This window comes from Atractosteus spatula, chromosome 16 (genome assembly GCF_055471065.1).
Source record: "Atractosteus spatula isolate fAtrSpa1 chromosome 16, fAtrSpa1.hap1, whole genome shotgun sequence".
Lineage (NCBI taxonomy): Eukaryota > Metazoa > Chordata > Actinopteri > Semionotiformes > Lepisosteidae > Atractosteus > Atractosteus spatula.
The window spans coordinates 8582605-8796136 of NC_142721.1; the positions used below are offsets into that span (position 1 = coordinate 8582605).

Below are 213532 nucleotides of genomic sequence, written 5' to 3' on the forward strand. Positions count from 1 at the left end.
TAGTAGTTGTGAAGCAAAGCTGAGGAAATATCTCGTTAATTTTCCGAAGTGAAACTCCCTTCAGCACATAGAATGAAGCTAAGCTTATTTTCTGACAGTTTTGAGAAGGTTTAACTAAAGGTTTTACTAAAACATGTCTGAAACTTTTCTTAAAATAGGAATTGCAGTTGTTAACTGGAGTTGTAAAGCCTTGCTGCCATTTCACTGCATGACAAATTATTGATTATTGATGCATGTCACTGAATACTCAATATCAGTTACATTTTCACTTGCCTGCTTTCCATTTATGTATGGCTACATATAAAGTTTAACAATTGTATGTGATAAACAGAAAGGAAGGACATTAGGACAAAAACAAGAGAAACAAGACTTTTATTTTAAAAATATTTCACTGCTAATACAATACACTTTTACCATATTTATAGCAAAGAATTCTTACATGATAGAATAAACAGATTTATGATACAATTTTTTATAAGAAATATTTAACATGTAAATCCTTGTAGTGTAAAAACACCAACCACTAAAACATAAATGGCATTCAAAGAAAAGCTTGGGATGATACCAGTGTATGATGAAACATATAAAACCTTGAGAACTGTAATGCCTGCTGTGGGTAATAGAAGCAATTAACATCTGGCTGATCAAGACTGCCGAAGGGTTGTGAGCTTGATCCCAGCCTCCTGAATGAGGTTTTACGCTGTTGCATGTCACTTATATCCACACAGGGTTTGTCTAGGCCTTTCTGATATGGCTTCCTGGCAGTCGTCACAGACAGCAGATGTGAAATTGTCACCATTGTCGCTGAAATCCCCTCCGGAACCCACTCCGATTTTCCACAGGGGCTCTCACAAGGGCCAAGGTAAGTCGCTGAAATCCACCGGACCGCCCAGTCCAGCGTCGGCTTCCAAAAGACTCATGATGACGGCCATAGCTGCCTCATCGTTGCTGGGGCTGCTGGAGCCTTGGTCATTGTCTATCATGTCTATACCAATGTGAGAGTTATCACCTGTCACGCAGGAGAGGAAACAAGAAATGAGCCGTGCTTTTATCAAACTGCCGATACTAGAGAGCTGAAATACTTGGAGTAGGATATAATCAATTTGAACAGCCAAAGGATCTCTATACACCCCTCAATTGAACTCTTAGAAACTACACTAAAATTCACTTACTGGTTCCAAATAAGTAAAAGCATAATATTATATAACCCAATTAAGCAATTAACAATGAAGTACTAAAAAACTGACAATTCAGTCATGAAACATATTCTGTGCAGACAATAGAGGTGAGATTAGAGGCCATTAAGAAACTGTAATTTTATAATGGTAATAGTTTAAAATAAAGCAAATCAAAGGTTTACAGTTTCAGGAAAATATACTGTGCTGACAAATAGCAGAGGGAAGGATTAATATGGAAGCAGTACAGAATAGTCAAAGTTTAAATGTACTTTGCTTGAAGCACAGAACATAATTATCCCCAGATAAATCAAATCAGAGTCTAGAAAGCAGAAGCCAGAACTGGTTTAGTCAATTAAGAAAAATATAAGGAGAAGCACAGCGCTTTAAAAGTGATTAAAAAAGTAAATAATTCAGTTAAAGAAAAGGAATAGAATGAATTTCAAGTACAGAGATACTAGGCTAAGAAAGGGAAAGGGAGGGTACTTGTAAAGTCAAGCCAGTGGACCGCCTCAAAATCATAAACACAAGCACAAGCGCTTCTAAAACAGAACCAGGGCATTTTTTACCAAAAGTATAATAGAAGTGTGGAGCAAATTACTCAGCTGATACCCTGGCAGGTCCATTCGATACTGACAAACAGGCTTGACGAACCTCCTCTTACTTGAAACTTGAAGATTTTAGGTGTATTTTGTATTAGGTTTTTTTTAACCTGATCATTTTGCCATCTGAATTGTAAGTGGCAGTTGCTGCGAGTCTACAAGGTCACTTCTTCCCACAAAGTAACGGTCGAGTCCACACTTACTAAGTAAGGAGTTGTTGTCCGAGTAGGGGTAACCTATTGAGTCTGGGCCTTGTCCAGGCACTAATCCTGCCGAGGGAATGTCTGGGGTTCCTCCGTTGAGTATCTGGAAAAACCAATAGGGAAAGAATTCATATCTGGCTGCCCATAATACCTACGTTCTGCACACACATTGTGATACCACAAGCGTACATGAAAGGAATCCGTTTATGCAATGATTCAAAATCATTATTGAATTAAGGGGAATAGAAAAGATATTGCTTGGTTCCCTTTTGTTACAGTATAAGAAGATACAGAAAAACAAATACTTTCAAAATCGAGTAGGCGGCTGCGTCAGCATGCGTAGGCTGCAAAAGTACAAGGAAAGGTTTATTCCTGTGCTGAAAAGAGAAGAAAAGAAACACAACAATTCGGCTGTGGAGCCTTCTTCGGGTTCTTCTTCACACACCCGAAGAAGGCTCCACAGCCGAAAGTTCTCTTTTCAGCATGGAATAAACCTTTCCTTGTTACATTCCAAATCATATTTCTGGTTATCTTGTAACTTTTAAAACTAGCTTTTTAACAGACTTACAGACACGGTTAAGAAGTAAACTTTGTTTTTAAAGAGGCACAGATCCCCTGTCAAGAACCACAACAATATGGTTCTTTTTGGGAAGAACATTCAGCTATTAAACGAAAGACTTAAGCTCTCGATATTCTGCTCTTTTTTTCAGGTCTTTTGTAGACCTCGTAAGCCCAGCCCCCACGGTGCTGCGTGCCTCTGTGTAAATGCAGACTGGAGACTGGAGGTGTGCGACAACATAGGCCATGAGGGCCCTCCCTGCCAGAGCCGCTCTCACCTTCTTGCCCCCTGGGGAGGAGGTGTCCGGAGGGGGGGTGCTGGTGATGTTAAGCGGGCTGGATCCGCAGCTGGAAGGCGATGACCCTCTAATCCTGTTAAAGCCAAAGGCCAGCTCATTAAGACAGAACAGCACGCCACCACCCCTCAGGGGACGAGTGCAGCCAAGACGATGAGGTTCGACGGACAGGAAGTCTGTTATAGCAGGTCAGTGCTGTTATTTTTTTAATTAATGTAGATCTTTGCTGGAAAGTGTGCGCCTGTACCTGCTAAATAGTATGGGTGAGCTACACTCTGTGATTAACCTCGCTGCTTACAGAAACAACTATTTTTGTGGGTGTACAAAAACGTTTACAAATGTGTTTTCTTTGGGAAAAAAAAATAAATGTGCAACCGCAAACGTAAAGGTTTGTTAAGCTCCAGTAGCTGGGTCAGTGCACTGGTCTCTCCTCTAGCCTGAGGCCCTTGACTCACCGCTGTATCTCCATCACTTCCTCGGCGATCATGCGGCCGATCTTCCCGGCTCCGGCTCGCGTGCCGCCCGGGATTCCTGGGACCGTCTGCAGAGCTCGCTTCCCTGCTCCTGAAGCCAAGCGAGACCCCCGTCATTCTTCCGCTAAGTTCAAGCCCTCTCGAAAAGCTATACAGGACTAAACAGCTTACACTTGACTCCCCAAAAAACCTGACAAAAGGCCATTGTGCATACGACTCATAATACATATATCTTCAAATTCAAACAAGACTTTACCCCATTATTCAACTGAGCACCAAACCCATCTGAGCTAAACTTTAACACAATATTTCTTTGAAACACTCTTGTAAAGCTGACATGTGGCAGTTCAGATGTTGAGGCATAGGATATTATATGGAGAATTTCAATTATTTCTTAATTTTCCCTTTAATCACATTTTAATCCAACTTCCAGTGAGAATATCAATTTAACAGAGAGGTTTATGCTTAAGAGTTGTAAATGAGAAGATTAAGTTTCCTGGCTTTATATTAATTTGCAATCAGTATTGCTTTGCATCACAGTCACTGGTGGGACAATATCACCTTCCCATGAGTTTGTTTTGCGCTAAAGGTGATAATAATGGCATTCATGTTTGCAGGTATTCTACAGATGTAGAAATTGTCTTTCTAAAATGAAATACAGAGATGCACCTTGTGAATGTTTCATAAAATACCACAAGAGATGCGTAACAAAGGACCGTTGATGTGTGTGGTTTCAGGCAGTGAAGATGCCTTCACTTCAACTCTATGTGGTACTGCAAAAAGCAAAGCCCAGAAAATGGTAGGGGATTAAAATTAAAACCTGAACAGTTTCCATGGAGCTCAATGTGACATGTTAAAGGTGTTGAAATGGGAGAATATTAGAAAATTCTTTACATTAGCATGTGCCTCACCTTATCAGCCATCATTACTGTAGACATATTGTAATATAGCTAGGGATCGGTTGCTTTTAAAACCCTTTATCATCAATGTGGGATGACTCAGAACTGTCTTTTAACCATCTAGATACATCTGAAAGGGAAATGAAGAAAAGCAGGAGGCTGCATACCTTCTCCTGCTTGTAGTACACTGTCCATACTGTGGGGGGAAGCAGCGAGCTGTGGAAAGCTTGGGTCTGTTGCATCAAGCGTGCTGCCACTGAAACAACAAGCTGTTTTCAGTATTCGCATCTGTAAGTTCATTTCTTTACACAAATACAGCCACCTTACGGAAATGCTTACTCAAAATGCTGCAACACTATTGGCAGGATATTATAACTGATTAATAATTTATTTCCACAGCAAAGCAAATGTCGTTAAAATTCTAAATTAAATAACAAAATCCACATTTGGATTTACGGCGAAAAAAAATCTCTCGGCCTTTACTAGTAGTCCTTCCACAAATAGCCTCAATCACATTTCAGTAAACATCAACAAATACCTTTCTTAGAACAAACAAGTGACTTGTGCACTAAAATGAAGACAGCTGCCTGCTTTGTGATTGCTCTCAAATCCATGTGTCGGAATGTTTTTGAGGTATAAAAAATGTTATCACTTACGAAACAACTGTGTTTGTAGAAACAATATATTCAACTTCTTTGGTCCAGGGATTCATGAAACTGAACCAGCGGCTTCTCAGAGTAATGAAAGAGCCGTCTTTAATTTTGAATTTGTAACAATTCGTCGTTATTTTTTCTCTCGTCTGCAGCACTGAAAAAAACATGCACAATCATAAATGAACTGTATATTAATTCATTTTTAATGATTATATTTGCCTGTCAGGTTTATCATCAGTTTGGTCAATGTGAAATAGTTAAACACCCTTTTTTCCACAGAGAATACCATTTTAGAGATTTTCAGGAATTTAATGTGTTTAATAAATATTTTCTGCTCTTTTGATTTTTTGCTGTACCTTGTCGATGGCACTCTGCCAGGTGACCAATGTCATCTTGGTGGAAATATTCATAAAACGATGTGCCCAGTAGCTCCTGGGGTAAATAGGCAAGAATTGCTGTTGCCCTAAAAGAAATTAGTCAGTATGCTGTTATGATATCAGGAAGAGTGGTTACATTTACTTATATACAAGACTATTTTGAAAGCAAAACGTTCTAGATTTATATGTATTGCCAACATATTTTCAAGTTACATAGGAATTGTATGCTTGAAATTCTTAAACCTGAAAAGAAAAGCATTTTGAGGCAATGTGCTATCTTAAAATCTCTTATTGTGTCGAAGGAATAATCTCAGAGTCTATACTGCATCGTCTTCACTCTCTCTCTGCTGGAAGGACTGCACTGCGGTTAAGATGGGAAAATTAACAGCACTTTACATGAGCACAAGCTGTCACACTAATTTGAGTTTCAGTCAGTCTCGGGACTTGTTGAGGTCACCCAGGTTAAAAGCAAAATCCCATTAGGAAGGTACGGTAATCCTTTGAACTCTCATTAAAACCTTGTTCATTCTGCTAAAGAGGGCGGGAAATAACGAGTCTTGATTTCCCAAAGGGTTGATGAGGATGGTGACAAAAAAGCACCCCCGAGACGCTCAGTTTTGATTTAACCGTCGAGTTCTCACCTCTGATCTACGAATACAAACTTCCCGTCTATCGCGTGTCGAGAGACGTATTCTGTGGGCTTTACCCGAATGTCTCCGTTCATCGGCTGGGGTACTATGTGGGGGTGCAGGCGTCCGATTGCTACAAGGCAGCTGAGATTGCATCCCTCGTTGTCGGGTTCATTGTCTTCATCCAAACCCATTTTTGTAGGCGGCCAGCTTTTCAAGTAGCCAGTGCTGTGGATTGTGCAAAAGCTTTTGCGGTCTGCTGTGGTGGAAACAGACATAACAGCCAGCAGGTTTTAAAGTCCATTTCCAGAAAACAAAATCTAAAGCCTACACTACAGATGCAAGAACTAGGAGAATAATTAAATACATTTCAGAACCCTCAACATTAATGGGAAATGATTCTATGGTGCAGACAATTTTTTTTATAAATTGGCTGGGATAATGGCCTTACCTTTCTTTTTTGAACACGTGGAGGGGAATTCCTTATCTTCTACTTTGACCGAAGGCCTGTTGCATTTCATCCTGCAGAAGAAGGAGCGTCTTGCACCAGCGCACAGTCTCGACGGGCCGGGTGTTATGTCTGTCTTCACCGGAAGGCCAGCTATGAGTACAACACGTCGTTAGGGTACAGCACTGGGTCCCCACAGGATGTAAAAACATCAAGTCTATAGCCGCTAACTTTAGCAAAGCTGTCATTTAGTTCTACACACAGGTGGGTCCCAGCTGAAAAACTGGTGCAAGCCACTGCTCTAGCATTAGGACAGAGCTCCAAATAAGCAAGACACACTGATAGAAACTAGTGAACCCAAAGACCAGATTCTGGTGGCATGGTGGGATTTTTAAACAGTATTGTGAAAAACTAAGAGAAAATAAATCCCTCATTGTTACTGTTGCAAGGTCAGCACAAACATTGTTACTGTTACTTGCCACTCTATGAAATGAGTGGCAAGTAACAGTGAGCCTGAGAGTAGGATTTAAACATTGACCAACTCACAGGATAAATCACTAGTTGGCTTTACAAAATCATGTAGTGTATGCAATATAAATCACACCACTGAGTGTATGTACTGTACTGTAGTTTGCTGCAACTTGCACAAACAGAAAACAGAAACACTGTACTTTTGGCATCTATGAGTCTTTCCCGTGGTGCTGTGTCTGATGAGGACAGCTGCTCCTTTACTTTGGCAATGTCTTTAGGATGCAGGTAATCAAACAAACTCTGACCTATAAGGTCATTCTGCATGAAGGAAAAACAAAGACAAGTCCCATTAGTACTAACCATCCTTCACTTATGTTCTATTACATACTGTATACTTACAATTCACAAAAACATTCTAGATCAACATAAGCATTTGCTATATTGAGCTCCTGATTTCCTACCTGCTTCTGGATTTTTCAGTGGCAAAGTAACATTCCATTTCCACCTCTCCTGTGGCTACATTCGGAAATTAGCCCTCTTGTGCATGACTGATTCTGTTCACTTCTGTATACATTTAATCTTATCCCACTGTTAGTCGATATGTTTTACCTTTAAACAAGTACCTTTACTATTTGTCACATTGGAATGTGAAAGGCAATATACAGTACCATCTAATAAAAATAAATAACAATAGACGCCCAAACCTAGGGCACTAGTTGACCTTACCTTTGCCCCATGTTTACAACAACATGCAAAAATCTGCATGTTACTAAATCATATAGCTGTGTGGAAATTATAATACAAGTACTGTATCACCTTGAACTGCTGTTCTCATTTACAATATAATTGTGCTTTGTCTACAATAAACAGACCAAAAAAACAAACATCTATTGCAAAATTGTAAACAAACAACATCTATGATTTAAAAAAGAGAGCTAACATTTCAATCTTTGTGTCCTTGTAAAATTTTATTAAAAATGCAAGCATCATCTTGAGAGATTGAGGCCACTTTCTTATTGTGTAAAAAACCCAACTTTTGACATTGCTGACCCCAGATTTCTTGCCTTTTCAGTGAACATACCTGGCTGTAGTTTAGAATTTTATAGACCGACTCCGATACAAACAGTATCTTGCCGCGATCACAGCCCACAACAAACAGAAAGCCATCAGCAGCCTGCGGGAAAAGCAGTGATCATGTCAGAAAGGTTCTGACATGTTCTCCGTCGCCACACATTTGCGAAAAGAGACATTGGACCGTGCACCCATAGCAAGCCTACCCTCAGTATTAGGTGTTTGAGCTCATCGTCCGATAGGAACGCGGGTTTGTAGTTGGCTTCTGTGTATGGATTTGCAGCACCTGAAGCATAAGAAGATTGGAAAATTATTTCACATATCCCTTCAAGTCCAGCTTCAGTGTGATTTTTAAGTTTTGTTGTTGCATCATTTCCAGAGGTGCAAACATGGACTGGAAGTAACAAGAAAAACCGGACATGTACTGTGATTCAGAACAAATTTGAAAAAACTGGATTAATATTAATGATTCAGAGATTTATGAGATGGGTTATGAAATGGATCCGTTAAGACTCCAGTAGGAGATACTGGGAGAGGTGGATTAGTTTTACTACTCAATAATAATATTGATTTTTATGTTTATTCTTTTTCCTCTATCCTCATTTCTCCCTAACTTCAAACTGGAAAGGAATGTGAATTAGCAGACTTTATACTTATTCATATTTATAAGTATTCTTATAATACTTGATGTTTTGTGATGACTTACAACTTAATTTCTGATCATCTTTGCATGTTTCTAAAAAATAACAAAATACAAGTAATAAAAAAAAGAAATCTAGAAACTGGCAGTCTGTACACTGAAATGTAACCTACGATGGCCCTTGGTTTCTCACCTCTTAGTGTCTTCATATGTTGTACAGCCATTCGTAGCACCGTAAGTTTGTCCAGTTTTCTGGACATGGCGTTGCAAGTAGGCACTAAGGAGGCTAATTCGTCAATAAAACTGTTCATTTTATCTCGGCGCCTCTTTTCAATTTGACTGTGAGCCTCCCTGCACCAAAATTAAAAAAAATCAAAAGTCAGGTTTTGATGAACCAAACTGAATTTCATTTAAATTTACTTTTAAGCCTGGTGGTCATGTAATCAGGTGCAATAATCTCTTTTACAGGAGAGACCGGACCAAACAGACAGAAAGTATAAACACCAAACTTAAATAATAATAAGACTTTTGTCAGGTGACATACTTGGACCTTCATTACTAAGATCAAACTGTTGTTAACGTCTAATCGCAGTGAGGTAAATGCCAAGTGCTTATTGATAAAACAGTTGTAAACCCCATCAATAAAATGGATGTAAATCCTAAGCAAAGGTTTGGCATTTGTACTTTAAAATCAAACTTATGTTTTTAAATTAAAGAGAATTTTACATTTTCAAATAACAATACCAAGTCAGTTGTCCCAATACAGAACATTTATTCACCAGAACTATGGCAAGAAGACAAGGCAGCATCTTCCAGTTATAATAAAAGCAAAGTTAAGAAGATCTCTCCCCACCCCCACCACCACACCCCTAATGTCAAGGAGAGTTAAAAATAAACAAACATACCTGGCATTCTTGATTCGACCTTGCTGATCTGTACAGTCCCTGAAAGCAAAAGGGGAAAAGTATAATACTGAAGAGATCTCCATTATTGATGTTTTATACAATGCAGGCTGTAAGGGAAAACCATCCCAGCCCCAGTTTCTAAAGCGCTTCATCCAGTACAGGGTCACGGGGGAGCTGCAGTCTAGCCTGGCAAGCAACAGGCATGAGGCGGGATACACTCTGGACAGGATGCCAGTCCGTCACAGGGCACAGACGCACACCAGGGCCAATATTACAGAAGCCATTTACATGTCAGGGCGAACTGTTCACCCCTAAATTAAGCCTGGCCACTTCTTGACAATATAAATATGAAAATATTTAAACAGCTACATTGACAACTACTGCAGTACTACTGTTGACGTGTATTAATATAGAAAAGTGACATTATGTGAAATGAATACAGTCTACAGTTTTACTTGCCCTTTTAATGTAATGAATATCTTTAGCCATCTTGTAACAACAAAAAATGTTAAATGTTTACTGTACCTTCCTAGTTGTTTGTCCTTGTCTGTGTCCATACTATCCCTAAAAGAAATCCAAGAGTGCACACGTTGGCATTTTTGAAACACGGAATAAGAGAGAGAAGAAGCTGCAGAGGTTTGCTTGACTTTTGAGGTTATGCTTTATACAAGAGCTGATGAACATCTGATGTGCTGGATGCATGTGGATCAATTTAAAAAATGTCCAATTAATCCTTTTCATGTAATAACACTTCTTGTATGTGAAATGCAACACCCTATTAGTAAGACAAAAATCTAGCACCTATATTTTACCCACAGTTGCCATTTCCTCTGCATTGACTTCAAGATTGGAACCGCAAGAACATATGTGATCTTCACACTTTCTAGGTTTCTCAGTGTGATGGGCATGAAGGTTTGCAAGAAGGGACATTGCTTCCTGCTGTGCAGAAAAGGAGTGGGTCGGTCCCAGGCAGAAAAATATTGATGGTTGAACTTTTTAAACTTTTTACAAACTTTAAAAGGTTTTTGGTATAATGTTTTTCACTACAGTGAAATGTATCCTAATAATCACCATCTAATTTTGAAACCATAGAGCAGAAAAAAATAGCTGAACATAAGTTAGTGTGCAAATATCTAAATTATTTCCAAATTCAGATTCACACCAAACGTTTTATTTGTAAAAACAGTTGTTAACAGGCAATTGAGCAAGTCACTAAGAATTTTCTTAATTCCTGCAAGCAGGGCAATTATTAAAATAGATGTTTCAAATACTGAAAAAGTCAGTGTAGCAGATTAAGGTAATAATATTCATTTCTATAAGTCAAAGTCAAATACTGGGTAAACCTATTTCTTTTGTAATGAAATAATATTAAAACTCAGCTCATGAGGTATTGGTTAAGGTTCTCAAACAGATACATTATATGTCCATTAGAGTGACTTAGACAAGTCAAGTTTTAAAAAGAGACTGTTTCTTCAAGTCAAAGCCTTGCAGTCACGTTCACTGACCTGTTCTTCTCATTATCTGTTTTTCTTTCAGCATCCATAAAAAAGCATGATTTCGCTAATGAAGGGGAACTTAACCTGGAAATGTGACCCTGAAGCCACAGTGCTTGGTAATCATGCTGTCTGAATTCTGTGGCATATGATCTGAGGGGACACAATTTTTTTTCTGGAACTTCAGAAAACAATAGCAGGTACATTTCTATCGTCGTCCTCTTGCTTCTAAATCACATTTACTAACAAACAGAACTATTGGCCACATTACGCCTTCTAAATAAAATGAAATTTCCACCAGAAATGTGACTTAAAGGTGAGATCTTACAACTGAGAGGCTGTCAGTTTAGCAAACAGACAATGCCAATCTTTTGCCATTACTTCAAACATGTCTCATGAAACAATTCTAAGACAGTCTCAGGTAACGCCTAACCGTGTGTGGCTTTAAATATGAGGGGCTAAGGGTGCTTTGAATACAGGTTAAGGCCTGTTTTTTGTTATCACGCTTTCTATTTTAGAATCAGTAAATGATATTCATACTTACTCAAAAGAAAAGCCATCAATTCTGAAAAGGCAAGGACAGCCATTTGTTACTCATTCATAGGATATTACTAATATTACTCACTGCATATAAATGCGATCTAGCCATTAAAAATCTTAACTACAATTTAAATTCCATTGCACAAATTGCTTCTTTTAGCAGTGTAGGTTGAGTTAATGAATATGCACTTTAATTTTTAAAATTTAAAATTTAATTTTTAGTCTGACAAAGTGAGAAAATATTTTGTATTGTATTGAAAATACTAAACAATAAAAACAGAATGTTTTAAAGCATTAGCTTATATACATCAAGACTTAGGAAATTAAAAAAGAAAATATTAAACACACGTTTTGGTTTGAAATGTAAATACCACTTGCCTCTATACACTGAAAACATTAACTCCACTTATTTTGATACCAAAATTCGATTTTCGAACCAAGGTTTTCTTGCTGAATTTCAAGCTGAATACTTGTCAAAGTATGACATGTTTTTGGGATAGGAAGTAATTATTAGAAATAAAAGGAAGAGTGTACCACAGCTACACAACCTGCCACATTCTATTGATTCTTAAAATCAACACCAAATTGTGAAGATGCTGAAGGGCGCATGCTTCATTTTTAAACAGCCAACTTTCAGCTTCATTATCTACCAAAGACAAATAAATTCGACAGCAAAGGTCTGAATTGCTGCTGTGGACAGTTAGAGCTGATTATATTTGTAAAACAGGAAGCAGGCCGGGAGATACAGATGCTCCTCTGCGCGTGTTTCAGGTGACTGGGGAGGAAGCAGGGCCGGAGGGAGCCGCTGTACTTACTGGTAGTCTGTGGAACTGCCCTTCCTCTTGCGCGTGAAGTCCATGCCGGGGGCGCTGAGAGAGCTGCTGATGAGGTCAGTGGGTCCCGGGGACATGAACTCACTCATGGTTGAAGAAATGTCCATTCTTTGGTCTGCCATTAGATCTGAAGCGATAGATATAAAAAAAACAATCACGTTTCCCCCAAAACGAATAAGCTTGCAACTGTGTGAACATCTGGCAGAACTTCAGCAGGGCAAAGGACCAAAAAAACTCTTACCCAGGTGTCTCTCAATAAGGTGGCAACTTTTAGCATGTTTTTGCTTCCTACAATTAGGAGACAAGACTTTCCTTGTAAATTCAGCCGACTGCCGATTCCTCTCACCAGTGCACACCGACACCCTTTATCCTGTTCCTTCAGACACACGAGAGGTTGTGCCAGTGGCCAGATGCAAGAGCAAGGGGCCTCTAAACTGGATTGATCAGTTACCAGCAGCCAAATGGGCTCCAAAGGGCAATAGATAACACCTTTCTGTTTTTAACCTCCATGTTCTTTTGCTAGCTTTAACAATTGCTAGTGATAATGTTTAGTAAGATGTATAGTTGTCAGAAAATTTTAAAATTGTGTTATAGACAGAATTAAATTAAAATTCAGTCATGAAATGCATCTGTACAAAAGGTATGTACAATTCACTTGAGTATTTCTAAACAGCACTTGAAATAAAATATAATCAATTTTACTGTAAATCTTTCTGGCATAGTCTGGTCAAATACAACAGACATATCAGTGCTATTTTTATTTTTGTCTTTTAATGTAACATGTATGGCACTGGGACCTTGACAAACCAGTACAGTTATAGATCACTCCCCTGCCTCTTGTTCAGCCAACTCCAGAACCTCTGATCGCAGTAGTGCTTATCAACTTATTAAAAAACTCACCACAATGTTCACTCAAGCCTGTTGTTCTCAAAGCATCTCACTCCATTCTGTCTGAAAGGAAAAACAAGAACGCTCAATGTGGACATGGCTTTCATCTCAAGAAGCAAAGCAGCTCATTATTTTGATTTTGAGAGCTCATCGGCTCTAGCAGGACCTCAGAAGATGTTTTTTAGCATTAACAGGTACTACTGCTCTTTTAAAAGAAACCGCCGGAGTTTATGAGAAAGTAACAGCTAATATTATTCCGGCACTCCTCCCTCCATACACTTCTACATCTCACACAAGCCCCGAAACAGTCAGGGGTGCCCTTATGAAACGAGGTCAGGCAAAGCCTGAAAGAACTGTAAATTAGTGCAACATTCTTCAAAAGAAAAACTGGAAAGGTGGTGTTATAAAGTGTGAGCAGTAAAATAATAATGCAACAGAAAGAAAAATAATATACTAATTTGGAGTATGTGAAAGCACCACACTAAGTAACTGCTAAAACTGGCAGAATGCACCTTAAACTCTTCAGAATCATACTAGTGTTTTATGACCCATATGGTATTCACATTGCTGGCTTATTGAAAAGGTCCATTTCTACTTAACTATTTGTACAGCAGGTTCCAAAAACCTACTGAAAAAAGATGTTCCAAAATTCTTAGCTAAAAAATGAAGACTTTCTATGGATTAATTTAAAAACAGGCTCCTAAAGTTTTATTAGCCTTAGTCCTTCTCATTAGTGCCATATACTTTCCAAAGCAAATCAGTATTCCTGACTGGAAGGCTGACCACCTACTGTACCTCAGATGTTGTGGCCAGGCTGGCACAGTATACGCAGCTCTTGAAACCTACCCCTGAAGAGTACTTTGTGTTTCAGATTTTAGACTCCCAAAGTTCTTATTCTGCTGTTAAAGTATAACTAAATGTAAAAAGTTTCAATGACAAACAGGTTAGGGTTTTCGTGCTTGTGCATTGTAGATCACACATCTGATATTAGAAAATTATCATCCTACATATCATTATTTAAATTAAGCTATAACTGTGTTCTGCAAAGTAGTATTATTAATGTTAAGGAGTTTATTTGTGGTGGGCTGAGGCTTGTCAAAGAATTACTTGAATGGAATTAAATCAGAAAAAAGAGCAGTGACTAAAGCACCATTTAATCGATTTTTGTAAACACGCAAAACACATAATTTCTTCTATTAGGACCAAAGTAATCAAATTTACTGAAGAACGTTCTCAGAGATCCAGCATCACTGAACACAGGCTGTGACTGATTCCCCTGTTGTTTTTAGATTTCACAGAGGTAAAAAAACGCTATTGATCACTAGATCTCAATTTCTCAAACCAAACTAGGAAACAGAATTCTTTCCAGGTCCTCCTTCTACTGAGTGAATTAAAAATATATTTATGGGATTTGGTTTCCACACAGGTATTACATTTACTACTTATAAATCTATCACTGTCATTGTGGGAACTTAGTGCTCTCAGCTCTCAGAATAGAACGAAAGGAATTTAGGGAAATGAAAAGGACTGCTTCCAGAATTTTAGACTTGAAAAAACAAAAAGCATGCAGGCGTCTATGTACTGTAGCAAGTAATCAGATTTAGACAATAAATATGGAATATCAAACAGGTGTAACAGATCCTATACTCATAATGTATATTGTATATCTCAATCTTAATTGATCATTTTAAGGATATTTGTACATAAGTTTCCTCTGTAGGAATTTGTCTTGAAGTGCTTGGGCTAAGATATTTTTTTACAACCCGCTGATGTTGATATTCCATGTTATTTAAATAATACATCTAAATGAATTGCAGGCACTGACTTCACTAAGCCAACTATGTGTCTTTTTTTCCTGCTAATTTTCTGTGCTCTGCTTGCTTTTTGTCCTGTTATAAATGAAATGTATTTAATTTTTTTTATTTTTACCAACCAGAAGAGTAGATGGAAACAAAAGCTCTAGCTCATACTCTTTACATCTCAACACTGATTCTCTTCAATTCACATGTGCTCAAATCAGACCAGACAAATTAAATGTCCTTGGTTTATTTTAAACTGTTGTTGGCCTTCCTAAGAAATCCTTATTTCATCACCCATGGTGTAGAATGTCTTATTATGCCAGTTTGTCAGCACTGTCAAAAACAAGAGTGATATGCATTTAATGGCCATCCACTAAAAAAAACATTCAAATTGTACACATAATTCACTTCTCTCCTAATGGACAAAGCTGCCTCATTTGTAGCTGTTTTCAACTGCTGTTTTAGTTCTCTGAATAGCCTTTCACTTAACACGAACCTAACACCAGCAAACAGTGACCCAGTAGGGGAGTCAGATCAGCTAATTAATGGTCCTCATTTGGTTGCCAGGATACCTCAAGGACCTGCTTCACGATGTCCCATCTAGGCCACTTCCGGATTAAACTGCCCCGAGACAGAGAACAGACGATCTGAACCATACCACAGACTATTAATATTGATTGGGGAAGGTTTTTGCACTTTCACAAAGCAGTTCCTTGGTGAGCTGCAAACGGGGACGGCCAAGTAGCGTCCTGCTGGCCTGCGGAGCTGAAATATCAAAGAATTGAGGTGGCAAACGCCAGAGACAGAAGGCTGCTCTGCTCATCTCCCAGTTTTCTATGAGGCTTGGTCATGTGACTGTGTTAATCATGCAAAGAGCTAATCTCATGATCACTCTTGCACCTCACAGAGAGAGAGAAATTAGGGTCAGGGTGAAAGTAGGTCAGTTGAATCAGCCTGTTTGCTTAAAAAGCAAATACTGTTCAGGTTTCTCCAATTTATTGAAAGGTTACCTACTGGGTTTGACAGATTTTTTTTACAGCCATGAACTGTCCACCATATTTATCCCCTCATCTGTATTTTGTCGCCGTCATGTACCATCTCACGCCTTTTAAGTATAAGGCAAGGCAGTGTCCAACAGGTGTTTCAATTAGAGCTAGAACACTCATCATTAAGCTCCTGCATTCAAGCAGTGTTTCCTCATAAAACGCCCTTGCCCTCCTTGTCTTTCCTGAGCGATTCTCCATCTTATGCCTTGTGGCGCAGTCCTTCCCCACTTCAACAGCTCTTCGCTCTGCTTCCTGCACCACTTAACATCTTCCCACACACACGCACCTTCTGACAGGTTTGGAGTTTTTTTTATATAGTCCTACACTTCAACAAAACAATCAACATTTCTTGGACTGACTGCAGCAGCTGAATTCCGTGACACATAAGGAGTGTGTGGGGATAAAAAAAACAATCAACTCCTTCAGTCTTCACTGCCCCCATGATAAACCATTATCGGGAAACGCCCATCTTGAACCAAAGTACTTTTCGTCTCCATTTCATTTTCACTTCCTGGGTGTTGATAGTCTCCTGCTTAAAGGGACCTACTTTTAACTTCTCTGCTTTTTTCTGCACTTGTACATTTTAACATCTGAAAGAATATGAACCTTTTACCTAACTTTTTTATCTGCATGTAGATTTCCCTTAGTATTTATATTGTTTCATGCAATTCCTTTTAGAAAACTAGGTTTTTGTGAAACTGTTTAGTAAAAAAAAAGGGCTATTAATGGCTATGTAATTTGGAAGCTTTTGAATCATGCCAAGTCTCGGCTGTTCTAGAACATCGTCAAAAGGCACTTATGTAATCAGAAAATCAGCGCTCTCCTTGAATAGACCAAGTCTGGAAAATCTCACAAAATGGGTTTGTATTAAAAACCTTTTAGCTACTCAATGTTTAACAAAAAACCCATATATGACTACTTTAGAATCACGTAATTCTGTCTGCTTATAACTTTCATTTAAAATCAGATTTTTCTCATAAATAAATTTTTAGTTTTATCTTGGGACAGGATATCTTTGGTTTCGTTTGACACACAGAAAAGGTAGATTTATGAATTGCGTCACAATCTTTTTGTTTTTTTTCCATTTCAGAGACATTTGGGCGGATTAATCTCTCTCTGGATATTAAAGCCAATTTTTGGCAAAGTATTTTCTGTTGTGCCTTCTCTTTTTAATTGAAATGTTGAATTGATTATATGATACATGAATGCACCATTTTAAATTCTTAAAGATACAAAAGGTCTGAACTGCATAACTACATATAAAAGGAGCTGGGGAGGCAGAGTTGCTGATTTCAGTCTTACATTGCAGAGTTCCCATCCTTTTGGACTCTGAAGAAGCAGAGGAGAAGACAGGTGGAGTAGGTAATTAGGTAACGACCATGTGTAACCTGCAGACCCTGACAGATAGGGGACTGAAAACCAGAGCACATTCACTTGGACGCAGTGAAAGTCGCTCTGCCTGAGACTTCTTGCCCCCTGGAGGTACAGAATCTCCTACCCTACCAGATTAAACACTGCAAAAGTGCCCTGCAGCTTGTTTGTGCTGCTGTATCCTGACTCTACGATTCACATTCCTTAAGAAGTCAACAATCAGGAAATCTTTTCTTTTCCCTGGTCATGAAGAACAAGACAAATATTTTCACCCTGCAAGCTGCAGCTGGGAACCCACTGAAGCTCAGCAGGTGTGCGTCTGGGCAGTACCTGGATGAGAGACCTCCTGGGACAGCTAAGCTGCTGCTGGAAGAGGTGCTAGTGGGGCCACTAGGGGGCGCTCACCCTGTGTCTGTGTGGGTCCTAATGCCTCAGTATAGTGACGGGCACAATATCCCATAAAAAAGGCACCATCCATTTTATGGATGAGGTACTGGGGTACCAGGGTGTTTCTCAAAAAGAGTAGGAGTTTTAACCCCAGTGTGCTGGCCAAATTTCTCCCTGGCCTTAACCTATCATGGCCTGCTAATAATCCCCATCTCTGAACTTCATCACTCTGTTCTCCTCCCCACAGACAGCTGATGTGTGGTGAGCATTCCAGCGCACTATGCTTGCTGTAACATCATCTAGGAGGGACTACACACTGGTGTAGTGTGTAGTGTGTAGTGTGTAGGTGGTGGTGGAGGGGACACCCCATTACATGTAAAACACTTTGAGTGGAGTGTCCAGAAAAGCTCTATAAAAGTGCAAAGATTATTATTAATGTCTCATTCTACAACTTGTATATTTGATTCTCACTGTGTCCAAATCCACCTCACCATACTATACCTCTTAATGCAAGTTAAACTTCTATAAAAAAACCAAAGTAATAGGAGTTCATATCTGAACAAAAAAGAGGAAACATTTGAGCAGTACATTTTAACATGGATTTGAACTCAAAAACACTTGTATTTTTTCTAAGGTTATTACTTTACTTCACTGTATGATGTTAATGGATGGTATTACTGGCCACCTGCCTCAAGGAACTGAATATATTAGACAACAACTCAATCCAAAAACAGTAAAAGCTCCAAACACTTCCTTCTTTCTCCTTAACTACATTAAAACATACACGTCTCACAAGAAGACTTAATAAATGCTCATTTACCCACCTAAGTTTAAGATGTAATTTACTGGTGTAAGCCAAAGTATACAGCAATTTTCACTTTCACTCTGGGAATATTGATATTTACTAGCTCTGCAGTACATAGGCACTGCAGGATTACAGAATGGTGAACAAAGCTCAGGAAAATTACCATGGTGATGAAATACAGTATTAAATCACTTTCCCTAAAATGGATAGGATGTTCTCTTAAATTCAGTCTTCTATATGCCAGTGAAAATGTGTTACCACTTACAGTACCAGCTCTTACATTCTTGAAAGGCCCTTTTGAAATTAAATAACAGCAATTGAAGCCACTAAGTTGCTCTCCACAACTAAAATATATTCAACAAGTGACAATGGAAATGTACACAACTTCAGCTGCATTATGTACGATTTGCGGTCATTGTAAAAAATATATTTCTCTATCTTTTGTCCATAGTAATACGAGAGTAGCTGAACACACAGTTACACTTCCTTCCCAAAGTAACACATTGTGTGGCCTAACAGCCTGAAATCAAGACACATTAAATCAGAATTTATTTTAGCTTTGTTTACACATTGTAACACATAACCGCCAAGTGAAAAACAAATGCTCCAACATGTAAAAAGGACTTACAAATGAAAATAAAAATAAAAAAGGGGTTGGATAAATGCACACACCCCTTAGTAACAGCATTTGTAAATTAGCTCTGGTGTAACCAATTGTCTTTCAAACCACACAACAAGTTAATTAGCCTTCACCTGTGTTCAGCTGTAGAGAATCTGATGATTTCAGAATGAAATCGGCTACTCCTGTGGGTCTCCTCTACTAGGTACTGCATCCAGAAGCCATGTGGAAAAAAGTTGTATGGTCTGATGAAACCAGATAGAACGTTTTGGCCTGAATACAAAACCTTACGTTTGGCGAAAACCCAGTATTGCACATCACCCACAGAGTACCATCCCTACTGTAAAGCATTCTGTTCTGGGGGTGTTTGCAGGAGGCACTGGTCAGGACTGAAAGGAAACTGGATGGAGCAAAATACAGACATTCCTGAAGAACACCTGCTGCCCTCTGCAAGGAAGCTGAAATTACAAAGGACGTTTACCTTTCTATGATCATGACAATGATCCTAAGCATGCATGAAAGCAAGAGTTGAATTGCTAAGAAACAAAAAGCTAAACATCCTTAAGTGGCTCAGACAGAGCCCTGACCTCCATTCAATTGAAAATCTGTGGACTGACCTGAAGGCTGCAGTCCATCAACAGTCCCCTTGTAGCCTGACTGTTCTTGAGCAGTTCTGTAAGGAGGAATGGACAAGCACTACCAAGTCTAGGTGTGCTAAGTTGGTACAGACCTATACAAGCAGAATAATGGCCATAATTCATGCAAAAAGTGCTTCCGCCAACTACTAACTCAAGGGTGTGTAGACTTATGCAACCCATTTTTCTAGGTTTGTATTTGTGATTACTTTTCAGAATGTATTTGTTTTTCACTTGAAGGTTGTGTGTTATGACGTGTAAACAAAGGTAAAATAATTTTGGGTTTAATACGTCTTGATAAAACACCTTACAGTATATTAATTTAAGATTCTACAAAAATGGATGAAGATACAGTACATTAGCTTGCATTTTTATGTTAAAACTGATTAAAAATAATTGCTAAAGTCATTTAATTAACAGTACTAATTCTTATCAAATAAATATTTAATATATCGTTTGGCATTATTCTCCACTGTCATCTCAGGACCTTTGTGTCCAATTAGGCAATACATTGATTTCTAAAGCAACTCTAATCCACTGCTGTTCTGTTACGGGTTTTAAAAAATCATCTTGTCCCCAGTAGTAACACAAGATAAACAATTATGACACTGAATTTCTACATTCAATTTCACAGTCAAGCAGACAATGAGAGGGGGCCACTCAGGGGCTATTATTGTAGACCTAGGCAGCTCTGTGCCTTGTAACTACCAAAGAGCTAGATAAGCCACATGCACTCCTCCTGTTCGTAACTGTTCTTCTGGAGCATTTCCACATTCTGCACTGCTGATGTTCAATTCATTGTTCAAGATCAGTTCCTTTATTGTGTCGATCATAACAAACAGCAGACTGTAAAAAGTCTTGGTATTTTTATTGTTTAAGTGCTATATTACATTTGTTCAGGAGGCATTCTCTAGATGCATGATAAAATAATACAACACAGCAGTTACTGTACATATTCAACTGGCTTGATTTACTGTATTCTGTGCAGTATACTGTATGGTCATTTCTGAGTGACCAGAACACTTTCCTCTTTTTTCCCATCTGTTACAGCAGCAACAAGATATTCACTCAAATGAGACTACAGCATCAAGCAGCTCCCAAATATACTTATTTGCTTTTTTTCTAATTAAAAATTTTTACATGTATTCTCTGTGACTGATGGTGCCAGCTCTATAGATTTTTTTTAGAAACCCAGTCTGAGGGGCACAAGTCCAAGCCTACAGTGTACCACTGCAGTCTGGGCGGAGTCATTGACCAGGATGCTACAGATGACAGCGTACAGTTGGTTAAGTACTGCCACGATTGGCAAGCTTAAACCAGTCAGGACATTCTTGACATCTGTGCATTCTGTGACTTGCCATGTGTTGGTGGGATGGCAGTGCTGTCAGCGAGAGCCACATCACTACTCCAACCAACGCTCAATCTTCTGCAGCAAGCATGACAAATGGCAGATGGCTTTGACAACAGCACGTTTTAGAGGAATGCTTACGCAGTCCTCACCTCCCGCACGTTGTTACAAGCGCTGGAGCAGTCAAGCAGAATCGTTTAACAGCTGATGAATTTAAAACCAGGAGAGCAGAAAAGGCAAAAACAGCTGGACAGCCCTAGAAATGGAAAATAAAAACAATCCCCTTATGTCTAAGCATCAGGTGCAATTCTAATATTGCACCAAGGCTTATTTTATCTCACTGGTAAAATGCTTTGTTCTACTGTAGTCAAGAACAATACACTATAGTAAGGTTATGTGTAAGTGATCAAGAACCTAATCCTAAAATAAACTGTGTTGCAAACTAATACAATGATAACATATTTAGAGACTGTAAACAAGGCATCTGATCAGACATCCTAGTTTACAATAATGTCATTTACATTTTAAAGTACTCTTCGGTGTACAATAAGTCTCCATTTCACTCCTTTGAAACACTTCTTTTAAATATTTATTTTCAAGGAAAAGGTCAGATTAACCTCTTTAACAGAATGCCCTGACTTTAGTTAATGGTAGTGCAATAGGAAGCAATTGGAAAGGCAGCTGTTGCTGTTATTGAGATTGATCCCAACAGTATATACAGTACATACTCTTACACTATAGTGTCACTGGTGTCAGGTAAACTGGAATAAAGACAAATACCTTGAGCCTGCACATAATGCAGTCTGTTATAAGTTACAGCTTTAAAAGGTGTTCATGGCAGAAGAGCATAAAGCTTAACTGAATTAATAAAAATGGTTAAACCAGCTTGCTTTGGCGAGTAAGCTGCAAATGTCTTACATTTTCAATGGCCTTCGAAAAGCCAGCTGCACTACTACACTGTCGCAGTAAGCTGACTACACACTTAATGGATACACTGCTGAATGACAATGCATTTCCCGAGACACATATAGCCTGCTATATATGGAACTGTATCTGTTTCTATAGAAATACTGAAACCAATGTACCCAATCCATTTGCTCAGATGCAGTATGTAGTATCTAGGAAAAACGCACAGTAACACGATGAGGGTAGGGACATGTGCTAAGCAAATACATCATAACAGAGCAATACGTAACCAGTAGCTTTTGCAGACTGTTATTACTGTAGATAAGCACCACACAACATGCTTTACGTTACAGAAATCTTTGACAAATGTGATATTAAAAATAAGTCAAGTTCACTTAAACTTTAAACTAAATGAACTCAGGAGAAATATTCCAGTAATTTCACCCACAAGAAAAGCGCTGTATGTAACCTTTCAATTTTATGGATATAAAGCTACTATAAATTGCACAAAAACAGGGGTATGAAATAATTTACTCCTACATATTTAAATATTTAAGCAATTACGTAGCTTTTAAAGAGAGAGTTACCATGCCTGTGTAGAACCATCAACTATTAAGAGAGATCTTACCTAACCTTTATGCACAGTACAGTCATGTATATGAAGATCATAAAGCACAATACACAATATTGGAGATACACAGCAAAACACCTTATGTTCCAAAATGGAAGGGGAAAAAAATCAGTGTAACACAGTTATGTTTCAGTGACAGTAAACATCCAACTACAGTAGATCAGGTTTTCCATGACATTCATTCTACAGAAAATAATAAAAAATGCTATTGGATTGTTAGTGACTCAACCAACGCTCATCATAATGTTTTTTTAAATAGCCCCTATCCTACCTTGGACATGTGAACGTCTATGTTGTCTTTTCAGATTAGCTTAATTGACATTTCAGCACAGTCTAATATTTGACACTCCTCTAGCATTTTAAGCAATGACAAGGATGGAAAGCATTTCCTGTATAACACAAGACGTTTTATAGGGCTAAATATCATCTGAAAATGACAGGGTGCCTCAATCCTAGTGATGGTAACCTGCGTGTCTGCTTGTTTACCATCTAAATGGACTTTCAGTTACTTTAACTGAACAACTGGACCGTTTTAAAGGTGACTTTCCAGTATGTGTCAAGTAATTGAATGTTGAATGAGTGTACAGTATATGTGCAAAGAGAAATGCGATTAATTCCAGGAATTAATATGTTTCCAAAAAGAGGTGCAAGAGAAGAACTGCCAGTGTGCGCTAGCTGCAGGGGAGCCAGTAAAGGCGAGTTCGGCACCAAGAAACAGAAAGAAGAGACGCAGGTTTCATGTGCAAAGAGTGCTCTGCAGCCGAAAGGCCAAGTTCCTTCATTCCATTTTTCAGCATTGAATTAACTTTTACTTATTCATTTCCAAATGGGTCTGACAAATAAATTGGTTAGATCTGGGTCTGAATTAAACAATAAAGCGATCTGCTGGAAAAACAAACCAGTATACAATGAGGTCAAAAGGACCCAGACTGTGAACTCAGGTTCGGCGGGAGTGTGTGTTGGTGTTGATATAGTTGAATGGACTTTGTTTAGAAAATATTTTTATTGTCCTTATCATTTTAAAGTCATTTCCTTCTTTCTCCTTCCCCCCAGAGAGGTACTGCAGCGTATAACTACTGAGCCTGTAGGTGCATTGGAATAACATGCCCAAAATTCATGCAGCGTGCTATTTTGGTGTCTTCTTATTAAATGTCCAACTACCACACTTGGAAGTGCCCTGCAAAAGATAATTCCTGGTGATACTGTACAAATGGAAATCAGCCGAGGTCTGCTTCGTGTCAGAAAAATGTATGAAATACAGCATCGAGCCAATTCACCTGGTGTGAGAGAAATGAATTTCAGCTGAAAGATGGCTACAACTGTGCGTGTATCACTCAAACTTTTCATAATCAAAACTGACTGACTGATTTGCGATCCATCTTTAATTGAAGAAAGTACTGCATAAAGTAACTTAAATCCTTAACAGACCAAAGGTATCTGGATTGCACAGTAATACAGTTCAGACCTATATAATCACACTGGTTATGTAAACAGGTTTCATACAAGAACAGGCTCTACAATAGTTTTGTTGTTGTAAGAGCAATCACTTTGAATGGAACTGTATGTTTTTTAGTTCTTTCTGACTTGGGAACACCGGCACTGACTGAATAGCTGTGTTATTATTTACCTTATGAGGGGTGTACGTCAATAAATATTACTTTTTCTTCCCCGAAACACAAGTAACGGTCTCTGAGCTTGCTCTCTACAAATCCACAGAAATATATTTCCTATCTCCTCGTAATACGATGTTTTGCTATAAATTCTTCCCGTGAAATTTTACGCAGATTTCTATTGTCATATGCGATTGAAATAAAATAGCAATTTTAAAATGATTAAAATGGTTTCCATGTACAGTGCAAGCACTTTTATAACAACAGTGGTGCTTCAAACAGTACAGTACTTTCCATACGGATAAGGACTCCACTGGAACTTTGCAACGACTATTAAAGGTAGTATTATTGTACTTACAGTAGTATTATTATATATAAACAGCCAAACCGCGATACATAAGTATACTATTACATGGCACTACAGAAGAAAGAAGCTCCCAAACATCAGAAGCTGAACAGTTAAATATTCTCATGCGTAATACTAGCCAGACACGGAGAAGTAAATGAGCAAAATTTAGACACGACAATAATGAGCAGGCTAACTGTACAATCCCGGTCAGTAAATTCCTGACTTTGGTGGCCAAAGATCAGCTTAATTGTGCATAAGTTCAACAAATATAGGCAATTATAAAAACGTAACGCAGGACGAATCACAAACTGTTTCCTTGGAATTAATTTCTTAGGAGTCCCAAGCTAGCTGACTAAAAGAGCCCTTTAACTCCTTATCTTCCGGAATCGCCGGAATATTAAATACAAGGACACCTACAACGAGGGTGAAACGATTATATTTTTTTTCCATCCACAGAGCACAAAACAGGCAGCCAGACCCAAACTAACAATAACCAACAATCTGATATTGTTTTAAATTGCAGAAATCAGCTGACGGTTTCTTGCTGGAAATGCAACCTCTCGTTAATTGTTTCCGTGAAAGGCAACAAGAGTGTGGTGAGGCCTAAAAGAGCAAATAAATAGAACAATCCTACCTCGCAACAATGTAACAGGTAGTTAGAAGATGAAAGGAGGCCAATGTCTTGGGGGAAATGACAAATTCCCAAGTACGGTAATAGTCCCTACAGAATCGCCTCCGTGAACACTGACAGCTGTCAGTTTGCCTGTTGACGGCTACGAAACCAACTGGCTACACATTACATGCTTAGATATGAAATAAAGCATTTTTTCACACCACCTCCGAGTATCTGAATGTGGGCAACATTTGACCCCAATAAAAAACCCTATCAACGCGCCCGTGCGATGTACCATATTTAAAAGAAACGCACGCGTTTTCTGAAGAGCTTAAGATCTTAAATAACAAGCAGTCGTGTAGATGTATACACGTTATTTTTTTTTTACAAAACACTATCCATGTTCAGTTTGGCACATGAGAAATGTGGAGCAAAACCCCGATTTCTTGAGGCCACTGTAAAAGAAAACAGACTTTATCCTTCGCAATATTAAAGCACATCCTACGCCTTTAAAGTTATATATATACATAAGGATTGCCCCTCCTCCCGAAATCGGCAATATATCCTGATTTGGAACAACACGTTACATTACAGTGTTACCTGCTTTTATGCCTGCGATCTCTCCTTATCAATATAGAGAACCAAGCCGTAAAATACTGTGTATTGTACTTACGTGATGAAAGTTAAATAAGCACATTTAAATACAGGGTAACATGGACGGTGATAAACAGCAGCAGTCTGTGACCTACTTTCTCCCTTCTGTAACTGTCGTCGCACCACTAACCTACTTTTCAACCAATTATGTCTTTGGAGCGGCCTGCATAGTCCTCGCAGCCAATCGCGCCGGGCTCCGGCAGCGCATGGCCAATCTCGCAGGGCCGGATAAAACAAAGAGAGCATTTCGCGTTGCGCTCCAGACCAGGGGCGCGCAATCTCGGAGAGGCACGGCCAATAGGAGGAGGCTTAGGAAAGCGAAGGAGGAAGGAAGCCTTCCGCCGATTTGGAAAAATGGTGAATCACCGAGCGCTGAAGGAGAAATGTATCCACGACTTCGGAGCCGTGCGCGACCGTGGCACCCAGCTGCGGAACCCGATTATTCAGGCGCCCTGTGTGGCCATAAAGTTGCACGGCTTGATTCGGATGGTTGCCTTGGCTGTAGTCGCAGCTCACACAGATGGAGCCAAGAAGTAGACTTTGATCTTAAAACCCACCCATTTCACTGACCCGTGTGAATTTCAAGAAGAGAGTCTTTGAGCAGTGGAGTTGACAGCTCGGTGTGGCGCGTCGTGCCTTACACATTACGCGCAGTGTTCGTAAAACACAGCACCCAAGGCATCTGTCTTCAAAGAAGGCTTTTTTTTTTTTAGATGCGTTGATGTTTTTTGCATCAAGACATTGTATATTGTTGTCTTTTACAATATAGTTTCTTACATTATAGTTGCTAAGCACACATACCAGGTTAAAGGATACCCAGCACAAGATATGATTGTAACAGGGAATGGACATCGTAAACTAAAGAATGTGATTCAGATCAATGACGGCGCTGAAACCAAAAGCAAAATGCGCCACCTGTTGGAGTTTATTTACATGGTGTTGCCACGATTAAGTAAAATATAATATCCTGTACAAAAAAATTACATCAAAACTATGCCTCCATTTAATTTTACTTAAATTTTACCTCCAATATAAATGCATGTTAGAAGGCATAACTACACATACGCACTCTCTCCCGAATTGCAGCCTTAATTTGTCAGTTCAGTCTGAAATCATCTTCCGAAATAATTTGATACAAATTGTGGAAAAATCAACTTTATTTAGTGAAGACTTTGAACCACCACACCAATTTCAAATCCGTTGATGTTCTTTTTAATACATATTGAAAAAAAAAACCTTATCTGTTTTGTGTTTAGAGTCAGCATTTCGGTGATGAAGAGCACACCTTTAAAACGACTATGATAAACGTCTGATGGATGATATCGTTACTTCAGGACGTGTTATCTGTCTTTACTGTATAACTATTTTCTTACACTGGTAAACCAGCCCAATGCTGCGCCCTGTTTGACCTCATACTTTATTATAGTAATTATATGAAAACCCCTCGTCCTATGTGCATCTCCTACACAGTATACAGCCATTTCCTTTGGGAGCTGTAAGAGAGATCTTCTTAATCAGTCTTTACACCAGAGGTGTCCCATCTGCGGTCCTCAAAGGCAGTTGGCCAACAAGGTTTATAGGTACTTTATATCTCCAGCTTCTGAACAACAAGGAAAGTCTTCAACGTGTCCAATTAAATCAATAAAGAGTTTAATTAGGTAGTTAAGGACTCGGGTGGAAAGAAAAGCAGAAATCGTCCGTGTGTCTATCCACTGCAGTTTCGTGTATGGTGGGTTTGCCTCTTTCCACAGAAAAATGTCCACAGAAGCCCACGCCATTCTCTCTGAAGCGCGTCCTTGTGCCACTCAGCCTGGCCACCGCTGATGAGAAACTGATATCGGCTGCAAGCGGAGATCTGATTAGGAATGTATTGGACCGGGTCTTCTATCATAGTTTTGTTGTTCCATCGGTTTGTATAGCTGGCAGTCTTTCTGCATTTGTTGATTGTCGTCTGTTGGGCTCCTTGATGTGAGCCATTGATTCTCCTTCATTTCTCATCCCGGAGTCCCCTCGTGGAAAAGTAATTGTTCTGGGCTGGGACGGGGTCCCATTGCTGCTGGCTTTGGTTTCACGCTGTCGATTATATAATCGAACCGCTAACTGAACTAATAATAGGATTATTTGGACTCTTATAATTGCTCTGAGTTCGTAAACACGTTTGAGGTTGCCTATTAGCTATAGCATTTCATCAGTAAATTAAGACCTCCAACTTTTTTAGAAAGAAACCTGCAAAGGTTCCAGTCAAGCAAGGTCTCAATTTCCCCTCAAAGTAGATTTAAAGTAGATTGCACGCTTGCACCTGCTGGGCATTATGGTTTAAATAGAAATCAAACTCGTTGGCGAAGCAACGCCTTCACTTGTATTTGATTGGTTTCAGAGTTTCAGCTCTGACTTCCCATTGGTCTACGTGTTTGTCAGTTAAGGGGCGGATCGGAAACTGGGAAGCGGCGTCTGATTTGAAACAGAATTACAGTTTACAGTTGTTACTTGTTGTTTTGTTACTGCCTTCTTTGAGTTTGAGTAACCACTTTTTTTTTTGCTGTCATGTCGCGGAGAAAGAGCAGTCACGGAAAATCCCCACGAAGGCGTAATGTTGTTTTGGGGTTTGATGAATTTGGTTTCGCTGTGTTAGGTAGAAAAGATGTGAAAATATCGCCAGGCAGATGTCACGAATACAGGTAATGCTCAGACTACTTTATCTCGCTAGTGCAACTGCAGAAGTCTAGTTTGAGGGTGGTGATTTTTATACCCCACAGTGTATCCATTATCTTCAAAATATTTATGGAAAACGTGTTGCTAAAGTAAAACAATTTTGGTATTGCTAAAAGAGAAACGAGAGATCACGGGGACATTTTTTACAACACACTGCTATAGTTTTAATGCGTCATTTTGAATGTTTTAATGACAGCATACCCTTACTATTTATAATAGCCCCGCGTGTATCTTAATTTTCTGTAAATGTCTTGGTATAAAAAATATAAATACTAAGTCAGCCCCCCCCACCTTAATACGAAATATTCTGAATTACCTTCTTGGAAGAGAGACGCCGCAGTTCATATTAAAAGTAATATTCCCTAGCGTTTGATTGGGTTGAGAATAGGTCAATTAAAAAATATATATTTATATGTAAAATTGCATTCTTTTGAGTGGAGTATTAAAATACTGTCAGGTAATACATACAAATCACCACAAGGCCAATAGTTCTCCTGGTCGGTTTAACATGTATAATGTTTTTGCCTTCTTACAAATTCCTCAATTTACATTTTCATTGCTTATGCATTGCTTGGTGTTTAACTTGTTCTTTCCATTTTAACAGCTACCCCAGACCAAATGCTGTGAAGGTGAAGGAATTGTGTCATTTGCTCAGCTACTGGAATGGTTCGAGTTTCATCTGCAAGAACCAGGTAGCTTGGTGCTGTAAAGTTGAACTCTATAATCGCAGAGAAGGATCTGGTCTTGACTGACAGCACATAGAGCTGTTGAAAGTACAGACCTACTGTAAGTCAGATGTGCAATGAAGCTCGCAGGTGCTTGCTCATCCTGTCTTCCAAGATGTCTTCTGGGACCACTGCCTTTATTAAATATTTCTTCAGAATTCCCATCTCTTTTGCCATGTATAGAAATGTATGTTAACCAGGATAATTCCATTTTTACTGAAACATGTTGTAAGTTAAACAGAAGGCTGCAATGTGAAATTAAAATTCCATTTTCAATTATCCCCCGTGGCATACTCAGAGTTGTAATGTTTTTTTTGGTAAATAGCAAAATAGTTTAAAAATATATATTATTATTAAAGCTCTTTTATTGAGTTTTTTTTTGTCTTTTTTATATACAAGTAGATAAAATCTGATATTGTGCTATGGCTGTTTATTTCAGATTGAACAATTTATTAAAATGGGGCTTCCACCTGAGTTACGAGGGCGTGCATGGAAGTCTCTTTTGGATCTTGAGTCAATGAAAGGTGGCAGTCCTTTCAATTATCAGGTACTGTGCCTTTTGCAGTTTTCACATTTTCCTGGGAATTTTTTATTACACTTTTTTATTTTTTTGGCCTATTTCTGTAGTTCAGTGAACATGCAGAATGAATTAACAAAGGTACTCCCCAGCTTGCTTGATTACCAGTGCTGAGGGGCAATTGGAATATTGTTTAGCAAGAGTGGATGATATTCTCTCTTTTTTTTTAATTTTTCTGAATTGTAGTAGAGATTGAGATATTAATTTTTATTTACAAGTTTTTTTGCCTGCCTCTCCATGTAATACGATGACACGTTAGCTACAACTATAAATTACTCTGCTTAGCTCCCCAGTAATCCCTGCCTACTTCCTTGAGGTGATCTATCCAAACAGTTACTAGGTCAAACCATAGTTGAAGTCTGAGGTCTGAAGACATTAGGTTTAAAGATACCCATTGCAACGTATTTCACATAAGTGTGCACTTGAAAATAGGATAATCCAACTCAGGATTCTTTCAGATCATAAATAATTTTTATGCATTCAGTTTGAGTATATAGTTTTTTGTTTTTGCTATGATTCATATTAACTGGCACCAAAAAGTGGTGTCTGTAACACTTGGAACCATATCTTTGACATTTTAACAACCTGTCATTCTTTCAATATTAAAATGTGATGAGTGAACTTTATTATCGTTATCAGGTAACTTAAACTCATAATGAAGTGTACACCACTATAATGCCAAACTGTCAGAGGTAACAAAGGGGTTTCTGTGTTGCAGTTTTTATAATCAGTTGCATAGAATCCAGAGAATTCATGAAAGACATCTGCTACACAATTTTAACAATAATTTGTGCATTTTTCTTTAGAACTGTCTCAAAGAAATTCGGAGGCCTCTCGTTGATCTTGGTGTGACAGAGTATAGTATCCGTTCTGCGATCACCATTTTGAGTGAAATGGAGAATGAAATGAGGTGTGCGGAAGATGGTCCTATTCCCAGTTGCGAGTTCTCCAACAGTGATGTTGTCATCTTCAGACAAGTGGCTCTTGACCTGCGTGAGTATTAATTTGAAATATTTAACTAAGCAAAACCTACATTCAAAAAGAAAAATAATCTAAATCTTAAACTAGGTTTGTCTGCCATTATTAGACAGATTAGCAAGAGGAAATGGTCCCTTCAATTAGACATTATTTTTAGATCATAAGAATACTGTACATGAGCCAAATCTTTTTGGTTATTTTTTTTTTATCAGTAACCCATATTGCTGTTGAGTTATTTTCACCCCTTTACTGCTATTTAAATACTTTTCTTTCCATTATTCTTGAAAGCATGCTTTAAACTCACCTTTCACACCTTGAATAAAGCAATCTATAGGTTTTTTTTTTTGAGACAGCAGGGTGGAGAACACGTCTGTTGTAACCTATTAGGAAGGAAATGTGACTCAGGAATTCCTTCTCTTTGCAGAGAGATCTTTTCCTACTCATCGCTCATTAATGGGTGACACCCCAGAAGCTATTGAAGGGCAAGCCAAGCTCTTTCGTGTCCTCATCGCGTACGCCAAGTATAATCCCCAGATAGGATACAGCCAAGGTGGGTGTGTGGCGGATGACTGATATATGGTTATGGAACATATCCTAGCTGCTTCACACACAGATAAAGACGTTTATACATGGTAATCACGTGTAGTTTTTCTGCTTAATTCCATGTGCTTGAAAAACGTGTTGTAGATTTTTGACTTGAGACTTGGACTGCAGCCAGGTTTGTCTTTCTTTTTTTTTTTTTACACTTCAGACTCTGATTAAATTGACCTTAGGATTGATTTAGGGCTTTTCATTTTACTGTACTTTTTGTATTGTGATGTTATTCTACCTTACATTCACCTTATCCCACAGCTACACTTTTTAGAATTACCAAGAGGCACATGATGACCCAGTCAATTGCTCTTAATACACTGCTTTTTACCTGACCACTAAAGCAATATTGTATTTTTTTCTATTAAATTACTGGCAATTGTTTTCTGGATGGCAAGCTTTTGAATTACCAGTGGTGTTTTCCTTATTTTAAGAGTCTTATTCTATTTCCTGCTGATGGTAGTTTTGTATTTGCCTCTCAAGGTTCTTAATTTTGATTAATGTGACCTCTACACATTCAGACATGATAGGCTTGAAAGCCAATAGGCGAATATATTAAGCTACTGACTATAAATGTTACTCTGAGAGAGGAAAAAATGAATCAGACATATTTAATCAATGATGAATATTGCCAACTGGCATCTTTTCACCACTCATCTCTTAGGTTGGGCTGACAGAGGCATACAGTTACAAGAAAACGTTTGTGAACCCTTTGGAATTACCTGGATTTCTGCATTAATTACTCATAAAAATGTGGTCTGATTTTCAGCTTAGTCACAACAATAGAAAAACACAATCTGTTTAAACAAATAACACACAAACAATTGTACTTCTTCTTGTCAGTACTGAAGACATTGTTTAAACATTCACAGTCTAGGTTGGAAAAATTACTGTATGTGAACCCTTGTATTTAGTAACTGGTAGAACCTCCTTTAGCAGCAATAACCTCCACCAAATGTTTCCTGTAGCTGCTGGTGAGACTTGCACATCGGTTAGGAGGAATTTTAGACCATTCCTCCTTACAAAACTGTTTCAGTTCATTGATATTTCTGGGATTTGTATCGCAGAAATTCATTCTTTTATTGTAATAACGTAATAAAGAGAAGTTGAAACTCACAATATGTCAGTGTGTTTGCAGTTATACAGTTGCAGTTTTATGAAAAGAATTCATTAACAAAACTGCCTCAGACTAAAAATAGAGTTCTGTTAAACTTAATGCTCATAATATGTAATTTCTTGTAGGGTAGTTGGACTAAAGTCACCACTGCGAGTTACTCCTGTCTTGTATCCTAAAACTGAGAAAAATGACCACAGTCACAATTTTGCTTTATAATTGATTAAATATAACTTCTTCACTTTATTATCTTCAAATTCCGCAATAATTATTCTGCACTCCACAGGTATTTATTCAACCCCCAGTTGCAAGACTTCCAATACATACACAACCTCTATCAATGAAAATTTTATTTTTTCAAAAATAATATGTTAGTTTTTCTACGTGGAAAGTGAATGTAGCACTTTTTAATATAAGGAAGATTCTTTTGTATAATTTGCTACTCATGATTCTTGTTTTTAACATGTTTTTACGTAGTACTGTTTTTTTTTGTCCGTCACGCACTGGTGATTGTGGACATCTTTCCTTTTTGCTTCAGTCTGTTCTGGCTTTTATTCTAATTCCTTTATCAATTTTATTTGAAATGATGAAATAATGTGCTGAAACTGAAAATATTTTGGCTACTTTGTTCCATGTCTGGTCTTCATTACCTGCATGTCCTGTGTATAAAACATGTTGATTGTTGTTTTGACCTTTCTGCAGTTTTGTTTCATCAATGTATGATAGAGGTTTCTTGAATGAACTGATTTTAAGTGATTTTAACTGGATTATTTAGGTATGTTTTTACTGTGAGTATTTTGATGCTGCTTGGCTATTGTACAGTTGCCATGCTCATGAGCATTTATACTTTGGTGTGTCTTTCTCTTTAGTTTTGAACATATTCTATAGGAACTGATTTTGTTGGGGATAGATAATGCTGCAAAGACCTGGGATAAAGTCTATTATTCAGTTTGCATTATGTGACAGTTCACATGGTCACTTTTTAAATGACTTTTATGGTCTCGCCAGCAGTGGGCAGCAGTGCACAATGCACGAACTGCTGAGCTGATAGTTCAGCCAAGTAGAATTGTACATTCAGGAAGAGATGAAGGAAAATGGAGAATTGTTCATCTTTAGTTAAAGTGCAAAACTCTTTCAAAATATATATTTAATGCAATTGAAATGAAGGCTTTGAGATACTAGTCCTACAGCACTTGTGAGTCATTACTGAATTACCCATGTTCTTAAGACCTGGAATGAAAACATTGCTCACCTATTTTAATGCATATTTTCTCATGGATCTGTATAAGTTATCCATGTGAATTATACAATAGGGAAAACCTATCTGGCCCAATCCAAAGTGACTTGTACTGCACACTGGTGGGACGATAGGCAGCAAAGTCTCCTTCCTGAGAAGAATTCTCAGTTCAGTGGAATCTGAATCATTGTTTGTAAGGTTATGCCTTATCCATCCCGGCGTCATTGTTACTCCTTTATTGGCAGGTATGTCATACCTTGCAGCTGTACTCCTGATGCACTTGTCTGAAGAGGAGGCATTTTGGGCCCTTGTGATTTTATTAGAGAGACCTAAATACTTATCAGGGCTGTTTGACCATTCTTTACACAAGTAAGAATTCATCTTGTTTCTGTCCTGTTATTGCAATTAACCTGCAAGTAGTTTTATGGCTGCTGGCTGCAGCTTTGCTGAAGGATGTTTCATGCATGAAATCATAGTTAAATGTTAATATGCAATAAGGATCAGTGGAATATTCTGATACAATTTTTATTCTTCAATGTCACTTAGGAATGGCCTGGTATCTAAATTGTAGAAATAGAATAATTTCGAGTTACAGTTTTTAAAATTTAAAGTGTTTATACAGAACAAAGAGAAAAATATAAACTGAGTTAAGCTTTAGGGTTGCTGTCACTGACTGATAAGGACATATCCAGGTTTTCCTGATGTTCAGGTGAATAAGGCTTCATACTGTACCTTTTTCATAGTAATTTTTTTCATAATTGTTGTCTTTTAGAAAAGTTCAATCTGACACGTTTTACTCACAAGTGTTCTTTGGTCCTTTTGCTTTTCAGAATCCAGCACAATGCAAAGGTTTTCCAACAGCTCCTGAAGCACAGAATGCCACAGCTTTCGCAGCATATTGTAAGTAATGGGAAATGTGGTTTACAAGTGATGTGTATTCAAGGTTTCTGAAAAATACTTACTGCTTTAGTGCCAACATTGTTAAACAGAATGTGACGCATAGCTTTTTTTTTTAAGGTAAACCTAAAATAAACCTAAAATGGGTTTTGCATTTTCATAGACCATATATGGTTTAAAAGTGCACATCACCAGTGATTAAGATGCCCACTGACTTTGTTTCCAAACAGATTTCTGTAATTGAACTGTAATTATAAACCAGGTCAACCAAATGACTGTATCGTGTGTTCATGGATAATGACTCATCCTTGTAAAGCTGAAAAAAAACTTAGTTTTTTTAAAACTATTTCTTGTTAAAGCTAACGTACTGTATTTTCCCAAGCTTATGATAGTGGCATTTCTAGTTTACTGTGTGGGCAGTGTGGATATTAGGTTGTTTATAGATGCAAACATAATCTATTTTATCTGTTTCCTAAGGTACAGTTTAATGGAGTTTATGCTAGCGAATGAAATAAATACATGTTTCTATGTCAGATGATTTTGATTATATCTTTTGCTGGGTTTAAATACAATTAAATAATAAACAGAAGCTGAGGGTAAGTTGGAAATAAATCAGCAACATACAGTAATCATGCACTAAACTAATTCTGAGGCCATCCAAATTAGCTTACCTCGTATGCCCTCACTCTTCCTTGAGACATTAAACTCCCACAGTGATTTAAGACTGTTCTTTTGCCATTTCATGCCCATTAGCAAAATCAGATCCTTTAATGATGGCATAAGTGGTTTATTTTTGCTAGCCAGGGGCAGTTGTTGTAATCTTGCTGCAGTCGGTGTATTTGAAAGAGAAGTTTTCTTCCTGACACAGCCTTTTCCCAGAGATGATGGTAGCAAGCAGATATTGGTACAGTAGCTCTTTTTTGGCCACTAGGTCAACCCGCATACACAGGAAATTGCTTACTTGAGACATTTGTCTCTTTAGAAAATTAGTTTTTGAAATTATTATTGTTCTACACTTCCTCAAGAATATGATTTCAAATGAAAAAGCACAGTAAACCAAACTGCAAAGCAAAATCAAGAACCAGATCACAAATTCTCTTTTGCACTTACTTAAGTGGATTTCAAACTGGGCTTCCTTTTTATAAATTGATGCTCTTGATGGAACAGTCCTGTTTGTAGTATAAAATGTTTGAGAAACATTTTCATCTTGTACCCATTATTTGTCACGCTTTCGAAAAACATTGGAAGTTTGTGAGAAAAACAAGGAAACCAAACACCTGTGTGGGCGTTTAAGATTCCTCTGGTTTCTCAATGGTATATTTTGAGTGAAAAGTAAATTGCTCAAACAAAACAAAAAGCTATATCAATTTTCACAAGTTACTGATTCACTTGTGTGGAATGTTTGCAGACTTGTATAAAACGGATGATACCAGTGAGTCCTATCGTCATACAGATGCATTCTGCAAAGCTGCGGTTTGTGATGTACTGTATCTAGTCAACCAGAATAAATGTGTATCCCACTTTATCCCACAAAAGCTGTTTCTCTAATTTTTGATACTTGACTGTTTCTGTATGGGTTTATGCCCCCTTAACATTTAGCTTGGCACATTTGGCAAAGTATTGCAAAAAACACAAGTTTGGATATTTGAGAAGTCAAAATAGTGTGGTATTAAAAACAACAACAAATGAGTTTTGGACTAATAAGCACTTGTTGTTAGTTTTTAATGCCTCTCGGTACATCTTTTGCGATAATAAGGATCTCGTTCTTCATGGAATTGTAACACTAAAATCCTACAAGGCGTTATAGTTGTACACATACAGTAACATTATGGCCTTTTAAGCCCTAAAAATGTTTTTGTTGTGATAATGAATGTACTGTAATTTGCAATAAATGCCTGTGCTTCTATGTTTGACAAATGTTCCTTTTTTCACTTATCAATATATGCCATGCTTATTTATGTAAGGCTTTAATCTGTAATTTAAATTATATTTTTAAAGATCTGGTTGCTCCTAATAGTAAGCCCTAAAAAAATCTTGGTGAATTTTTGTGAAAAGAGAATACTGTGGAAGAACAATGATGGAGCTACTGAAAACTTTTGTTTTTGACAGGACCTTGATTGTTCTGACCTTGCACTCATTTAAACAATGTTCTCTGCTATTTGAGAAAATGAGAGAAGCTAATGGTGAGTGACAAAGATTGTGGCACCACCTCCATTTTCAAACTCTCTTTTTCAAAGTTCTGAGCTGCTTATTCAAAAAATTAAACTGCTTTGCTTGTGTATTGCACCGTGATCTTATTATATGACAGGTATGAGTGTTGATGATGTTTCTTTCAATACGAACAGGAAAATCTTGGAGTGTCTTCCTTGCACTACGTGATGCCCTGGTTTCTAACGCTGTTCACTTCTCTGCCCTGCTGGGACTCTGTGCTGGCTGTGTGGGACCTCCTCATGCTCCATGGTAAGAGCTGTTCGGTCTTTGCTCTATGGCTACACCCTGCGGTTAGCCCACGGCACAGACGGAGAGATCTTGGTCTCTGCCTTCATCACTTTATTGGCTCTCTAGACAAAGATGAGCAATTTGTTAAAGGTGCATGGTAGAGTCTTGTTCACTAGGGGTCACTCTCAGCAGAGTTTTTTTTTCGCTTGAGAGGTTGGCTTAAAAAGTTTTCCTTTTCTTTTTTTTAATACAAATTCTGGCTTTTATCAGTTTGGATAATTATCTCCGTAATGTTGATTAACTTTTACTTATGGGGGGAAAACCCAAGGCAGGAACCAGAGGTTTTTAGGTTAACTGTGAAATATTTTGTAATGTCAGTCTTGTTGTCCTCTTCCATTAATGATTTGTTTAATATTTTTAGGGAAGGATTCTTGGGAGGGTTTTATTAAGTGTCTAATTTAATTAAGATCTGTCCGTTTTACTTTCACACAGCAATTCAGTTCTAGCATTATTACCATACGTTACAAGTGGCATTTACTAACAAGCTGTGGTTAGCCTTTTAAATGTTATTTTCCCAAGGTCCTGACCTTTGTTACAATGAAGTGCTGCTCTTTCTGACCTGGGAAGAAGTGTAGTATTTTGCAGATTGGAGATGGCGTATGTGGCATTTCTGGAATATTGCAAAGAAAGATGGGTCAAATGGTCATTTGGTGTTCTTTTACACATTTTCATTTTCGTTCCTTTCTCCTGCGTGATATCTAGAGCGGAACTGTAATTGACATTAAGTGAATAAAATACACATCTGAGCATGTTTAAATGGGAAATGATGCAGCACAACCACGAACATCTGTGTTTAATGGATGCATAACAGCATAACTTCACAACCTGTCTCTTTGGGGAAACATTTACTTTGACATTTGTGCCTTAAAGTTTTGCGTAGGATACTGAAAGATTTGATTAACACTATGTTGTGTGTGAATTTAAGATAGAAAATTGGTTCCAATTTTAGAATTCTATATGTAAAATGGGTATTTTGATCATTTTAATTTTTTAAATAATAGAGGATCTTTTAATAAAGAGGAAGAGTTATGTAGGAAGAGCATATTTCCTTATTTTATGCTTTCATAAATGTTTTAATATTTAATTAGGGTATTGGTGTGGAGTATCCAGTTTTTTTTTCTATAACCCTTATTTGTTATTGGAGCTCAATTCTTAATCCTTTGAAGTTTAGGTGCATTAAACTAACTGGAAAATAGTCACTTTGGCTCCAATACAAGCCCTAGTGGCTGTGCTGTTAAAGTATTCAAATGCGCATACACATCAGTTTGTTGAAAGGATTTCTAGGCACTGAGGGTAGCCTGTCGCTTTGAGTTATGGATGTTTAGTGTTTTGCTACCTGCTAAAAGTCTTAGGCCTGCTGCCCATTCAGAAAATACCTTTAAGGTAATTGATGCTGAATGCAGTTCTTGTAGGAAGTGCTTGTGAAAAGCCTGCAAGAGGACCAATTCAGGACTCTTTCAACAAAAGACCTATAGATATTTATCTGTAGCACACAAAGGGTCCCATGCTGTGTTTGTCACACATCGGTAAGCAAATCATTCTGATACACTGTTTTCTTATTTCCTATCAATCATCTATTTCTCATTGATAGAGGGATCTTCTGGGATGACAGGTTTCTTTTGTAGTGTCCCTCTATGTGCGGTCTTTCCATTGGATTTCCTACTTGCAACAATCTTAGTACGCCTGAGAAACTCCTAGAGGGGAAGTATACAGACTCTGTATTGCTCCAGATGTAGCCCTTCTCTGAGAGAAACTTTAAAAGTGTTTGGAAATGTGTAGGTGTTTATGTCCATATTAATACTTATTGCTGTGCTGTGTTGTGTACACATCTGGTTTAATTGCATAAAAAGTAAATTAACTATACTGTTCCTCCCCTCTGCATGTGTCTCTTTAGTACAGCCCTGCTGGTGATGAATGTTTTGTTTTATGCTTGATAGGTTCTGTAACAATTCTTATTCATTCTGAGACCTGGATATTCAAGAGCCAATCATCTGCCATTAATGGGACCTAATGCAATGAATTCATACAATACAATACTAATAAATGGTTGCTTGAAATCTCAACTGATTTTTATCAAGTGCTGTTTTTGTATGCACAATTAACATTAGAGCTGTTTATCAAACGTCTGTTTAGTCTGGACTGAGGGCTGAGTTTGCAAAACTTGCAATTAATGAAACGGAAATAAGGCAAGCCCTGGGGTTTCCAAACTTTCCATCAGACTCCGTGGTCAGCCCATTACAGCTGAAAAATTGGATTTAAAAAGCTCTCTAAGTGCTGTTACTGCACTGGCTTACTGCTGGCCTTTGTCCTGTCTACAGAACAATAGTTCTTTTGCTTGATGTATCTGTAATGCCTCACCGGTTTCTTAGAACTTACACCTGGGTGGTAGATAGCAAAACAAAATAAAATCTTCATGAAGATTTATTTGCTTGCTTTAAGAGAAACATAGTTTTAAACCTAATATAATGACTATATGATGATTTTTAGAAGAGGAAGTAAGCAAGCACCAGATGTGTGTCAGTATTATTTTAGCTGCACATAGATTGCTGAACTGCTGGACAGATTATTCAGAAATTGCATTTGCTTACTTTGAGTTGCTAAAGTTGCACTGAAACACTGGCTGAGTGCACTGGTTTCCTTAATGTAAAAATGTTTCACTCCCGGGATTAAATCAGTTTTCCCCTAGAAGTTTTTTCTTAAAAAAACAATGGTTTTGCATTAGCATTATTTTAATGCTCTTGGTTTCTTTGTGCTTGTCAAAAGCTGTCATGAATGATTAGTGAGCATGATGCAGAGTATTGAACAACACGTGGAATGGTGTTAATGATGGAGCCTGTAGAGTTCGAGGATGCCAGTGTGATTCATCTCCTCTTGCTGAAGGGATTTCTGGTGCAAAGCTATCATATGTCAGTTGCCTCGCATATCATCTGTCAGTCACACCGCAGAAGTACTGAAACTGTTTCATTTGTCTTTCAAATAAGATTTTTGGGTCACATATCAAAGATGGAACACCTTAAAGGCAGAGTTCTAAGTTCAGAATAACTTTCTTAAAAACAAAAAGGACATGCGAAGCAGGGAGGTGGGGTTGAGAGAACACTTTTAATCTCTGACTTTATTTTGTTCCACTTCTCTCTGAGTGTTTTGTGCTTTCCTGACAAGTTATCTGTCCAGGAAGGGAAGTTAGGATTTGCCACAGAACTTCACAGCTCTCTTTGTTTATTGACCCAGATGGCGTTGCAGTGGTGCTTTTTGCTGTCCTTTTTATTTCCGCAGGCATCGCGGTGGTTTTCCGCACGGGGCTGTGCATTTTCCAACTGCTTGAGCCCCGACTGCTGCAAATGCCAGACATGTCTCTGCTGCTGCCCACGCTGCTCAGGGTGCCTGTTGATGTGTAAGTCTTCATTTATTTAGCTTCCTGTATACAGATTCAATAATGGATGAAGCAGATCATTGCTGGGCGCATAACCGTGACGGGAGGAAGCCAGGAAAAAGCTGGCTCTTACAAAAGTGTGCACTGCGGTTCTTCATCTTTTCAGGGGCTGGTAAACAGGGTCTTTTTGTTTTCGCTCTGGCGTGGAATGCGAAATCAGTTAACCTGGCTTGATTAAGATCAGGTATTCTCCAGATGTGATGAATAGAAGCTATGAAAATGGAGGTTACTCGGCTTACTATATTTTGGTCCAAGGGCCTGATTTGGCTGAGCTGTTCTAGATGTTTGCGTCCCTATTCATCTAATTCATCTTTCTTCGTTTGTGGATTGAGCTTAAGAATTAAATAAAAAAAAAACACTTTCTAAAGAACTGAATGCCTCCTATGTAAAAACTAAACCATCCAGTTGGGCCGGTCAAATAAAAACTGTCTTGTCCTCAATTTACAATTGTCATTACTCAATAACCAGCATGTGTGTTATTATCAACTGTTCCTATGTAATGTGTTAGTAAGCCTTTTAATGTTTTGTTTCTCTAAATATTTAGATAAGTATGTGGCTAAACATACTGTACCTACCTGAGAATTTTGCCTGCTTTCCAACATAAAAATATTAACATTGTATACCATGTAATACATCGTTCTCCAAAACCAAAGTGCTGAGTGAATAGAGAATTTTAAATCGCAACAGAATCTAGCTCAAATTCTGTGGCACAACTTCACTTAATTGTGGCTTTTTAAGATAACAGAGCTGTAATTTAAACCTCAGTCTGAAATGAGGAGCTTTGTGTGTAAGCGGCACTGAAACACAGTTTAAATATGAACATCAAATCAATCAGCATTAAGTTGGCACAAAATGAAATATTTTGTTTATTGTTAACTGTCACCTTGGTAGCCAGAGGCAACAAAGAAGGCTGTGTTGGCATAGAATTGGCACAGTAACTGATGCTTAAACATTGTTTTATACTCATTTCAACTGTTTGAGTAGGTTTCCTGTAAATTAAATTAATTATCCTTGGAAATCCCAACGTGGAAATTTAATGGAGCATACCTGTTTCTCTGTGAGGGATTGGGAGGATAAGGAAAAAGGAAAACAACTCTTGCCCTTTCTGCATAACCCTGTGTCTTGTAAATCAAAAAGTGTTGCCTTCTTAGTTGATTTTAAGTTGACAGAAAACATGGTCGCACTCACATGTCAAAGTTATTCAATATTGTTTGTGTTAAGAGCCTTTATAATCTTGTGGTTTCAGTTAGTGGGTGGGGAAGTTACCATGGAAACGGTGCCATGCTCCCTTTTCATAGGCCTTGCCCTTAGGTTGCTTATAAAGCTATACATGAGGAGGCCTCCTTGCTTTCACTGATTAGGCCCCTGTTCACCTTTCTGCTCTGCTGAGCACAACTTCATGACTTCACAGCCCAAGAATTAAAAAAGAAAAATGTTCACAAAAGCAGCTTTTTACTGATTGTTCACCATAGAAATTAAACGACTGTTCTTGTATAATGACTCAAAACTGACTTATGACCCCCCTCTCTCAACTCCTACATTCATCCTCTGTTATTCTGCAGTTTTACAGGTTTCCAGAGCTGTGTTTTCTTGTTTTAAGACATGGTCTGATTTTTGTAAATCTGAGTTTGTGCCTTTTCTATGTCCTATAATCACTGAATGTTAATGCCAGTTATCTACCTGGGCACAAAGCAGCTGTTGTAGAGTTTGCCATCTGGACAGAGCATTGACTCACTCTGGCAACTTGAAAAGAAATTGCTTTGTCATAACCTTAAATAAGACTTGGAAACCACTTCAAAAGCATGCTAATTATGTTTTTGTCTGTTATACAGGTAGCTTCTGAATATGAAGAAAAAAGTGGTTTATAAACTTTCATAAAATGGTGCATAACTTTGTGCCATTTTCATAAATCCATGTAAAGTCGAAATCTGTGATTGTTCCAGTTTGTAGGATTAAAGTTATAAAAATGTATAAGATGTAATTCTGTATGTTTATTTTTTCATTACTTTAGAATGTTCATTTTTTAGTCCAAGATAAAGAATGTTAATAAGGACCAGCAATAGCAATTACAGACAGTATTCCATTGCCTGATTGGCAAACAGCATTACGTTCACGACAATTTCATACACGGTGGAGTGTAGGGTTGTTTTTGTACAGTTCCTACTGCCAAGGGAAATAGATACATTATGCATCTACTGTATGAAATGATTTTGCTGTCATCACAGTTACTTTATACCAGTATAATCATGTGATTTTCATAATTTACAGATCCAAAAACTAGTGCTGTAATGTTATTTCTTCCATTGAGCAAAAGCACTTTCTGTAGCATAAAGTATCCATCAAGCCTGATGAAAGGTCTAGAGTAGTAGTGAACTGTTAGCTAAAATGCATACAAGTGAAAGGGGCCATTTGGTCCATCTTTATTCAGTTGATTACCAGCTGATCCAAGAATCTCGTCCAGCCATTTATTGATAGTAGCCAAGGTATCGTCTTCAACAACATGGCTGTGCAGCATGTGTGAAAAAGGAAATGGTTAATATTCTTCTTCGTATTAATTAGTATGTTTAGTAAGCGATACAGAGCTCTTGGGTAGGGGGGAAAGAACAAACTGAGGAGGTTAATATCGTAGTGCGAGTGGCCTACAGTTTCCTTAGGCATCACGCTCTCTGGACATTTCAAAACTACCTCTGTCCAGTTTATCATGATGTTTGGTGTAACCTCAAGGCCAGGTAATGGGAGAACATACATGCACATAACATAGTATATTGGACCTGGAGGAGGTTTTATTTTTCCAGGCTGCTGAATACTGAATAATCGTGGCAGTTGTTTGACTCTTCACGGGGAAATTCTTTCAGATATCTAAATCACAATCAAGTAATCTGAAATCAGGAGTGGACAGTTTTATTTAAACTTCTTTTATTTCACCTGTTGTGTCAGTTGAAAAGAAATTCTTATTTCTACTGGTGACCTGCAGGACATTCTTCCATGCTGCTGCTGCTGAAATTTGCAGGAGTCTGCATTTTTTCCTTCAGTTAATGAATTAGTGAAATTCATTAGCTAAAACATTATTCAGTACCAATGATGTTACCTCGCCAACAACATTTAAACAATAGCTAGAGCATTTCATGAAAGTTATTAAACAACCAGCTATGTGGCATTTGTGCTTTAAAGTTTTAGGATACCAGGATGGCATCACTGTGTATGAACTCTCACAACTGACTAGCATAAGATTCCTGAGATGCATCAGTGAGACGCAGTTTCTGCAAAAGCACTGTGGAAACTTGTATTTGATCCCTTAATGTAATTAATGTATAGAATATATAAACTACTACCTTTATTTAGGTAACATTGAGGCATTAACTGAAAACTCAAGAATAGACAGGATGAATCTTCAATGTCTTGAATACATATAGAAACGTATCCAAGAAATAAGACCTTGCCATCGCATTTTATTTTGCCTTGAAAAGAGGAAACCATTTTTAGAAAGGACTTGGCTAGTGTAACATCTTCAGATGCCTATTTGTCAGGCATCCTCTAACAACATTTTGTTTTACCATGCTATTTATATTTGCTGACTGCCCTATCTTTCTTACACCTGAAGAAGGCTCCACAACCGAAACGTGTTTTCTTTCTTCTCTTTTCAGCATGGAATAAACCTATTACTTGTTCCTGTGACCTAATCATGTCTGTTGACATATTAATGAGGATTAATTCTAATCTCCCCACAGGGCACCGACTATTTTGAAGTATACCAGGCTTACTGGGTTGCTATTTTCATCATTTTGCCTGAAAGTGGATCCAAAATTTGCAGACTTAATTGTTATTCACGGTCTGTTAATCTGTGAATCCCTAAAGACAAAGCTAGCATGGAGTATTCTGTTGGGCCTTGAGGCCTAGTGGTGCGTTCTGTTTATACGATATAGAAGAGTTGGTGTCAGAGCTCCAGGCTATTTGTGACAATCTGACCCTTCCTTACCACCTGCACTGTGACAGGTTTCATTTCTAATCCAATATTTGTTGGACAAGAGGAGAAGTCAAACGCTATTGTACAGTACAATAAGCTGATTAAATACTTTTGTTTCATCCATCTGGTCATTTTACTGAGTCCAAGTGCGGCCTTTTCATTGGTTGTCAGCATAGGCGATTGTTCCTCTTTAACAACAATAACCGAGAGTTGACGGGCTGCTGGACTGATCTTCTCGCTTGTTTCTAAATCCCCGGCACGCTGAGCGCTGGAAACCTCAGCCCTGCTTCCCCAGAGCCCTTCGACATGCGCTGCTCTGTCTGAAGAGCTGACATGTCCTGTAGCAGCCATCTGCTTGGCATTGGGCACTATGCTGTGAACACATCACGTTATTCTTGAGTTCACAGGATTTTAGAAAGCATTCAGTACTGAGTTAATACATTTTCAGAATGTTTGCAATTTGAAATGTTAGACTGGTAAACGCACAAGTTTCAAATAACTTATCTCTTGAGGTTTTTTTGCAGTATAAGACTATTAAAAGTGGTGTATAATTTTCATAATTAGAGAGTGTAAGAAGTAATGTTCTGTAGTTCGTTGTACTTGGATGTTGCAAGATGAACTTTTGTAGCAGGGAGTATGGGAAATACTAAAGTGACTTTTTTCTGTTCAGGGGTGTGTTTGATAGGCTTTCACTTTGGAGCTCTTAGAGATAATGGCATTGAAAGACACCGTATGAAAGAATTTTATCATCTCACCCAGCTCCCGCTACAGTGCTCTGGTGCCAGCCCTGTGGAACACCGAGGTGCAGGAGTGGGAGATTGACTGCATGCACAGCCTCGTTCTGGAAGAGGACCGGGAAGAACGCTGCCCAGGTAGAACCCAGATCGGGCTTTTCCACTGGTGCCGTGCTGATTTCTACTGCTGTGCCTAAGCCTTGCTATTCATACTGTACGTGTTTGCCTCCCATCAACCAGATGGGAGGGATAAGTGAAATCGTGCAAGAGCAACTCCCACCTCCGTATTGTTATTCCTTTAATTTATGGCACTCTGAAAGCATTACTATGTGAGTTCTCTGCTTCCATCTGCAACATGTAGATAGTCTTGTTGAGGTGTGCTGTTAGCAGATGGACTTCAGGATGTTTTCACATGACCTATGGTTGTCTGATACCAGTATGTTTGTGATCATACAATTGTTAAGGGAATCGAGTTAGCAAAGAGAGTAAATTGGGTTTCCAGGGGCACTATTCCAATTGGACAGCCAGTGGTATAGACGATGAAGACCTGAGCAGTGTGAGATATTTGGCTTTTTTCCAACAGTCATTTAGTTATTAAAAGAACTAGAAAAAAGACCCTCCTTTAGTTGTTTCTGACTTTATCCAGTCCTGATCACGGTCCAAATATCCTGTGATGTTGAATATAGAAATTCAAGTACTAAAATATAGCAAAAAATGTGTGAACTGGACTTTTTCTAATATTTAGTCAGATGTTTTAAAGAAATTGATACCTTTTTTTTTCCAAAAAACCTATACAGTTGATTTCCGGTGCTCTGCATTTGTGGAAATGTACTCGAGGGTTGATATTTGCTTAATATATGTAACATGTAGAACGTTGATTAGATACCTAGTATTTACTTTCCTTGATTATGTGCTGTTGCCAGACGTAAACCTGTTTTTGTTCCACTGTGTTCCAAATGGTCCACACTTGCCTGATACAACTTGGGGAAAGCTTTTATCAGCAACCCTTCAGAAACAGATACATAGAATCTTTATGTGATAGGTGTGATGTATATAAAGCTTCTGAATACAGAAATTGCCTTTAGGGACCATTTTACAGTGTTGCAAATTTGTTTGTGATTGTGTCTGACTATTTGTGTGTGCTTCTGCGGAGAGAGAACATAAGTTCTCTGTTGTAAAACACTTCTTCTCGATAAGATAGTAGGCTTGTCTCTGCAGCAGGGTGCAGCACATACTGTTCCAAAGGTCAGAGGTAAAAATGTGTGTTTATAATACAAGGTGCTTACCCTGTTAGCTGACTTATTCAGACAATGATCCACTGAAAATGGGGCAGTGTGGATGGAGTTTGTTTTTCACCTTTTAATTCAGTGTTCCTTTATAGAAAATGCAAGCATGTTTCGTGATCAACCCAATTAAGGAAACAGTTCTGGCCTACCGTTTTGTTTCGTGCTTTGGAATAAAAGGAACGAAATATCTCGTACTATGAGTTTTGCTTATTGTTGAGGTTCCAAAGTTTAATCAATTCTAGCAGGGCATAAATCAGTGTCTGTTTGTTGAATGTGCTTGCCCTCTACAACACAGGCCGGAGTCAAAGACCTATTGTGCCGCCAAAGCTAGTGTTTTGGACTTGTCTGAACAGGTAGATTGGAGGACAATGCACTTTGCTGCTCTACAAGATTTTTTCCAATGTTAGATTCAGTGTTGAAAGCCCTCATACACTGCTATGCAGCCTCTATTGCATGTGCAAATTGGGAAACATTTTAAGATTTAGTAAGATGTAGACAAGCAGTCAATAGACCTGACCCCCTGGTATTTCAAGGTCCAGATAAAATTTCACTGATTTTGCTGTTCAGCTGCTATGAGGTTAGTGGGTACATACAATACCACTATTATTACCCCCCCCCCCTTCTTTTGGTGCAAACTGACTAAGATAGTATCTCAGGCTGATATTGTTTTTTTTTCTTTAGGCTCTGTTAGCAAAGGGATGACTGCAAACAAGAATAAACATTTTCACTAAATAAACAGGGCATTGTAATAGTTTATTCATTAGAAGATTATGCCTGGTAATCTTTGGTTAAACTCCTCAGTTTTTATTTGGATCCTGTGAATATTGAAAAACGATTTGTTTTTTACTGCACAGGTCTGTGAATCTAAATTTCAGTGATGCGTTGACTATGCCTGCAGTTTATTCCCGAGTAGCAGAGTACTGGTTGTTTAATCTCATGCTTGAATTAGCAGGGTTTAACTCTGTATTTCTCTGAAAACTTCCTTCAAATATTTCTGCTGGAGCAATCTGTACCACAGATGTTTTCCTTGGTTGGGACTCTCATAGTAAAAAAAAATGTCACTAACCAGTCATTCTCTTATCTCCTTATATTTCTGACTGAAATATGTTTCATGTGGTGCCCTCCATATTTTCTGTATGTACATGACATGGTATTCTTTCATTACGTAAACACATTTTTGCCTTTGTAACTTTATCAATATCGATCGTCATCATGCTCACAGACCTGCATCATCCTGCTTTTTGTGAGCTAGCAGCTACAGTACACAGTGCAAAACAGCCCTCAGATCTATGGTTTGTTTGAGGAATGTTCAGTCTGGTTGTAGCATGTGCTGTGGGCTGGCTGTGCAGCTTTGGATCACTGGTGGAAATATCAACTGAAGTGCAGTGACAGTATTTTGGACATTTGATTGTGGCCTCTTGCTGCCTGTTGCTTTAGTGTTATGTTAAACAACTTATAAATAATTAGCATTGGCGATATATGGGAATTATGTGAGCATCTGTCTATTGGCATGTATGATCCCACCTAAGTGTGTCTTCAATAATATTCTTGTCTGCAGTGTTGACTGTATTTGTTGATATCAATTTTAATATTCTACAATTGCCTTATTCACTTCAAACTTGTGATACTGAGTATTGCAGTCTTCATAAATCCCCCAAAAAGATTAGGGCATGTAATTAGACAAATAAAAAAAACCTTTCTTGATCCATTTATAATTGACTAAAAAAAGTGGATATTTTTTATTTTTAATTGAAACTTTGTGGTGTCATTTAAGCTCTTAGAAATAAAATGGGTCACAGCATTTCCTTCTCCATACAATAAGAATTGTTGGTATTTGTTTTCCCTATGCATTTATTGTCTATCTTACCTTGAATTGACTACCAGAATGCGTTCTTCCCCTAAGACATGCTAGAACCCCACTACACATCTGACGTGACTCACAGGCTTCCAGACAAAAGAAAAATTCCCAGAAGTCATTTTAGAGGGTCTTGGCGTATTACAATTGGGGGGCTGTTTGTGCATGTGTTTGGTCTCGCAAAACCTCCAGCCCCGTGTTTTACTGGCAGTCATTTCTCCTCCAGCCTGGTGAGTCATCAAGCTGTCTGCTTCTGTTCCCTAGAAGGGAAAACGATGAATAAATCAAGGCCTTATGTTTTCCTGTTAGTGGGTTTCATACCAGTGATTTAGCAGCTGCCACTATTTGGAATGAGGGTTTGAATGTTGCAGATGTAGAAATTTGTTCCATAAATTGTCCCAGGAAAATAAATTTGGCTTTTCAAAACTGCTAAACACAAGGGGAAACATTTAGAGACACTGATCTGTTTCTGCTTCTGATCAGGCAGATTCATTATTGTGTAGTACTTTATACCAAATTTTTGGAGGGTACCCATGATGTTTGGGGGTTCTGAGGGGAAATGGTTTTATGTTTTTATAAAATGAATTCACACAAAAGTCATTCTGAGCCTCCTGAAATCTAGTGGTAGCCAGCACAAAAACTTTCTGAATGCTTTGGATTATATACTCTTTTTCTACTACCCTATAACACTGCTTCATTTTAATTGACCATGTTTTGAGCTTTAATTCTATTTAATGGTAAATCTCTGATCCAGAGAGCTATTGGACGTCACCTCTGATGTCACGTGTCTAGACAATGGCCAAAGCCTGTTGTGCCAGGCAAAGATTTTGCTGTAAATGTAAACTTGGAGTCAACAGATTCTTAAGTCAGGAATGTTCTATGCTTGTATCTGTAGCCTGACTGTACTAGTAGACTACACAGTGCATGGTTAGTGTCATGGTTCAGTGACTTGGCATTGCAGAGCCATTCAAAAAAAAAAATCCCTGAATCCAAGCTCAGATCTCAGGCACTGTGGCATTGTAGTCCCATCCTGTGACTGCACAGCTGGCTGCCCCCTGCACTGCTCCCTGTCCTCTGGGCCTCATCTGTCTGGGAGCTGATGGATGTTGGGATTCCCTCCTTGGATGGCTGCCTTCTTCCTTTTCGCACCTGTGGAGGAGGAGGAGGAAGACTGCTCTGGCGTGGGAGAGTGAGGAGATGGAGAGATACAGTAGTATGTCTGGAAGTAATCTCGTCACTTAGAAATTAATTTATGACCACACAACAAAATAATGCAAACCTTATAAGATTCTAATGGAACTGCAAATTGAAATCCATAGAGGTATTTGCTGTGACAAAATTAAAGCATATTGCCATTACCTAGTTTGTTGAATTTTCTATTAAAAACACTAATTCTGAGAGGTATTTTGAACAGTTGATGTTTGTTTTTTTTAAGAAAAGTAGTCTATATGAACATATTTTGAACAAGTGTGGAAACATCACATGACGGAGGTAGACAATGCCCAGATATCTGGCTCACTTGAGATTAGTTGTCACATGATGATACTAGGGCTAACATTTGTAGCTTTCCTAGAAGAAGGGAGAAGCTTGTAGATGCTGAGGGAAAGCTTGTCTTTGGTCATCCTCAGCAACAAGCCAAGTGTTTAGTACTTACAGTAAGATAAAATAAAAATGTAACAACTTCTGTTTTGAGAGAGACCTTGGAAGTTGTATTTCAGTAGAAATCTGTTACAGAAGTCTGTATGTTGCAGTATATGAGCGGAGATGCCACAATTGATGTATTGTTCATACACCTCCGACCCTGCAGCTCTGAAATGTTCTCTTCAGTATTATGCAGGTGGTAATGTGTGCATGCAGAACACTCAGGCAAAATGATGTTCAGGCTATGGCTCCCAGAAGAGGCACTTGCAATTGTGGTGGTATTGGCATGAGCGATCCCGAATGTTTTTCATGGTATAATTGAGACATTGTAACTGGTGTCACACGCAGGGATGGCATTGATCCAGAGATCTCACAAGAACTAATCATCTCCACGTTGGGGATTGTCTTGTTTTAACGATTTTCCTAAGGTGCAAGCAAGTACCAAATTAAAGTGTGTTAAGTTCCGGTGGGACCAAATATCAGTAGCATTTTATCTTGTCTTTACCTGTACGTGTGGGCTTTCATTCTCTCACTTACATATGAACCTGTTATGCTGTTTATTAAAGCAAAATGTTTAGCCGGCATACTTGATGCACTTCATTTTTAAAGGTTGTTGACTGTTTCTGATTATCTGTTTAAAAGTATTTTAAGAGTATTTTATACTTGGATCCCTTATTTTTGTATTTATTTGCAGGAAAGTATAAAGGAGGAAATCTATAATGAGTTGCTGGAGTCCCCACATAAACAGCACCCCAGCTCTGAAAGGGAAAGTTTTGTTTCCATCTTAAAGACTTCCTAATGAAGCACATGCTGTGGTCTATTGTTGATTCCCCAGTGAGTAAGCTGTCACATCAGAAAGCCACAAAACAATTGTTCACTGCTGAATCTGAAGCTAAAGAATTCCTTAGCTGGGATACATAATTAATTCACTCACTACTTTTGCTTCAAGTGGATTGTGAGCAAGCCTCACCTGGATTTGATATTGCCTCTGTAGCAGCAGTGCATAATGTACTTCTTTTCTGCAGTGTTTCCTCTGTAATATCACAAGACAAAATGTCATAAAATACAATTACAATGAAAATAGGTTTTACATCAAGTACAGGTAATAAAGAAACCATTGATGTGATTACTAACAAGTACTGTAATGTCCATGCAATGAAATTCTGATAAAATTGTACAGTATAGGTATAGTAATGAAGAGCACAATAATGCACGTAAAGTGCAACACAAGTAGTCAGTGCCAGAGAATCACCAAGTGGCACAATTATATATATTGTTACTTTAATATTCAGTAGCAGTAGTTTGTATGAAAAAAAAAATCCACAACATTTGCCAATGTGTTCCGTGATTTAGTACTTTGAAGCAGGGATGTGAAATGTGGAGGTGTGCATAAAAAGACAAAAAGGTAGATGAAGAGCAGAAATCATGCCATTCTATACTGTCCGTGCTGGCATTAATGGGCATGATGTGGTTTTTCTTCCACTTCTGTTTGGTTTAGCAGATAAACCTCTGTATCTCACAGCTAGGCATTGGAAATCTGTAATACACAATCAGGATTCAAAAAGCTTACTAAAAGCATTGTGCCCAAAGCTTTATTTTGTAGATGGATGATGAACCACAGGGGACTGCAGATTATGATTTAGGGAGGATTTTCAGGATCAATTGCTTATTTTAAATCCTGTTTGGGAAGGTTGCATTTTGGATTGGAGAGTTAAAATACCACATATTCTCATGCCCTGTTGTTATTTTTCCAGGACAACCAGCAAAATAGCCATTTCACTTACAAAAGTGCAAAAGGCATGAGTGTGGGAGTAAGTAAAAAGTGAGGAGTAAGTAAAATCCTTTATCTTATTAATTACGAAATGCTGAGAATGATTTAAGAAAACAAATACACCCCCAACTGAAATATCGGAGGAAATTTGTACGGTGGCTATGCTTTCATTTCTGTTCAGGGGAATTGAGGGTTAGTGTTAGAGCTCTAAATGAGAGCTTCTCAAGCTGTGAGCAGCAGATCCCTGGAATTCCAACTACAGTATCCTTAGAAAAGCCCCCAAACAGTTTTCTAGGAAATTCATAGAATAAAAAACATTCCTAATGAGATGTTGAATTGTTCAGCTAATGCAATTGAAATGTTAAGTAATCCATCTTTGTGTCTTGCAATGACGGTATTCATGTTTACCTGTGTGTGTCTGGTTTTGCATCGGGAGTTTTATTTTCTAATGTTTTGAGACCTGGGCACCCAGGTGCTGCTCCCGTACAGTGTAGTCAGATTTTACTTTTAAATGTGTGTATTCATCCTTTGATATAGCTGCTGTGTCTTGGTTTTGATGTAGAAATGTACAGGGCGATACTATCAAAGAACTTTGCACAAGGGGCCTTTTTTGTTTACACTGTTCTTAAGATAGAAATATCGGCCATGAAAAACATGCAGGTGAGCTCAAGTTTCTTTGATAAGCCACAAGGAAAGTAATGACATCTGAACTTTTAAACAAGACAGCACTGTTACTTTAGAGTTTTGTTTGAACTTCTTGGAGAAATATGTTTTGTAGTTTTTCTGTTTTCCATGAAAATAACCTGTATGTATGGTAGATGCAAAATGACAACGACACAGCCTTTTTTTCCTTCACCTGGAGGAACATTTTATTATTGCATAAGGGATAAAATCAGCTTAAGTTGCTGGAGGGTACTGACCTTCTGTAGTAAAACCAGACAACAGATCAATGAACACTAAAGGCATGTAAATATCTCTCTTAGTTATTCTAGGGCAGCAATGCCAGTAGTGGCAAAATTCTGAGAAATTAAAGCAACCCCTTAGGTTAATATGGACACTTCCTTCTGAGATATTCATGGCTCAAGGCCTCCAAGGCCAAAGCTATTACAAAATAATGTCCAACTCTCTTAACAAGGAAAACAACTTTTATGAAAATTCAAACCAAACATGTTATGAAATATATGATTTGCTAGGTGTGTAAGGGATTAGCACAATCTCTCCATGTTTTGAATTAATGTCAAATTTCTTAATAAAGTCATTGAACCTTTGACCCTTGACAAACAAGAGATCAGTTAGGAACCTTAGACTGGGCCTCAGCCAGGTTAGAAAGGTGAAATTCTTTTCCTTTTAAAGAAGGATTATCAACCCCCATGGTGGCTTTAGGGCACCATATATTGTTGTTACATTTTTAAAAGGCCTCCTCTCCTGCGACAGCTCTTTTATCAGTGTTTGACTTTACATCCACATAAAATTAAATTCATATTCAAAGTGACATTTTCAGAACGCAAGCAATCTGTAAGTTTTTTTTTCCATTTTTGGGAATTCTGACTTTTTTTTTTGCCCTTGTTTCTCATTTATATGGCACTAAACTTGAGAGTCACACTAGTTCTGTTGCTTAGATTTATTTGGATAGTAAGTGCAACTCTGATTTTTTTAAGGTGACGAAAAAATAAATGAAAATGTTAACATTGGTTAATGCAGAATAGTTTTCCTAGCCTTTCAAGTTCAGCATTAGCTTGGCCCCTGAAATTGGAGGCTACATGTGGTTTTGCCATTCAGAACTAACATGGGGAGGTAGAAATGCAAAGCAGTCCATGCATAAAAAGCTGTTATTTAATTTTATAGTGCTTCTTTCTTCTGTTTTTAAGGTCTCGGTCTTAAGGAATTTTCTTCATGTATTCTCAGTGACAGAACAGTCTTTCACCTACTTCCTTTTTAATTATTTGACGCCTTGTACCATTCTTCTGTCTCTCCCTAATGTTTTTTTTTATTCTTGAAAATGCACCATGCTAGAAAAGACAGATGATTCCTTTATTGGTACAGTTTTTTTTTTGGTTTTGTATTTTTTTTGTTAAATTGTTTGGCCTTAGTGATTCAATAAATTGTTTTACTATTTATTTTTATTTAACGTTTTTAGTTCTGTAATTCCTTTCTTGCCCTTTAGGGTATAGAAATAGTTTGCACACTCAAGTGTCTAAGCTAATATGGAAAGGGAAGCAACTGCATATTAAATTCACCACTCCACAACATGGAAAATCTGCACAGGGCTTATCTCAGTCAAACTGTGAATTTATTTCCATTCCTTTGTGTTGCTAGTATTCTTGGATTTAACCCTGACTCTCCTGTACCTTGGCTTCAACTTGGAGAAAGTCTGGTCTCTCCATCTAGATTTCAAGATTTAATTTCCCCTTTGATACTTTATGTACTTAATTACAGCTTGACATTTAGTAAAAAGATATATATCGTGGAACGAAGTATAAGAAGACCTGGCATGCCCATTCTTCTGTTTTCCATGATCAAATTCCTTGCAGATATGTTTGATTTAAATGGTCTTCTCTCTGGTTTGGACTCAATACAAATACAAACTTCCTGGTTCCTCTTTTTGTGTTTACATGCCTGTGGCGCCCCCTATGGGGAGAGGTTGTCTACACATCCAGTGCACGATCTGCTGGATTCTAGGGATAACATAAAGGGTTAGGCTTCCTACAGATATTTAGACATAGGAATTGGAACATTCCCCAGGAAATATCTTAACTGGTACACTATAATAAAAATGTAATATAATAAATAAAATATAAGTGCAGCTTCCCATATATGGCTTCCCGAAGTCCTCCTGAGTGAAAGATCCAATTTTCTTCATGGAGTGTATTTGACTTCTTGTAGATGATAATCTTTAGGCCCTTGTATTCACTCTGGCAACATTTCGTACCTAACAGAAATGGGCTGCAGTTTTGAAGAAGACCATCCCTTGCTCTCCCTAGTTACTTTTACTCTTTGATCGCTGATCTGGTTGGCTGATCTTGCTGTAGTCCTTTGAAAACTGTCATTTGTGCAGATCCATGGAGCTGGGGATAGGATGAGGTATGGGCTGGTTTGGAGTTCTCCCGCTGATGTGCTCGAGTCCTTATTTGTCTTTTTAGGGATCCTTTAATAGGATTCTTGAAGGGAGGCAGCACTGATAGTTGGGAAATTTTATGCAATGTTTTCTAGAAATATTTAATTGTTTTGTGGTATTTGTAATTTTGGTATAATTTCAGGACTGTTAAAACTATTGTTGCTTTGGAATCTGCAGGCATTTTAGCCAGTTTTTATTAGCCATTCAGGAAAGCTGTCCTCCACAGGACAGCCTGCAATTTCTGTTTTGTAGCTACCCGTCATGAAGTTCCAGGGCTAAATTATGTACACAGACATTTGAACCCCTCATGCTGTATTCCAAGCACGCAAACATTTTCAAATGGCTAATTAGCCTAGCTTTACAGATTTATAGTATGAAGGCCAACACCTTGAATCTATCATGCCTGTTAGGTTTGTTGATCATTTGTCTGGATTTAGATGGGCCTGGGTTTTCCTGGTTGTAGACTTGAAGCTGTGTTTTTTATGTAGTGCCCAATGTAATTGCTGAGAAACATGCCCAAATAGTTTTTCCCCTTCTAGAAAAATGACTTGTTATTGCTAGATTAATGTTTTATAGACGATCTTGTTAAAGATTGTGCTTCTGTATGTACTTGCAAGGTACAGTCAGCACCCAGGTCTTGTGCAATGTATGAAAAATAGGGCTTTCCATTCTTAGTTCATGTGGTCTCTGTGTTCAGGTGGAAAGAAAACCAGTGAACTCTTAATGTCTTAATTGAACCTGTGGGATTCTTTTGCAGCATTCTATTCTGTGAAATGTTAATTCAAATATTAAATCCATGGACACTGAAGAGCTGAAGAGCAGAAGGCACAACATTGGGTGAATTAGATGCAGAAACAAGGCATGGAGACAAAACATTTGGTTTATGGTAGTGCATTTATTCAGCTGATTATTTTTTACTTTCAGTAAAAATTCGAGTCCTTTATTGCAGTATTGTAGAAGCACCATGCTTTCTTTAACACCGTATATGACAATGTGGAAGCAATCTTCTAATCCTTTTGACAGATGGGGACCCTTTCTCTTGAGTTATCAAAGGCAAAAGAAATCTGAGCAAATCTTCTGTTTTACTTTATCAAAGTTTTGAAATGTGTCTTCAACTAATGAAATGAGTTGGACATCCTAGAATACTGCTTTACAAGGGAAAATGATGCTGACCACATTATTAATTTTAATAGACAATGACTATATATCTATGACTCAGACATACTGTACTTTGATTTTGAATCACACCCCCACATTTCTGAGTCAGAAAGAAGACCGTTAAGATTGGGTGGCAAGCCAGAAAAAGCTCATTTTCCCTTCACTGAGTCAGGGATTATACTTTCTGACATGATGCTGAGACTTTTTTTTGATAGCTCTTCCCTTTTGCTTTTTTTTTAGCTGCAACATAAATTTAGATTGCTCTCCACAGGGAGCCTAATAGCATTTTTTCCCTGAGAAACCTTTCAGAAAGTTGTTACTGAAGTGTGTGTTGGGGTGGGGACTCATTTAACCTAGATTAAAGAATTACTGTTGTACTAAGTCAGTTTCTATCACTGACAGCTTAGTATTACTGTATTGTATATTTTAGAACTTGGGTAATTCAAGTAAAAATCAGATAATCTCAAAATATTCCCTTTTAGTGTCTGCTTTATCATTATATTTCAGTAGCATCTAGACTAAATGTTGCTCCATGATGAATTACTGCTGTTTAATCACATTTGTGATATGTAATAGTTTGCTGTGCCACGTGTACTGTATATGAAATAATGTTAAAACATAAATTAGTGATCCATTTGGAGGGATTATTTTATTATGGATGAATAATTTTGTAGTAATGTAGCCATCATACTGTATATTCCGAAAATCATCAGCTTTAATAAGTTGATAATGTACTACGAGTCGCAAACCTCTGCATACAAATTTGTAATGTGTAGAAGACTTAAGGAAAACGTATTTGAAATGATTCATTTGCAAATCATTTTGAAAAAGTTCTAAAGTGTCTCTTGCTTTTCCTACAGAACTTTTTAGCTAATCATTCTGCCATACATTTATACAGTATTGTGTGATATTTTTAAGCCTTGCAGCTACATGTTTTTTTACCACAGTGCAAAAATAAATTTGCTGTTGAGAGGTCTTGAGTATTGTGCATTTTAAGTCTTGTGTTTCTGTAACATTTCCAGACCTGGTGTTGAGAGCAAATACTTGAATGACTGTAACAGACCATCTGTTGGTACTGTTGGGATTAACAAAACTGTGCATTTAAGTGTTAATGGTGATCCTCTTATGAAATTTGATAATCGGTGATGGTAATGCCTTTTAAATGCTTTCCAATTTACTTTATAAGCATTCAAATGTTACTTCAGTAGTAAAGTTGAAGCAGGTTGCACAGTTGCTTTTCAGAATTTTAATGCTTATAAAAAAAGTCTTCATTGCTCCTTATAGTGTAGTGAAATAATGTATTCAGTACAAGTATCAGGGAATTTTGGACACTTACCCTGCACCCATGTTTTCTTATGAGTTTAGTTTAATGGGTTAGTGTGCAATTATAGTTGTAAAGCTATTAAGAAAATGTGGCATTTTAAAAACTCAAAAAAGCTGTAGGCTCACCCTTCACTGCATGAAATTACCCCTTTAGACCATCTCTAGCCAATTTAAGGCTCTTGTTTGGCCTTTGTCCCCAGGGCTGACCCTTAGAAGACTTAAAGCTTGGTAAGACTCTTGGTCTGTATTGGGGAGTTATGGATTTCAGCAAAGATCAGCATTGGAAAGGTCACTAAAGAGCAGTCTTGCAGGCCTCTTGTAGGCCTCTACACTGCCTGTTAACCACAGCCTCCAGCCATTCTTCTTCCACTGTGTTTTTATGTGTGTATATTAAATACGTGCAGACAATGTAAGAGTTCTTACCCAGAACATTTTATTTTTGTAAAGTGAAGTGACCTTGTGTGCTTCTTGGAACTGCAAGTCATAACGTCAAACCAAAAATGCTGTTTTCATCAGGCCTTCAAATATGACAAAACGGCATCGCATGCTAATAATGCGACACCTGAAGAAGGCTCCAAAGCTGAAACGTAGTGTTTCTTTTCTGTACCCGTTAGCATGGAATGTGCCTTTGCCTATTCCTTTGCAGCCTGTTTATGCTGACATAGCTCCCATACCCGAATGACACTAATAATGTAATTGGAAATAAACCACTTGCATATCCAGCAGTGGTCAGTGTGTTCTGTTGAGAATTACTGCAGATCAAAGATGAGCTTTCTCTTTTCAAAGTCATTAAAGTCAGACACTTTACCTCATCCTTCCTTGCCCAGAAGAGAAATCATTTTAAACTGCAATAGTAAGAGGATAAAAAATTGCAGGTCTAAAGGTGACCATTAAATGTGTTTTTTAAAACGTGTACATTTTGGGGAAGGTGTTTTTTAACTTCTCGGATTTTGGCATCAATGTCAGTATTTACTGTAGGTTCTGTGCAGCTGGGCATAGACTTTATTCCATATGGTTTAGACAAATAATAGTGGAAGAGATGTTTTATTTATAGTAATTTACGTTAGGAGAGAAATGCCTATGTATTTTGTTTGACCACTGTCTACTCTTTCAGAGTTGTGGTAGCAATAGAAAGGATTCCCATTCTGCTCCTTTTTTTTTTTTGAAGGGAGGTAAGTAGTGTGTGGTGGGCTTTCATTTTCCTTCAGACGTAGTCTGTCTCCGCCAGCAGATTTTGCAAGATTAGAAATGTTATCCCTTTCTGACAAGAGGCTTAAGCTACTGTAGGCAAGACATATATTTTGCCTGGTTGATTACAGATTAGAAGCAGCAGGCTCTGATGCCGACCAGACATTTAAGGGGAGTACTGCGAGTGTGATCTGTGGGGTAGTTTTCATGGGTTTCAGTGATTGTTGTGAGAAATCAGAAGTAAGAAAACAATTGAGACCTAGCACTTTTAACAGTCATGACATCTTAAGATGGATTTTTGAAACTTGTAATTTATATGTTGTTGCTTAATTCTACATTATAACACAAGTGCCCAACAGCATAACTTGCTGCACACTGTATCTTCGCCTTAAACTTCAGACATGGCCTGTGTAATGGTCAGTTTCTAACAGGAGAAACTTTCCATATCAGAACTCTAACTCTAAGTAGTTCGTTTAGAAGTGCAAGTTGTTGTGACCACAAGTTATAGATCATATAATGTAATTATACAAATGCTTTACTGTGTTTACATAAAAGGCAAGTAAAAAATGAGTACAAAGATGGCCAGTTAGACAAAATAGTGTAATTTGTCTGAAATTTAAAAAAGTTCCTGAAAATAGAATGAAGGTAAAACGTCAGTGTTTGCAAAGTTGTACACTTTTAAGATTTTGGATTACTATTTCAATAATGACTTTGATACATAATTAATCTGTGCCATGCGAGTTACCTGTTTAAAATGAGTGCACTGCACTGTTTTCAGATGTTATGTAGTTGAGACAGTGGACAGCCTAGAGCCATGGGTTGTTGTTTTTTTTGTACAACAAGGTCGGTTTTTATTAGAGAAAGTATTAATGTGGAGAAGACATCAATCACAAATGACGTATACCCCATTCCTCATTCCTAAGTTTCTTGTTAAATAAAGATGAAAGCAGTTTCTGTTGTTCCATGATGAAGGAAACAGATGACCATGTTAGGCTGGTCATTTTCTTTGTCCGGTAATGGTATACTGCAATTATGTGCATTTAAGTCGGGCTTTAATTGATGTTTGACACAAGCTTGTATCCCAGAGCCCAGCAAAGCACTGCTTAAAATAAGGCATAGCTATCGTTTATGGGAGTCCTTTAATCTGCAAAGCCTTTTAATTATCTGTCCTGACCACTCCCCCAATCCATATAGTACCTCTCTTTCGTACTGCTTTAATATTTCTAGAACTTTTCTAAGTTTTTATTGGCACAGCATGAGAACGCAATCATGCTTTCTTGGTGTGGTCAGCTGAGATGGGATTTGTGCTTGCGGCCTGGGCTGTTAGTACTCTGGTTAAAAAGGAAGAGCAGAATTTAACTGGGGAAAAAAAAGCCTTTGTACCTTAGTGCTGGTGAATGATCGTCCTGGGGAGCCAGACAGTTGATAGCTGGCTATCAGGTAGAGATGAGCTGTTGATGATTGATAGATTAAAAGCAACAAAGAAAGAAAACAATGGCAAACTGACTTGTCAGGTTATCTGGGGCATAGGGAAAGGAGTTTCATTGTGTGATGAGCCTTGTTGTGAAGTCTGTAGTGTTTGGATTTAAGACCAAGGGATTTCTTCAAAAGATTCCCTATAAGGCAGACTCTACTGGCACAGGAATAAAAAAAAGTAAACCCGCCAATCAGCCTACAGCTTAATATGGTACTAAGGCCCTCGCAGTAAAGAATATGCATGAATGAAACTTTTGAGCCTAGCAAATGCTTTTTGAAACAAAGAATCCACCCACTTATTTTGAAGACAACTGGTTTTGAACATCAAATTCAAATGTGAATATGCCAGTATACTGTATCTGAAATATATCTTTAAACTTTTGAGTGTTTCCCTAGATGAAGTAAAGGTTGGTTATAGATTATTGAAGATATGCCACTACTTTAAAAAATTAAAATAAATTAGTTGTTTTGAGTCAATAGATACATTTTTAAGGTTAAAGACATTGCATTGTAAAATTAATAATTTTTGCGAAATATGAGCTGTCCTCATTTTACTCCATCTTTTCAAAAGCTGGTACAAACACTTTAATATTGAGGTGATCTAAAACAATTTGCATATCTTCAAGACAAGCTCAACTCAATGAACCAAGAAGTTGCTTTTGGTAACTTCCTTTTCCACCTACAGTATATCAAGATTTTTCAATTTTTTTAATCTTTAATTCACTGATAGATTTTCACACCTGTAATTTTTAAATATAGTATGTAAAGTGTGTATATATAGTATAGTATTTAAAGCATATAATACTATATACTATATAGTATTAGTGGTATTTTAAAGTCTTATGTATATGATACATGTCTGTCGTTAGAGGGCAATGAAATGTGTTTGATTCCATTTCTCTCAATGCACAGGCTTCGGAGCGCGATTATATTATATCCTGTATTTATATTAAGTATATGAGGAAGCAAATTAGAGGAATGAGATGATCATGATGTAATTTAGCTTTTGCTGCCTCCAGGTTCATTGTCATAGTCTGATAACACAGGTTGTGGCACTCGGAGAATTCTGTGAGAAAATTGCAGTACTTTCTTAATAAAATGCAAGAGGCCAATTACTTTAATACTGTTTGAAGGTTGTTAGCAATAATGACAATCCCTACTGTACACTAATGTAGGTTGAACTGTTTAGAGTAATACCATATAGGTTTTTATTATTTTAGAATGGGGGTTAATCTCTAGGAAATTCCAATAACATTTTGACCGCAACATCTGTGTGGTCTTTTCACCTCTCCCGCGCCAACACGTTTCCGAAACGATCAGCCCCTTTTGTTTTCTGCCAGGGCAGCAATTATGATTTAATGCATAGGTAAACCAAAAACAGTTGTAATTATTTATTTAGTCTAGCCAGCGTTTTACCTTTGCACGTGTCATAACTATAGAAAAACATCCAACTGTGAAATTAGAGACAGCTGCAAGATGATGGCTTGTTTAGGCATGTTGAAGAAAATCTCCTGTCATTATGAGAGTAGACCTATTAACGTCTTTTGCCACTTTTTCTGTGGTTATGTGATGAATTTAGAAATAATCTAAAAGTTTGGTCTTAATATAATTAGTGGTGTTTGACTTTATCACAGGAAACTAGACGTTGGGCCTGATGCTGAGACCTATGCTGTGCAATGAGGAGTCTTTCCAGAATATAGGTCATAATTTAATCCAAAATGTGCTTTTATTTTCAGTTTTCAATCACAAAATTTTCGTTTTTTATTACTGTATAATACAAGTGCTTTTTAAAGTTTATTAGACTAAAAAAAATCAATGCCCTCTGTTTTCTACCCTTTGGCTAGAAGGGTTGAGCCTTGTCTAGGGAGTGACTGGCTAAAATGTTTAAGATTAGTTCGAAAGCTTTTTACTTCCTAGACAATCAAATCATTTTACCCCTTCTCGATTTCCATCTTAATTAAGTTAAATGGTAGTGGTAGCGGAAAGGGATGGATTTCAATTTTCTGTTCTTTTGTGTCTTGATCTCCAAATGTCTGCTTAGGCGTTCTGTAATTCTGTACAAATCATCTCATTAATTTACAGAAAAAAAGCCAGCTGTCTTTGAAGAATGTAACAATATAAAAGTTAGTTAAAACTTAAATTGACTTGGAACTTGAATCTTTTCAATGTGCTTGAGGAACTGCAAGCTTGTCTGATGAAAGTGTGCATGTTTCATACCTCTTAGGCCAAGAAAGGTAACCATTCAGAGAACACAACTCAGAAAGTGATATGTTTTGTGCTGGGGCAAGACCTATCTGAAAGCTTTTTCCATACGTTGCTTTAAACTGGCACTTGTATGGTTTTCACAGTGCACAAGGAATATCCTCTTACAGTATGTTAGCTAAAGTTAAAAGTGAATTCAAATGGCTTTCCATTTTAGATGATTGTAAATGCTGTGTATCCTATACTTAATTTTGCATTAATATTATTCAGGTTTCAGTGTTATTACACTGAGAGAATTCATTTAGGATTTCTATGTTTCAGCTTAAGTGAATCAAAATAAATTCAAATAATGCCACTTTGACATTTTCATTGTATTAGCAGATCAAAGAAAAGGCTGTGCATTCCTTTTTGCTCAGGTACTGCATCATTTGAATGCCTTCCCTACAGGTATGTGAACTTTATGACCCTTAATAACCCTAGGATATTCTTTATTTATGAATTAAAATTTTGAAAAGGCTGTCTCATCTGTGAAAATGTGGGTTTGAGATGATAAAAACTCAGACAGGCTTTCTTTTTTTCTGCAGTGGGTTCCATGCAGAATGCCTAATCCTTTCAATTTCAGGTTCCACATGGTAATGTTAATTGACAAAGGCTGTGGGCGACTGGTGCACCCATGCCTTTTTTTGGATATTTCTGTCAGTAAAGTCCCTTGGCCTGGATTATGTTGCCTAGAGGCTCTTACCAGCAGTCTCTTTCTTATTATAAGGGGATTAAAGTTTATTGAACATTTTGTTTAACCAATGTGCCTCAAGGACTATAGAAGCAAACATTTTAATAAATATATATTTTTGAAAGCTTCACTTTTGAGGCAAATACTTGGATATTTTCTTTAGATAACTGTACAGTGTTAGACTTTTTGTATATAAAGGTAATGTTTTGTAATGAATTCTGTGAAAAAGCATGATCGTGTGTAAAATCTGTCTACCTCATATTTCTTCCAGGAGTCTTGAATATACATAATACATAAGCGAGCACCACATATAGTATATAACTAGAAGATCGCAAATTAACCAGAAGTGGAGTTTAGATTTTGTAGCAAAATACACCATGTAATAGGCCTCTGTTGAGATTTAAGTATAGGAATAGTGTGTGTAGAGACCACTGTGTCCTCTCCAGGCCCAGTCCAGGGCTTCTGCAGGAAAAAGGAGGTAGAGTGCTAGAAGACAGCATTTGCAATTGCTGAACCTGGTGCTTTTATAAAAGTTTTCCCAGCGGGCCTTTTGTCACACTTGCAGAGGGATAGATGCTTCCTCTGTATTTTTCTTTATACGTTTTAAAGTTCTAATTTGCAGAAAACGAATCACGCTTTTAAATGAGTGCATGCAGAGACAGGGCTGTAAAAACTTTCTTGTGTAACTACCCCATGCTACAAAAGGTTTTAAAAACAAAATGGTCAGAGAAGAACAATACGTTGTGGTACAACAGATAGTCTGCATTGTTTCTTCTGGAGCAGATTTATCTTGAGGGAATAATTTCCATTATCTGAATGCTGGCTTTTCTAATTTATTGGCTGCCTTTTCTATATTCTTTAGTTTGGAAATCTGTTTTGCAGAGTTCCTTTCATTCCTTATCTTGTTTCCTGTTGTACCACTGTAGTGTTTTTTCACTTTGTATCATACCATCCAGATATGTGCCAGTGTAGATGTTGGGTCTATGAATATTAGATTATTTTTTGTGCTACAGTAGATAATATTGTGTGTAAGAAATGGTTGCTTAAGGATATGTGTTGGTTACCTAATATTATTGTAGTAACCTTAATAATAAAATGCCTTTCCTAAAAAAACATTCTTGTCAAGTGTTGCTTCAAAAATGTCCCGTGGACAATGGTCTGGTCATCTTAAATGGGTGCAGATCTTATATTAAGAATTAAAAATTAAAGCAAATGAACTTATTTCGCTTTTGTGCCAGTTTGTCTTCTGCTAGCACAAAAAAGCCTTTTTTGGCATACTGTGCTTCCAGGTAGATGTTTGTGTGCTGTGCAGTTGTATATAATTTAAGTGAGAAGTAGTTTACAATACATTTACACAGCAATTGTATTTTTTGTTTCCTTACATGTGGTAAAGAGAAAGAAGCTATTCTATTCTTGTACTGCAGTTTTTCTTTGACAGTATTTTGTGCTCTTTGATACTAAAAATGTACAACGATAGAGCTGTGTGAGCTCACACGGCACCTGCATGTAATTTGTTAACCATAATGATTGCACTGCACAGGGCTGCAGGTCATGTTACTTTATTATTCAACATCATGGCTTCCAACACTACTCCAGGCTCACAGGTGGGTCTTTTATTATCATTGGCCTAGAAGAGCATAATTTATTTTTTTTTTCAAATCTACTTCTCTCCAGATTGATCCTGGTATACAAAGGCAGTCTCTCTGCTATAGCCTTCAGGTATCTGTGCCAGTGCTTCAGAAGTAAATCCACATCAGCGCATCAGCTTACTGTTGCTTTTAGGTTACTGAAATATGAAGCGCATTAGACTGCAGAAAATATGCTAATGTGTGCTACTTAAGAAAGGTCTCAAGTGATAGCAGTGTGTGCTATGCCAAAGATCGGCTCTGCAAAGTTACAGTGACTCATGTGTTGTACATTTTTTTAACGTGGGATGTTGTTTAGAAACATTCAGTACTGCCTGGGAAGAAAAAACATTCCTCTCAAAAGAAACCAGCAAAATACCTTCATCATCGCTGCAGAAAATTATGTTGCCCTCAAGGCTGTCATACTGTACATTGATTATTTTGTGCACAGTTAGGTCTTGGAAAAAGCACCGTTTTACAATGGTCTAATAGCAGCTAAATTGATGTCTGTAATTTTTCACTTACAGGAAATTTCTCCATTTAATTTTGGTTTACAGAATGCCTTCATCCTGTGTGCCATAAAAGCAAGTTGCTTCTAGCACAATTAGTCTTTTTATTTATAAATGGACAAACAAGTTGTCAACACACATTTTTTTTTGTTCTGTATAGGAATATATTATTTATAATTTTTTAAAAATTTATACAGATTCTATATTAACTTTTTTTTTAAAGGATCCATTTAATTTTAAGTCTTTTTTTTTAAAACTGGCTCGAAGGCTTGTTTTGTAAGGCTCTACTGTTTTTTTCCATATTGGTACTCGGCTACATTTGGAGATGTTGGCAAGTCTCAAACGAGAGGGTTTTTTTTGAAAATGAGATAATTAAATGGATCCAAGCCCTTCGCATATCTTGAGTACCAAGTTGCATTCTTTTGGTGCTTTCACCTTCACGTTGCACATTATCTGAAACTACCCCCCACTTTGGGCAGTACCGCTGGGGTCTGGAGTGCCCGCTGGGAAAGCCGATGGGAGTGAATGGGTGAAACAAAGAGGCTAGTGAGTGTCAAAAGGAGAAACGGCAAGGATGTGAGAGCCTGGGCCCTCCATTCCCCCCCTCCCCCCTCCCCCCTGTCCTGTTGTACAATACTCACAAACGGCACTCGGGCCCAGGGGCAGTGCCACAGCTCTAGGCCGGGGTGGTCTTTAAACACGGTTCCTGAAGCTGGTCTTCTGAGAGCTGAGCAGATACTGTAGCGCACACTGTAAGATATTCATGAGACCGTGCCTCCCTCACATGCATGCTGTGATGTGCCTCTGTATGGGTATACACTCCATATGCACGGCTGATTTTGATGCACATAAAAGCACAGGTTGGTTTTGCTGCCTTTGTCAAAAATAAATGTGTTAATCCTTAAGTTTAGTATATGCTTTATTTATACAGATTAGTCCATTGGTTCATGTTTGAAGTAAGTACCACTCAAGCCCATTGCCTTCATGCATTTTAGGTTCATCTCCCACAAACTTACTTCATTTTAAACTTTAATGAATTCAGTGAATCTCCTTAAGATGTTTACCTGTAATGCATAAGTGTCTCTGAGTGATTTAACCTGTAGGACTAGATGTTACAAGCTTAGCAATACTTTGGCACTTTAACATAATTACCTCATTGTAATTATGCAGGAAAAAGAAAGTATACTTTGCAGGCATTTATACTCTTTAAAGAATATAATGAAGTCAAAGTGCAGAGTAAAATTAATCCCAAATTAATTAATCTTTCAATTAATCGGGAGTCCAGAAAAAGTAGCTGCTCTAAAATGTGATTCAGGATATGAATGTTTTGATCTGCATGGTTTTAACCAAGGAACTATTTTATTTAATCTCTATTTAGCATGGTTCCTGTTTTAAGTTACCAAGGTAGGTGGTTGCTAGGCAAGCAATGTTTATTATTTGTGCCATTAAGTAAACTCCAGCTATCAGTCTGTGAGTGGGACACATGCTGTACTGTTTGGGCTGCAATTGTATGTCATTGCAGAGTGGCTATAGCTACAGACAGGAGTCTAAACATTCTTGAAAACTTTCAGCAAAGTTTTCAGCAGCCTATGCTTTTTTTAGTCATTTTCTGATTCGTCACGCTCCTTGGGTATAAATATTGAACTAAATAATGGCCTTTTGCGGTCCCATAAATAAGCAGTTCTATGCAAAAAGTATCTCCTTTTAAATAGCTTTGGGGGGAAAAAACAGAAACTGGAGCAAATTGAGTTCCAGTAACTCTTTGCCACTGAAGCCATAGAAGAGGAAAACCATTCTTAGTTCAGCTAAGAACTACGTTTCTGAAGGCAATTTAGAGGCAGTAATTGATTTTCGCTTATAGTATGTCCAAGAGATGACATGGGGATAGAATACTTTCACCTGACATTTGGTATTGGGAATACAACACAGATCTTTTGTTAATGCAAGCTTTTCATCCATATAGATTTTTTTTTAGCCACTGACCTTGAATTCCAATATTAAGCTGTGACTTGAAGCTGAGATAATGGAATGTAGGTAAAAAAAACTACAGAGATGTGACATCTTCGAAGGTAGAAAAAAAACCTTCATGTGAATTTTTACTCTGCTTTTTAGTGGATTCCTTCTCTGTGAGAGAATCTGTAATGAAATTGATATACCAATGCCTTTCATACTCTTAGGGTCATAGCCAGAAACATCTAAGCTTTACTGTAATGCAGTCTTTATTGGCACTTAATAATCACTGAAAGTTTTATATGCTTACGAAGCTGAAAGTGAGAGGGCATGGCTCACTGCCATTCTACTCCAGGCACAGGACCGATATGGACTGTTTAAAACTAACTGCACTCTCCTGTTCTGGCAGATTGTCTTTATGTATTTATTAGAGTTCCATTTCAAGGTCAAGAAACATAAGGATTACCGAAAATTCTTGTATTAGATGTAAGACTGAAGCCTCCACCTTTTAACATATAGATAAGATTTTCTTTATTGAAATGATTCATTTTTATTGAGTTTCAAAGCAGCAACCTTCATCTTTGATGTACAGTATAATCTAAATAAACACTCTGACATTGTTAATCAAGTCATTTAATAAACCTATCTAGATTTTTTAACAGTTATGCTTTATAACTGAGGCACAAAGCTACAGTACACTCCGTGGTATCTTAGATTAATTGACAGACACAAAGACTGAAGTGAATTTCCCATTTTTGCTGTGATTCTTTGCATTTTAATTAAATTGCATTCTTTTCTGCAGAATAGGCAGTCTTTAGGTTTCTGTGAAGATTTACATTCCAAATGTCCTCTGACCAGAGGTTATGTTGTATATTTATTTCATGTACCACTGAATTATAGGTGAATTTGGCCTTTACCTTTCTTTATATTTGAGTACCTGTTTCTGCATTGTCATTTTCCTAAACCAAGGGGTTCAATTCAAATACTGAATGTCAACTTTAGAGGTACCAAAGGATACCATACTGACTTCTTTTAGCACTGAAGTTAAGCAATCTACAGGTTAAGTCAAGGTTTTTTTTGTACTGGGCTACAAATGTAATGTAGCTTACAAATCTACTTAATCTATGAGTAAAATAAGTCTAGCTTAATTAAAATGTTCTTGTGTTTCAATTGCTAAGACAATATACAGTAAATATAAAATTGAAGCTTAGTAATTTATACAAACAGTTCTTCATAACTTTCCAAAACTGGTATTTTGCACATTTTTGTATTTATAAAGCTAATATTTGAAATTAGAAACATTACATATTTTCATTGGTAAGCAGCCCAGATTTAAAGCTGCACACAAGGAGCAGATCTACTGTCTCCTTTTCACTAAACCTCATGAACTGTGATAAGCTATTTATGTATAATATAACAATTTTGTACGATAATAAAACATCCATATTGTTTAATTCTTAAAGAATGTTGTCTGCAAAGTACTTTGCAAAGAAGTGCTTTGCTTCCTTGTTTGTAGAGTGCTGAGTAACTACTGCAACCTTTCAATTGAAAGGTCATATTTTTCAAAATTAAATTGCACATCAAGTATTAAAGGTTTTGTATGGAAAAAAGTATTCAAATACATATATTCTGTATTTGTATGTACTGTTGGAAGTCAGTGTATGTGATGTGATTTTTTGCTGATTTTAATATATAAAGACACTTTTTTTACCTCCAAACCCTGTACCATTTAAAGAAAAAACACATCCTATACTATTTATAACTTGAAATAAGTTGGTTTTTTTTAAAGCCAGGGGGCTGTCTCTGTCAGGTCATTTATATTAATGTACAGATCTATCCAGAAAAATGTTTCTTCTTCTTCTACAAGTAGTCCTCTAGAATTTCAAAGTAAGCTTAAGATGTGCCTCCAAGACACAAATAGATCTCAGAAGGAATTTTGATGTTTCTTTGTCTGCACTCCTGAACATATCCTTGCTCTTACCTTCACCCAAGCTGTGAATAGAGATCTAGGGGCTGAGATAATCTGAAAGAACCACCAAGCAGCTCATCTGAATCTTGTATAAGGGAGGCATATGTTCTGAAATACTGAATGAGGTCATTATGCTTTTCTGAAGACAATTTTGGTGCAGATATTTATCTTTGGAGCAGTCATTAATGTCCTGTATCTTTGAGATGGTTTGCTTCATGTTAGCCCCTGTCTAAAACAAGGTGGTTTTAGATGTTTAAGCATAAGAGCGCGTTTTAAGAAATGGGTGGTTAAAGTTCTGCAGGACAGTTTGTTTGCAGTCACCCAAAAATATTACTTATATTTGAGTTGAAATATCAAAGCTTTTTCTAAATGATGCAGTCCTGTAGTTTCTTCTTAAATGTAAGTATTTTCTGAATCACTGTTAATGCCTCTTGGAATTTTCTCTTAATTCAGTTTTTAAAAATGAGATGTTATGTTCTCATTTTTACAGCCCCTGTTCCATTTGTTTACTTTCAGAATCCTTAGCTAATTGTATGTTGCTTTGACGTATCCTAGCATCCAACAGAGACGGTAGCTGTAAGTATATTTTATGCAGTTTCTTCATTGTCGAGGTACATGTTTTATGGGAAAAAATGCTGTTCACCGATGTGAAAATGAGTGCTAGCTGGGAGCGTGCATTAGTAACACAGAGGAATATGTAGTGGATACCCAATTAGGATTTGTTAAGCTTTTAAACAGGACTGAAAAAGTCTGAAATGTAATTAGCTTCTCTTCAGCATCAAAGAGTCAGATTTTTAGGTTGTGTATGTCAGTTAAGTCCTTTTGGGCAGTGGCCTTATAAGAGGGTGGCCTGTTCAGACAAAATGGTAGGCTTTGTCTGAACCTGCTGTTTTTGTACAGTCTTTACTTCAGAAATAACAGGGTTAAATGAAACAGCCTTGTACATATTAACCTGGCTTTGTCATTGTTAATCTTACTTCTGAGATTCTGTAAATTAAAACTATGCAAATAATCACCTCATTAATCCCCAGGAGTTTAGATGTCTTTACCTTCTTACTAACCTTCAGGGATTAAATGTAAATTGGAAGGTTAGAAGTAATTTAGGTAGAGACTTTTAGACCCCGGCTCACCTTTTGAGAAAAACTGTCTTCTCACTGGAGCTTGGATTATGGGGCTGGGAGTGGTGACACTAAAGGAGTACATTAGCCTATTATCTTCCTCACTGAATCATTCTGCAATCACAGTGCCTAGAGTTTATCCTGAGATGTATTTAATGGAAGAAAATGTGGGACATGCATAATCTAAGCATCTCGTTTGTAATTTTTCTCTGATCTTCATGTAAATCTGGTGGCTTTTGAAGAATTTTCAATTCCTTAATTTTTCATGCCACTAATATTTAGTGATACTTTAATTAATGTGTTTTATGATATTAGGCAACATTTTTTTTTTACCATTTCTGTTCCTCATATACCAGGTGAAATTGCATTAACAGGGTAGAAGAGAAATGTTTTTTTTGGTTCATTGGTGCAACTTGTACAAAAGGATTTAATAGCTAATAGCTTTGTTGTAACCTTAGTTTTATGGTTAAATTGGCCTTCTGCTAAAAAGCCTTCCAGTGCTTCCACCCTTCCATTGCCTTTGTGTCTAAGCAGAAGTTTTGGAACTGATACTAATAACGGCGTTCTTCACTTGATCTTGCCATTGTTTTCAAAACACTTTACTTTTAAAGAAAAACTTTCTGAGTGACAGTTGTCCTTAGAGCTTGTTAAAAGCATCTTTCAAAGGCTATTGTTTTTTCCAGTGTCTGCAAAAATGCTGTGAGAAGTGGCACAGAAAAGTATCCATCTCTTACGAAAAGATTGTGCAAAAATTGAATGGTATCTATATGGCACAACATATCTTATAACCTAGCATTAACAATTAAAAAAAACTCCCAAAACATTTACAGTAATTACATTGAAGGTGAAGGTTGTTATCCTTTTGAATGCATTGCACTGTAGAGTCAAACTCGGTTTGGAAGACTTGATGTTGCTTTGTGCCTTCCATTGGATTAATGCAGGATATTCCGGTAACTGGTATAAACATGCGTTGCATGTTATTCCAGTAGTCAAAAAGCATTATGGACAGATGCACTTGTGTTTGTTCTTGTCGAAAGCCTGAGAAATTGGCACTGAACACATCGTAAAGCATAGGATAACTGCTCACATAGAATTGCTCAAAAATCACCCTAAAAAATTCACCACTGACTACCCATTCAATACAAATTCTACATCCTCTTTTAGGGACAAGCAAGTTTAATCATTTTAAGTGTTTAAGTTCTGCATAGTCTGAGTTTTAATCCAGTCATTAGCCTGCTTTTAAATAGAGAGAGAATGTACATAATAAAATATAATTTGAGAATTTGAATCTGCTATCATCACTTGTATATTGTAACATCTAAAGCTTAAGGTAAGAAAATCAAGGAAATATACAGTAGCTACTATTACATAGTGTTCAGGCATTGTCCTCCAAAGTATAGTCCACTTTAATTTGCCTTTTTGACTTTTTACTGTACATAAAACTGACTCTTTGAGCAGTTTGAGTGTTTTACTAGAAAGTATAGTTAAAACACTATATGACAGTATAAGAACAAACAAAATAGACGAATTCAGACATAATTAAGGAACGAAATGATATAAAAGTAACCTTGACTACTTATCTACCTTGAATTAAATTGTTATATAAGAATTATGAGATAATTTTAAATAATTTACTTTGTGATGGCTGCTGAATATCCCTCTTGCAAAATGTCATTGATCATTTAAGCCTACTGGATGTTCCGTTTTGACTTGAGCAAATCAAATGTACAGTACATAATTCTTCTGAAGTATAGATTCTTTCCACAATCTCAGGACAGAATTATCAGTTTCCCCTAAGGAATATACTGATGCACCATAAGGCTCTGTAATAAAACTTTTCTTTCTGCTGTTTTGACATTTTTTCTTGTGTATGCTTAAGTTTACCTTTCATTGTTCTTTTAATGTAAATCCCAAAAGCACTATATCTACATTGCATAAGGTTTAAAAATCTTGATCTAGGACTGTTGATCTTCACAAAAGCTAAAACAAACCTATAAAGCACTAATGAGGTTGCCTGTAGCTGTTTTGTAAGCAAACGATGAAAGAAACCTTACTAAAGCAGGATCTGTAGTTCTACCTTTTCTATATTTAATGGGGAAAAACTGAAATGCTTGCAGCATTTCGGAGGTGAGTTACTCTTGCTTGTAGCCTTAGGAATGTCACAAGATTTGGATGCATGCAATTACTTGTCATCTTTGAAGTTCACAGCAATAAAAAAGAAAAAGAAACTTCTGAATGTACCTGAAGAACACTGAATATAAAACAAAAGAAAAGGCTGAGAAGTTGTGGTGTTACATTTTCCAGTTAATAAAATGAAACTTTGATTTTGTGAAATCAAATTAAACCAACAGATTTTCAAATAACTTATTCTTTTTACTTTTGAATGAATTGAGTGTGGTTTATTGAATTAAAAATTATTTGTAAATTATTTTTTGTGGCTTTGTTAAATTAGTTGTGAAACTTGTTGTTTGGGTACTTTAGAAGTTAAAATGCTTCAATATTAGGTTTTTACTACAAGGGGCCTTCACAGACTATTATTTGGTTTCTCTACATTATTGAAAGCTTGCTGTGTAATAAAATTCGAATTTTCAAACATGAGCAATCTTGTACCACATTCTGCACAAGCAAGGATTCACTGCTAATTAAATTTGTGAACACGGGAAATCCAGATGTTAGGGAAAGATTCCCCTCGTTATTCCACAATGATGTGATGGCTGAAGGAAGTCGATTACAGCAGTTAATCAAATCAGATACCATGTCTGGAGAACACATTGATGAGAGTTGTCCAGGAGTAGTTTCTGCTTTGGGAAACATGATAATATCTGGTCAAGGCTGTGGACGTTTGGCATTTCAGTTGGAGGCATCAAGGGCTGATTCTGAACCATGCACCCATGACAGAGGAGGTCGACGAGAAGAGGAAATGTCTAGCTAAAACAACTGGGCTAGGAGTCAATGAAGCAACACAGCCTGTGAGGAAAGGTCAGTTGCTGTGCAGTCTGTATGCACTGAGCAATATTTTAAAAAACAAAACACGAGTATGGGTGCCAATACCTTGTTACATTTTATAATGCCTCTCGGAAGATGGTAAAGCAGTCACTTCAAACTCAGTGATGTCCAGTGTACTAATATACTAAGTCTCAGTAATGCACACGTTTCCTACCATTGTGTTCACCTGCAAATATTTCCTGATGAGGTACCTGGTAATGTTTAGTCTTTTTTAAAACAGTGCTACTTTGGTGCAAAAATAGAGGACTTGATATACTGTAGGATATGTCAATTACTGGTGGAGCTACGTGGAACCCCCCAGTAAAGTCGTTTGTTCGAAGTGTGGGCTGAGCTGTGTAATCCAGCCAATATCGATGATTGAGCTTTGGGTTTGTCGTGCCTCCAGTCTGACCAGAATTCTCTGTGCAGGGGTGCACTACTGGCCAGGTCTCACTGGGGTTGTCTGGGCTGGGTATCCCAGTGGCAACGCTGTTGTCTCCAAGACATGCATCACATCACTTCTGTAAATACTAACTCCCTGGACCTTTTTAATGAAAGGCGATACATGTTGGCTGATATCAAACAGAGCAGCATAAACGGGGGGGAAAAAAAGTTTGCTGTCCAACTCCAGAATTAAAATAGCCTTTTTGCATTTTATTATATCAACCTCTACTTCAAAGCTTCACAATGGTAAGAGTTTTTAATGAAACATTACCTGTTCAATAAATCAATACCAATGGTAAAACACTAATTGGTTGTCAATCTGTAAACAGAATGGGCTGTTGGGTTAAATCCATCATCTGTGATATACAATACATTGTAATATTAAACCAACAGATCTTACTATACACAAATAAAAACCAAACTTATATGCCTGTATGCCTTAGGCCCTAGATGAAATGATAGTCAAAGACTGGAATTTGCTTACAGAGCTATGTTAGATGGTAGCATACTTACGTCAATTTAGTAGTATCATTGACCAGTATCATTGCTGATGAACAATAACATGATAAGCAATACATTTTGTTAAAAGAAGAACACTCCTCTTGCCTGTTCTACAAAGCTTATTTATATATGGAATGTACAACCTCTTTATTTGCAAGTGGACAACATTACAAAGAGAAGGTACCATCAAGATCCTGAATTTATTCATTTATATTTTTTCTTCCATTTTATTTTCATCATCAAGTCTTCTGAATGCATGTCTGCATATGTATTTCCAGAACCTGTGGAAGGTGCCCCCAAGAGCTTATTTGCCAAAGTGTTAGACACAGCCCGGCGTTATCTGGGAGACGCAGGCAAAGAGGACGACAGCAGGGAGACGAAGAATCTCCCCATTCACAGAAGTCCAATTGTTCATTCTCGCTCAAAGCCCTGCTCATTCTCCTCTCTCAGGCGAGGACAGGTAAGTTCTGCATCTGATTGGTGGGATTGCTCAGGGCTGCACAGAAACTGTTTTTTTTTGTTACCTACGGTCTTCTGAATAGAAATGTAGGCATAACCTAATTCTATCCAGTACCCTCCCTTACCTTCTGAGCTCTGAATGAAAAACACATCAGCAAAACAAAAGCAGAAATATGGGATTTCTGTCTGTATTGTTATATCCTCTGAAGAATGTCTTGATTTAGTAGGTACTTAAGAAACAAAAGGTTTCATTTTTCAGTGGAAGGGGCCTCTCACGAAGTATTTTTTGTTTGTTTGAAAATATCTTTTTACTGGTAACTATCCATCATATTTATTTGCCACTGAAGACTAGATTTTATTTTCCAATGTCATTTTGTGCATTACAATGAAGAAGTAAAATTTAAGAGTTGTATTTCTGTTTTTTTTATAAAACCATCTCTGCCTGTTGTTGTTGTCACTGCGTGTAATTATGGCACTGAATTAGATTCATGATTCAGTGTGTCAACACCTTCTTCTCTGTACTTTGTTGAAGTCTTGCATAACACCATACTGTAGTCCCAAAAATAAGATTAAACAATATTCAGTAAATCTTCAATGGCTTTGAAATTGAATTTAACTTATGCATTAGACATTCAAGTGAGTTTTTGTTTTTGTAATCCTGTTTTAATTTTGTTTAAGATATCAAATGGGTAGTGAATGATTTTGACAGATTTCATGAATGTGGTTTTCTGAGCTGCAGAAACAGCTGGATGAAGTCAAAATGGTTAATTCTGAGAAAATGCCAGCAAACCTTGCACCATTGTACCAGACAGAAATAGTAACCACAGGCTTTAAAGGCTATTATGTAAATGTAGGCTGAGGAGCTGCTGTTTGACTTTTGTTTTTCACGGATGTCTGGTTTTGATTCTGCCTGGGCCACAGTGCCACTCAGTTTTGAAATCAGCACAAAACGACTTGAAAGAAGCTTTTGGCAGTTACTTCTAAAATTTCATAGCAAAAAGCTATTTTTCACATAGCTGTTCAGGATTGGAAGATATACAGGCACTAGCAGGGTGTTAGAATGGAGGCTTTCTGTTAGTTGTAGGGCCAGTTTTTGAAAAAGGAAGACTTCAAATTTCAAGGCTTACAGCTTACCCCCTGTGTTTTAGTAAACATTATTTTAAATGTGTATGAAAATGGAAGAAATTGTGAAGTTTATCTACAATTGTTCTTTACTCATAAAACACAAGTAACTGTTATCATGTCATTGACATTCTCCTGAGTTCCAGGACTATTCCTATGGCACTGTGGTGTAGTAATGCCCCTTACTCACATACCTACAATACATGGTGGTTTGTGAAACTAACTTTAGATGATAGAAATACACATATATTTTTTTTCTTTTAATTCTGTTCTTGTTCTATTGGTCCTGATGCCTGGGTTCTAGTATCTGAAATGCCTCTATTTTTGTCTGTGCCTAAATAGTTGTTTCTGCAAGTCTTATGTAAGCTCATACTTAAACATAGTATCAGTAGGATTTTTTGATGCATTCTTTTTAAACTTTTTTTAAACTCTTATGAGGCTGAGTATATATGTGAAGAAATCAACATTTTTTCTAGATGAGCCTTTTGCTTCATCAATTTTGTTATATATTTTACACCCTTACCAAGTGTGTGCATGCACACACACACTCTTGTTTTCCTGTATGAATGGGACGTCCTGTTTATTTTCATTATACTTTTATTTAATATTCCAATCTCCATTCAAAGAAACTCCAAATACATATGAGAAAATAGACCTGACACACAAACTCCTGGCACTTTTAGATTTAAAAGAAGATGCCATTTGGTTTATAAAAAAGAATTTGAATTGTAGAGATGTTCCCACGTTGTCTGTTTGTCAGAGGTTATCATCTTCAGGACATTTTCCTGGATTTTGTCCCTGTGTTAACTGCAAAACATGCCCACACACACTGTATCCACAGTGCAGTTCCCACTTGAAATCTTTCCAAGTCGACATACCTATTTCCTGCCAGAAAGGATGAATTAATTTCAGGCACATTAGCCTGACAATCAAAACAGTGCTGTAAAGGCAAAGTACGGAATTGCTTAAAATAAGATTACATCTCTGCAATCTTCACTGTCTTGTACAAAAAGCTACTAATGAAAAGAGTTTGATTCCAAGTGGTTTGTGTTACTTTAATGAAGAATAGAATCCTTTTTATTCCCAGAACCAGTAGAATCTTGGCAGAAACCATGGGGAGCAAAAAAGGAGAGGACTATCATGTGAAGGTTTCATGTTTTTCCACTCTTCTCTCTCCCTCTCACAATCTCATCTTTTTGTGAAGAGAAAACATGTTGTGAATTCATGAGATTGAGAAGTCTAAAGAAGCTCAGAAATACAACACCTCTTTATCAACCTTGTAGCAAGGGGAGACGAAGAGAAAAGATTGAGGGTGAGGGGTCATTCCATTCTTGCATAGCATCTGTGGTTCTCGTAGAAAGTGACAGGCCAGTTGATGTGCACTGTATGGCACAAAGGTCTCGCACAGAGCTCACACATTTGTTATCCACAAACAACTGAAAATTCGCCCAATAAACGTGCAGCGATGAATAAACTTTGCTAGGGACGCTCATCATTTGAGGCATTGTAAAAAAAGGCCACTCGCTTGTAGCAGTGAAGCAATGCCTGAAGAGTAACTGAAAGGTCTCATCTCTCCAGTGTGTATTCATTGTTCCTAATACGTTGATGCAGTACCTCCAGCTAATTGTTCTAAATGAGCTGCAGAATGATGATGCATTTGAAATGGTGATTTCTCTTGGTCATCCTGATTTATTTGCACAAACTTTTTCAATTAAGTGAATACTCTTTGGGATCCCCAAGGGTTCATTATACAGTATTCCAGTTAACTCTACCAAACTACATCAGAAAAAGAACATCTTTCTTTCAATACATTAACCCTTGTGATCAATGAAAGTTTCATGGTGATCCTGAGACAGATCTCAATTTGGATCAAAATGTATTATTTTCTTTAATTTGTTAATTTAACCATTAAATCCTTTCACTGCTCCTATTCATTCAAAACTATACAGAATCGTTTTTCCTGTTCTGCTCCATAAAACCCCATTAAACCAGGATCAATCTGAAAAACCATCTACATAAATAATAACTTTCAAACATTCTACAAAGACAGCTGCTGTAAATATTGCCTCACATGCCAGTGATAACAAAAGTAAGGACTGATTTATTGGGATATTTAATCTAGTCTTTTTGTTTGGGATAATAATGATGGGATGTAACGTTCTTAGATTTGTGAATTTTGTAGTTCTGGAGTTGGAAAAACAAGATAATGAGATGCTCCAAAAGGCATCTGTCTGTCAAAGGGGGGATTAATACCTGCCCATGTTTTAAGAGCATGTGCACTGACAAATGGACATAAAATGAGACTGTTTCACAAAAACATATTTAAAATTATGTGGGAACTAGTCTCCAAAGTGAATCAAGAATCCACCTTCAATTATGTTAAGTGTTCTGTTGCTTTGTCGAGATGTGCAGTAAACGAGCTCACTATCTCTTTCCCATCTTCTCACAAAGAAGAGATTTCAGCTGGCGCCTATTCTTGTTTAATGTGCTTTAATTTAATTTAAAACACAGTGCTTAACTCTGAAACGAATTTTACAGAGACTGACCTCTTGCTTCTAGATGATTCCCTTATCAGTGTTTTGTACAAAGCACTTGCACTCATTGCTCTATGATATCGTTTGAGGAAGGTCAAATGCGTCAGAACTCGTTTGGACGGAAGTCTTTTGTTTGGGAAGCTTCAAGCAACTGTGCCAGTTTTGTTTTAAATTATTTAAACAGGTTGGGAGTTTAGTACCACAGTGGTAATTATTGTGACACATCATAGCAGCATATTTAACATTTAACTGCAAATAATTTCCAAAATGTCTGCATGAACAAATTATGAGTATCTTTAGCAGAGGAAGTGTAGTTTTATGTACTATAATTAATACTTCACACTACCCTGTTTTCATGATACTCGTACAACGTGGGTATTCGTTCTTGAAATATTGGATTTTGGAAATTGTAGGTCTAAACTGGCCCAGTGCATTTATAGGTAAGGTGAGAATGATTTGCAACCCATAAGCATTGAACATTTACATTACATTAAGGTTTTTCATCAATTTCCTATTTTTCTTGTTTAACATTAGTCTTCCTTGAGAAAAGAAAACCCTGCAAAGTTTCCCATGAGTAAAAGCAAGCCTTAGGGATTATCTCATCACTACTACTACAGTATGCAGGCTGAAAACTATGTGCAGCAAATTCTAAGTGTTTCCACGATAATTACCACATCGGTGTCAGTACTTTCCACTTCGACAGAAAATTCTCGTTTGTTTGAATGTTACAGGCCACTGCGCAATACAGGCGTTGTCACCAACTGCAGAGAGAAGAAAAATAACTTTGTATTTGAAGCTCAGTAACATTAAGTCTAGAGTCGGAGTCTCAAGTCAATTTACGTATGGGTATTTTTTATCATCAGTACTTTTGTTGTTAACATGTACTCTCTGGTTTTATATTATATAATTTATAAGCAAACATGCTAGGAATTGTTTTGCATAATTGACAGAAATGCCGGTACCAGGATCTCCACTTCTATTTCTGCATAAGTATGCTTGACAAAAACATGGAAAGGCACCTGCCTAAGGAAACATACTGTACACATCCGCAGTAATTTAAAAACTTTGTGTGGACGTGCTAATGATGAAGTGGTTGTTTGTGTGTTTATATAAAACAGTACATGTGGGTTATATGTATTTATGCTTGTAAAATGGGTGAAACGTGGATAATTGCTTACAAAAACAGTTGGAAAAAAAAGAACATCCATTGTTTATAACTTCTTTATATCCACCTCCTAATCGCCTAACCTTAGACCATGTCTTTTGCTCTCTCTGCCATGCACCAGTTGCAAATATGTTTCCTGTGCTTAGCATCCGTGTGCCTGCAAGATGTGATGATAAGTGAGCAGAAGAATAGCCATTTTGTAGCAGTTTGTTTTGACAGACTTTGCACATCCACCTGAGGCATCACTACGTGAAATCTAAACAAGCATATCTGGTACTGGCAAGTTTGTCTCGCTGGCTTCCCCTTACTCTCACCTTGTTTTTCTTTTATCTGTCATTTTTTTTAGATTAAGAGGAGGAAAAAAATAAACAGCAGCGTTAAGGACTCAAGCCAGAGACTCCGATCCCAAGGTCTGGTAACAGTGCAGAGCCAGCGAAATACCATCCAGTCTTCCATGGACCTAGACGGAGAGATTACAGGGGACCGGTATGTGGAACAGAATCCTCTATTATACTCTTTCAGTTTGGACATTGTAACTGTTGCACTCAGTGGAGAATTGGTTGGTGATGTCTAATGTTTTCACTGATCAACACAAAAGCTCCAATGAGTGATGCATCTTTTAAAAAGCATTTCACATAATTTGAAATTCTGTAATTGCTTTTAATTGAAGGATACCCAAATCACTTATGTTGCAGAAGCCTATGAGTCTGGCTTAAAGCAACCTGCTCTTTGGTGTAATAAACTGGCCATAGTTGCAATAGTTTGCTGAGAAAATGGTGTAATCAAAAATAAGATGCATAACCTTATTTGGTTGTACTGTTTGATATAATCGCAGATTTCCTTTCAAAACTAGAGCATATTAATGTTAAATACTTGGTTCTGGGCTTGATCTCCATCAACAAGACTAAGATCTCTGAAATTCTCAGTTCAGTTCATTCTCTGTGAATCCTAAAGATAAATATGGAGTTTTGCATTCTTGAATCAAAGCCAGTCTTTGTGTAAATATCATGAGGGTCTATAGTAACCAATTAAATGTCTCTTTAAGCAAAATTATGTATGAATTAAAGTGAATATTTAAGGTACAGGGGAGGTGAAAAAGTCCTAGTTTTAGTAGCTCAAATAAGAATAATTAGAATCAGGTGTTTAAATAATTAGGTAGATCTGTGTGGAAAAAAGACATGCCAAGATCTAATGAGCTTGCTGAGGAACTCAGAAAAGAGTTATTAATGCTCATCAGTCCAGAAAGAGTTACAAAACTGTTTCTAAGGATCTGGGGCTCCATCAATCCATGTCACACAGTCTAAAAATTGAGAAACTTCAGGATCATAGTCACCACTCAGAAGCAGTTGTTCTGCCAGAATATCTCCAAGAACAAACTGGAGAATCTATCAAGGAAGTTACAAAGAACCCTAGAGTATTATCCCAAGAACTGTGGGCTAATGTGACTGTTCATGACTCAGCTATCAGAAAACATATAAACAAGAATAATATTCAGGGAAGGATAGCAAGGAGAAAACCATCTAAATAGAATATTACTCCCCATCTGAAGTTCACCAAAGAGCACAAAGATGGTTATCAAGGGGTTTGAAGCAATGTGCTCTGGACAGATGAGTCAAATGGAAGAACCCCATCCCCAGCATCAAGGTTGGTGGGGTTGGGGGTATTGTGGTTTGGCATTGCTTTGCACTCTCAGGATCTGGACAGCTTGCAGTCATTGTCAGGCCATCCATCTGTAACCAGAAGCTGAACAGAAAGAGGGTCATTCACTTAACATTATTTATCAGAATTAAATTAAGATCTGCCAACATTTTAGGTTTCAAATATGTAAAAATCCTAAAGGGTTCAGAAACCATTTCTTGGTTTTGGTAGCTTCACAATTAAAATTCTTCTTAATGTAAATAAAATTGATGGCCCAATGTCCCCAGTGTTTTTTTTTTCTCATACAGTTTTTATTACCTGATATTTCCACTTGTCTTCTTTAGATTTAATGATTGTGAGAGCACCTAACTGCTTCAAGCCATTACAGATTTAATTAGAATATTAAAGTCTTAACTTAAAACCACCTGGCACAGAAAATATGATGTCATTAAATTTATACATGTATTGTGTTGAGGTTGTTTAACCTGGCTCATATAAACTTTGCAGTGCAAGTTTCTCTAAATTTCTCCTTCGTTCTGGCTGAACATCTTTCTGATCATTAAGATATTGTCTAGAGAAAATGTTATTAGGTTTAATAATGGGTTCAGTTTGGCTTTAGTTAGCCAGGATATCCTGATAGAACCCGTTGGGATCGTTAAAGCCTGCCTTGTCATTAGTGAGAGAGGTGCTGTTGAACTATTCAATGCTAATTCTAAGGGTAGTGTGAACCTGACCCTGTAAATCAGCATATCGTATGACAACCAGCCTTGACAGGTAAGCATGTAACTAGAGTACATCTACACATCTTCCATCTCCCTGTGCAACATGGGTTTATAGCAGTATGTTGAGTCAATTAATACTTAATGATGCCAAGCTGTAAGAAATGACAAAATTTTCAATGTTGAGAAATATTAACGTTCCATAGAATATCACTAGGTTTGTTGGCTTTTACTGTAACAGCAGAATCCCTTTTAAATAGTCCCATTCTAGAGGGTTGAGTAATCAAGCAACCCAAAAAGTATGCAAGATTGACTGACTGTAACCCTGATGCAGAATGTATTGAGCTGTAGCAGACTTTGGGAATAGCATAATAACTTTTGTAATTGCTCAATTTTGCTTGAGGCCCTTTATGTTGACTTTTATTAAATATGACAGATTAAATTGCAGAACCACCCTTTTTTCATCTGTAACCGATACCCTTTTAAACTTTTAAGATAATTGGCAATGTATTTTTTTATTTTCAGTCTACTTGTATTAGATTATAGAAGCAGACTCTTTTTTCTAATTTTGGTTTCTTAATTGCATTTCTAAAAGGCTGCTATACTGTTCAGTGCACTTTAAACATTAATACCAGATCTCATGTGATACTGTTGGGTTTTTAAAGAGTTTTGGAAAGAATCCATTTTAGGGTGGAAGTAACAGTGTAAACAAAAGAAACTATTTTTCCCCCATAGTGTAATGTGTTAAGAGTCCAGACTGAATGCCATTGGTTAATATGGCTACACATGACTTAATAATATTGCGATAACTTATTTCTTCTTACCAATATGAATATATTCAGAATTTAAATACAATCCACCAAATGAGTCTGTAAATTAGCCTACATCTTGGAAGTATCTACCTTATTTGAAAATAAGTTCAAAAGTCAATCATTTCCAGTCGAGTGAGAAGCGTGCCAGTGGTCCTACTGTGTAGCTCAACCAGTAAAAATGCTTTCTATGAGCTCTGTGATTTGACCTGTGAGAATATAAGACAGAGTCATGTCCATAGCTGTCTGAGACCAAGATTCTCCTAGCAATGGATATCAATTGGCTCAGAGCTGTTAGAGGCAGGGATGGGATTAATCAGCCAGAACTCCCAGTGAAACAGTGACCCCTGTGACCCCTTCCCAGGCTCCTGTAGGCTTACAGTGATGTCAGTGAGCCTCTCCTCCACAAAGCACTGAGCTCCGCGTATGTCATTGGAGACTTTGCACCTTGTCAAAAAGACCTATGACTTCAATGGGTGGGCAGGTTACTTCATTCTTCTTCAGTGGATATGCAAGTCCTACATGTAGACTGAAAGGTAAAGACACCCTTACGATTGGATGGATGTAAAATAAGTGTTAGTGAAACCTAAAAGGTAAAGATCACATGGAATTGAATGTGAAGTAGAGGTGCAGGTTGAAAACTATTCTGTGGCCATAGATACCAGGGCACCTGTAGCATTGTGGAGATATTTGTCAGTGCATAACCAGTGTTTTTGCTTGGGTACAAGAATTTTCCCTCCAATCACTGAAAAGCAAACACTTTTTCCATGTACAGCATTGCATTTCTGGAATGCTAACTTTGAAAGGTGTAAATCCCCTTGGTTTTAGTTTAGGAACAAAAGTTTATTTCACAAATAATAAAAATGAGTGCTTGTAATACTTGTGTGAATAGAGAAATCACCATTGCTCCAAGCAAATATTCTGAAATACTCTTGGAGCTTTGGGCTTGATCTCTGAGAACCACCAGTGGGAAGAGCAGGCAGGACAGTTTGTTTTTGATTGACAAGACCACAATACGTTAGCACATGTAAAACATGGTTTATTAAGATCAGTGTCAAGTATCATTTGACACTCGAGGGTAAAGGATCTTCCCTGGAGCCTTTTGTAGGTTTTTAATCAGAATTTGCAGCTACATTTATCCCTGCAGTGAGTAAAATGAAATAATTTTGTAGTTAGACTCAACATTTTTTTCAAGATTGCACACTGGATATAAATATTTTAAAGAAATTAATTGGCAAGATTTCATGCACCAGGTTTCTTTTGTATTTTGCACTTAGAAATGTATAGGATAATATTTAAATTATTAATTTTAGCAATCAATATGAATTTAGGTATGTGACTTTAAAAGAGAATTGAAATTAAATTTTCAAAAACCACTGTTAATGAGCCAGACAGAACCATTGGCTCCATGAAGTGTAAATAAAAAAAAAAGAATCACTGTGAAATCTTATAAGGTCGGCATTTGATTATAATTGTCCAGACAGACTTTCCTAGAGTTCACAAATCATGGTGGATCTGATTTTTGCCTGCAAAGATGCCTGAAATGTGTTACTAATGCATTATAACCATGCTATAATAAGATTAATAAAACTTTGAACATGATCTCTGTAACTAAATATACTTATTTATTCTTCTTTGCTAATTATGTAATAGATAAATGTAATTTTAATCAAGTTGTAGTGAAGAGATTAAAGGCTAATTCTATTTTGCAGCTATACAGTACTTGGTGGGACAGCTTGGTGAAGATACACTCCTGTACCTTATAGAAAAAATGTAATTTAAAAATATCCCACTGATGTCTTTAGAATTAAGCACTCATTTGTGCAGATGTGTTTTCTTTGTGTAGATCTGGCTTAAATAAAATTTCTAAGATCTGCCGAGCACTATAATTTTGGTAAATAACTACAGGCTAATCTGTCCTGAATATGCTTGGTGATTCACAGTTTGTACATAACATGATAATTTTTGTTTTATTTGAGTGCTTTTATTGTCTGCTAATTTAGATAACTAAGCTCTTCTGGATCATAAAATTCCTAGCAGATAAGTCTAGTCTTTAAGAAGAAAAATATCTTATCACAAAACCCACTAACAGTGTTAATAGATTCTTTAGTTCCATATCATGACACATGAAATCATGATGTGAAAAGCTGAAAATGCAGTGATAAACCTTGGTATCTTCATACACACTTAAGTTTCACTCCAAAATTGAGAAATTGAAGATCTTTTAGATCAAAGCTTTTATCTTTGACAGGGTTTAAGTCATTCTGTGAAGCTGTTTAAATAAGCAAGCAGCTAATCCATTTTCTCTGGGAACCCTTAGGTCACTGAGTTTCAGAAGTGTATCTTTTTGAACCTGGTTAGCTAAATTTATTGTTTGCTGTAAACATCCCCTTGTCTAAAAGAAACTGCAAGCCTAGATGAAAGCAACAATAAAATCATGCATTTCATTGAACAGTGCGGTCTGCGTTGGTTTTATGGGTGGCATTGGAACAACGTTACTGTCTCGCACTGTAGCTGCCTGCTATTGTTTTGCTGTGACACACGAAATGTTTCCCTGTAACACAGAAGGGTGAAAGCAGATGTGCCCTTTAGCACCAGATAGACATCAAAGGCGAGAGTATTTGATGTCATCTGTTGAGCTGGAACAAGCACTCGCAGGTTGTCTCCAGCTTTTATGAGTAATGGTTTACACTTTCAACAATTGATCCCAGACTAATGTGGCCCTAGTGGAGAGCTGTAGTGTAAAGTTACTTCATGCCATTTCAGTGGTGATAACTGATTTCTCATTTTCAGGTTTTGACATCTGGTAGTTGAATGTTTTGTTGTAACAGAAACCACATACATATTTTGTGTTTATTCGTGCAATTTTATGCGTTTTAAAATTAAGTACTTGTAGATTTTTTTTTGCTTTGTGAGATTCAGGAGTATGAACTTCAAGAATGGGCACTGGCGAAACTCTTCTTCCTGTTGGCAAGCAGCTGCATTCATGTAACAAAAACACGTCACACAGCTTTGAGCAGAGACAAAATACTTTACAGTAGACCATACTAAAACAGGTTACATACCTGTCATTCCTACCATTTGCCATATTAGTGTAAAGTGGCCTAAATTGCTTGAATGAGGGCCAGGTCAGTTAGGGTCACAGACTGGATTATTCTGATTAGACAGAAGAGATTTAGAGGATTTAGCTCTTATTTCAGAAAACAGATAAATCCTTGTTTGCTTTCCAGTACAATGGCCATCATCCAAATATTAAACTTGAATGATCAGTAAAAGGGCTTTAACTCTTACAAATACAATACCTCTTTATAGCATTACATAGTGTTTCTTGAATATATTGTATTAGTACAAATTATATGAAGTTAATTCCTTCTTTAAAACATTGGTATTGTTTACTGTTGAAATTACATTTATTTAGTGCTGAAGGTTTAGTTTTTATTTTAGTTCTGCAGGAACATATGGACAGTGTTCAAATAAATTTTAGTAACTTTGTGATATTTTTCTGAGGTTTGCTACCAGACGCACACAAATTATTATGAAGTTCAGTTTCGATATTAAACAAACCATAATCAAGATCGATGCAATCCAAAAATTCACATTGTGCAGGTGACTAACAGCCATGGTCTTCAGTTTTCAGCACTGCAGGGTAGAAATGACATACTGTATGTTAGAATTAAATGCTTTTGATTCTGCTCAGGTAGATACAAACTTTGAAACAGTCATTTTTCCATTTCATAGCTGAATTGCCCTCTCTCTCCTATAGTGTGGTGAGTATTTCTTACTCTGAGTGTCTGCACCAGGCCCTCAGACCCCAGCATTTTGATTGATTGATTGTCTACAGATAAGGGTGTTATTGCTTCTGGAGGTATCAGGTCTCACCAGTAACCAGTAAATCATCTGAAGGAAGTGTCAAATTCATTGTAAACCAAGGGCTCAATAGAAGGCATGTTGCTTTACTAGAATAAGCAATAAGCAGCCAAGATGTAGAGGTGATATGTATTTGATCATACTGGGAATCCTTCTCTGGAAACTTGTTATGGAATTACAGTTCAGTATCTTGTGCAGATGATTATGCCTTAAACTAAAATGAGTTGCATAGGTCTGGAAGTCAAACTGAGAGAAAACAATTCAACCCTTTTTTCCCCCATGGGTGTTCCTTTTAATCTGACTGGGTCCTGCAAGTGTCCGATGGTTTTTTGCTGCTGTAATCTATGGCTTAAAATGTGATGATGCCATTTTCGACTCAAGCTTTCTGTTTTCCATCTTAACTAAAATAACATCAGTGAAACCTCCACTTTGAGTTAAAAAAATATGGAGTCTGTATATCAACAATATTTCTGTGGTGTGTTTTTGTTGTTATTATTAAGATGTTAGACAAAAAATGAGGTGATGGTGTGGACTCGAGTATGAGTCCACATAGAGAGAGGACTTAGGGGAGCTACTGGGTACATTTAGGTATTTAGGTTTGACTGTGCTCAACTGGAGCTTACTAATACACCAGAATGACCAGAAGATGCAAACTGTATATTTGATAACTTCAGTGATTACAATCAGTATCAAGGGTGTGAGTCTGGCCCACCAAGCTCATTTGTTCAACCCATGTTGCTGTTGCTGTGAGCCAGAGATTCAGTTTGCATTCTGCCTGAGCCTGCATAGCCCATATACAAATTACAGTGCCTAATTATGTGCCTTGCATACACAGCGCTCCATGTGGTTCTCTTCCTCTCTCCAATCCCAGTGTTCCAGTTTTATCTGGAATCTCAGATATAGATTGATAGGCCTGCTGTTTGGACAAAAATTGTGGGGAAGAAAAGTGGCACCTTGACATGTGTGCTGGGACCTCCTTGAAAGTTAGGAGCACGTTCAGCAAGTGAAACATTGGTCTCACTGAAACTGTATTTAGTTTTTTTTCCTCAAAAAAGGATATTTTTGAACATTGCAATAAGGGACTTAAAAATAAGAATGTTGTGTGGATCAAGAGAAGTGGAGAAATTTGTATTGTGTGTAGGAGATGACTGTAAAGCTGACATGCTTGATTTGTACAACAGGCAGCTACTTTCCAAGGAGCAATAGCAATAGTTGTAGAACTGATTTAATTTTTGACAGTGTCTCTTTTAACCTTGCCTTTTTCCCCATTCATCCTGTTTAAAAGACACAAACCATGGCAATTATGTAACAATGCAAACTGCTTCTCACGTATCGCAGTCATTGTGTTAGTATTATCAGTCCCTCAGGCAGAGCTTAGATGTGATGTTTATTATTTATCCCAATCCTGCAGTTTACCAAATGATACACATATATTACACTATCCTTTGGCTTACAAAGGTAATGCATTTCCCAAGATTGTGAAATTTTGTATAATGAAATAAAACTCCCATTACTTCACATGTAGAAGCTTACAACTCGTTCCCGAGATCTAGAGCATTCTCCAATATACTCGGTTACCTTAAGTCCACTGAAAAGTCAAGACAAGAACACATTTATAATTACCAGTCCATTTAGATTAGTACAGTAGTTGTTGTCATAAACCACGTCAGACTTGTAAACTTGAACAACAGCACAATGCAGATGAATATCACAGCATTGCCTTGAACTTAATTGCTCTCCTTTTTCAGTATTTTGTCACCTCACATTTTACATCCAAAGGAATTGTTTTCCTTATTGTGTTTATTTTTACAATTTAAGCACTTGCAACATGTTTTGTCAACATGAAGTTTGAATGAGCAGGATGTTCGCCCATAAATATCGCTGATTAGGCAATATCAGAACAGCAAACACCAAACACTATGAATATGTAATTGTTGTGCCTAGTATTTTGATAATTTATGGTATGTATTGCTTGCTTGAAGTGCATTTCAATTAATTCTGGTCCACCTCAAAATGACTTTGAAACCATTGATCTATAGGAAGAGGAGGCTAAAACGTTTTTGCCTTCATGTCATAATCCTCAGCTTTACAGTAGGTCCTGTTTGGACATTGAAAGTTGGACCAATGTATGAGATGGATTTTGGATCAATCGCATGTGCTTGAGATGCTGCAGTTTCCTTGAAGACTTGTAGACCACCCAGGCTCCATCCTTGTACTTTCTCTGCAGCTTGAGCACTGACCCTTTCCCACCCCACAGTGTACAGTAGATCACTTTGTCACTTTCTATTAGACATTTCTCAGAGCACTGTGGTGTGAATTGTCGACAGCCAGGTTTTACACAGTGCGTGCTTCAGGTTTTGTTTGAAGCTCTTCCAGAGATGTTTCTCAACAGGCTTTTTGCATTAGTGTTGAATGTATATGATCAGTTTCCACTGAAGAAAGAAACCAAATATCAACTTTTAAAAACTCTGGAGCTCCCTTTGTTGTGGTGCTTTGTTTGTAGTACAGTTTTAAATTATTCTTTAAATTAAAATTTGCATGGCAAACGGTCAGGATCTGAACTTCTTCAGTTACGCCACCTGTCCTGTTTGTTCTATCGCAGATCAGGTTGGAGATGTTTTGTAAACAAGACACCTGAATCTTCCAGGGAGGGGATGGAGGTGCGATGGGAGAAAAACTCTTCCATGTTACAGGTTGCGTTTCTGCCCAGGAGCACTCAAATAAATTCTTATGGCTGACGTTTATGAGATCATGATAACGATGTGACATGCCTCATAGGCAACAACAGACTGTTATTAATGTGCACATTTACTGCAGCTTAATTGGGATGATAAAAATCAGAACAGGCATTGTTGTTTTTTTGTAGGTTGTACCTCATAGTGACTTCTGTGTTATCATATGGGCTCCATTTATTTATCTTTTTGGTGCGATTCTGTAGCACTCCAGACTCCTCCTTGAGAAGGAAGAGCTCAGGGCCAGCTAACAGACCTCTGGGGTGGAGGACACAGACCCAGAGGGATTGGAAGAAGTCTCCTAAACCTCAGCTGAACAAGCCACCTCTTTCTTCATTGCTGGTTCATCAGGCCCCGAAGGGGAGTTCCCGCATTTCTGCACCTGAGTATGACTCACTGTTGGAAGCTACAGATACTCACAGCAGGTAAATATTAGCTAAACAGACTGAAGAATAAAAGTACAGTAAATGATTTATATCTTTCAGCAGACTGATGAAGTCCTACAGGGCACAAAGCCAAAGAATTCTGTTCTGAAATGGTTAAATCCAAAGGCTTCAAAGAACTTGATTAGAAGTGATATGTAAAAGGTAAAATTTCACTGGAATTGATTATTGTTTTTGATAAATGGGGAGAGATTTGAGTTTTAATCACTTATTTCAGCCTTTCAGGTAGACTTGTTGAAATATTTGTGTTTTTTTTAATGTAGGGGGTTTTATTTCATGATTCACCCAATCTGTCAAAGACTGAGCCTAAACTTGCTCTAGATAGGGTGAATCTAGGCAATACAAATAATTGTATATAGCCAATTAATTGATTTTAGAAACATTGAATATTGAAACTTTTCTCCAGCATACCGCTTGCACATCATAGTTTTTTCTAGTTTTATTCTGAATTTTTTAAAGATATACTGTACGTTTAAATCAACAAACATAGTTAAGGATTAAAAACACTATCAGGTTTCCTAATACATGTTATGTACAGTATATCTTCTCTCTTAAATGAGTTAAAACTGTGAATGGAAGAATTCTTTGGAGCTGGCAAAGCTAGCCAATTTTGTGTCAGAGGAACAAGGCCACATTTTTCCCAAGAGCACTTTAGTGGAAACGTGTACCAAAAAGGTTGGCAGTAATTAGAACAAAATGTCATTTAATCAAAACTAGAGGTCAAAACTGCCTTCCTCTCATCTGATGAACAACAGGGTTAAGCCTAAACTTCCATTTCTCACTTTCTTTTTTAAATAAAGGCTTTTCTGTCATCCAGAAGATATTTTTCTTATTACAGTAGCTGTAATAAGAGCTATTAGAGCCTTCCCAAAATAAGTGTGCCAAGTCCTTCTGTGCATGCTGTTCTTGATCGAGTATAGTGTAGAACAGGCATGTTTCAAGGGTCAGGTAGCAGAGCCAGCTTCTCTGTTCTGATAATGGCAGAGTCATTGTCTTTTCATGTTGCACCCAGGATTACCATCTGGTCCTGCTCACATAATTAGATTTAATGAGTTTGGAGAGCTCAGTCTAGGCCCAGTGGATGTTTTTCCAAAGAGAACAGGCTCTGCAGTTTTTTTTTGCATTTCAAGCCTAATGAGGAGGGTCTATTTGTTTATATGGACAGAAGTGAATGACTGGTCTGGTTAGGAGTTTGATACATGGATATAACTGCAAGTGAAAGTTTGTAAGGGCAGATTGCTTAAAGATGTTGTCTGGTAACAATTTGTGAGGATAACAGCTGTTCAGATAGGGGTTATGGAGATAATCGTAACCAGACTTAGTTTTCTACAGCTTCTTAAGGATATGGTTGAGTGCAGTGTCCCAGACGTGGGGAATAATAGGAAAAAGCTGGTGTTTTGCAGGAGATGGTATCTGAAAATTGCAAGCCACTACGGGTTAATGACCCCAGTATACATCACTGAGGGAAGAAGATAAAAAAGCAGCTTTTTCTGCCACCTTCAGACTCATAGGTGTGTCTTTACATAACAGTTTTTAATTCATTTGATAAATTACTCCAAGTATCCAAGTGGTCAGTGACTATATAAAATCAAATTTCTAAGTTTTCCCCTCTTAATTACCTGCAGGACTGTGAGGAGGGGGATCCTATACGATGCAAATATGTATCCACCTTTCAACACAAGCTTTAAAATAAATTGCAAAAGGCTTGAATGCTAAATAATTAATAAAATGGCATTTGAATGCGTTTTGAGGTTTTTTACATTTCTTCAATAATTTTTCAATTTTGAGAATAAGGGAAGAATGTAACATTTGCATTAAATCGCACTAAAACTGTAATTAATTTATATTTCATTAATAACTCCTTAGTCTGTTTCAGTGCCCTGTGCCTAGGAAAAAAAACTTGCAATATTATTTTTCAGCATCTGCATCATTTCTCAGCTTATCCTCTTCAGCAAAGGTTTTTCCCATAACCTTTTGTTTTTGTAACGTAGTGCAACAGAAATGGTTTCCAGAAGAGAAGTAAAAATAGTAGAAATCTGCACCATTACAGAATAGTTCCCTGGAAATTCCTTCATAATCTGCTGCCTGGACGGAAATGTGTAGGTGTGTAATTGATAGGCAAAGCCCAGGAGAAATAGAAAAAAACATTCTATCTATATTCAGATCTCAGCACCTCATGAGAATCTATTTTTCCTACCTTAAAAAAATATCACCTCTTACCTTTTTGGTTTCCTTCCTGTGCATTATGTTAATAGCATTCCAGTACTACTTTTCCAGTAGCAGGAGATTGTTTCTGAGAATGGAACAGATTAATCACTCCAGCTATAAAAATAAATTTGAGACACCTGGTCACTTTGAGATATCATAATTAACCTTTTACTCCTGTGGTTTTTTTCTTTCATCTAACTCACTTGTGTAGGATTTTAATAGGTTATTGCAGTGTATTTCCATATGGAGTTTCCTGTGTTTGATGTTTGCATTTGATCTGCATATTTTTAATTTAACTTTATCTGTGCTTTTTTGTGTTATGCACTATTATTCCTAAAGATATTATAGGATTTTATATGTAACCAGTTTAATCAAATGCAAGCAGAAAAGGACTTTAAAGTATGGGTGTCCACTTCTGATTCTGGAGAGAATGTTTCATTCCCGATCAGTTCTTCATGAGTGAAATCATCAGCTTAATTGGACCAATTAAACAACTTATACCAGCTCTTCACAGCACCAGCAGTGGAAGACACATCCAGGACACCCCTGAATTCAAGAATCATCCCACCACTAATTTATTATATAGTTTACCTGAATTTTAAAATCAAGAATAAAATGTTTTCTGTTAGCAGGAATAGATGTTACTTTTTCCTCAAATATGAATTTATCAGAGTTGATGAAATCTTCGAGCATACTAAATGTTACCATGCCATCATCAAATTTGTATATAGATACTGTTAACATATTTCTGCTAATAGCCTTACAAAAAGCATCCTTTTTTCAGTGCCTTTTCTTAGTCTAGACAAATTGGCACAAGCCAGAGGCAAGCCTTATAATTTCCTGATTTTGTTTTAAATGATCAGATGATTAAAGTAATTAAATTAGCTCGGAACTTAACTGCTTAGAAGATTTTCGTTCTCAAAAGCAGATCTGCTTGGGATAACAATTGAGTTAATTGGTACTATGTATGCCAGTGCTCATGTCTGAGATGAGCTAAAATGAAACGTGTGTGAATGCAAAAAGTGCCAATTAATATGTGGTGATTAAGGAAACTGCACATGACAAACGTTAAGAGTTTAATAGCTGTGATAGATCTTTTCCTCAGTAGGACATTATTTAAACTTGATTTCCTTCATCATTTGAATAAAAGTCAAATTGCAGTCTAGTCATTATCCGAGTGATCCTGCAAATGTGTGCTTTTGTGGGACAGTAAAAAGGTAATTTTATCTCAAACATATGTGAGGAATATGTAACATTTAGAGTGTGACCTTAGAACAAATGTTCTATGTGTTTTTCTCCTTGGAAGAACAAGGTGCAGCACTTTGTGTTTAACTAATCACTGCTTGTGAAAACAGTGGTTTTTTAGTGCTCAAAGCTGATTATCTGTTTGCTTTCCATCAGCAATCTGCCACTGAGTTTGACATTTCCCTAATGCTCCTGGTCAGGGTTCATAAAATTAAAGGACCATCTTTGCCTTGTTTCCTATCCATTTTTTTTTATAATTTTGAAAAAATAATTGTAGACCAAGAGCACAAAAAAAGATTCCCATCTTTTTGGTTCATACTTTTAGTTGCATAAATGTAACCAAGGTCATGTCTACAATTATGCTGTCAACATACCTTAGAGACCGCAACAGTCATGCAAGTACTGTATCGTGACTAAAACAACTTAGCATTTGTCTGACATCTTTCAAATATAAGAGGACATTTTCTTCCTCGCTCAACTTACGTTATCATCAGACAAACAAATTCAAATTATTTGCATTTTTGAAAATTTGAGAAGTTTGGTTCCACCACTTGTTGTTGTGGCCAGATGCTGCATTTATTTTTTCACTTATTGCTTCCCACCCGTAAGTCAGCTAATACTCATCATACATCTCTCCCACATGTAAAATGATTCTCAGTCTCTGATATTAGAAAATACTTTGGAGGTTCAGTTATCGTTTTTTCCTCCAGCAGAAGAGGAAATTCCAAAATGTTGTTGTTCCACATTTTTAAAAACTAAAATATCCACAAAAATTGCTCTTTCTGAGGGGGGTAAAGTGCAGGTATTGCAATTTAAGGCTTTTTGTTTGAAGTTAACTTCAAGTAGAGCCAAGGGAAATTAAGCCTGTAAACCTCTTTAACAAAATGCTCCCTATATTTATGTTACTGCACACAACACTGGTTTTGGCACTTGCCATGGAATTCAGCTAATGAGAGTGTTTGTGTTTAAGGTAGAACAGAGAATCTTTGAGGGTACCTCCAATGTTTTGTAAAAAAAATTGCAGACTATATTTTGATCATCAGAAATTTAAAATGTGCACTAAAAATACTAGACTTTTGTGTTCAACAATGAAAGACTTTTTGAATGCGTTTGAAATTGTACTGTGTAACAGATACTATGGTACTGGTATTTGTATTGAAACCAGTGATTAGGACATAAGTAACTGAAAACATGTCCAAGCAGCTTTCTCCAACTTGCACTTTATCTTTAAGATACTGTGATGAAACTGAAAGCTTAGAGCTTTCCAATTCAGGGCTGCAGGAGGACAATAGGCCATACAGGGCTGGCAGGGCTCATCTGACCTATCCCTCTTTGCAGTAGCAGACACCCGCTGAAGAAACAGTGTCACCAGGTCCCTGCCCTTTTGAGTGTGCTCCCATTGTCTGCCCATTACATGTGTGTTAAGTGGACAAAGGCTAGCAGAGAAGATGAAGGCCTGAGCAGTGCATCTCTGCTGACCTCCTCTTTTCTTTAGCTTTGCAGTCCCCCCGAAGGCTTGGAGACAAAGACCGTGCCCTTTCATTGTGTCAGCTGGGCCTGGGGTGGAGAGGCCATAGGTCCACCAACCTGCTGGGCTGAAGAGGGGGGTGTGGGGGTGGATATTCTAACTTCCTGGACTCTGTTCTGAGGTAGGAAGAAAGAGGAGGTGGGGGTATTCGCAATACCACAGAACTGCTTTCCTCAGAAGTGGGGGAGAACAGAAAAAAAGTGATGGTTGCTGACAAATTTGTACCCAAGCCTCTGTGGGATGCCCCTGGAACATCTTTCAGATTCCTCCACCCTCCCCAGTTGTATTGGCTCTGTAATAAGGTAGCTGCACAAATCTTGTAGGCTTGTACTTTCCTCAGAAGAAAGGTTTTAAATATCTTCATTCAGTGAGAGCATGAGATTTAATGCAAGGTGTTGGCTGTTTGCATTTTGATCTCCTGTAGAGTTTGTGAATGGATGAATGGATTTATGTACAGTGTAATTTTTGTTTGACAACAAATAGCTTCTTACACAGCAGGTGGATTGTCTTGTCTTTTGAATGCATACAGGCAGTGATTTTTTTGAGGATTAAAAACCTAGATAAAATGTAGTTACTCAGAAAATATTCTGAGATGAATATGTCCCCTGAAATTCAGGAAGGAAAACACTGACCACCTTATTCTTACAGTATAACCACAGCAGAACTATAACCACAGCAGAACTCAAACCAGTCCCTGCAATGTTTGCACAAATATGAACTGTTGTGATTGTGTTGTATTACACTTAAGAGTGGTTTTGACTACAGTTCTTTACTAATGTCACCTTGAGAGAATTCAGCTATTGAACTGCTTGATTGCATTTTAAAATATTAAACAATCAAGAGTTTGGGAAATACTTTTACAATATTGTGCCGATGTCAGATCAATGCAAATAGTTTATATAACCACAGAACCCAGCAGTGATGAAAGACATATTTAATGTTTGGTTACCTAACAATTGTTTTAAAATGAAAAATTCTTCCTTGCTCCCTGAATCTTGTATTTACTCAATGAAAACCTGGACACATGGATTTTTTTTTTATTGAGAAGGCTCTTAAATGTTTGCGTTCTCATGTTGGCATAAGCAAGGACGGACATCAAAGACTTTCTTTTCATATTATGTTTTTCTGATAGGCTTTATCCTAAAGACTTTTAATCTTCCTTCCAAACATGTTACCTCGCACATTGAGTGAGTAAATATTTCACAGCTGGAAGGCCTATTGAATAGCACACCATGTAATAGCTGGACAAGGATATACTGTGCTAATCATAGTGTACTGGAAAGCATATTTCTCCAGCCCTCAAGGAAATGCTCATGTCCCTTCTATACAAATACATCAACATGAAATGCACTGAGGTGTGACTTACGTTTTGATAACATTCTTTAATCATTTACCTGTTGCTGTAATAGGCATTCTGTTGCAAATTAAGTTTGCATAAGTAAAAAAGGCAAGTACTTCAGAAATCCCAAGGCAAATGTATAAATGCCAGTCTTGTGTGAAGATTAAACAGCTAATGTGCATTATATACTGTACAGTACCTTGTTAGTTACTACATGTTTAACTGAATGCTGTTCTCTGATAAATACTATTGTTTGCACTCATATACGATTTAATTGCAAATTTCAATGCAGTGTATCATCCAAGAGGGGAAGTGATGCTTCCTTCAAAAAAAAAAAACCCTAATAACCTACAGGCTTGGGCACTTTGGCTTTAAGTAATGGCATCTGATAGAGCATACATGTCTGCAAAAGGCTATTACAAGTACTGCAGGAGTGAATAATTTCTCACCAATTAACTGTGTGGGGAAAGTCCAGTTTAGTCATCAGAAAATCAATGTGAAAACCTTTGTCTGAAGAACACGTTTGAAACATGATCTTGTTTACATTTTACAACCTCTCTGTGGTTTCCTTGCTGTGAAATTAAAATTTGCCCCGCAAACTGTGAAGCATGCTATACATATTTTAATGTGGCAAATCATTTTTCAGCAGAGGTCTGTGCCTTACATCACGAAGTAACATTTTCAGTGTGGTGATTAACAATGTGTGCCTTGCCATTCCATAGAGCATGTAAGTATTTCTGTTCGATATTGTGTGCAGTTTGTCCTCTCCAAATGTCCCCAGTAAGGGACAGAGAACTTGATGTTCTGGGTGGAGCCCTACTTGGGGTGCGGTCTAAGAACATGCCTTTTATATGTTAGCATATCAGCTAATCTATTTTAAACATGCCATGTTTAAATGCAGTCAACATCATACCAAGCTGTTCCACACAACAGCTCCTGACCCCGTGTGTCAAGTGCCGCCTGTACTCTGGGTGCGACTGGTACATTTTGGGAGTGTTCTCTGGGACAGTCCTTGGGATGCATGTGACTAATGTGTATTCAGATGTGATTGTGCCCCTCAGCCTTTGACTGTACGTGCTTAAAGATGAAAGTTACTATCAAGCTTCAGGCAAGTAGCATGTTGGCAGGAACAGTATATCTGCAGCCAAAACGTGTTTCCTGACTTTGCACTTAGCTGCCTTAATTTGCAGAATTTTTACATTAAAAGTTAAATTACATTTTTTTACTGCATAAATCAACATTTTGGTTGGATGTTCTATTTAGGCACGTGTTCCTTACTCTTTTTTATGTGAGCTCCCATTTTTGTATATGGTTTTGTTGAAGACATTTCTGAAAAATTAATTAACAAGTACAGTTTTTCTTATCACTCATCGGGATGTCCAACCAGGCCTCCCAGTATCTCCATAATTTATTAATAATTTCCCAGCGATTCTCTTTGAAGAATCTTCATTCTTCTATGTAGACAGTTGTGACCCCAGAAAGCTTAATTCATATCTCAAAATCTATTGCTCCGTTAATTGAATTAAAGCTATTTAAATTTCACTTGAAGGACACAGGCTTTAAAAAGAACAGTAAAATGAGTAATATCTGGTCAGATGAAATTGGGGAAACTTAACGTAATTTAAACTTCAGATTAAAAATGAGTTTGAGTTGAATTGAGTTACACTGCAATTACAGCTATATCCATCTTCCTGTTGTGGAATACAGTGCGTTCCTGAAAGCTGCAGTTTCCACACTTAACACCTAGACTTTCAATCCCTTCTGAAACTCAATTTGTAGTTGATTCACATGACAAAAAGTACATCAGTTTGTTTTTTGTTTCTTTTTGTTGGGGAGTAGAAGTTATTTACAAGGTGCTGCTTGAAAAGATTTAATTATGCAAAAGATTTTATCAATGTCGATCTGTTGTTAAATATTAGAGCAAAGATTATTGTAGTCCAAGAAAGCCAATGAAAAGAATGTCAAGGTTTTATTTTTTCTCTTCCTTGTATTGTATCCCTTCCATTGAGAAAGTCTCTGATCTCAAGTACTATGACTTATGCATGCACTCCATGGGTTTTCTCAGGGCTTCTGTACCTATTTTGCAGAAAAATATTCAGGAGATGGCGGTCTGGCTTAACTGCCTCCCACTCTGTGCCTATTCCCAGCTGCCCTGTCTCTGTGCCATGTTGCCTGGTCAGATTACAGATAGAACAGAACCTTGTTTTTAAGGAAAACGGGACAAGTCCCCCGTTACGCCCCACCCCCTCCGCCCAGAACATCACAGGCAGTCGCGAGAGGTGGCGCACAATGATGTGTCTGTTCTTTTCTTCTTTTTTTTTGGTTAAAAAGGTTTTTAGCTGTCGAAAGGTATTAGGAGTTCTGTGATCTAATTTCTATTCTGCCCCATGGTAATCTTTTTTTTTTCTCCTCTCACTCTTTCTCATTTGCAGGAAATGCCAGATTTCACTTGGCTGCCTATTGGGCTATGCAAAGTAAGCAGATGTAGGACTGGGCAGTCGCCACTCTGGCTAGCTAAGGGGACAAAAATTTGTTGAGACATCAGCACCCATTTAGCGTGTCTAAGACGCTGCGAGAGCTCATTTGTGTTTATTCATTGTGAGGTGCATAAATGTGGCATCAAATGCCTCCCTATCTTATCATTTCATAGCTGCGCTCCAGATCTAGTGTAGCTAAAATCTTTAGGGTAATCTCTTTTACATAAATGGAAATGATGACAATGGAAATGCAGAGCTCAGCAGCTGTTCCACACAATATAGACTAAACATCAAACCAGTATAAAAAAAGCACTTCTCAGTGCAGACTTCTTATTCATATTTATGAGACGCATCGAGTGCTATGACTTTATTATGAGGCATTGGGCCTTTATGAGAAGTTTTCAGAGCAACAGCTAAAGACACTGGGTTGAGGCAGGATTGTGGAAACGAAAATATAGATTTACTGTGATAGTGCACTTTGGTTCTAAATGACTGAATGCTTTCTTCTCAAAGACAGATTTTGTTATATTATTGTAAATCCCTTTGCATGAATATCTGCTAATGCATCCTTTGAAATAGAAATGTTTTCCTGGTAAGAAAGTGTTATGCCGAAAAGATGCTCATCTGGCCCTTTTCAGCTGTTGTAGCTGTAAGCCAGCTCAGTTTACACTGCAGTGCCCTGAGGACATGTTGAGTACAGCACTGAGCCTTCAGCAGAGTACCACCTTGTCTCTCCTGAAGTCATGCCTAGTCTGTTGCAGAATTGTTGTTGTCTGGACAGGATGAGTGAGTAGCTGTTTGCCCTTGGAATGGTTTTCTCTCAGACACAACACAGGTTCCTGATTTTGTGTGTTTGGTTTTGTGGTCTGTTGCAGGGGTCATTCTGTGTTATGTTCTTTTGCTTCCTCACCATTTAGTATTCAGTGCAGTGCTGTGTTCTTTGGAAAATGTAAAGTACACTGAAAGCCTAGGGGGGATATGCAGCTCCTCTACACACCTACAGCTTTCAGTCCTCTTTGTGTCATGAAGTCCTCTTTACAAAGGAGGCCAACTTAACACCAGATACCATGGAGTTACCCAGCATTTAACTCAACATTTGTGGCATTCCTTATCAAATGGAAAGCCCTTTCTTTTTTCTGTTACCGTATTGCTTTTTACATCCATGAAGTGAATAATAGCCATAAACCAAAATAGTTCTGAGGTTTTGTAACTAAAACTATTTAAAATGTCAAGGCAGTGAAGTGATGTCATGAACAACATCAAGTAAGCAGTGTATCCTTCCTGAGCCTGAGTGTTTTCTCTGTGATGACTCTGTGGCCTTGTGTTGACAATTAACAGTTGCTCATATCTGATCTGGTGTAGAGCCTGCTTTTCATGTTTGAAGTCTTGCCTATCAAAGTGAACATCATAATTCTTCTATAATAAACAGACCTTTAGCTCGCATGGCTGAAAAAAGTGCTCTTGGTCCATATGAACTTCCTCTGGTTATCGGTCAACTGCTAATCCTGGAGAGGGGTAACGGCAAAACTGCTATTAATCATAAAACAGACAAGATTCATATAGCTGTGCAGCTGTTCTGTTAAATTAGATCTTTTCACACTATACACTTGGCTTTCAATGTCGTTGATGATATTAATGATGGAATAAGGGACACTCTCCACAACTCTTCATCTGGATATTTACATGTTCCTGTTATTTCTATTACCTGATGTCCTCCCATCTCTGATTAAGAAAGTGACTAAGAGCAGGGGCTTGGGCTACCCCTGACTCCAGTATCATGCCTGAGTCTGGGGACTGTTTCTCTCGGGTGCCTTTTGAAAGGGGTTGCCTGGTTGAGGTGAGGAGAAAGGCACAGCACATTTGTGTTGCACTGCAGTGTTTTAAAGGATTAGCACTGAGCTGGCAGATTTCGGTTGTCAGTTAGCCAATGCACTGTGCAGGGTAAATTAAGTTCTGGGGCATTTAACATTTGAAAGGAAAGGAGATATTCTCTTAAATAAGGAAAACTCCAAACCAATACCAGAGAATTTACAGTGCCCAAAAAATATGATTACACACATTGTATAAATTAAAGCGTACTGCTTTGATGACTTGGGGAATTGATAGAATACAATTGCTTAAGTAGCATTTTCAGCAATTTTAGAAATGTTTTAACATTGGGCATTAAATAATTTTTTCAAATAATTTGCATGTGGTATTAGAGGTGATATATTGAAGAGCATTTACATTTTATGTTCTTGATCTCACCACTTTTGTATAGAAAAAGGTATAAAAAAGCTGCCTCTTCGCTTGTAACCTTTTTTCAAAGTCTATTGTTTCTATTAATTGAATACAATCAGTGTTTTACAGTCGAAACCCGCCTTTCATTTGACAGTTTCCCTGTTTGTCTACCAAAGCAGATATGCCATTAAATTAGCATAAGAAGTAAAACTGGTTTCTTGTTTGTGATCAATTTAAAGAGGAGTTACTGTATTTCTCATATGTGGATGGGCTGTAGCTTTAACCATCTGTGCCATTTTTTGTTTTTTGGCTTCTGTAGTAGTTCCTACAAAAATATATTGAATTCTACGGTAGGAGTACTCTATACAATAATAATTGTAATTCACTATTCTTGGGACATGGCATTCTGGGGGAGGTGAAGCTGCCAACCCAGCAAAGTTAAGAAGTGTGAATTCTCCAGTGTAGTTCTGTATGTCTGAACAGAGTGGGGGGGTGTACACAGCATATACATAGTTTTCCCCAGGCTTCAGTAAGGCATTGACTGAAACGGAGAACAGTACAGTATTTTGTCACTGGATTATATTGTATGAGAACTGTTTTTGAGTGTTCAGGAGGTAGTCTTTGTCATGATTTATGTACACTACAGGTTTTGAGTCGTACATTTGTTTTGTGTATGTATTGAGTTTTAGTGAATGAAAAATTGTCCAGCACCACATAAAACCTTTCCATTCATAAGCTTATTTGCTTGCTGTTTTTGTCTCTGCTGAGAATAACTTGTCTGCAGACTAATCACTTTCTTTTCTTATTTGGTTAAAGGGAGCCGTCACCAAGACATAGCACACTGAGCAAGACAAAGAGCTCCTTGGAGAACGCTCAAGAATTGCAACTTATCTGAGAGCTGAGGGCGTCAAGTGGAAGAACGGGTACAGGCTATAAATTAACCTCCTAAACGGCAACTCCCACAGTAGCTGACATGCTGTTAATATTTGAAATTATTTTTAATAGCTCTTTTTAAAAGAAAATTCACATGACCAGTATAGCAGGTGTAACAACATAAAAAACAACTAAAACGAATTAAATCCTTTGCACAGTTGATTTTAGCTCATACCTTTTGAGATGTATGCCGTGAGATTCGCTCTCATCTAGCTACTAGTAAATGATGGTTTTAAAGGAAATGGAGTGATACTTTACTAATGTGATATTTCACTACTCCTATTTTAAGAATAGCTCACTGTTCCTGTAGTTCTTTGCTGTTTGGCTTTACATTGCTAACCAGCTCACACCAAGCTAATGAATGTTCAAACCACAGACAGACCTCTTTATTTCTAAGCTTGACTGCTGCGTTATAACTGTCTAAACAGGACTTCACTTGGTCAAAAGCTGTATAATTAGAAAGTTCTTATTTACATAATGGGGCCTTTGTTATCAGACTATAATTGTGCTAAACTGAAGGTTTGAAAGACAACAGTCTCATAATATTGGATACTCTTCAGAAGGCTTTAACTCATATTCCTTTTAGAAATATAATTTATCATTTAAATGCATGAGTCTTTTTAAGATGTTAGGCCCTATAGCGATACATATGAATCAAATATTTATCATGATTAATTTTAAATTATTTTGATAAATATTCCTAGATAGATTTGTGTGGTGTTTTAAAACATTCATCCACCTTTAAATTGCAAACACAATGTATTTTTGTTTTTTTTTCAGCTATAAACTAACACTTTAAAACTTTTTTCCTTGTTGGCTTACTTGTGAAAATGTAGATGTATTATTGTGATTTGTTTTAATACTACTTTAAGTTAATAAAATATTTATCACTTTTCTAATGGTCTCATCATTTATTCATAGCAGTTTCTGGTACTTGGCTTTCCTGCAAAAATTTGTTTTCTCTGTAAAGTCTGTGAAGCATATGCATGTCTTTTATACCAAAGTCTTTCTTTTCATAGGCGCAATAAAACTGGGGGCTGCTGTTATAACAGCTATAATATCAGTATATATATTTAATTTACAAAGTGCTTACTTTGAGGTCAATACCTAACCTTATATACCTGTACCCAAACATCTGGTACATCCATACAAAAGGAGTGTGCAGTCTCGAAACAGTCTGTCAGTTTTAAAGTACTTCTTGTAAAAATAATCCTTGTATCGTCTCTGTTGTAATACAACTGCCGTATAATTTCATGCAGGTCAGAATAACTTCACTGAAAAAGGTGTGTGAACAATAGAATGTGTAAAGATGACAACAGAAGTCATGGACAATTAGAGGAAGATTAAAGTTGAGATCCTGTCCTGATGGTTTTAAGGTAAGACCCTTATAAAAGCATAATAGAATCAGCTGACAGGGCCTCAACTGATACTTAGCCCCGAAAACTTCTGGTGTATTTGACAAATCCAGGGATAAACAGTCTGTGATGAATTGGTAAAGCGATGAAAGTAAAGGTCTTGAGATGGTTCTGTGCACAGATGTGGAAAACCCGTCCTTATATAATTTAATATGGTTAGCTTTCAAAAGCTGGGTGTTGGAATCTGAATGGCAGCACTGCCTGCATTAATTGTCCTCATGCTATTTTCCATTCTGTAAGTTCTTCCTCAACCAGGGGTTTAATTTATACTATTGCCACAGTGTACAGTATCATACATTTGTATAACAGAAGAAAAAGGTTATTTTAAATGCAGTTTCAAAACCTGAATGTATATATTCTCTGTTCCTCTTATGTGTACTGTTGTGAGCGAGAAGAGTTAGTGACCAGGTATTGTTAGGACCTTGGAGCAGGTTAGAACCCTTATTAGGAGCATCAGTCCATTTGAGTGTACTAACAGCAGTCATCGCCCCATCAACAATTCCTTGTAATTTAAAGTCAAAGCAGTACTGTATTGAAAGACTTCACACTGTACACAGGGTAGAAGAATGGACACTATCATTAAGCTTTTTGAAAGAATCAACAACAGTAATTATATCAAGTATACCTTTTACATACAAACACTCTAGGTATACTGTACCACCCCTTAAAACCTACAAATAAACACACCTCTGCAAGTGAGTGAAGAAGTCAGAGATACAGATTTCTCTTTCATAAACGTGTTTTGAAAAGGTTTGGATTTGCCGCACAGGATAACCTCTGCAATAATGATTGTTATAAATCATTGCTTTTTGAGTCATCTTATTAATACTTTTTTTGATTGGGGATTAGAAGTCTTTCTGACACAGTATTAATTTTGAGCAATTTAGGGGTTTTACAGCTTGTTAGCTTGTTTGAGCCTGTAAGCCAATATGGTACAGTATCCTGGCAAAAGCAGTGAGGTGGAGGCGTGTAGCTGCTGAAGTCATTTGGAAAAAAGCATAATGCTGCCTTTCTAGCTCTGCTCTCTTACCAATGAAGTGCTGTGAGAAAGAATTCACATAATAGGTGATGTGCAAGAACTGTGTTCTCTTCAGATGTTTTGGAAATGTGATGTATTACACTCTGTGCCTGGGTTTCTCAATGTGTTTCACAATATTTCAACCTGTTTTATTTTGACAAATTCCGTATTGGCCATGTTCACCGTTCACCACTGTTCTTCAGATGGGCCCTGAAATAACTATAAAACATTCTGCACCTATCATGTTGATTAGCAGCTCCTAATAGTTTTGTTCTAATTTTCTAAAGCTGAGCCGCCTTCTCCTGACTTGTATTTTTCCATAAATGCATATGAATTCATGGATAATTACCAAATTATCTTGGTAATCTAATTGTTAACTCATGCTGTAGAGTAGGACTGTTCTGCTTTAGGACTTGCTTTTAATTGTTCCTATTGCACTCAATATTTAATATGCAGGACATTTCTTTCCCCCATGAAATGCAATAATTTACGTTAAAAAGTAATTAAAACTTGGAAAATAGGTATTTGAAAAATCAATCCAATGATAGACAAAACATCTCTTCTCGTTTAATTCCAGGATCATGATCATCCACATCAGCGTTGCTCCCTTTCTGTGTAATTGACATGTGGACTTTGCATTGAAGTGATGAGGCTAAATAGAGGGCACTCAAGTAGGAGGCACTGCAGTGTTAAATGGCATGAGGCTTCATTTGTGTTTTTGAGCACACCCTATTGAGGGAGGGTGATTCCTGTCCCGAATGGCCTTCCAAACAGCAAACTAGTAAACCAACAGCAAAGAAAGAAAATAATTTGATGAAAAACAAAGATTGGTATATGAGTCTGCCATGCACAGATATTCAAACAGAGGCTTACTATGTGTATCCTGAGACTCCTACAGATATTGAATTTTTTGTTTTGAATGTAGTACTTGATATGCTGTACTGTAGATGGAGAAGTATCTGTTGTCAATAAGTTAACCTTGTGCTTTTGTACTGCATTGATAAAGTAGTTTGATTTTCACAATCTGACAGTCTGTGAATGAGGTTTCTGTTACACTTGGCTATTTTGGGATTTATAAAAGCACAGTGATTATGCCCCTACTCTTAATCTATTTGAGTAGTGACCTGTTGGACAATGGAATGCTGTATGTTCTGTATACCTAGCTGTCCCAGCAATGACGAGAGCCCTATAGTTCAAGATCAAAGGCAGTTAGTCTAAACAGACAGAGCATGGCAGGGCTCAGACTGACACCTTGATAACCTCGGGATGGGAAATGAGACTCTTTAACCTATTGCACTGGAAATCTTTTGGGTCATTAAGGTCAGATTAAATGTGTAAACTCCCGTCAGACGTCACATATTTCTCACAGGAAAAGCAAGCCTACGGGAGAAGAACAAAATTGAACCAAGGGTCCTGGACTGTGTTTTTAAGAATTGCTTGCTGTGTGTTCATGTTTTTAAGCTGGTAGTAGTAGCTTGGCTTTAAGTACAAGTATGGCAGTAAGAACCCATTTGGGTGCTGTTTCTGTTCTGCTTCACCTCTCTAAATATTATATCAGAGCTTCATATTTTTTAGCACTGAACAATGGAGAGACATACAGTACATTAAACTAGATGAGACACATCTAATTCTAAAAAAGGATCCAGAAACAACCAAAAAGCAAATCTGGAAACAAGCCTTTTTTTTCTTTAGCCACATTTTATATATTAAGTTTATTTTCCCAGACATCAGTCAGTACTGAGCTTAGTTGTTATTGATGCTGTTTCTCATTAGGTGCTGCTGTCTTGTGCATTCAGAGGCTTGGGAAGGATGAAACAGCTCGCCAAAGACAGATAACGTTCCTGCCGCAGTGCAGTGGCAGGAACTGGAAACACTACCTTATGTGTGCATTACTGAATTGGGGAGCACACCTGACAAGAAATGAGGGAGATTTGCAAGACTGGTATTTTACTGAAAATATAAGAAAAACATTACCACACTGAACACAAATTGTAGGTTTTAAGCAGTGGAGGAAAATTGAATGCCATACAAAATGTTCCTATCTCCGAATTACAAATTAAAGGTTTCTAAATATATGTAATTAATGTAAAGCCATTTCAGCAGTTTAAAAAGCATATACACTGATCCTTGTTAATGCTGAGTTCAAAGTTACATGCTTTTCTTCACACCACCAAGTACTCAGGAGTAGAAAATTAGCACTCAAAATCCTGATTGTTCCCAAGAGATGAACTTGTCTGGATCATTTATTATCATTCTTCATATTCTTTTCTGTTTATTTTCCATTGACTAGCTGTAATTAAAATATTACATTTCTAAACATCTATTCATGTTTTTCTTTCTTTTCATGTTTTGCTTGAATGTGTAGACCACACCTACTAACATATACTTTAAGTTAATATTAGAAATGAACCTGCAGCCCAAATCTTTAAACTCATTTAAAAACTCTTGATGAGAGCTGCTTGGTGGCATGCTGGTTACCTCACAGCTCTACTGTCCTGGGGGTTAATTCCAGCCTTTCTGTGCCTGTCTGTGTGAAGTTTGTGTGCTCATCCTGTCTTCAGATTTTTACTCATCTCTCAACACTGCACTGGCTATTTTTTATTGGCTGCTATAGATATATCCACATGAGGTACAGGTAGGCTACCAAGTGCTCCATCTCATCACTTACCCATAAGCTATATGACATTGGTTCAACTCTCTCCCGCCAAAACCAGTTCTAGTTACGGGAAGTGGTTTTTGAGGGTAGCTGTGAGGTTCTGCTTTCCTAATAGATATCATGGGAATGAAAGAGGCGGTTGTGTGTGTGTTTTGTGTAGCACCTTTACAAAGTGTTTCCTTTTAAAATAGAGGAACACTCTGCTTGTAAAGTTCTGTCCATGTGGTAATCTCTTTGACAGATGGGCACAAGCAACAGAATGATAGCTCAGGGGTCAGAGTCCTTTTTCAGTCCAAAAAGCCATCTTTCGTTAGTTCATGGGAATTGTTGGCAGGAAACGCAACTGCAACATCTGCTTCCTGAGATTCATGTGCTGAAGCTGAGGGAACACGTGTCAAGAAGAACATCCTGCTCCCCTTGATGAAAAAACAAATCATCACGCCTCTAATTTCAGTGCTGTTTGCTTTTGATATTTTTTTTATGGACATAATACCACACTACGTTTCAATAGAAAATGAAGCAGATGATGCTAAAGGTGTTATAATTGTAATCCCAGGCCTAAGACTTGATGATGTGGGAAAATTAAACTGCCTGTGCAAAATTGTACTTTTTAATCGCATTTTATGTGGAGTTATGCAATAACTTTTGTCAGGAGAATACCTGATTTGTAGGAACAGCCAGGTCTGTTCCTGTAGTCCTTAAGGTCGCTCCTAAACGCTTCTAAATGAAACTATAACAATAACACAAAAGCAGAGTTTTCAGACTTGGATTCTTTGGAATGTTGTTTATTACGGCTAGAATTCATGGTTTAGTCTGTTCTGCATGGAAACGATCACGTTAACCTTAGATATCACAAGCAAGTCATAAGCAGCCAAAGCACTGTGCAGAAAGGCTCCATAATCTATAGTAGTAGTATATAGTTTGATAAAAAAATTGTTTTGATAGAAACCTGGAGAGAGCAGCTACATTGAAAGGCAGCTTTCACATCTATTCCCCATCGTGCCATCCTGGATTTCCACTTAGCTGTAAAAGATGTGAACTGGATCTGACTGACGCCAGTAGTCTGTGACTGTGACGGAGTCTCATGCCCGTGTTCTGTTGAGACAGAATCACTGTTTCCAGATTTATCAGCAGCTCCTTGCATGAGAGTGATGCTGAAAAGTTGTTTATAACCGATTGGACAGTACTTACTGTATATTCCCCCTATACTTAATAGCTTGGCTGGCACTCTGTTTCCCACCAATGTGAGGTTGAAACATGCCTGTCTGTGGGCATGGCGTTTGCTTTGAGCTATACTGTCTGCCTGCTACACTTTCCCACTCTTCAATGAGCTGCTTTCGTAAAACCTATCCTCCACACAATTACTGATTGGTGTAACTGTGATTTCAACTAAAGAATGTGATTAGAAGGCTTTCTAAGTTTGACACCAGTGCTCTCTTCACATATTTTTATGAAGGTTTGCAAAACATCATCAAACACTAGACTTATCCCTTAGTTACTGCAGAAGATGCACTTGGCAGTTTTCTGTATATCTCTTGTCCAGTCTGTCATTATTCCCTTGTTCCAGTTTGTAACATTAAAGGGATCACATTTTTTTAGTGAATGCTTATTGGGCCATTGCTGTTTTTCCATTGCTGATAACAAATACTACCTCACCTTTGGAACTAATCAATTGAAATTCCTTAAAACCGTAAACACAAAGACTGCAACCAAACCATTCAGGGACACTTTGCTTTTAAAAAGCATAAAGATTTGAGAATTACTGTAAACAAAACTTTAAAATATTTTTCCTTCAATAAAAACGCCATTTATCACAACTAAACATTCACTATGATAGACTTTATATTAGCCAACAATAAAAAAGATAACTAAGAACAACAGCATAATTATGTAGCTTAAGATCAGTTCTAAAGGACACTGCGATAAAAAGTTTTTTAGGAGCAATATATTTTGTTTTGTGTTTTTTTTTTTTATATTGAGTTATAGGAATTTTAAGTTGAGCATGACTGGATTTTAATTTATTAGATACATGCAAAAAGCTGTAGGAAATAACACTACCAGAAGCTAATTCTGCCAAGGAAAAATATTTTGAAAACAAGAGTTTAACATTGTTTTGCTCAGACCTCTGTATTGTTACAGACACTATCTGGATTTGACAAGTTATGCTGTCTGTATCAGTGTTTTTCTTGATGTTCCCTTTCACAAGAATGGCAAGATTATTTAAACTAGACTTTAAAGCAGTGTTGTGACATGTGCATAAAACACACTGTCAAGGACCTTTCATGTCATTCAACATAAAAAGTAACTGTAAAAACGATAAAAATGTTATGGCTTTTATGGCTGCACATTGTTTCATTTGTGGTAAAAGGCAACAGTTTTTACTTTTTCAGTCCATGCTTTTCTTTCAACAAATAAAGAGCTAATTCAATCATAGCACCTTTAACAGACATCTTTAATAATCAAGGTACCTAAAACAAGAGGCAGTAATGCTTGACCACCTTCAGCTCAACAGGGTGTTTCTTTCCATTAAGAGTTCAATCCTATCCACATTATCTGCTTTTGGTACCACACTTTATACAGGCAGTTAGCAGTCATACAGTAGTCTCGTTTTGCTAGGTTGATTCCAATTTAGTACAGCCTATTCATTGCACTCTGGGTAGAAGGCGTTTATTATTATTTAGTCATAATTTCATTCAATAATTATTAGTGTAATTGATTTACACTATATACAGTATAGCTCTATTCTGTTGAATGAATATTGTCAGGGTGTCTCATTGAAATGAAATGCACTCACTGACCTGCAACTTAAACTTTCAGCTAAACCTTGGAATTTCCCGATCATTGGCCCAGTATGGTGACAGGGGACACTGTGTTGTAGGAGGCGTCAGGACAGTTTCCTGTCTAACTTCCACTTGGGAATTGAACAGCCTGTCCTCTTTAAATTTCCCCCAACTTCAATTGCTCAAGCAGTTCCTCGCTTTTCCTTTTGATCTGCTGTCTAGTGAATCTGCTTCAGTGTCTCACCCAAGCAGGTGCTGCACTTCAGGGGTGGATGAACTGGGTCCCCCCTTTATCTGCAGTGCCTTCACATCCTCTGGGCTGAAAACCTCTGAACAACTGCAAGGAAATCTTCTCCTGAAATATGATTCTTAATGGTTCGGCTTTTAATCATGTTCATCTAATGTAGCAGAATGCGGCTACTACAGTATATAAGTGTAAAAAATGGAGCTAGTGAACAAGGGCAAGGATTGGAATGTACTCCTACATTCCATGTTTTTTTTTGCCTTTGACAAAAAGCAGAGTGTGGGGTCATGTAGTCCTCACAGATACATTTACAGAGGTAAATATTTAATCAGTGACTTATTTTGAAACTAGATGGATCGCTTGCAGTCCAGTATTTTAAATTCCATGTCATTACACTCCACTGTAGTCTGGTTTTCGGTTACAGTGTTCTTGGGGAAAGAATTGCCCCTAAAGCTTTAGGTGTATTAATGTACTTCATCAGCTTTAGTATGGTTTGTGTGTACTAAAAAAGTTAGATGCTACTATGTGTTTAAAAAATTCAGTTAAAAGTATTTGGTTCCCTTCATGGGCTAGCATTTTGGCCGTTTGATGTTGGCAGTTTTCAGGCTGTGTTGGCAGTGGGGGGCGTGTGTGGTTGATTTGAAAAATAACACTCGTCACTCAGTTCATATTAAGCTATGACAGTAGCTCACCAGTGTATTTTGTCAAATTAGAGCCAGTAAAACAAATCAATCAATAGATCAAAATAGTCATTTGCTGTTTGCTTTACCATTATTTTTAAACTCGGCGATTAGTTCCTGCTGCATTACATAGGTTTATATGGATAATTCACTGTGAGAAATTTACCATAGATTGTTCACACTTTTCAAATGGTTTATACTTGTTTGATTGTGGACTTTCTATGGTTTCCACTGATTTCAGAGTAAATCATGTCTAATCCATAATAAATGTCTAAAGCATGTTACTACAGGGTGTAAGTATGAAAGCGTAGTGAAGCCCCAGACAATTTATAGTGACAGTAAAATAACAACATCCTGTGGCAAATGCACCAGGGCAGACTGTCGTAAGGGTTAAATCCATATTGTTTTTGCGCTGGTAACATCCCCCTTGCTTTAAGAGATCCTGCAAAACAACTTTTCATTTTTTTGGAAAGTATTTTTTTTATGTGACAAATGATCTCAAACTTGCAAAACAGGAGCAAGTGGAGATTGTCATGCTTAAATGTTCATACATTAAAAGGTTGGGTGCCGCGTATTAATTTCACTTAATTGCCGTGGAATGGTACCTGTAATCTTTTTCTCTGAATTAATTAGCCTTGGAGGCAGGACTTGCCCATTGTTTTGTCATCAGAGGTCTGTAAAGATCCCTGATACCTGTGCCTATTCATTGGTGGCAGCATGCAGTAAGGATATGATAGTACAGTCTGCACATGCACATAAATATATGCATGAACAGATATTATCATGTCATCCTTTTTCATCATGAAATGTCCAGGATAATGTCCTTTAGGTTCTCAAATGAGTATCAAAGAGTAGTTCTGGTACACATGTGAGGCTGTGCTAAACTATCATCAGTCTAGCAAAAAGAGATTATAACTGCTGATCGCCTGTTTAAAGTGTGTTACCGTATGTAACTGTGAAATAAAAACCAAAAGTTCATAAAACTATCGATGGGACAGAACAATAAAAATAAATAAAACAAAGATCAAGAACAACAGTGTTGTAGATATTGTTTCATCTGGTGAGGTCTATAGGGTCGAGGAAGGTTATAGTGCCTTTCAGTCACATCTTTTTCTGTTTTCAGTCCACCCAGATTGCTTTTGCATCTTCATGTTCTTCGGATTTTTATGGTTCGCTATACATGTAAATCTTTCAAAAGCTAGCAGTGGTCTAGTATCGTCTTTAATCCACCTTCAGATTTGTCATTTGAGACATTCTGTAGCCAAAATAAACAAAACGATGAGGACGTTCAAGCAGGAAGAAAGAGTTGGACACAAAGATTAATTAAAAAAATTAAACATAATGTTAGGAAATATAGTTAAAAGTGTAGATATTAAATCAAGAGGGGTTATGTTAATGTTCTTCAGATCACCACGTTATAGAGAACATTTATTCAAGGATTAGCACACTGGAATTGCACATCTTAATCTTAGGTTGTGTTGTCCTGTTTGTTTTAGCTTTGTTTTAGTGTTTCATTATTTTTGCTACAGTATATTACTATAGCTGTAGTATATACTGTATACTAGCAAACCTAGTAAAATCAAAATGAAAACAGCTTAAGACCAAGTCAAAAGTGACACTTTTAAATGATTGTCCTTTCCCCATCATAGCGGCAGCATATTTTGTTAAAAAAATTATATTTATCAGGAATCTACCACAATATATGATATGTATTCTCTGGTAATCCTTGTTTTCACATTTTTGAGATCACACTAAAGTCATTTAAGGACACTGGCTTGTTTTTGGAAGCAAGGTTGCGTTTAGTGTTAGTACCCATTGTCATTTTGACATGGCTTAGCACATAAAAGGCTGTTTTTTTTATTTATAGGCAACTAATGTCATTTTTGAGTGAAAAGCATACCTTGTCTTAATGATGTAAAACTAATTGTGCATGATGAAATCGCCAGAGCAGGGACTCATTAGAGTGCAGGGATGTCAGGATATGTGCAGGGAACTGGAAGAGACCCTGTAAGGGATCAAAGAAAACAATAGTAATTACCCCTCGTGCCCAGGAGAGTCATTAAATATTCTACAAAATGAACATTTGCTGTATTAGAAAAATGAACTAGCACTTTTCTCACCAAATAAAACCTTGCGTCACCCACTTAGTTTGAAGTCTTCTGTGTTTTTTTTTTGTAGCCTTACCTTAGTGAGCTATAAAAATGATGTTAATCTCTTTGAAGGTGAAATTCAATTTAGAGTCTTGAATATATTGTAAACATCTTACTCAATTTATTTACAGTGGTGTAAAATATCTGACATTACTCTCATTTTGGACTAAAGTTATTATTGCATCAAGCAGTGTAGCTGTATATCTTTAGCTAAGGAGTGAATTGCCAACATCACATCAACAACCGACATTCTGAAGCTATCCTATAGAAAACGTCAGGACAGATTTTAATATACAAGTGAACCAGCTAGGAGTATTGGAGACTTTGTTCTCTGGAAAATGGAACTCACTTTTATAGTTGAGACTTAGTTTGGGGAAAGAAAGTCCAAGACTTCCTAAAGAAACAATTTCAGGAAGGTACTAATCCTGTAATCATTTATAGGCTAAATAGTTTTCACGGGGCTGTGCTTCTCAAGATGACTTCCTAACTTCAATTTCAGAGGGTGTAGGACTTGTTTTTCTTTCTGCGCTTGACACCCTGAAGCTGAAAGCAGAGGCTTTAATCACATAATAAGTGGAGACAATGAGTAGCTTGATGCAAGTGAGGGAAAACCTAATGTTATGCACATGAATGCAAGAATCATCACTGCTGCCTCAACATTTGTAAAGCTGCTGTACCTTTGAAATGCTTAGTGGGAGAGATTCCTGCAAAGGGGCCAATTATTTTGTTTACCTGCATTCTAGATACAATTATGAAGGAGACAGATGAATCTCTCTTGTATTCCATGAGACAGTGTAGCAGCTTGAATCATGCCAGCTTTGAGCAATGGGCAGTTCTGTCTCCAGAGGGTTGCTGCATGAAAAAATGTACACAATATCAGCAGGCCGGTTCATGTGGAAAATTGTTGATCGTATGTGCAGCTACAAATCATGAAGGGAACGTCATGGACCTTTCCTCATTGAGATTTAAAAGTTTTAATATATATTTTTAATGCCTCAATGTTTTGGTTGCGGCCATTGTTTGTAATTGAAATGTGAGTCATTTAATTTTTTGAGGATTCGGAGATTAAAGGAAGAGTGAATATATTTATACAACATTTATGCCTTTTCTCTTAATATTATGTGAGAACTTGCACTTAATCTGTTCTTGAAGTTCGTAACGGTGACACTGTATTTGGTAGTGGGGTGATGCAAGTGATTTCTCAAGATGCTGGCATGTTTTCTGTGCACATGGGAATAGAGTATTTTATACTAAAGCCCTTCCTTGATCTAGGTGAGTTGTTGCCGATTCCCATGGGCTTCACAGATAATTGGTAGTCTTGTGTCATACAGTCTAAATAAAACCAATCTTAACAGAAAAATAATTGTTCTATATTTACTGTTGTTGTGCCTTATTTGACATAGTCCTTTTAACACCACAATTTAAAATTGGTCACGATATGCTTTTGAAAAATACAAAAAAAACATTTCAATCTAATATTTCAGACTGTGTGCTGTGAGTCACATAGTTTATATATGTTTGTTCTGGAAAGAGAAACCCGTAACATTTTGACAGTGTAAGACTTTCCAAGTAAGGTTCCTTGTACTACTTCCATTTTCAGATTGCAAACAATAACTCCAGGTTGGTTTCTGTGGTTTGTTGATAAGAAAGCAATTTTATAGTGTATCGCCCTGGCAACCACCAGTCAGGGGCCACTCCACAATGAAAGAGTGCTTAACAACTTGGACTTTAAAATTCTTTGCTATGTGCCATATACATTTCTTTGCTATTTTAACAGGGACAGCGTGTTTGTACCACGGCCTCCTCCCTGTATTCCTGTCTTGATAAGATGTTTGGCTGCTTGTTTCTCTAGTTTCAACAAGCTGACAGGTTTACAACATCACACCTTCATGCTATTATATATCTACATACTGTACATACATTTATTTTTAATTCATTTGAGAACTGAAGAGACTCCCAATGTAATTCCTAAACCGTCCATTTGGACAGATACAATGAAGGTGTTATCAAAGCTATTCTGTTGAAGTCCAAGTTTTTTAAAAAAAGTTAATAGTCACAAATGACTGAAGACTAAACATTTACAGAAATAGTACAATTCACGTCACGTTTTTTGTTGAGAGCATTGGATAACCTGAATTAAACCCTTTGTAGAAATATTCTTAATAAGATGTGAATCCAAAAATGATATACTGTATTAGTTTACCAACACCAATAATATTTAAATACTTAATACTATTTGAATAATTTGTTTTTTAAACTTTTTGAGAACATTGCACTTAACATTTTTTCTATGTGCCCTTATTGCTTTCATCAAGGTTGTGTCAAATAGAATATAATGTATCGCTCTTATAATCTCATTGATTGTTGAACCAAATGTGAATGTCTTTTCTGGCCACAGAATTTAATATGCTATCTAATCTTAATTAATGTTTCACTAGATACTGTATGTGGCTTTCAGAAGGCCTGTATCAAAGGTGTTTTAGAGCCCAACAAAAAGCACTGCTTTCACCTAAGCTGTCAAAGGCTCATTTTTGTTACTGATAATTATCTGTGTTAAATGAACCATTCAATTCTGTAGATGTCTATAGGGGTTACAGTCTTCAGTGGAGATTTGGTGTATGTACGATAAGTTTCATGCATATTTTTTTTTTATGTGTAAATGCAACCAGTATTGTTGAAAAGAACAATAACTTGATACATTGAATTTTCTTTAGGAAATCATCCTTTTGCTTAAAATTTTATTTTTCGCTGCTTTTGAAGATTTCAGACCTCTAACAAGTACATACAGTATATATTTTCAGACAGATGGCTACCACCTCTTGATAATCAGGTGCTGTTTTGTGTGTGTCTACAGGGATAACTTGTACTGCGATCACTGAACAATTAGATCTGTGAGCTGCTTGTCTTCTGAAACTGCCAGATGCTAGTTTTCATCCACAGTTTTGAGCATCAAACTCTTTAGAAACTGAAATTTCTTTCATTAAACCCCTTTTGCTCATTCAATTCCACTGATACAAATTTATTTAATCTCTCTGTTTATACTGATGGCACTATTAATATAACCTTTTGAAAGCTTACAATTATTGTTCAAAGCTATTTCTGCATTTTGGCACAAATATTTTAATTATATTAATTGGTGGATCCACTTTTACATTTGAACCAAGTTCAATATGCATGCTCAGTTCCATAAAAAAGATAAAGATTTTGGTAATAAACATGTTGTATTTTACAGGAGAATGTATTATCTATATAAAAGATGTAAATCAATTATTTTTAATCTAAACTGACAAGAGATAATCCTCATTATTAAATTGATAAGATGAAACCATCTTGACCTCATCCTATAAACATATATTGTATATAGTTAGTCTGTTTACACAGTATACTTCAATTCTGTTAAATCATAATTAGGAAATGTAGATAATGTTTATATGAACAGGCTGCTTCTACAAAAAGATGAAATGTTCATTTGTTCCCAAATCTAGGATGACCTTTCAAGTCATTCTAGAACTTTCAAGTTCTGTTTTGTAATTCCTCCTGTATCTGACAGGACGAGATAAAAATGCATATATATAGCAAGTAAGTGTGACTTATTGATTACAGCGGTTAGAAAATGGATGGATGGATTAAGTGACAGGTGAAATGAGGAACTCAAATCCACATCTTATTTAGGTTATAAACTATACAGATGTTTATACACATTTGTAATTATAGTACATAGCAATAGGATTACTAATCAGTCTGAAAATACAAGCAAACAGAATGATTGTTGTGCAAGCTAGAATTATTGAAACAGGTTTGTTGACATTTTTAAATAATGGGTGGTGAGGTTTCCATCTTGTCTGCAGCTATGATTGAGCAATGACACTCATTATGCTGGGGGAAAGGCAGCCAGTTAACACACACATTCCTGTATGCTTCCTTTCCATCAGGATTAAATAGAGGGATAATTTATAGGGGGTCGGAAGTAAGCAGTTTGGAAACTGGTCTCTGGCCAAATAAAATCAACATAGCGAAATCACTGCATGCAAGTCAGGTGTTAATAATTGAGGTGACTCTGCCATTAGTTCTGTACATCACACTGGAGAGAATGGGAGGCGTGGCAAACAGTGACCTTTAGATAGAAATGGTAAAACAGGGGACTTCAGGCGCTGTGATGAACATGGATCAGGAGTTCCACTTGGAGCAAGTTAGAGACAGACCAAGCAATAGATGGCTAGTGGCTATGAGACTCAGTATTATTTCAGACAGCTGATAGAAAAAAGTCAACTCCAAAGAATGTGTGCTACTCCTTGTCAGACTAAAAGGGCAAATAATAACTTTTGTCTTTATAAAACAGTAATTTTACAATGTAGCTTTAGCAGCAACAAATGTAATCTTCAATACCTGACACTAACACCTTATTGTCAATTAGAATGACCTCAAAATCTGCTAATAGTGTCAATCACTGTACTTAATTATATTAATTAAAAGAACAATGTGAACTAATACCCAATTACATTGTTATGCAAATGCTGTATGATCTATAATACTGCTCTCTTATTTTAAATTCTGTCAGTCACTGTCCTATACAGACATGTAGAAATAGTAAACATTGCATATTTCAAGACTTTGAAGCTTGGTTGTTTTCCTGTGTTTGTGTGTTTCTGTGATCTTAAAGAGGGGGTTTTTAAGTTTCTCAATTTTCCAGCCAACAATTAAACTTGGTAATCCTGTGTTATTTTACTTTGCTGTTGGTGCAGGTTTCTTCCTGTTTGGTACGTAGTGTTTTCATGAACTCTGCACATGATAATCCCAGTGCCTGTACAGTTTACCATGCTTTCAATGAGCATTCTGAATTAGCTGTTTCTTTCTATTCAGGGCAGATCCAAATTTCCAAAACTCTCACGTTTCATAAATAAAACCCTTTTACAATTTTACTTAAAATCTAAAACTCTGTATTCCCGTGAGGGTATACAGTACTTTTCAAACTTGCCAGTGCCAGTTGTGGGTAAGGTGAAAGATGCCTCCTTCATCACCCTATAATTAGAAATGCTGCCAACTCTTCAGGTCAGAAATACAAACTTTAAGAAAATTAGAACTTTAATCCTCTAAAATGAAAATATGCAGTGAATAAAGAACGTACTATGTGTTGAATATGAAACAGCAGTAGAATTAGCTGGCTATTTTCCACAAATGTTGGCCTTGTACTTAAACCTGTCCTTAACCCTTAATTTCTTGCGATTCTTTTCTTAATGTGATCATATTATAGCATGCATAATCTCATTATGGTCAGAGGAAAGGTAGAACAGTTTTACTGACAATAGTAAAATCTTTCTGTAGTATCACATGCGGTATGGGGTACACACAACCTTTTACTTACCTATTGTTGATACATACAGTAGCTCAAACTATAGTCTCTAGAACTCGCTTGTATAAAAGTGTCAGCTAAATAATTAATCATACTGGATAGTGAATATTACATACACCAGTGTTTTTTTTTAATCTTGTTCATTCCACTATAAGGGAGCATGCTGAACACATAAGAGTGTGATTCACTTTTTGGCAAGTGTTTTCATAATCTTATGTTCCCCACCAAACTCATTTGTGGTGTACTATTTTTGCACTTAACGCAAAACAAAACATTTCGCAGTTTGCATTCAGCCATGTTCGAAGGTAAGAGGTAACCAGAGCCTTCAGTATCACTTTCATTTACTCCAGGCCTTTCTTCTGTTTTATGCGCTGTGTTATCTGGGTATAGAAATTAACTTCAAGGTTTTAAAATGTGATTTTTTAAAGATTTATTGCTTTATAGGCATAATTTTTTTTTCATGTGGCATAAATTTGAATTCCAAATTTTGATCCATGACATTTTGACTTCATGGTGCCAGTTTTTCATTTTAGGAAAGGACTCTATACCTTCCTGAAGCTGTAATCTTATAAGGTAGAATCGCCAGGTATTTTTGGTTGAACAGGTAAGTGTGTGTTTTTCATGTCTGTGCTTGATGCAGAGAACCCCAACTCCGCACACAGGGGAGAACAAGACTCTTCCCACCCACCCAGCTTTGAGCCACTCATTTTTTGACACATCACGGGCAGCACAGCCAATCAGAAAGGAGACGCATTCCTCACTGACAGCAATGCATGCTGTGCAAGTGCCCAGGTGATCACAGGGGTCACTGCGTTTGCTGAGAGCCCAGAGACCTCTGGCCAACTTAGTCGCTCAGCCATTTATGAGTCATTACTGGGGGAATCAAGGCCACAGTTGACTAGTGACATGACCCAGGCTCAAACCCATGATCATAGAACTCAACGTGGTCTTGAGCAAACACCTTTCAAGTTGTAATTTTGAAACTCAAACTTTCTCATATTTATCATAAACACTGCAGTGCTGTTGGTATAACACTTTAATGTTATAAACATTAAATAGGTATTTGTATCATAAATGTAATACACAATTCTTCTGGAAATTCTGCAGGTTTTTTTCTGTGCTTCAGAAAAGGTTGGGTAGGAACCTGGATACAAGTTATTGCTTTACAGAGACCTCCCCTTAATTCTAAATAATTTAACAGTCTCATGCATCAGTAGACTGAAGGTATGACTCTAATCAGACAAACACAACGGTGCATGACGTTCTGGGCGCATAAAACATCAATGTGAAAAAGAATGAAATGGAATGAAAAACACAATAACTTCGATGTTACAAAATCCTTGTAAAAATGATTAAATAAAATCCATTCTTTTAAAGCTACATGGAATAACAAATCGGTTAAAAAGCTTAACTAGCTTGCCAGAAAATAATAGAGTTGTATTAATATCTACAGAACTTCACAGATTGATCGTGTCAAATTCATGCATTGTTGGTTGTAACATAGTCACTCTTCCTGTGCGTAGGTTATTTTAAAAGGAGATGCATGCGTTAAAAACACTAACTCTTGGTTATGTTTTTTTCTACAATTTGAAATCGTGTTGACAACACTATCGTCGCAATGTCTTTTTATGCGCTTACAGTGCGCTCGTTAAGTCCCTTTATTCTACAGATATTCATAACACCTGTTCGTCTCACTTCTGAAGTACAGATCAAATGAGCACATGTATAAATCTCTACTATGTAACCCACTGGCCAGCACTTCATACCTACCATACCGCGTAGGACATTTAACACTACTGTTCACAGGTGCACACTTCAGTGATAAAATACAGTGCGTATCGATCTACCGGATCAATCAATACTTTCTGTGACATCATGTTAATAAATTACGCGTGCAGTGTTTTAGAACCAGTATGTTAATATTGTTTTTCTCTTTAAATATACTATTCCCTGAGTAAATGGGTAACGGTTCAGACTTTTTTAAACCAAGGATTCGCAGACAGGTGTTATGTCCGAGTCCTGACTGTGCATAGAACTTAGTCCAGTGTCCGAGTCCTCGTCGTTTGTACCGCACGTCTTTGAGAGACCTCTTGCCTGTTCTACCCACCCGCTGTGTGTGTCCAAAGGAGGCAACATTTCAGTCTCGGTTATCACCGGGCTGCTCTCAAAACCATCACCCGCACTTTCGGATGTGTCGACCTTCTCCTCTATATCCAAGGTGTCCACTTTTTCCACCAGGTCCCTCAATTCTTCCTCTTTTGCATTCCATAGCTCCTGACTAAGGTCCAAATCACTTTTAATAGCTTCCAAATCGGTGTTCAGCCTAAGCCCGATATACAGGCTCGTGTCTAGCTGAGTTTTCACTCTTTCTTGCTCCAAAAGCAACTCATTCTCAGGTGAGGTTTCTTCTGCTGCCGAACCTGTTACTGTCGCGTCTGCAGTGAAGACGGTGTCAGTCTCTTCTAAACTGCTCTCTCCCTCCTTGTTTGTGAGCGCTTCCTGGCGTCTTTTCATCCACCTCTGATTTAGCTCCTCTTGGATCTCGGCAGTAATCCTGTCCATCAGTGCCTCCTGCTCTTTAAGTTGCTCCTGCAATTGAATAACTTCTTCACACTTCCTAGCATATTCCTCAAACTGGGCAAAAGCTTCCTCGGAGTGTGTTTTGTTACATTCGACCTTAGAATCTGCTTCCAAGCTCGTATCGACTAAGTATGTGTCCTGCACATAATTGATTCCATGCCTTTTCATTCTGTCGAAGTGAACTTTAGCTTCGTACCTGTCAATCTCCCGGTCCAGTTCTTTAATCCGCTGGATTTGCTGACGAATGGTGTGATCTTGGGATAAAACCAGGTGCACTAAGGTTTCCATCTTTTCCACGGAAGAGGTATCCTTGGATAGTGCCTCTTGCCTTTTCTTGTTAATTTTATCCAGTTTTCTAAACGCCTTCCTGACAATTCGACGCTGTTTGTCTTGGGAAAAAGCCATCGTGACTCTCGCAGTTCCTTTATATATGCAAGGGCTTTGCTTACTGAGAACGACCCGAGCCTCTGCGCTCCTGGGTCCGTTGTTAGGCAGAGACGCTTCGTTTTTCACCAGCACAAACCTCACATTCTCCTGCTCTTCTCCCCATGCGGTCCAGAGACGAAGGATTTTAGTCTTGTTCGGCAAAATCCTCTCAAAACCTCTCCACTTCTCCACTATGCAGTAAGATTGAGGTGAACCTGACAACATTGCCGCAGATACGCCTTGCTGCAGATTCTGGTCCTCCAAAAGCACTTTAATCACGTCGGAACAGGTAGTACGCCTGGACAGTCCAGAAACTAACTTCTCCTCTCGGCAAACCCATACTGATATTTTACATTCCTCTAGATCCATTTTCAACTTAATAGTTGATCCAGTTATTGTAGAAAACTGTTGTTCTCTTTTTAGTCACATATAAAAGAGACCTGTTTCACCGAGTCCGGTTGAATATGCAAGTCCCTTCCGAAAAGACTTTAGAAGGAGGTTAAAGAGTTTGTTGTTACTAATGTTGCATTACCTGCAATTCCAAAGTTAATTTCGACTTCATATCAGAATGTTCCCATTCATCGTTTCAGTGCTCAGTTGCTCGACGTGGTGGTATTTACTGAAGTGCATCACATTTCGCCTTAGAGATCCTTTTCAAATACTGTGCAGGCTGCCGGAATCGCGTCCGCCCTCGCTGTCAGAGCTGACTGGTGTATTCAAATCAACCCGCAGCACTGTGCCTCTAGCTTTCCAGCCTGCACTACTACTAAGGCCGTTTTTTTTCCATGGTCACATGACACTTCTTAAACAATAAGTTCTTAAACTTCACAAATAACACCGCCCATCTCTCATGGGGAAAAAAAAAGTTGACAGTACACTTTAAATAGTAATTTGAACCATCTATTCATCTCGCATACTTGTATATGTTACTAAATACATTCCCAACTGATTTATGAGTTATATTCAGCATTTGCGGTTCAAGCCCTTTTGTTTTACCAACTCCTGTATAAGCTGTGTTATCTGTTTTTTTATAAGACACTTCTGTGTTGAAGAATTTAAGATGGAACAAAAAGCTCCAGTCCACAGCATTGGAACATTATCAGGCCTTTAAAGTCATTTACATAGGTTTTTGAGCATAGGTCCTTTAGGTTACATGAAAAATTAAAGGGGTGGGGCTCTTGATAAAAACAGGCTATTCCTTCCCAAACTGTATGCCTTTCCAGAGCTTTTAGCACATCATTTCCCACAGAAAGGCTGTCATGGAAGACACCCAAAGTACTGCTCAGGGAGTAGGGCTGTGAAGTGAAAGGAGGAAAGAGAAAAGGTGTGGTCTGTAGAAACAGGGCTGGCTTTGGCCTGGTTTGAATCTGAATCTGTTATCCATTCCCTACAGCACTGCAGAACTATACTACGTGACACATTTTGCATCAAAAACGTGTTTTGTATTAACGAGTCTGAAATCTGCAGAAAGGTACCTCATTGAGGCTGCACACATGGACAAAAAGGTCAACTTTCATGTCCACACTGACATTACATAACATACCACCACAGTACACAAGAAAGGTTACAAACCAGCCATTCCACCCGCTTGGATGGTTTAGTAGTTAGAAGTTAATTGAACCCAGGATCTCATCCATATGTTTCCCGGAAGAAGCTAGGGTATCAGCAGCTTGTATAAGATGGCTGAGAGCTTCTTCCACACTCCACAGTATGGAACTTGGATTAGACTGTACCTGGGCTCAAAGCTGATGCAAAAAACTATACTGAACGGCAAAAAGCGGAATACTGAATGTCCATTTCAAAATACAATTCCATAGCTTATTTTTGATAGTGAGTATAAGTTTCCTTTCTGAGCATTAGAAACAGTTAGGAGCAGCACTCCTGGTTAAAGGACAGAGGGTGAGTGAGAGAGTCTTGTGTGTTTCCCAGGACCCAGCATTGTTTACCCTTTGTGGGAAAACATAAAGACAAGCTTCTTTTTAATATAAAAGGAGCCCTCCAGGCTGAGAAGATTTTTACAAAATTCTATTAGAGAAGTGGACCGCAGGCAGGTGCTGTCTCATTGACAACCCTGCCTCGCCGATTCCATTTTCAATTCATTTGAAGGCCATTTTTCCCCCAAAAACAGAAATGTTTGCCCATGTTGTACTGCACAGCCACGAGATGTGGTTCTCAGATGACAGCATATGTGTTTTAGGCTCCTGCATTAACTCAGTTCATTTTGTCATCTGTGACTTTCTAAAAACCCTTTACATAAGAAACAAGAAGGCAATCCATTTCACAAACATGATGTCATTAACATGCATGAAAGAGCTCTTGCTTTGTGCTTACGACTTTCATTTTTTTCAGTTTTTATTTGGCTTATTTTAAAATGATTTGGGGGGTTTTGAGAAACAAAATCCTGCTATATACACCCCAGTAAAACACTTTAGATTAAAAGGGTAAAAGATCATCTTCTCCCTTCTCATACATTTCGCTAAGTGTTCAATCAAGCATGTGAAAGACAGTTCCTGTGTGCTGTTTGAAAGGAATTGCTTTAAAAAATGTTCATAGCTTTTATTAATATATATACAGTATACCACTAAAACAGTGCATCTACAATAATTCAAATCTAGTTTGGGATAGTGTGAATACATTAACAAAATCATATAAACACATTTTGCATATCCTTGAAGAGTACATCAGTATTAATGGCCTTAAAACCTCTTTAAGACTGTCTATTGACAATGAATGAGCGACAATGAATACCACACCTATTACTGTTCACTCGGTATGCTAACTCATTGTTTTGTGCTCAGCTAACATGTTATATATATAATATGCTAAGATCTGTGTCTTCTCTCTTCTTCTAAAGCATGTAGAAGCATGCTGCTGCTTTTCTCTAATAAACAATAGTTTTATCAACAGTACTCACCTGTACTTTCCCAAGGTATTCACTGAAAACAACATACTGTTCAGCTGTTCCTTTTTAAAATACAAATAGAATAAAGACATAAAAACTTCAGACCCTAAGTAGTGTGATCTTTGAAGATCTAACTATTACTTAAAGGTCTAATAATATAATTGTATGGCGTTTTTATCCAGGATATTTTAAATTAATATAATCCATATACCTAAGAGCTAGTACACTAATACATACATAATACACTTAAGAATTCAGCATTATAGTGTAAAAAATTACTTCAAGTTACATTTAACCATACAATGTATACAGCATTGAATTATATACAATTACATCATCATGCTGTTTAATGACATACATTTGTATGACATTCATTTGTTTAAAGTTATAAAAAAATAGCTGAATGTGCAGTTTTAAATATAGAGTGGTAAAAAATCAAAAGACACACAGCCTTGTAACCTGTGTTGGTTCTGGACTTCATGAAAGTCATTAAACAGGGAGTAAAACTAGAAATGTGATGAAGCTGTGGATACTGTATCTAAGGCCAAATTCCTAAAACAGAATTTCCACTCATTCTAAGAAGAAGGCAGTAAATTTGTGTCACATAAATCTTGCACAATGTTAACTGCAAAGTCCCTGTAGGCAGTTTAAGTGTTTGCTTTTGAAACATTAGGAGTCTGTTTTTTCCTTTTTTATATAAAATGTGTAATTTATGCTTGCTTGGCAGAGAATGTTTTCCCCGAGATGATCGGTAGTTTTTAAGATTTTAAAAGGAGATGCCCATGCCTTTGAAAAATAAAGGGAAAAAAATCCTTTTCTCTGATATGCATTAAACATTGTTCATTTGCTACTACAGAGCATACTATTAAAAACTTTTAAAAAATAACAGTTGAGATCAGAAACCACAATGTATTTTAAAAGGTCAGTGTTTTTATTAAAGTTTCATTTGATATTCTACCTATTGTTTATCACTACATCCTAACACAAAAACACAAATGTGAAGAATTAATTCATATGCAATTGTTTTTTTCAGGTGGGTTTCAAGTTATTAGTGTATGATTGTTGTACAATAGGAAATCTGTTTTTTTATTTTAATCACATTCTTTCATTTGTACATCACAAATGTAAGAAAGGTGGGCGTTTACTGGTTATTCACCCTTTTCTGCGATGACCATGATGGATGACTGATTGTAATTTGAAATAGTGTACAGTAAGACTTTTGTTAAGTTGTCACATCACGTTAAGAAGGTATCAAGAGGTGCTTCATTGTAGAGGTTAATGCATACACCCATGTATTTTAAGAATATTAGGCATTGCAGGCTTTTTATTTGAGATTTATTTTTTACTTCGGGAGTTCACACCCGTACCACAAGCTATAAGAAGACGCTGTAGAACAAGTATGAAATAACTTGCACTTCACTATGACATTTTCTGATAGGTATATTTAAACATCACAACAGTTGTCTACTGCACGAATAAAGCTAAAAACAAGAACAACTGTGTTTAATTTGAGAAATATTTTTTGAGAAACAAGTTATGACAGCCAGACTATGAAATACTGCATAAAGCTCAGATATTCTGATACAGAACATTACAAAATAAGGTTGTTTTCAGTAACTGTCAGGTTACATGAGTTGAGAACAAATATTTGATTAAGGTTGAGTTTTGAAACTATTTTGTTGAGCATGGTACCCTCTTGTGTCCACCTTAAGTACTGCGCCCTCTTGTACTTGGTTTTAACATGACAGAGCATCTTGAGGAAATAGCCCGTTATAAAATCAGGTTTTAATAACTTAATTGTAATTTACACCAATATATTTAATACAATCCAGTAACATAAGCATTAGTATGCTAAGTAATATATATATTTCTCAAGTTTTAGTATGCTTAGTAGGAAATTACTCATTTATCACTCTAACCTGTCCCTTTAATAGAATATAATGCAATATTTCTGGTAATTAACTAAAAAAAACAGAACAGAATTTAATTTAAGGGAAACAGGATTTTCAGTGAATGCTTAATTTCCACTGATGTTTTAAGACACAATGTCATTAAAAGGTGTTTCAGTCTATAAAACATGGCTGCCCAACTCCAGTCTTGAAGCTCTGAAGTCCAGTGGGCTTTATAGTGTATTTTAATCTGCAGCACCTCAAGAGCTGAGGAAAGCTGTTAAAGTACAGCAGTTAATGAAATAATTATTTTGGACTGTGGAGAGCTGAACTGTAGGTTGGTCTACCCCTTTTTAAAGTACAAGATTGAAATCCTGCACAGTGCTCCCTGAGAATGGTCAGATGGTCAGTTGTTTATTCCAGAAATACCTGAGTTTTTTGGGAAGAGACTGCTGCATAAACACAAGACATTATTCTACCACTTCACATACATATTTATTATTATATGTTGTTAATATTTGTCATGCCCAGCTACCAGTTGTAATAAGTAGGGGGTGTCCTGATTTGTACATTTTAGAGCTATTTTTGTTATTTTGTTCAGCGCAATGTTTAGCATTACATTTCATCTAAAGATGATATTTAGAGTGGTCTTACCCTCATGTATTGATCTTCCCATTTCTAAACCAAGGACATTTTCCCCCTGAATAAATCATATTTTCAATATTTGTGAAGTTATCTCACCAGCTCTACCTAAAAAAATAGACAATACAAAATAGTAATACAAAATAGTTTGGCTTCCTGCACATGAGAGCTTTTGAATTGAAGTCCTTAGTCAAATTATGTCCAGTATTTAGATGTTACAACTTTTTACCCTCTTTTTAGAATGCATTTTTATAAAAAAACGTGTTGTATAAAACAATACTGTCTTGAGAAACATGTAATTTAGATTTGTGCTATTATTATGCTCCTTAAGATTTAGGATTTGGGATCCATTTAAAATGGTTAAGTGTCTGACAGGGACTGCTTAGCCTGGGAACTCAACCTAAGCTGTGGCATACTGGGAACAGCTGGTTCTATATTTGGCATTTTATTGCATGTTTTCGTGTAGTACTAAATATTTAAAGCAGCAAATGTCGAGTCTCTTGGGGCACACAGAGTGCCACTTGGTAAATTTTGTTTTATTCTTCTCAGTGCTGAGAAGTTACTTTGAATAGTACATTCAGAAATCATTTGTATTTTAAATAGCTCCCAGAAAACAAAATGTTTATAAAGACATATCGTTGTACATTGTACTTTAAACAGTATAATTAATAGTTATTATTTAGCAGATACCTTTAATATGAAAACAATCCCAATTTGTGCAATAAAATATCATATTTTACTATTCATTATCTATTGAAACAAGACTTATAGTTAAAATATAAGGTAAAAAGTTTATACAGTAATTCAATAAATGAAGAGCAATTAAATATTGTTTAAAAAGTAATGAGTCATTAAGTCATGGATTAAATATTGAAGGAGCTAAGAAAAAGAGGCAAATTTTATTCAGTAATCATTCAGGCAGTTTCTTATTTACAAGTCTATAAAGTGATTTAAGATAAGTTATTCTGCTTTGTTGCATAGCTATAGAATAATCAGCTGATACATACATTAAAATAATATTTTAAGGTGCAGCTGAAATGCAAACAACTCTAAAGTAACAGAAGAACAGAAATTCTTTTTGAAAAGCACTAAAGTCTAATTTATTTAATTTAATTAGCTTTATTAATATTTGCTGTTTGGCTGTCGGAGGAAAATACTCTCAAAGACTGAAATGATTGACTTTGGCAAGAATAATGTAACACAATTATCTGTGACTTCGTATACCCAGTAAGAAAAAAAGTATTTTTAAAATGAAGGTTAATTTGTATGTTCAAAAGCTCATAAAATCATAAATTCTGATGCTCAAAGAGTTTACTGTGGACTCTGATTTTAATCTTATCAATGTTTAACATCTGTGGGAAATCTGAAAAGACACTCAGTTTGTCTTGAGAGGGAGTTCACTGTAGGTGACAAATAATTCTCAGTGGACCAACATCATCTTTTTCTTTGAAAAAGAGTTCCATGTTTCAATTTTCATTTCACAATAAATGTGACACAGTATAGCAGGAAGATTCATTCTGTATGAATCTGGTCATGAGTGTGCCCTGTGTTAGAAGGAGAGCACCATGAAATCATGAGGTGGCAACAAATGCAGAAAATATTTCATGGTTCGCATTCTTAGTCTTGAATATCTCTTACATACAATAAAACACAGTATATAAAAGTAGATGAGGTAGAAATGTGGACTTGTTACAGGTCAAGCATTAAGAATGTGAAATTATTTGATTATTTTAAAAAGATATATGTTTGAAACCTCAGTTTGATGCTGGGAATATAGGAAACCTCCGTAACTCTTAATCTTTCACTCTGCATGTTTTGGAAGACGGTCTCCTCCCAATATTCTCACTCTGATATTTACAATTCCATAGCACTGGGTATAAATTATTGTAGTACATCTAGAGCAGAGTAGTTTATCGCCATATGTACACATACATTGGAATTCTTAATTGCGCTGATCTCTCGGGACATACACAGTATAACAGACAACACCACACAATGTAGACAGTACATTACAAAAACATAATAAATAATAACAGGAACAATAAATGTGTTGTGGGACAATAAATATGTAGTAGTGAAAAGACGGTGGACCATGCAAACAGTGCATCATGCTAGTGTGTATCGAGTCTGAGGCATTGCAGTTAGCTGTTGAGGATGTGTACTGCAGTGGGATAGAAGCTGTTCTTGAATCTAGTGCTATGTGCTTTAATAGTACGTTTGCCAGAGTGCAGGGGGGAGAGCAGTTTGTGGCCAGGGTTATCTACTGTATATAGTTTAGACTTAGGTCTAAAAGTATAGATTTAGACTTTGATTTCCTTTGACATTTAGGTACACCTACTACATTTAGACTTTGATTTCCTTTGACATTTAGGGTCCTTCTTAAAATGACAAAACTATGTACAAGATCAACTATAGTGTTTAGCAGCCTTCCCATCTCTCCCTTTACCAGACCACGCCATAACAGTATTATTTACAGTCGCTCCCAAAACACTGCTTGTAGATCGTGTACTAATCGTTACTGAAGTAAAAGCATATACTGTGAAGATTTAAAGCTGGCTTGCCTGGCATGCTGTTTGTGTCGTATCACACATGGGAATCTTTTTCTTAACAGCACCGAGGTGAGTGCAAATAAATCTGGGTTTGCCCAAGCTCAGTCTGTGTTACAACATGTTTTTCTCAGTCTTTTATTCCTAAGGGAAGAAGAAAGACAATCTTACTGAAGGAACAATCGTGTGACTGAACTTGCCTCGGAGAGAGCAGCAGCTAGTGTCTTAAATAACAGCTGATTTTAATCACGAAGGTCAGCCAGAGCAGTTATTACACGGAACTGCCACGGCTGATGTAGTAGATGATAATCTTGAATGCAGTACTGTGAAAATATCACGCTTAACAGCAAAGGAAGTTCCAAGGCTGTGCCAGCAAAACTGCCCCCACCCCTCTATTCTTATTAAATACTGCAATTTACAGTAAGTACACAAGGAAGTGCCTATACTTGCTTTCTGCAAGGAGCGTGAGTTCGGTAAAACCTTTAAATGATCTCTACACTGAGGTGTAATACTGCCTAAATACAAGGATTATATGAGGTCAAACTGCACATAAGTAGTGGGGGGGGGGTTTAAAACCATAGCTTATGTTCTCTACTCGGGCACTCTGCAGTCTACCTTGTTTTAAAAACAAGTGTTAAAAGATGTAAATAATTTAAGTCTACAGACAGACTAGCAAAGTTTTTATTCTACTGTTCCTTTCCATTTAAGCTATCATAATCAAAGATTTTAGACCGCTACCACCATGCCCTCAAATACACTTGTTTAGTAGCGTCAATCACAATTCATATTCAATAGCAAGTCACACGTTATTGTTGCTCCATTTCTTTCTGCAAAATTATTCTCTCTGTTGCCATTATGGATAATCTAGGGCACACAAAAAACACCAATAGGCCAATATAAAATCTTGGTGAGGTTTTTAAACCACGTTTTTGATTTGCTTGTGTTAATTTGGTTCAGGCCATTTTAATTATGAAGACTAAACCACTTGGCTACATGTTGTTCTTGAGTGGTACCATGTTGTTTTGCTTAGTGTACTGTGTAATTGTTAATGTTATGTTAAATGAGCCTGATATTCTGAAATATTTTGTGCTTAAATTATTTCCAAGCACCAAGCATCTAGCATTTTACTTCTTTAAAGTTAAATCTTAATATCTTGTTTTAATGCACCTTGTTCATCCTGGTCAATTTAATTTACCCATTAATTAAAAAAAAATCTCAGTTTTAAACCTCTGTGTAGTTTTAAATCCTCACACTGCAAATTAAATTGAAAGACCGCTTTCCATCAAACCTTAAAATAACCATACATATAATGCAGCTATACATTCCTTCCCTGGCTAAATGCTTTTATCACTGTATACCATTGGTATTTAAATGCAGCCTGTGGCAGGCTGACATTTGGATCCCAAGTAGCGCCATCTTAAAAGAGGGGTCTTATTTAGAACTAACCAATCTGTGCCAAGCACAGCAATACCATACATTAGATATCCTCCTCTTACTGCCTCCACAGCTATAAGTTACAGCAACACTAGACTAGGTCCCCAAACACTGTACCTTGCTTTCCCCAAGAAACCACATGGGGGACCCCTTCTCCCTTCTCCACACCTTCACTTTTTGATTCCTCAATTTGACCACCTATGTCAAATGTTCCTCTTACAGAAAGCATGTAAAATGACACCTGGCAGTTAAAAAAAATAGACAAGCTCTCAGTCATTTAGAACAAATCCTGTCTGATGTTTGTCATCTAATTTGAAATGGTCTGGAGTCATTTGACTTTCAGATGTAATTTAAAGAATTTGGACATACTGTACAGGCATATTGGATGAACAGTATTTCTTGGTTTAAATATAAGTGTGGAAATGGTGATCTTTTAATGTGCTTTAAGGTGTTTCAAGAAAAGTATCCTCAACAACCTGTTTGTAGAGGTCCTTTCACTTTTGTGAGAGTTCAATCTAACATTAAAATAGAATTGTGGGAGTTTGAGATACGGATTTTCCTTTAACTCTGCAGCCTGACAATGAGAATGGAGCCATCAGCAATTCCCCACAGGACTGTACAAGTGCACAGAGAAGGGACACAAAACACTGAATAAGACCTGTTAGCCATAATTATATTAGTGTCACCAACTGTAAACCCTGTGCCATCCAGCAGAAAATTGAAACTTTTGGATTTGTCTTTAAAAATGTCTGCTCAATGCTTAAAAGAGTCATAATTACATTAAAAGACTTCCTTCTGCAATTTCACAATTATACAATAACAGGGCAGAAAACATACGATGGTAGTAATCTAATGTATTAAAATTAGTCCTGGGAAATATAAAAGGGTGTTTGAGTGGTGATAAGTTACCGAGTCAAAACTACATTAGTTTAGCTGCCAATGATATTTCACAGTGGAGAAAAAAGCAGCTGGCTGAAGGTACAGAGGCACTGAAGGCACTATCATGATTGAGACATTCATCAATATCTGAAAAACCAGACAGACACATGATTTTATTATTTATTGTCAATTGATATTGTATGCATACAAAGTTCCTAGAAAGCTACAAAATATCTACCACTTTATCAAGAAGGCATCAAAATGTTACTGAGCAAAGACAAGACCATCAGCAGTAAAGAACACACAAGTGTGGCAGGTGTTTCCATCTTTTCCTGCACTTTACTGTCATGGATATTAAAGATATCACACATTTGTACCGAGAAAAGCCAGGATACATGTTTTTATACAAAGCACCTTTTAAAAAAATTCTCTGCACACAAACCCTATAGTTCTCATACTACCTGAACTAAAGAAAAAGTTCACGTTAAAGCCAACATTTAAAATGGTTATAAACAAAAGGTACCAGTACCTACACAGACAAAACACAAACAAATAAAAACAAGAACTGTACTGCTGATATGTTTGTTGAAATTCCTTTTGACATCTTTATATATTGTCCACTATATTAAAATAATATTCTTCAAACATTCAATCTTTAAAGAGAAGAATCTTATAAATCCAAATTTCAGGAGAGGTATTATAAGGGCAAAATGGAATTTACATAGCAAATGTACCAGCAGTGGGGCAGTAACAGATTCACCACTGACCGAATTCTGAATAAGCTGAAGTCATCACAAAACCATTTTATACATACAGCACAATAAAACATGAACGGAGTTAATTTTAAGTTATTTATAAATGTGAACACGTACACAGGGCAAAACAGCTGTCAAACACGAAACAAAACCTGAAGGTAAAACAAATAAAGGCTATTTGATTTGAAATTATACAAAACTCCAGAGTCTACTTCAGGCACATAGCAAGATGGGCAAAAATAGTGTTTGATTTGATATCTTTTTAAAGTGTTTTTATAGAGCTGTTGCCATTATATGAAACATTTTTAACAATACTTTAAGAAAAAAAGGGATTGGCTTTTTCATAATATAGGATTTATGGAGTTCGACAGTAAAAAAAACTCTTTAAGCTGCTGTATTCTGGCACCAAAGGGTTTGGGGGGTGGGAAGTGGGAGCACTCCTTCCAAAGTGAATTTTGGGAACGGCTGATGAACCGATTTCCTTAGTTTTGACAGTTTTTAGATGAGGGAGATGAAAGTCAAATGGAAAAGCTAGCATGTGGACTATACGCTATAGTCTCATCCCTTGGGTTTTTAACTGGCCTTGCCAAACAGAGCTTTAAGTCTCATGTTATTCTGCACCTGGAGCTGTCAAGAAATCAAACAATTACTTCAGTCAAACCAACAAGGCAAAATGTGTTATTTCAATCTGAAAACTCCTGTGGCACTATAGGTTTGCAAAATAGTAGCATTTAAAATAAGGTAACAGTCTTCACATAAAGGAAAAAAAAATAAAAATGGTACATAAACCAGAAATCTGTTCAATTTTGGCCAATCAGATTTACCCAGTTCTAGAATTACTGGAGTGTTTGCATTATCACGTGAATGCGACTCCTTTAAACCCAGAATCCACAGAAGTACTCTCTTGTAATAACACACAGCACTAAGTGATGAAGAAAACAATCATAAATTTTAACTAGCCCATCAAATGACCGATTCCAACAGCAAGAGAGTTAAAAATCACTTTGGTGGAACCCCTTTGCTTACCATGGTTTGTAACTCATTTCATAGATGTTAACATCAGATACTGGTGCTTTTTTCTTACTGCTCCAATGTATTAAAGATGAATTTTTACACCCTTCCTCAGTACAGAAAATTTATATTCATAATAATGAATACTAAATTTCAGTTTCTCCCGTTAAAGACACGATGTGCCTTGTTTATTTCATTACAAAACTAAAAAAAAGGCATTGTGGTGATCTGTTTTCTCTCTCTTTTTTGGTCTTGCTACAATTAGTTAATACTTAATATTGAATCTGTCTTTTCTAAGCTGGAAATACCAAACCAAAGGCACTTTCATGCTACAGTGCAGGAAATTGCTAGAGAAGATCTCTATTTTTGGTCATTTAGATTAAAAAAAGGCAAAGTTTGTTTAGTATATATTGTTCGACCCTGTGAAAAATAATCACATGAAAGTGAGTAAATCCTTTAAGTTTTTTTGCACATTCTATGAATCACAGTTCGTTTCTGACATGGTACAGGTGGGTGTCTGTGCGTGTGTAAGAGACTATGGCAGCTACTGTCAGATACTCCTTTCTTGCAATCGATTTGCTACTTTTTAATATTCAAGACCCAAATAGACATTTTTATTACAAGTAAACAAAGGTCAGTATTACAACATACACTAAGGCACTGTATACTGTTATACTTTGGCAGTTCTGTGTGTGATAAAATTCCTACAAAGTTCGACAATAACAAGAAAGTCTTCCAGCTTAGGAAAGAGCTCACAGTTTTAGTGGCATCTTTTGGAATCCACACCACCACATTTAAGGCTTGTGAGTAATATAAAATGAATATTGTAGGCCACAGATTCATAGAATTTGATGTATGTAAAGGCAGCAACCAGCTGGTACTGGATAGGAAAAAATCTAACCGTAATATTTCAGTTACCCCCAATCATGCCGAAAGCCTGTTCAGGAATTATGCACCATAACGAAAAAATGCCATGGAAACTTGTGAACTTTATCTGGTTTCCCAGCAAAACCGATATTCTTTTAAAAATGATCCCAGCCTTTTCTTTACACAAAAATAATTCCCATTGCTAATCTAAAAATATGCAAAGAAAGTAGGCAACCTCAGTAAGAGATGAGGAACCAAGTGCTTCGGACAAGGCAACAATTGAGTGTAGTGCTTTCATTTTGTCTTTTAGAGAAAATACTTTTACTGGGCAAAATCCATTTGCAGCTTTGGGAAAGGAATCAAAATGCATTAATTGACATTGTTCTTATTGCAGTTGTGATCTCTCATGGCTTAGGCCAGAAAGAAGCAAATATAAGCTTCCATATCACAGTGCGTTTAGTTTTTCAGTTAGTCACTTTTTAAAAAGTCACCTGATTTAAGATTAAATTAAGCGTAGTATCTAACAGAATATAGAGTTTCAGTAATTTATGAACGCTGCAAATGTTTTGATAACGTAGTGTATCTGTAGTCATGTTGGTCATGATTTTTGTCTCGAAAATAGCATTTTTTGTAAATTTATTTATCCAAAATTATATCTTTGAAATACTTTCTTTGGAAAAAAAACTCTCTCTATATATTATACAGTTTACACAACCCTTGATATAACAACTAGTGTCTTTGATAACTGTTCTTAATTGACAACACAGGAAAAAATGAAAAAGAGAAATAAATCTATTGACCAAATGCAACCTGACCAACAGATAATTCTGTTATACTTTCCGTACTGCCACATTATATATATATACACACACACACACACATCTTCCTCAGAACAGGTATCGATTAATCATCTGTTAAAATGAACTATTTCAGTATCAAAACATTTTACAACTGTACCGTAATTCACAGCTGTAGTCATACACATATACATTAAAAATAAAGACAAAAAAAATAGACTTCACCCAAATCTGACTGAAAATAAATCTGGGTTTGATTTTGATTAGAGGCACTGCCACTTGTATTGAGGTTGTCAGTCTATATTTAAGGTTTTCAGTAAATTCCTCTACTCTCATTCCTTCACAAGCCTGTAGATATGATGCTGGGCTCCATGTTCACTGTTCGACACTTCGAAAACACAAGCCATGCAGAGAAGGGTTTCCTGTGTGTCCCTGTTTGTTACCACCTGAAACAAAGAGAGGGGTTATCACCAGGCCTTAAAGCTTACTTATGACAACATACAATCTGGTTTTGATAACCAAGACTAAATGCTCAATGCCTATTTAAACATGTTGGCTCTTCTGTTTCTGACATGTTTAATGTTGAGCACATTAATGAGTTTTGGAAACAGAAGAACTTGGTAGGCAACACTAAGAGTTATGGGGTGTATTACATAATTAATGTACAACACTTGTTACATCATGCATTATTCATAACACTTTTACATAAGTGACATCTGGTTAAAAAAGTTTTAACGCTATATATGTACTGAGTTTACAAACTTATGTAACCAATTTAAGATGCTCACACAATACTTGCACTATCAGGTGCACATTATGAATAAAGTAACTTACCAATAAGATTGTGAAGTTCTCCAGTACACTGTTCATCATGTATTTTTCTGGCAAATGTTTGAGCTTGTGAATAAAGTTGATCATATATTCACACATGGGTGAGCGGCTTATTCTGTATACAAAACGTCCATTCTCAAACCTTGCATATTCAGTCTGGAAAAAATGCAAATGTTACATTGATAAGGGTTTTAAAAACATATGGACATAATTAAAGGTTAAATCTGGTAGAAAGATATCACGTTTGACAATCTGTCTAAAATTGTATTATTTTATATAATAAAGAACAGTAAAAAAACAAAAGCCCTAGTAAAACAATAACATGTTTTGTAACTTTTCTGCCCATTAAAATATGAATTGCAATTTATAAATCAACGTTGCGTAATGTTCATGTTAGACATTAGGTCATTGTTCTAACAAGCTGAGTCATTCCTGTTTAATATTAGCAATGACAACTACTCCGGGCTAGTGCTAGTATTGTCTTAAAGTTGATAAAGTTGAATCTACATTGATAGTCTTACATGTTAAGTATTATTTCAACAATATAATCACTTTTGAAGATAACCTAATGAAACATGCAAATACTGCTGTAAACTAAGAAATCTTATTATAGTCTACATTCTGTTACATAACACCGGCACAAAATGTAAGGGTCAGATAAATTTATGAGCCCATTCGACAAGGGAAGCAGTGAAACCTCAAAATACACGCATTGTACGCAAGATAAAGTCGTTTCACTAAAAGGAAGACTCACCTCGACTTTTTCCACCACTTGTTTGCCGAAGGAGCACACCTTGGTGGAGCAGGTGATTGTCATGTTTTCAGAGCTTTCGTATTGGCTTGTCACCCCATAGAATGCTCCGGCATCATCTTGAATATTGCAGTTCAAGTCAGCCTGGAAACCAAACATTTTACATTTAAGCATTTAGCCGGAAGGGATAGTTTTTTTTCCTCATTAAAAACGACTACTGGCATTCAAGATTTGAATCAAGTGATCCTTCCAGTGCTCAGACATATGCTGCAGTGTTAACATCTTAAAAAGCTTAATGAAGGAACTTAAACCTATAAGAGGAAAAATGACTTTAAGCAATAATTCTAGTAGCATCAGTTAGCCAATTCCAAAAAGTACACAATATTTGCTTTTAGATGACAATTTGGTTTAAGTGGAAATAAAGATAACTGGAACAAACAAACATATCTCTTGAAGGTACAAGTGGATATTTCTTTTTCTACTGAAGAGTTCTAGTGTCCTGTAGGCATGGCTTTTAAAGCATTTTGTTCAGGGTATTTACTTATTAATTTAAGAAGTTCATCCCCCTGGAGATGAATTTTCAAGTATTTTGAATTGAATCTAATTCAGTTGTATCAAATGCTTATCACTGACTAAAACAAAAGGATGACAGAAGCCGTTTAAAAGACGATGCCTATTCGTAGGTGCTGTTTGATACAAGCAGGATAGCTAGCTCCATGGCTCTGATGCTTACCACACTGTTTTTGAAAGACTTGAGCCACTAACACGGTTTACTATTTTGTATTCACTGCAAGGAAAACACTGCTGAATAAGTCTAAAAAAGACAGTTGCACCCACATTCATTATTTCTTGCTTTATACCTTATTTTTGAGATCATGACTATTCTGCTTTATTATATGGGAGATGACTGGCACATGACCACTTTACAATTTATTTTCTTTTCACCACGTGAGAATTCCATTTGTGATGAGAAATATTTTTTTCATTTCAGACTTCCACAGAAGTTTATCCCCACAGTATTCATGTATTTTATCTCTCACAATTAGATCACGTATGCTTTCATTATAACCTAAATAGATTTCTAGGACATTTTTAAGAGGATGTCTAAACCAACCACAAGCAAGCAAGGGATATAAAATGCTATAAAATAATTTCCTGTGTATTACTGGAAAACTACCACTAGACATGGTTTCTGGGAGAGTACGCGGTGTTCATTATTGCTATAAAAAGAGCAAATATTCTTTGCAAGCATGTTTCTCATTCATTAAGAGAGGTAGTTATAAATAGAGACAATATTCAGGAGGGTATCATTGTGCAGATTCCGCAATTCATTTGAAATTCAGATTTGTCCTGTACTTCAAAAGAATTTTAAAAGGCTCATTCTGATGATGATATGCATTACTTTGTAAGAAGCTGCTAGTTTGCATTTTGCATTTCAGTGAATCCGTGCAATGTTTAAACAGCTATTAAAGGCTCAGTAGGTCACTTCATTGTTTTAAAATACTGGAGAACAAAAGGCTTTGATGCTACTATCTAGAGCTGCATTTAACCAAATATAGTAACTGTCCTTTCAGAAATCTATTAAACTGCACTGGGTATTCCTGAATTTAATCAATATCCAATAATTTAGAGATCATCAACTCTAAAAATAGACTGAGCCCCCCCTTTAATACTTCTTTCTATTTTCAAAACTATATTCTAAGTATCCTATATAATTCATTTTGAATGATGCTAATGGTTAGAAACATAATTAAAAAGAAAATGCCTAGATAAACCCAGAGAACCTGATCCTTGCTTTCTTCATATGCACGTTTACAAAAGTTTTTTGTGCTTTTTTTAACATGAGATCACCATTTCTTACACCCTTCAATTTAACCATTTTAAATCAACACACTTAAGGCTACAACCCCTGTGACAGCTAAAACCCATACAGAACTGATTCTGCAATCACTGTTAGGACAGTTAGTTCTTAACATTTCAAGCATGTACGGGGTCTACAGGGGAGTTAGCATTGACTGGCACATTAATGCAGTTCTGATAATACTGCAAACGCCGGCATGCCCAGCAAACCACAGGAGCTGCTGGTGTGCAGAAACCCCCTTTCAGAAGCAGGTTCACTGCCTCCTCAGTCCTCAGGGATTCTAGGTCACATCTGGCTAACTTGTACTGGGATTGTCTGGACTATAGGCCTCAACCTGCCTGCCAGACGAGTGCCTTCATGGGTTTAATCACTCGGGTGCCCATCTGTGAAGCTGGGCAACTCAAATTACACTTAAGGACTTTAAGCAGGACTGCTTCGTAAATATGCATGTTCAAGGTGGCTGATTTCACTTCCATCTTATGTAAGACTTTAAAAAAAAACTCTCCCCTTCCTTTAAGAAAATGTACATTTTTTACTGCTTTGCAAAAAGCTCTTTCCAATTGTTTCTTACTGAGCTTAAAAAACCCAGTTCTCACAAAAGTTTTGAAGTAACCGCAGAATGCCAGGAAATGTTTCCTGTAATATCACAAATGTTCCACAAGCAAAAAAAAGAGCAGCATAGGAGTGGGAGATATTGGAATGCTCTAAACCTTTCTACAAATGCACGTCAAATAATGAAAACAATGTTGATTAGAACTCCACACTTCTCACAGAAACTAAGAAAGATTAAATTCTCAAGTTATATAGGAACATATTCTTTAAATTGAGCTAAGAACTAAAGAATTTCACTCGGCAGGGGGCAGCAGTCTTGCATTTGAGTTGCATGGAATACTCACCACCTGTCAGACTGCAGGCAGGTGTTCAAACAAAGAAACAATAACGCCCTCTAAGTGATACTGAGAGAAACATGCATGGTGACGCAAGAGGTAGAATCTTTTCCAAACTAATAAGTCTGGTTCCAAGTTAAAAAAAAGAAACTTTACCACTTATGATTCATGTAGAATCCCAATAAAACTACAAATCAATAGAAGAAGTTCCATCTCTTTTTATTATGTTTCTTTGAAGAGTGCAGGATAGGAAACAGATTCCACAAATCGCAGCTTGTGCATCATAAAACTCACCCAAAATTTCACGAGGAAAAAGGAATTCTGCGGTCCTTTGCCAAAAAGCTCCTTCAGACCTCCTTTCTTCTCCGGGAATTTGTCATAAATCTGACGAATGTCTACTGATTCAAGCAAGGCATCGTTGTAGGAATGATTGGTTTGTCCAATGTGCACAAAGAGGTGCTTGTTGTACTAAAATAAAAACAGGAAATAGTATTAAGAGTCATGCAACTGAAAAATGAAAACGTTGTGATATATTACAAACATTGCCAGCGCCTTTTTCAATCTGTTAATGAAAACCTATTATCCTGTATAAACAAAGAAATGATGAATAAATAACGATTTAAGGTTCAGTTGAGCACAATCACAAAAGCTGAAATGGAAATTCCACTGTTTATGGGTGTACACATCGTTCACAATCAAGCCAAAAGTAGAGATATTATGACTCCCTGATGTTCTTTTCATTTGAGTTTTATTCTTTAATAACAATAGCTGCTCTCTCAGGTCAGATGACCATAGGGTACAGGGATACAAACGTTCATCTGGGAAAATTTGGAATAGAATTGCAAAGAAAATTTGTATTTAATTTTTGAAAGACGGCAACTATGCTCACTCAGTGGCCCAAAGAGACAGTAATGTGTTATGACCTGGGCTGCCACTGGACATGAATGCCTATTAAACATGTATGGGCCTATCCTCAGATGATTCCTACATAAGAGCTACAGTAAAACCTGCTTCCCAGGAACGCCTCATACAGCTCCGGAAGAGGCCTGCAATCCCACAGACGGGCTCACTGTGTTGGAGGACACTTGGGGAACATAACCACTTGTTTAAGTCTTTCTCTAGAGAATTCTCATGAGTTCTCTCTAAAACTAATAAATAAGAATCTAAAATTTCAAGAATTCTGAGACTCTTCTGAGACTCATCGTTTCAGGGAGGCATTTATGTTATTTGATTTTATGAGGGTTGTTTCAAAGTCATTGTTAGCCTTCAGTTCAATAACCGATTCTGCAAACCAACAACTCCAGCCTTCAGAAGACACAACCATTTGAAATATTCTAGCAAAAATAAGATAAATGGCTGTTGTCATGCAATATCAATTGAAAAATAAAATTCATTTAGGAATGCAGACTAACCATGACAAATAACCCATGTCTAGTTCAAATAATAAAATATTTGCTTGTAACAGAACGAGGGAAAAACTGTATTTTAGACCAATTGAAACATAACATTTTTTATCTCAATCTTGCCCTCTTCTGTCCTTTTTTTTCTTCTTAAATAATTTTATAAATTTGCCACTGTTCAGCTTACTCTGGAGAGGAAATCAATTACGAAATGTTTAACTGAGCAATTTCTTGAAAAGTTGCACAAGAAGCACAAACAACATTAGAAAATCAAAATGCCTATCAGCTCTACTTTGCAGTTAATATCACTCCTTGTAATAGAAACAAGGGCTTGGATTGAGTTCATTGTGCTGTAGTTTAAAGTGGGGGGGGGGGGTTCTCCTTGAACAATAGAAGACACTGTAGTAACAGACATCTCTTCACATTCATCTTGCATATACTTACACCAGTGACACCATGCACAGACTAGAAAGTCTGTTTTTTTTTTGTGTGACAAAGGCCTTTCTTCTTAATCATGAGACAAACTGCAGTTTAAATTTCACTGTTTATAGTGAAACAACATCCGTAATGTGAGGTGCAAACGACAATCAAACTTCCACAGGTAAAGTAGCCTAGGAGAGGCCCGGGAGGTGACATCTTACCGAATCGGGGTCTCTCTGCTGCTCCAGGAAGGCGGAGAACTCCACCAGCCGCAGTTTGGACGTCCCGATGGAGCGGCCCTGCCAGGCTGGGACAGTTGGTGCTGGTGCGGCGGCTGGCTCATATCCTGAACATCACACAGACACGTCAGCATATAGCAGTCACACTCAACCACTCTACCCCCCTGGCAGGAATGCAAGGTCTGATCGTTACACGGCTGGGGAGCAGGTACTGTAGTGCTTTCAAGTAGGGGGCTGTGGAAGCATGCTTAGGTTGCAAAGGAACAAGTAAAGGTTTATTCCCTGCTGAAAAGAAAAGAGAATGATTCGGCTGTGGAGCCTTCTTCAGGTGTAGAAGGTCTTCATCTGAAGAAGGCTCCACAGCCGAAATGTTTCTATTTTCTTTTTTCAGCATGGAATTTACTTGTTCCACCATACTACTTTATTTGGTTTACCTTAATTTAACAGTGCTAAAAAATCTATCTATATAAAAAACCTTACATGTGGTATAAGCAATGATATGGTGTGAGGATTTAGTTATTTTATTCTGTTTTTTTTTAAACCAAAGTGACAAAATAAGTACTTTATTTCAAAACAGATTTACAAAGTTCGAGAAAATCACAAATTCTCCCTGAGCAGCAAGGACAGTACTGCTGACATTTAGGCTGCTGCTCAGAACTCGTCTATTTAGACAGCACAAGTGGCCTCTCAGCTACCTGCTTCAGCAACTCAAACACCAATGTTTCGAATTCTCAGACTGGTAACGTAACTTACTCGTTGCATTTCTTCCAAGTAAACAAGCTGTGAATCCATACCTGGTGTTTACATTACTGCTTTGTATCCACACTACCTGTATACAGTTTAAATTCTTATCATTTCATCTGTTTGCACAGCACCTGCGTTGCTCATCTAGTTTGTACTTTCCTCGCCATATTTATCCTACCATACAAATATTCCTAGTACCTACAACATACACCTAATGTTAATTAAAAGTCGCCTTGGATAACAACAACCTGCTTACTAAATGAACTCTAAAGAGATTTGTGCAAGTTGTAAGTGGGCAATGAAATCCCCCCATCAGTACAATCATCACTACCTAGACAAGTTGCTGAAGATTCCTTCAAGAACAGATTAGATGAGATCCTCATATCACTTCCAAACTAACAAGCAAATGAGCAATACAGGCCGAATGGCATCTCATTGTAACATTCTTATGTTCTGAAGTCTAAGAAGGAAATAAATATAAGAATCAACAGCATATCCTGCAAATATTACACTGACTAGCCATGGCATGTGTTTATAAAGCATTCAATATTAACTCAGTTATATTCCAAACAACCACAGAATATGTAGTTAAGACAAAGACCAGGGAATCAAAGCCAGAGAAGTACTCCAGCTGGAATAACAAATAGAAGCAAATTCCTGAGAAAGACTGGAAGTATGAGAGATTTTAAAGAAAGTCAGCAGAAATAATGATTTCCGCTTCAGTTCATACAGAAATAGGGAGAACCAATGTAAACTACCTGAGGGTTGATTCATATGGCAGGTGGTATTTTTCCACAAGAAGGAGTGGCGATTGTACGGAATGGATCACTACTGTGACCAAGAATGCCTTCTTAAGAAAACAGTAAAAATCCTTCACTGCTGAGTTTATTAAGAAATGAACAGGCAGGAGGGAACACACATCCTCCCCTTTGTCCTTAACGTTAAATTTTGGTCTTCTCTTGTGAATTTTTTTTATTCCCGCTTGAGCGGACAGAGCAGATTTACATGGGAAAACAAACTAACTCTAAAACCTAAATACTGGTTGTCTACAGCCAGCTCAGGTCACCCACAGCTTAATGGCTGTTTATCAATGGGGTGCCTCCTACTGCAGCTAATAGCTCCGTTAGATACAGCCATTTCATACTATTACAACTCCGAACAGACGTGAAATTCAAAAGGAGGAGTGAATCAGTTAGAATGCACTTTTTTTCCCCTAAACAGGAAATGCATTATGTTCTTCCTGTATTGGCCATCATGTCAACTTCAGCTCACAGGAACCCTACATAAATTTAAAACCAAATGGGTGGGGATTTAAGAAGCAGCTTCTTTTGTTATGCATCTGGTATTTTGTGTAGAATATCAATCAAAAATGTTATCTTCTAAGGTCCTCCTCACAGGATGTAGTAATAGTAATATACTATTGCATTTTGTCAAATATGCTACTGATAAAGCTTAATGTGGGGGATTTGGAGGTAAGTAATTCAGTGGGAATGTGACTATTATCCAAAGAGAGTGCATCAAAACCTACCTGAAATAGGCGTTGTTACTGCTGGCTGGATGGGATAGGCTTGCTGGGCAAATGGCTTTATGCTGAAATAAGAAAGTAAATAGAAAAGCATCACTTGGATGTGAAAGCATATTTGATGTGCAATGATTAGTAAAAATGTTTGTTGGTGTGTATTTGTGTATATTGTTCAAAATAGTATGAGCTAAATAAATGTTATCCATCACTAACATTCACACCACCCGTGGAGAAAAACTGCAGACGCGTGTCACAACATCATTTCGGATTCAGCTGTGTTTACTTACTCTTGTGATGATCCGGGCTGTCCTGTCGATATCATGCCCTGCCAAAACTAGGAAACGGATAAATGAATAGTTAACCAAAACAACACACCCCCACCCCCTACACTCGCTCACACACCATCACCTGGTTTTATCAAGCACCAATGAAAAAAGGAGGGTCAGGCGCAGAGTTCTCATACACCCTCAGATGCTGTTTTTATTACATGATTATCTTTGACTTATTCATTCAGCTTTTAATATTTTTTCCTATCAGTTGCTAGATCAAATAACCTCCACTGCAATTGACCGCACTTGAAACCATCCCCTCTCCCCCCTTCGCTGGCTCCAAGTGGAGCCCATTAGCTCTCCTTTCCCCACACAAGCCCGGTGGATGCAGCTCTTCTCTTACCCCTGGTGCTCCTGGAAAGGCTGGGCGCGGGATGCCTGGCAGGCCTAGTTTATTGTGGATGGCAGTGGCCGATACAATCTGTGCCGATGACATGGAAGCCATACTTTGGAGTGCTTTGTCCTTCACGGTTTGATCCTTCAACAGCAGTCACACAAAAGGCTTAACATTACAGGCAATGGCAAGATGCTCCACAGCAGCAGCACAAAACAGCTACAGTACACAAGCTTTGATTAATGCCAACAGCAAGCATTACATACTGTATAAGAATAAAAAAAAATAATAATCACATCTGCCACGGTTATATGTTTGAATGAATTTGCCATTCATTCTCTGTAACTATCAAGCATACATGAATTCCTCTAATGTAATAATGCAAATGTTGGAGTGTTTCGTACTGTGCATCAGTATGCACAATATACACTCAAATATTGTGAATACAGTTCTATAATGTAACTATTAATTAACTTACTTTTCAGAAACAAAACTGTCCTAGGGATGGTCCTTCTTTTGTTGGACTTGTCTTTGTATGCATATATAGTGAGGTACTCTAGACTATCACATTTATACAAGTGGAAAAAGCAGCTTATAATATACATGTACTAATATACAGAATATCCCAGATTGCTTTTATATAGTCAATCTGGGGAACAGCAGTAGTCACTCCATCAGTGGACCAATTTATATTAAAAAAAGTTTCCATTTTAAGCAATAAAAGTCCAGATTTGGAGTTTTAAGTGCTCAAGACTATCAATACATCTCAATTGCTTTTAACTGATTCAATCAGGCAGTTCTGATCAATAAAAGAACCTGGGATTGCTCCATATGAAGTGTTATTGATCACATATTGCCTGAGGAAGGTGAAAGTTGTTTCAATTCTTATAGGAGATCAAGCACAAAATATGGTTCCCATTTTTCAAAGACTAAATACAGCAAACCTATTAGTCCATCAGAGGAAACTTCGAAAGAATTGTGGTTAGAAAAGGCTACATACTCCACCATGCAAGTAAATTATTGGGTGTTTTTTTTGTTAATAGACTGACAGAGAAATTGTGCCATGTTTCACCTTTAAATCCAGAAACAAGCCAACAGCAAATCTTAAATGTTTTATAAACATTTAGGTGAAATGTCAGTTAACCACTAGAAACAGCAGAAAAAATGACTGTATAAAAGTCATACACAGGTAGGTTTGAACAAGCAAACATTCTGGGTGAGCATGCTGGCAAGAAAAAATGCACTGAAGTGTAACAGCACTGTATCTGCTTAAAAACAACAAAACCTTGACATCAGAAACCAAATGATAAGCAGGTGTTCTTGAGGAGAGGCATCTACACTAACAGCAGAGATACTGTAAAAGCTAGCCTAAAGATAGGCCAAGCACAGCTAAGAAACATAACTGGGAAAGGCATACTTACCATGCTTGTTACCTGAATGCAAACAAATAAGATTTATTGTAATTTTATAAGCTTCTTGCTAAATGACCATTGAGCCACACATCACATTAAACATGTAAAGAAGCAATACTAGTAAACTAAAACTAACTGAACAGGTTTGTTTTTGAGGTCAGTCATTGAATGAGACTCTTGTCCTTTGATGACATCTGCTCTAAAATGCACTCTAACCAAGCATTAAATTATGATAAAATGAAAGAGTTGATCAAACTGTAAACTGAAGCATTTTGTAAACATTCATTTAAAGAGTAATTTAAGGTAACTCTAGTACTAAGTTATCAAAATGTCCCAAAAGAATGTGAAATGATTTAAGTTTTCCAGATTATATGCAACACATTTTACAAAAGTTTGAAATTTCTAAATTCATGCTGGGTCATAACAGCTGAAGAAAATTAAGACATTATGTATTTAATTGAAGCTCTTCTCTTGTTTTTAGCAGTGAATTTTAAAAACATAGCAACACATGCATACACAAATTTAATACCACAGCACTAAGCATGGCTTCTGTGACTGTATCCATAATGAATGTTTTATTTTATCTTTGAATTTTATATTAAGAATGCACTGATGGCCTTGTTTGAGACATGTTCTGCATATTAACATCCAAGGTTAAATCTTTTCTTACCACCTCATTGTTGAATTATATAACTACAAATATATTTTCTACAAAAAACTAAGGAAGTTTTTTTCTTCCTTTATGTAGAGTTTGACAACAATAACTCTTAACTTATGGTATAATGTCACAACATTTTTTAAGAAGAGTGATGATAGAAAAAGACACAAATTTAGCTTCAAAATTCAGATCTTTAAAATGCCCACAGAGGTAGTTATTGATCAAAATGTACCTTAAATTGAAACAGTTTAGAAGGGTTTATAAAATATGCACTTTAAAACACAGCAGTCTTAAACACATTAAAGTTTCAAAATTAATGCACCATAAAATGCATCACCAAACTCCTCCACCTTAATATCCAAAACACTGGATTATAAATTAATTTTCCTCTCAGATATTTCACATCACCTTTGCCTAGATTTCATTTTGGACTACCCATAGAGTGTGGTAACATAATGACAGTAATTTCACTTAACAGAACAGAGATAAAGAAAAGGGGATATGAATGTACAATAGGGCTCTCAGCAAATGGAAGGCCTGTACTTGAATTCTTTTCCACCCTGTTCTCTAATTTGCTTTTGATTAAGGTAGACAGTAACACATACAAAAGCTGGCTATTTTACTCAGGCAACAGGCAATGCCCATGAAAGAACGTGCATTCATTGCTGCCCCCAACACACTACCTAATGAGCAGCAATTAATCCATTTTATTGTGTTTGAAAATGGTGAAAACTGGGCACATCAAAGAAAGATTCTAAGCTATCTTTCAAGTAAACTCTTTGTTCTTCATTTCAAAACCCAAGGAAAAACCTGAGATTTTTCCAAAAAATCTTAAGTTTCAATTACTAGGATTCAGATAATGTACATTTATTATACAACATGAAATAACCTGTATGGCAATTTTATTCACACTTGGAATCTTGACATGGACTTGTGCCCTAAAACGCTGGTTTTAGCCTGAATGATTTTTAATATCTATTAACGCAGCTTAAGGGAAGCAGTTGTGGCAGCCAGGTGAATATTAGATCAGTCTTTAAGAAAAGAAAGGAAAGAATGCAAAGTAAGCATTAAAATGTAATAAAGCCTGATTTCTTAGTTCAGACTGATGTACTTTGCTATTTAAGGTTAAAAAGGAAAATATCAGATTCTTAAGAGAAAGGAATAACAGGGCCTGATCTTGAAGCATTTTAATTCAGCACAGCTACTTCCTGTGCCTGATTAAAATACATAAGCCAAGGCATTCAACGGATGCCCTATCAACCCCAGTGCTCAGCAAGCACAGCTCACAGCCACTCACTACCATCCAATGCATCTTGCCAGCATGCTGCCCATTTTGCACTGAAAAAACAAACACTCCCTTCCAGCTCATATGCGTGTTATAAAGATAGTCAGATTTGTCACACCATGCCTATCAGCACTGTGGAAAGCAATTCCTTTAACTAGCCATGTGTCATTTGTTTTGAGCATCATATTCTTTGTATCCACACTGTAATACTATTAGTTAGGGCTCTGGACTGAAGGGTTACACGTTCAAATGCCAGACTAATGTACCTCACTTAAAATTGCTCCAGTATAAGGCCCACTTTTGAAATGGGCACTTCTCCCCAGGCCATGATTGCAAATGAGAATTTCTTCTCAGTTAACCTAGTTGGTTAAATAAAGGATTAAGTTTTAAAATTTAATTTTGCCTAGTGCTGCCCTTGTACTGAACTTCCAACTTGATCTAGCCTTGTCATTTTATTAATGTATTGTTGTCCTTAGACTGTCTTAGATTATATATCAAAATACATAATTTGCATAGTAAGGACATCTACTAGGCAAGCAACATCAAAGATACTCATTATGGATACTGTGCTTGAGGATCTCACATTTGCTGGCATGTTAGATGAGATGTTGCTGATTTCTTTTAATTACTATGAAACCAAATTAAATTGTACTGTGCATTGTTTCAGATTACATATCTAATTGATTACCCTGGAAAACTGTTAATGAGCCAAATGTAATTCAACTGTTTTTCACAGTGTCTTTAGTAAATACATTAAGGACACAGCAACACTTGAATTCCTTAATTTCAAATGTTTTATTTACAATTATGTAGTCCTTGAAGCATACAAAGGCCTAGATTTACAAACACATTTTCTACATTACTCTTTAAGAAGATAATCAGCTAAGAATGTGTGTATTAGGGATTTTCAGTTTTCCCATTTTATCTTAATGATACTTTTGTGATTAAGAATGTTCAGGATTTTTAAAGGACCAAATGGGTCACAGTTAAACATCCACAGATATTTTTTGGTTTGCTCAAATCAAAAGCACATATAACTGAAACCAAATCCTTCCCAAAGGCTGAAGAGGTGCTTCCAGACTAGAGATTTGTGTTATAAATGCTAAACAGACTGCCACATGCAGGAAAACTAGGTTACAGGAATCACAGCACAAGGCATTCACCCATCACCATGGAAAACAGGAAGTGAAACGCATAGCAACCACAAGCCCAAAAGCAGAAAAGCGCATACCTTTAGCTTGGAATGAAACTCACGAGATTTCCTTCTGGCAAGAACCTGAATGTGACTAGACACCTGCAGGGTAGGGGAAGGGAGGAAAACAAAGGAAAAGCCTGTAACCATGGAGATGAAAAGCCCCCTGCAACTGGGCAAGCCAGACGTACCTTGATGGCGGCTTGGATTTCTCGAACTTTCTTTCTTGCTAAGACCTGTATGTGACTAGACACCTACAATCGTTCAAATTTATAAAACAAAAAAAAAAGAAAAGAAAACCAAATGTAAAAAATACACATCTATTGGTTAATACACTTAGGGAAAATGATGGGTCTCATCAGGCAGCTAAGCTAGAAGGTGTACTGCATTTTCAGCCACGCACCAAGCTCTAAGCAACCAAAGCATTGTTATATAGGTCATCATCACTTAAGTGAGTTGATTAAGGAAGACGGTCTCATTTACCACATTTAGCCTTGTGCAGATGTCAAATTTTAGTTCATGTGGTAAATTAAAATTTCCAGATGTTTTTTTTTCCCCCACAGTATTTAAAAGTGTCTTCATGAAGGCTGACTTTGTTCAATTTACTTTTGTGTCTACGTGCTTTAAAATGATGCATAAATACTCCATAGTCTTTAATAAATCCTAATGTATATCAAAACATTCAGGTAACGCGAGGTTGAATAATAATCAAACTTTAGGAACTTGCTCCACAGGCATTGAGAGCTGAGGGTGGTGAGAATAAATCTGCAATGGCATTTTTGTTCCCCATTCACACCACCTTCTCTTTGCATTTCTATCAAATCAATCAAATACAAGTGGTTGTTGAAACATTTCACGCAGAGAAGCAATACAGTATCAGGGTGCTGTTAATGAAAATCAGAAATCGTTATGTGCTATTACACCCTTTGTGCATATAAAGAAAAATGAAAGGTCTCATACAGGAGTTTAAAGGATACTATATTTTAGCAAATAAAAGCCATCAGAAATTGTATTCCATTTAAGCGTTGTATAATAATCAACTTTTCATCATTCTTTAGTACCACACTTTACAATATTAGAGACTTAACATCAAGTCAAATCCTTTTTGCAGTATGTTGAATTTGATCTACATCTTAAAAAAGGCTCAAACATAACAGGATTTTACAACACAGGAAATAACAAAATGATCTTGTTTTAAAACAGGCCTTTGTTATTTTAAATGACGCACACAGAGGACTACATATTGAAGCAGAAAACACTAGCTCATCTTTCACAGAATTCTTCTACAAGTAACAGAAGTCAATCACTTCTGTCAGCAAAATGCCACATTGCAGTGCATCTGCAGCATTTTCACCTATGTATTAATTCCTTTTTAATTTGTTCATAATTTGTGCACAAAGAATATTGTACATTTTTTTGTTCAGGATTTCAACATATTTAAGAAGTTTGTTTTAAATTACACAGTGGATTATCGTTACCCTGTTTCAGGATAAGTCTTAGTTCAGGAATAAAGAATTTGTTTCACCCATAAAATCCTCTAAACAAGTTAAACCCAGATGTATATGTGGTTCTGACCAACATACAACATAATTGGCAACACCAGAATCAGAATCTCCATAAGATTACTTTTCGTCTTCCACTTAACAGCATAATTAATAAGATCAGCCCAGTGAAACAGAAAAGGAATTCCGCTTGAACAGAACAGCATAACTTTACTTTTTAGGAATCTGTTCGGCTTGCGCTTATTCCATTTTAAATATATTTTTTTTACCATCTCAGGACTCACACAGTTGTCAGCCCATTGCGCAGATGTGCAAAATTGTAACACCATCCGATGTCTCGATTTCTTTTTAGCTACACAAATTTAACCATTTTCTCAAGCGTTCAAATCAAACATTTTAAAGTTTGAGATAATTGAGCAGAATGTTTTATAAAACAAATGACAAAACTAATACATCTAAAAATCATGGGAAGGTTTCACTGTTACCAAAAGAAATGTTTAAATAAAAGACTTTATACATTCATATACACAATGACGATTTTTGGTTAGTTGGCATACTAAAATATGCATGGCGCTTTAATTGTTTTAATTTTTGTTTTATTTTGCAACAAATTCGGGAAAGTAACGTCTGCTATGATTTGTGGTCTACATTTTTTGTACTGTATTTGCTTCCATTGCTTATTACTGTCCGCAGTGAAAAGTGCGCAAGCTTTGCAAGTACGTCTTAGCGGTACTGTGTTCACATGCAGCACGCGAAAAAAAGCAGGCTGGCATGCCAAGACTTTTCACAGAAACCAGAACCACTTACCACACTGCTCACCATAGCAAGTGCCAGGCATGTTGATTTTCCTGGGAAGATAAATCGCTGTGATCTGAAGCCACTCTTGGCAAAACCAACAGGGCATGCAAGCGCAATAAATGCATGCATGTGTATTGTGTTTTCAGGTCACTTAAGTGATGACAACACTGCGTTCCGAGTTGCAAACAATATACTTCAGCAAACAGGTAATAAAGATGCCAGTGATATTCATGACAGCTCGTCAGAGCTGAAGCAGAGGCAGCCAGTGCAGCAAGATACGGTCATGTTTCTTTGTCACTGTGGCATGCAAACATTCTCATCGGTCCTCATTACCTGCTTCCTTGTCCTCGTCTTTCCTGTTCTGAGTTTGATGTATCTGGCTATCAATTCGTTTCGACCTTTAAAAAAAGACAATTGAAGAAAAAAAATTCTTATTAAAACATGCAGCCATTAAAGGTCATTCTTTGTTAAGATCTTATACTGCGCCCATTTATCAGTCAATATTCATAGATGAGTTTTACGTTTTTATTACAGTTCCCATCCAATATATTTTTTAAAACAGTGCCTGGTAAAGTGGCTATAAAAATGCTATTTGGCAGGATCTAACTAGCTATGGAAAACCTATTTAGGGCGCATAACCAAACCTCAAACTGTGAAAGAAAATGAGCACCGGTTGAAACACATAATAAAGTGTGTAATATACGTTTAACTATATATACACTTATTTTGTGGTTAGGTTACAGAAGGAACGTGCACAAAGGCCATTGCCGAGCTACTTAAATAAGCACACAAAAAAAATTAACCTGGTAGTTCTTTGCAAGGCAGGGTAATACACTAACACATAAAACATTAATAACTAAGTAATAACTTCCAAACATTCAAATATGCTATAGCACCAAAAATTCCATAGGAAATCTGTTCATTAAATGTTATCACTACTGTATTTCGAAAATGGAATGAAACACAAGTGATTTTTAATGTAACAGATTATATTAACTCAAGTCTTAGACACAGTACGTTACTAATTGCCAGAGGCTGTGCAGAACTGACCTGTAGTGGGCCTCATCATATGTTTATAGCATACCATCACCCCCAAACTAGTAGGCAAACTATAGATAAAGGGTCATTTTGACTGTGCAACCTGCCACAACAGAAGGCTGAACTCATCATTTTTTATCCTTAACGTAATGGGCTCTTCACAAAACTCCGTTTGAAAAGATTTTCTTTCAAAAAACTAAACTGCGCCTTTAGCACCTTCTCCATCTGGGACAGTGCCTCGTGAGGCTGGAGCCAACCCAGAAGAACTGGCTTTCCGACAAGGGATGGACGAACAACCAACAACCAAAACTAATCTTTTTGTCAGAACAGATCACAGTAGGGGACAGGAAAAGAACCAAAGTGAGTAAGAGCCACATAAATCCACAAAACCATTTGTACAGCACAAAACATAAGTCTTTAACGAGGTGACTTGTTTCAACATTTTAGATAACGCTACCACTTGTGGAACAGCACAGAATGACCAGGAGGAATCGGGACAAATTGTTTTTCCCCCAGCCTTGCATTTAATTCAATATTCTACAGACACCACTATTTGCTTGTCATCCATTAAGTTACAATTATCCAAAAACCATATACAAGTTCACAACAATGACATCTGCTCAAATAATATGTCAGGGCAATTTCAATCCATCAGTTTCGACTGCCATACTATATTTCAAGCTAGGTGGCAAGGCACAGCATTCCACCTGCTTTTTTTTTTGTTGTTCTAACATCCTCATACCAGGTGTGGTAGATGAAAGGCTAATCTCCCTCTCTGTAGTGTAGGAGCACATCTTCAGTTACTCCCATCAGCCACACCTGCTTGGCGGGGAGGCCAAGGAAAGAGAAGCCGTCTGCTTCTGCAGCATGGAGTTTTTCAGACCTTTTCAAATCCTGTTCACCTCCCTGTTGCGCCTTTATCGAAGGCAGCCAATGGCAGCTCCTCCAGAAATTTCAGAAGTGCGCTTTTGTTAAGCCCTGAAATTATAGATGTATGCTTTTACGTAAGAGCTATCACAGCTACTTCATGAAGTCACAGGAGTCAGCAGTGTCTTTTCCACCCTTGGAGATCAGTCTGACGAAAGAAAAAAAGTTGTCCAAAAACATTTAAAATTTTTTTTCCCCTCATTACTATTATTCGAAATCTACTAAAAAATTATTCTACAAATGCAAAAGACAAAAAAAAAGACACGGATCTTTCCAACACAGCTGTTTTATAAGCTTTTTCTAATGAGCATTTTATGTTTTTGGTCATTCGGCTCAGGCTGTGGCTATCAAATAAACCAGCAGTGCAGTGTAATTACATTGCAGTATTCCTTAAAATATTGTAACACAAAACTGCAATACATACAGTTTACCTAATGCATTTTAGTATGCATACTGTCAAAGGAAAAAAAGACCACATGAAATCAAAGTGTGTACTTTGACCCTACACACACTGGTGCCTCCGCATTTGTAGAAGCACCTTTTGAAAGCTGGATACAACACAAGACAGGTGTTTTAGCGTTTAGTACAGTCAGTTGCTTAATGACAAGAGCTGTGTAAGGAGGAAGGGCCCTGCTTTCTTAGTGGGTATCGTTTTGTTAAGGCCACACCAACTGCAGGAGATCATGTGACCCCGGCCAAATAAACAGCATCTGGGGATTTTCAATTACAGCCCTTCACCCAGCATGCCTGCACTGTAATCTCTACCAGATGAGGCTAGGGCCTCGCTATTTTCAATAATTCACACACTGTGTACACATAACATGACAATAAGGGCATTCATGCAGACGCCTGATTCGTAGATCAAAGCTCCCAAATGGCCAGCTGTAAGCATGCTTACTGCTGAATAATTCATTCTTTTCACAAGCTTGAAAAAACGCTCAGCAGGACTTGGCAAGCTTGCTTTTTTTCCTGTGTGGTGTGCAAAACAACATTTTGAAAAGGGGGCAACCCACTTTTAAGACTTGCAGTCCCCAAAATAAAGAACCCCCCTTCCTTGCCTTTTTGTTTTGAGAAGGACATGCTCCGAGTCTAATAAACTAATCTACACAATTGGCTTGTTTTGGGGGGGTGATTACATGGAAGGATAAAAATAATGTTTCCCTTTTCAGACCACATCAATCTAAATGAGTACTCTTTTACAAATAACAGGCAATTAGAATCAAATCAAAGTTTAATCCACTTCAAATTCTTAAAATCTCACTAACAGCTTCACACTGTAAATAAATTACAGTTTCACCATGTCTGGGAAACTGAACTTTCTAAAGTTATGAGTTTTTTTTTAAAAATGTTTTGAAGACATTGAGCCCAAGCACTGAACAATAAAGTGTATTCTGAAATACTTTTTAAATTAAGGTACTTCTAATAACATAGCAGAAATTTAATAGTTAATGAAATAAAAAAAATCTAAAAAACCTTCAATAAAAAAGAAATTACAAATGTCATTAATTTTCAAAAGGCAAAAGTGAAGAGCAGTTCTCCCTTTCTTTTCCGACATCTACAAGGATTAAGGATCTATAATTAGACTCAGCACTACCCCTAATGGTAAAAAACTTTGATATAAAAGCCACGCTTAAATACTATTTCTACATGCACACTTTAAATAGGTCAAGTCTGACTCTTATCACACATGCTTATTTAAACTTGGTGTGAGGTACGCAATCTCAAATAGCCAGGAGCTGTTGATCTTGTTCGTAAGAACTGTGATCTGCGATAAATTACTGCCCTTCAGACATTTATACTTCTGGTACTGACCTTTTCAATCCCCCCCACTTTTTTTTATAATGCTGTCTGTCAGCACTTCTATAGCACCTCCTGCTGGGGGAATGTGGGACACTAACAGCTTTGAGGTCCTCCTCCTCGAGGATACCAGAACTGGAGGAGGAAGAATCGCTCAAATCAACTCCTTTATTGCCGCCAGGCACTCCCCTCCCCCACGTCTCAAGAAATCACATGACTCCTTCACATCCCGGCAGATGACCAGCTAGCTGGAAACGCGAGAATGGTGGTTCACAGGCTTTGGAAGCAGTGGGTCATCATTCCAGAGCACTGCCAGATCAATTTTTAACAGTTCACATGTACTTGTGAAGTTTTACTGCAGACAACCAGGCCAATCATTTAAAACCTCCCCTCCTTCCAACCAACATCTCTGGTCCTTAGGTGACTCTAAATAGCACAACATGGAAAAGCAAGCGACATCCTGTTCTGGAATACCGTCAAGTCTCCTTTATGGCATGGCACTCTTTGCTAGCGTAAGATAGTAACCAACTGCCTAGAGATAATCCACCCAAAACTAGGGACCACTGTCACATTCATTCAAGAAAATTAGAAGCGATTTAGGTTTTTATAAATAAACTTTTGAATCTCCTCTGCCATTTGCATTAGATCTCAGGGGTTTAGCATGAAATCATCATATTAAATCGCTTGTCTTCTAACACAAAAATTCACTCGGTCCTGATAGTTTAGTCTTACTACGGGATGGGCAGGGGAGAAAGTTTGAACTCTTTTAAAGAGTATTAAAAGAGTTCTCGCGTTGTCAGTCAAAGCAGCGGGACAAGGATTAGATATTTATGGCCTGACCCCCATAGTAGTCACATGCTGCTCGGCAGCTGTGAGACCATGTATTTCTTCCACTCTTTTCTCTGACATTAAGAATGGCTTCCTCTGAATCTCAATGACCCCAAGAGGTCCTAGAGCATATCAATTGCACTCAAACGGCTGCCTACAAAGAGAAAGCAGCCCCGCTTTCTCGGGATTGTCCTGCAGCAGCTGATTTCTCATTCAATAATAAATCCAATTTAGCAGTTACACAGGCTTTAGAGTGCCCCCTCCACATACACACAAAAAGAGGCCCTAGCTGTACTGCTACCCTTTCTTCAAGTCTGACAGTTCAGGCAAAGCACTGATACAACCTTAAACGTCACCATGTGCGCAGTCTGGTGGATAAGTTGTGCTTTATCTTTCCCTTCGATATTTCTCCGGTCTCGGCTTTTTGTGCATCAGAAACTATGAAACCACGCACGAATTTGTGTTGCAAAGCCTGTGAAATACCTTTGCATACCCATCACCAAGTTGAAAAAAATGCATTGTTGTTTGTGTTTACAGTCTCCACTTCAAATTGTATTTATCACGTGGCATGCTGCATTTCTGAAAGGAGAGACTTCTTTAAAAGGCATGCTGTAAAACTACTGCCAGATTTCTGCCAATTCCTGTGCTATCTTCCTTACTGAACAGCACTCCATTAGAAAGATTGTTTGTAAATCAATTTGCCCTCCCGTACAACTTTTTTCCCCCCATCATCAAAATGTTGGCTCTAGTGTTATTCTTTCTAGAAAATTACCACCATTTTAGAAAAATAGTGGTATATTTTAGGAAAGCCCATCAGGCTTTTTATTCTTAGCTTATTTGCCACTAAAGCTCAGATTTGTATTTCCTTATAATGTTACTCTCCCATATAGCAACTGAATTACCAACCAGTCTAGATGACCTATACACATTACTCAAATTAAAGCTGAGGTAGCCAGGAGGACATTCAAAAGGTGTTTCAGCGACGCAGAAGGCCAATGAAAGGAAAGTAGAAGTAATTCTGATCAGGTAATTGCACTTCATATCACATACAAGAAGTCATTTTAAAACCTTCATGGAAATAAAATGTTTTAACCTTTCGTAAAATTGTGAGCAGGGAATGTCAGGCACAATCCCTCTTCTAAATGTTTAAACCACAGGCCAATCACACACCAATCGGATGGTAAAATATCAAAACAGACAGGTGGTGTTGTGACTATGCACTGCTTGTCCACTTGTAGGCTAATGCCTGCATCAGATGCTTGTGTGAGCTGGGAATCTCAATTCCTGCCAGAAGGGCAGGGATCTGAGCTGACCGGAGATGTGACAGCAACGCTTGATTATCAGCAACAAATGGCATCTCATTCTTCGAGTCAGCCATTTCCCAAGGGTAGAGGTGGAGCCGATGGTGATGGATCGTGGCTTTAATTCTCCCTCTGTATCCCAACATGGTCCTCTCCCACTAACAGACTGTGACCAGAGGTGTCAGGATAATCTTAGAAAATAGACTGCAGAAATACAAGGGGAGTTAGGCCCAAAGTTCCTCTGATCATTATTTCAGAAAAACCCATGAGACACAGTGCATGAATAGTCACCAACAAGTACTGTATGCTTTGTCTAAGCAAAATAAAATTTCAATCATTAATACAAAGAATAAGGTTTATCACTTATTTAGTTATTTTATCACATACGTTACATGTTACGTTATTACATGTTATTGTGTTACTGTCTATTGTCTTATCTTCTGTTCTATTTATATACTGCACCTGAGTTACTAATGTGAAACACTTTCCATTATACTATGCACCTGTGTAAGTTTAATGACGAATAAAGTTGAATTTCCCACATAATACTGCTGTTGGGATGTTTGTCCATTTTTAAGTTAAATATCCCTGGGGCTAAAAAGTAGTTGACACCCCATAAAAAGATATCCCCTTTATTTAAATGGTATTCAACCCGCATACCAAATATAAAAAATGTTCCTTCTAAAATGAAAGGGGTCTAAAGAACTGTCAAACCACCATACAATATGTCTAAAAATGTAGTTATTACAATAAGGCTACTGTTAACTGAAACTATCATCTCGCCTAGCTCCGATTTTAAATATGCTTTGCACTCAATATCAAATGAACAACACACATTTATTATCGATAAGTTTTATAACATGTAATTTCATAATTTTTATTATAAATATTTAGATCATTTAAAGTAATTGCATAAAAAGGTAAAATAGCCTTGTTAACAGTTTTTGATTAATAGCAATATAGCAAGGAGATGACCTTCTTTTAAAATCAGGAGTCCCTTTCCTGTAGCAGCACTTTTGTTAAACCCAGAATAACCACAGTCACATCTGGTATCGTGGTCCACAGTGAAGTAAATGAATTGCAGCGAGCTCCGGCTGGCATGTTCCCACACTGTGGAATATTCACACACGCAAAGTTCACTTCATGTGGCTTCTCTGCTTTCTTCTCCTTTTTTATTTAATAGACAAGTTAGTCATTTCAAAGCAGCACCAAAAAAATGCCTTCCCGTCCCAAAGATAATCTATCATTAATTCAACTTTATATCAATTTCATCGCTTCGTCTTGTCACAGCAACAACAAACAATCACAATTGGAATTTAACTAAATGTGACTTTAATTAAATGTGAATGCCATTCCCCTCCAATTACATATTTACCACTTCAAATTTATACACTAATAATGTGACAAGTCTCACGTTGTGTTACATCTCATTAGCTGCTTTTTATTTTCAGAGGTCCACTTTCCCACATTAAAAGAAAAATCTCTGGGGCTAAAAAGTAGTTTAAACCCCAATAAAAGATATCACCTTTAATTAAAATGTATTATACCAACATACAGAATGTCTCTTCGAAAATCATAGGGATCTAAAGGCCTATGTTAATCACTCTATAATATCTCAATAATTATCCCTTTAAGATTCAGACATTAAAAAGAACTACAACATTTTCATAAAGCATTATTCATTCATCATTCATAAACATTTAATAAACCATCCACTCTAGTGTCTTTCCTTTCACTAAGATTTGATGAGAACTTTAAAATCATTAAGAGCTTGGTTGGATGACTGTCCTGGTAGCTTGCATGCTTTTCAGCTGTCCAGTTGGTATCTTTATACAACCCCTTTGTTTTTGTCTGATTATGCCATATTTACATAGCAACAGCAGGCCTAATCCTTTCCGTTCCTTTTCCTCTCCCAGAATCCATCAGCTTAGGCCCCTGGTAGAGAGTCTAGTTTAAACACAAATCCTCCAAAGGAACGGACAATAGCCTGGCTGTCCTGTCATGCGTGATGGATGACTCAAGGGTCTCAAGCTCAGATTTGCATTACAATAGACAAAATCAACAATATGGAGCTTTTCACTAGGAGGTCTACAGTCCTGCCTTTGCCCAGGGGAAGCAGGAAACCTTTTACTTACAGGAACAACACTGGGCTTGGAACACAGGCGCCGCAGGCCTCTACACCCGAAGCTATGCCTTAAAGTTCAACGAGTAACAGAGACAAGACCAGAAACTCTACCGGCAAGCCTAAAGCCGACTTATGCAAAGCTGCAGAAGTTGTTGCTTCTAAAAAAAACAACCACAGAGCACTTGAAACACTTTTTTTTGTAAAAACAGACCCAAAAGCTTTACAATGCTTGTGAATCTGTTGTTTTTGAATTTCTGGTCATTTTATATAAAGGGAAAAAAAAATCAAATCAGCGATAGGTCGATGTACTAAAAAGATTTATAGTACAAAGGGAACAACACTACATTCACAACCACGAACAGCAAATATTTACAGAACAGTACTTTCCTACAGCACACAGCAGAATCTGCCCTATTATTGTAACAAAAAGGTCAGGCTCTTTAACCACTGAGAAAATCCCACTGCAGCAAGGGAGGGTATTTAATTTGATAATATCTCTACCGATTCTAGGTGCTTCTGTAATTAGGTGTGGCAGCCCCAAGGTGGCAATTAAGGTCAAAAAGAGGTGGCTGAAAGTCCTGCAAAAAATATCCATTTAAAAAGAGAGGACAAAGTCTGGTGTTCACTCAACTAACTCCAGCCAACCAGCTGCCTATTGTAGGTGATTTAAATTCCCGAATTGAGGCCCCACAGATTTAAAAAGGACAAGACTGAAAAGACTTCAAGGCCAAAGTCAGACTGTCTGCAGCATTTCCTTGTGCTTGACGATTGGTCGGTCTCAGGCCATTCTTAATGTCATACCGGTAATAGTACACACCCTGTGGCTTTTACATGGTGACAGTTCAAGCTCAAACTCTTCCACAAACACAAGCTGTTGCTTTTCTTCTTGACTGTGATCTGCACACTTTCACTTCGATTCAGCTTGCCCTCATTAACTCCCCTCCAGTGCATTCAGAAGGGTGCAGTGTGCTGCAGCCTGCAGTGACACAGCAGACTGTATGCAACTCATTCTCTGTAGCCACTTCACATATTTAAAATGTTAGGCTTTAAAAAAAGTAAAATAAGATTTATCCGTTTAATGTATTTAATGAAAGCAATCCTCAAAATGCATTTTGAGAACCCAGTTCCACTGATTTTTAACTGATTTAAAAATGAACTTTTAACTGATACATGATTTATTTTTTTAAAGTATATTACGCAATACCATCTGCTGTTATTACCTTTATTGGAAACCAGACCCTAATAATTAAAAACTAACAGACCTTAGCTTCCTACTAAGTCAGTTTTAAATCCTATAGTGTACCATCTCTGACATGACAAACTAAGCCTGGTAGTGCTTGCTAGGAGAAGAGTGCAGCTTTAGACCAGTCTGTAATGAACATCAGTATGCGTAACAAAGCCACAAACCACACTAAACTGGCTCTACATTGGCAAAAGACAGTCATTTAAGTTCTTGAAATTAAAAAGGGTGTGTATATAGAGCAGGAAACTAGAAAAGAGCACGCCATCAGAATGATTCCCTATCGCTCTTGAATGGTTAAGCCAGTGACATTTTCTGCCAAAAAAGTCATTAACAGCGAATCAAGACAGTTTTAAGACAATGAGTTTAATGTGCCTAATTAGCCATGCTTCCTGCAAACATGGCTGTTCCCAATATACAGTGACAAGATGGCTTGAATGTCTGAACAAAGAAACAGTCTAAATCAACGTTAAAAATAAAGCCCCAGGGAGCCCTTCCCCATCTCTCATAGGTCCACTCAAAAGTAAAAAAGATGTTTCAACAGATTTATTTCCCTGTAATTTATCTTTTAATATCCAAATGTCTGCAAATGTTTAAACCTGTCTCAAGTCAAGAGAGTACATTAGAACAGTGAATGCCCTAAGGTGCTACAGCAAACTTAATTTAAGTAAATTTATATATATATATGTTACACAATCATGTGCAGCAGTCAGACAACCCTTGGTGTACATGGTTTCTAAATATATAATACAGAACAGAAATTAAAAGGAAGCATAATTCAAAGATACTTTAATTGGAATTAATGTGATTTAACATTTTGTTGGATTTCCATCTGCTCCATTTCTAAAAGGCCCTGGGATCATACCAAGTCATGGTATAAATGACCTTTTTGCAAAAGTGCTGAATAATCATACAGACTTCAAAAATTAAAATTACAGAGAAATACAAATACCAAATATTAAGAAATTAGCTGAAAGAGAAGAATCGGATGCGATTTCCCTTCTAGGTGAAAACTCTGAAACATGCTCAAAAGTATAGATGTGCTGCCCTAAATATTTTTAAGAAAAACCAAAACTGTTTTCACTCAATGGGTTCCCATCAACAAGCAAAGCCAGCATTTACAACTTATCTCCATAACAGAGAAACAACAAACAAAAACATCTACTCTCGTTGACTGCAAGAAGCATCTGGAAACGCTCTGAACAGTTAAAAAAACTACATGAAGTTTGCAAAAGTAAGAAATAAACCTTGGTTAGTCACACACCAAAAGCATAGAAAACTGATATGGCTACAAATATTAAATTTCGACCACTAAGAACAAGGCAAAAGTGATTTAATCGAACTGAAAACAATTGATTTCAACAGGATTTAAATTAATATTGAGACGCATGCTTAAAGTGGCTGTTAGACCGCAACGCTCTACCTGTAAGTGGCACAGTTTGAGAGTTACAGTGACTGCACTGTAGTAAATGGGCGATTTGGCAGTGGAAGCACTAAAGGTACTTAACTCGGCTATATTTTTGAAGCCAATACCGTGGCTTCTTTTAAGAAACGGTTGATTGAGATCCACAGATCAATTAGCCATTAGTTAGCAGGACAAAATGGCTTCCTCTCTTTTGTAACCTATCTTGTGTTTTTAAAGTCTGGAGATACAGTATTATTTTCTGTAAACTTAGCCATTTTTTTTATAGAAAGGTTAATGTAAAAACATCCATGTACAACTGCTTGGAAAAAATTACCCTCCAACCCATACTGATTTTATACAAAATAATGTTCTAATATTATGTCACATTTCTTTATCATCTATAGTATTTTGCTTACAAAAGTTTAGCTTGTACAGAATAATGCCAATGCATACGTAAGCCTTACAATCATGATCTGATATTCTATAAACCTACAATAAGCAGAAATATGGAATGCAGTTAAGAATTTTTTAGCTATAAGATGCCACCACTTTAACGAATGCCCAAGGACCTGCCAATTCCTACACATTGCAGTGCTTACACCTGAACATGAAAGCTCCACTATATAAGGTCTTTACTGTACTTTATAATTCAATATATTATAGACTTCAATTAACTTCCATAAGCAACACTTGTAGCTACTATTGTCAGTATAAACAAACATTTTAAAGTATTTCATCTTTGGATGTGACAAAATTACAAACAATTCATCAGAACTTTTGAAGTTAAGAGAAGTTAAAACGATTCAACTTATACAAAGGGATAAAATGATTAACCCAAATGATTTGCTTCATGCTGAGATCCTAGATGTTGAGTAGGAAAAGGGTTTTTGTTTTCCAATTTCCTCATGCAAAAGCATTAGAAAAAAACTCAACATGGAAACCCAAGAGGCTATGTGCTTGAGAAGAGACTTAAAAACATCTGCTTTATATGATGATTCTATAAGGATAAGGCCATTAGACCTGTAAAGCATGCTGTCATTGCACTTAAAACCAAAGAAGTGCAGAGTTTCACCCTTTTTTCTTTACTACTTAAAAAAATCATACTGTTACTTAGGGCTTGATTGAAGGCATTGTCAATTTGCAGTTCAAGCTGTTTATCTCAGCACTGCCTAAACTTGATGAGAGGCCAGGACAGCCTCCCTTCTCCTAGTCGATTCCTTTGTGACCACTGGGGACCAATTAATATTGTTCACCAATGCCTGACTCACTCTATCAATTAGGTACAACTAACTACATCATCACGTGTATTACTGGTGAACCAAGCCCATTGGGCCGCAATGCATCTTGCAGGAGTGGGATCAAATGAATTGACAGTGACTCAGACAACTGTTAGAATAATTTCAGAGGATGGAAAGACAAATGCAGTAGTTATTATAAGTCCCCTGAGGAATTACAAGCAAGCAATTGTAATGTGCTAAGACTGTGCTGGCAGGCGCCTGGGCTTCTAGTCAGACACAGGGTTAAATCAATATTTTCAATTTCTCAGGATCAATCTACTATTTGAACAAGAAGAAAACTTGTTAGCAGTGGCCAAAACGTGTAAATGAAAAGTTAAACTTCATGGTTTGTTTTTTTTCCTTCTTGACAAGGAAATAATACTACCATTTTGTCATGTAACTGCCCCAAAGGATTCCCCCCCCCCAAACCTTAACCTTTCAGCAAAAATACATCATACACAGTACTATGCTTCTATCACAGTATTTGAGAGGGTTCATTTTATTCTTAGGTTTTTATAGAGTGCAGATTCACACACCCACCATTCCCAGCTACACTGAAGGTCACAGTACAAATCAAAACACAGCAAAAAAAACCCACATGGCGGACGACTGGATGCGATCATACAGGACAGGAGATACAAGTGATAACGATCCTGCAGATGAGAGGAAAAGCTCGGCCTCCAAAATGAAACAAAGGTAGAAAATGATTTAACTGCATTTGATTTCATATTCACTTTTACCAGGAGCAGGAGATTAAGACAGCCCCACTGAATATTAAACCACCGACTGCAGAATTATTGCAAATATGCCTTCAGACCACTGTGGGAGCAAACATTTGCCACTTCATATCCATTCATGACTAAACATTTGTGACATACTAGTGGATGAAATTAGTGTTATTCAATTACATGCTATTTTGTCAGAATAAATCATTAACTTTAAAATTCTAAGTTGAAAAATCACCTTGTTATATTAAACAATTAGCATTGGAGAACGTCTAGCACAAAATCAACATTTCACTATTATTACGTCACAATCTCAAAATAGTATACAATCTGCCTTGCAAACCAAATGAATTGCACAGTTTGAATAACGGCGAACTGCATTCTAATTAGAAAGGAATGCAGCTTCAGCTTACTATACTTGTATAGTATAACCTACTTGTATAATCCTAACCTTTTCCAAGCTTAGGGTTTATTTAATGAGTTCTTACCCAGTATTCATTTTTGCTGTACTATTCACAAATTGTATTAAGATGAGAAGATTACATTTTTAATCAATTGCCCTTTATGTATCTTAATAAATATTTGTTCTTCTATGTTAACTAATGCTTCTCAGTGTGTGACAATTAATTGATGCTGCAACTTTAAGACATTAGTCTGAATCCACTTTTAACTACTGCAAGGACCAATCAGGTTCATGCAACCTGAAACCAACCCACGCACAGCCTGGGAGAAATCTACTGCTTGTTTCACTCCTAGACACACCCTAATAACTTGCCTGGAGATCAGAAGACTTCTTCAGAACCATACACTCCCTGAACAAGCTTGATTTTCAGTTTTGTTTCACCAAGATAATCAAGATAACCTGATCATATGCAAAAAAAAAACAAATTTTAAAGTTGACAAACTCCAGAGCCGAAAAACTTAATATTTCCAAATGTTCCTTAATATGAAAAAAAAAACCAACCATAAAAATCAACACTAAACCGAGATTAAGCACAGAACTCGGACTCCTGAAATCATCATGGGATGGTCCCACTGTAATCCGGCAATAAGCTTCTTTCCTGAAATATAAAAATCTTCCTGCGAATGAAAGTTTGTGTCGTATCTAATTTACAAGAACTGCATCATAGGTTGCTACGTTTACTATTTTACAGAAGCTCCAAAAGGCGTTCTTGGATTTTCTAATGTATAAAGATTTTGCTAAAAACAACACCAGTATTACCTGGTTTCCCTTCAGGGCAGGGCTCTTTTGCAAATTACCTTAATCATTTAAATGCATAAAACTCCCCCTTCCTTGCTTTTCCACTGACAAAAGCTGAAACTTTCCTGGAATTCCCAGATGTTATGTATTTGCAAAAGTACAAGCAAGCAACATGAAAAACATTGAGATTTGTTTGTCTTCTGCGTTAATTGCACGGATGGCTAGACAAGTACATTAATTTGAGCAATTTTTATCATACTTTGTACTGGCTGACTTGAATATTACTTGAAATTTTTCATTCCATGCGATCAGGGAAGCACGTGGACACAAAACTAAAGGGGCTGGTGAGCTCACAGTTGGGAAGGTGGGAACGTCAGACAAGTATCAACATGTCAGCTAAGGCTGCATTAGGGTCACTGTCAAACAGAATGATTCCAGGTACAGATACAGATGTAGATGCATTGCTACTTATTTCTCTGCCCTGCTGTCCTTATGTTAGATATTCATATATGTTGGAAAGATGTATATAATTAAAACGGTACTGCATTGCAAACAACACAAGATGCACCCTGCAGACATTTAACGATTAGCATAATTTCCACACAGTTCTTTCCCTGGCCGGAAATAAGTGAAATTATAAAAAGAATATGGAACGATTAATAACTCACACCTGTAATTCTAAATTCTTTATTGTTTACTTAAAAACACCATAGAAACACATAGTTTCTACCATAAATTATGTAGCAGGAACAAAAAAAACATTAAAACTTGTACCAGGATAAATGTATTCTGAAATACATTTGACTATGACAATGAAAATTAAAAAAGTTATACCTTCTAGCTAATATGCACATTCTGATTATGCTCTCAGCTTGTTTCATAGACTTAAGTTTATCTTTAGTGTAAAGGTCTGTTTTTACAATGCACACGAGTAAAGACTTTGTTGAAACAGGATTTGCTGTATTGTTCTTAAAACAATCGGCAGTTGCCTGCTCTGTCAAAGTTGAGCATTGTTTAAACTAACACCATGAAACTGAAAACAAATCTCAGGATTTTAAAGTGAAATCAGGTTCTTTTGAACAAAATATATTCTCTGGGTCTCTTTCATTACAAAAAAAAACTGGTCTCCAGAAAGCAGATAGACTTCACACAAATAGAAGCTTTGTTTGGGAGCTGTTAAATACAGTGAGTGGGTCAGACATATCTACATTTTAAAGCCACAAAGACAAGACGGTATTGTCTGGGAGAGAGGGGAAAAAAAATCTGACATTACACGGAATATGATAATACTGTTCTATTCTTTCAACTCTGGAAAACATACGACATAATATGCATAATAAAACAAAGAAAAAATGTATGCCTTGTTTGCAGCGAAATCATGATACTATTACAATTCCTCAAATTAAGCTTTAATCTGGATCTTCTCTAAATGAACCCTGTTGATTCTATATCCACAATGAAACAAGCTCAATTCTAATCATATGATGTGGCTGACTGTTGTTTATGTTTTAATACTAGGTGCCTTATACAGTTAATACTGATGGAAGAGAGGGCAGTGGAAATAAATTTAATACTTGGAAGGCATTTCCTAAAAACTCAGAAACCCTCCTTTCCCCTTGTTCCACACCACCCTCTGACAAAATTAAGAAGATTAATTTCATTCACAGGTGTATGTCTATGGCTGTCAATGGAACTAGAGTAGTTCTACAAGTTCCTGGCTGTGCTGAAATGGTAAGTATACCTGCCCAGGCTGAAAGCCTTCTCAGCTTCTAAAAGGGCTTTCTCTTTTTTGACCATTTTATACACTGGTAATCTAGAGGATACCTGGGGTGCAAATTCAGCTTTGCCACAAAAAAGGAAAGAAAAAGGCTTTAAAATGTGTCTTTCATACCTACAGTAAATAAACTTGATATGCACATACGTAATGGAGATATACTAGGTAAAAAATAAATATTTTATCACTGCAGAGCCAATGGCTTATTTCCTTAACTAAGACTCAGTGGCTGTATGGTAAATAGATCCAAGCTAAAGGACCTTAAGGCAGCGCCTACAGAACAATGCCTTTCCAGGTCACAGCTTTACACAGCCAGCTAAACCAATTTACATCCAATGGGAGCCTACCATTCAGAACATTTATTTTGTAAATAACAGAAAATTCTTATGAATCAAGGGGATATAGTGAAAGTCAGAAGTCAGAAACATCATTGTTTTGAAAATAGCCTCTAAGGAAAACAAGCAAGCAAACAAATGTAGTCACATTCACCAGAAATGTGAATGGGCCTGGCTAGGAGTAAGTAGTTCAGACAGATCTTCTGCAATGAACAAAAACCAGATGATGACAGCCTTCACATTTATATAGATGTATTTGTAAGGTTATATATAAATTTGTAAAAGGCTAATACCACAATTACTGCAGTTGTCCAATACATGCTATTTTCAATCAGCTCCCAGAAATGGCATAATAACAAGAGAAAAAAGACTGACATTAAATCATTAGCATGTGACCCAAAAAACAAAAACAAAGCTTCCTGCAATGGCACAGACCCACGCATTTCTATTGACAGTTTGTCTCTGATGACACATTTGAATGGAATACAATCACTATAAGTGTAACACCAGACATTTGCACTTTCCAGGTTACGGTTAAGTGAGATGCATCTTTAGAACATTCTCCTTAAGATTCTAATGTTTTCTTTTTACCCACACTCACAATTTAAGCTGCATCCAGTCTGTGTAAGCAGAGAAATAGATCTGCAGATGCCGACGGCATCAATTTATTACCTGCCAGATGGCCAAATAGCTACAGATTTATTAAGTTATTTTTTCCATGAAAGAAAATATGGCCTACGAAAATCATACTGTACCTCTAAAACAAACAAAGAAATGCTTCTATGATAAAATTCAGTTTACATAAACACTTCATTCACTGAAAGATTAAAGCAACACTACTATATGTTACTTTCCAAACACAAAATTCAAGGAGGAGAAGTTTCCATTTGGAAGGAGGCAGAAACAACAGGCAAAAAGCTGGTCACCTTCATACTTTGTCAATGGTGGGTTGTCTACTTGCATTTTAAAGTCTTGGGATTATGAGCTACAAAAATAAAATTTCTTATTTTGAACTGGCAATTTGTTACTCGCCCCCCACAACAATCAGGAATTGCTAACTGACTGTGTTACTTCTATAACCTTCATGTCTGTGTTGGACAAGAGACTGTTGTCAAATCCATCTGCCATTCCTCACACTGAGCCCACAGCAGAGTCGGCATCAACCAGAGGACCGATCCAACCCTTCCTGACACACTGCTAGCTCACAAGTGCAGGTGAATCGCAGTGGCTGCCAATACCACAGCAAGCCGATGATAATCCCAGCCGACACAAATCCACACAGACCTGACAGCACCGGGGAAAGGCGGTCAATACTGGCTAGTCCGAGTTTACCAGCAATTTCTGGATTTGGACGAGCTCAGTATTCTTCAAATTCACTTTTCATACCCTGAGGGGGTTGTAAAGAATGAAAAGCAAGAGCAAAGAACAGCAATACTTCCAGAATCCAGAAGAATATGAAGAGAATCCTAAAATAATTACCAATAGGTGTTTCCCCCCCCCCCCCCCCCCAATAATGACTATATAGTCAAAACTTAGTTACATTTCTGTCAATAAAGTGAAAATGTACAATCATATTAGGACACTACAATACTAACCATGTAATACAGGAATTATATCCCAGTTCTAGGATTCTTCGCAAATCCAAATCGTATTCGTGCTAATTCAGAAGACTTCAGGTCTGAACAGACCTGTAAATTCCTATTTATTCACACAGCGGGCTGTATTCAAGGGGTTTCTTCATGTGTATTCGCCACTGACAATGCAAGTCCCAAAGGAATGGATTCACAAACAGTGAAGGCGAGGCTCTGTCATTATGCCTAACTGATCCTTGGCATCTCCGCAAACAAAGTACCACTTAGTGCCAACACTGACACGAGCTGTGAGGTGCAGACCTGTCTTGTAATAGAGTGGCAGTGCTCACAACTTATCTGCAATGGGAATAGTTTAATGTCAAAATGGTCTTCAGGCTGCACTGGCACGAATACATTAAAAGGCTAAACTGCAGGACATCAAATGTTTTAAACACTCTCAATGTACAGTTGGGGGGAAAATCGTTTTCAAGTTGCATTCCAATCAAATAGAAAAATTACTGGAATACAATGCAACTGTCGCAATGGATGCTGCTATAAAATGGTGCACTCAGAGCTCGTTCGTTTCTTTACCAAAGAGGAGTTGTTTTCCCCAAAAAAGACCTCAAGTAGCAATGCTTATAGGAACAGTACCTGATGGTCTTATTGAAAAATAAGTTTCAGGAAAAAAAAAATTAGGGATGACTTAATAAAAGACATTAATGTGATCTTGGAACATTTATTACTTTTGGACAGCCAGTGAGGAGTAAAAAAACAAAGACCATCGTAGCGTTTTACTGTTTGAACCTGTTTTATGGCAACCTTATGCAGTCTTTAAGCCATTCAGAAAATGTTAACGGTTAAATAAACCTGTGCAATACATTTATATTTATATCTATAGTTACATCTATATTTATATTCATATGTGTGATATGAGTGTGATACGATTTTCTGTGTACTGTTCTGTTCTAGTTTGTTCTTGTGCGTCCGGACTGTGAGTAACTCTTGTATTGTATTGTATGTATTGTACTATTATTATATAATTCGTTACACTGTGGCTGTGTTGTGCGTGTTAAGCTGCTGTTGCACTGCAATTTCCCTCACGGGATCAATAAAGTATCTATCTATCATCTATCTATCTAAATATATAAAATGATTTCCTTTAATATGCTACCAAAGACAGAATTGTATTGGATATCCCACCACATAAGGCCAGGTCGGATTTCTAGTTTTAGTGAGGAAAGTCTAAAGCTTAGGTAACAGCCGCAATGTATTGGTCACTGGTTTTTAGAAAAATGTATTGTAAAAGAATTCGGAGAGGGAGTTATTTCACAAAATTACACTGATAAAACTGTCAACGAGTTACTTCGGGCCTTAATTTGTAGCATTTTACAGAAAAAATGCTATGCGTTTTTTTAAATACCACATATAAATACTAAAATATAAACTCATATATGGTAAAGAATATTACTATGGCCAGACAGACAGGAAATACAAACAACAGGCCTTTAAAAGCCATTCAACAGATGGTTACTTCACACATCGTAAATATTGCAGACTATTTTGTGCCGTCTGACTGTTACTCAAAACGGGCTGCAGTACTGATAGGTGGTTTGAGAGAACAATTTAATGCATTTAGTATTTATATACAAGCATCATAAACGTTCTACTCTGAGAGCCCCAGGGAATTTGTTTTCCTCATAAGCAGCAGATTGCCAGTATTTTAATATTTTCTATGGATTACAAAATAGCAACATATTTCACATGGTCCACATCTGTAAATAATTTTTAAATTGTATCTAGTAGAGGTTATACTGCAGCAGCATCTCATTAATAAAAAAAACTAATTGCAACAGCTGGATTGTAATGAAAACAACCAAGCTTAGGCCTGAGACAGAGAGGCAATATTTGTCATTGTCCAAATATTTTAGCCACGAAAATAGATCCTGAATCAACAAATTTGATTTGTATTTGGCATTCGAGACTCCTGGGCTGGACTTTACCACTATGGGCAAATCGCCCATCTAATTCATTTACTATAGAGTGGGCAAGTTGCCCGCAGTGAAAAGTAAGGACCTCTATGTCATTATTTCACACTTTAGTCAAAGCAAACCTGAGAGTACAGCCACATATAACCTTATAAATTTACCTCAGAGACAGACTATACCATGATGCAATTTTAATTAATACTGTATTTGATTGGTAATGGAGCCTTTTAGAAGCACGTAAATTTGTGGAAGTGGACAGAAGATATTTCTTGGGTGAGGTGTTAAGCAAAACTCATTTTGAAACTGCTCTTTATCATGGAGGTGCTCTGACTTTCAGAAGTGTGCTAATACTCCTTGCATTTGCTTCTTAAAATCAGTAGGACAGCAGTGTTTACAATGCAACTGTCATGGTTTTTTTGCTGTCTTCACAATTAACCTCTAAAGCTAGGCATGGAGCCAGCTCAAATGAGACTCAAAGCAGCAAAAAGCCCTTCAGGTAAACAGTATGATAAGCTTAGCTGCAAAAATTAGACATTGTTTTGAACTAAGAGGCAGTTGCTATAGAGACAGTTGCTAATTAACTGCATTCAGCCAAGAGAACAAAGGGCTTAAGGGCACTCAGGACGTTGTTTCTCATAGTGAGCAATGCATAACATCTTATGCAATCTGCGAGTCTCTCATAGCTAAAATACCTGAGCCTGTGCTTCGCTTGCAGATGCCATAAGAACAATGCGATCAACTAATCAAAATATTGAGTTGTGAGTGAACAAAAATAAACTCATTAAAGCCTGTTGTAATTTTGGGTTGCATGGTTTAAAATAAGTCTTAAAATTATACATAATGAAGTACCACATCAACCCTGAGCACCACTTCAAATGTCTCTCATCATGTTGCATCTTAAGTAAGGAATTACCAACATAGATGAATAAGTTCCATTTAATTATGGAAATTAACATACTGTACCATTAAAGTCAAATGCATATCCTAAATGGTAAATGTTTGTAGAATGCAACTCAAGAGGTGTCTAACTACCACACCAAGATGTAGAATAACTGATTTGAACCAACGAGTACACTGTTTAGAAAACGATTTCTTTGGCACACTGCTGTTAATAGACACACCAAATATTTGAACATGGAAAAGCATAATAAAGTAATAATCTGAATGAATAAAATGATTCATGCCTTGTTGATGCAGGATAAGATTTAAAAATCTGTGCAATGTCAGGTACAAAAAAACAAAACAAATTTTACTGGCACATTTATCCTTACAAAATAAACACCTAACTGAGAAAAGTCCAATCTCATCTCATCATCTAAATCTGACTCACAGTTTGAATAGTGATTGCGAGTGATTCAGCCTTTACATAAATGCAAATCTTTTATGTAGGATTCTTATACATTAAAACTTTGTATTTGGGTTTAATCTGTGGCCACCACATTGTCAGGAACTCTGCTTTATTTTCTGAAAGGGGTCTTAAATTAAAAAAGGAAATACTTTTACCTGAATTAATGCAAACTTTAGTTCTTTTTAAATTACTCGTCTATCCAGACTACATTTTGGTTCAAACCAATGCATAAAGACTAAGAACACTTCTTGTGGATATCCAGGAACAGAATGCAAACAACTTCCGTGACAGGGCACTAGGACCCAGAGGAAAGGTGCCTCTGGAAAACGGCCCTCCTCTCTCTCTCTCAATCTGTGAGTGGAATCGCAGGCTACACAGCCCAGCTCTCCAGAATCCCAGGCAACATTTCTGGAGCAGTGCAGGATGGCAGCGATATGCAGACATTTAACTAGAAAGCAGTCTGATCTTCAAATAATGGCTTTTAAACACTTTATTGTGACCTCTAGAACTTACCCTCTTATGTTAAAAAAAACATAGAACAGTCTTGTAGTCAAAAAACAAAAGAAAATCAACTGATGTGTCTTACATAAACAACAGGGGCCCTTTTTTATTTTTCACAGAAACAATACTGCCAAAGCAAACCCCCTTTTCACAATAACTGATTCAAAAATCTGTTGTCCCTCGTCGCAGCCTCTGAAAGCAACTGACTTATGAGAAGTTACAGTACACTACACACTTGCAGAGCTAATAAACTTTCAGTTTTTAAACATATTATGACTAACTATATTCCTCTCAAGTAAAATACTTTGCCAAATTTTCATTTTCAGTTAGAAATACCACTGCATTGTCAGCACTGTGATTGCAATACCAGTTGAATAAACATGCAATCTGATACCTCACACATCTGGTAACGCTGACCTCCAATCATTTCAATTGCATTCAAAATAGGTCTGAAACTTTAATACTGCATAAACTAAATACTGTATATTGTGTTTGCAAACACTGGTATATACCATCCTTTCTCAAGCTGGGAGTATTTATATGCAAGTGCTACACAAATACACTGAAAGACAGAGAGATGTACACAGACTGACAGAGACAAATTAGTAGTGTGGCATCTGAAGTGTTATATTGTAAGTGTATTTGATAACAGGCTTCACATATGTGATTTCTGTTAATATGATCTGCTCTTGTTTTGTTTAAACAAATGCAATATGTCTAGTAATACAAAACACAATGGCAATCTCCTTCAAAATCCACCACATTTCATAAATGCTGCCTTTTGCTATAAAATTTCAAATGTACTTTCCAAGTCTCGACAATGATATAGAAGGCTTATGACAACAGCTGTTAAGCTTGTGATAGCCTCTATAGTGCTCATTCAGTTAACCCAACTCCTAACAATCATATAGTTTGGAAAAACAGACATGTAAAACTAAGGAAGCAGATTACATGCACTCTAGTGTTTTCACACTTCACCCCATGTTTTGCACTGGGAAAACTCTAAAACAAAATTCTTTACAAAAAGATTTAAAAAAATGTGTTTAATGCACAGAAGCAGAAAAGAAGACAAAAATACCAAAGTTGTATATTGGCTATATTAAAAAGGCTCATAATTATCAGGCAAGCACAGACATGAAGCTGAACTTCAACACTTCAGCCTAGAGGTGGGACTGCAGCCCTTAACGATTAAAAAAACACATTGTTCACATAACTGACCTACAGGAGGTCTATCTTTTAAATCTGATTTAGGGTCAGTGAAATAGCTGGGGCTCAAATAAGGGACTCCAGAAAATGTTTGTACTTGTGGTCCAGTTGTGTAAGAGTAAAATTGATTTTCCACCTGTAGACTAGTCAGGACTACAGTATGACCGTCTTAAATTTCTCTGAGCTCCCCACCAAAAGGACGAGTAGATCAATTTCTCAATGTTAAAATTAACAAAAATACATTACTTAAACTATTTTAAATTCTTAATCAGTAACAAATGATACCCTATCACACTGCAAATATTATTTATGTAGTATTTTACATTTTCAAATTGTACTATTTATGGCTTTATAAATACCCTCCCCAAACCCCCCAAAATCACCTTCATGCTGAATGTAGCATGCTCAAAACTAGCTTTTGAAATGTTTCTTAGTATTTTACATATTCCATTAAACCTATTTCTGGAACAACTTTGAATTGTTCCAGTGTTTTAAAATCCTTTGGTTCCGCCAGGAAGTCCAACAGTTCATCAACTTTTTTTTTTTGCTTTTAACCCCAATTATGGAAAGAGCATGTTTTCAATCATAAGACTGTTTGCATCTGATCTGAAGATCTCCAGCAAATTATGGTGCTGCATATTTAAAGCTAATCATTTAAAACTTACAAAGCAAACGTATTTATTTTACTTTAATCCTGTGCAGAGCGAGCATATTTTTTGGCAAACACAATGCACAGGGGGATCTGTGGTCTGAAATCTCTTTGTACCAGCAGCTGAGAAGCTTCATTACAACTCCCTGTTTTCCAGACTTTACATTTCATTTGGCCAAAGGGGTCACATGACAGCTGCAAACTAATGCCCTGAGGGTTCTTTCTGCTTTCATTTGACACTGACAGCCTGTGAGAGACTCCAACACCACAGAAAGAAAATATTCCTTCTTTCCATTACATCACCCAGCCAGGAATGGGGGAGGGGGCACAGCTGGTGGCAGCCGCAGTACCATCTGCTCTTGTCTAATAGTTCATGCTGGTTTACTTATAGACTCCTACTTCTGCAGCTCAAGACATTAATATGTGTGGCTGCCACTGGTGGGTAAAGACAGGACTCTCGTCTTAAGTCATGAATTCTTGATTGACAATTTCAGCCATATTACCAGTATTAACTCCCACTTTGTTTTTTTGGCTGTTTGTTTAGTTCCTATCCCACACTTCAGAACAGAAACTGGGGCAGCGCGCATTGCAGCGCTAGTTCTGGATCATCCCTCGAAACTTCCAACAGGGTTGGAAGGCAGATAATAAAGGCAGCGCTGAGCTGATTTTTTTTTCTTGTTAAAATTTTGTTTGAACTGATGAAAGAGCATTCCTCTGTGATTATACATACGGATTCTCCCTGCTATGACACTGGGAAAACCTGTCCGAGCCATTGTTCAAGAGTCGTAGTTATGTATTGGGCGGGCGGTACCTTTCACTACTCACCGTACATCTTTCCTTCATCGGACAAGATGATTTTCCTCCTACCGCACGGAGGGTAAATAGCGAGCGCTTCCTGGAAGCTCTGCTCAATGTCAGGGCTCCAGACTCCTTCTGCGTCGTTGTCAATGGGCTTGTCGGCAGAGTCGCTCATCCTCTCCATGTCTTCGGCAGGGCTCTCGCTGCCGCTCCAGCTGCTGGGATCAATGGTGATGGCTGGCTTCTCCAAGCCTGCGCCTGGAGCCGACTACAGAGAAACCTAGAAATCCACGGACACAAACAAACAAAGGATCACCGACCAGCAAAAACCCAGCTGGTTTTAAGAAAGGACTGCTTTTCGAGGCTCTGCTGTCCAACAAAAGAAAGCAAGGTAGTGGTGGTGTGGGGGCTTGACACGTTCTAGAGAGTCGCTTTAAGATTTATCCAAATTCTAATGAGTTATGTTTTCATTCCAATAGGAGGATACAGTACTGAAGGCAAAAAATAAAAGATTTACCCCATTGTTTAAGGAAATCCCATCATTGATGTTAAATTCATCATTTATAAAAAAGTCTGTAAAGCCATCTGTTGCCCATATTTATACGTTTTTTTAAAATGAACAAGATCTTATAAAAAAAGATCCAGACAAATATATCTCACTATAAACCAAGGTTGCACGGTAATGGACATGAACCCGCACAAATAGAAAATGGGAAAACATAACTGAGTACAAAACAGTTATAAATCATTAACCCAGTAGAGAGGATATTTACTACAATGACAATGTAACTTAGCAGCAAAAGCCTTTACCAATATAGTCAAATCCATGCCAGACGCCCAGTGTTGTCAAACAGCCTCTTAATATCTTACTAGAAAACTGCTGCAGTGGTTTACTTAACAATGAAAGCATGTCCAGGTTCCCAAACAATTTTAAATATGTTAAAATGTCCTAGAACACTTAAAAAAAGAAATTGGAGGACTTTTCAAGGAAGAAAATCTCCACAGACCGCACAAAGTGGGAATCAAATTTTTGGTTTAGATATTTGAAATTCCCTAAACATGGAAAGGGACAACCAGGACTTATGTTACTTTATTTAAAATTTTAATTCTGAGGAAGAGTCTAAATTATATCAATGAAGGCATTGTACCCTAAAAAAAGAGGTATTATACAAGTTTTGCCAAGTTTACAAAACGCAGGTTTTATCCATACGAGAACAGCAATTTCATGGTGGTGTCATAATCAGCGATTTAGCGATCGAATTACAAATGTAAAGGATGCACTTAGAAACCAGAAGCTGAACAGTGCTGCCTAATACCCTGGGCTCCGGTGGAGTTCCCCCACTGTTCAACACTGCCACTGCGAAATGGGTTCTGTTCTTTCATTCCACATCCCATGGAAAGGCATGTTAAAAAAAGACACGTTAAAGTCAAACAGACTAAGAGACAGCAGTGTATAAGAAGTGTTTTTTTAAATCAATGTGTTCAAACAGGTATCACTGGAGACTTTTTTTTTAGCTTAGTGGATGTGCTGGTTACTGGTTAAGATCTGTTTCATACAGCACACTCCGGAGTGAAGTGGGACTAGGAGCATATGTTTCTTCTAGAATGTCAGCTCATGTGGGGGGATGGGAGCAAGCTGTTGGAAAAAAGCTTGCACTGAGTGGAGGGAGCTTTTACTGAATTCCGTTTTTGTGTGCTGAATGCTGACACTGCAGATCTGGCTTGCGGACTGATGAGGGAAAAAAAAACCCTTCCATTCCAACCGCTAAATGGCTCAGACTTTTTTTTTCTAACTGAATAATGAACTACAGCTAATCACTTCCAGCACGACGATGCATATAATGTGGTTGTTTGACTTCATTCTGGGTCTTGAAACACAATGTTTTTTCTTCGGTAACTCAAACCATTTTGAACAGGGGCTTGTGAGAGGGGGTTGAGAGCTTGAATGTTTACTTCGAAGGATCTTTGAAAATTGTATCTCCTCAGGCTTAGAAGTGAGCTTTCGCATGCAATTGTTAGTCATTCCTTGAGGTTACTGCCTCAGAAAACCCTAACCTCCTATCAGAAGGGTCTTTTATATTCGGAGAGCAGATAGCTTGACTGCAGAGAGGAACACTGGCACTTCAAAGTGCTTTGGTAAGGTTCAGCTATACATGTCCCAGTGGAAAGCATAAACAGCTGACGTTCCCTTCATTTCCACAGGTGGTTTTCCCCATAGAACATACTAGGAAATGGAGACTCATACAGAGAAGCAAATTATGAATTACTAAACCTCATTTTAAAACCAAATTCAGGCTGTACATTCAACCACAGCTCACTGTACCATTACCGGTACAGCCTAAGACTGAAAACATTTTTTCAACAATAACCATAGTAAAAATATAGCAGACATTTAGGGTTTTTTTTTATTTTAAGGTTACATGTTTTCAAGTATAAAGTGACTTCCACTTTTTAATATATAACAAATGAACAATCTATCTAGAGTTACATTTTTTTTAAAAATAAAGCAAATTCTTCTAACAATTTCTACATTAAGAAAAAAAACTTAAGCGGTGCTGTGCTGTTGGTTTACTTTTTAATTTAGCTCTTTCTCCACAGCAAGAGGACATAAATAGAAAGCATCTGCTTAAACTTGGTAAAATAAGCAGCAGTAATCACTCTGTTATTTAGAGTGACTTCAAAAAACAGGTGAGCACAGAAGATCACAAGTCTTCACAACAACCTATTTCTCACCTCCAGTAAAGGTATTCTAATTATAAAATGAACGTATGGATCAATCAAACCACACTGGAGGGTCTTGGATGCACATCAAGATCTTATTTCCCTCACGTATATTTTTTCTGCTCATGTTCATATTCAGATGTGTTATCTATCAGCCTTACAGTGGATTTGCATAATATCTGCCTAGCAGAGCAATTTATTTAACAGTACAAACTATTCAGGTGATGTGTACACACTTTATTACAGGAATGGCATAAACAGACTTCAAAAGTGTGTGGGTAAGGGAGTATGCAATGTTTTTTTTTTAATGAATACTTGTCAAAGATCAAAAACTTATGAGAAACAAAATTGATTTTTAGTTGCAGATTTGTACAAATCATTATGCATTTAATAGAAATTTTATTTCTATATTTCATGCATGAAGGAACTTCAACCACTAAGGTGGGTTGTATGCGCCTCTTTCCTTTTATTAAAGTTAATAAAGTACAGAAAATGCAGTCATTTGATACCTTGTCAGATTTCAAGGGAAATTAAGTGATCTTGGGTTGCCCCCGCAGTCAAATTAACAAAATGGCCAACCCCATTCCTGATTTCAAGGCATACTGAATACAGTACGACTGCAACTAAGCTATGCTGCTTGGAAGCTGCAATTTATTAACCCATATATATGTGAAAGAACATCAGAGAAATCAATACTCAACAAACTACTTAATCATGGTACATGGCTGAAGTCACTCCAGGGTAATTTACTCCAGAATAAATCACCTTAAATAATTGACTCCTGTCACTATTTTATATGCATCGTTCCTCAGGAGAGCAGTTCTTTAAAACCAGATTTATGCTGACTAAAAGACTATTATGATGATGATTTCCTAATAAATTATGGTTGCTATAAGAAATGAAATTCCATTAACACATCGTACTAAGTTATAAGGACTTTTTCTTTGTGGATTCATTTAACTTTAGTCTCCTCCTAAGATCAGCAATTGTTCTTTAATATCTCTTGACAATTTTTTCATGCTGTAGATGGAGCTGAAATTTTTGAATTGAATGAAAAAATAAGTTTGTTGTACAAACAGTCAGTTCAGACCCCACTCCCAGTCTCTTTGTGGAATTACTGCCCCAAATTTAAGAAGTCTGACAACTTCAATTGAAAACTGACTTGAGCAGGCAGACAGTTCTCTTCTATCAAGCCAGAATACAATGGTTCTTAAGGGACTTTGTTGGAATTTGAAAAAAATAAAATTAAGGTTTATTGTATTTTTACAACCACAATCTATTCCAAGCATTATATTTTAATTTGTATTATTTATATATATAGGTGACATTTAATTCTCAAATTGGTAATGCAATTCACTTGAATGCATTCCCTGAGAACTTGGAACACAAACTGTACCAACAGGATGTCTACAGCATCCACACTACCTACATATGCTGCTATTATGGCACTTATTACTTCCCATGTTCATGTAGCACTTGCATTACAGTTGTGATATACAAATGCTATACTTGCCTGCAATCTAACTGTGTCCTTTTACACCCTCTCTTAACACATTTTGCAAACACTTAACCTGGATTAGACAATAAATAATGAGCCTTACATAATTTCTTCACAGAACTGAGTTTAAATTAAGATGTATTTAAAATGTTGGACACTGTATTAACATTAACATACAGTGCTTTATTCTTCAACGATTAATAGCTCATTAGCATTTGGATCTCGAGTACCTGAAGAGATCTGACTCTAAAGCATATCCTCAATAATTACATTTTCTCATCTAAACTGAAAAATAATTAGAAGGTTGCACAGTCTAATATGACACATGGTTGAATTATACACCAATGGTCTTTCAATGAATATCAGTAACCTTCTGCACTAACACTTAATTTGCAAAAATTTCCAAAAAGGTCTGACTGCACATCTTTAAAATTAAATCAGGAAAAAGTTGAGCCTAAAGACCATTTTGACTCCATTAATCACATACTTCCATGTGTTATACAGTACATGGGCACACACTTAACACTAATACAGCCATAAGGTGGAGATAAGGTTTAGGATGTTGATATCCACACAAAACAAAATGCTGTGATTTGTGCAATATGCCTGTAAATGAAGCTGAAGTGGAGCTGTTTGACTAAACCTCAGCGGCAGATGGAAATAAGAGATTAGTCATGCAACAATATATTGTGACAACAGTTATCTTGCACTGTAGCCTCCAGGCGAGGATAACATTCCAAGCAAAGGCAAAATGTAGTTTTCACAGAAATGATGGCATTTTCACAGCAAGCACCATCTCTTCCCCTTGCCAGCTTTCAGGGATTACCATGGTACATACACATGCCTTAAAGCATGGAAATAAAAAGCAGCAAGCTTAATGGTGAAACCACAAGTGCCCAAACACATGCAGAAAGCACCCATTTCTTGCTCACCGACTTCCCCTGGTCAAGACGTCTGAAGCACATGGGAACCTTTATAAGAAGGTATATAGACTCTTTGCTCAGAACAAGACATTGCATCCTTCTATGAAACACTTCCAAAGAAAGCAAGATATAGCAAATGAGAAAATGATTCAGGTTCTACATCTGATTTGCAAAAACATTTTAGGAGTCTATGGGGAATGAGTCACATAGTAAATGCTGTCCGTTTGCCAGAAACCTGCCCTTCTTTATTACAAATATGAAGATAAAAGCTCTTATACTGCATTAGCTGGCACACGCCCACACAGGCTGCACAGCTAAATTAATTGTGCCTCAGCTCAGACCTATAAAGAGGTGTAGTAGGAAGTCACTCCATCTTGTTTCATTAACAAATTAAACTATAATAGAACAACCATTCTCTTATGTACACAAACTTGGCAGGTTTGCAGAAAATATTTTGACACTGCTTTTGAAAAGCCATCCAACTACATGCCAGTGTTGTGGAAAACGTCCTGGGAACTTTCTACATCTCAAATTAATTGTGTTTATATGTGTAGGAAATATTCTTCAATCAAAAATGTTGCCATGTCATTTGAATTTCTAAGCGGTTGCAAACCTGCATTGGGGAGCTGGCAAAATGGCTTTAAATGAAATGCATCCAAAATGTAATTTTTATGAAAAAAGGAGGTCATATAAATTAAGGTAATATAGTCTGATCAATTTTTAGTTTAAGCTCATTTCATCTCCAGTTCCTTGCTAAGACATTAACATGCATATCCACTGGAGTGTTTATGTAACGTTTCACTAATTTGGATAAAATTAGGCCCATAACACTGGATGTACTAAAGGGATAACAAATACACAGCTCTCCCCCTGACAAACACAATCTTTGTCTTCTAATAATTAAGGCTGATTTTCATTAAAAGATTAAAAGGCTGCATTTAAAAGACAGGAGAATAAAACAGAGGTGACCTCAGTTGCCAGTCTTTCCACATGATTTCCTCTGAACAGGATCAGATTCATATTTGAAACACAGCCCTGACTGAAGTCAGAGAAACCGTGTCAGCCAAAATGTTGTCTAATAACCTGCAAGTTTCTGAACTCTCCTAGGACTCGTTGCCAGCACCTCCATCAGAACACAGAACTTTCACTACACTTGAATCCCACCTGAATTCTAATCTCAACAAGTCAAAGTACAATTTTATTATAGTACAGCGAAGCGCACCCTAAAGACGTGTACTTTCGACATTTCCATTTGTCAAGCTATGTGCTTGGAATGTTTGGAATGCTCAGTCCCTTTCATTTTCTTTATAAATACTGGAGGCTTTTGCTGTCCCCCTTCTTAAACATCACCAGGATTCCTTTGGCATTCAACTGTATAGTGATGTTCAGTTAAGGTTGAAGCACTGAATATCTTGTCACTCCGTCTCAAGGAAATTCTAAAACAATTTCTACTGTGTTCTGACTGAAGGTGACACAAAGCACGCCTTCTTCTGCACTCGTGTATAGAAAGATGATCATGAATAGCTCGCAGGGGGAGCTGACGTTAAGAAATCCAGCTAGGGTGGAGTCTGATCAGCATGAGAACGATGTGGTCGTGAGCAGTTTCGTGAAGGTGTTTCACTCCTTCTGTTCTTCAAGAATGCACACAATCCCTAAAGTGAGCTTTTCAACGTAAAACAGGAAAAACCGGTCTTGATGATGCGCCCCTATCTGTGCCAACAATTGAAGTTGCACTCCCTTCACCTCTTTGCTTTGCAGTGTTAGGAGATCACTTTATTGGCCATATACAATTTCTTGTATTAGGAATTTGTCTTTCTGCATACCCCAGCTTGCTCTCCATGAGACACACAGACAGGGAGAGAAGCTTGGGGTCAGAGCGCAGGGTCAGCCATTTATACGGCACCCCTGGAGCAGTTGGGCTTAAGGGTTTTGCTCGAGGGCCCAACTGAGTAGGATTCCTCTACCGGCCGCGGGATATGAACCGGCAACCTTCCAGCCAGAGGCGCAGATCCTTAGCCACAGAGCCACCGCACTCAGCTGGGGAGATCCAAATCTCTCAGCTTCAGTGCTCCAGGAGCCCGCCTGTCTCTCATTGTGCATCCGTGGTAGTATCTGTCACAACATGCCCCCCATACAGTAACTCATTAAAACCAAGATGCCTTCAGTAGATCCCAAGTTTCATACTTTGAACACCAATCATTAACCTTAACTGCACTTTTGATTTAATAAATTAAGACAGTACAGCAAATCAGTACAATAGGTTGCACTGTAGGATTAGTATAAGTGGCCATTAAGGATTAACCACCACTTCTTTACCAGTACAAGAGGTCTGAAACAGACAGATTTGGAAAGCAGTGGTACAATGACAACATAATAATTAGTTTCCTTAACTAAGAATGGCGTGTAATCATACTATTAAACAAAATGAAAAATGTTAGTAAGATGTTAGTCATAACATAAGGCTTCTGTTTATAATTTAACACATAAATGTCTGCTTTGAAACAAGCTAATTTCAATAGAGCATGAGAGAAACCACTGAATTCCTGGAAAATAGCTAACTTTCAGACAGTGCATCTCACAGATATTAAATACATATGAAACAAATAAGAAATTAAATTTCATTTAAGTTTCAACCACACAAAAAAAACAACAACCACCACTTCAAGACGATGACCACTCCAAATTACTTTGCTGGGTTTTCAAGGTTACTAGTCTTATAAATAAGTTAGTAATGAAATACAAGGGGCTTGTACTACTTTGATAGCCCGCAGTGGTATTTTTGTATGTTGTATCTGTTTAAACTACTGATTTGATGGTACGTTTGACACTTGCCAGACAATCAGAAGTGCTTTATGAGGGGATCGGAACTTCCCAAGTGGTCACATTCAAGTGGCTCAGTATCACCGCGTGTCCGGGTGGGACTGTAAACCTGAACTCTCCCGGACCAGAAGACCCTGTAGCACTACAGTGACAGAAAGGAAAAACACACCACTCCTGTAGAGCTTGTTGCACATCAAGAGACTGCTCAGTGGATGGGAGGGCACGTTAAAAGAGACCATCTTCCTCATTCCTCCCGTATGGGTAGAGGAGCTGTCAGTGTGACCCAATACGTCACAACACTTGCCAATCTTCAATTGAATGGGTGAATGAGGAGAAAAAAAATCACATTTGAATTAACTAACTTTTTATTCTATGAATTCTATTAAAAAAATATTCTATTAACTACAGCATTCCTTCATTTTGAAATGAAGAGCTATCTTTAAGTCCAATACCTTAAAAACTTTTCAGTAAAAAAAAAACGTTTCCCCAGAAATGTCATTTAAGCAAAGAAAGTAGTTTTTAAAGAGAAATATTACAAAAACAGAATACTAATACATTTCCAAATCCTGCCGACAGTCTTCACTTATTAGTACACAGTAACCTTTGGTTACTAATCTATAATCAGAGGTGTATGAATTATTGAACAACTGCAGTGATAAACTGAAATACACATTTTAAATGGAACTATTCCTGACTTATGTCCGCTTTAAGATCAGCCATCATTTTATGCTAAACATGGGGTAACAAAGCAACAACAGAAGCCATTGGAAAAAATGCCATGCAATACACCTTGCTGTAAACTTGAGAATTGTCTTAACACATTATCCACGTCAGGCATGAAATTCTCTTTTAAAGAAAACACCACAATCAACATGGTTATGCTGGATGCTCAATGCTGCACACGTAATGTAATATTTCCCTCTATAAGTAGAATCAAAACGGCAGAAACACCGAATGGGATTTTTGCAGCCGCTTCTTTGAAGCTGACTTCTGTCATCTCAAGAGAGACGAGAGCCAGTAAGAAAGAGCAGACACCCAGGGAGGACTGTGAGAGGGCACTGCACCTATCTTCAGCATGGGGTTCTTTGAAGCCACTGGGTTGGAGGGCTGGGTAGAGAGTTCAAGAGCAGGTGCTTTTGTTTTAACGAATAGAGAAAAGGATTTGTTAGCAGATCAGCTTACAGGAAACTTTTCCTCAAAAGGAACTGAGATTCAGGAACGGGTACACAAGAGTGTGGGGTAAGTGTTGTCGTTGCGAAGTTATAACAGGGTTTGCTAACACTACACAATGCTAAATCGTACTAGATCATTTAATTCTTATTTCGCGTTCAAACTTGAACAGTGTTACAGAAAAAAAAACTCAGATGTTTACACAACCAATCCATTAACAGTATATTAAATTATTTACATAGTTTTTGAAGCATTTCACATCAACCATTCTCCATGATGAAAATGAAAAAACAATGTTAACTCAATCAGGAGACCCAGAGCAATTCTATGATTTCAATAAATACCACAAAACCCGTGTCTTTGACATGACATTTCTACTACTGGAAACCAACATCCAATTAATATCAGGGAAACTAATTACCTAAAGAAGAACCACAAGATTAGTAACATGTTGGCTTGTTGGTTTTTGTTTTCCACTGGTTTTATTAAAGAAGCCTGCAACACAGGGAGAAAAAAGCTGTATATCAAACTAAATATCAGGGCTTTTTTTGTGTTTCAATCCATTTAAAATCATTACCTAAAATATTTACCAGACTCTAACATATTAATCTATCATCACACAGAATTAAATTAATGATGACCTGAAAACGTTTCCTTTCATGCTTTTATTTCAAAGCCACTTTGCATTTCAATTGAATACATTTCTATTTAACAGAGTCTACACAGCTTATGCAGTGGAGTCTACTTTACACTGAACTATGTGGGATGCAATTCTTTTATTTACTATAAATGGCCTTCACTGCAGAGGGAACCATTATCGAATCAAAGTGCCTACACTGGATGAGGCTTATTTACTCGGACATCTTTTTTGTGTTTTGTTTCCATTTATTAATCACGACCCTTAAAACGACACGCTCGTCTCCCCACGTCTCACTTTTACTATAAAATGAAACAAAGCCCACTCGCAATTACCCCTTTTCTCCTCCAAACCTAATAACATCAATTAGGAAATATATACATTAATTTGTACGCTTTGTACGGTGAGACTTTAATCTTGCAAGCAAAGTTCATCAAAGTTGCCAACGGCTCACATTCTTAAAAAACAATATTAAAACAAAACCTCATCCTTCTTTTTAAACTGAGAACATTATATTATAGCAAGAATAACTTTGCTAATATGCTAACACACTTTCCTACACACTACCTGGGTGGAAGGATCAAAGAGAGATATTATGCTTGACAACAGTACATAGATCTTAGTTTCTGCCCCATTGTCAGCTGGTAGCTGTATACATGCACAAATTTATGTTCCCACATTAGATGGGCAAGAGCTCCTTGTGCTGAACTGTCTCACTGGGGCCTAATGATCCCGATTCAGTTGAATTCGCCATTCAACCGAAGAAGAATTTGCATCGATTGCTTCTTATGGACAAACATGTCAATGCGTCTTTCTTCATGTAACTTTGATCTTGCTTCAACCTCAAACCAGTATTTTAAAGTAAAATAAAATCCCCTATTTATGGAAAAGTATAAATAGAAATTTCTTCTTCCTGTTCATAATTCCAATGATGTTTGCAGTTGTAAATATTTTCTATTTCACATTGACGTTTTTGGGATGTGCATTACACAATATTACAGATAAATATATATATATATTTAAAACTCATTATATTAAAACTATATTAAAATATAAATATTTAAACTTAAAATGATCTAACAAGTGCTATTTTGTAGTATTTAGCCAATTGATTTAAACTGTTCTATCAGGCAGGTTGTTTTAAACACTGGAAAGGGCATTTATCATATGGAAACTGAAGATTGCGAAACTGCTAGTTCAATGATGTGCTCTGTTAATATAATACATTCAAACCTGAAGCTGAAGTGTTACGACCTAATTCCAACGGCTTGCCAATTGATGCTGGTTATTATAAAATATCCCTCATGTAGTACTTACATGACAGAACCACAAAAACCAAGCCTTATGTCACACATATATAAGAACACTAATTACACTACCCTGTGAAAGCCAGGAATGTCACCTGTGTAGCAGTCAGTGCTGTCTTAACAGATAATTACATACTACTGCCCACCACACTGAGCACCATGGTAATGGTCTTATTAACAGGATAAAGGGGAAACCAACCAACAAGTGAATGTCTAGGTAGAAGTAGGGCGGAACTGTGACATCCCATTAAAAAAGCTGACACTTTCCGACACATTACATAAACTGGACTCATTTGTGCAGAGCAGGAATCTGGTCCTTAAATTAAGACAACCAATTTCACAAAAGCTTCCAGGACAAGGGTAATGAAATAGCAGATGAGAAGACTAAAATGTAATTTTCCACATGGAGTTCTTTGTACTGTTATCTTAGAATGTGCCATAATGATTTTGTGAATGGCTTTTGTGAATTCATAATGACCCAAGTAGTTAAGGTCTGGCTGTCAAGTATAGTCTTATAATTATGCTATAATCATAAAACACAATGTTCGAATACGCTTAAAATGTGTAACATTATCCAAGGCTAATTATTTTAGTAATGCTTAAAGTATTTCAAAACCCAAGAGGAAAAAAAATGCCCGAAACAAATATACTGCATTTACCGTGAAAGAATATTACAGAAATTCCATTTGCAGTTTGTCCAACTTACATTGTTTTTTGATTAACTTCATGCCTGTTGAAACAAAGGGAAATAAGTGTTCTACTTTTTAAAACAATTTTACACTAGATAAATAATCATAAATACATAGATGTTTTAAAGCTAAGCCACTAAATATGTAACAATTTGCAGAGACTACAGTAAGGACATGGAATAATGAACATATTTAGACAAAATATTCACCTCACACAGAGCAGCCAATGCAAGTAGAAAAAATACTAAACTGAAAAGTCACAAGCCACAATTTTTTATTTCTATAATAAAACAAATAGCACTCTTATGGTGTAAATCCTTGTCCAGGGACAAAGTCATTAGAAATAAAACAGCAAGACTTATAATTTAGCAACAGATCTCAAAAGGGCAGAAAGAAAATGTCTGATATCTGTTAAAGAGGGTTTAGTTAGTAGACTATTCAGTGTAAAATTTAAAATATTCTGTTTGTGCAAACAATTTAACACCATTTACAAGTATTAAGTGTGACTATTTCTTACTGTGATAGGCATACCATCTGAGCTATATCTATTGGAATTCTGCCATTTCCCCTTAGAAACATACAGTACATTTGACTGTTATAGTTAGCAATTTCTTCTGAACTCTGAAGTTGCTAAATGTAATTTTGCCTGTGTCAAGAGCTGAGGTAAACAAATTATATTTCAATACCAATCCCTAAATACAGTGGGTGCAGCGAGCCAGAGGTGTGAACTACAAATACCCTCATCCCACTGGCAACAACATATAATTTAAAGTATGTTACTTTAAACAGCAGGAACAGGCAGTGCAAAATCTGCCAAATACAAACAAATTCAAGCCTTCAGCCTGGAGTGTAGTTTGAACACAAGTGAAAAGACTTCTGACATCAGTCTTTTTCAGATGGATACAACACTGATTAACAATGGTTGTCACACAAGCTATCCGTACCTGAATTTGTTGTATCAGATCAGAGAAGTCAGTTACTACAACACACAAACCCGTAAATAAAAATAATTGTATTCACAGTCTATTTTGAAATTCGCAGAAGAATAGTTTTGTTCAGGAGCAGTTGATCAAGTATTGACGACAAACTGAAGGAGCAAATACTGAATAATATGTACATCACCCAAAGCCTACCTTATTAGCACATAATAGGAAAAATATTAATATTCAAATGGAGCTGTGGCTGAAGGTCGAGAAGATGAAACTGCATTTGAAAACATTCTCAGCTCAAAGACAATGGGAAAGAGAAAATATGTTCAATATATTCATGAATTCCAGCAAAAGAAAAACATTTTTTCTTCCATAATACCTTTCAATAGGTGAATGAGGCACTCCAATTCAAATGGAAATACAATAGGTCTTAGATGCATTTATAAAGTACATTTCTATATCTATATATGCATATAACAGAGGCATTCTGAGGATATGGATAAAGCTAAAAAATTAAGAGCTGTAATATATGACCATGGAGGCACATAACCTCATTAAAATCTATGATCCATTAAAAAAATTTCAAGTGCATTAAAATCTAAGTATCACACACTAACCATAAAGGCAATGCTCTTAACAGCCTCTTTGCAGTGTATAAGAATGTTTGTATTATGTATACCAATTTAAATAAATGTAATTGTCTTTTAAACTAGTGCCAGTACCATCATCCATAATCTTTTATCTTAACAGGCCCTTCAGACAGAGGGCCATATAGAACTCTAAAACAACAAACATTCTGTAAACAAGCCAAAACCTCCTAAAATCAGAATGGACCATAACAAGAGGAACATGCAATATTGGAATGAGGAGTATTTATAACAAATCTGAAGCTGCCTCTCGGAGATTAATACAAATACATTGTAATTTATGTTTGACTACAAGGTTCCTAGGTTATTACGGAGCAAAAGATGAAAAGAACATGAAAAAAAACCTTAAGAGGGAAAAAAACTGAAAGCTTTATTTGTGAATTGAATATCTGAGCCGGATCTAAAATCAAGGTAATAAATTCAAACTTACATATTCTGAGATTTTCTAAATTATACAGTAAGTGAAAGAGTCACAGCGTGTGTTATGTAAACACAGCGAACATACGTTCAGTCTCCAAAATGCAACTTACAAAGGAAATAAGTACAGTACACAAACCTCATTTCCACCAGGTATTTTTTCTAAATCCTAACAAGGCATGTCGGCCCTCATTCCTTTCATTTCAGCATTTAAGCTGAGTCAGCCTCAACAATTATCTGACATGTTCAAGGACTTCATATTTCTGCCTTGCCTTTCTGTCAAAATGTTATCTCTGGTGTAAGAACTGCAAACCTAAAATGACATTACATACTGCTTTTACATAACATAAACCTTAAAATTCTGAAATGCAACAGGCTGATGTGCTGCCAGAGAAGAACAAAATAAGAAGTTAGCTGTACATAGAATAATTTTCTACTTATGTTGCTGAAATCTCTAAACTGAATGTTTTATAGGACCTGTTCAAAAACACAAAGGTATTGCATTGAGGAAAATTGAAGATGCAGCTGCACTTTCAATAAAGCAGACTGAAAAAAATTCTTCTGACAGAGCAACGCTGGTGTATGTTTACAGTACACACCAATGAGGAATATTTTTATTATTTTTTTAGTCATCTTAAATTGAAATGTTATGATTAAGTACAATTACCTGAAGAGGCACCAGTTTTATGCATTTTCTGTAGTTCAGACCACAAACCTGGGCTCAGAGCCTGCTAATAATCTAATATTTCTTTCCAAGATTATCTTGGTGATTGTGAACAGTAAGTGACCTTTCTTATCTGTGTTTTGGAGCTCAAGACATGCTTCTAAGCTAATGAAATTTTCTTCTAAAGTGCAATATGTAAAGCGAAATTACTTACTGTATGCTCTTACAAAATTGGTTTAGGAAGATGAATTTTTGGTTGAGGGTGCATACAAACAATTTACATTAAGAACATAAAAAAATAAATGGTTCTTAGATTAAAAAAACAGACCATGTTTAATTGTGTTGATTTTCATGAAGTGCTCGGTATTCAACCACGATTTAAAAAAAAACTAGAATAAGTACTGGGCATACATCATTAGATGGTATGCAACACCTGTAAGCCTACCTCTTTTAGAGAATGCAGTTGAAAACGAATTATACCAGTAAAGAAACCGTCTTACATGATAACAATACTGAAGCCATTAACTGCTTCACTTGGCTTTATTACTGTAAAAAAGAATGGAATACAGTACCAGAGAGCCAGTACAACTGACATTTGAATACAGACCACAAATTATAAACAGTTTCAGTAAATTAAGTGACTGAGTGCCTTTGTTCCACAGACATACATCTTCCTATTGCTTGCAAAAAGCAGCATATTCTAACCACTAATACTGCCATAGCCAGCACTGGGAAAGGAAGTTATTGAAGCCTGGATTTCCTGCTTTTGGCTGTGGCCAAGAACTCTGAGGTTTATAGCGGTTTCAGGAACTGACTCATCTAATGATTCATGGATTAGATATTGGTTTTCATATGTGTCTGGTCATAGGACTGCTGAGTCTAAACAACTGTTTGCAAAACTGTGGGTAAAAAAAAAATCTATATTATACATACATGTCAACAAAAACACAACACCCAAATTATTTATTTCTCTAAGAAAGTAATTAAGATGCCATTTGTTCCTCCATTATTAAAAAAATAGATTAAGGCTGACATATGGTTTTAATTATGATCCCATTACTGTAAAGTGCTGAACTAGTGGTTTAGTTTATTGTATGAGAGTCCTAGAGAAAAGAACAGGAAAAGCTGTATCTTACATTTCATCTGAGTAAGTTCTTGCTTAAAAAGATACTGGCTAGAATAAAGAGATATTTTTGTTTAACAGAAAATATTTTCTCATGTATCAGTCAAAATAAAAACTTCCTTGCCTTAGTCTGACCTGTCACAACTCTTTCTTTCCCACTCACACACTCAATGGACAGAGGCATTGTAGCTTGCCAAACATTTTTACTGTCATCCAAGAGCTACGGCTTCATGTTGATAGGGTATAATTTAAACATCTTGATTAATGGTTTAATTTAAATAATACTGGATCAGAAGCGCTTCATGTTTATTCAGCATGGACACAATCAGATATGACTGAATTCACGTGATGTTACAATGAATAACTCCCCCCCCCACACACAAAATCTGACATTTCACAAAGCCAAAAGCAAGGGACTTCCTTTGTCAAAATGCAGCATGTCTCTTCAGTCAGCTCTCGCAATTATGGAGCACTATAAAGGTTTCCTTATTCAAATTCAGGAATCTGTCAGAACTTAAGCTGTGCGAAAGAGTTTTTTATCATTAAAAAATTACTGATGTGCTACACACAACTGAAGTTCCTCCTTCACAATTCAAGAAAACTACCACACAGGAGGAAGAAATACATAGGTGTATATATAAACATTTGACCATATATTACATACATAAAAAATATACTTGGTGTGAATGTCACTTACAAAAGCAGTTGACAAGGCCAAAGTGCACTCGGTAGCTGGCAGTCATTTTATGGCTACAGTCCTAAAGCAGATTTACTTAGATGACGTCAGTGGCTTCAAGCCAGTTTTTTCCTTTTGGTGGCACTCACCATTCGCCTCTTGAAACCTTCACTAAACTGCAGTGCAGCAGACCATAATAAAATATTCCCTTTGTGACACAGATTACCTCAGGGCACTGAGGCCTAGATAACAAAGGCAAACCCCTTTACTTACCTGACTACAGCTCATGAAGAAACGGATAGTTTTGCTGTGGTTCTCCAGAACCAAGCATCCCTCCACACCAAGCTACACAATGCTGCATTAAAATCACTGCTACACAAAGAACCCTGACTGAAAAACATCTCATTGTTTTCTCCATTTTCTTTTCGAGTCTTAAAGAAAGGATTTTCTGCTGACACTTACAAAAGATAGTTTACTTGCGAACTGATGTATTCGATCAGTCACAATTACTATATACTTCAATTTCTAAATTATTTACCTGACAGACAAGCATCAATGCTTTACTGAAATCATCCATGGAGTCTGAGGCCTATTAGAACAATAATAAAAGTCTGTTCTAAACCAATAATGGTCTCGTACATTTTCACTTACTGTTTTTACCAACTTTATAAGATAAAGATACTTAGAGAGCATTCCTTTCAAACAATTTAAAAGTTCACATATTGCTAATATCCAGCATGTTTTTTTATTTTTGTGTAATATTACTAATGGTATGAAAGGTATGTCAAGCAAATGTTTCAATGTGGAACTGTATCTGTGCAAAAAACTTCAACAATAAGATTCCATTGCCCCTCTTATAACCCTTTGTTCCTCAGGATTAACAATTTTCCAAGACAAAAATTATTGGAAACGATAAATTCTGACAAACTGAAGGGCAGAAGCATTTTCTCCACTGGACTAAAATACTTCAGGATTTGTTTTCCAGCACCACCACAAATGGCTCATTACAATGACTTATATCTGATTAATTTTCACATACTCTATGTAGGCACTCCTAAAATATGAATATGAGCCTTCGCAATCAGATGAAGAACAATGTGAAATATGAGCATCTCACTTCAAGCAAGAAGCCATAAAGATATTCTACCCAGATAAAACTGATCATAAATTTATTTATGCTGAATGTCACAATGCTATTCTGTAAACTGACATACCGAAGCTAGAGATTCCTATAAATCTTTAAAGGTTAACTGAAAAATCAAATATATAAAACCTGCTCAGGAATGACTTGCTTTCTGATAATGGATTTTCAATTGACAATGCTAGTTTCCCCCTATATTACAACAAATCTTTTGATTTGTTTTTTTCCCCCAATATTTTGTTCAAAGGACTTTTGCTACCAGTTCCTTGAGCTAAACAGCTAAAAAGCTGACATGTGGCAGATGTCAGAACAATGTGTTATGACAACAACATGCCCAATGACAGACTGCAAACATGAACAATTCATGTAATCCTTCTGCAAAGGACATACTGCATACAGTAAAATTAAATACAATTATTCAAACTTGCATTTCAATTTCAATTTGGTTTTTTTTTAGAATTCCACTAATACAGCAGTAGTTCTAAAGCAGGTACGTATGCATTATTATGAGTTATTAAATCAGAAATGTTAACCACACATCATTACTATATCATAAGTAGCCGATACCTACAACGCATTCAGATCTTTCACAAAGGAAAAACAAACTCGTTGCGAAGTCAGAATACTTTTCCTAGATACATCATTTTTTCTCCATTTATTAACATGAAAGCTGAAATAAATGTATTAAAGAGAACCACTTCAGACAGCTAGATTTTACATCATTTCCAAATGGAACCACAAAAAAGGAAAACTTGCAATGGAAGAGTTAATGTATCTTCTGTCCACAAAATGGAAATTTCAAGTGCATGAAGATTAATTTTTTTGGCTGCTCTGTAGTTAATATTTTATTTGGCATACGTAGGTGGAAGTGCTTGTATCATTTATACTGCAGCATTAATGTTATTGGCTAGCATGCCATTTAGACTCCATTACTGAAGGATATGTATTTAATCAGAAAATAAACCTATTTTACAAAATTGCATGCTTTAAGCATGTGTTCAATTATATAAAGGGTCAGGCTATGCTTAAGAACTCACTGGTTGTGTCAAAAACTATTTGCACATGACTTCTGATTTCTTCCACTTGTGTCCCCAAAACTGAAACATAAATATTTGTACTTGAGTAATTCAGCTTTTCCAATGCACTTATATAACTTCTGTTGTATTAAAAGATCTCTTATATTTCTAAAGTCGCAAACCATACCACAGCACTCAAAGCGGACTCCAGAAATAATTAAAGCAAGCCTGTACACATACAAATGTTTACCATTTTATGGAAAATGAAATGGAAAGCCCAGAAACTTAAAATAACTAAAGATTCCTGTGTAGGAAAAAGAAACAGTTACATCCCCTGCAGAAATAAGCTAAAACAGTTGGTGACTCAAATATGAAGCATATTAAAATGCTATTGATAAGCTAAATTAACAGATAGCTTATCTGAAGCATACACTAGCCATATGGTGCCACAACCACTACAGCCTGTTGCTGGCATAACAATAGGCTGTTCCAGACAGTGGAAAGCACTGTTTGACAAATGGTCGTTAGCATGAATTTTCAGAGCAGAGTGTGCAAGAGTAAATGCATTATGCGTATTTGCATTTTTTTTCTACAGGTGCATAAAAGACCAAACCAGATGTCAACTTCAGCACTGCCCTGTTGGGCCTCCGTGATTGTACAGCACTGCACATTCTGCCACAACTATGGCTAGGACAATTATCTTTTGCCCCCCCCCCCCTTCCTGCATGGCCCACCCCCACCAGTTCACCACCAAGCCAACAGCGAGCCCTCTTAAAACACCTGGTTTCTTTTCACTTTGCCTCTGTAGAAATATATTCTAGTCTTTGTGTCAGCAGTCACTTTGGTCTTTCCGTTCAAACATGCACCATACGATGAGAATTTATTCCAGTTTGGGTTGGTGTCTTTATTTCCCCAAGTCACATGATTCTGAATTCAAGGAAATGGATCAGTACTAAAACGCATTCATGGACAAAAATGTTGAATAAAACAGTATGCAAGCAAGAAATGGGAGAATTGGACCCTTTCAAAACGCTTGTTTTTAAAAGGTGTGCAGAAATTTATCTTGCACTGTTTCTTTTTCAACTTTCAATTAAAACAGTATTTTCTAAATGGCAATAATTAAACATTTATCTTGTATGTATGCTTACCTTGCTTCACAAAATCAACCATTACTCGACACCTTACAGAACAAAAGGCATAGTGCACATGAAAAAACGCTAATGTACTGAACTATGAAAACCATCAAATATATTAATTATGTTTCTCATTCTATATTTTGTGAAAAAACAAAGTGTAAGTGTAACATACAGGGTTTTATTTGATTTTTTGCAGTTCACGTCTACAAAAAAATCACAACTAAATCATCCAATTTTAACTGCAGCTCCTGTTACCGTTTTCAGTCACATTCTGAATTGCAGGTCACAGTGACCCTGCTGCAGAACTCGTATCCATAGCACAAACCTGTATTAACCTTCACGTTGAAAACTTCAATGACCCTTAAACAAATATTTTCCTCAGTGGAATGGGGATTTTCTTACACCAGTCTCCAGAGACTGAAAAGGATCCATCTTCCTTTACTTAAATAATCCGTGAAGGTTAACGTTGTAAAACAACAAAAACATAAGTATTTCCTATCAAATATGATGATTTAAGAATGTGAACAACTATCGCAGCTTTATTCCAGTGTAGCATCACTGTACTGTTACATCCAAGATAAAAATCAAATCATATTTGCATGTCAAAGATTTCATTTGAATGCTTTCCAAATTCAAAGGCTGCAGCAAATTATTTTAATTAAAACCTGTGCACATAAAAATATATCTGTTCCTGTATTTAGAAAACAAACCATGCCAACATATATAAATTTAGTATGTTCGCACATAATTAACATTTCCCAATACTGGCTTACAAATCTTTGAGAAGTGCCATCTAGAACTTTCTTTTATTTTCATTGGTTTATAGACCACAGCAAAAACGTAATATCAATTAAATTCATCTATGACTATTTACGTAATTAAAATGATACTTTTAGTATGAATTCATCTTCAACAACAGGGATTCAGCAGGAAAAAGTACATTCTCTTTCTAGACCTAAGATTTTTAATTAATGTTCATTTAGGGTCGACAATCACTGTAGCAAGTAAAAGATTAGGTAAAGAGAAGATGTAAACTTTTTAAACTCACGTTGTGTGCTGGTTCCCATTTCTCTAACAGTGTGAGGACAGGCTTCTTAAACTAAAACCACTAACCTCAGAAACACTTATTTGTATAAAACCAGATCATTTCAAGATAACACATTAAAAAACAAAAATGCTCCATTTAATAAAGCACATCAAGTGTACTGTTCACTATGTTATTGCAGTGTAAAAAATTATTTAATTATGATTCAACCTGTGAAATGCCCTTTTGCTTGTGTGTTGGGTCTTTTAATACTATGCACTACATTATATACATAGAAAAGTCGATAACCACACTCTTAGGCCTGTGGGAGACAATGTTCTATTCTTCCACTGGTAAATGTAATGCAGGCTGATGTCCAACAGGTCCAGTAGTTGCATAAGCTGAAACAAAGCAACTATTGCTATCCTTGGTATTTTCTCTCGGCAAACAGATTTACTCCTCACCATCCTGTTTTGTCAAGGGTTAAGTCTGCTAGAAGTCAATCTGTTTACAGTAGCAAATTGTCCTAGTTAGAGACATCAAGAAATAACTACAGATAAAACAATACAATGCTCGTCTTATTTCATTTTACACCTTATAAAGAAAATCAACTACAAGAAAGATTTCCAAATCAAACAGTACAAGTTGCTTGCAAAAAAAAAAATCTACTGAGGAAGGATAAAAGGATGAACACTTACTAAATTTCCAAGAATTCTTTTTTTAATCCAGAATTGCTGCTGGGGGTCAAATACATTTGAAATTTTATTTCAAATAGACTATTCTATTTAGACTTTTCAGGATATTTTATCATTTCTGCTTGGTTACCTCTATAGCATCCATGTATATAATAAAGCAGCCCTTTGGAAATTTTAACCTATTTGCATAGGCAGGTGTTTAAGTGGAATCAAACTAGGCCATATCAATATAAATTGTAATAAAATGAGTAAAATAGAAGAGTCATGACCATTCTTTAACAGAAAACTAAAAAGCCCAATAAGAAACCTATAAGCCTCCAAATGATATAGATTTTGATCTTAATACGGTTTGGCGTATTTAAATTGGACAGAAAACAATCACAGTTTAGGTTGTTAATTTCAAAGCGCTCGTTAAAGCTCTGAAATAGTTAACGACGTTTAACTTTTTCTAAATAATAACACACACCACCACCACCAATACTGTACCTTGTCCACGATCAAAACGGCAAAAGAACTATATATTTAAAAAAACTTCAATATTACTGCGTTTATTTTTCTAAAACCTATTTCACCAGCTCTATTAACTTTACCGTTGTAACCAAAAATGCTAAAATTCTTTGGAAATACTCGCAACCACATCACTACCGGGAAGTCAAACCTCTTAAGTCCAGGCCTTGTCGGGATGTTTAATTTTTGCAATTTTGTTTTCCCCAAAATAAACATTGCAAGACGCACCTACACTGTTGCCACGTGGTAAATCAAACATAACTTATTTTAGTTATCTTAATCCAGACAGCAAAGCAACGGAACTTGAATATAAAACAATATTACTATTTATTTTTTAAACAATTGCAAACAGAGGCCTTCAGTGGATACAATGCTTCCAAATGGCAAAAAGACTTTTTGAAATGTATTAAAATCTGAACTTCGTAGTAATTTTCCACTGATCATTATCTGTCTGTGAAGAAAACTACAACTAACAAAGAACCGTGGATGACCATGAATTATTGTACAACAAAAACTTAAATAATAGTAAGTAAAAGTTCTCTCTTAATAACATCAGAAATCCTTTAGAAAAATAACTCGAGGAACTTTCAATCTTTACAGTTTCAGATCATTAAGTTTTAATTATTGACAGAATCACAGAAGGCTACTTTTGTTCAAGACCTCCCCAGTTGCAGTCGTTCCCAATAAATTATTTACAAAGCCTCCCACCAAAAATGGACTTTCTCCTGCTCTCATCAACAGTACATTACATCGCTCGTTAAAGTTAATAAAATAGAGTCGACGGATTTTTTTTTCCCTCGTACGGTTTATTTTTTTTGTTGTTGTTTTGTATGATCACAATGGCTCGTTTCATCCACAAATACTACACGCAACTTTTTTTTTCCGTTTTCTCTTAAAATTCCCCCATCTTAAGCCGAACAACAGCTTATCGTTTTCCCCCCCCCAAGACATTCCCTTTGCGACACGTCCCTTCCACAAGCTCTTCGGCAACAAGTAGTCCATAACCTACCGCAAGTTTACCATTCGGAACGAGTGTTAATGGAATGCAAAGAATTCATTAAAAGGATATAAAACGAAAGGGTAAATTGAAGAAAATACTTAATACTTACAGTTGATTAAACAACAAAGAAGAAAAACGCGGGGGTTTATCCTAAAGCTGCAACGAGTCTCCTTTGAATACAATGTTTTTGCGGAGTTCTGAAAATGTTCCACTTCAATCCGCAACTCCCAGCTGAAGCGACTCTGGAGAACAAAACAGCAACAATCTGATCCTTCATCGCGTACAAATGTCGATTTAAACGCCACATTTTCGACAGAACTTGTCGCAAAGCCCTGCTGCGGACTCTCTACGGTCGGTGATCGGGAGTTATCGCAGCCCCAGTGTGCGTAAGGTCGGGCTTCTTTACAAAAAAATGTAAAAAATGTCAGATTTTCGTGCTATGTCAGGCTACAACGCAGTGAGTCAGTGGACAAAGTGAAAGCACCCTGTTGCAAGAGCGGCGAGAAACAATGTAAAAGCCCAGTATACAGATCAACAAACCACTTTCAACCCTCGCTACTAGTTACCAGTGATGCTTAATACGATTTTTATTATTTGAATCTAATGCATTTTAGTCGAAAGGCACAACTTTATTACCCAACTACCCAGCTCCAACCATTTTGCATACCATTAAATGCAAACTTACCTCAAAACACCACTCTCTGCTAGTGTTATTTGATTTTAATTTCGGCCCCTCTCTCTCTCTCTCTTTTTTTTCCTCTCTCTCTCTTGTATGTGCTGTTTAAATCTTTGTAAACTGTGTAAAGTTATTCTCGTGTTTCTGGGCCAGCCGGGTTTTGTGTACGTGAATCGGCGGCGCACCGACAGGGATGCGAAGAATGCTCGGAATGAGAAGAGGAATGAGATGAACGCGAAGACCGAGCTCGCACCAGGGCGGAGCGAGGGTGGCGTCATCCCAAACCCCGTCGCCAGCCGGGGTAGGAGGGACCAGCACCGAAAAGATGACCTCACGACAGACGCCGCTTTCAAACTCCACACACACACACACCAAAAAAAAAAAGGAAAGGGAGGGAATTTTCAAATGGACGTCACCAGTGACCCCCCCCCCTCCTCCTCCACCCTTCCCCATTACCAGACTCAAATCAAAAGGGGCCGATCGATAATGTCAGTACCCTTTAAGTGAGTGCCAATTTAAGATTTTTGGTGCAGAAAGGAATGGGAGGATTAGGGTCAGGGAATACATTTCTTAGTATCTCATCGCCATCCGCGCAGACATTCATTCAAGTTAAACAGAGTATCGTACTGTACGTTTTATCTTTTGGAAAAGAGCTGCAGCTGTGTAAGTCGCGCTAGTTCTGAACTTTACCGTGTCTAGCTCTAGCCTCTGCTTCTACTTTATCATTTGTAATGTATAGTCTTCGAATAAAATGACTTATTTATGAACCCTTTTTACACTCATGCTGGCGTTTTCTTCCTCCTTAATTAAGGTTAAGGGGAAGCGTGTCGTCGTGTTAAAAATTAAATTTTTTACTTTTTCCACCATATTTTAACAAAAGGATGATAGAGACCGCATTTATCAAAATTAAATACCTCGAGAATTGTCTCGTTAAGAATGGTTATTAGTTAAAGTACGATGAATTATAGAATTTGTAAATGCTGTGTTTTAAGCTATTTGCTGTTAACTAGAACTTGAGCATTAAAAACAGATACTCTATTTTTCAAGTGAATTCAGATTTGCTCATTTTAAGACTGTGTGAAAATAAACCAGAGTTCTTGAGGAAGAAGGTATAGCAATTCAGTCGACCCTTCACATCTGTGAGGACTGCATAGTGACTACCACACAACATTAGTATTGTATTTTGTTAAACTGGTCTAACCAGCTGTGAACATTGCAAAATGTGGTTAAACAGGAACTTATGCATGATTTTTAATGAAATAATAAACGCCTCCTGTGCACATTCTTGATGAAGTCACTGCCGCATAATGCAAAACTTAAAGACGTTTTTTAAATGACCGTTTTCCTCTAGCTTCACGTCTTACATGCTGACTTTACTATTGAGTCATTCTGTTATTATTTCTGTTAGGATCAGTAGCCATCTATTATCTACAGATGCTTCATCCTACAGAGGGTCACGAGCTACAAGCAATGTGTCGAAGTCTATTCGATTCTTCCCAATAAAATCAGCATTTGAAAAGAATTTCCAGAAGTGAATACGAGTAATTAACAAGGGATGAATGTCCGTAAAGGAACACAACATATTGTTTTACAGGATCTTGAGATCACTTCGCCCGGAGAGTGACCTTTGAGCAGCACACATCTGGGAGAGCTTGACAGTGGTCCGAGCAATGGCGAGCGAGGGGAATAAGACCCAAGGCAAAAACAAGGATATGTATCAAATAATGGGAAAATAGGGCAATGCAAATGATTAAAAGGAAAATGGAATTTGAATAAAACAAACGACGAGACCAACTGTTCTCATGTTTCGTGAGCAGTCCTGGTGCTGTGCTGTTTCACCCTGATGCAGCTGAGGAAACATGCTGCTACATGACAGGACTGAAAAAGATCCAGAAACGATATATCAAAATTTGGTGGGAGGCAATTGCAAAACCTTGAATTCCAAGTTAGCGACCAGAGGGCATGTGTTTAGATCCTACATAATGCCTTGGTAAGGATTCGTAGTAGTTAACTTGCCCGGTCGTGTCTAAGCAAGCCGTCTTTCAAGAGCCTTTTTTTTTTACACTGTTGTCTTTAGGTATAGAAGTCCGTAAAACCCAACAGCTTATTTTTTGAAAAAAATCCATCAGCAGTTGTCATGTCTGTGGGCACGTTATTTGTGAGGACACAGAAATGGAGCAACCGCATGGGATGGTGTTGGAGAAACTCACAAATCTGCATCTTGTGAAGTGGCAACTGCACTCCGGGAGCCAAAACACAGATCCAGACTTCTGTTTCTGCCAGACTAACTGCTTGAGCACATCCTTCCCAAGAATCTTTGTGCAAAAAAAACTTTGTAGGAAAAAGAAGTGTTTCATTTTTTTACAAGGAATTAGTGAACTTTTTTAAAGTAAGTGGAGCCGTGGTAGCTCAGAGGGCAAGGGCATCTAGCTCCTGTTGGAAGGTCCTGGGTTCAATCCCATGTAGGGGCAAGTGATGGAGCTTGCTCTAATTCCTTCCAGAGAGCTCCCAGATCCAATCAGCCTGCTTTCCAAATGAGTACTGGGCGTTAATCCTTCTAGGGGTAATAGACTGGCTGGAGTGTGATGCTGATCACCTCCACCTCCAGTGTTGGATGGTTGAGAAAAATGGTGGCCCTTGCCCCCTATTCCCCCATGGGCCTTTATAACCTGAAAAGAGGACCTTACCTTCCTACCATTTAAAGTAGGTATACACTGTTTACAGATATACTGCTTTAATAAATAGATGAAAGATTTTCTAAAATGATAGTAACACTGATCTGTGCATATATAGACATATATTGCAGTTCCAAATTTAGAGCAGTATTTTATATTGCTTTTCCAATAGCCAGTATAAATATGTCTTATTAGGTTTATTATAAGGTTTAAATGTACATGTACTGCATAATGTATATATAATAAACATTTGTAAATCTTTATGGGATACCAGCACTAGTTGTCCTCAGATTGACAGAGCTGTGCTGGATAAGAGTGGTAAGCTAAAAAAGAAAACAGGCAAAACAAAAAAACAGGTCACTAAACATGTTGGGAAAAACAGCTTAACAGAAAGTGGCATCTACAATATAATACAATTTTGCAGTGACGAGAGAAGTTTAAGTCCTTGTAATGTAAGTGAAGTCCCATTATCACTGCATTTCATGCTGCGTAAGACCCGTTTTTCATTCCGTGTAACAGCTTGGCAACAACATTGAAAACCTCTGCCAAACATTCAAGCCTCAGTAACCCAATTTCTCCCTTGATTTGTCTCTCAACTAATAAAAAGGCCTGCTAATTACAAAGATGCTTTCTAACATTACTTAATCTTGATTTTCCTTTGTTCTCTTGGGCGGTGGTGTTCCAGGACAGTACCATTAAATATCAAAAGGTATGTTTATTTATGCAAAAACTAAGGGTATGGAAGAGCTCTCCTGCCTTTTGGTTCCTGTGTATGAGGCGTTAGCGAGGCAAAACATTGGTTGTGAGGTGGTAAACTGGGACCTTTATTTGAGTCTGCAGGTCACCTATTAAAACAGTTGCACAAGCTCTTGGTTAAACATTACCATTGTGTAACCAGGAAGCATAACCATAGATACCTGCCAGTATCGAAACTGATTCATAACCTTACACTCGAAGCATGTTCATGAGGCAAGGTTTATGAAGGGGCACAGTGCTATCACAGTAACAAGGAGGTGGTTCTGATGGCAGCATGCGTTTAAAAAATGATGAGCATCTGAAAAAAATTTAAATTGCTTTTCATATGGTCAAGGTGATCCCTAATATTTCTCGTGGAGGCTTCAGAACACAAAATCTTTAGAAAATATACAAACACCCAAGAACAGCGTTCATAAGTATTCTGTGCAGCGCTTGACAAAATTCATTTAGATATCCAATACCAAGCATCATTTTTATCAAGGAACAGGCCTCTGTTTTCTTAGAAGTTTCATAAATTAATTTACCATTGTATTCAGTTTAAATTATAAATCTGTGATAGTGTGAATATTTGGGGATTTGAAGATTCTCAGCAACTGCACACAGTTTCAAACACAAACCTTTTAGTGTGTGTGTGCGCGCATGTGGGTGTGAAAGGGAACAGGCAGATCAGGTTTGTCAACAAATTTGGAACAGACAGCCCCTCATACACAAGATAAGCACACAGTTTAAACCAGGGGTCTAAAAGTCCATTTCTCAAGGGTCTCGTGATCTTTTGTGGGCACTTTATTCCCATTTGAGCTCTTAATCACTGAATTGATTAGGTGATTGAGAAATTACTTTACAAAATAAATGTAACCGTTTTTTTTTAAACTGAGACAGTTTAAACAATATGCTTCATTGAAGGCACATTTACAATTAAATGATTTTGAGGCCAGCAGAGAACCATTAAACCTGTCTAGCTACTCAAATAATTAAGTGAAGTGCCTGAGAGTCTAGGTGGGAACGGAGTCTCTACAGCGAATTAGCCTTCTAAGAAGTGAGTTTGATTTACACTTGTTTTGAACAATGCTAAGAAGCTCCAGATTTCCTCTGCTGTAGGTACTGATCAAATAAGTAGTTCAAGTAGGTTGGTGCGTCAGCATGCGTAGGCTGCAAACGAACAAGTAAAGGTTTATTCCACGCTGAAAAGAGAAGAAAAGAAATACAACGTTTCATCTGTGGAGCCTTCTTTGGGTGTCAAATAAGGATGGCCATTTAAATTGAACCACAGTCGTTATGAGAGCTGATCATTTGAACTCTGATTCACCACAACTCCGATGTGTTTCAAGAATCTACAGAATCAATGTAATAATGCAGTACGAGGCCTAATGTTGCCAGTTTTACTGCAAAATGCTTTGACAAACAAATGCAGCACCTGAAATAAAAATGCATGAATATCAAATATACAGTAGCAGCAAGAATTGCAATCTTTACAATGTATGACCAGTACACATAATACAGGATTCTCTAATGAAAGCAATCTTTTAAACTACAAAATATAACAACCTACAGTACACCAACAGATGATTGAATACATATCTATCAAGCACAGGAAACTAACTGGATTACAGGATAGCCTGGCCTCTCCCATCTATTTTGGACAGGAAAGTAATACTGATTTCACATGTAGAAAGAGGGAATATTTCTGGGTTAAAGGAAAAGTGGTGGTGATTTAGCAACATAGTTTAGAACCCTTGCACAAGGAAAGTAAAAATGAATTCCACATTATGACACCTGATCATACCTCATTTTTTGGAGTGAATACTTTTTAAGTAATAGATTTTATTGGTCCATTTCCAGTTTTTGTTTCTGTGAACAGAAACTATGTTGCTATCTTCCAAGTGTTTGGTTTGGTTAGCAGCTGAAAGAGCTGCATTTAATTGTTAGTGATGAACTCCCTTTACTTTACCATTCAGAAATTCCCTGGAGGCCATAGCTTCTTCACCAGGTTTAAGCTAGCAATTTAAGCTCCTTGCCCACCCAGCTCTGGCCATGTGTTGATTGAAAAGATCTGTTAACACCTGTAACAGTTTTATGATGATTTGGATGAGGTGGACCTTTCTGGAATGTAAATTTGTAACCACAAACCCATAATCCCCACTCACTTCACACACCTAGAATATTATTTTGTAAATCACTGTATAAAAACAATCCAGTTTCGGCTAAAGCCAATTTAACTTCAACTAAATTAAAATGTTATTCTAAAATGGAAGTGATAGTGCTCTCCGTACACAACGATACCTTTACCTTCACGAGCTAATATCTGAATAAAATGTATTAACAATGTTCCTTATCAAGATATTATTATACTATGTTAGTTCAGATATTATTATACTAGATTTTGATCAATTATGTCTCCGCTTTTGTTTCCAGAGCCATATTCTAAAACAATCTAATTTTATTCTTGTTTTGAAATGGTCATTTCAAAAGCTGTAACAAATTACCACTAAGTAAAATAATCTTAATAATGTTCATTCTAAACCTTTGGGTAGTAACAGGTGCAGCTGAGAGACCAAGAATGAATGAATGATGCACTGAAATTGAATGCAGGTCTGGAAACTAAAAATAAAATCCTGCTTATGAAAAGTGAATATACAGAGAGTGATATTGTATATGGTGGGCTCCAGTTATTAAGCACTGACAGTTTATCTCCTCCAAGGAAAAAATCTTAAATTACAAAGCTGCTAAGCCAGCAGTCATAACAGCTCACAGCTTGTAAACTGTTTACCCCCAAACAACCCTCCTCCAGTTTCAGATCCCATTTAGGGCTGTAGTGTCCTGCTTTTAAACTGTTTTACAGCTGGGTGGGGCTGCTGCACAAAGCAACAAGAGATGCCCTGGGGGTCATTCAGTTAAACACTAGTGAGCATGAAATCTGACACCTGAATATCTCGCCCAGCACTGCACTGAGCAGTGGGCTGCACTGCCTCCCTCAGGTGATGTGAAGACTGGAGTCATTTCACTATACATCAGTCCTTGCATGTCTGGCTGGTTTCCTTCTCTTTAATACTTTCATATTGTGCGTCAGCAGTGCCATGAAGATCGCCAAGTTTGAGATTGCACCATCAAGAAAACCTTCAAAGCTAATTGGCTCCACAGATGAAGTTGCTTAATGTTTGCCAAGCAGCTCCACACCTTTAAAGGTGAAAATCTACAAAAAGATCATGACATTTTCCACCTACATAATCACTGCTTGGGAGTGTTTATCTTGGGAAGTTATCTGAATTTGTAAAACATGAAACAGACTTTTGCCATGAAGCTGAAAGACTTGAAAGTCAGTTTGCAGGATGGGATACCAGAACACCCCAAAGACAAGAGTTTGATGGAGGGAAGAGGATTAATTTACACTGAACTGAACCCTCAACAGAAATTTCCCCCAGGGCCTTTACCAATTCACGGCCTTATAATAATCCCCATCTATGAATTGACTTCATCACTCTGTCCTCCTCCCCACTGATAGCTGGTGTGTGGTCAGTGTACTGGTGCACTTTGTCTGCTGTCACATCATCCAGCTGGGGGCTACACATTGTTGATGGTGGAGGGGAGTCCCCATTACCTGTAAAGTGGAGTGTCCAGTGTTGCACCACACTATGTTGATTTAGGTTTTTGTATCCATGATTGTATCACGTATACTGTACTACAATACTTTCAGAAATCAGGAATTTCAAGTCCATTAATCATTTAGTTCTTGAGTGCCTGATTGTTTACACGATTGTGCAAAATTCTTCTGTCAAGTGGTCTACCATCCCATTCACAGTATAGTCCTTTCTTGCACCCTGTATTACCTTCTGTTTTAGCTGTACTGCCAGTTGGGCCCTTTGGCCACCAGTGGTAATCTGCTGCCTGTGCTGCCTGAGCTTGCTGGTTTAGACTTTTGTATGCACTTTGTAACCGAAAGGTTGACTTCCACCAATTTCCATAGGTCTTTCCTAGGCTGAAGAGAAAAAACAAAACAAAAATTCAACAAAAATTTTACAAAAATTCTAATTAAAACAATAAATCAAAAGTTCAGCTCTGTAACAATTTTCCTGCCAAATGATAAAGTGACTCTATGCTCACATGAGTAAGAGATTTTTTGCTGCTACTGTATGTAATTAGATTGCTGGTAGTGAAGATCCCGGAAGAGCTGAGCAGCTGATCTTTGCAGGCTAATAAAGAGCTGAGGTTTACTCTTCCGTGTGCTGGCAGTGAAAAACTGGCCACTCTTTACTTTGCCTCATCACCTCACAGTGACCCTTGCTGTTCTGAGTCTGAATGGACAGTCAAGCTACTGTAGCTTCTGAGGGTTACTGCCATTAGTGAGGGTGTGAAACGTCTAAAAATCTATATTCACATATAGATTTTTAGACAAGGTGAATAAAAGGCAATAACTCAGAATAATCGAGGTTACAGCACAATGTTCAGTAATACGTAATTTTAAGGGGCACAAATAAATCTCTACAAGCACATAACATAGTACTAAACACTGACGTAACCCATGATAATTATAAATGTTATTAATGACAAATATCGTAGTTCAGTTAATAACCGTCCAATTCATCAGTAATAACCGATCACTTCACATAAGGATATTGGTTCTGTGTTAATATTCTCTTTATAAATTACACGTTACAAGGGATTCATGCTTGAATACACACGTTCTGTAGCGTTACCTAATATTCTCCTACTTCACATTTAGAAAGGTACAAAAAAATATTATTGTACTTATTTTATTATTGTATAAAATATTATTATACTCGAAACCTGAACTGCTAGGGCATGTTGAATCTCACATCATGGATACGACTGAATGGTGTTCTTGTTCTTCATCTTGTGTCCTTATGAGAAAGTAGAACTTTTTTTTTTCAGAACCATGCACAAGCGATGGCTCTTTCCACTGCAATAATGGGAGTTAACCTTTGTACCGATCCCCCCAAGAAACTGGCAAGTGAGCAGGTGTTTCATGGACTGACGGACGGCAGGTAAGGAATACACTTCCATATACAATACATTCATTAGTGTTTTGCAACAATACTCATAAAGGTCAGGATACAGAGTCATGGTTTCTTTGACACTGTGTCTTAACCTCATATGAGTATTTAAAACACAGGGATAGAAGACTAAGTGACCAATAACTTCTGCTTTATTTACCGCAAGGTGACAGCTGCCTGTTTTTATCCACTATCCGCATGCAGCATATTCAGATACATCTTGAGTTTTCCATCAAATGACTAATTGGCGCCATACTGAATATTTTGCAACATGGCAGACACATAACTGAAAATGTTGCAACCTGGAAGTAAAAATGTTTCAGCTCCTTATTGCTTCTTATCACCACGAATGAACCACATTTTATGTTAAGGTTGTGAAATGTTCAGCAAATTAGAAGACTGCTGTTTTCTTCAAGAGGTACAAAATCAGCTCATATTTAGTACTTGTAAATTGCCATGAAATGTGCCTTCTGTGCAGGGTTTAAATTTAAAACACCTGCATCCGGTTAAATATATACAATAACTGGACAGACTACAATATGGATTATGTTCAATTCATTTGATAAATGAAAACCTGCTTGCTGCCCTAATTTAATAACCTAATAACATAATATTTTTTAAAGTACCCTTGCAGACATTTAATGCTATTTTAACTTTATCTTGCAAGTCATTTGCCACTGAGTGAATTATACAGAACCTAATCAAAATGTAATAGTGTGTAATTAATTTTAGCTAGATTTGATAAAGGTTCAGCATTTGCAAATGGATGTTTAATGTGTCAACGGTTGCCATCTAGTGCTCATCCAGAAGTACTGTTTTTGTTGTTTGCAGTTTGTAAACTAAACTGCATAGCAACTGTAGGTTAAGGGATCGCAGTGTAACAATTTCTTTTCCAAAGAGTACAACAGGTCGGAGGAATATTTGTCTTACTTTAAACTAATGCCATGCAGGGTAACTAGAGTAATATTTCTTTAAACTGTTGGTAATGTAAAGAAAGAGAAGGAAAAAGATACTACATATACCGTTAATATACAGTATATAGGTATAAACAAGAAGCATTATTTTAAGAACACTTGATAACAGATGCAGGACATTTTTATCCTACCCTGTACCAAATGCTGTTGTTTAAAAATATTGTGTACTATTAAAAAAAGAAAACAAACCTTACCATCTCTGGATGTCTATGGCCAGTCTATGTGTAATTTATTTAGACAATAAAAGAGTAATTTTAGAGAACCTTCGCAGACATGAAAGCTATAATTGTAATTACAATCCATTCTTTTGGAATCCCTATGAAAGAAGACGAACCACTGGACCCAATGGAAAAACACATCAGAATGATCATAAGAAAAGCACAAACCTTTGGGGTTTTGTTTCCTCAAGTGGAATGGGTGAACTTAATACAATAAGAGGTGTCATGAATAAGTATGTTTCAAAATATATTTTCATAATATTGCAAAGGTCTAGATGTGTAACGAGCTCTGTTGCTTTATCAAAACACACTTTAAAAGAACAGGAATATTTTTTTTTGCCAAAGCACTCAATGCAGCAGGTATATTGAATTTACATAATAAGCCTTTCAAATCTGCACAGAAGGCCTTATATTTAAGTGCCTTTTTAAAAAAAGATCTGTCTGAAAGAAGCATTGGATGTTTTTAAATATTGTCACTCAGAAAAGAAATGGTTTTATTTTACTTACCCTCTTGATGGTTAGAAGATCGTTTCATCAAAGAAATGAGAGTGTGGTATAACTGGAGAGTGGCACAGGATTGTTTCCTTGTGTTATCTGAAAGATTTCCTATAGAATAATATTTTTCATTGCTCCTTAGTCATCTGTTATTAAGAACCCTGAATGACATTTACTAGAAAAGCAAAGACTGGGGGGGGGGGGACCATTGCTATTGTCATATAGTAGAGGTGTTGAACCTGGACAACACAAGGTTAGCACCAACCTGCTTAAGAACCACAAGGAGTTAACTTCTCTTTGGTATATAGAACTATGCATTCCTTAAAATAATATTGTTGGATCTTTTGAGTTCTCCTATTGTTACATGAGGATAAAATCCTAATAATCTATAATAATCAGCCTGTTCATGGAAAAATTAGTCATTAATCATGCACAGGTCTTACACGTGTATCAATTGCCTGCTCAAAATATCCAGTTGTCACCAAAGAGGATTCAGCGAAAGTAATGTATCTGGGTTTTGGCACATTGGATTTACATTCACTTGAGCATTCATTAGCGTCATCGATTGCTCAAGAAGTTCACTTTCCGAAAAAGCTTGGTGATGATCCAGAAAAGGTGAGAAAGCTTTAATGAATATTATGTTGCTTAGGTAGTTGGTGATTTTTTGAAAAGTGCAGTTTATTTTAGTTAATGCCAAAATATCTTAACATCAAGTCTCTTTGAGCAAGATCTAATATTTTATATATAGCAGATACAAACTTAGCAGGAGTTTTGCCTTTTGAAACAGCAGAACAAGGTTAAGATAAAAAAGAAAAAGGTGTGGATGCATAGGAATAATTAAAATGTAGTTATAGGTTATAACGTATGTTCTTTCTGTGCAGGTACAAAGTAATTAAATCTGAAATGGAACATATGGGCATGCTCTATGCGAGATATAAATCCAAGAACCTTTCACGGTTAGCTAGCCTGAATGAATCTGAGTCACTCTTGCCTCTTTTCATTTTTCAAATGCACAAACTGGAGAAACCGGAGAAGAGAGAAGTTCATAAAGAGAACTTAAAGACTGAAAGAATTGAAATAGCTTTTCTGTTGTTTGCGTTTCAATCCGTAGCTTTCCAACATTCCAACCTCCTAAATATTTGATTGACATATGTGGTGATATATTTCTGGCTAGTCTAATTCAGTTAATTTACAGAGGCCTGTGGTGCCAAAAGGGTCAGAATTTTGTAGAATTTTGTCAACATGTCCACTGGCAGTCAGCCCAAGCTCTACGAAACATGAGAAAGCTTTGGCAGCACAATTCAGGTGTGTACTGCAGTTCAGAGGTTCATGGAAATGATAGACATTTTGTGATAACAATTCAGCCAGTTTTTCAACTGGAAGCTTGAAGGTTAAACAATATCACACTTTATCTCTTGGGCAAAGTGTCTATTTTCATCTTTGTCACAAAGAAAATTAATAACCACCCCAAAGAACCTTACTCAATCGATACTATTTAATGTGATATAGTGAATCCTGAACTACTTCAGATGTGTGTACATCTCAGAAAAAAATCCTAAATATGAATTTCTTAAAATTTAAGTGTTAATCATTAAAATAAATAATCCTTACATAAATTACAGGATTTTTCTTTTCAGTGAGCCAGTAATCAAAGCTTTATATTTTTTATTGTTTTTCAGGGATTATAAATAAGGTCTAAAGCTGGTTTCTTTTTGGTGAAGTATCGGTATGCAGTTTTTTTTTCCAAAGCCCAATTTCCTCAATTGTATGAAACCAAGAATAAACAACTCCAGAACAGAAATGTTTCCAGTAGAAGCTTTTGTTGAGTTTTTTATGTTAAAAATGTTTGCGTACTACACTCTTGTCTCTTTAATTTATTTCTGTAATGCAGTGTTTGAAGTTACAGATGAATGCCCCCCTCCTTTGATGTTCTTTCCTATTCTTAGTAGCTTGTCAAAAATCATATATTTAAAAGGAAAAAGGTGGATTACATGATAGAATTGAAAGATGGACACTGGATTTAACAAAGGCTTCTTTTCAGTGGTATTGTTTACAGGCAGTGAAGAAGCCGGGTACAGATATTGCATACCACGTATTGTGGTACATAGAGATGACTGCTTATCTTAATTTCATCAACATTCACCCCAATATCAAAGGAAAAACAACAATCTCACTGGGTTATAGTGGGATTGGATGGAATTTCAAATTTAAACATAAGAACACATGTATGGCAACAATAATACCTGAATTTCTGCTGTTTTTAAAAAGGGGTTTGAATCATATGGGATACTATGGACAAATCTACAAAAAACAGAAAGAAAAGGAATACATAAATTGAGCATTTATTTTCTTTTCTAAAATAGTTTTAAATGATATAATATGATTTTCAATTATTACATTAATTATATTAATACTGTATATCTACTATTTAGTAGGAGGTGTGAATACATTATACCATTTACGGCATATATACAACACATCCATGAACACAGTTTGTGCTCACCTACATTTCCCAATTAAAAGAAATTGTATGCAGATTGTGTGATGCAGATCACAATCTGAACAGAAAGTTCAAGAGCTCAAGAGAGTTGGTGGATACTGCAGACCTGCTATTCCTAATAAGAATTAATTTCATTTATATATCACTTTTCATACCAAAGGATCCCAAACCACTCCACATCATCGAGGGAACCTACTTAATCCACCTTGGATTAGGGACAGCACCTACCTAGGTGGAATATGACATTATGGCCATTATGTGCCAGAAGCCCCACTACACAGCAGAACTGGTGGAGAGGAGATATACTACTTGAATTAATTTATGGGAGGAGTTCAGGGAAGTCCAAAGTGAAAATCAGCCTGAACACCACGGGTAACACCACTACTCATACACAGACTGTCTTGGGATCCGGACCGGACCTGGACTTTGGTTCAACCTCTTATGCAAAGGAGAGAGAGAACTTTCTATAGAACATTGTCCCTGGTCTCCACAGTGGAGTATTTAGGAAATTCTGGTACGGAATGAAAACTGCCACCCACTAGTCCAGCAATTCTACTTACAGGAGAAACCTGGTTTTCCTTGGAGATCTTGCATCACATCACCAATCAGTCCCAGATCCAGTCACATTCTTGCTTAGCTTTGAAATACAAAGTGGTGCCACAGCTGTGGAATTTAACAAATTTGTAGCAGATTTCATTAACTTAAAAATTACAAGATAGTTCTTTAAGAGATTAATTTATTACAGTCTACTAATAAATTCTGCTTTCTAATAAAGGGGGCCACAATTTAAAGTAAAGTATATACAGTATAGCACAATTCAAACTCTCTGCAAAATAGAGCTCATTTGGTTTCACATAAACAGAAACATGTACAGTACTTGTCTTAAGTCGTCACCCTTTAGGAAGACTGAGGGACCTATTGTACTATGCTTCTGAAGCACACGCGGTCTTCAAGACTATAGCTTGAGAATCAAAGAAGGCAACTTCTGCACATGAAGATCTATGTGTAATATACTCACCATTTTGTGTAAACAATGGAGAAGATTTCTGTTAATCTTTGGAGACCCAAAACAAGTTAAACAGTATATAAACATAATGGGAACCTTGTATAATACACGAGTACCATAAGCATATTTTATAAATATATTTTATTTAACTGAACAGTGTTTAAAACAAACTTAAATACATTTCATTTCTGTATATTAGCTCAAAAAAGAAAAGATTTCCAGAAAGGAAATGGTGTGTATTTAATAGAAAGCATAAACATTTGGGGAGTGGAGTGTGGACCAAGAAGAATGCCAAGAAAAATATTGAATACACATTTATGTTTTTTTGGAATCTATAAACAATACAGAAAAACAAAACATACTTTGTACATTATTGCAGATACGAGCTTTTATAGTTATTAAAAAACATGCTGGGGCAAACTATAACAGAAACCGAGAAGCATATTAAAATAGCATTAAACCCTGTTTAAGCAGGAACAGTGATTTTCATGTCATCTTTGAAAGCCTTTCTGTAAAACAGGCAACGGAATCTAAAACACCAAAAAAATTTGTACCAGCAGAGCTACATATCAAGTTGACCTCAACACTATTTCTTCTCTATCTTTCTCTCCATTTATGCACAGTTATACAGAAAATACTTACCAAAAATATAACAATATATAAAATATAACAAAATTGTTAATTGCTCTTTCAAGGAAAGAATTATTGCAAAAAAAAATACAACCAAGATACAAGCCTTTTTTCAACCAAAGAAACAATGAATAATAACTCATTAATACAGGGCAGTGTGAAAAAACCACAACACTTCAGTAAAGCAATTTCCTGAAAATTTAACTAATGCATTTTCCACATGCAACTGCAAATATCCAAAAATAATAACTTCATAAAACACTAAATCAAACCAAAGTTAATAAGTGGGCATGTTTAAAAAAAGTGAGAAATAATACATTACTTTAATATATGATAAAAAATATTTTGGCAATTAAATGGTTGTTAAAATGAAAGGTAAGATGTTAAGTGTGATCATGTACCAGGTATTAAGCATTTGGAAATTAAAAGACAGTATTTTACATTGGTTGGAAATATGTTAAAGAGCAATTTTTGAACAGTTTAAGACATCAATATCACCTAAAAGCCAAAATAATGGTTTTGGGAAGACATAGAGAACTGGATATTTTCAGTTTTCTGTTGGTAATTCTTAATACATTTCTTGATCAAGGAAAGACCCAAGAGCATGAAAAATATATCTTTAACTCACATCTTGACCATGACTTATGTTAGGGCTATGAAGTAAATTCAATGTGTTTGTTAAGGATACTGAGTGAGCCTTTAGCCTTGATCTCTGTTTAAGAGAGAATTGCTTATTGTTAATCACTGAAACAAAATCGGTCGGTTTTCACATCTGTCAATACAATATTCTTTAACAAGTATGTCAATTAAAAGCCAAGGCAATCTAAAGGCTATGTGAAGCATGATTCCATTCTAAAATTAACCTTCAGATGACTTATGAGTGTATGGGCACTGCTAAAGCTAATGACAGTTATCAGAATAAATATTTATTACTGACCAAGTAGATGACATTTTCTTTCACCACTTG

The 213532-nt window shown here is 36.9% G+C and overlaps 4 protein-coding genes across 9 annotated transcripts; 1 reads left to right on the forward strand and 3 right to left on the reverse strand.

Annotated features, from left to right (window-relative positions):
* Window positions 1-357: 357 nt before the first annotated feature.
* Window positions 358-26044, reverse strand: bmal1a (basic helix-loop-helix ARNT like 1a). 6 transcript variants are annotated; one of them, XM_088934845.1, is made up of 20 exons: window positions 25947-26044; window positions 13167-13217; window positions 12249-12393; window positions 11438-11458; window positions 10906-11046; window positions 9926-9964; window positions 9401-9439; window positions 8689-8846; window positions 8062-8141; window positions 7866-7958; window positions 6985-7102; window positions 6317-6466; window positions 5878-6124; window positions 5216-5322; window positions 4863-5013; window positions 4374-4462; window positions 3290-3398; window positions 2817-2910; window positions 1981-2083; window positions 358-1009 (listed from the first exon to the last, which is right to left on the reverse strand). In XM_088934845.1, the coding sequence occupies exons 3-20, from the start codon at window positions 12386-12388 to the stop codon at window positions 849-851; spliced, it is 2040 nt and encodes a 679-aa protein (XP_088790971.1). In that variant the 5' UTR covers window positions 12389-12393; window positions 13167-13217; window positions 25947-26044; the 3' UTR covers window positions 358-848. The 6 variants fall into 6 exon arrangements, with proteins under 6 accessions (XP_088790971.1, XP_088790972.1, XP_088790973.1 ...); XM_088934846.1 differs by having other exon boundaries at window positions 13167-13213; window positions 25947-26036; XM_088934847.1 differs by lacking the exon at window positions 25947-26044 and adding an exon at window positions 25295-25321.
* A 2427-nt stretch (window positions 26045-28471) lies between these two features.
* LOC148819508 (uncharacterized) lies at window positions 28472-102563 on the forward strand. Its single transcript, XM_088934742.1, has 14 exons — window positions 28472-28605; window positions 29244-29331; window positions 29804-29911; window positions 30748-30934; window positions 31344-31469; window positions 34107-34230; window positions 34692-34761; window positions 37104-37218; window positions 40531-40648; window positions 45411-45523; window positions 74510-74691; window positions 79858-79997; window positions 89483-89701; window positions 101553-102563. Exons 1-14 carry the CDS (start codon window positions 28472-28474, stop codon window positions 101629-101631), a joined length of 1803 nt encoding a protein of 600 aa, XP_088790868.1. The 3' UTR covers window positions 101632-102563.
* A 16420-nt stretch (window positions 102564-118983) lies between these two features.
* Window positions 118984-121706, reverse strand: LOC148819509 (ras association domain-containing protein 10-like). The gene has a single exon (XM_088935104.1). It carries the CDS (start codon window positions 121335-121337, stop codon window positions 119943-119945), a length of 1395 nt encoding a protein of 464 aa, XP_088791230.1. The 5' UTR covers window positions 121338-121706; the 3' UTR covers window positions 118984-119942.
* A 9722-nt stretch (window positions 121707-131428) lies between these two features.
* Window positions 131429-198485, reverse strand: LOC148819510 (transcriptional enhancer factor TEF-1-like). The gene is given in 14 exon segments (XM_088934744.1): window positions 131429-135136; window positions 135525-135677; window positions 136276-136416; window positions 139315-139488; window positions 141062-141186; window positions 143352-143413; window positions 143633-143679; window positions 144018-144152; window positions 145430-145441; window positions 148595-148737; window positions 148740-148809; window positions 151189-151253; window positions 174914-175166; window positions 198312-198485. Coding segments are annotated over 13 exon segments (1398 nt in total). The 5' UTR covers window positions 175071-175166; window positions 198312-198485; the 3' UTR covers window positions 131429-135022.
* Window positions 198486-213532: the final 15047 nt, after the last annotated feature.

Bases quoted from the DNA above. Each gene is read 5' to 3' on its own strand.
- bmal1a (XM_088934845.1), bottom strand. From the start codon at position 12,388: ATGGCAGACCAAAGAATGGACATTTCTTCAACCATGAGTGAGTTCATG. The intron at 9,965-10,905 runs GTCAGTGAACGT...GATTTCTTTTAG, and splicing joins ACAGATAATGAGAAGAACAG to GGATAGTATGGACACAGACA. The intron at 9,440-9,925 runs GTACAGTAAACA...TTTTGCTTTCAG, and splicing joins AAGGACAAACAACTAGGAAG to GGACTGTACAGATCAGCAAG.
- LOC148819508 (XM_088934742.1), top strand. From the start codon at position 28,472: ATGTCGCGGAGAAAGAGCAGTCACGGAAAATCCCCACGAAGGCGTAAT. The intron at 29,912-30,747 runs GTACTGTGCCTT...ATTTTTCTTTAG, and splicing joins GCAGTCCTTTCAATTATCAG to AACTGTCTCAAAGAAATTCG. The intron at 37,219-40,530 runs GTAAGAGCTGTT...TTATTTCCGCAG, and splicing joins GGACCTCCTCATGCTCCATG to GCATCGCGGTGGTTTTCCGC.
- LOC148819509 (XM_088935104.1), bottom strand. From the start codon at position 121,337: ATGGATCTAGAGGAATGTAAAATATCAGTATGGGTTTGCCGAGAGGAG.